Source organism: Gymnoscopelus braueri (assembly GCF_963280865.1).
Source record: "Gymnoscopelus braueri genome assembly, chromosome: 20".
Classification (NCBI taxonomy): domain Eukaryota; kingdom Metazoa; phylum Chordata; class Actinopteri; order Myctophiformes; family Myctophidae; genus Gymnoscopelus; species Gymnoscopelus braueri.
In genome coordinates, this window is record NC_137622.1 from 33,008,334 (window position 1) to 33,296,691 (window position 288,358).

At 41.0% G+C, this 288,358-nt stretch overlaps 16 protein-coding genes across 33 annotated transcripts; 9 read left to right on the top strand and 7 right to left on the bottom strand.

The window, feature by feature from the left end:
* The first annotated feature begins 9,625 nt into the window (after positions 1-9,625).
* cul4b (cullin 4B) lies at positions 9,626-28,192 on the top strand. The gene is made up of 20 exons (XM_080416515.1): positions 9,626-10,590; positions 11,013-11,128; positions 11,333-11,436; positions 11,588-11,657; positions 11,759-11,832; positions 11,924-12,086; positions 12,906-12,995; positions 20,597-20,679; positions 20,770-20,837; positions 21,200-21,318; positions 21,523-21,715; positions 21,845-21,949; positions 22,057-22,167; positions 23,273-23,358; positions 23,494-23,601; positions 23,706-23,819; positions 23,915-24,020; positions 24,166-24,338; positions 26,434-26,586; positions 26,893-28,192. The coding sequence occupies exons 1-20, from the start codon at positions 10,125-10,127 to the stop codon at positions 26,986-26,988; spliced, it is 2,598 nt and encodes an 865-aa protein (XP_080272641.1). The 5' UTR covers positions 9,626-10,124; the 3' UTR covers positions 26,989-28,192.
* A 647-nt stretch (positions 28,193-28,839) lies between these two features.
* Positions 28,840-39,624, top strand: lamp2 (lysosomal-associated membrane protein 2). 2 transcript variants are annotated; one of them, XM_080416330.1, is made up of 10 exons: positions 28,840-28,977; positions 32,407-32,522; positions 33,531-33,741; positions 33,844-34,005; positions 34,097-34,166; positions 34,218-34,461; positions 34,753-34,872; positions 35,851-35,890; positions 35,974-36,141; positions 37,260-39,624. In XM_080416330.1, exons 1-10 carry the CDS (start codon positions 28,932-28,934, stop codon positions 37,397-37,399), a joined length of 1,317 nt encoding a protein of 438 aa, XP_080272456.1. In that variant the 5' UTR covers positions 28,840-28,931; the 3' UTR covers positions 37,400-39,624. The 2 variants fall into 2 exon arrangements, with proteins under 2 accessions (XP_080272456.1, XP_080272455.1); XM_080416329.1 differs by having other exon boundaries at positions 34,097-34,461.
* A 3,610-nt stretch (positions 39,625-43,234) lies between these two features.
* On the bottom strand, positions 43,235-50,592 carry atp1b4 (ATPase Na+/K+ transporting subunit beta 4). Of its 2 annotated transcripts, none has more exons than XM_080416342.1 (9): positions 50,504-50,592; positions 49,228-49,300; positions 48,321-48,534; positions 46,174-46,302; positions 45,945-46,049; positions 45,343-45,542; positions 44,777-44,833; positions 44,491-44,583; positions 43,235-44,373 (listed from the first exon to the last, which is right to left on the bottom strand). In XM_080416342.1, the coding sequence occupies exons 2-9, from the start codon at positions 49,294-49,296 to the stop codon at positions 44,215-44,217; spliced, it is 1,026 nt and encodes a 341-aa protein (XP_080272468.1). In that variant the 5' UTR covers positions 49,297-49,300; positions 50,504-50,592; the 3' UTR covers positions 43,235-44,214. The 2 variants fall into 2 exon arrangements, with proteins under 2 accessions (XP_080272468.1, XP_080272467.1); XM_080416341.1 differs by lacking the exon at positions 50,504-50,592 and adding an exon at positions 49,660-49,796.
* A 2,447-nt stretch (positions 50,593-53,039) lies between these two features.
* tmem255a (transmembrane protein 255A) lies at positions 53,040-67,839 on the top strand. Of its 4 annotated transcripts, none has more exons than XM_080416335.1 (10): positions 53,040-53,373; positions 56,555-56,697; positions 59,981-60,043; positions 62,010-62,099; positions 62,969-63,124; positions 63,280-63,368; positions 63,567-63,638; positions 64,600-64,762; positions 65,163-65,306; positions 66,158-67,839. In XM_080416335.1, exons 1-10 carry the CDS (start codon positions 53,301-53,303, stop codon positions 66,299-66,301), a joined length of 1,137 nt encoding a protein of 378 aa, XP_080272461.1. In that variant the 5' UTR covers positions 53,040-53,300; the 3' UTR covers positions 66,302-67,839. The 4 variants fall into 4 exon arrangements, with proteins under 4 accessions (XP_080272461.1, XP_080272462.1, XP_080272463.1 ...); XM_080416337.1 differs by having other exon boundaries at positions 53,043-53,373; positions 62,969-63,034; XM_080416336.1 differs by lacking the exon at positions 63,567-63,638 and having other exon boundaries at positions 53,042-53,373.
* Positions 67,840-68,463: 624 nt separating this feature from the next.
* On the bottom strand, positions 68,464-73,997 carry zbtb33 (zinc finger and BTB domain containing 33). 3 transcript variants are annotated; one of them, XM_080416317.1, is made up of 2 exons: positions 73,909-73,997; positions 68,464-71,865 (listed from the first exon to the last, which is right to left on the bottom strand). In XM_080416317.1, the coding sequence occupies exon 2, from the start codon at positions 71,861-71,863 to the stop codon at positions 69,800-69,802; it is 2,064 nt and encodes a 687-aa protein (XP_080272443.1). In that variant the 5' UTR covers positions 71,864-71,865; positions 73,909-73,997; the 3' UTR covers positions 68,464-69,799. The 3 variants fall into 3 exon arrangements, with proteins under 3 accessions (XP_080272443.1, XP_080272444.1, XP_080272442.1); XM_080416318.1 differs by lacking the exon at positions 73,909-73,997 and adding an exon at positions 72,628-72,769; XM_080416316.1 differs by lacking the exon at positions 73,909-73,997 and adding an exon at positions 72,430-72,769.
* Positions 73,998-75,559: 1,562 nt separating this feature from the next.
* nkap (NFKB activating protein) lies at positions 75,560-79,727 on the top strand. Its single transcript, XM_080416334.1, has 8 exons — positions 75,560-76,109; positions 76,435-76,515; positions 76,634-76,698; positions 76,799-76,885; positions 77,032-77,074; positions 77,563-77,760; positions 78,553-78,702; positions 79,201-79,727. The coding sequence occupies exons 1-8, from the start codon at positions 75,715-75,717 to the stop codon at positions 79,373-79,375; spliced, it is 1,194 nt and encodes a 397-aa protein (XP_080272460.1). The 5' UTR covers positions 75,560-75,714; the 3' UTR covers positions 79,376-79,727.
* Positions 79,728-80,819: 1,092 nt separating this feature from the next.
* On the bottom strand, positions 80,820-83,095 carry ndufa1 (NADH:ubiquinone oxidoreductase subunit A1). The gene is made up of 3 exons (XM_080416348.1): positions 82,807-83,095; positions 82,074-82,163; positions 80,820-80,948 (listed from the first exon to the last, which is right to left on the bottom strand). The coding sequence occupies exons 1-3, from the start codon at positions 82,906-82,908 to the stop codon at positions 80,928-80,930; spliced, it is 213 nt and encodes a 70-aa protein (XP_080272474.1). The 5' UTR covers positions 82,909-83,095; the 3' UTR covers positions 80,820-80,927.
* A 1,410-nt stretch (positions 83,096-84,505) lies between these two features.
* Positions 84,506-90,075, top strand: upf3b (UPF3B regulator of nonsense mediated mRNA decay). Its single transcript, XM_080416328.1, has 10 exons — positions 84,506-84,718; positions 86,117-86,223; positions 86,319-86,425; positions 86,847-86,945; positions 87,147-87,257; positions 87,381-87,424; positions 87,525-87,713; positions 87,812-87,963; positions 88,049-88,379; positions 88,959-90,075. Exons 1-10 carry the CDS (start codon positions 84,608-84,610, stop codon positions 89,115-89,117), a joined length of 1,410 nt encoding a protein of 469 aa, XP_080272454.1. The 5' UTR covers positions 84,506-84,607; the 3' UTR covers positions 89,118-90,075.
* A 1,260-nt stretch (positions 90,076-91,335) lies between these two features.
* rpl39 (ribosomal protein L39) lies at positions 91,336-93,687 on the top strand. The gene is made up of 3 exons (XM_080416349.1): positions 91,336-91,401; positions 91,727-91,830; positions 93,471-93,687. Exons 1-3 carry the CDS (start codon positions 91,399-91,401, stop codon positions 93,517-93,519), a joined length of 156 nt encoding a protein of 51 aa, XP_080272475.1. The 5' UTR covers positions 91,336-91,398; the 3' UTR covers positions 93,520-93,687.
* Positions 93,688-93,809: 122 nt separating this feature from the next.
* sowahd (sosondowah ankyrin repeat domain family d) lies at positions 93,810-95,747 on the bottom strand. The gene has a single exon (XM_080416343.1). The coding sequence runs from the start codon at positions 95,179-95,181 to the stop codon at positions 94,168-94,170; it is 1,014 nt and encodes a 337-aa protein (XP_080272469.1). The 5' UTR covers positions 95,182-95,747; the 3' UTR covers positions 93,810-94,167.
* A 127-nt stretch (positions 95,748-95,874) lies between these two features.
* Positions 95,875-99,071, bottom strand: pttg1 (PTTG1 regulator of sister chromatid separation, securin). Its single transcript, XM_080416346.1, has 6 exons — positions 98,976-99,071; positions 98,259-98,348; positions 97,428-97,564; positions 96,970-97,051; positions 96,216-96,374; positions 95,875-96,119 (listed from the first exon to the last, which is right to left on the bottom strand). The coding sequence occupies exons 2-6, from the start codon at positions 98,341-98,343 to the stop codon at positions 96,043-96,045; spliced, it is 540 nt and encodes a 179-aa protein (XP_080272472.1). The 5' UTR covers positions 98,344-98,348; positions 98,976-99,071; the 3' UTR covers positions 95,875-96,042.
* Positions 99,072-102,343: 3,272 nt separating this feature from the next.
* septin6 (septin 6) lies at positions 102,344-124,807 on the top strand. 4 transcript variants are annotated; one of them, XR_013932261.1, is made up of 11 exons: positions 102,344-102,437; positions 105,293-105,407; positions 107,720-107,915; positions 110,512-110,698; positions 112,263-112,424; positions 113,899-113,995; positions 115,269-115,437; positions 115,759-115,891; positions 116,331-116,521; positions 117,430-117,486; positions 120,150-122,216. XR_013932261.1 is itself a non-coding variant. In XM_080416331.1 (10 exons), exons 1-10 carry the CDS (start codon positions 102,408-102,410, stop codon positions 122,806-122,808), a joined length of 1,305 nt encoding a protein of 434 aa, XP_080272457.1. In that variant the 5' UTR covers positions 102,344-102,407; the 3' UTR covers positions 122,809-124,807. The 4 variants fall into 4 exon arrangements, 3 of the variants coding, with proteins under 3 accessions (XP_080272457.1, XP_080272458.1, XP_080272459.1); XM_080416331.1 differs by lacking the exons at positions 117,430-117,486; positions 120,150-122,216 and adding an exon at positions 122,784-124,807; XM_080416332.1 differs by lacking the exons at positions 117,430-117,486; positions 120,150-122,216 and adding an exon at positions 123,539-124,807.
* A 678-nt stretch (positions 124,808-125,485) lies between these two features.
* On the top strand, positions 125,486-130,970 carry nkrf (NFKB repressing factor). The gene is made up of 3 exons (XM_080416315.1): positions 125,486-125,872; positions 126,998-127,123; positions 127,887-130,970. The coding sequence occupies exons 2-3, from the start codon at positions 127,033-127,035 to the stop codon at positions 130,190-130,192; spliced, it is 2,397 nt and encodes a 798-aa protein (XP_080272441.1). The 5' UTR covers positions 125,486-125,872; positions 126,998-127,032; the 3' UTR covers positions 130,193-130,970.
* Positions 130,971-131,030: 60 nt separating this feature from the next.
* ube2a (ubiquitin-conjugating enzyme E2A (RAD6 homolog)) lies at positions 131,031-152,994 on the bottom strand. The gene is made up of 7 exons (XM_080416347.1): positions 152,983-152,994; positions 135,120-135,286; positions 133,463-133,543; positions 132,977-133,002; positions 132,591-132,680; positions 132,385-132,473; positions 131,031-132,098 (listed from the first exon to the last, which is right to left on the bottom strand). The coding sequence occupies exons 2-7, from the start codon at positions 135,161-135,163 to the stop codon at positions 131,970-131,972; spliced, it is 459 nt and encodes a 152-aa protein (XP_080272473.1). The 5' UTR covers positions 135,164-135,286; positions 152,983-152,994; the 3' UTR covers positions 131,031-131,969.
* elf1 (E74-like ETS transcription factor 1) lies at positions 138,568-188,769 on the top strand. Of its 7 annotated transcripts, XM_080416322.1 has the most exons (12): positions 138,568-138,784; positions 142,291-142,351; positions 142,626-142,697; positions 166,006-166,067; positions 172,707-173,109; positions 179,023-179,191; positions 179,744-179,842; positions 180,003-180,164; positions 180,669-180,752; positions 181,622-181,814; positions 182,712-183,062; positions 184,541-188,769. In XM_080416322.1, the coding sequence occupies exons 5-12, from the start codon at positions 173,038-173,040 to the stop codon at positions 185,337-185,339; spliced, it is 1,929 nt and encodes a 642-aa protein (XP_080272448.1). In that variant the 5' UTR covers positions 138,568-138,784; positions 142,291-142,351; positions 142,626-142,697; positions 166,006-166,067; positions 172,707-173,037; the 3' UTR covers positions 185,340-188,769. The 7 variants fall into 7 exon arrangements, with proteins under 7 accessions (XP_080272448.1, XP_080272446.1, XP_080272447.1 ...); XM_080416320.1 differs by lacking the exon at positions 166,006-166,067; XM_080416321.1 differs by lacking the exon at positions 166,006-166,067 and having other exon boundaries at positions 142,294-142,351.
* Positions 188,770-197,377: 8,608 nt separating this feature from the next.
* tnmd (tenomodulin) lies at positions 197,378-267,614 on the bottom strand (the record flags this gene model as incomplete). Of its 2 annotated transcripts, none has more annotated exons than XM_080416345.1 (7): positions 197,378-198,786; positions 207,651-207,754; positions 208,477-208,639; positions 219,854-219,964; positions 229,173-229,313; positions 259,936-260,070; positions 267,483-267,614. In XM_080416345.1, 7 exons carry the CDS (start codon positions 267,612-267,614, stop codon positions 198,577-198,579), a joined length of 996 nt encoding a protein of 331 aa, XP_080272471.1. In that variant the 3' UTR covers positions 197,378-198,576. The 2 variants fall into 2 exon arrangements, with proteins under 2 accessions (XP_080272471.1, XP_080272470.1); XM_080416344.1 differs by having other exon boundaries at positions 207,651-207,757.
* Between the last annotated feature and the right edge of the window lie 20,744 nt (positions 267,615-288,358).

The window sequence follows — 288,358 nt, forward strand, 5'->3', positions numbered from 1 at the left end:
TCGGGGAGACCCCCTCTACACAGCCACACTCTCCGCTAAGCGGCACTAAGGTGTAAAAAAAAGTGGCGGGCCGTCCAGTGAGGTCAAGGGTCAGAAAAGGGCCCTTTTCAGTGCATAGCCTATACAAATTGGACACTGGACAGGAGACGGTGCTTAGTGCCGGAACTTCTGAGGTACGCACGCGTTCGGGGAGACCCCCTCTACACAGCCACACTCTCCGCTAAGCGGCACTAAGGTGTAGAAAAAAGTGGCGGGCCGTCCAGTGAGGTCAGGGGTCAGAAAAGGGCCCTTTTCAGACAATAGTGTATACAAGTGGCCATACCCTAACCCAATAGTGTATACAAGTGGCCACACAACCCCACACCATAAAAGAATACAGACAGGCTTTGAAAGTTTAAAAAAAGACCTTTTAATTACTCTTTACTAATAAAACAGTGTACAATTTATCAAAAACAGAATATATATAAATACATTTTCCAATATTTGTTTTTAAACATTGCCAATTGTCTTAAGGTGGACTGAGAGGCTACTTTAGTAGTTTAGTAGTCACAGATTTGATCAATTTACTATATGTGTGTGTGTTAATAACAGCAAACATTATTCAAACACAATCATCATGCAAAACTGTAAAAATGTGGAAGTTCTAGGAAGTGCAAACCACACTCAAAAGTATAAAATGGTACTGCGTGCAACGTACCTAAGTGCAAAGATCACTCAAATGTATAATAAACGGGTACAACATGCAATGTACCAACGTGCAAACATCACTCAAATGTATAAAAAAGTATAACATGCAATATACTGAAGTGCAAACATCACTCAAAAGTGCAACACAGCAAACTTAAAGTGCAAACATTGTACACACACACACAAATTGATCAATAGATAGATGTACGTATATAAAGCAGAACCAGCTCAGTCCAAACATTGCATAGTCCTGTGCTCTAATGTTTGTTTTTAGATGATCACAGTAAGCACAAAGACAAAAGAAAAAAAGAAGAAAACATTTGATTAAATCAAAACCTAAAGGAAAAAAAGGAAGACCAAAATGATGTTCCCTCCTGGTGTCTTGGGAACATGTCAGTTCTGGTCCCTCGCATCCTCCATTTGTGACGTTCTCCTACAACAGACACAACAGAGCCTTTTAGGTAGTTTGTCCAAGATACAGTAAATCACAGTACATGCTTTAACTTTGTACTCAGATAAATATATTTTTGCCTGACAACTCATGCATAACACAATCTCGCTTTTCACGGTGGCTTTTGAAAGTGTTGAGGCTCACATCAAACAGAACAGCTTTGGAAAACAAACAAGTGAAAATACCACAGCTGCTGCCGTCAGTTTGTTCTATGAAATTGGGACAACTGTGATAACACTCATATCTAAATGTAATACCCATACCTCTACCATACAATGCAAAGTACTGTAATGCTAAGTACCTTTGCAGTGGAAAAAATGCCTTAACCAGGTCTTGCTCATGCACACGTAGTGAATCCATTATCACAACATCTAATACTATAACATCACCATTCACTGTCTTTTTGGTGAAATCTACCGCGATGGCTCCCCAATGGGACTTATTTGCGTTGACGGGCAATATCACCAACTCGTAGTTCCACCAATTGCGTGATGCTCGTGGTACATCTGGGAGGACACTGATGTCATCACACCAAAAACTCTGTAACTGTTGGCTTACAAAAGTGCTGGGACAAATAAATGCATTTTTTTTTCTTTCAACACTCGAAAGCAAGAGCTTATGGTACTCATCGATCATCTTATCACTCAGCCACTCGTTATTCTCCACAGCTGCCGTTGGAATGGATCTCCCTTTTCTAGCCCTTGTCTGCTTGTGTAGTTTGCATCTGTCTGTGCATTTATGTTTTTGTTCGACCTGCTGAAAGTTGATTAGTTTCACACTATTAGTTTTCTCGTATGACACGACAAAGCAACTAGCTGTGGTCAGTATTTTTAGCATCAGCTCAAAGGTATAGCCTGCTGTGTCATTGGATGCTTTTGTCATGATATGCCATTGCTGGTCTTTACACGTGTACAATGACACATATGGTGACTTGTCAAAAAATGCACAAATGCTGGACACAGCATAATCATTTTGGTGGTACAGACAGGAGAGAGTGAACGTTTTGGGAATTTCTGCACCAGATCTTAGCAGGAGAAGTAAAGTCTGTGGGCTGTGAATTACTTGATAGGTTGATAAGCTTAAGTCCTGCTTACATGTTTCACATTGGTCAAGTTGAGCAGAACATATTTTGGCAACTGTGTCCAAGATGCCTTTTTGTGACACTTCAAGTGGCTGCACTATGAGTTCTGATATGTTCTTTCTAGATGGTACGGCCTGGTCACCACATTGAGTACAAATATAGCGACCAAGACTTTTAAGGCAAAGCAGGTCATTTCCAAGGAAAGGAGCCCCAAGTGTGTCATTCACAAAGCTGTTTAATATGTGGTACACGTCTGTCATAGAAAATTGCCGAGACACTAATGACACCACCTGAGTGTTGGCAAGTTTCTCAAGCGCTCTTTTAAACAATGCTGGGGACTGCGCTGCTGCTGCTGCTGCTGCAAGCCGTGTGTGACATTTTTGGAAAGCAGATGTCTGTTTTAGAAATGTTAGTATTGGTAATGGTATGGCTTCACACATATTGTGATTTGGTCTTTCATTGCAAAAAAACACATCCACACCATGGCCAATATCTTCCAAATTGTCCTCTATTGTGATAACAGCATTAAGTGATGCATCATTACATTTCACATAGAAATAAATGTACCCATGTGGTTTTGCCAATTGCAATGCATTTGCTGGTTGAAGGATGTCTATATTTGTATCATCTGCTCTAATTACAACATTGTCATAAAGCAAATGTGCCCAGAAGTGTCCGGCTTTGGCCACTGAGCCTACATGACAAATGATTGAGCCCAACTTATACTTAATTTTACTGCTGTCACGAATGGGAATTTCGATTATATCAGATGGGACTACAGGCGTGTGGAGCACCGTCCCACCATTATCAACACGGGACACAGAAAGAGTAATGACATCAGGAGCATCAATCCAACATATTTGTCTCTTCATTTCTGAACCACATGCTGTACATCTCTGTTGACCTTCACCTTCCATGATTGTGTGTTCGAAAAGAGAATTGAGGGACTCACATTTCTGTGTCAGCGGTAATGCAAAAACAGTAGGCGCGCATGAAATGCTTTCAACTTTCGATGCACATTTTTTACAGATGTCTGTATGTTTTGCCATAGCAGTTGTTTGGACACTACAATCATGCAACCAGATTAATAATTTGTGTATCAAATCTAGTGGGTCATTGTGCATTGACAAGGACAACGCTGGGATGCTCTTGACTAATTCTTGAGTGACACCATGGATTGTTTTAGCATCAAATGTGTGCCCTGGATTTTGAAAAAACGCTTGGATGAGAGCTGCTAAATTCCCTGGCATTGATGACATCGCAACCATATAAGTAGGTGTCAACTGTTTCAATTTATCTTGTACTACTTGCAGATGCAGTATCGATTGTAGGGTTGCATTTAGCCAACAATTACTCTCATTATTTGCAAACCTGCATATACTATTGCATATTTCCTCATTTGTGCCTCTGTTTTGTGCCTTTGTTTTGTCTGGCACACTTGCTGAGCTGTCATTTTGTAAGAAAATCTTTGAATTTGCTTGTGGCTTATTTTGATAAGAGCGTCTCAGCTGTGGCGGCAGAGTTCTCTTTTTGTTCCACTCTTCTACAGGTGGTGGGTGTGGACGCTGTGATGCCTGTGATATCCTGTAGCCTACTTTGGCAATGAAATCTATGGCTGACTGCTTGTATAGTGAGCGTATGCGCTGTATACATTCGTCAATTCTGTGTTTCTCATTTCGTAAAAGCAACACTTTTGTGTTTTTGAACATGGCCTCACTAATAGCTGTGCTTTTCTTACCATGGTTTATTTGTGCAGCATAGGCTCCAGAGAATCGCTGCAAATCACCTGAGAGTAGATCTGACCATATTGGAATAGTTGGGAGGAAGTTTGAGAACAGTTTGTTTAAAATAGTTTCTCCATGGTATTGATTTTCACCTGTGTCATTGCTGGTTTTAATTGTATTATTGGCTGTAGCCCTTAGTTGTTCAAAATAGTCTTTGAAGGGAGATGTACCTTCACAAACATCAGCAGTCAAGTCAAATATATCATCAACCGCAGTGTCATATGAATTGTCTTGTCGATCATGCTCTTTATCAATAATTCCTGCAATTCCTGGCAGCTTCTGTGTTTCATCCTCAATGCGGCCAAGACTAGCTGCCACCTCGCTGGAGTTCCTTTTGCTACCAAGTACAATACAAGCAGCAGATACTATATTACCTGCTTGTTTCAGTGTTTTGGCATTAACTAAAGCGCTGAAGATGAACATAGCCAACTTAAACCTACAATCTCTAGTATTGTACTGTTGTTTGCAAATGTGACTTGCCTGTTTCATCAGATGACTCTTACATGCTCTTATGGTACAAAAATTCAAATCTTTGCTATCTGCCTTTCCATTCACTATTCTCCAGCAGCGTAACAAGTACATTTTCATGCTATCTCCATTGAAGATATGCATACTGGCTTTCAAAAGCACTATGGACCTATCACTATTAATCTGCATGGGTGTTGTGTTGGCACCAAATATCTCCTTCTCTTTGCACCTCAATTCCGTGAGGAGCTCCTCTACAGCAGTCTGGGTGTGTTGTTCACTGATCATAAATGCTACAGGAGTTGAAGCGGACGAAGTGGATGAACTTACTACAATCTCATAATACAAAATCCTTTTCTTTGTTAGTTTACTCTTAATGATTCCCCCAGTGGCATCCCATGATGCAGCGCTGTCCTTAATCACATCGTGCCACAGTCTCACTCCTGCTTCACTAAAACATATAACCTTAAGGGGACTAACTTTAATAAGTTGAATGAATCCTTTTACAACTACACTTTCTGTGTCTTCATCTTCCCAGTCAGCTTTCAGTAGGCGCAGAGCTGTAATCTCATCATCATTCATCCAGCTTAGTTTGCGATGTTCATGTTTGACCTTTCTAAACGGAGCGGAGTCTCTACCCACTCCACTTCGATTACCAGCTATTAAAGACCTAGGATCTGCCTTTCCTACTGCATCGACGTAAGCACAATATGGCGATTTGTCCTTCATTGATATCCCTAACTCCTTACGTTCTTGGCCCCTAATATATCTACTTCTCAATCTGTCCTTTGTGTGATATAGGTTGCCAGTGTAAACTATATGAAATATGCCCTCTTCGACTGAATGGAGAAGTATTTTGAAAGTCATCTCACATGAAGTATGCCGGCAGGAGCCATTGATCGTGAGACATGGCTTGTATGTTTTTCTGGTGGTAGCAATAGAAAAGTTGTGATTAGCAAAACGTATTATACAGTAAGGATTTGATTCCTTCAGCTTTCTGGCAAATAACTCTTGCCATTCAAACCTCGTAAAATGTTTACTTCCTTTGGGTCTGTAGGAGTGAAACATTTTCCAATCAGAAGCCTGCAAAGTAAAGCTAGCAGGTTCAAGGGCATCGTGTTTGAAGGGTCCTAATGTTGCACCAGGTCCCATGACACTCTGAACAGTACTAATATCTAGAGTCTGCATTTGTATGTCATCCTGTTCATCTAAAGGGCTCTCACTAAGTGCATAGGCGTGATCTACCGGTATTTCCACAACAAGAACTTCATCTACAGGGCTCTCATGAAGTGCAGGAGAGTTATTTATTTCCACAAAAGGCTCTTCGTCTTCGTCAAGAAGTGCAGGGGAATGGTGATCTATTTCTGTGATGTGATTGTGATTTGTATATATATATATATATGTGTACATACACACACTTGAAATATATTAGTCATCTTTTGTTTTAAGAAACATATATATGTGCCCTAATTACTAATACCACATCACTAAGTAATGTTTTTCTTTATAATTTAACATTTTTACTTTGAAATGTAGTGACATTTAGTGAAAATGACCATTTCCATTTTAATGTGCTTAATTTTTTACACACACACACACGCACGCACACACACGCACACACACACACACACACACACACACACACACACACACACACACACACACACACACACACACTCACATATATATATATTATTTACTCTTTACCCAATGCTGCAAAGTTTGCCTAAAAAAACCCCTTACTTTACAACCTTCTAATCAGCTGTGACCTGCTCAAATCCCCTGCTCATTATAATCACAGACACGATACCGGCAGCATAATTAGAAATAACAGATTTTTTGTATATACATTTCAACAAAACATTTTAACATACTGTACAACAAGATCATTGATGCACTAACCTAACAATCAAATATTCACAACCTCTGTAGAAAATATAGGTTTAGTGTGTGGACTACAGTGGCTGGATTCAGACAAAACTGTTTTTTAACAACTGTAGTTGTTGCATTGACACACACACACACACACACACACACACACACACACACACACACACACACACACACACACACACACACACACACACACACACACACACACAACTGTAGTTGTTGCATTGACACACACACACACACACACACACACACACACACACACACACACACACACACACACACACACACACACACACACATATACATATACATATACATATACATATACATATACATATACGTATACGTATATATATATATATACATATATATTATATTCAATGGTATTTGGGCTTTGTGCTCTAAAGAAATTGAGGGGAAAAAACACCATGCCATGACAAACACACACACAAACACACACACACACACACACACACACACACACACACACACACACACACACACACACACACACACACACACACACACACACACACACACACACACACACACACACTGTATTGTATTGTTAAATATGTTTATAAACCCCCCACATGTTACACCTGTACAAGCTACTATTATTATTTATAGAAAGGGGATTGCCATCTTTGGCATTCCAATTTAAATCTGAAACCTGTTTACAGTCTAATCACAGTGGTTAAACATGGGTGTATGGAAAATGTGCTAAGTGCCCATTGAATGTGGATCAAAGGCCAATTTCAATAACGACCTGTTAGGGCGTAGGCTAATTCTTATAAATACATCCATCAATGCAGTGGTGGAAAAAGTACTAAAATGTTTTACTTAAGTAAAAGTATCAATACTGCAATGTAGAAATACTCTGCAAAAGTAAAAGTCCTGAATTCTAAATGTAATTAAGTAAAAGTACTGGTATCAAAATGTAATTAAATATACAAATATTTGCTTGTAGATCGGCTATTTTCAAATTGCCAAAGTTTAAATAGGGCTGAAGTGGTCTTGTATAAATATAAAAATATTTTGCTTGTAGATCGGCTATTTTCAAATTTCCAAAGTTTAAATAGGGCTGAAGTGGTCTTGTAATTATAATCAAAAATATACAAAGTAACAAGTAACTAGTATAATATCTGCCTCTGAAATGTAGTGGAGTAGTACTTAGTTACTTTCCACCACTGTATACGTGTATTTTTCAAAATGCATAGTACAGTAATTGATTACATGTACTTAGTTACTTTCCACCACTGTATAAATGTCTTTTTCGAAATGCATGTATGTCTTTCATAAAACATTAAATGCGATGCTCTTACTTTGAAGGCAACCGGAAACCTTATATTTGCTAGCTCAGAAACCGGATGTGTTATATTTGCTACCGGAACGGAGCTATATCCGTCCGACGTTGTGAACTACTTCCTTTGCACTTGTGATGATCAGTGTTGCCATGTCCGCTGATTATAAGCGACTTTGGGCTTGTTTTTCTGTAAAGTTGCTTGTAAATATGAGTGGTTGCGTTTTTTTGGGCAAGTTTCTAAAGTTTATTTGCCTATTTAGGCTTGCTTCCCAATTTAATTATTATAATAGTATAACAGTGGTTCTCAAATATTTTCATGAAAATGTTTTGTGCCCAGGGAGCATTTGTGTTGTTATAATGTTTCAGAAAATATTCCAAATATTCCACATTTTATTGCAAGAGTTTTTGCAAATAGCAGATCTACAAGCTTTTGGGCTTGTTTTCCTAGACCTGGTTGCTTATTTCTCTCACAAAATATGGCAACTGTATTCTTGGACTCTTATTTCAAGGAGGAGGCAGATCTATTTCATTCAATTAAACTCTTTTGTTAAAATAAATGTATTTTGTGCCTGAACTTTCAAAATTTCAAAATAGCAAAAGCTGTTAACTGTGAGTCTTTATAATATGCAAACTGCAAAGTATAAAGTTGTGGAATAATGTTGTCTTGGAAGTCTTTGTCCTGTTGGCAAATTTCGATGCCAATAGGCCTGTCTACACAAATATTAAATACCTTTTTATAGAATCAACATCACAGGGTTTGTTTGTTTATTTATCTCCTCTCTCTCTCTCTCTCTCTCTCACACACACACACACACACACACACACACACACACACACACACACACACACTCACACTCTCTCACACACACACACACACACTCTCTCTCTCTCTCTCTCTCTCTCTCTCTCTCTCACACACACACACACACACACACACACACACACACACACACACACACACACACACACACACACACACACACACACACACACACACACACACACACACACACACACACACACACACACACACACACACACACACACACTCTCTCTCTCTCTCTCTCTCTCTCTCTCTCTCTCTCTCTCTCTCTCTCTCTCTCTCTCTCTCTCTCTCTCTCTCTCTCTCTCTCTCTCTCTCTCTCTCTCTCTCTCTCTCTCTCTCTCTCTCACACACACACACACACACACACACACACACACACTCTCAATTTCAAAACCATGAAAATGTTCATTTGCTGTTAGGAATCTCTCTCTTTCTCTTTCTCTCAAATACCAATGCATTATGTAAAATAAAATGTATACAATAACTATGAATAACTATCAAATTAATAAGTCAATCTCATATTTTTATTATAGAAACATGGTTACAATACATTTCTGAAATCAGATGATGTCTGAACATATTTCTCCCTGATGCAGTTTAATGTCTAGTATTAACAGGATTTCACTTTTTATTCACTGTGGTTACGTGGATCAAAAGATGGTGAGCATGTAATGTTGGCATACAAAATGTACACAACAAAAATAAGAATCTAAATAAAAAGTTTCTAGCCTGCATGATTGTTTGCAATGTTGCCATGTCTGCTTATTATAAGTTACGTTTTCTGTAAAGTGGCGGGCTGCTGTTTTTTGGGCTTGTTTCTTTGATTGAATAATTGATTGAATACTTTATTAACAGTTTGCAAAGACTTTTTTTTTTTACAGGGGCCAGTTCCGCATTGCAGCCACCTGTAAGTGCTCTTTTAGAGCGGTTTTCAAGGAGAGTAAGGATTCACATGTTTTTATGACTGTTGGTAGGGCACTTTTTATATATTTCAAATAGCCAATGTATGTATTATGTTAAAAGGGCGAAGGGCTCGCTTCTGTTGGGATCGTTTTCATAGACCTGGTTGCTTATTTCTCTCACAAAACCTGGCAACGCTGATTGTTTGCTGTCGCCGTGGCGCCATCTGGCGGCCAAACCAATCCGAATGGAGGAGCTCGTGCAGCAGGCAAAAAAGTACTTTTACACAAAGTACTTCCGGTGGGGTCATCGAATCGCTTTTATGAGTGAATATTATCCAGAGTTAAACCGACAAATGTCCCGCTACCATTAAAAACCTCCATACATTCACCCGTTTTTTATCCGGACACCGTTTAGTTCGTCGCAAGGCTCCCACCAACCGCTAGCAGCTCCACAACGTGGTTCGGACCAGAGAGGCCAGAAGAGGAAGCAGAAGACAACCATCTTTCTTCTGCCAGGCAGCAATAGAATAACAAGAGAGAATTGAAAGACCTGAGGAGTTTCACATTTATTATCTGTTCCAACACCTGAGGAGAAAGACCTTTTTAAAAACCTCAGCAGACAGAAATAAGCTTTTTGGACACGGATATCATCGTAATAACCCCTGGCAAACCTGGAGGTTTGGTATTAACAGGACTGGCTATTAGAATTTAGTATTCCATTTGTTCATGTTTCCAACAGGTCTACCTTCCCCTAACCCCCCACCACCGCCGACCCAGGAGGCTAGTAGACCACCAGCAGCTTCTGATGTCAAACAACACACGGACGGCGGCATCACGTCTAGTTCGAAGAAGAGGAAAATAAACAGTTCTTCTTCTGAGAGGGAAGACATTGATGCGATTTCTTCGTCTCCTCCTCCCAAAACCCTCTTGAATTCCTCTTCGTCCTGCTCTTCCAGCACTTCGCAACACATCCAGAAGAAGTTGAGATTCGAAGACGCCGTGGATTTCATTGGACTGGATGTGAAGATGGCTGCTGAGGAGGCTGCGTCTTGCTCGAATAAGAGCAAAAATGTGTTCCTGCCCGGTGGAGTTGGGCACCATGCAAACGGACTGACGAAAAATGCAGGATCAACCACCTTTTCCAACAGTAAACCAGGCGCTGCAAAGAAGCTAGTGATCAAAAACTTCAAAGGTAGCCTGCATGATGTGTTGACTGATGTGATCTCATTCTTAAACAGGCAGATTCTTATAAGCATTTATTGATCACCTGGTGCTGACATACCTCTTATTCAGTGGCTCTCAAACTTTAAAATGTCAAGGTCTCCCCTTAACTCTGACTTTGGTTCCATTTGTATACTGTCAGAGTTACAGACTTGTAAGGGTCAAGTTAGACCCCCCTAAAGGAACCCCGAGAGTCCTTGGAATCCACTTTAAGAACCAGTGCTCAAATTGTTATAGCATTATATTTCAAATGGGGACAACAAAACCAAATAGTTTGACATACTGTATATAACTGCTAATGACAAGTCTGTGAAACTTTAAGATCTCTGTCATGTATGTAGCCAAGGTGCTCTGCTCTGTTTTTATATCGGTTTTCACACCTTTGTACCACAGAAAAGCCCAAATTGCCTGAGAACTACACACAAGAGACCTGGCAGAAGCTCAAGGAGGCAGTAGAGGCCATACAGAACAGCACTTCTATCAAGTACAATCTAGAGGAACTCTACCAGGTACAGTCTGACGCAGGGGCCAGTGGCCTCTTCAGCAAACCTACAGTATCATCAGTGACATGATGGAAAGAAGATGCTGCCCAAAAAAACCTCTCATGACCTCAATTTGATCTGAACATGTTATGTGACGTGACATCTGCAGAAACAAGCATTGTGTTTTGTTTTCTCCACTGTTGACTTATTTATTTATTTTATTCTAAATAGGCGGTGGAGAATCTCTGTTCCCACAAGATATCTGCCAAACTCTACAAACAGCTGAGGCTGGTGTGTGAAGATCACATCAAGGCACAAATTGACCAGTTCAGAGAATATCCTTTCCTGTTTGTGTTTCTCTTTGTTCACTCTCGCTGACTCAATTTAACTATTTGATTTTTATAGCCGAGTATATGGATTATGAATTTGTATTGTTATAAAGAGATGCCAAAAAAAAAAATCCTGTACTACCTTAACAATTCTTACAGATGCCCTGGACAGTGTACTTTTCCTTAAGAAAATAGACAAGTGTTGGCAAGATCACTGCAGACAAATGGTACGTCCTGTCTTCATTTTGTCATGTACAAAGTCTGATTTCCCTCAAATACGTTATCGTAACATTGCCTAACATGTTTAGTTATTCTTATTCTTCCACAGATCATGATTAGGAGTATATTTTTGTTCTTGGACCGCACCTATGTTTTACAAAATTCTATGCTGCCATCTATCTGGTGAGTAAGTCACTTGGATTAGCATTATGTAAACACACAGGCTGATGTTTTTTTTTAAATGAGTGTTGAATGAAGCCACTCTGGTCTGCAGGGACATGGGCCTGGAGCTCTTCAGGTTCTATATCATCAGTGATCTGAAGGTGCAGAGTAAGACCATTGACGGGATCCTTCTGCTCATTGAGAGGGAGCGTAGTGGGGAGGCCATCGACCGTAGCCTCCTGAGGAGTCTACTGAGCATGCTCAGTGACCTACAGGTAAATTGACTTATTGTATTGACTTATTGTACCCTTTCTCCCTTAATAAGCTACACCTGAGGTGTCATGTACAAATTAGGCTTCAACCGACCTTGAAGCCTAATTTATACTACATCGCACAATGCATCATGACGCGGCACATTGTTAGCTTGAAAATATGTTGTTTTCAGTGAGCGACACCATTGCACGATTGAGTAAAAATTACGTTTAACTATAATGTACACACAAAGCGTGAAACTGTTTGAAAAAGTAAAGATGGCCCTGTTATAGGGCTGGGCAATTAACCGAAACTATATCGAAACCAATATTTAGAACCTCTAACCAACTTAATCTTGCTTATGTAGGTTAATTGAATAATTGAGAAGCATTTAAAAAATATATATTTCTTTAAGTTCCTTATAGCCTACATCAACGAATCGACATGAAAAAAATCTTATTTTTATAACCACTTAAGCCCCTGTATTATACTACATTGTACAATGGTGGCGTGCAAAAATAACCAGCCTTTAATATTTACATTTCAGACCGTGTCAGAGAACTATGAGAATATGTAAAAAATCGTAATCAAGTCCAGCCATACCCTGTGCTGTCCTGCTATCCTGTGCTTTGCTGAATATGTCATGTAGTGTAATAATAGCTGGAGATGGTCATCTTGTAGTCATGTCCCTTGCCCTGTTCTAAGATCTATAGAATGCAAGTGTTAGTTTGGCATCTGTGTTATTTGTGATAAGCGTCTGCTCTGGTGTTTGATGATGTGCTGTCAAATGCACCCTTGAATAATGGCTTTAATGACATCGGTGTTCTTTCCAACCCTGACAGATTTATCAAGACTCCTTTGAACAGCGCTTTTTGGAAGAAACTAATCGACTGTATGCTGCAGAGGGACAGAGGCTGATGCAGGAGAGAGAGGTGATTTATTGTGTCTGTTATTTGTACGTCCTGTGAACTATCGTGTGTTCCCTGTTGAAATACTGTTGTGTATACCACTGACTTTTTGTCATTTAGTGTCTGAGCTTTAGATAGGACTTGACAATATGTACTAGGTATGTATGTACACCACTAATTACCACTACTAGTTACACATGTAGTTTAATGTTGCAAAACATTTTCAGTTACAAGTAAATTATAGTTAAAAGTAAAAATCGCTTAGAATACATACAAATACTCTCAACTGCACATTAACGCAAAATCGCTCATTTCTAATCAGCCAATTACATGGCAGCAACTCAATGTATTTAGGCATGCACACATGGTCAATACGATCTGCTGAAGTTCTAACCGAGCATCAGAATGGGGTAGAAAGGTGATTTAAGTGACTTTGAACGTTGCCTGAACCGTTGATACAAGGCAGGATGGATCTACTATTCCTCTATGTTGTCGTAGATGCCAAATTCTGACCCTACCATCCGAATGTCCCAGTAGAAATCGAGACCAGGCAAGGTTTTTACAATCTTCGATTGTCCAATTTTGGTGAGCCTGTGCGATTTGTAGTCTCAGTTTCCTGTTCTTAGCTGACAGGAGTGGCACCCGGTGTGGCCTTCTGCGCTGTAGCCTATGCCTCAAGGTTTGACGCGTTGTGCATTCACAGATGCTCTTCTGTATACCTTACCTTGGTTGTAATGAGTTGTTATTTGAGTTACTGTTGCCTTTCTATCAACTCGAACCACTGTGGGCATTCTCCTCTAACCTCTGGCATTAACAAGGTCCCGCAGAGGAGTCACGTGGGATCGCTGAGGAGTATGGCCGCCTGAAGACGGGGCTCCCATCAGAGCAGCCCAAAAACCTCGAAATGTGACAGATAGAGTATACTTTACGATGTTAAAAGTGTGATTACTGACTTTCCTTTGGCACAAGTGTAACAAATATCAGCTTGTAAATGTAATAGACGGTCGATTTGAATGGAATCGCCACCAGGCAGAGCACGATACAGAACAAGGAGCAGAGCTAAAATGGCGGACATGCAGAACGACGGCGTGCAAGTAAAAACCACGGCTGAACCCGGTGGGGAAAAAAGAAGCATGGAGGCAAACGTCTTAACTGCTATGCAAAAATCACTCGGGAAGGCTATGGAAGAGCTTGGTCATGTTAGTAAGTTGCTGTTGGTTCTGCAGGCTGATATTGACCAAGTAAAGAAGGAGAGTGCGGGACTACGCACGGATGTGAATGGTGTCTTACAGCGTCTGGAGGCAGCTGAAACTAGAATCTCTGATCTTGAGGACGAGAACACTAGCCTACGACCAATACTGGAGGGGAATGTCAAGAAGTGTTCGGTGCTTGAGGCGGCTGTACAGGATGCCAATTTTCGGGACAGACGCCAGAACCTGGTTCTGGTCGGATTGAAAGAGAAGTTGGAAGATGGCAAACCGGAGATATGTGTGAAGAAAATCATTGGTGAGGCGCTGGGTATACCAATTGAACAAACACAGTTACAGAGAGTGCATCGTGTCCCTGGTGGCCCAGTGACGGATGAAAAGCGCTCGCCGAGACCAATTGTCATCCGCTTCTTATGTTTCTTGGAGAAGGAGAAGGTGTTTGCTGCCGCGAAACGCAAATACAGGGAAGGGGAAGGAGTGATGTGGAATGGGTGCAAGCTGTCTTTTTTCCAAGACCTGCCACGGGAGTGGGCAGAAAAAAGAAAAAAGTTTTCGGAGGTGAGGGAAAGGCTACACTCCCTGGATGTACGGTTTACTGTGGCACCGCCAGCACAGATGCGTTTCACATGGAACGGCAAGAGAATGCAGTTTGATGATCACCGCAGAGCACTGGCATTCTTGAACAGAGAGACTACAGGGGCTCCCGACGTGCATAGGGTCTCTGACGAGCTCGGGGAACCCGACGCGCATGGAGCCTCCAACGCGCCTGGAGCCGCCAATGCACCGGTTGTGGAGGATGAGTAGTAATCATACCAAGCGAGTGGTGGACTGCTGAGGAGACTAACCCAGAAACGCATATACACGGTTTTGTTTTTATTTATTTTTTTATACACAAGGACTGTTTGAATATATGAAGGGCCAGTAACATTATTCTAGGAGAACGATTTGGGTTTATAAATATTATATTGGTCATAAGATGGCTTGGTTCTCCCTTTTGCTTGATACTACTAGGGGTAAGTAGACCTCACGTTGTGGGCTTCAATTAATAGTGATGTATAGATTTTAATTTTATTTTTTCTTTATATAGATATGTGAGGAGAGCTTCCAGTATAATTTTGTTTATGTCTGAACAACGGATTTAAAACTGTTGGAAGGTAAAAGTACACGGTTTAAATTGGGAGGCTCTAGTCTGAGCTGGAGTATTATAAATGAGCCTTCAATGTTTACAGTAGGTGTGTATGGTGTTCGGGGGGGTGTCTTAAGTGGTCCAGTGCTGCCATCGTCTGGATGGCATTGGTAATAACTTTTTGAGTGTCAAAAATAGAGGGGGTTTTTGTTGGGGGTTCTATGGGCTGGTCATTTAAAGCGACTTACGGATCAGTTGGGGTAGATTTATATTATTTAGGATAACAAAGGGACAGAGTTAAGATTTTTGCATCTGTGGTTTGTAGGTGGATGTTTTTCTCTCTTCCACCACCCATGGATGTTTTTTTTGTTTGGTTGGTTTTGTGGAATTGTTTTATTCAATGTGGAAAGTGTGTGTTACATTACAACTCTATGTTTTTGTTTAGATTTTTGGCAGGTATGGTAGTCGGACAACACCCTAAAAGATTGTTATTAAGTGATGTGGTTGATTGTGAAAGGTGTATGTTATGGATGAGTAATGCAATATCCTGGAGTATTAATGGGTTTAGGATATGGCTAATTTGGTGAGGTTTATTAGTTGGAACATTAATGGATCACATAACCCTGCTAAAAGGAAAAAATGTCTATCCTATCTTAGATCTCAACAGGCAGACGTAGCCCTGTTACAAGAGACACATTTGGTGGATACAGAAATAGCTAAATTTAAGAAAGGATGGGTGGGACAGATATTCCATAGTTCGTATTCTAGTAAAAAATGTGGGGTTGCAATACTGGTGCATAAAAACCTAAATTTTGTCATGTTGGCAGAACATAAAGATAATGAAGGGAGGATGATATGCGTTGAGGCTAAGATAAATGGCGTTAAGTTCAACATATGCAATATATATGCCCCAAATAAGGAAGACCCTGACTTTTTTCACAAAATAAACAAACTGATGGGGGAAATAGAAGATGGCCATACTATAGTATCCGGCGACTACAACCAAGTACAAGATGGGTTTTTTGACAAAACGTCTTTTACAAATAATGTACCGAGAGACAGGAGGGCCATACATTTAATGATGAGAGACCTTGGCCTTGTGGATATATGGAGACTAATACATCCCAGAGATAGAGAATATACATTTTATTCAAATATGCATAAAAGTCACAGCCGATTGGATTATTTTTTGATATCAAAAGACCTTGTAGAGGGAACAGTAGATTGTACAATTGGACCCATTGCACTTACAGATCATGCTACGGTACAATTGGGGTTGAAAATAGGTCCAGAAGGTAATAAGTCCAATAGGTGGAGGATGAATGTGTCTTTGCTTCAAGATGAAACTTTTTCCAATTTCTTAGGGGAGGACCTTAAAATGTTTTTTGACACTAATATAGGATCGGTAGAGAGGCTAGGTACAGTGTGGGAATCATCAAAGGCGTATATCCGCGGCAAAATAATAGCTCACTCAAGTAAGAAAAAAAGAGAAAGTAAAAAGGAAATGTTAAGATTAGAATCACAGCTTAAGGATGCAGAAAAGGAACTGGCGGATAATCACACTGAGGGCCGTCTGAAAATAGTATGTGAATTAAAACTCCAATTGAATGATTTTTACAATAAAAAGGTAGAATATGCTATGTTTAGAATGAAGAGTAATTTTCATGAAAGCGGGGAAAAGGCCAGTAAATTATTAGCCTGGCAATTAAAAAAACAAGATTCCAGCTTTATAATACCAACAATTAAAAAGGAAAGTGGGGAGTTAGTTACAAGTACAAAAGACATTAATGATGAGTTTATAGACTTTTACATGAAGCTCTATGACTCAGAAGTAGATCCACCAGTCGAACAATATGACGCCTTTTTTGAAAATATAAATATTCCAAAACTGTCAAAAAGACAAGTATCACAAATGGAGGGAGTTATCACTGAAGAGGAAGTTAAAGAAGCAATACTATCATTGAAAACAGGGAAATCACCCGGGCTGGATGGTATACCTGTTGAATATTACAGAAAGTATATTGACTTATTGGCACCTATTTTGACAAAAGTTTACAAGGAGTCATTTGATATGGGACAGTTACCAGATACATTTAATGAGGCTATAATAACGTTGATCCTGAAGAAAGACAAGGACCCTACGGATCCGGGAAGCTATAGACCCATAAGTCTTATAGATGTTGATGGCAAAATTCTCACCAAAGTGCTTGCAACAAGAATAGAAAGATCAATGCCTGATATAGTGCATACGGATCAAGTTGGGTTTGTTAAAGGGCGCTCATCATCGGACAATGTTAGGCGATTATTACACCTTATGTGGGCAAGCCGCAATGAGGACACGCCCATTGCGGCGTTCTCCCTAGATGCTCAGAAAGCATACGATTCGTGTGAACTTGACTATCTTTTCTATACTCTGAGGGTATTTGGTTTTGGAGAAGGTTTCATAAAGTGGATAAAGATTATATATTTGTCCCCAAGGGCGTCTGTTTTAACTAATGGTATGAGGTCCCCTATGTTCGGCCTTTTGAGAGGTCTGAAACAGGGGGACCCCTTGAGCCCACTGCTCTTCACCGTATTTCTGGAACCCCTGGCGGCAGCCCTAAGAGCAGATACAGGTGTTAAAGGGGTGTGGAGTGGGGGGGCAGAGCATAAGCTATTTTTGTACGCGGACGATATTTTGTTACTGATTTCGGACCCTGGCAATTCTATTCCCATCATTCTAAATAAGATTGAAACATTCTCTCAAATATCTGGGTATAAAATTAATTGGCAGAAATCGGAAGTGATGCCTGTGTCCAGGTCCTGTGATAGGTCAGAGGTGTCTAGATTTCAATTTAGATGGATTCCAGTGGGAATGAAATATTTAGGCTTAAAGTTAAGTGCTGATCTGTCTGTCATAATGGAAATGAACCTACTGCCACTACTTCAAGAAATGAAAGATAGGCTGGAAAGATGGAAAATAATTAATCTCACTCTATGGGGCAAAATCAATACGATAAAGATGGTGATAGCGCCACAATTTAACTATATATCAATGATGTTGCCACTAACTATTCCTAGTGGGATATATAAACAATATAATCAAATGGTGAAAGATTATCTGTGGAATGGGAAAAAGCCAAGGATCAACATTAAAAAGTTGTGTACTCCTAGGGAAAGTGGGGGCTTGGCCCTGCCAAATGTAGAAATGTATAATCTGTCTTTCGAATTGGCTAAATTAGTGAGGCATTGGGCGGAAGATGACTCCCACCCGGACTGGGTTAAAATAGAAATGTCTGTGGTAGCTCCTTTCAAGCCCATACAGGTTCTCTCTCAGATTAAAATGGTACAGGGGGAAAAGAACCCCATCTTGAAGCATTCTCGATGGGTTTGGTCGGAGGTGCATAGGTTGATGGGGAAATCTCAATACAAACAGGGCTACTCATCTATATGGAACAATCCACGTATCGTGATAGGTAAACATTCATATTGTTGGGATACTTGGCAGAGAAAGGGTATGGGTGTGATTGATGATTTATATAAGGATGCAACTTTTAAATCTAATCAGGAGCTAGTGGATCAATTTCATGTGGAAAGGGGTGAATTCTGGAAATATCTCCAATTGAGGAGTAGTGTGGGGAGTGTGTTCGGGCTTAGCAGGAGTATAGGGGAATCTAACATGATACAAGATGCTTTTAATTTACCAAAAATAATGCATAGTGCTTCACTATTCTACAAATACATAATGGAGATACAAAGTGCGAAGACTGAGAATCTTAGATTAATATGGCAAAGAGATCTAGAATGTGAAATAAGCAAAGATAAATGGATAAATATAGTGTCCAAGGTTGGATGGGCCACTAGGGATATTCGAAGCAAATTTACCCAGTACAAGATCATACATAGATTTTACTATACTCCTGTGAAGCTTTTTAGGATGGGTTTGGTTGAAGACAAAAGATGTTGGAAGTGTAAAGGAGAAACTGGAACATTTCTACATGCCTTCTGGGAATGCCCTGTGGTAATACCTTTTTGGAAAGAAGTGCTGAAGAAAATGGGGGATTGGTTGGGACAAACATTGCCAGAATCTCCAATGTTCTGTCTTCTTGGAGATAGCACACTCTTGCCACAAGGAGTCAGCAAAGGTCAACATGCACTGATAACTGCAGGGCTCATTACTGCAGCTCGGTTGATACTAAGGAACTGGAAGAGCTCATGTACACCAGGGCTGGCAGATTGGACCCAACTCATGACAGAGACCGCATCCTATGAATATTTGATTGCCAGAAAAAACAATGTTAAAGGGAAGTTCCATCTAGTATGGGACTACTTCTTTCTATATATAAAGGGTTTGCCGCACTGATCAGTGACACAATTGACATATATTCACAAGTGATAAATAAAGGGGTGTGGGGTGTTGTCCGATTAGCTTAGGTATGCCTGCCTGCTTTAGTTAGTTATGTTTTGTTTTATTTTAAGTATTTTATGTTGTTGTTTTATCTGTTTGTTATGTTGTGTTGTTGGTTTTTGTCTGTTATGTTATGTCATGTTTATTTGTTGAAAAAGGAATAAAAACCTTAATTACAAAAAAAAAAAAAAACAAGGTCCCGCAGAACTGCTTTATTTTTCGTTAAATTTCGCACCATTTTTCTGTAAACCATAGAGATGAGTGTATATCAATGCTTTAGAATAGATGCTCAAATTAATTTCTGAATGCATTTCTGAATGCTATTGTTAAGATTTGAACTATAGTCATGCAATGGCTAATAAGAGTTAAAAACCTTCCCACAGGCTTATGCACACCATAATAATGTTAGCAATAGGTGCATAGGATACTAGGAAAATCCAAGTGTAAAAAAGAGTGATCCCACACACTATCTGGAACTTGCAAAAAAGAATGTATTAAAAACACTTTTGGTCTTTAGACCAAAAGGCCTCATTTGATCCTTGATGAGGTCTAATGATCAAAATGTTGTTCTTTAATAAAATATTTTGCAAGTTCCAGACAAGGCAAATAAGAGTAAAATGTTTTGGATTACCTTTTGTTTTATGATGATCACGAGTTGCCTTTATGTGGCCTTTCATATCGTTGCTGTCGAGTGGAAACATTATGTCCAAAACCGTTTCTTATTTATATTCTTATTTATTTTTTTGAAATGGTGAAAATAGCCGATGTACAAGCTCACAACGCTGCGCATCGCACACTCTTGTATGATGAAGGAGAGCGTTGAGTTATGAAAAGACAGCAACGATATATGGTATTCACTAACCCCCATGAAATTGAAGATGCAATATCATACTATTTCTGTTAGGTGCCAGACTATCTCCATCATGTTAACAAACGCTTGGAGGAGGAGGCAGACAGGGTCATCACATATCTAGACCAGAGCACGCAGTGAGTATTGGCCAGGCATCGTCTTTAGTTTACAGTTTAAAAACTGAGGACTAAGACACGCTAGTCACTTGCACTCGTATTTTCTTGCAGAAAACCACTTATTGCTACGGTGGAAAAGCAGTTGCTGGGTGAACATCTCACTACAACTCTCCAAAAAGGTAAACATTTATATGGGATTATGACAGAATATTAACAGCCAAGTGAATCTATCTTGTTTTACATTTATGTCATTATATGCTTTCTCTTTTTATCTGTTACCCCTTTGTTACCATGCTCCTTTAAATTGTGTGATTTGTAATTGAAGTAATTTGTTTAAATGTTGTGAAGCACTTTGTAACCTTTTTAAGTATTATTATTATTATTAGTAGTAGTAGTTGTAGTAGTAGTATAAGTATGTGTATGATAAATTAAGTGCTGGACGTTCCTGTGATGTATCCTGAGCTGTCATAATAATGTTGGAGATACTCGTATGGTCACATGTTGTGCTCATCTCTTATCTCTGGATTTTTGAAACTCCTAGGATTGAATCACCTACTAGACGAGAACAGAATCCAGGACTTATCTCTTCTCTATCAGCTCTTTAGTCGAGTGCGAGGTGGTGTTCAAGTCCTCTTGCAACACTGGATATACTACATTAAGGTAGGCTATTACTGGATAGTTATGATGACAGTTGTAGCATACTGCACATTGAAGGTGGCCAGTTAACATTTTGCCCATCAGTCACATCTATGTGATGTGATTGAACAGAAATGGAAATCCCTGATAAGTCAACCGGTGACACACAAAATGTCAAGTTTTACTTGGATTAATTATTTTCCAATTCTCGACTCTCAACCATTTTAGGCCTTTGGCAGCACAATTGTTATAAACCCAGAGAAAGACAAGACCATGGTGCAGGAGTTGCTGGACTTCAAAGACAAGGTGGATCACGTCATCGATGTGTGCTTCATGAAGAATGAGAAGTTTGTCAATGCCATGAAAGAGGCCTTTGAAACTTTCATCAACAAAAGGCCAAATAAGCCTGCAGAGCTCATAGGTTGGCAAACTAGCATTGTTTTTTTCCCCACTCAGTTGTTAGACTATCAATAAACAATTAATACAATAATTCTATTCAAATAAACGAAATGTGTTCTAAGCCAAATTGTATGTCTGTTTGGCTTTACAGCAAAGCACGTGGATTCGAAACTACGGGCAGGAAATAAGGAAGCAACAGATGAAGAACTGGAGAAAATGTTGGATAAGATCATGATTATCTTCAGATTTATTTATGGTATTGTTTCCTTTTACAATAGTCTTTAGTTTTTACCTCTTTTTCTGACACAGAAATATAAGAAATTTATATTTTGATCAAGCTTAATTCTTATATATATCTTCTAGGTAAAGATGTTTTTGAGGCCTTTTACAAGAAGGACCTGGCCAAGAGATTGCTGGTGGGAAAGAGTGCCTCTGTTGATGCTGAAAAATCTATGTTGTCCAAACTGAAACATGGTTAGTATAAAAATCCATCCATCTCACACACAAACACATCTTAACCTTTATTCGCTCCAAGAGGTATTTGACAGTAAAGGTCCTTACACACCGGCGAATATGCGAATATACGCAAAATTCGGACTCGTTCCGAATAATTAAAAGACGCTTTTTCGCTTCGCGAAACTGATGTGGACGCTTGCATTGACTTTATAAGGTTTAAAAAAAAACGTATTTATTCGCATGAAGAATTCGCCCCGGTGTGTAAGGACCTTAAGTCAGCAATTCTTACACCAACATTCTGGGTTCACATTAGGGATCTCAACAGTTAATCGGTTAGCCATTTATTTAAAAAACAATGTCTGAATATGCTGATCAGCTTATTGGTCAATTTGCATAATAATAATCACGCATATCTGCACCAGGATGTCTAGAAGACAAAAGAAAATGAAACGCACAAAGTGTAGCGTAGTTTGGGACTATTTCACAAAGAAGGATGATGGCAAAATTGAATGTAAATCGTAAAATGCTAATGACTTAAGATATACAAGCTCTGACTCATTCATCCAAGTGATCTATTACGCACAAAGGGGAGTTGGGGACCATTACGCACCATTACCTACATGAGGAAAATGGGCAAGTAAACAAAGTAGAGAACTACTTGGATGGAATTGAATTGTGGATCGTCAACAGCCTCTGTGATCTCATTGTCCATTTCACCTGACTGGCTACATGTACATTAGTCATATGCTGTCTTTGACATGTTAATCTTCCTTCAGTAAGAGATAAACTTTCAAGCAGCCAGTAGCCTGGTTTGGATCAAGCAGTGCAGGTTGCCTACTGCATTCAACCTGCACAGATTATGACACAATTATTATGTTGAAGGAGCCTAAATGAATGAGTACCATTCTGATAAACATTCATTCTGTGTACATGCATTTTTTTATATCGGATTGGGTTTGTAGCTTAAGCCTGAATTCCAGGCTTAGCCTGGAATACTCGGCCTCAGCCTGGAATACAGATAAGCGTTAACTAACTGAATAATGATGTTGTCTAACCGATTGCAAATCTATCAGTTTTTGACATCCCTATTTCACATAGACTTTTAACCTTTTATTTCTTCCAGAATGTGGTGCCGCATTTACCAGTAAGCTAGAAGGGATGTTCAAGGACATGGAGCTTTCTAAAGACATCATGATACAGTTCAAACAGGTAATTACTGCTACAAGGTCTGTATTTCCTGGCAGAATACCCTCTTGAAATTAAGTGTTGTGACAGGGAGGTGAGGTTTGATGAAGAAAACTGTCAAATGCAATTTATCAAATGTATCATTTGTCTCTGTGATAGTATCAGCAGTGCCAAAACATGCCCGGCAACATTGAGCTGACGGTCAACATCCTTACCATGGGATACTGGCCGACCTATGTCCCCATGGAAGTACACCTGCCAGCTGAGGTTAATGCTGAGCAAATATTCACACTTTCAGACTCTGCCATTTTATGATGTAGCCGCATAAATATTGCCACTTCTTTGTAACACCTGGTGTTCTCAATGTACAGATGGTCCGCCTGCAAGAGATTTTCAAGACTTTCTACCTGGCCAAACACAGTGGCAGGAAACTGCAGTGGCAAACAACACTAGGCCATTGTGTCTTAAAAGCTGAATTCAAAGAGGTACACTGTTGATTTTTCTTATCAGGATGATTTAGTTTGTACTCTCTCCCTGACGAGATATCGAGAACTTTAAATTTCTTCTTTCTTTTCAACAGGGAAAAAAAGAACTGCAGGTTTCCCTGTTCCAGACACTAGTGCTACTGATGTTTAACGAAGGAGAGGAGTTCACCTTGGAGGAGATCAAACTAGCGACAGGAATAGGTTAGTGTGATCGCAGGAAAGGATCCTCGACAATGTATTTTTTTTACTGTTCGACAGGAGCACAGCCATTGTCAGCTACAGTTTAGTCAGCATGATTCCTTGAGCTAAAAGGATGTTCATTTTCTGTCGCTTGTGTGCATGGCAGAGGACAGTGAGCTGCGACGGACGTTGCAGTCACTGGCATGCGGGAAGGCCCGCGTCCTCACCAAAGTCCCAAAGAGCAAAGATGTGGAGGATGGTGACAAGTTCTCCTGCAACGATGACTTCAAACACAAGCTCTTCAGGATCAAAATCAACCAAATCCAGATGAAAGAAACGGTATGTCTCATGTCCTTAAAGATGGGGTGCCATGATATTTTTCAACCCTAAAACCTGATCATAAGGCAGTGATGTTGCTAGGTTTTCAATGTAATGGGTCCCGGGACCCACAGGTGGTCATTCAAATGGGTCCCAGAAACATTTTATGGGTCCCCAATTACACGTCTCCCCCCCCCCCCTTCTATCGTTTTCTTTGATCTCCAATCTCCATATCTTCTATATGTGTGTGTGACTGTGTACATTATATCCTAATGCAGTGGATCTCAATCTTTTCAGGCAGCGACCCCCCAAAATAATCATATTTGAACTGGGAACCCCCCACCCTGAGAAGCGCTTGGAATTAGGAGTTGAGGCATTTACAGGCATTTAATTTAGTTTAACTCAGTTCCACAGATACATAGTCAAAATAGCAGATCTACAAGGTCGTTTTTTTTATTTTTTTATCTACAAGCTCACAACGCCTTGCTTGTAGATCGCCTCTTTCTTATATTATTTCACAATTTTGACCGTATTTATAGTATAGTTTGTTGATTAGTTTGGATGCAGTAATAGTCTTTTTTCTTTTCTTTCTTGAGGTATTAAAAATATCTTAAAAGTCCTTAAATTGTGACTTCAGTGTCATCTGGGGACCCCCCCCCCCCCAAATCATGTGGGGAGCCCCCTGGGGGTCCTGACCCACAGGTTGAGAACCACTGTCCTAATGTACATTCTATTTTGCTACTTGTTGTAGTCACAAACTCAGAATACAGGGTACAAACTACAATATAAAGTTCATAATAATAATATGAAAAAGATAATGTACACTTCATAGGAGCAGAGATAGATAGGAACTAAAGAACAACAACACTTTGTGGAAGAGAATGTAAACGGAGCAGAGATATTTGTTTAAGAAAAGTAGATGTTTGCGGCAGTATTTATTGCTCTGGTGTTTTCTTCTTAAAAAGTGGGATTCCCTTCAAATGATTTATGCTTGTGTCGCACCGAAAATAACGTTCTGAAAACGACGTGTCGCACGTCGGTGTTTCGGCTCGCGGGTCGCTTTGGTGCGCGGCTCGCGGCTCGGTTTGGTGCACGGTTCGCGGTTCGGTTTGGTGCGCGGCTTGCGGCTCGCTTTGGGTGCGGCTCGCGGCTCGGTGTGGTGCACGGCTGCGTGGCTCGGTTTGGAGCACGGCTGCGTGGCTAGCGGCTCGCTTTGGTTGTATGCGTCCCGTGGACACTGTGATGGTTGGTTTAATGCGTCCTTTATTAAAAATGTGCGTCAGAGACGCAGGACGCAGGGCTAGCAGCATCTCTGCATAAGGTATTATTATTATGTAAGGATTTTTTGTGTACAGAAAGTGTTAAAATTATGTTTATGTGGACACGCCTCCAGTTCATTAAGTATACCTGGTTCTCACCTTAGCACCTCCTCCACCACCTTAGCACCACCCACCTGTCCTAGTCCCTCCTCCTCCTCATGCCCACACATGTTGTGTTATGATACTGAGGGGGAGGGTATGGCTTTGTGATGTCACTAAAGCGCTGTTTCTCTATTGGCACGTTTGACCCTCAAGGTTTCAGCCTCCAGGAAGAAACTCCAAATAGTCAGAGAAGACATAAAACACCATAAAAACACCACCGGGGGGCTTAATGAAGTTCTATCAACCTCATAGACACATGAAAAACAGAAAAAGGGCAAAAACATGGCACCAGCTCTTTAAAGGAGTAGTTCACCCAAAAAATTACTTATTTTACAATTACACACTCCATGAAGCCTTGAATTCATGGAGATTTTTTTGTTTTTGTCACATTCCTAAGTCAATCATTTGACGACTGGGTGGCTGGTCAGACTCCACTGGTCATCAAATTATTGGCTTAGGAATGTGACAAAAACTAAAAAATCTCCATGAATTCAAGGCTTCATGGGGTGTTTAATTGATAGAAAATAAGTAATGTTTTGGGTGAACTGCTTCTTAAGATTTGACAAAACTATGCTTGGTCATATGACGGCGTGACAAACTATACATTTTCATTTAAATGGGTCTGCTATACTCTGCTTGCTTCAAGGCATTTGAGGTGTATGGATTATTTTACATTCATCATTGTTGTTTTCCAGGTGGAGGAGCAAGCCAGCACCACAGAGAGGGTCTTTCAGGATCGGCAGTATCAGATTGATGCGGCCATTGTTCGGATCATGAAAATGAGGAAGACTCTGAGTCATAATCTCCTGGTGTCTGAAGTGTACAACCAGCTCAAATTCCCTGTCAAGGTGATTAAAACATCCCTACCTTCCCCAACCCAGTTATTACAATGAAATTACAATATTTATGTGGGGTAACATTAGACCAATCATTTCATTTCCATATTGTCAAGTTATTCTAAATAGATTGTTCATGCTAATTGATATGGCTCACTTAAAAATTAACGACTAACAATGCTGTAAGGGCTACAAATGTGGAACATGTATTGTCTTTTGTAAACAGAAGAAATCTTAGAGGAAATATAAATCCATAATATTAGGAGGGCTTTATATTGTTTTATAGGTTCTGATCTTAACCCATTCTGCCCCTTTCAGCCTGCTGACTTGAAGAAGAGAATAGAGTCTCTCATCGACAGGGACTATATGGAGCGAGACAAGGAGAACCCCAACCAATACAACTACGTGGCTTAGAAATAGAAAGAGACAGAGACAGAAAAAGAGGCAGGCAGTCCAGTCAAGCTCAAGGCTTCTCTTGAGTGCTCTGTCTCGAATCATTGGCTCCAGTGGATGTTACCATTATCCTCTTCAACCCAGCGACCGACTAGTGAATGGATACTGCTCCACGGGACTTTATCAGGGGTCTTGTGATCCTGTGGCCTGCATGCCCATTAAAAAGAGAATATTGGCCGTGTATCTCAGAGCAACTGAGAATTGGACTACCTTGGACAAAAAAGAAGACAAACCAATGTTGTTTTTTTCCCCTTTTGCTCTTTTTTTTTATGGAGAGGGGAGAGAGAAATATTTATTTTCAAACTTAGTCTTCTTTATCTGTCATTTATTTGAGGCATTCTGCTCCTAGTTATTACGTCACTTTCGTTTCCCTTTTAGTTCACTCTGTATCCCAAGGAAACACTCACACACCTAACATTGCTTTAACTGTGAGAAAAGAAGAAAAAAACTAATAAAGATGATACTTTTTCTTCAATCAATGTCAAATGCGAGACCAATGGATTAACATTCACACTAGGATTTGATGTTAGGGTGGATTCTGTGTCAAATGCGTGCACTTGCGGCTATGTTTAACAATTTTCAAGAAGGCAACGTAGCTATCTGTGATAGCTGTTTGTATGTCATGAACATCCAATCTGTGGGATATACTATTTAGGTAAATTATGCCAGACTGACAGCATGTGCCAAAAAAGAGCACTTCTGTTATAGGATTTGTTCATGCTGCTAAACAATTGTACATGTGTATGCATTTGGTTTCCCCTTTGCTCTTGCCATACATTTTTGTACATACTTAACACTGTTACAGTGACATTTTACATGCTCCATTTGATAGGCACATGTATTTTTAGTTGTTTTTTGTTAACCCCTAGAGAGTATAGTATACTAAAAGCACAACATTTTCAGACACTGTTCCCCCCCAACCCTCCCTCCCATGTTCCTGACCTGAGCATAATTCACTTCCAAACGTTAGATTCATTGTAAGTCTCCCCGTGGAGCTTGCAGGCCTTGCTTAAGTGGGATGAATGGGAGTCGATTGTCTCATCAGATGACTGCTGATTGAGAAATCACGCTTGACTAGACTTTAAATGCCCTGTGTCTGTACTATGAGTCTGTTAGGTTTATTGGTTTATTGCTTCAGATTAAAACAAAGTGTCAAGTGTTTCAATACGTTTCGTTTTATCCTTTCAAACATTTCAACCCCTTACGCCTGATTTTATATTTCATCGTTTGACGGCGAAATTAACATTTCAACGTGCTGTGGGCTTGTAGATCTACTATCCAAATTAATTTTTTGTTTATTTAGCCTATTATGACATGCCCAAAATAACAGGATAATGTTTAAAGTTGTTAATTACCCTTTTAATTTCCCTTTTAATTTTGCATGGTAGAGCTACTATTTTCTAAACATTGTGATTTTATTTTATTTTATTATTAAACATTTATATAAAATAGGGTTTAAATCAATTACTTGTATTTATTGTAATTTCCCCCTAAATATTGTTTTCTGATACTGATCTCGGCAAAGAAATTCTGCTGCTTTGACAAGTTATGACAACAGACAGTCATATGACTTCCATTTCCTGTCGGTGGCGTCGTTTATACAACTGGGATCAATTTGCTTTGCAGGCTGCGGCGTCCGGTCCTGGTCCAGAGCGGATACGGAAACGGTGGGTGCATGCACATGTGTGCGATTAAATCACCGGATACAGTAGGCGGGCTCTAAAGCGGATCAGGCTGGTTAATTGAAACTAGAGGCCAGGCTTTCCACAGGTGCTGCGGTAAGCCTCAGCCTGGTGACGCGGTCGTTTACCGTCAGAGAGGAGCTGACTGACTGTCCCTGAAGCTCCTTGTTATTATCGTCGGCGTTGAGACAAGTTCAAACAAAAACAACCATTAATTCCACTATGTTTCCTTCTTGGGCACTCGTTTTGCTCCTGTCACTCGGCACCGGTACGTAACGATAACATTTTTTTAAAATTAATTTTGTATTATTGTTGTAATGTCAATGTGGACGCGTTGTTTTTAGTCTACGCCGCACGAAATACTGTATTAAGTATCGTCCGGCAGAAATGACTTGTTTTCAACTTAAAAGGGTTGCCGACCAGAGCTGAGAGAAGCGTACAACAAGGCGCATGTGGTGCGACGCTTCTTTCAGTTCTATTAAATGCTTGTTTTGGTTTTTTTTAACGTCTAAATTAATGAGTCATGTGTAAATGGAGAAGTGACGTGATGATGAAACTTCTGGGGTTCACTGTACAGACAGACAGTTAACCAACAGGCCCGCTGGTACAAGGGCTCCGTCTATGCTCTGAAATGGAGTAGTTGCGATTAGTGTTGCCAGGTTTTGCGAGAGAAACAAGCAACCATTTCAAGCTTTATTGGCATGAGAAAACATACGTTTACATTGTCAAAGCAAGAAGTGTCAAAATATAATAACTGTTGAAAATGGGGAAAGTATATACAGGTGGTGGTGGGGGGGTACAGCATTGTGCGTCGTTTTACACATGTTACATGTACAGGTAGCCATGGTTCACATGTTTCAGGGCTAATGTACAGGGTAAAATGTCTAAGAACCACTGGTTTGAACAACATCAAGCCCAAATCAGCAACTACACTTCAGAAACTAGGCCAAAAAGACGCAACTACCAATAATCACAAGCAAGCAACTTTACTTATAATAAGCGGACATGGCAACACTGGTTGCGACGTATAGGTTAACACACACAGAGCCGTATTATCTCTGAGTTAACAACAGTCAATGTATGGTAATATATGTTGTCGTCAGTGGTGTCATTCATAATAGTTTGGTAACGTGCGCTGGACGCATGCATTTGATGAGCCACGTACAGTAGCCTAAAGAGCAGCAGAAACGCGGTCATATAACGGTTGTGATCCAGGCAGTAGTCGGTGTTGTTGTGCTAAGTTTTCAGCTACAGTATGTAGCTTCAAGCCTGGTGGTCCGTCGTACGGCGGCGTCGCGTGCCCAAAAATAGCCGATCTGCAAGCTCACAACGCGTCGCATGTGCAACGCCGTGTGATCTTGTGGATCTGCTCTTTTCTTGCGCGAACGACAGAGCTAAGCAACTTCCTGTTGAAACACAACAACACAGAGTGGTGGTGCCGTTTGATAGAGGGACGCTAGATGTATGTAACTGACCTAGAATTACGTTGAATAGCTACAAAACATTAGCCTGACACTCGTCAGCCCCAATTTTTCATTTCGTTTCACTCACACTCCATAGCTATTCAGGGGCTGGAGCCAGGCTAGCAAAACATATGATCTATGCAGGTCACAGCTCGTTTCAGTGGTGACTACGTTGGTTCATTGTGAGCTCATTAAAGCCTGTGATCACCTGTCTGTCTTATCTGTGTGGTGGTGGTGGTGCTGTGTACTACTGTGCAGTGTGGTGGAAAAACTACTCACATTTTTAAGGAAAAGTATCAATACTGAAATGTAGATATACTCTGTTACAAGTAGAAGTCCAGTTTTCAAAATGTACTTGAGTAAAAGTACAAAAGTATTGGCATCAAAATGTACTTAAAGTACCAAAAGTAGAAAGTACTCATTATGCAGAATGGCCCATTTCAAGTTTTCAAATGTATAAAAAATCTTTTGAAAATAGCAGATCTACAAGCTCACAATGTGTCGCGAGTGAGCTTGTAGATGGCCGAAATGTATATAGGGCTGAAGTGGTTAATGTATGTTTTGTAATAATAATCTAAATCTACAAAGTAAACGAAAGTTTTCAAATAATTGTAGTGACAATATATGCCTCTGAGATGTATTGGAGTAGAAGGAGAAGGAGTAGAAGAAATTGGAAATACTCCAGTAAAGTAAAACCACCTCAAAATTCTACTTAAGTACAGTAATAAATGTACTTAGTTACTTTCCACCACTGGTGTGTAGTAGAGGGGTGACTTCATGTTCTACTCTGTAGCCTTTGCCTTGATGACAAAGCACAAGGTGGTTGGTCACAAAATAATTAAACCTGTCTGAAGTGGCCTTTGCCCTTCTAGTGTTAAATATAACCTATCCCTTTCAGTGGGTAAGAATCATACCCACTTTAGTCTTGAGAAAGGTAATGTACAAATCATTACCCCTAGAATTGGACTTATGACCTATAAGAGTCCCATAGCGAGACATCTCGCTCATATGTCATAGAACCGGACTTAAGATAGTAACTTATAGTTTTCTTTTAAAATGTTTCGCTAGTCAATTGTGTTTACCTTTTTTGTTATCAGGTCAGGTGTTATCAAACATTGAACTGGGAGATTTACAGTCTAAGTGCAGGAGGTTATATTGACCACACAAGACCTAAATTAGCTTGCACAACACAGTTTGAAATGTCAACGCCCTAATTCAACTTCTCTTGGTGGCAGTGTAGGCTACCACAATTATTACAGATGAACATATCTATGTCCATCTGTAATATCTTCAATTCTTTATTGAAGCCAATAGCCATATATCATTTTTATACCAGGCTGCTGAGGTCATTCAGGGTCAGCTGGAATCAGTTAGTCATGAAATAGCGATTGCCCCATAACATCCTGCTATGGTCTAATCTGTGACATAAGCCCTGTACAGATGCAGCTGAATTCTGGCAGAGCTGAGACTGCATTGATTGGTTAGCGTTATTATATGTGCTAAATGGTCTGCATGTGCTTAGCCTTTGTTCATTCAAATAAAGTGTTATAATGCATGAATAACATTAAAGCATTCAGGACATCACTAAAGAAAATGGAAAAGCTTTTAAGGATTTAGCTTTTTGACTGTATTGTATGTTGACATTTCAAAGACACTTAAAGGAGTAGTTCACCCCAAAAATACTTATTTTCTATCAATTACACACCCCATGAAGCCTTGAATTGATGGAGATTTTTGTCGCATTCCTAAGCCAATAATTTGATTACCGGGTCATCGGTCAGTAGGAGACTGTTTGAGACTCTTTGACCCTGCCAGTCATCAAATTATTGCCTTAAGAATGCGACAAAAAAAAAACTCCATGAATTCAAGGCTTTATGTGGGTGTGTACTTGATAGAAAATAAGTAATTTTTGGGGTGAACTACTCCTTTATTCCATACCTAAAAACGGAAATGGCCAGTGGCCACACCCTAAAATAGTCTTAACAGGCACAAAAGGAGAAAAAAAAAAATATCAAAGTAAAGACCAACCATGCGACACCATAATGCAATCTATTTATTATTTGCAATAAAGCAATGGTGTTACAATTGTTGCATAGAGGCTGTACTTTCAAATTTAAAGAGCCTTAAAGCCGTAATCCAAAATGCTCTATCTGTACATTTTGTAATTTCCAACTACAAAATATGAATTTTAGTTTGATCTTTAAAAACGGTCTAATGTCTTGTTTTGCTTACAGGAATCCAGTTGTCTCATGCTACTGTGGTCTCTGTCAATGGCGCTGATGACAAGTTATGCCTGTATGCTGATCTGATGATGAACTTCTCAGTCACATATGAAGTAGCTGGAGATAAGGTCAGTATCTGCTGATATATGCACACCCTTTTATGGACGTTACTTAAATGGTATAATCCAACACCCTAGTTTATACAATGATGTTGCACACACAGTGTACTTATAAATATGCGTTGACATATGGCAAAGCAGCTCAGCATTTTTACACTGCTATTGTGCCTTGAATATTAGACATGAGTCTCTCGTGGAAGATAACGTGATCATGGGAAGGAGAAAATTGACTGCAAAGCAAACAGGTTCTCACAACTAAGCATTTTGTAGTTAGTGATTTTTTGTGTCCTCATATCCTGTGATTGTCTTAGCATGTCTGATTACCCAGCGGCAGGTCACACTGCAGAAGTCAGCTCATCAAATGTATACTGTATAAATGTTACTCCACAAAAAATCCACACTGTACTCTTCCCATGTTTGACTCACCCAAATAGTGCTACTCTAATGGACGTTTTAATTCACTATACTACTTGTTTTGGTTTACTTGTCACTCACTCATACAGGTACTGTACAAGCAGTGTTGGGTTAATCCTAATAGAGTTGGCACACTATAGCCTAGTAAAATGCATTCAGTTACTTTATTTCTTAAAATGTAAACTAATGTCAGTGACTATCGCATTAAAGGGTAGTCAGTTAGCTTTGGTTTACATTGTTTTTAGCCATGTCAAATAATTGGATAAATGTCCCTTAACAGCAGGGTGTTTGGGTATTTGGACTGTTAAACACTATATCCAAAAGTGTTTGTCTTATTTATTATATAGTTACTGTATGGAGCTCAGCTCGCTATATCTCTGCTGTGAAGACTGATAAGCCAGGCTCATTCCTTGTGGTTTCACTTTGCATAGTTTCTTTGTGTTTTGTCTGAAAGGACCGTATGGTATGTTTACGGAAATTTCATTTGAATTAGTATAACTAAAAGACCATTTACCAATGTTTTGCTAACTTATTACAATTATACTATTACTGTAGAATTGCAGTAATTTTGTTAAATAAGGTAATTCTCATGTTTATTTTCAGAATGAAACAGTCCTCTTTGAACTTCCTGACCAAGTGACGACAGATGGCAGTGCTTGTGACAACACAAGCTCAACTCTGAAGCTGAATTTTGGAACAGGACACTCCTGGACTGTGACATTCTCCAAGAGTGACAAAACATACCAGGCAGATGCCATCACCTTTGAATATAACCTCAGTGACCTGGCCCTCTTTCCTGGTTCCATATCAAATGGTGACTTTGAAAACTCTTAATGTGATTGTAATGTTAAACAAATGGTTGCTTTAACTTGTATAATGACACTGATCCATTTTTTTGTTTTTTTTAATCTTCCAGAAACCGTGTCTGTGAAAGTAGATAATCCCATTACTAATGTGGACATGGACACCTGCTACTCTTGCCAAAGTGAAGTTGGTTTCCCAGGCGACGCTGTCAAGCAGACACTGTGGAATGTGCTTATACAGGCGTTCGTGAGTGACGGGAGTAAGAGTGAGACTAGTAAGTACTAGGCGCAGCTTCCTACCTGATCCACGCTCCATGCCATATTATCTCTGCAGTACACACCACTGATCATCTGTTGTCTGTACAGTTACCCCATGTGCAGCCGATACGGCTGATCCCACCACCTCTGCGGTCACCACTGCTGCTCCCACCACCGCTGCGGCCACCACCGTTGCTCCCACCACCTCTGCGGGCAATGCCACCACCCTTGCTCCCACCACCTCTGCGGGCAATGCCACCACCGTTGCTCCCACCACCGTGGCTCCCACCACCTCTGCGGGCAATGCCACCACAGCAGCACCTGCCACCACCACCCCTCCTCCTGTACCTACCACCACCCCAACCCCTACCCTGTCCCCACCTGTCATTGGGAAGTACGTCATCAAGCAGGAGAACAGCTCAGCCTGTCTGTTGGCTAACTTTGGCTTGCGGCTCAGTTTCAAGCAAGGAGAGGTATGTGTACAAACAGTACATACTTAAAAACACATGAACCCTGGTGTCCCTATTCTGGGCACGTCATAATAGGCGAACATTCGGCAAACATAGCGGATCTACAAGCTCACAACACATCGATTTTGGTTAGGAGGGTGGGGAAAAAAAGGGGCCAAGTATGGACCCCTGGGAGACACTGGTCAACAAAGTATATAGTGTTTAAAGCCTCTGTCCTAGAGAAGCTGTAGCATTCAGTGATATGACACATAGTCCTTGTTGAGTTGTCGTTCCGTCTTTTCCCCACTGAATCAGAAACCCCAGGAGATGAACCTGGATCCCAACGGGACCTCTGCAACTGGAACCTGTGGACCAAACACCAGTGAGCTGTTGCTGACCTCAGACACCATCGCCATCATGTTCACTTTCACCAACGTAAGTCCCTTGAGCTGAATCTCAAGAAATAAGTTTTCCTAAAGTAAATTCAGGCTGTGTGTGTGTGTGTGTCTGTCTGTCTGTCTGTCTGTCTGTCTGTCTGTCTGTCTGTCTGTCTGTCTGTCTGTCGTGCGTCCACCACCACCTGGTCAACTGGTAAACTTGATAAACATGCCTCATATGTTACAGTTTGTGTCCAAATATTTTGATAACTAATGCAATGTCACTATTGTTCATGTATATGATGCTATATATAATAATGCAACACAACTGACAATAAAAAAAAGTATTCTCTTATATATATCTCATATATATAAAAAAAATTTTGGACAATTTAAAGGAGTAGTTCACCCGAAAAACATCTTATATTCTATCAATTACACACCACATGAACCCTTGATTCATGGCGATTATTTTGTTTTGTCGCATTCCTAAGCCAATAATTTGATGACCGGCAGAGTCTCCAGTAGGATGCAGACTAGTCTCCTATTGACCAATGAACCGGTCATCAAATTATTGGCTCAGGAATGCGACAAAAACAAAAAAAATCTCCATGAATTCAAGGCTTCATGGGGTGTGTAATTGATAGAAAATCATCTTTTGGGTGAACTCCTCCTTAAAGTCTCTTGCTTACTTGATTCAAAGTGGAACATGTGGCCATCACAAGATTCTGACATTTTATCTTGTCCTCTGCTAATGTGGTCTGTCTTGAGTTACAATTACACTGTAGCACTGACGAAGGCCATCATGTCCAGCGCGTACAATTTTTTTTTCTGTTCAACCTTCAACATGCCAAATAATCAAAGTATTTTAACCAACTCTGGCAGAGTGACTTTTTGTACACTTGAGAAGTATTTAAAAACTTGATGTTGTATGTCAAGCTCGGGCATTAGTTTTGGGAGAATTGTATGTAGGACATGTAGGCATAGATGTGAAACCTGTGTTATTAAAGTGTCCTTCGTTCCTATTGTTTAACAGGAGACAAACAAATTCCACCTACATGCTCTGAATGTCACTGGTAAGTAGTAACCTCACATTTCGACCCTGTCAATGAGGCACAGCAGTGCAGTCTTGAGTTGACATAATGTGCGTTCTTTCCAGGAGTGTTTTCTGGAGCAAACAGCAACCTGAGTCTGTGGCAAGCAGCTGTCGGCAGTTCCTACATGTGCAACAAGCAGCAGAGCTTCAACATCACCGACTCGCTCACCCTTTACACGTTTGATCTGCGAGTCCAGCCCTTTGCGGTCAAGAAGGGTGATTTCAGCACAGGTAGGTTACTCTTTGATATTATCATGCAAAACCCTTGCCCTGTTTGGAATTGTCACTATCCACTGAGTGGGTGCTGTGTAGTGGAATGTGATCCTCCCGTAAGGGGCTCAGAAAACCCCTATACTGACAGAGTTTTGATTTCTATTCTTAGTACAGCAAATGTGACATTATTGGAATGAAATGGAAAAACATGATTATGACCAAAATCCAGTCACAAGGACACATTGAGAGGTTTAGGTTCTGCAGTTGACTTGTCATGATGTAACTAATCCAATTGGTGAAATATCTTGCACTGTTCCACTGTTGATCAGAAATTAATAATCTGAAAATAGTCCCCTCATTTACTTCAATTGTACGGTGAAACAGCTCTCAAAGTCACTATTTAAGCACATAAATGAATACAAACAAAGACGATTCTGACCTTTTTATAGAACATCACAAAACCCAGTATGGCTTTTAAAAAAGAAAAATGTCAGTCATGTTGATTTAGCTATTTGTATTAGGAAGAAAACCCGGACTGGATCCGCAGATCCGTATCTTCAGAGAGTAAAATCAACAGGCATTGACATTTGTCTTTAAAGAAAAATAATGATAATAAATGCCATACTGGGTTTTGTGATGTTGCATATTGTCACACTCATTTTAGAATTGATGTTCTAAAAGAGTGACTTTGAGAGCTGTTTCACCATACAATGTAAGTAAGTCAATGAGGAGATTATCAATTTCTAATCAGTGGCGCAACGGAGCAAGATCTCTCACCAATTGGACTAGTTCCATCATGACAAGGTAACTTACACAACCAAAACTTCTACCAAAGTGTCATTATGCTTTCAGGAATACAAGACTACTGAGTATTGAAGTCTTGAAGAATCAATTCTCATGACGAGTGGGATAAAATTGTTCAGATGCAGTATGGGTGATCATTTTGTATAGTACATTTCCAACTGTGGGACAAATACATTATCGTACAAATTGTAATGAACTCCATTTTACTCCAGCTATACAATGGATAACCGTCTGTGATCCTGGTATGCTGCTGCAGTCTTGTGATTCCTCTGAGTGTGTTAACTGATCACGTACTTTTTTTCCCCCTTGATCTATTCTCTCTCTGTCTGCAGCCCATGAATGTTCAATGGATGACACCAGCATCTTAATCCCAATCATTGTTGGCGCTGCTCTGGCTGGCTTGATTCTCATTGTTGTGATTGCTTACGTGATTGGTCGAAGAAAGACCTATGTTGGATATCAGACCCTTTAATCCGGCTCACACTTTGACCCATTCTTTGTAAGGGGTTTCCAAACCTGGTCCTTGGGGTGGCAGTGCAATTGTTTAATTGGTAACTAACTTATATACACTGATATAGGAGTTGGTGAGCTACGCCTAGCAGAATTCCATAGGGAATTATTTGATCTTAGCCATATAGTTCATTTAACCATGACATGGTAAAATGCAGTGATAAACCACGAAAAGGTGAGACAAAGATTTTACTCTTGCTACAAAATTAACAAAGAAGCCAAAACAAAATTACAAAGACTGAATTTGATAACAATTCTCAAGGACCAAGCTTGTCTACCTCTGATGTGTGTTCATTTTTTCATTCATGTATATTTTAATTTCCCCGTATTTTTTTTTTTTTACGAGCAAGCACAATATCTGCCCTCAGCCCTACTTTTGACACACAATAGCACAGGCCAAGATGAAACAAACTTCCTTCAATGAATCAGACAGATCACCCACAGTAATCATTATCTCAGGATATTTGGACTATTCCTGGTCAGATAGTCCTAGAATGTATGCTCGCTGCAGAGTCGAGATTCCAGGTGTCTTCTACTGAAGGCCCTGCACAGTGCCCAGTAAAACATTTGGGCTGTGCTACAGATCGTGTGCTTGCTTCTTCCCATATACATTCCTTTTTTAGTTTCCTTTTGTCCTTATTTAATATTTGTGCACATTTTAGTTCCCACCTTACTTTTGTGGTTTTGTTTCATTCTCTGAATTACTTAAAGTGCCATACATTGGCATATGGCATTCCCCCCCAAAATCTAAAGTTGGTCAATTAGTGATCGTATATTGTTCCCCAAAACTCAAGGTTCGAGAACTACAGCTTTGCAGTCCCATTTCACACATCATTTTTGGGAGTTTTCTCTCATGTAGAATTTGCAAATGTGTAATGTTATCCATGTATATTTTCCCCTGTAGAGCAGGTGAAAACCTTGGAATAACACTGTCTTGATGACATAATAGTTGAAATGGCTGCAATCATTTTCAAAATGTGCAATTAGAGTTTGCCTACGAGGTCTGACTCATTTTGTGGGATCATGAATGCCACATTTGAAAAGACTAATTAGAGGGTGTTCATGGCCCAGAAAACAGACATTGAGTCTGTTACCCTTTGTGAATCCATGTTGGCATTAGGTTTAGAAAAGGGATAGGTGTTTAATGTAGTCATTAACTTTCTGCACAATGGAAGAGGAGTTTCATATATAAATGCACTAAGGCGCTCTTTAAGTTTGGCATGTTTTGAATCTATGCTGCAGTAACACACCTGTGGATAACCTATCCATCAGTCACCTAGGTAATGAAGGTTTGCAGGTAGAACAGTGGAAGCGAATTCAACCTGTGCAAGTTGTACCAATGGGAGCGTCAGGGAGCTTGGTTGTCCACAGAGTGTGTGTGTGTGTGTGTGTGTGTGTGTGTGTGTGTGTGTGTGTGTGTGAGAGTGTGAGAGAGAGATGGTAGTTGCTGTGTGTATTTTTGCTTTTCTTTCTAGAACGGTGTGCTAGTCTTAGTAGCCTAGCTCCAAATCTGTAGTTTTTAGGCTTAAGCTAACAAGCTATCGGGTATCTAAAGCAGAGGCTGCACTGGAGTGAGACTAGGAGCTCTCAACATCGGACACAGACTGATCTTTCCATTTCAAGATGCTTGTGATCAAATTATTCTATCCATTTCCTAAGATGTTGTAATAAGTGTATGGATAATAGATTTATGTTGAATATGACCTCCATTTTTGCTTGTGATCAGATCTGCTTGTGGTCTTATGTAAGTTTCAGCTTTTATATAAAATTGTTTTGCCTTGATTCTTTATAAGATGGTTCTGCAGCACCAATGTAGATAGAACATCTATCAGCTCATGTTCTCAAAGAAAAAGATCATTATTATTATGATGGCTTTGTGCCTTACCCAGTGATGCTTTGCTCACAATTTCAATCATACTGTACAGTTGTCAAAAATGGCTCATAATTTGATTTCCCCTCATCAGTTTTAAATATTTTTATTTACATTTAGCAAAGGGAATTTGTGCTGCAAGTCCATCCTCTTAAAAATCACTTGTGTTCAGTTGCTATAAAAAGAGTGCTGATTTAATTTGCATTTTCTTAGGCTTTTTAGCTGTAATAAATGGGAATGGAAAATGATGTCAGAATGGACCATTTTAAGATTATGGAAATAAAAGTTTGTTGGTCCTTTACTGGAGTAAATGTTTATTTGATTGTTGTTTAATTCTATTCTTCTTCTTGTTGCATTTCACTTTAAACAGGTATCCTATTACTGTCCGTCTTTTTTTTCCTGTCCAGTCGGTGACGCATTCATTCACTTATCTGTTCTCTTCATTCTCGTCTAGCTGTGGATTGCCAGGCTGATGAGGAGGAGAGCTTCATTGTTCCAATAGCAGTTGGAGTGGCCCTTCTTGTCCTTATTGTAATTGTTCTGCTGGCCTATTTCATTGGAAGAAAGAGAAACCAAGCCACCGGCTATGAGTCTTTCTAATTCAGTGGTTCCCAAACGGTGTGCAGAAGAGGCACGCTGGTGTGCCGTGATTGCAAGTCCAGGTGTGCCTTGGGATTTGGCACACGTTATTACAATTTATGAAACTATACAAAACGTTATTAATTATTTTTTAAATTTACTTGTATCCGTACTTTATGCACACTTGTTTACCAATACAAAGGCAAATTCTACATGTATGTATACAGGTAAATATAAACATAGCACATACCCATGGTATTTGAGGGTACATGGGCATGGGGTACCTTGGAGGCTCTGTCACCCCCTAGGACCCCTCTAACAGAGAGGTCTGTTAGAGTAGGATCCTATGGGGAAACACGGAGCCCAGGAGGTCCTGGGTTGTTCGCTCAACCTCCATAAAAACAGAGAGACTGGTCAGCAGCTATACGGGAAAATCTAGGCCTGTCCCCTTAATGGCCTGGAGGTCTGTTCGACCTAAGTTTTACTACGTTTTTGTGCTATGTTTATATAAACCAATTTCAACCTGGTGTCCCTACTTTGGGCATGTCTTTACTGGCAAAATTATGATTTTTGTATTCTTAATTTTTCACAAATGTTCAGACATGGGGAAAATGGCAATGAATACAGGTTTGCCTAGACATACTGACTTGACCATTGGTGTGCCTTTTGCACAAAAAGTTTGAAAACAACTGTTCTAATTTATTCTCCCTCAGATGTTCATGATACTGAGGGGAGTCAGTTCATTGATCAATACGAGTTTGATTTGCTGCCTGCGCATAATTGTGGAAGATCTGTGATGTTCAGTCTGCCTTTGTGTATTGACGTTTCCATGTAGTATTTTTTTTTGTTATCTTGGGTGTCTACACTCCTAATTCTGCCCCAGATACAGGGCTAATTCTTTTTATTACAGCAGTATTAATAATTTGAGTGACTAATCTACTTTTATCTCGGGGAATATTGAATGACTAATTTTCCCCACAATGGATTGAGGACCATGTTGCTGATCTGAGTTTGGGTTTGTTCAACCAAATGTATTCTCCCATTGATACTGTGGTCATCGTAGAACATGTGCAGGTTCTGGAGTGACATTTTGCTGCTTCTCCTCATGTCATTACATCTCTTGATCCCCGTCTTTCACTGGCATTTTCGGCCAACTAAAACGCTAACCCGCTATTTCTGTGTCCCCTTTTCTCTGTCAGCTGAGGAATGCTTCCTGGACTCTGATTTGAGCTTTCTGGTGCCCATCGCTGTGGGCGTGGCACTCTGCTTCCTAATCATCCTTGTGCTTATCTCTTACCTGATTGGTCGGAGGAAGAGTCGCACTGGCTACCAGTCTGTATAATCCAACTCACAGCCGCTTCTGCCTCTCACCCTCGCAACACCGCTTAAACACACAAAAAGAAAACTCTTCCTATAGAGGCATCCTTCCACCCTTTTCCTGTTGCTTCCCTGGCATCCCGAATGTCTCCTTTTCACTTTCCCACAGTGATTTTTCGTAATATCTGCTCCTCTCTTGCCCCTTTTTTGTAATTAACTTCAGCAGCCACCCAACAGTGATTTCTGTCACCAACCATCGCTGTTTTGACACCAATGACTGACTCAATTACCAAAACACATTGATGATTGATATTGCACCGTTTGCATGTTATTGATGGCCTGGCCTCTGTAGCCATCCACGTCCTCCCCAGAAAGGCTTCCAAGAGGCTGTTTATTCTCACTTGGTTAATGTGCTGTACAATATATCTATGTAAATGACTTGTATAGGATGAATGATGTTGATTTTTTGATTAATTATTTCATATAACGCCATGAATGTATGAGCAAGCTAATAGAAACCTTATCATAACATTGTTATGCAAACCCATTGTTGTTGGCCATTGTTTTCTTGATACAGCATTCCTTTTAATTAATTCACACTCATCCAGTGTTCATATCGGAATGATGTATCTTTTGCACATACTCACATAAAGGTAGCTCAGTGGAAGGACACTAACTTTTCAAGACACCTAACCAGCATTGCAAGAATTTTCATTGTAAAGGTAATTATGGTGTTTGTATGTCTTTCACTGTTGCAAAGTCCCCTCTCAGGGAAAGGAAGATGAGGTGTGTTCTTAGTTGTGGTTGCGTTACTTTTGCCCTTAAATGTACATTTTTCTCAAGTAAATTATCTTGTGATTTTATTGTGGTTGTGTCCTCCCCTGTTTTAACCTGGCCATGTTCTTTCAAATAAATGACAAATACACAACTCATTAGCCAGAGGGCAGCAAATTAGGTTTTTGCAGTTAGATCATGGTTCTGGTCGAGCAATTGACTGATGTAGTACCGTTTAAAGGCCCAACATACACAAACACACCACATGCTCTGGCCTAAGCCTCTGTGCTTTAGTTCAGTTCCATTAATAACATGAGCCTTTATGCAGTTATATGAAAGTAAAATCTAATATCTAGCTGTTTATTAGTCATGGCTTTAGTTTTGCTTCAACCCTGGTTCCATACCAGTACATGTGATTACACATTCACTCCTCCCTAGATAGTTTTGTGCCTTTTTTTTTTGTTGCACTTTTTAATTGCTCATCATGAAGCTCATCTCCATCTGATGAAGAATCTGGTATAAGCTTGTTGAACATAGTATGTGGGGAATGAATTAAATAAAGCTTTCTTGTTTTGTATCACTTTTCTCTGTCTTTCTTTTTCTACAGCTTTGTGTTTTATTGTGGAGCTGCAAACACAAGGTCATATGTCTTATATGTCTTGTGACAGAGTTACACTTGAGAGTCAGCCATCATACAACCACACTACATTGTGAATTGTCACAATGTCTTTGTGACTTTGAACAGTAACGTGATTTTTATGACAATTTATGACACAATGGCATGACTTGTACTTGATGTACAACCATTATTGGCACGCTAGTGTCCTTTAGAGTCACACTATAGCAAAAAGGGTTCAGCTTAACACTGACAACAATAGACTCACATACAGTTAATCTTGCCTATGAAATGCCTGGAATCGCAGTGATTAATTTAGGCCCTGTGGTCAGTCAAATTACTTTTATATCCTATAAATAAAATTTACATTTAATTTGATAAGTTCTTCATAGTTCTTGATAACCACTGTGAAAGGTTGTGGGGGGATTCTTAATAAGCATCTACTACATAACATATTATTGGTCTATCATCCAATAAAGGTACACCTGGGAAGTCCCATGGGAAGAAACCCATGGGAATTGTTATATTATCAAATAAAGTTACACCACAAGTCCCATGGGAAGGAAATTATACTTATCAGAACACTGTATTTATTAAAGAATTATAATAAGAATAAATACAGCATGCAGGAACAAGGTTAGGATAACAGTGTGGATAGGATGAATTATATGCCAAAACATGAACTTCCACACAACAGATACAAGTTTCACAACAAGACAAACTAGTTCACAGTATTCCTTCCTTTTATTGATCACAGTCTCCTGTTGTAAGTTCATTTTCAAAAGCAGCCAGATGTTTTTACAAAAGAGAAGGCAAGAAATGACTCATAGTGCTTTTTTCATAAATGTAATATAATAATACTGACCTATTCAACAAAAAGGTAATACTGTATTTGCAGACATTTATTATTGTTTTACTGTGTAAGTACAGTATAAGTCCTGCATTCAGACAGTGTTTTCATGATAGTCTTGGAAACCATAAAATATACATGTTTGAAAAGTATGCAAAAGTAATTAGTACACACTTTGATGTCACACCAAGTGTGTCACACAACCATATCTTATCCTTATTTAAACAGTATTTGTAATTGTCTATTAATGTTTTAAGTTACGTTGCATATCTAGAAGAACTAACTATTGGGCAGTGCCTTCTATATTGTGAATTTAGTTATATTAATCGTGCTAATCATTACAAAATGTCAGGTATTCAATGGTAATTCATTCTCTCTACATGTATGGTGCTCAGCAGCACTGTTTCCATGAAGTTGTGTGTGTGCGTGTGTGTGTGTGCATGCGTGTGCGTGTGTGTGCGTGCGTGTGCGTGTGTGTGTGCGTGCGTGCGTGCGTGCGTGTGTGCCAATGAACGCATACTCCAGCAACATTCTCAGGTTGCAAAGGCAGCTACATGTACAACAGCGTGGGACGATGATCTCCTGGATGTTCCCGTGACATTCTTGAGGAATTTGCTTTTCTAGCTGAAGGCACATTGACATATGAATGAAAAGGAGCAAGAGGGAATCCTATGTAATATATGTCAAATAATGGTTCAACTTGAGAGTTGTCGTAGATTTTTCTCATCTAATGTTGTCATGGGAGCATCCCACTTGATGTGCTCACTTTGCTTATGCTCCCACATTCAAGGAGAAGGTAGCACTGCCCAAGTAGCGGTCATTGGGATTATCATTGATGATGCCCTTGCCATTGAGCTTGCACTGTATTTGGATGTGAGTGTCGTACTGCACTGCCAAGCGCACGGCCACAACCGGTGATGAGTAGTTTACCTGGGACAGGTGAGACATGGGAGGTTCAGGTCAAGACTTGACGAGCATTATCTCAACAATACAAATATCATGAACAATGACATGAATTCGCACAGCAGTTTACGAACCCTTACTTACATGCCTTAGCTTCCCATAATATGGAAAGTACTTCAGGTCAAAAATGCTTTTAGGAAAGAACTGGAGTTCTCCCAGGGCTTCCGGTGGCCCTTTCTGAAAGAATGAAAAGTCACATTCTCTTGACTCAAGCCTAATTCATATTTTAACTGTATGACTGTGTCGCTTGTACAACAAAGTATGAATTAGGCTTTACAGAAGCAAAGTATCATTATGACACTTTCAGAGATAGTGTTATTTCCAGTTTATGGTTGAGGTAAAGTGGCAAGAATGCTGACTCTTACTGTACCTTAACGCCACAAGTCACATTTATTGGCTTGCCTTGACCAGGTAGGTACCCAAGAATCTACAAGAAGAAGAGAAATCGAACATAATTGTCATCTCAACATGTGTACTTAACAATGTGTTAGTATTGTTTTCTGTTTTTGTTTATGCATATAGAATCTTCCCGTCAAGCAGAGACAATTCCTGAATACACATTTTTTAAGTATTTAAAATCACACTCAAAGGTTCATTCATACAATGGATAATTATGCTGCTTAAAAGAATGTTAACAAGACAGAATTGAAGCTGGAAATGAATATGTTTATGCCATCACGTGTTTAGTCCTTCTCCAAAATGGCCACAAGAGGTCACTGACACTGTGAAAATTGGAAGGTCCTACACAGTAAAATCCTGAGTGTTAATTTTACTCTGAAAGTGTACAATTGGGAAAACCCAGGATTTTACTGGCCGACAAGTAGCTCCATTATGCTTGCGTTATGTGTATTAATGTACTCTGATATTCTGTAACAGCATGACCTTACCAGGACACGAGACGTAGCCTACTAATACATTTAATTGCACTTGTCTTACTCTGTTCATTCGTAGGAGGACGCATGGCTTTCCCTGAGAATAGCCATAGTTGTGGTCCTGGAGACCTGAACAGTCGCCCAGCCAGGACCTCTTGAACTGACATGCTTTTCGCTCTGCACTCTCCTCCAAGTCCTCCTGCATGGAGTACTTCTCCTGTCCACAGGGGATATTCTTGCGCTCCTGAGGACCGTCATTATATGCTGAAAGTGGTGAACGGTGGGGGGGGGGGGGGGGTATTGGAGTAGGAGAAAGAGAGAGAGGGCATAAATAAGCCACGCAGCAGCAATGCCCTGCCAGGGCCAGGCCTCTGATTAAGGCAGCCTGACAAAAGCAGGGTGTGGAGAAAAAATAAAAAGCAGCATTCAATGGCTGTGCTCTAACCACAAAGAAGCTTCCCTTCCCAGAATGCCCTGCAAGAAGCAGTTGGAATAAGGGACAAAGGTAGGGGAGGTGGGGGCAAGAGGATTAACTCACTGTGTACCCACTGGATTTCAACACACACCCTACAACCTCGTTGCTTTTTGTCCAACGCAGTTGTCTTCTTCCTCCACTAAATTCTATCACCTCTATACCAACTGTATTATATAAAGTGTCTGACTCACGTTTCAGGTATTCGTCCAATGCCCTTGCATATTTCTTCCAGGTCTTGCGTTCAGAGGCGTTGAAGTGGATGTCATGGCCTTCGAGGTGTGGGGCCATCGTCATACCTGCCAACGGAGACCCACAGACAGTCAACTGTGCCAACACTGGACAGGGGCAGTAGAACGCAGGAAGAGGAAGGTGAGAGGTAGGGGGTAGTAGGGGAGTGGTGGCAGTGGAGGTTGTATTTACCTGGTGGCATCACTCTGTCATTGTAGGTTGGATAGTAGGGACTAATGGACCACATAAGGCAAAACATACAGCCTCCAAACATGGCCGCCAGAAATGTATAAAGTGTAGCGTAGAAGAGGAGGATGAGACCTAAGAGGAAAGGAGAGAGAAACAAAGAATGATGTTAATAATTGTGTGTGTGTGTGTGTGTGTGTGTGTGTGTGTGTGTGTGTGTGTGTGTGTGTGTGTGTGTGTGTGTGTGTGGGGGGGGGGGGTATGGATTTCAAAACAACTAGCATGTGTTAAAAAAAGTTTCAGAATAGAGTTGGTAAAAATAAAGTGTGTCCAATTCTGTGTTTTCTATCTGGACTCAAGCTACTGTCTCTCTCCGTGTCATGGAAATGAAAATCATTATTTTTAAACAAATCTAAAAAACCCTATCATGGATAGGCCTATATACAATATATCATCATCGTTTATGACTTTTAATTGTTTTTATTGTTGGTTTTTCAGAAATGTATTTACTGGCTATTAGTGTCTAATATGTTAAATGAAATGTGAAAAGTCTATTTTCTGCCCATGCATTGAACACTCCCCAGAGTTTTTTTTGTCCCTGTGGTTGGAGTAGGGTGCTTTTTGCTCCTCCTGACTCCCAGGTGTTGTATATCATCATTAGCCAATGTTTGTGTATATATATGATGCTTTTGTCTGTCATTATAATATTTGCCTGATGAAGACCTAGAAGGTCGAAACGTTGCATAAATAAAAGGTGAGTTCTTTTGGAGCTTGAGAACAGTGTGCAGACTTTCTTCTTCTTATCCTTAAAAAATCTAAACCCACTGCAATCATTTCACGTGAGGAACCCTGCATAGAGTAAACCCATATAGAACTAGCATTGTTTCCCATTTTTCAATTAACAGTCCATTAGCAACCAATCAAACCAAACGTGCCCTAAATGAAATGGCTTTTGCTGTGCGGGCAATTTCACAGGGGACTGGTTGCAGCCAGCCTTGCGTTCCCGGAGCGACAAAGGCCTTTCTGTTTAAGCTCAGTGAGAATTCTCCCAGCTGTCCTTTCACTCAGGAACACAGTGAACCTCCGGTTGCCATCGTAGTGAAGGTCTTTTGCAGTCATAGAGGCCCCGCCAGCTCCAAGGAGCCCCAATCACCCCACTCTGGTATTGTGTCCCCTCTTACACACTCCTCTCACAGGATACACATCACAGACTTCAACTCAGGCCCTTTCTTCCTCAGACACATGGGCCCCACGTCTTCACAAGTGTGCACGCACAGCGGTTATGCTTCTGAAATGGGCTTCAAGCCCTGACTCTTCCTCGGTACGAATCCCAGCTTACGCCATTAGAACAAGTGATGCCTGGGGTGTTTTCTCTACGTCGACGTGCTGTTGGGTTTTGATTGTCCGCCGTGTTGTACAGTGGACATGGGGGAGGGAGCTCGACAGCGTCACACAGCCACTAGCCTAGAATACCAAAAGGCTGCTCCATCATCAGTGACTCAACAAATCCCTCTAGGCATCCACCTCTGCCAAGAAAGTTTCTTAACACGGGTGGAGCTCTAAGAAAAAACCACTGGAGCATCTCTATGTGTTTGACTGCAACTGTGGGGCTGCGAGCATGCTAAGGTCAGATATGGGGTCGCTGAGGCTTTGGGAAAGAGGCAGTGGAGAGCAGGCTAAGATGTATGAGGAATGTGATTCCTGGCCAGTGCAAGGCCCAGAACAGTGCTCTCCCACTGGGGCTACGTCCCCAGGCAGTCTGTTTTTGTCGGGACGACTCTGACTTGTCCACGCACCTATGTAAACATTGAGCTTGAGGACACACACACAGCACAGTGAGGCGAGTCTGTGGACTGGGGAGCCATTTCAATCCCCCTCTAACATCCCTGAGTGCATCTTCTAAGAACAATAAGCCATCGAGACACCATGTTTATTCTCGATCACTGGAGACTGCCAACTGCTGATTACAACTGAAATACACTCAACTGTATGACAGAAACAAACATGTACGAACAGTGATTAATACATCAGTGTAGCAGATTTCTGAAAGTATAATACAATGTATTTGTTTCTGACTTTCAGATGTCTTTATGTAGAAAGAACCCCCCACCCCACACACATACACACACACACACACACACAAATCAACTTACTCCAGCTCTTTCCGGTGCGACCCATGAATTCCTTGGTCTCTGCATTCCACAGGTATGTCTTAACGGCACCTATTTGCTGGTACAGTGTCCTCTGGGGCATGGGCTTGCGCTTCCATTTTTCAAAGTTCAGGTCCTCCTGTTCCAGGGGCCGATGTTCAGCCAGTGTCTCCTGCTCCTCTTCCATGCCATGTCTGTGGTTATCTTTGGGATGCCGCTGAGAGGGAGACACAAGAAATGGGAAAAACTCAGAAAAAAAGTTCCTGCCGCACATCATTGATAGCTTTTTTTTTTTTACTCAATCTAATTTCTTTTATATATAATGAATAAAATGTGGCACAAATATTGCCAAAAATTCTATCAAGTTTTCCTATCTAAACTACAACACCAAGTGTTTTCATCGAATCGCACTGCATGTTCATGAATATTGCACTGATGGTCCCGTCCTCGGTTTCATCAAATTATAACCCCGCTGGGGACCTTTCTGGCCCTCTTTGGGAGAGATGATCCTCTCTGATTGGACCCTCCTGCTCAGAGAAGCAGCTGCAGACAGCAGAGTTGGGGGTCACTTTGACAGCCAGATGTTACACACTGACTCTCAGCGTCCACACATCCCCAAGGAACCATGGGGTGCTTCATAATGTCACCGCAATTTCAGTTCCTGTGTGAAGTTGTGTCTTCATACAGGATGTCTTTGCTTTTAAAGTATTCAGATAAAGATATGTTTTTGTGCCGTTGGAAGAACTACGTATAAAGTGTCAATGAATCCATTGCGTTATGTGTTAAACTATCTAATAATTGACTTATTTTACTAGTAGGCTACACAAACTAGGATGAATAATGTTTCTACAATTATCGACATAGGAAACTGTATGTGTTTTCCAGTTTCATCCTTTAGAGGTGTACTTACTCTGTGTGGATGATCATGAGGTTCAAGGGGCGCCTCTTCAGCCCCTCCCTCCGTGGCTTTGGGCTCCATGAATCTTCACAGAGGGAAAGGTAGCCTACTTGTTAAACCAATCACATCTACCGTCCCCTTCGAATTAAAGCGGCACATCGTGGCATCTGCAAAATTGTTAAGCTATACACATACCTAGCATTGTGTCTTTTTCAGGCAAACTTAAAAGTAATTTCACAACAATTGCAAGAAATCTGGGTGGTTAACTCCAGATGAACCCCAGATTCTTTTTTCTTTTCTGGTTAACTCCAGATTCAGTTTTTTTTTTTTTTTTATCAATATGTTTATTAGGGAAAATTATTAGTAGCACTACATAGTTACAGAAGTACCACTGTATAACTCCACTATTTCTAAAGCATTACAATTATACAAAAACGGACATACCTGAAGTTTTCGTTGCAAGGAAAACGTCGATTAATATCTTGAAACCCGCTTTACACCCCTGGAGGAACGAATTCTAAGTTGGTCAAAAAGTAATTGGGGATTTCATTAGAAGGTTTTACGCACGCAGTGGGAGCCTAGTTGAACCTCCTCTCAATAGGCGCGCATCATAGTGAATGAATGCTCGAGGGAGAGAAACTGGGGGTGGGATGGAAAGTGCTCTTTTTTTTTTTAATCCCCGAAGACCTTTTGGCAATGACCGAGGGGCCGATGCACTGCACTGCATTCTACACACGCACTGCACACCAAACTCCCATTGTCTGTTAGAGCTGGACTGACTGCGGCTATAAGCCGCCTGAACACAATATTTATAGCTTACAGTATCTCATCACAACGTGCTGTTGTCAATCACCGCCTACCCAAAATGTCTGTCATTAAATGTTTTCGATGAATTGAATGCACAGGACCCCAATGGAAACAAGCAAGCCATAGTGCTTTCTTGGGTTTAATCCTTTGTATTGAACTGTACTTTCTGTGTTTTTTTTTTGTTTGTTGCAAACTGTTAATAAAGTAGGCTATTCAATCAATCAATCAATCAATCTGTTGTAGCCTGTTTATGTGTTTTGATGTGGTTTTCTTTAATAGAGACTGGATGTTTCAAAAGCCCCTCCCCCCCTTTGCATTAGCCTAATATAACAGTAAAATATATAGGCCCTATTTTAGAAAAGGTTTTGCTGCATCATGTTCATGCCATATATTCTTATTGTATAGGCAACATACCAGCCCAGCTGCGACACTAATACATAGGCTATTCCATACGTTATAGGCTGCTGCACCATATGCTTACCATAGGCTCTGGTCTGTTGGACTTCAAGTAGCCTAGTCCTCATCCATGCGCATATCTGTACTCCAGTCACGTAGCGTTCTCTTACTTACCCCATGTAAAAGTAGTCTAGAAGAGGGGGACTTCGGAGGTTTTTTTTTCTCTTCCTTTTTTTTAATGAAAAGAGATATTGCGTCATGGAAAAAATCTATTCTTTGCGATTTCATGTGTGTGTGTGTGTGTGTGTGTGTGTGTGTGTGTGTGTGTGTGTGTGTGTGTGTGTGTGTGTGTGTGTGTGTGTGGTTACAGTAATGATTTCAGCAATGAATATGAACTTTTAAGATAAACATTCAATTCAACACTTTGCATATTATGCGTAAGTTATGCACTTTGCATAAGAGCCTATAAAAGCAGTTTATAAAAGAGTCTTTTAAGAAAAGGTTTTCATGGGGCCCTAATGTATGGTTCATGGAACTGCCAATATAATCCTCCTGTCCTCCTCTCCAAGAGATCAGTACATTCTTAAAATCAACTCTCAAATGTATATTCAGTGTTGAAATCAGGATAATTCATTTATTCTCCTGAAGACTATACAACCTTCTATACAACCTTCTGGAATAAATTGAGCCTGTTACCTAATCATTTCATCATGTCTGAATGACTTTTTAAAGTTCAGGAAAAGAGAGGAATGATTGTAGCTGTTGTTGATTTGAGAATCAAAGTTAAGACCATGGGTCAAATAGCACAACTGCCAAAACCCAAAATGTTCTAACATTTAATCAGTGGTGTAAAGTAACTAGTACATTTACTCAAGTACTGTACTTAAGAACAATTTTGAGGTATTTTTTACTTTACTGGATTATTTCCAATTTTCAGTACTTTTACTTCTACTCCACTACATCTCAGAGGCAAATATTATACTTTTAATCCACTACAATTATTTGAAATTTTTAGTTAGTTACTTTATTATTACAAAACATACATTAACCACTTCAGCCCTATATATACATTTCGTCCATTTTGAAAACATGGGAAGCATTGTGAGCTTGTAGATCTGCTATTTTCAAAAGATCTTTATACATTTTATATTTGAAAACTTGTGAAATGGGACATTCTGCATAATGAGTGGACTACTTTCTACTTTTGGTACTTTAAGTACACTTTGATACCAATACTTTTGTACTTTTACTCAAGTACATTTTGAATTCTGGACTTTTAATTGTAACAGAGTATTTCTACATTGCTGTACTGATACTTTTACTTAAGTAAAAGATGTGAGTACTTTTTCCACCACTGCATTTAATGTCAGGCAAGCATTCTAGTGGAGTTGCTAGCATGGCATTATGTATGCAGGCCAGGCACTGCAGCGCATGCATATACATGTCTGGATGACTTTTTCAAGTTCAGGAAAAGAGAGGAATGATTGTAGCCTACCTTTGATTGGACAACTGAGTTGATTTGAGAATCAAAGTTAAGACTATGTGTCAAATAGCACAACTGCCTAAATGTTCTGGGTTGAGTTTAGTGGATGTTGGAAGGCCAAATAAAACTGACATCCAGCATTTAATGGCAGGCAAACATTCTATAGAGTGGAGTTGCTAGATTGGCATGATGTATGCAGGCAATACATGCATATATGCCGTTATACACACACACACACACACACACACACACACACACACACACACACACACACACACACACACACACACACACACACACGCACGCACGCGCGCGCGCGCACACACGCACACACACACACACACACACACACACACGCAGCTAAAAGCTAATCGTGTGCTTTTGCTTTTCTGAGACCTCAGCCTACACCCTAAACACTGCCTTATAATAAGATTAAGAATAAGATTCCTATGATGATTTTTGCAGGAGCGCCTAGCTAGCCTACACATGCATGCTTATGTTTACTGTGCGCCTACAATGATAAACGCCTTATGATGGGTTACATATACAACCAATGCTTTTAGTGGACGTGAATTATTTTATTATTTGTTGAAAGGGGTTATGAAAGCATTGCTGCTAAGTGTAAATAATTGTTTGGACACGCGGTGGCGCTCGACGCGCACTGAAGTCGTCTCTTTTATATGGAACATGTGAAAAGCGTGTCCTCACTTGCAGTAGGCTACTAGGCCTATCCAAGAACTAGAATACAGGACTCTATCGATCATAATAACCTCTGATTTGTGACTTGATTTAGACTCAACCTGACCTATTTATATATACATATGACTAAATGTGGACTTCAATCGACTTGGTCTTTATCTATCTAACAGTTAAAACAACAACAACAACAATCATGATCATAATCATAATCATCATAATAATCATAATAATATGCTCTATTTAACCAGCATTATGCCTAGCCTAATTGGCTACCACTGCAATAAGAAAGGGGGTTAATAACGATATTAAAGTTGATATTTTGCCTATATGTTGAAAATCGAACTAAAACAAGCATAGGCAGTCAGTAATAAATCTCCAGTAGTATGTAATCTAAGTGCTTGAGAGCATGCGCACAGTCAGCAGCAGCCAGCGACAGACTCCTGCATGGACAGAAAGAATCTGTAGGCTGGGATCAGATGTAAACGAGACAGCCAGGCTGCAGCGGGTCGGGACAGGCTGGGATCAGAGAATGCCACTGCAAGCACAGATCCCGTCTACGTTAGCGCATATCTGCAAACAGTTAGTCGGTCCGCTCATCAGGTATTTGGTTTTTAATCTGGAATCGTAATTCGTTTTGGGGGTTCGTCCTGTGATCATCAGTGAATCATTCATCCCCCCCTCAACAACAAACAAAAAAAACATGCCGCCTGTGCACCAGAACCACCACCAGCCAGCCAGCGGAGGAGTGACTCTCTCCGACAACACCACAATGGGTGGGTATGTGTGTGCGGTGCAAGGTCAGCGGCGTGGTGCATGGGTTGCAGCGATTTGATCATAATGGTGTTGTAATGTAATCATTGCTAACAGGCTGTGGGGACACATGGTCGTACGTTACGTTTTAACCACTTAAACCTCACATGGGTTTCAACCGGGAGTCCCTCGGGGCTCGTTACTGGACGTCTTTTCTGTTTTCTATTATTGTGGGGAAAGCTTTAGCTGAAAATAGCCGATCACAAGCTCACAGCTTGTCGATCGGCTATTTTCAGCGAAAGCTTTCCCCACAATATGGATGCTGGGGTTTAAGTAGTTAATTAATTTGGATTGATTTCCCCCCTTTTTCTTTTTGCTAGTGTTTGTTGGTCTCCACCTAGTCGATTTTTTTCCCCAACAGCCCCGTGTTCCGTTGTGTTCATGTTGTTACCGCGTTGGAATAAAAGGATATGGGCAGTCAGCCCGGTAACGACATGCATGTCTGTCAGCCTGAGGCCGGCACTGCAGGTGCGGCAACCGTAGCTCTGGTCCAGAGCGTTAGCGAGTTCTCTCTAACGCTCTGTTAGGAGCGGGTGGTATTCCCATGGACTGAAAATTCCACTACCGTGCGAGGTCTTCAACTTTAGTAACAATAAAGACAACGACTTTGCTACTCATCGAAACAAAGGCTGTTTTGCGTTGTTGAAAGACTATTCTCCATTGTGGGAAACGTCTCAGGACCCCACCTTCTCTGCATGATACACTTTTTGGGCAGAAAATAAAATATGTCCACCAGACGGAAATTATTTTAATTACTCATCTGCGCCCTCTACAGATCTGGTCAATATAAATTACCATTGACCAAATCTGTAGAGGGCGCAGGTGAGTAAATACAATATTTTCCGTCTGGCAGACATATTTTATTTTCTGCCCAAAAAGTGTAATATACAGAGAAGGTGGGGTCCTGAGACGTTTCCCACCATGGAGAATAGTCTTTCAACAACACAGAACAGCCTTTGTTTCGATGAGTAGCAAAATCGTTGTCTTTATTTTATTTTTTAAAGTTGGAGACCTAGGAACAGAGCGTTAGAGAGATCTCGCTAACGCTCTGGATCAGAGCTATCAGCTATGGCAACCGTACCGTAGCCTATCTAGACTGGGACTGGTTTGGTTTTGCGTCTTCTACCATCAATAGCCTTATACTGACTACCGTACTACGCCTCATGCTTTTGAGTTTAGGGTTTAGAGTTTAGTTTTGGGGCTTAAGGGAGCGCTTCAGCACCCATTTTCAACCTTATGTTCTTGCTCATTATAAGATTGTAGCATTTCTGTCTACTCGCTCTGTGTCTCAGAGGTGGGCTGTTGACAGTTAAGAAACCTGCCTAGTACCAGTGACATCATCCAGTGTGCTGCTATCTTTCCAGTGAGAAAGGCTGTAGTTTTTTGATAAGCTTGGAATCCCCATCGATGATGTCATTGGTAGGCAGGTTTCTGAATTGTCCATGATAGCCCACCTCTGAGACACAGAAAGGATGCCATAATGAGCAGTGAGGAGGACCAATTATACAAAGATAATTATGGTTGAAAATGGGTGATGTGCTCCTTTAAAGGATAGGCTAACTGCCTGTGTTTATATTTCTCACATAATCATCACCATAAATTGGTCTTATAAAAACATACAAAACAATAGGCTACTTTATGATGGCTAAAAAAATGATTATTGCAGCGCATTGAAGTAGACATAGGCCAACCATGTGTTGTCAGACAAGTATCACTCCGCGTAATTATGGAACTTGTCATAGCCTGAAGTCCAAAGGGGTGCAACTGAATATCAAACCTAAGCATGACTTTTGTTTGTACTAGCAGGTTACTGGTTTAAAACAGGTCTAGTGGTATTTTAAGAAACAGGCACTACAGATAACCACAGGAAGGTAATTTACATTGAGATTGCTTTGTTTACCTCTATAGTTAATGGCAGCTTGCCAGGGTGTTGTTTATGAGATGAACATCATCTGACCATACTATATATATTATGTAATATATATATACTCACATTCCGCACAGAATATACATCGTCCTACCTTTTCAACACCCCCATGGAGGGACATAAGTGTCTTGCTCAGTGTCTCATGTCCCCTTTAACACTGGTTATTACAAAGTGGACATCTATCTGGACTCTCCCAGTCAACAGAAGTTCACTCTAAATACCAGTTCAAACTACACACGTTTTTGTTTGGACGCTAATTTTAAATTCACATTTAAGTAGCATTTAATTTAGTCATGCACAGTCTCGCAATGAAAATGTGTGTCGTCTACCAGTAAGTAGTAAGTAGTAATTTCTGTCCAATACCGATGTCAACATTGCTGTTATGATCAATAACGGATATTTACCGATGTTGAATATCTTTATAATAACAAGTTCAAATTTTGTACATTCTGAAAAAGGCATATAAACCCTTTAAAAAAAGCAATGCCTCTTTATTCCAAAACTAGGGATGCACCGTATTGAAATTCCAACATGAACAGCTTGAATGTAGTATTCTTTTATTAAAAAAAAATCCAACTTGTTGAGCCTTTTGAAAGCTTCCCCAGAAAACACTTGATTGAAACTGCAGCCTTAAATCATCCCATAGGGCTTTTTCAGCTTTTTTTTCCATTAAAACATAGTTATTATTAAAAGAAATATCGTCTTGAACCGATATATTATTTTGATATCAGTTCGATATCGATATTGCAGTTTAAGGCCAACATCGTCCGACACCGATATGATGGCAGATTAATCGTGCATCCCTATACTAGGGATTGGACGATATAAAAATTACACTTCACGATTATTGCGGCAAAAATAATTGCGATTAACGATATTATCGCGATAATCAAAATATGCTTAAAACTTAAAAAGGCACTCTTGTTAAACCACTTGAACCCCCAGCATCCCTATTCTGGGGGGAACGTTCGCCAAAAATAGCAGATCTACAAGCTCACAACGTGTTGCAACGCAACGTGTTGTGAGCTTGTAGATCTGCTATTTTTGGAAGTAGTACTGAATTTGCAGCTCAACAACAGCTAATTCATCCTAGTGTATGATGGAGGGCAATTTCACGATAACTTAAAATCTCTGCGATACGATTATTGTGAGTTTTTTTCTATCACGACAAACTATAATAACGATTACCGTCCCATCCCTACACCCTATACTACCAGGTTCCTTCAAGAGGAGGAAGAGGAAATCCATCATGGTCACGGTGATGCTGCTCATTGTATCTGTGCTCATCCTCATCTTTGGCCTGGCAGCGACGACCAGGACACAGAACATCACAGTGGGTGGCTACTATCCAGGAGTTATTGTGAGTGACATTTAGCAACAAGCATCATGCATAAGGTGAAGGCCCCCATGCTGTGAATGTCCACACTGAACCAAAGTGTTTCCATTGAGCTCTTCCTGCTGCTCCTGGACTCTGATGTTCTTAATTACCAATGGTCTCTTGAGGGGTGAATTTTTCCCCACATTCATTATTCAGCATTACTGGCATTAGAGGCAAAGTGAGGCAAGTGCTCCTTGTTCATAAATGTGTTTTCTTCACAGTCCCCCAGCCTTCAGCATTCTGACTCAGGAAATTGTTGAGGACCTACCTACCATATCTCTGCTGTCGGGGCAGAAACCAGCTAACTCCAAAATGTTACATTTTCACGAAATGAAAAAACAAAATATGAAATGTTCAGGAAATGAAGAAAACCTTATATATTTTTTAAAACAAAGCAATACTGCCTCATCAAAGTTGGTATTGTGACTTTATATATTGTCAGATACTCGCATGTGTCATTATATTATCAGTATCACCACTTTACCCAAATCCAGCTCTAGTGGAGTTAGGAGGTTTTGTCCATCATTGAAGAACAGCTGACAATGGATCTCCAAGCTCACAATGCATCACAACGCGTGAATTAATGCCCTGATGCTTCATGACACTGCTTATATAGGCCTACAATAATGAGCAGGACTTTAAATATTACAATAACTTCTGCAAAGAGGGGTTCACAGAGTTGCAGTTTCAGTAGAACTAGCGATAGAAATGCTATATGAACTCATTTCGTGTCACATTGCTCTCCTCAGAAAGCACTACATAGATTTTAGAAATAGAATTAATTGTTTTCATAACATTAGCGTCAGTGCTAAGTTTGATAAACAGGTACACTGCATAGTTACTTTTAACAGACTACGGGGGAAAAAACCCTGCCTTCTGAAGCAGCTCTGTGTGCCACAGCCACACAGAGGAGAGTGGGTGGAGTTAGCTGGTTTCTGCCCGACACCGACGATATACAGTAGTTGGGATTTTTATTTGGGTATTGCTCTGTAAATAACTTTAACAGATCAATGTATTACAACTAACAATAATAATGATAATTACATTTCTTATTATTATTATGTAATACAGGTATGTCTTATAACTTAAACGTTCTAAAATAGGCCCTTATACCGATTTGAGTTTTGGTCATGTTTTGGTCAGCTAAATTTGAATGACCTTTTAATTTATTTATTTTTTACAGAATATATATATTTAATATATATATATATATATACATTATGTCACAATGCAACGCATTGTGATATATAGATAGATATATAAAAAATATATATATTTTTCTTTTCTTTGTTCTAATTAATCAAGGCCAGTCAAATTACACAGATGTCCTAATAATTTGACACTATTTATATAGCACCTTTGATACAAAACATGCAGCTCAAATTGCTTCATATTTAAGAGAGAAAAAAACAGGAAACGGATAGAAAGAGGGATTTAGAAATAAAACAAGAAACACGTAAAAAGAAAACACAAAGCGCATTGACTTACTTGACTTATTCCTTTAGGCTCCTAGATGGAGCATAGGGCCGCAAAGCGCATTGTGTAGTTGGTTAATAAGAAAGTTAAATGGAAAATAAAATGCCATGCAATTGTGAGACATGGTGGGAATGGCTAAGATAAAAATAAGAGTAGTTTTTATTTGAAATAGGATTTCAAAACAAAAGGGCTGCAATTTCTACAGTTATTATTCAATTCAATTCAATCTTTATTCAAGACACACACAGGGGGGTCCATAGTGAAGAACACTTAAAACATATAAAAACAACAAAACAAAAACAAAACAAAACATCAACAAGGCATATACAAACAAGGCAGGACTTTCAGCCTTATCTCTGCACATACAGACTAGAGCGCCAGTGTCTCCATAGCTTAGACAAGTAAGACGCGCGAACGCGGGAAGCGAACGCAGCTCGAAAATAACAATAAGAAGAATAGAAAGGAATGAGCAATTAATCTTATTTATTTGACTGTATCTGGCTCTGTTTTTCTTAAAAGTGCAAATTAGTCATTTGGAATCCCATGTTACAGCATAGCTAGCTAGCAAGAAGAAATCTAAAACTGTCCTCAAACTAAGGCGTTTTCAACTTGCCATCCGGCCTGAAATATGCACAAATGACATGGAATTCTTCTTGGCAGGATTAGAGAGTGATACAATGATGCTGTTCACAGAGTCTGTTAACCTGTGCATAAATCTACGGTATACATCAGGTTTCGTAATACAGCAGGGCAAGTGGGTACATTTATTTCTACAAACATTTGACTGGCACTACAGCATCTTGGGGCTTTAAGCAGTAGCCTCATGCAGTCGTTATAGGCCACTGTCATTTTTTGCAGACTGCCCTTTTTGTAGTGTCGCCACAGGTGGGCAGTGTATAGCGGAGTACAGTAAGCTTTAAAAAGTGAGATTTTCACTGGAACTGAGCAGAAATTGAATTTGCGAACAAGCATGTTGGCGCTGTCTAAAAATATCTCTGTCATCAGATAGGTCATTTGTTATAAAATGACCTAGATATTTGGTCTCCTTGCACTCTTTCAGTGTCATACCAGACAGATAGAAGTCAGGAAAAACCAGCTTACTGTCTCCCTTACTTCTCACGATCAGAGTTATGCTCTTTTTTGCGTTGTACTTGATATCAAAATCAATTCCATACTGTGAGCACACTCTTAGTAACTGCTGGAGACCAGCACTACTTGGACATAGGACCACCAAGTCATCTGCAAACATGAGGTGGTTGATGATACAGTCACCAATGATACCCCCTGTTTTACAGGCATTCAATTGTACAGATAAATCATCCATAAAAACATTAAAAAGGAAAGGAGATAAAATGCTGCCTTGTCTTACCCCATTTTTTCAGACATTGTCCATGGGCTGAAGAAAGAAAGACCACTTTTCCCAATTATTTTGAAACATATCCTCTTGTAGTCTGAGTATGAATGTTAGTTTTTCCATTGTGTATATTTCCCCTATAATGTCTATCCAATTTTTTGGGGTTGGAGGGTCCTGTTGGTACCAATGACGTGTGCTCGCTTTCTTGCCTGCTGCTAGGAAGAGCTTGATTGAATATTTGTCATGGGTTAAAAATTATTTGGGAATATTCCCAAAAAATTACAAGGAACAAGTCTGGGGTATCTCAAAACACAAAATAGTCTCTATGGTGGAATGGATATCCTGCCAGTATTTTAGAATGTTGGGACACGTCCAGAATATATGAGTGTGGCCCCATAAGATTTGTTTTTCTAATAACATTTCCTCTCATTTCAGCTTGGGTTTGGTTCTTTTCTGGGAATTATTGGAGCTCATTTGATAGAGAACAAGAGGCAGATGGTAAGAAGATTTATATTACATGTGTCAAGATCACTTACAGTGCTGCCATGTCTGTTACATGCCATTATAGTCATACAGAACTCTAAACTTGATCACTCCAACATGCAATTAATTCTCAAACTCTGGCTCAACGAGATGACAGAATCTTTACATTTAGAAAGAATCAGATTTATACTCAAAAAGACAAATTTGAAAAGATTTGGAAGCCTTTAGTCTCCTTTCTTAAAGGTTGAAAGGCTAATCCTTGTGGATGACCCGTGTCGCACGTAATTTGGGGCAGCACTTCTGGGGAGGGGGAAGGGAGGCGGGGGGGGTCCCTTATTTTTTTTCTTACTGTAAGTTTGAGTGTATTCTTTTCATTTTACCTGTCTATTTTGGGGGTCCACGGCATAATACACATTCATTTGGGGGTCCTTGGCATGAACAAGTTTGAGAACCACTGGTGTAGCAAACCCTACCCAGGTCCTAAGGTGGTTGTTGGCCTGTGTGTGGGGGACTTTGACTGTGTATCAGGACAAGGATCCAGTGCCTCATGCGAGATGCAGACAGAAATAGAAGGTTGTAAGCGGAGGAGGACAGATGTCCACACTGGAATGTGCGGAAGGAACTGCAGATGAGGGAAGAGCAGTGGGAGCTGCCATGCAGGGTCTGCCACTCTTGAAATGAAGAATGGGTTTGTAGTGTGATACCCTCTACTTTCCCATAACCCCAGCACAGTCTTGAGTGGATATTTAGCCTAACTGCAGAACCACTCTCTGCAGAATGCTTGCCAATTCAGTCCACAACAGAATGAGCTATTGTTAAGCATATGGCAGCTTAACTAAATGTGACCTGTAGTTTATTACATTGGAATGATTAGGCTACGTGAAACATACGTTACCAATGACATGATATTTGGCAGGTCACATTATAGTGGACAGTACATGCACATTATATTTGAAACTTAATTTTGATTTACTTTCAAAATGATGTAACAAAACTATTTTAGATCCAGGGTTATTAATAAATAATATTCCTCTCTGATGCGGTACGTGATATAAATAGGGTGCTTAGTTGAAGAGGCTCTATATCCCTATCGGCGTCCTTTAGGTTGTGGTTTGCATTGTGCAGTTGGTTACAGAGATTGTGAATCAGTAACATGCTGATTGAGGTGTTAATTCATAAACGTGGCCTTACACCGTTGTCTCTAGAATTTGTTCCGCCACAAACCACCCCCCTCCCCACTAGCTGGGGTAGCCGCAGACGGGGTGGGGCGACGTGTAATTGAATATGTTCCAGCTTTCATTGAGGAGTGAAAGGAAAGGAGTTAGGGGAGGAATGGGGGAAGCGGGCGTCGCAGTGCCTATGAAGTGGGCACAGTGCCAGCCATGGCAGCCACATCACACATTGTCTCATTTATTGGAACTTAAGCATTCAGTCAGTGGAGCAAGTTGTGTGTGTGTGTGTGTGTGTGTGTGTGTGTGTGTGTGTGTGTGTGTGTGTGTGTGTGTGTGTGTGTTGTGTGTGTGTGTAATCTTTCCCTGCCATTTTATGTGTCCTAGCTTGTACCCCCAAAAAAGAAAGAGGCAGTCGGGCAGATGGGTGATACATAAATAATCTATAGCAGTGGTTTTCAAACTTTTTGTGCCCAAGGCACACCAATGGGCAAATCAAAAACACAAGGGACACCAGTATTCATAGTGAAAAAGCCGATCTACAAGCTCTCATAATACATTATGTCACAATGCGTTGCATTGTGACATAATGTATTATTTTGTGACATACCGTATCATTTCATTCAAAACCAAGATGCCAGGTTGGAGGTGGTTAATATTCAGTGGAACAGCTAGTGTTGGAAGTTATTTCAAATAAAAAAGTAGAGCTTGATATAATACATGAATTTAAAAACATTTGACAGTATAAGCAGACTAATAAAATCATTGCTCCTTTTTAACAGCTTTTATTCTTCCTGTTGTTTATTTCATAGCTGGTGGCATCAATGGTTTTTATTAGCTTCGGAGTCGTGGCTGCCTTCTGCTGTGCTATTGTTGATGGAGTCTTTGCTGCAAGGCACATCGTAAGTACCAACATTGCATAACACGTCTATCTAATTAGTAGATTATGGTAATTAAATCAAATAAATGAGTAATAGGGTGCCTTTTGGGGGCCAGACCATGCATGCACGATGCAAGTCGGGAATACACGCCCACCCATTGTGCAATACTCCTGTTATTTGATGTACATTTTGTACCCGTTGTCAGCTCCACGCGCATTGCGTTTTTCTTCGTGTCGCCGCCTTCGTTTTTGCTTCCTTCACCCACGACCACAGTTCTCGTACTTTCTGTTCCATTTTACACAATGCCATTTACATGGCACAAACGAAGCGAAGCTCAGCCAATCTGTGACGGCGACGGGTCAAGTTGGCCAGTCAGAGAAGCCGATGCACACACTCCGCCAAAACATCCAGAGAATCTGTGCGTCCTCCGCAGGATCGGTGAGCCCTCCGCAGTCCCCGGGACAGATATTCGCATTGTTTTGGTTCTCGGACACTGTTGGGCCGATCGAATTGCCACTTGGCACTGTACACCCCCTGGTCATATTATATGTTTTTTTTAAGCAATTTTAATTGCTCAAAAACAACACAGTAAATGTTGTGTATGACTAAACTGCTTCATTGATATCTGCACAAAAGTTGTCATATTATTTTTCTCTCTCTACTGGTCCCCAGACTTCAAAGGAAGGTTCCGGCGCCTCTGAATGACACCTCTTCTTTTCTGGAAATATTTGTGTTGATTACATTTTCCTAATGTTCTTTTTCCTCAGTGTTCCCCAACCCTTTTATTACCTTGCTACCAAAAATGGACGCGTACTGTAATGTAGTATATATCTCTGTACAGGTATGTATGTATTCACTGGATGTTTGAGTAACGACTCGTTGTACCACAGGATCTAAGGCCATTGTATGCTGGTCGCTGTGACTACCATTCCAGTGAGACTGCATCTGACCGTGACGTAAGAAACACACGTGTTGCTTTCAGATTACTGAAACAGGATGGAGTGTACAAGAAACGTTTTAGAAATCCTGCTGAAAACTTGTCCTGGGTGGGAATTCTTTTGTCTGCATTCCAAAGTCTTGACATTATAGACATGGTAAATAAATGTCTTGCTGAATGCCAACTTGAATGTGGATTAGGGACATTGTTCATGAGGTCTGAGAGTCCCCCCAATCGGACATAAAGTGTTTGTTTGAACTTTAGGTACCCTGCCAGCCATCAGCACGCATGTCCTGCAACCTGCGTGTGAAGAGCAACACCTGCTACTGCTGTGACCTCTACAACTGTGGGAAGTAAGTGTTTAACATCACAACTTAGTGCATCAGCGCCTGCTCTGATTTGCTTTTCCAGTGGTGCGAAGAATTGTTATCTATATTATGTTGCTTTGAATGTTTGAATTTAGAAAAGTTGAATATAGATTAGAGTTATTTTCCTTGTTTGTTTATATATATATATTTTGGGCTCAATTGTATTTTTTACCTATGTTTCAGAGAACATCCTCTTATTGGACTTCAGAATAAAGATGTTTTGAAAAAGTTTAGGAAATCGTCCATGATTTGGAAGTAGGTCCATTTCTTTTAGTCCCGCTCCCACCTCCCCGCCCGGTAGCCATTGATGATCAATCCATGTTGTTTTCCGTGAATGATGAATGTTATTACATGTACAGTTTGCGTGCTTTTCATATAAACCCACCCATGGTAATAATATGTGGTTCTTGGATGGCATCTCTCATGCATGTCCTGGCTCCTTTGTCTGTGCCTCACACAAGACCAGGCGTCAACCAAGCTTACTTTCCTTCCAGCTCTCTTAAGTGGTTTCTTCTCCTCCCACAATGGAAACCATTAGAGGTTTTATAGGCATAGATCTGTTCAATGTCTATAAATCAAGCTGTTCATTACGTCTGTCACTCAGTGCTGAAAATGTTGCCTGTTGGTTCAGCGGATATATTAGGCACATAACTAAATGCTATTAAAGCTGTGCTGTAAGTGAATATTATTTTGACATGTCTGTATTGTCTCATGCCCGATCGATGCCAGATTTTTGGGCACGATTATGGAAAGTCCTAGGCCACCATTCACAGATGTTTTGACCTATATTTTGTCAAAAATGAAACATTTTCTAATCAGTTTGAAAAACATAGACTTGATTAAAGCTTGAGAACATATAAGCAAAACATAAAAGTAAACACATGAAGTTTTGACAGAAATTATACAAAATATTTGACTTAACTTTATTTAACCACTTAAATTACATTTTTCAAAGATGGCAGATCTGCAAGCAAAGCTTGTAGATCTATTATTTTTGAAAGATTTTGAACACTTTTGAAAATGTTCATCTGTAATGACATGCCTGAGATGGAGACGCCAGGGTTAATGTGGTTAAAAATGGGGACACATTGGCTGCATAATTACCGATGTTGCCGAAAAGCCCAAATAATAGATAGATAGATATCTGCCAGACCAATATATCGGTCCATCCTGTCTTACTTGCTGTTTCCCTGTTGCTTCTACCCCACTGGGCCAGCCGGGTGGAGGTGATGGGCGGCTACCATGAATATACAGAGGTTAGGAGTTGCCAAGACGTGGTGCACCTTTACCATCTGCTGTGGTCTGCCACCATTCTCAACATCATCGCCCTCTTCCTGGGTATCATCACTGCCGCAGTGCTGGGTGGCTTCAAGGACATGGTAAGTCAAGACAATGATATATTTACCACCACCGTGGAAAGGGAGTGCATTGATCACTCCAATATACTGATCACCTGGATCACAAATGAGGACGATATAACCACTTTTACGTTCACGTCCTCTAACAGTGACTTCAGCCGATTTAAGGAGAACTCGGGTAGTTCTTTTGTTCTTATTTCTTATGTATGCTCAGATCGCCCACTGTGCATTTTAATGTCTTGGTGTGTGTGTGTGTGTGTGTGTGTGTGTGTGTGTGTGTGTGTGTGTGTGTGTGTGTGTGTGTGTGTGTGTGTGTGTGTGTGTGTGTGTGTGTGTGTGTGTGTGTGTGTGTGTGTGTGTGTTAATGCTGAGAAAACTGATAACTAATAGCCTTCACCCTTGATTTGTCTTTTGCTCTCAGACACCCTCCCCTGACTCAGAAACATGTGAGACAGAGGCAGTCACAGCCCCACTCCCCTCAGAGCCTCCAGCTCCCAGAACCACTCTCAACCCCTACTACAACACTGCCCCCTGTCTGCCACCCTACACTACCTACGACCGGCAGGTAAGCCTGTCATCCTCTTGATGTTGTCTGATACATTTTTGTAACAATTTATTTTATATAATTGTGTGTGTGTGAAGCATATGTGTACTTATATAAAGTTTATCCACAAGGTGGCTTATGCTGACACTCTGTTGAACTTTCTTGTGTAAGACAGTCAAACAGGCATTTTGCAAGTGTGTTCACGTGGAGTGTTGAATGGTTAAACGTAGCATGATGTCATACTGTAGTTATACATATTAAAAGTGCAGTGCACTTAAGCCTTGGACACAGCAGCTGTATCATACTGTATGTAGCACTACGGAACTGACGTCAGCAGTACTTGAATGCAGTGAATGAAGCCATCTCAGCCGTCTCATCACAGACATCGATGACAGAGTTTCCAAATCAAGTTAAACACCCATCTGTCTTTCTGAAAATGTTTTCTACTGCTGTGTGTTTTGCTAGATGTTTCTGTATCAGCTACGGGTTCAGAGCCAAGCCTTTTGTTTATTTTAAAAGACGAAAGAACTCAAATGAAAACTTACCGGGTTTATAGGCCTATGTAGACTATTACAGTAATAGCACTGCCTGCACAAACAAGGAAGTTAATGTGTGCCGAATGGTACATAGTACGTGTCGCAGTAACTGCCTTGTTTTAAACGGATTCAAAAAGTAATACATTTGTCGTAAAAACCTTGCACGAAAAGGATCGCTCTTACGAAGTAACTATTATCTATTATACATTGCAATAATACTGGGTGGTTGTCACAAAATCCCAAGGCACACCTGGACTTGTCTCACGGCACACCGTTTGAGAACCACTGATCTATATAGATGTGATATTTGAATGAATTTTGTGTCTGTGTTTGTAGGTCTCCAGTATGTTCCCTGACTCCTCAGCTCTGTCAGATGAATCCCAGTCTGGACCCAGTCACATGTGGCCCACTATGATCCCACCACGCTACTCCCCTCCATACTACCCTCCAGATGAGAAGCCCCCACCATACAGCCCCTAACACAGTGGCTATCTGGAGGGGGGGGACGACGACACTCTACCTTCTTTTGACAGCTAAAATGGCAACTGGGGTGTCGATGGATGCTGTTAGAGCCTCAAACTTTTCCACAATCTTCCAAGGCATCACAGTCAGAGCTGTGACAATGTACAAAGAAACAAGAGGTGAGGCATGAGTCATGGTTGCTGTGACTATGAGTGCCATTCATTCATTGCAAAAGGCTGGAGGTAAGGCTGTGAAGACGCATTCATCCCAACACAAGTGAACCCCTGGCACAACTACACACTGCACCTTGCGTGCGCATGCAGAGCGAGACAGCCTTCTAGACTGTTCACATGTCTGCCTTATTAAGAGTTGACTTCCGGTGCAGCGCCTCTTTCTCACCTGGACATTTGTCTGTTGTTCAGTGTGAACGGACAATCTTTCTCCTCCAGCTCATGCTTAATGTTCGCCTACCCTTGACATATGAATCCTGTCGCAGGTGGTGGTGCAAATGAAGGTCCTTGTGACGCGATTAGGGTGGGGATTGATGGGTGTGATGTGTCTTGACTGGGTCTGACATTCAAACCATAGCTGGTGAATTTAGTGTATTTTCAGAGTTTGCGTATTTAGTGTCTTTCTGCATCGATTGTTGGATGAAAGAAAAAAAAAGTACTGTTATGCCCATTTTTTTTTAGAGGTTAATAACCTGTTATTCACTGTACATTATGCAGTATTTAATGTTAGATGTAATACAGGTATTACATGCTTATAACTTATACAGTACAGTACATTATACAGTTGCCCTTTTAGTACATAAAAGCATAGTATCTTAGCATCAATTAGTGAACTTGGTCTAAGTTACGATTCAAATATTTCTTGAATTAATCTGTAGACAATTTTGCAGAGCAAAGTGTTTACAAGATATCCTGTATTTAATTGTGAAGGCCAGCACCATACCATTACACTCCTAGCCCCTGTATTGTATCTTAACTACTGCAAAGGGAAGAAATATATAACACCTCTCCCTCTCTACATAATATTACGGTACACTTAAAAACAGAAATGTGTTTGGTATGATTCACAGATAAAACAGCCAATCTCATAGTAAGGAACTGTGCTGGTTTCACTGACTTTGAACTTGCCCTGGACTAAAATGTTTTCCACCAAGGTAGTGTATAAGTATAATGATGATATTAGGCACTTAGTTCATGTCAGAGAAACTTTGTCAGCTTTAATCTTTTTTTTTCTTACAGCACTTTCTCAGGGGCAGAAGAGGGCTGATTAAGAGTCTATAGTTTGTTTTTGCCATTAAATGCTGTTTTCTGTCATTAATGTGGCATCTTTTTTCAAAAAATGGAAACGGTATGCATTGATATAAAACAAAGACATTCTCAACTAGAGGTTATAACAAGGGAAATAAAAGTATTCGCACTGGAAAGTAGTAATGGTCACCTGGACTATATTTCCTGTTCCATTATATTTGTTTTGTCCTGCACCTACCCTACAATAGAATTTTGTAAGTGTTTTTGTTTCTAAAATAAACTAGAAGGTTCTCTTACCTTCTCATACCTACTGTAGCACTCTCAAATATTTTTTTTACTTTGGCACAATGATTCATTATAGTGCACAGTATATTTCTGTAACCCTGGCATCCCTATTCCATTACAGCATGTCATTATAGGTGTCAATCTTTCATAAATAGCAGATCTACAAGCTCATGTGTCACATCACAATGTTTTGTGACATGTAATTGTCTATTTTCAAACTAAAAGATTACAGGTTAAGTGACCATTGTTCTTTTCACTTGAGACTTGTCGTGGCTGTACAGCAGCTCTTAAGCCTGATTTATACTAAGTTGCATGCTGATGTCGTGCTCCGAAAATAGGTTTACAAGCACACCGTGTTGCTTCATGTGTAGATCTGCAATTGTTGGTGTGCGACATGGAGCACGACCAAGTCAGGCACTACAATTTGCTGCCTGGGACAAGGGACTTATGCTGTTAAACTGCTGTTTTCAATCCCCTCCTGATATCTATTACACTTGAAAAGAGAACAAAGCCCTAGTTTGAATAATATGCACCTCTTTGCGATAGTAATATATTAATATAACAATTAAGTTTCATATTCAGGTCAAACCTCCATACTAACTAGAAGGGAAAGTACATGAAATGTCAATGAATAACCACATTTTGAAATAAGTTTATTTAAATTTGTCCAACACTAAAGACCTAATAAATACGTGTAGAAGAAAAACGTGGAGGTACAAAAGGGCTTGAGCACAACTATATACATAATATGCCATAGTTAATTTGTTTATTCTAAAGTAAAAACTGCAGCATTTTACTGCATGACAGATGTTAACACTACACGGACAACATACTTTACACAAAACAATGAAAAAGTAAAATTGTACAAAATAGTCCTCTGCTGCTGTGCTGCATGATCCGGTGATAAGTGCTCAATCTGTACAAACCAACAGAATTGTCAAGTTACGTTACTCATCACCTTCAATCTCTAAAAACCTATATGGTGTACAAGAGGCAGCTTTTGGCATTGACAAATCGATTTGACAGAAAATATGGCCAGCATATAAAGACGAAACGGTAATGTTTGGGAAAAATCATTATTGAATGAACTTTGAAAGGAATGGAAATACATAGTAAATTTGTGCAACCATTGAACATTTTCCCTGCAACATTAGCCACTATCCCGATATAGGATATCCAACTATCATAAAGTTAAGAGGTACAGAAAGCAAAAGGCTTAATGATTTCAACTGGGAACCGGGCATGAACACAGTTCAGAACAGATACCCATCCAGCACAATGATCTTGCACCCAAACATTTGAGCTATGCTCTCAAATACATGGCATAAACCAGAACTCAACCAGTTTGAGAAAAGATTAATTGGCAAATTTCATGTTCTTAGTCCATGGTAAACTATGTTACTTCTAGACAAGATACCTCACCGGATATTGTTGACAAAAAGCAACAACCGTTGCTGGGAAGAATGCCTGAATGTTACTAAAAAAACAATAACACTTTTGCCATCAGAAATGTGAATGCAAAGCCTAATCCATACACCGTTGCAGGACAGTATTTTCAATGTTATTTTGAAACTGTCATGTATAAATTAGGCTTCAAGCGTATATGCCTGAGCACAGCCATGGTGCTGTGGTTGAGCTTGGACTTCAAAATGTAATGTTTCTTTTTTACAATGCATTTTAGGGTGTGCATTTGCATTTCTTTGTTTTACACTTGACCCTGTTTTTTTTCATTCATGTCTGGAATTCTCCAACTCTTTTTTTCCAATAATATTGAAGAGCTCTAGAGCATAAATGTAAATGTATGCATTTCTATAGACTTGCTAAAACAGAAATATTGTGAGTGAGTTAATAAAATAACTACATTAAGTAGGAAGATTTCAGGACAACATTCTTCAATAAAACTTCCTTTAAAAAGGAGACCATTACTGAAAAGGCACAGATAATGTATAAGTAAGTAAGCAAGCCATCTTGCTCAATAGGTCTCCGGTATGACAAAGTCAAATTCTGTGGAACCCTGGTTGGGTGGGGGCGGGTTAATTATAGGCCCTGACCGACTGTGCGCAACAGGCTGTGCGTGACCAGCAGGCCCAACAAACATGTCACTCCAGGTCAACGATTTGCTTTGATGGCACTCTTGCTCGGAAGGGTTTATACACTGCACGGTGCCGTCCTCACCGATGACGGGAATACCCAAATCTTCAGTGCTCCACGAGTAGGGCTTCATTTGCAGGGTTCTACAGGGTAGCAGGCGGTACAGGTTGTCACTGCCATCGTCCTTCTCTTTTCTCCCGCTGGGATCTTGGCTGTGCGCCTGTTTACAGTGGGTAGAGAGCACCTGGTAGTTCAAGAATGTTTCGTTGCACAGCAAGCATTGATATCGCTTTTCCCCGGTGTGGTGGATCTCATGCTTAGTTCTATACTCAGCCAGGGCAAAGACTTTGTCGCAGTAGTGACAGGGGTACTTCTTTTCCCACGAGTGAGTGTTGAAGTGACGCCGGAGACTTGTCAGACATACATAGGGACGCTTACAGACCATGCACACAAAGAAAGTCTTCCCATCCATAATGAGCTCATAGTGATCCTCTGGCTCTGTTTTGGCCTTTTTCTTGCCCAAGCCACTGTTTGGTGAGCCAGAATCAGTGGGGGATCCGGGCAATGAAGATCTCTTCCCTTTACCAAGTTTAGAACCTCCCTCTCCTGGGTCTTCCTTCACTGGGACGATATCGTACGTGTTTTCTCCAATGTTGGCATACACTTTACAACCTGTTGAAATAGAGTCGATTTCTGAGGCCTTATCTAGTGTAATTGTTTTTTTGGAAGCCATAACTGATTTGAGAACGTCAAGATTGCTTTCATCCATCTTCCCTCCAGAGGACACATCCGAAAGCCTCATTTTGAAATCGTTTTTCTGAGTTGCAATGGAAATCTGCTTCTTTTGGACTCCAATTGTGTCGCTGTTTTCAATACGCTGCTTTTGGATTCCAATTATGTTGCTGTTTTCATTAGGCTTATTTTGGACTCCAATTGTGTCGCTGATTTCATTAGGCTTCTTTTGGACTCCAATTGTGTCACTGTTTTCATTAGGCTTCTTTTGGACTCCAATTGTGTCGCTGTTTTCATTAGGCTTCTTTTGGACTCCAATTGTGTCGCTGTTTACATTAGGCTGCGCAGTGACTGGGGGCTCGGCAGGACGCTCAGGGGTGACCTGACTGTTTGACCTGGCTGGTGTTGTGGGTGTGGGAGCACTTTCTGAAGAGACTTGGGCAGGGGAAGATGGGACATTGGAGCTTGTGTTTGGAATGCTCAGAGCACTATTATGATCAGAAATCTTGACACTGTCAGTTTTCGTAGGGGCTGTGCTTTCTTTGTGCTCTTTCGTAACTGCATCTTTTGATTCCTGTTTTTTTGCTGATGTTGAATGATCATCGGAGTCCAAATCCAAATCGATGACCTCGGTAGGTGCCGCTTTTTTATTTGCTGCCCTGGTTTGGGCGTCTGTTTTAGAGACAAACATAACATCACCGTCTGAATCGTCATCATCAGCTTTTTTGCGAGTCTGATTGAATTCTTCCGCAGATATAGAAAAGGAATCTGTGATTAGAGGCATACTTTCTGTGGATGCATCGCTTTTGCTCCCTGTCTCTTTGGACAGACCTGGTAGACCCTTGACTTGAGATAGTGGTACCCCCAAGTTTGCAATGAACTTCACACCCAACATCTGTCCAGCACTTATGAGTTCCTCAAGCATGTCAGAACGGATGCGAACAATTTTGGAACTATAAATGTAATTGAGAATCTGCTCGAATATTTCAGCTCGGATAAAGTTCAACTCAATTACTTGTCCAGCTACAGAGAAGAGTTGGTGGAAGTAGGTGCTCGAGGCAGACAGGATAGCTTTGTGAGCTCTGAATTTCTTGTCCTGAATAATTATGGTGACATCGCAAAATAATCCAATATTTCGTTGTTCATTCATTTTCTTCAGCACAATCCCTGAATACTGGGTGTCAGTTGCAGATATCAGCTTTAGGCTCGACATGCCTGCAGATGGAAGAAAAATACAATTAGTTATTATTCTCTTGCAGACATGAAAATATGCAATTGATATGGCTATGTGTTTTGATTGATTGATTACTATATTAACAGTTTTGCCAATTGTACAGTGATACAATTTTACAATGATGCTAAAAGGATAACACAAAAAGCCCTAGGGACTTGTTTCCATTGTGGTCCTCTGTATTCAATTAATCAAGACATTTAAAGACGTACAATAATAGACAAGACATAATCAACACCACTATAAATGTATATGTTTCAGCAAACAGCGCGAATAAATAGGTAATAAATTCAGTTTCGGGGAAGTGGATTAAACGAACATGATAATTATTTTTTAAAGCAACATTTCAAAATAACATTAAAAATAAATGTTTAATCGGATTCAGATTTGAGCTTAATAATCCATGTATTTTGTTTAGCGCTATCATTCATCATACAGGGGAAACAAGGAAGGAAGGCTAACGTTAGCCGTTTGTTAATGGAAAAGAAAACCAAAACGTTGTTAAATGATGTATTGCATTCATATGGGAAGTTGTGGGAATTACTTACTAGCAGATAGTTCTTGGGAGCAAATATGAATGAACGGTTTTATCTGGTTCTCATTAATAACACACGTTTAATCAGTTAGCTGTAGCATTAAGCGGGCCTGCGGAGCGGAACAGACAAAAACATTAACTTGCTCGGCTAACGTTAGCTTAAATAGCAGTCCGGAATCCTCCGGATGGTTTGTGTATAAAGACTGTTTACCTTTAAACGCGCGGTGGACAAACGTTTTGTCCAAATAATAAGCAAATAAAATGGGTCAATATTTGCTTCTGATCAACACTGACCATCAAAAACTAAAGGAACGCTCTAATAGCGGCTACACAATGTACTAGCGAGCGGTTCCCTGCGAGCAGTGGTGGAAAGTAACTAAGTACATTTACTTAAGTACATTTTTGAGGTATTTGTACTTTACTTGAGTATTTCCAATACTTTTACTTCTACTCCACTACATCTCAGAGGCAAATATTGTACTTTTACTCCACTACATTTATTTGAAAGCTTTAGTTACTAGTTACTTTGCTGATATAAATTATTATTTCATAAAACATACATTAACCACTTTAGCCCTATTTTATACCTAGGCTATTTTCAAACATTTTAGTATTTTACTTTTGTACTTTAAGTACATTTTGATACCAATTATTTTGTACTTTTACTCGAGTACATTTTTAATTCCGGACTTTCATTTGTAACAGAGTACTTCTACATTGCAGTATTGGTACTTTTACTTAAGTAAAACATTTGAGTACTTTTTCCACCACTGCCTGCGAGTTTACACTCCGCAGTCCGACAGTGTCGCACGACGACCCCCCAGCAATGGCAGATCTACAAAGTGACAACGCGCCGCGAAGCGGGGGATGTGACGCGTTTTTAGCTTGTAGATCAGCTCTTTTTTTTGGGCACGCGCGACACCCTCGCTATGCACTCAGTGTTGCCATGTCCGCTTATTATAAACCACTTTGGGCTTCTTTTTCTGTAAAGTTTTGCTTGTAAATATTGGTAGTTGCGGGTTGCGGTTTTTGGGGGCTTGTTTCTGAAGTGTAGTCGCTTATTTGGGCTATTTGGCCTTACTAATGTTGTTTAAACCAGTGGTTCTGGTTCTCAAACATTTTCATGGCAAGGACTATGTTTAATATGTTTTTTCTGTCCACAAATCCCCCCATCTGAAAATATTACAAGATTTGTGTTGTTTAATTTTAAATAGTAGATATACAAGCTCACAACACGTCGCATCGTGACGCGTTGTGAGCTTGTAGATCGGTTATTTTCAAATAGCCGCAGCCTAGTCGCTTCTTTTTGGCTTGTTTTCATAGACCTGGTTCCTTCTTTCTCTCGCAAAACCTGGCAACATTGTATGCAGAATAGCGCGGCCCTCCTCGGCGGCATAGCGGCTTATCATGCCTGTTTCAATGGAAAGGTTCGAGACGAAGGCAGTTTTAAATAAGTAAATAACGACATGCGTTTTTAAATGCATCGTTTTACCTGCAGCTTCGGTGTTTCTGTCCAGAACAAACCGGTTATAACAGCGACGAACACACAGACGATCACGCAGACAATGCAGAGAACGACGTTGTATTATATCTGCAACTAAAGACACCAATGATTGTCACAATAAACCGCCACTGGGGGGCGCAACTCGCCTTCTCGACTGACAGAATTTTTAAAAAACATAAGAAAATGAGACAATCAATTAAAGGCATACAATAACATCCTAGACATCATCAACAACACTAGTAGCAAACAGTTGGTGGTGGGGGGGTCATTTCTGGTGTTAATTATATTATATCAAATTTTACAAAACTGATTGCCGGCGCTGTTACAGTAACTTTGTAATTAGGGAATTTAGACAGGGTCTTTGTGCCATATATATATATATATATATATATATATATATATATATATATATATATATATATATATACACACACACACACACCAGAAATGACCCCCACCACCAACTGTTTGCTACTAGTGTTGTTGATGATTGATTGATTGATTGATTGATGTACTTTTATTTAGTAAGACATGAGAATCACAGTACATGGAAGTACAAATTCACAATACAAGGTCTACTAAACTGGAAGACTCGTTAAGCACTTGGCTTGATGTCTATTGTATGTCTTTAATTGATTGATTGATTGATTGATTGATTGATTGATTGATTGATTGATTGAATACTTTATTAACAATTTGCAAAAGAAAGTACAGTTCTATACAAAAGGATGCTATTATAAGGATTAAACCCAAGAAAGCACTATATTATTATGGCTTGTTTCCATTGGGGTCCTGTGTTCAATTCATTGAAGACTGCGAGTCACTATTAATTGAATAGGCCTACATATAGGTCAGGACCGCAATGGAAAGTCCTCAGGACTAATTTGTGTTAGCCCAAATGTATGACTGTATACCCGAACTGTTTGCAATTCTGTCTAATAAAGTATTCAATCAATCAAATTGGTTGCTCCGACGGAACCTCTCCCTCCGCTGTATAGCTCCGAGATGAGGTTCCTCGTTTCCCGGTGCCGTTTGAGCAGGACATTGTCGCACATTATCCACTTTACATGTTTCTTACCCCTTTCTGCACATCGTATCCAAAAAGTAAAGGTTTTCTGAAACGCTCACAGATGTTTTAAGTTCTAGCTGGCAATAAAATCTATCCAACGAGTTGAAAAAAGTATTTAACTCGCTCCTGTACTCAGCCGGTTACATGTTTTTAAGACATTGCGCAAGAGTTGCGCCCGTAGAGATAACATTACTGATTCCCCTACTGGTCAAATGTTGAATTGCATCTTCTAATGCAAAATATTATGGAACCGGCTGAGGACAGAGGCGAATTAAATACTTTTTTCAACTCGTTGGATAGATTTTATTGCCAGCTAGAACTTAAAACATCTGTGAGCGTCTCAGAAAACCTTTACTTTTTGGATACGATGTGCAGAAAGGGGTAAGAAACATGTAAAGTGGAAAATGTGCGACAATGTCCTGCTCAAACGGCACCGGGAAATATAGGACCTCATCTCGGAGCTACATAGCGGAGGGAGAGGTTCTAAATGGGGCAATCAAATTGGTACGAGCGGAACAACATTCGGAGCCGATCCTGATGCCACACGGTTATATATCGGGAGAAGGACTCATTCGACTTCCTGTAATGGAAGATTTGTTGTGGATGGAATACGCAATGGCCATATTCAAATAACGCGAGTTTGACGCATTTGTTTGCCGTTGCGGGGGGGGGGGTTGGTTATTTATTTTATTTTATTTGCATTAATAGAAAGCACTGCAGTCGAAATGTCGAATCAATCCGGTTCTGACGGCGAGCAGCAGAGCCCCAGCAGGCCCAGGAGACGGAGTCGGAGCCGCAGTGGAAGCCACGGACGGGAGAGGTTGTTGTCTCCGGATTATTTCGGTCCAAAGCTCCCGAAGCCCCGCAACAGAGAGAGAGAAAGGGAAGAAGGACAGCATCGCCTCCGAGAGGCCAGGACCATCAAGAGGTTCCGCATAGGAAGCCCCCGTCGGAGTCGCTCACGATCCAGAGAGAGACACGGCGGTGGCAGCACCAACAACAACAACAACAACAACAACCACTGGTCCAACAATGAGCCAAGCTATGGATCCAGAAATGATTACTATGATCAGGAGAGAGACGATGCTCAACGCCAGAGACAAGAGGCCTTCATCGCCCGGTAAACGTAACTTGACTGTTTAAAATCCTTCGCTTTGGGAGAGTCGTAATGTCAAATACATCTATGATAGTCTTGATCCAAGGCTAGGAGAGTAGAAATGTAACAACATACATTGTGCTCTCTCTTAACTAAATAGTGGGCTGGGCTGTACAGTTTCCTTTGGTTGTTTTGAAAAGTTCCTAACCCACCACCCCACCTGATCCACCCCTTATTGCATCTCTGTGTTGACTTTTGCAAAATGTGTCAGCTGTCATTACCTCTCTCAGGAGGATTCTTAACATTATCAGGGTTGTCATAAGAGGTGTTTAATTTGTATCTTTTACAGGCGTCTTCAAGAGAGGGAGAGGATCGGTGAATTGGGTTGCCCTGAGGTTTGGGGATACTCGCCAAGAGTAAAGGAACCAGAGTAAGTTGAACTATTCTATACACATGTTAAAAGTATACTTGTATGGAATGAAAAACATTTACATCCATATTTTTCATGAAGTCTTGATTTTCATCTATTTATTCTGCCAATCCCCAAGCTCTGATGAATTCACGCCAGTAGAAGAGGACGCAAAAAATAGCAGCTCAGATTCAAGCTCAGAAGGTTTGTTCGATTGTATGCAAATGTACTGTATTTGTATTGTAAATGACAGTTATTGTTAGATTCTGTGTGAATTTGAAACAACTTCTCTTCACATTTGCAGAAGACAAGAAAAAGAAGAAAAAAAAGAAGAAATCAAAGAAGAAGAAACACAAGAAGCACTCAGAGGAGAGCGAGTCAGATTCAGAGGGTTAGAAAAAGTTTTCACCAGTTTCCAACTTGTGAGACTGTTGAAAAGTCCTTTTATTTGTTGTTTTTTGTTGTGATGTTGGTACAAAACAAACATACAAACAATTGTTGGTCTCTAATGCAAATTCCCATATTGCCACTTTGCAGAGGAAGAAGTCAAGAAGAAGAAAAAGAAGAAGAAGAGCAAGAAGTAAGCTTACGCACAACTAAATATGAACATCCGTCACATGGCCACCAGGAGCCAGGTGCCTAACCGAGTTTCTCCTCATCTTCACACTCACACGGTTCAGGAGCTTGACGCTTAACCTAACCAAACATCTCAATTTCACAGTAATCTCTCAAGACAGATTCTGCTAACAGCAGTGGTGCTGACAGTAGAATCTGTCAGCACCACTGCCTTAAACATGTAGTGTTGTTGTTAGTAGGAATAAACACAGAAGCACCCGGGAGGAAGTGGACTAAGAAAGGGGAGGAGCTAAACCGAGTTCCTGTCTCTACACAAAAAAGGTGGTAGTGCCCCCAGAGGCAAAAACTTTTTTTTTTACTGAATGAATGGGTTCCCAGATTGATGTCACAGTGACATGGTTCAGGAACTTGCCTAACCAAACTTCTCATCATCTTCACACTCGCATGGTTCAGTAGCATGATGAATAACCAAGCTTCTCATTATCTACACAGATCCAAGAAGTCCAAGAAAAAGAAGGCAAAAAAGAACCGTAAGGCCTCCAGTGACTCGAGCAGTGAGCATTCCGGGGAGGAGGATGAAGAGGAGGATGCTAATGGGGTGATGTGGGTGGAGAGGACCTGCATGGATGAGCACCTGGTGGGCCCAGAGGCCCCACTTACCCAAATGTCTCAAGATGACAAACCTCTGGAGTGAGTACATTTGTTAAGACATTTCTGATCAGTAATGCCGAATTAATGAACTGAACTTGTTGTTGCAACAGTTCACTATTACATATACTGTAGCTGTTCATAAACCTATTCTTTCATTAGCGGGCGGCTGTGGCTGAGGAGGTAGAGCAGGTCGTCCAATGATCCGTGGGTCGGCGGTTAGAATCCCGGCTCCTCCTTTCCACATGTCGAAGTGTCCTTGGGCAAGACACTGAACCCTACATTGCCTCCAATGATTTGGTCGGCGCTAGCTTGCCACCATTGGTGTGTGAATGTGGGAAAAGTGGGGACGCTGGCGTCGACTATTCGCCGCTCCACCTCCCAATGTCCCCCCCCCCTGTATGAATGAATGAACCATTGTAAAAGCGCTTTGAGTAAGTTTGAGTACTTAGAAAAGCGCCATAAAAATGTAATTCATTATTATTATTAGCGTGGCTTCATTTAAAACGTATGCTGCTGCTGCATCAGTACCCCCTCACATGCATACACATTGTATATTCAAAGCATTTGCTATACCAGCGTTCTTTTTTTTTTACATGCATAAGATTATCAACTAGCTGCTAGCCAATGAAACATTAGTTTCACCTTTGTGCCTCAGCCCTTGAACAACAGCAGTAGAATGCTGTGCTGAAACTTATAGGGTCAATGCTTCTCAGTACATTAACGTAACCGGGTCACTTGATTCAATATAATCAAAACATTTACTTATTTCAGTTTTAAATGAATGATGAAACCTACATATTCAACATGCACCTTTTTTTTACCCGTCTACAGCTTTGGTCACGCTCTGCTACCAGGTGAAGGTGCGGCTATGGCAGAATATGTTAAAGCAGGCAAACGTATCCCAAGAAGAGGAGAGATTGGGCTGACCAGCGATGAGATCGCAAACTTTGAGAAGTCTGGCTTCGTCATGAGTGGTAGCAGGTACATGGATGTTTTAATGGGGGAAGAATAAAATACAAATCGGCAGGGACAGGGTTAACACGAGGCTAATTAGTTATAACAAATGCAACACATATATTAATAAACATTTACCAACCTTTTATAATAGTGGTATTCTAATTGATGACACCATTAACAAAATAACATTGATTAGACAGATGAGGAACCAAAGCAGCGTGATCAAATAAACAAACTATTGAAATAACCAAACTCATGACGCAAATATATAATAAATTGTATATTGCCTCATTTGCATTAATTACAAAAATGTGACTAATTAGCTTAGTTACTTCTTATAGTAAGCTGAGTGTCTTTGTACTTAGCAACATTTTGCCCTGAACAATGGTTTTTAGATTTTCTGTTTTTGTGATTTAACCTTCATGTATAGTAACTGTGGCACTGCAGTGATTGGTAGATGTGGTACAAACCAAATCAATATAAAGCGCTAACAAATTGGTGTGATTGTGTGCAACTCCTCAGACACCGTCGTATGGAGGCTGTGCGTCTGAGAAAGGAAAACCAGATCTACAGTGCAGATGAAAAGCGAGCCCTTGCGTCCTTCAACCAGGAAGAAAGAAGGAAGAGGGAGAGCAAGATCCTTTCCAGTTTCAGAGAAATGGTGTACAGGAAAACCAAAGGCAAGGAAGAGAAATGAAGCTCCTCTCCCCTGTCACTGCGCTCATCTTATTCACTTATATTATTGCACTTATAGCACTTATATTGTTTTATTTTAGGCATTATGTTCAATGTCTAATCTGTATTTTGGAAAGTGAATGAGTTTGTGTAATGTACTTTATAGATATACATTGCAAATTCAAAGCTCATTTGTATAATTGCAAGTAGTGTACAGTATGTACTGTAGGCTCTTTTGCCTTTTGTATATTTTTCAATTTATTACATGCAATTTGGTTTGAACTCGAGTCAGCCATTCAATTGAGCAAATATTTCCTGTATGAAGTTTTCATGTGAGAAGCTGAACAGAAAGGTTAATAAATGTGTTAATCAAATGGCTTATTTACTTGAAATTGTTACCTTTTCTGCCAAGTGCATTATATTAGAAAGCCTAACTATTCTTAGTTTTAATAACTGGAATTTATATGGCGCTTTTCTAAGTACACAAAGACGCTTTACATGTGTGTGGGGGATCCAGGGCAGAGGAGAAAAAAGTCATTAGGAAAAAACACATCAAATAAGATAAGAATTTAAAAGCAATAAAACACTAAAAATAACGAGTTGAAATTCAAGTAGACTCGGAAAGGCCATTCTGAACAGGTGGGTTTTCAGGACGGTTTTGAAGGGAGGGATTGATGGAGCGTCTCTTATGTTTGGGGAGTGCATTCCAGAGGGAGGGGGGCAGCCACAGAGAAAGCCCTGTCGCCCCAGGTTTGGAGCCTGGTCTTGGGGACCTCCAGGAGGCCGGCGTCACTGGACCTGAGGGGATGGAACATGCGGCTTGAGGTAGGGGGAGCCAGGTTTTGCAGTGCCTTATAGGTGGTGGGCAGCATTTTAAAGTAGATTCTTTATTTGACGGGCAGCCAGTGGAGGACTGGCAGGATATGGTCTCTGGAGTGAGTGTGGGTGAGCAGGCAGGTAGCAGAGTTTTGAACACGGCATGTTGCATGTATTTCTTCCCAGATCCACTTGAGAATTAAGGTAGGTTACAGCATGTACATAGGTTACAGCTAAATCTAGCCAAACTCACTCAATACCTGCCTCTGTTGACCAGATGTAGAAAGGCACATTACTTTACTCAGATATATACAATGTGTAATTTTTTGTGTGTTATCAAAGGCATTTCATACCTTCTTTTGATCAATTACATACCCCCATGAAGATATTGTTTGTCACATTCCAAAGCCAATAATTGGGCTTTGAGACTCTTTGAGACTCTCTTTGAGAAATGATTGGCTTAAGGAATTAATTGGAATGCGACAAAACAAAAATCTCCATGAATTCAAGGCTTCGTGGGGTGTGTAATTGTTAGAAAATACCCAAATGTTTTGGGTGAACTGCTCCTTAAGTTCTATCACTAAAATGGTACAATAGTATACAAAGGATGGATCATGCCAACAACTTGAATCAATCATAAAACAAACATATGTAGTTAAACATAATTTATTTCTGTAATATGCAACAAAGAACTTTAATCTGAGGAGTCGTGTAATTGTGGATGTACTGTAGTCTGAAGAGTCTTGTAGATGTAGCTCTTAGTGGATATTCTCAAGTCCCTGTTGAAAGAAGAGAAAAGGTGATCACAACATGACACTTTAGCCGCTCAGAATTGTAGGTACATTTTAATGGTCGTTTACCTTAGAGCAAAGGTTCTCAAACTTTCTTACTAGTGTACCCCTGTGACAATATTTATTTATTTACTGCCTTCACCAGCACAAAACATTCTTCCTGGTTCTGAAATGTTTTTGGAGTTTCTCAGCCCGCCCTACAGCAACTACAAAATACAGGTATAACACGTAGTCGCTCCATCTTGATTAATTTCACACTTTCAACTGCAAGATTAAAATGTATTCCTATTCATAATTCACGTCTTTGTAATCGCACCACATGGCGTTGATATCCTACATGGTTTATGGCGAAAAGACAGGGCTTCCATGTTAGTAATTCAGGGTGTACAAAACGGAACCAAGTGGACCCTTGGGTAGATTTGGCTTCATTTGTACACTCCCGGACAAAACACTGGTAAATTAATCACATTTTTTATTCAGTTTGTTTGATGTGCTTGCATTCCTTGCAAACACAACAAGCCGCCTGAGATGGTATTTGAGTCAACAAGCTGCTTAGTATTTGCTCCCAACATCACATCTTTCCTTGCAGGAGCTCTATACTCCGTTTTACCGGCCAGGAGAGTTGACACCCGGGTAGGAGAAAAACACCCACTTGGATAGCTTTATTGAAACAATCTATAGATTTAAGTCAGGAGATTGAGCATTGCTCAATCTTTTACACCTACAACTGCTAGATTAAAGCTATTTTCAGAATATGTGTACGTGACTAAACAGCATGTACCAATAGGGGAACGCAAATTAACACACTGGTCCCTGGCACCAACCAAAATCACATGAAGTGATGCAAAAAATATCTTCGCCTCCTGTGTGAACACTCCTTTAGACTAGTGATGGTACACACCTTTTGATTTACCTTAGAGTGATGGTATACAGTGTATACCATCACTCTAAGGTAAATCAAAAGGTGTGTACCATAAGTTTAATGAACAGGTGTATACTATACACCTGTTCATTAAACTTATGGTATACACCTTTTCATTAAACTCGAGTCAAGAGTGATGGGTTACTGTATACCTTTTAATTTACCTTGGTGATGGTGTACTGTTTATTTACCTTAGACTGGTGGTATACACCAGTTCCTGACACCCGCTTGTCTCTCTCCATCAAGTACCACTGCCAGGGAAGTCGTGCGATCCTCTTTTCCTAAGAACAAAAAGCAGAAAATATGTAATAATGTATTATATAGTCTATGACTCCTTCGTAAACGGTGTCGCTTGCTAAAAAGAACAGAATACAAGTTAACAAGTGCATCTGTTCTTTTCGGCAAGCGACACCCATCCTTCTCACCAGTGGTGGAAAGTAACTAAGTACATTTACTCAACTGAGGCAAATATTACTCTTACTCCACTACAATTATTTGACAACCATAGTTTAGTTACTAGTCATTTCACAAGTTTTCAAATGTATAAAAATCTATTTTCAAAAGGTTTTTATACATTTGAATATTTGTGAGATGGGACATTCTGCATGATGAGTACTTTCTACTTTTGGTACTTTAAGTACATTTTGCTAGCAATACTTTTGTACGTTTTACTCAAGTCAATTTTGAATTCCAGACTATTACTTGTAACAGATTGATTGATTGAATACTTTATTAGCAGTTTGCAAAAAAACTAAAATAAAGCACAGGAAAGTACAGTTCAATACAAGGTCTGCTAAGAGGACTTTAAACCCAAGAAAGCATTATATAGCTTGTTTCCAGAGTGTTTCAACATTGCAGTATTGATACTTTTACTTAAGTAAAACACATGTGAGTACTTCTTCTTCTTCCACCCATCCTTCTCACCTTCCCTCCGTTGGTGAACTTGTGGATCTGTGCGGTGGCGACGCCAGGGATGATCAGACACACCGTCATGACGCCGAACACGGGCAATATTTCATACCACATCTTTTTATCAGCGTCTATGAAGACGACACATGCAAACGCAACGTGTTATCTGTGGACGAGCTGCCTCTTGGAGGCTTTGTTTTGATCGCCAAACAGAGCGCAAAGCTGACAGAATAAATGTCAAACGTCCAGAGTCTGAGCGGAGGTTGTTGACGGTCAAAAAGGTTCCTGTGACGACTTCCGGGTTACGCCGTCACGCTGTGCTTTGTTTTGAACACAGCGCCACCTCCCGGCGCCATCTGTATTTTATTTATTTCTATAAATTAGGTTTGAGTTCAATAGATGTTAAGTGGTGGAAAAAGTACTCTAATGTTTTACTTAAGTAAAAGTATCAATACTGCGATGTAGAAATACTCTGATACAAGCAAAAGTAAAAGTACAGAGTATTGGCATCAATTGATTAAAATGATTAAAATTGATTAAAATGTACTTAAAGGTAGGGTAAGTGATTTGCAATTATTCAAATAATTGCAAAATGGGTCTATGTTCTGATAGTGCTCGTTACTATAGAGTGTCCTGTCCATATAAGGAGTCTCCATATCTCTCCAGCTCTTTATAAAACAGAAAATGCATTTTCGTTTCAGTTTCAGTTTCATTTTCAATTTTATCCAATCAGGATAGAGAAATCAATCAGGATAGAGATTAAACAAGTGAAATTGGAAGTGATGACACTAAGAAATGAGCAGGCAAAATTGGAACTGGAACACTATAAAAATGAAGCTTAAAAATGGGTACTTTCTCCTGATTGGCTGAGATTTTGACACCTACCAGAAAATGTATTTTCTGTTTATTAAAGAGCTGGAGAGACGGGGAGACTCCTGTTACTGAACAAACACTCTATAGCAATGATTACTATCAGAATATAGTGCTTTAACCTTTTAACAAAATACTTTTTGTTTTAACCCAAAAATATCACTTACCCTACCTTTAAAGTACCAAAAGTAAAAGTACTCATTATGTAGAATGTCCCATTGATTTCACAGGTTTTCAAATGTATTCAAATGTTTTGAAAATAGCACATCTACAAGCTCACAATGCGTCGCATCGCTATTGAAAGATAGTTTAAATAAAAACGTAAGAACTAGTGCGTATGTTACTACGGAAACCGTGACACCAGACATAGGAAGTAGATTGGCAGCGTTGCCATGTCCGCTTATTATAGGCGACTTTGGACTTGTTTTTCTGTAAAGTTGCTTGTAACTATTAGTAGTTGCGGGTTGCGTTTTTTTGGGCTTGTTTCTAAAATGTAGTTGCTTATTTGGGATTGTTTAAAAAAAAACATTATTTAAACCATTGGTTTTCAAATATTTCCATGTCAAGGACCCCCAAATTAATATATAATTAAGAATGTTAATGAAAATGAAAAAAAAAAACTGAAAGGGATTCTTTTTTTTAAAACAACAGATCTACAAGCTCACAACACGTCACTTTGTGACGCGTTGTGAGCTTGTAGATTGGCTATTTTCAAATATCCAATGTAAGGTTTAAGGTGTTATAGCTCAGTCTCTACAGTCGCTTCTTTTGGGCTTATTTTCATAGACCTAGGGTTGCTTGTTTCTTTCCCAAAACCTGGCAACACTAATAGATTTGGTGTGAACGCTTCTGCTAGCTGACTTGGCTAACTTGCTAAAAAGTAAACAGAAGTCACTCTGGAAATGGAAACACATTTTTAATCGGGCAACAAAATAGCTTGGCCACAATGAAGGAAGACAAGGAAAACGCTCGCCCTAAAGAGAGAAAAATGGAAATAAAGTGTGAAGATGGAGAAAAGATGGAAAAGCCAAAGGAAAGGAAAGAGGCCATGACAAAGGTAGCATTAGTTAGAACTCGCTAGCTGGCTAACGTTAGCTAATAATTCATGTAGTTCAATGGACGTCATAGCATTACACAGGATTATAAATATGACTGTCTGCTTTCATAGCACAAGCAGGCAAGTTAGTTAGTATTTTGTCACTCCCTGTTATTGTATGATTTGGTATCTGAGCTAAAGCAGTGGTTCTCAAACTTTTTCATGTCAAGGACCCCCAAATTGACACTTATTAGCCCGCGGACCCCCATTTGAAAAGATATGACAGATATGACCCCATAAGAGAAGATTTTTTACGGCCATATAGCAGTGATTCTCAACCATTTTAATTTCAAGGACCCCCAGTTTGACATGCATTAGGGCTACGGACCCCCATTTAATGGCATTTCTATCTCTGGGACCCTAATTTATATTGTAAAATCAATGTTAATTTAACTCAGAGAGTATTTGGTTCCATTTGTACACTCTGAGTCTGAGTTACAGGCACACAAGACCCTTATGATAAGGGTCCATTTGGTTCCTAAATATCTATCATTTAGCTGGGGACCCCCTGGAACCCCCTCAAGGACCACTGGTGGTCCCCGTACCACTGGTTGAGAACCCCTGATGTAGTTCAATGGACGTCATAGCATTACACAAGATTATATAAATATGACTATGTCTGCTTTCATAGCACAAGCAGGCAAGTTAATTAGTATTTTGTCACTCACTGTTATTGCATGATTTGGTATCTGAGCTAAAGGATCATCAAATCAACATGGTTTCCCTTCTAAGTTGTCATGTTTTCCCTATTCACCTGTTTCCTAGGCCATTGGTTCTCAAAGTCCGGGGACCCCCAGGGGTACTTAAGGGGGTTCCAGGGGGTCCCCAGCTAAATGATGGATAGGAACCAAATGGAACCATATGGGTCTGTAACTCTGAGAGTGTACAAATGGAACCAAATGGACCCTAATGCTCCATTTGGTTCCATTTGTACACTCTCAGAGTTAAATTAACATTGATTTTACATAATAAATTGGGGTCCCAGAGATAGAAATGTCATTAAATGGGGGTCTGTACTAGCTCAATGCATGTCAAACTGGGGGGTCCTTGAAATTAAAATGGTCGAGAATCACTGCTAGAGCCGTAAAAATCTTCTCTTATGGGGGTCCCTGAGGCATATCTTTTCAAATGGGGGTCCATGGGCTAAAAAGTGTCAATTTGGGGGTCCTTGACATGAACAAGTTTGAGAACCACTGTCCTAGGCTGTGTGTTTTCCACTTCCTGTCGATTTGATCCAATGAAATCCAATGAAACTGATCAGATGACCAATGATAGCCAATGAAATCGACAGGAAGTGGAAAACACACAGCCTAGGAAACAGGTGAATAAGTTAATAACTTTATCCCTATCTGTTGACAGATCGTGATAAGACGTTTGCCACCCAGTCTAACCAAGGAGGAACTGGAGGAACAGCTACAGCCGCTTCCAGAAACGGACTATCTGGAATTCTTTTCTAATGACACCAGGTGAAAAATCTGAGTTCTTTATGTTACCAAATCTTTGGTGGTCTCCTGCCAAATTGTACTTATCCCAGACTTACTTTTCCATTCTTTTTCTATAGCCTTTTCCCCCACCTCTTTTCACGGGCATACATCAGTTTCAAAAATCAAGATGACATCGTCTTGTTCCGAGATCGATTTGATGGATATGTTTTCATTGATAGCAGAGGTATGTACAACATCTTTGAATCAGAATCAAAATTCATTTTTATTTCCAGGTATGTTTGCACATAGGAGGGTTTTATTTCTCAGTAAGTTAGTACATTATACTGAAGCAACAGGGTAGAAACATATTCAATTATTTGCAACTACTTAGTCAAAATTAAAGTTTCAACATATGCATAGCAATGTTTCTCAATATTGATTGATTGATTGAATACTCTATTAACAGTTTGCAAAAAGTACAGAGGGATTGTACTACTGTTATACATTAATGCTAAAAGGATAACAAAAAAAGCCCTGAGCCTGAGGGCTTATCTCCAGTGTGGTCCTATGTATTCAATTCATCAAGATATATAAAGATAATACCAAACAAGAAATCATTAATGCATCAATGCAGTCAGTCACATTATGATGTCTGCCGTGTACAGGACAGGAATATACTGCCATTGTGGAGTTTGCACCTTTTCAAAAGATTGCCAAAAAAAGAAGCAAAAAAAGGGATGCCAAATGTGGAACGATAGATGAAGGTAAGATATTATTAACATGCATATTATTCAGTAATTTAATAATGCATTAGTACTTATCACTATAGTCAGTGGCTTGTTCATCAACTCACAGGGCTGTATCAAAAACACCTATACGAATTGCTCTGTAGAAGCCTTAACATGAATAATAATCTATTTGTTATTTGTATTTGTTAAATCTTCTTTCTTTCTTTCTGCTATTAGACTCAGACTACAAGAAGTTCTTGGATTATTATAATGCAGATGATGAAAAATTTACATCTACCCCTGAGACTCTATTGGAAGAAATTGAGGCAAAGTCCAAGGAACTTGGAGGTTTGAAACCTGCATGATCTTGTATTTAGTATTGCTCAGTATGAGACAGCTCCGTTAGTAGTTCAAAGCTATTATTTGTTGCACTGTTCAAATACTAGTAAATTCCTTTCTACCCACATTTAGCTAAAAGAACGACTCCTCTCCTGGACTTCTTGAAGAACAAGCAGGTAAGTGTATGCTGTAGCAAGATAGTGTTTTGTTTATAGACATTTGTCAGAGCACAATGGTTGTTGACGTGATATGTTGACATGATCTTACTATGTTCAGAGAATGAGGGAGGAAAAGAAAGAGGAGAGAAGAAGACGAGAGCTGGAGCGCAAGCGTCAACGAGACGAAGAGCGTCGTAAGTGGAGGGAGGAAGACAGGAGGAAGCGCAAAGAGGTAGAGAAGATGAAGAAAGGCGAGAAGCCCTTGGAAAAAGAGAAGGAACAAGCAAAAGAGGAACCAAAAATCAAGGTGTGTACTGCAAAAGAGAGTCTGAGATTTGGGGCAAAACGTAATGTCTTGAGGTAATTATTATTCAAATATGTTTGTCTTTGTTTGCTGTTGACTAGCTGCTGAGAAAACCAGACAGGGTGGATGATGTTGACTCAGAGAAACCGAAAGAGAAATCCAAGAAACCAGAAAAGCCCCTTAAAGAAGCCTTGGGGAGTGCTGACCTGAAGAAGCGTCAGAATAGTGAAAACAAGGACGATCGTGTGCGAAAGTGAGTTGGCATAAGTTTGTTATTTGACTGATTCTTTTAGAAAGTGATATGAATGGAACATATTCATTTCATATCTTATTCACAGGGCAGATGATGAGGGGCGTAAGGACTTCCGCGATCGGGAAGCCGGCCATCGAGACAGGGAGCGCGAACGTGACCGGGACAGGGAGAGGCGTCAGAAGGAGAAGGAGCGCATCCGACGCCAGGACGAGGATCGCCGCCGGCGGAGAGAACGCCACGATGGAGAGAACACCTACAGGAAGCGCGAGGAGGAGGTGAAGAAGGAGCGCGTGTGGGAGAAGAGAAAGGCAGAGAACGCAGGAGACGTCACTCGTGCCGAGAGGCCAGAGAAGCCTGCCAAAGACAACCGAAAGGAAGACAGTGCTAGTGCTAAAAGAGATCGGTTAAGAAACAAGGTAATGCCTTTTCACACCTTATTATCACATGGTATTTTCTTCTAATTATTATTTTTTGAATCTAAGTTTTCGTTTTTTGTGACCAAATTTTTATTGTTAATTCTACATTTTACAAGAGCAACCCATTTTTCTCAGCAATTTGATTTACAGTGCACGGACAATAGGACATACATATTTGTTGCATGTGTGCAGAACACATGCACGTATACATCCACAATCACCCACCTACTACACGTCCTGTCACTTATTTCCATTTTTTTGTACACAGGGCTACCCTCCCTTCACTACCTCCCCCCACCCCTTCCTACAATCCCACCCTCCTATTGGTTCCATTCATGACTACAACTGAAAAGACATTCCACAAAATACAATGACTACATATATACAGGCTTGTGATGATAACATAAAAAATTTAAGCAAATTATAAGTGCGCTTTGACCTTTTCTATAGCATGGATGAGTGCATCGATAGATTGCCTTTTGGCCCCATTTGCTCTTGCAATTGACACTTCCAACCCTAAAACATTTTTTTAACAGAAAGGGAATCTAATCTAAGAATCTTGTTTTCCTTGTGCATCAGGATCGGCCTGCCATTCAGCTGTACCAGCCAGGCGCTAGAAGCCGCAATCGACCCACAGGTGGTGGTGGTGGTGGTGAGGGAGTGGGAGGTGACTCCCCTGGCGCAGATAGGAAGCCTGATATTGAGCCTAAGAAAGCACATGACAAGGGAGATGATTGATACGATTTCAGCAAAATGGCATGCTGATTCAGGTGAGGGGAGCTTGCAAGCCCCTCAGCAGTATCTGGGCACCACAGAGCCATGTGATGTGGAACTCAAGTGGGGCTGCATTTTAGAGCTCCCAGTCTCAGTCAGAGGCAGTGATACGATGGTGGTACCTCTTAGTGCCTCAATGTGACCCTCTTTAGTTTCATTTGAAGATTAAGGGTATCCTTGTACATGTTTTAAGAGTTTGGCTTTAGGGCACACTATTAGTTCAAGCCAAAACTTTCTTGGACCACATAAACTCAAAGTGACCTTACTACAGTAAAGTTTCTGCTGGAAAGTGTTGCAAATATTTAATTGGGCATTTGGCTTATTAGGTTCAGGTACAACACTCTTTAGAATTAAAAAGGTAACTTTCCAGGAGACTTCTACACTTAGCTGTCCTGTGAATCTAAATAGGCATTGTAAAGCAAATCACCTTAGTTTCTCGCTGTATGCATTTACATGTGATGTAGAGATTTTCATTGTTGTTTACCCATCCCCCCCCCCCTTTTCTGTTTTTCTTTGGTTTACAATTGGAAATTTGATTGGTTCCTAATTAGCTTTGTTTGCTACACAAATATATCTACACATTTACAGTTAAATTGTAATTTTACAAGCACTGCAGATGGTATTTGTTTTATTTAGTTTATTTACTTGGTTTCCAAGATTCATAAGCAAGGGAGTCGGTTACATCCATACAGTCATTGAGGAGAAATAGCCATTTTTGACTACATTGAAATGTAAGCCATGCTCTGATTCCAGCCTGCATGCAACCTTTAACTGACGTTATCAACCTGTGGCCTTCCCCTTTCTAATTTAAGATGCCTCCTCTTAAGACATGAATCTATGATGCACTGAACTGAATAAAGCATGAAAACATATCGCTACCAATGATTCTAACATAGTGAGAAATAAAGTCTTTATTAAGGTGTTCATGTTTTTGTTTTCTTTTTATCTTGTATCTCGGTATAGATAATCTGTCCGTAAAGTGATTTGGTACTGAACATTTAAAAATATTTTTTTAAATCAGTTTTTTTGACAAAGCTGTATTTATATTGTTTACCATGTTCTAATCTCGCAAGACAGATGTTCTCAGATTGACTGTTATAATTCTTAGCTTAACAGTATAAATTAAAACAAATGTATTAATTTAAATACATTTTAAAGTGGCAAAAGACAAGCACGTCCTGTCCTGCTGGGCTGGGTGCAGGATAAAAAATTCAACATGAAAAAACAAGAACAAGTAAGGTCTGAGGAAGAGCCTCCTGGCTTGAAATGTTACCAATACAAAATAACCCACTATGGGAGCAGCATTCTGATGTGCAGATTTTATTGTTTTTTTCACCCCAATTCTACCTCGACGAAGCCTGGTGATGTGAGGTGACCTTGACCCCAGCATGTTTTGTGTTTTCTTGCACCAAAAGACAAGCCCCAGATATACATGTTAAGCGTTTATGTTCTCAGAGTCAGCTGTGCTATAATGGTATACATACACCATTGTGTGATGACCACACAATATTTCAGTCATGGAGAAAGATCTGTGCCAAAATATCAGTGGAGTATTGCTGATTCCACATTTCAAATAGACAGCTGTAATAAAGTAGAAAAGTTTGCGCTCTGAAATCAATGCTTACCAGAGCCAGGTGTGAGAGGCCAGCATTGAAAGAAAAAAAAAAGGCTTGTACACTGACATAAAGGATGAGGCTCTTGGGATTCTAAAATATAAATGTATTCACATTTATATTTGCAAAAAGGTGCAGAACTGAAAAAAGAGTGGACGTTTCTGTCCTAACCAATTTTTTACAGTCTATGGTCCTAAAGACCATCATCAGTACTCATCCTTCATCTGCCAGTGTGTGAGTCTTCTGTTTTTGTGTACTTTAATACACAGCTGTAAGAATACACAACTTCTGTCAGTGAGGCTGAGTCTAGAAGTCAATTAAAAACATTTGTATATGTTTTAATATGACATAATATTTAATATTATTATTATTTTATTAAAGCACATTTTCCACACCAATTGCCCTGTACAGTATGGTGTGTCAGAGTCAATCATTTAGAAAAGTAAACAAAACATTAGCCAGTTCCCACCATTTATTCTGTTCTTCGCAAACTGAACCACGTGGTGTCGCTGTTTGCAGACTACCGAGTTATTTGGGTCACGCTGATTGGACAAGAAGACATACATCACTACCGCTTCCCTTCCTTCTCTCTCTTCGATCACCGCCATAGTGGTGAAAGCACTGTGGACAAAATGGTAAATAGAAATCTTCAAACATCCGTGTCGGTAGTGCTTTTAAAAATGCACCGACACTTTAGTTGCATATCAATATGTCCTCCATTGGCTTGAAAACGTATATTGTTGGAAAAATATACGATATCGATAGGATAACTTAGCAGTAGTAGTAGCCGGTACCCACTCTAGCGTTGTGCATGTCAACCTTCGTCTTAGATACCTGGTCAACCTCATTTACAAATAACCTATTTGCCCAATTGACTTGGAGAAACGACTATCAAACCATGTTACTTGTATACACCAGAGTGCAGAAATGTGATGCTTAATAACCATCTCTTGTTTACAGTCGTCCCACAAGACTTTCCGGATCAAGCGCTTCCTCGCCAAGAAGCAGAAGCAAAACAGGCCCATTCCGCAGTGGATCAGAATGAAAACTGGCAATAAGATCAGGTTGGTCTATTCAGAGATTTTGGTTGGTTCTGCACATTTAGTGGCACTGTTAAGGAAGCCCTTCAAACAGTTTTCTTCACATTGTAGGCCACGGCTATGCAGCTATGCCTTTACTTAAGAAAACAACCTAGCCTCAAAACATAGCATCAACTGATCTCTAAAATCCTTCGGACATGTTATTTGGGACTTTAGGCACTGATAATCTTCATAATTGCACTCACCTGATGCATCAAGGGGGGTACTTTTGTTAAGCCTGGGATGGGAGGTGAACACAATTAACTTTAATGGTAGGATCGAGAAATACTAGGGGTGAGGACTGTAGTTTGTACCTTAACCCACATGTGGCAATTCACCTGGAAGTGCTTGCCTACTTCCCATGACTGTTATAATGATTTTGTAAAGCAGGTCTGCAATTGCAGTACTTCAGTTCCGTGGAGTATTGTCATTAATCCTGCTGAGAGCGTCATTCAGCAACAGAATACCTGACTCCTGATCACACCAGTGATGAGGATGCTCTGTTGCTGTGACATCCTAGCTAGATCTAGCTCATTTAGCACACTGCAATCCATCTGATCAGTTAATGGTGTCATGTTTCAGTGCTTAGTTAAAATGTTGAAGAAATCTTAATATCTTGTCTTCTACCCCCCCCCTCCCATCAAGTGCATTGTACATTGACAGTTATAGTTTAAAAAAATAACGTATTTGTCAGTGGTTTTGGTATGGTCCGGGTTAAAGATGTATTAGTAAATGCCTTGGCCTGCATTGTTTAATCTGTGGGTTTTGCTTCCTGATGAACAGTTTCATTTGTATCAGTGCTGGTATTATTGGTGACCAACACTGGTCACAAAGTTGTTCCAATTGACTACATTTTAAAATAATATATACACGTGGCAATAAAAAGTATTTTGCACACCTACAAAGGCCATTATGACTTTAATTACATTTGAAGACGGTGTGTTTTTTTTTTGCAGGTGTATTTCTTTAAAATGCTGAATTATTTTAACTTATGAAATTATGTAAAGCAAGGCTCCCAATCTTTTTTAGACTATTCCACCCCCCCCACCCCCACCATATTGCAGGCCCTGTAATTCAAGTTTGGTGTCAGTCACAGTACTGAGACTGAGTTTTAAATGTGTGCTCTCTTTGGTATTTATTAATGGATTACAGTAAGCATTAATGTTCCCAACTTCCCATGTATCTGCAATTTCCTGTGACAATATGTAATTAAACGTAGATTAAAGGTAGGGTAAGTGATTTGAAATTCAAATAATTGCAAAATGGATGTATGTTGTGATAGTCCTCGTTACTATAGAGTGTCCTGTCCATATAAGGAGTCTCCCATGTCTCCAGCTCTTCATTAAATAGAAAATGCATTTTCAGTGCTCTCTCCTGATGGGCTGAAAATGTACTATATTCTGTTTACTAAAGAGCTGGAGAGACCCCTGTGACCGAACAAACACTCTGTAGCAATGATTACTATCAAAATATAGTACTTTTAAATCATCATAAGCATATTGGCATTCACTTGAACAAAAGATTGAGTGATATTTGTATGTATATTTTTGTATGTACATGAAGTGGTTCACAAAGTCTACTCCTCTCTAGATTTCACTGACACAATTTTCCACATTGCTTTTAAGGTACAACTCAAAGAGGAGACACTGGAGGAGGACAAAGCTTGGTCTGTAAGCACGTGGCTCTTCGGAACTCCAGCATCCCCTTCATGGAACATCTGCCAGTACCACCACCTGCCTGGTCCGGATCTGGAGAAGAAGCCTGTCTTTTTTTGTACAGATACTCTGGTTATATTTGTTTGACAATTTATTGACAATAAATCCTTTGTGATGAAACCAGAAATTTGACTGAGTTTGAGTGTAATGACTGTTGCTGTGGCACAAGGGTGGGTGGGCAGCAAATGTGTAAGTAAACAAGGGGTTGTACTAATGCTGACAAGCACTGCAGAAAGGGGGTTCAAGGTGGTCTTTATTGTTGCATCTTGATTCTTCTGTACAGGTACATGAGAGTAAAACTTATTTTGGCAGTGTTCTGTATGGGATTTTCCCTTGGTTCATAAGATATGGTTACATATTGTACTTAAATATCTGATATGCATCATATGGTTCAGGTTGTTTATATATTAAGCGGGGAGATAAAGCTGAACTCTGGCCCATGCGTTTTCCATGAAAGTCTGAGACATTTGCATGAGATATTGGGTTGTATGTTAAACTGGAAACTACTGCTGCCACGTCAGCTTTACTGGGGTATGCAAATAGGGCTGTGTACATTCTGGTAGCAAATATTTATTCGACTATGCACACATAAGCATCTCTAACAATCTCAACTTCTGTTACCAAAAAAAGAGAACTGGGAAAACATTTTTTTGAACGACCCAAATCGCCAGCTACCATTTCTTGTCAGGTCAAAATGGTTTTCTTCCTCTCTCCCATCATCCTCCTCCTCACATGCCAGCTGAACACCCCCCGCACTGTTGTTGACATTCTGTGCTCCAACACTACTGTGCTCGTCATCAGTGCCAAGAAGTTCCTTCATTTCCAGCGGGGCGTTTCCCTTCAGATATTGACAGGCTCTTCTCCCATTATAGTCCATGGCATCGACATCAGCGCCGAAAGCACCGACCAGATGCTTTATGACCATATACTGACAGTGCATGGTTGCGACGTGAAGTGGGGTCAGCCCCCCGCTGCCTTTCAGATTCACGTTCACAGGAATGCCCACACCCTCGGCGTACCTTAAAAGTTTGAGAAGAACCTCGTCTTGTCCCTTTTTGGCCAGCCAGTGCAGAACAGTGTACCCGCTAACAAAATCCTTCCTGGTCAATAGATTTGGATCCTCGGTGATAAACTCCATTATGGTGTCATAGTTTCCATCTACAGCAGACAACATCCATGCGTGCTCCATCGGATATAGAGCCCAGTCTGTCCCTGGGGCGTCTGGCTCATCCCTTAAAGACGCATGGTAAGTTTCTGTAGAGAGCACGCTATTCAAGCCAGTGTGCGATGAATTGTTCAAAAGTAATTCTTTCAAGTACTTTTTGCGCATAGCCGGGGTGATCGATGCCCTTTCTGGCGTTCCTGTGGACAGTCCATGAAGTCCGCTGCCAACGTCGTCAGACGTTTCTTGCCTCTGCAGCATCGACCTACGTGCCCAGGCACCGGACACGGGCAGCACTTGCATTCCATATCTGGACAATCGCTCCACCAGAGCTCGTCCAGATCTAATTCCGTGGGTGTCATTTTCATGAGTCCTTGCAGAGCCAGTTCGACTTTTGGACACCGTTCCTCCGCAGAGCTCGGGCGCATCATCTAGCGTCTGCTCGTTGCTCTCATACATGTTGCTTCAGGTTTCAGGGATTTGTTGCACAACTTGCACCCTTCCCGTGTTTAAACTGTAACTACTTAAGACGCTTATCAGTGGAATAAATTACAAACACGGAAATACTTCCCTCCACTCGATTGGACCCATTCCCTGCGTTATCCTGTAAGTAGTTCGTAGCATGTGTACATTTGTCAGAAGAAAAAAAGCGATCACAATGCCGTTGTCCAGAGATCTGCTTCCTCTTTTTCATTAAATATATTCGTGGTTAAGATACAACCAATTTAAAACCTCTGTACCGACTATAGCCATTTGGAAAAATACACCTTGCGGTAAAAATTACACCAGTTAGCGCTCACCTGCGAGATATCAAGACAAGACCGCATACCGACGCTCCATCAAAGCAAACGTTTGATGCTGTCATCATTCAACTAGTTCCTAATTTTAGAAAGCAGTGTCGAGTATGAGAGCAGCAGTGTATAGACATTATCCAAGAAACGCAGTTTAAAAGCACAGCCTTGTTATCTCTCTCTCCTGTATATTCCCGACTAGCTGCTGTTTGAGGAACCGATACAAAGTTCATTCTACTCTGGCAAAGCCAATGGCAAGAAACCTTAACATGTGACAACCCACTGCCGGACCTCATAGGAGGAAGCAGTCACAAAATACCTTCACAGCCACATTGTGCAAAACATACAGTAGACAATTAGACATGAAGAAAAACTTTTATTTATACAACTCAAAATGTAGAGTCAGTAAAACATTGTCACACAATGACAGTCAATTGTCAACATGGATTGTCTGGAAAAAACAAACAACTCTTACTCAATACAACAGCTCAAAATATATTAAAAGGGAGTCACTGAGTCAGTAAAATATTTAATCGCTTTCTGGAGGAAAGTCAATGGTCAACTCATTGATCGTCTGAAGGAAGGCATCCAGTTCTGCATCCAGATCTGTGGAGAGAGGGTGAACATGTAAATAACAAGAGTTAAGTCAAATGCTTGTTTAATCAAACCTGAAAGATGGACCGTTTAATTATAAATTAATACCTGGATTCTCTGGCATCTTTAATGGCGACATCGGTCCCTCAAACGACAGTTCAAAGTCGTCCTCAGGGACACCTGGAATGTTTGGGTAACAGGCCAGTCCAGACAGAGAAAGGCAACCAAGAGGAACCACATCCTCAGGTATGTAATACTTCTCAAACTCTGTAAACAAGAAAAACACCAAAATCTTGTTTAGGCCTTTAAAACTAAAGTGTATTTATAACTTATAGAACCTGCAGTGCACACAAGCACATTCAAGCACCTTCAAAGGGCTAGTACCACCTACTGCTGCCATTCTTGGATTATTCCTTTTTTATTTTGTTGTTGTATAAATGACATATTTTTTTGTTATTGCTGCTACAATGTCTGAGGAACCAGAACAAAAATAAATGTACTCATGTCCCTGTACACAAAAATCTTCAATTGTTCTCAGGTAGTGGTTGACCATTATTTAGTTTGTGAAGTGATAAATGTTCTTAAGTTAAAGGGATACTTCACTCTCCCGACGGGGACACATTTAAAAAAAATATTAAAAATAAATGAAAAAAGTTATGGAAAATTCATGGCCCCCTCACGCATTAGTAGGACACTCTAATGCGTGAGGGGGCCATGAATTTTCCATAACTTTTTTCATTTATTTTTAATATTTTTTTTAAATGTGTCCCCGGCCCGAGAGTGAAGTATCCCTTTAAGTACCATTTTCAGTATTTCCCTACCCTATTTAAAAAGGAAGAGAAACTGAAAGTGCAGCAATTACCTAGTGGGTCATAAGGAAAGCACTTCTCGATATCCGGGTATTCTTCCACTTTGGTCTGAGGAACACATTTGACCTCAGTTTCCTATGGAGAAGAGACAGTCATTATGTGATCAGTCCATCTTAGCACTTAACCCATTAAGACCTGAAGCCGATAGCACAAATGCCTTCCAAAATCAGTAGTTCTTCTTACACGTTCTAGATTTTTCTAAAATGTTAAAGAATAGCAGCTGTACAAGCTCGCAGAGCGGCACGAAGTGACGCACTGTGAGCTTGTATATCTGTACAAGCCAACGCTTCTGTACAAGCGTTGGCTATTCAAAAAATATTTTGGAATAGCCAACGGTATAATCTAAAATGACAGATGCTTTCCTAGTTTAAATGGGTTAATAGAGTTAACAGGGTTAACAGAATAAAATAAAACAACATTCACCCATTTTTCTGGAACCATTCATGCTTACCTGTGTCTTTTGAGATTTCTCCTTTCTGTTTATAGCAGGAGTTGCATTGATCTTGTTGAAGGCACCCAAAGCCTTGCGATTAGACTGCAGAGGCGTGTGGAACTTTTTGGCATTTAAAGGAGTCTTCAACATGAGATCTAAAAAAATAAAATAGTATTACATCATCCGTTTTTCATTGATTGAATACTTTATTCATCAGAAATGTAAAGAATACGTGGTACAGTAAGACATTAAGGCTAAAAGGAACACAACACAAAAAAGTCCTGGGGACTCATTTCCATTGCAGTCCTATGTGCAATTCCATGCACCAGGTGTGGGCAACCTTTTTGACATTGAGTGCCATGTTTTTATTTTCTTGATAGTCAGTGTGCCATATTAACATGAAATATAGCCAACAGATTTACATTTTCCATATACATAATTATTTCTGGAAATTATATCAGGACATTGTAATGATCATTAGACTCAGTGCAATAACCTCACCTATCTCCCAGACTCCCTCCCCAGTCAGAGTTTGAATGAATGTAGAATTATGTGCAGGATGTAATTTGCGTATAGATGTGAGGGAACTTAATTTAATTGACTACATGTTAAACATATTATATTTTAAAAGAACAATCCACACACACACACACACACGTGCCAGTGACCCCCTCCTCTGTGCCAATGTTGGCACCCTTGCCTAATAGGTTGCCTACCCCTGGCATACACTATGGTAATAGGATACTGTTGAATTGAACAGTGCTCACGGATAGTATAAGAATACCTAAACAGTACATGGATACCCAAATATTCCATGCATGCAACGCAAATATCCACTGTTATTCATACCTGGAGCAGACTGTAGCCGCTGTCGTGCCTTCAATGCAGGTACAAGACCTGCATTTTCTCTATCCACAAAAGAAATGGTTGCCATATTTCCTGTATGGAGACAGAAAGTTAAGTTGTAAATATGTCTGCACTCTGCAAAGCAGTATAGACTGCGGTGGAAAAAGTACTTAATGTTTTACTTGCATCAATACTGCAATATATAGAAATACTATTACAAGTAAAAGTCTGGAATTCAAAATGCATTTGAGTAAAAGGTACAAAAGTATTGGCATCAATATGTACTTAAAGTACCAAAAGTAAAAGTACTCATTATGCAGAATGTCCCCTTTCACAAGTTTTCAAATAATAAAAATCGACAAACTAGTAACTCAAGTTTTCTAATAATTGTAGTAGAGTATAAGTATAATATTTTCCTCTGAGATGTAGTGGAGTAGAAGTGAAAGTATTGGAAATATTCAAGTAAAGTACAAATGCCTGTTTATAACATTATCGTACTGACTAGTAGGCCTATCAACAGAGTTAACCGACGAAATCAGCAGAAGACGTTAATGTTTAGCCAAGGCTAACGTTAATGCTAGCTGCTGCTACTTAACGTTAACTTCTTAAACTGTGACTATTGTTCCTTTTCACCAGTTGCGCCTCAGGTTAAATTAAAGTTGTTGGCCTCAAGAGACTTGCATTGAGTAGATATAGCCTAACATAGCATTACATACATACCTTGACTGTTATTAAAGTTAACAACAGAGCAGAGTCACAGTATCGTTGTGGTTCGGTTCAGTGGTTTGTTTTGGTATGAAACGCTGTCTGTGTGCGTCGCCCTTTTGAATCCGTGTCCCATCATCCCATTGGTCGAGCGGTCGCGCCACGGTCTCTTTTTTTTTTCTCCCTATCTTTATTGAACGATAGATATAAACAATATCAGCTGCGAGAGTTAATTTACAACCAATCCGATTATGATAAAACACCGTTGCTTTATAGAAGTTGTTAATGCATAATAATAATAATATTAACCACACAAGTGCTTTCCCCCCACATAAATAGTTATTCCAAAAACATCTGTGAAGTTTTAAGAATCTTAGGTTAACCTTTATTTATTATTAAATAATTAGATAATTAGATAATTAGATAATTAAACAATTAAACAATTAAACAATTAAACAATTAAACAATTAAACAATTAAACAATTAAACAAATAAAATAAATACATAAACAAATGAATGAATAAATACATACATACATACATACATACATACATACATACATACATACATACATACATACATACATACATACATACATACATACATACATACATACATACATACATACATACATACATACATACATACATACATACATACATACATACATTTAGCAAGGGTTATCATGATAACTCTTGAGATAATGGAGCACACTTCACAGGGTATATTTTGTGTGAGAAAGAAGCCATGGCATTTCTAGTCCTCCACACAAGACCTCCAGCTATGGTTGTGCACTGGGTGATGAGCAGTGCACTACCCAGAATGCTGGCATTATTATGGTATAAAATACAAATAGAAAATCAATCATGTAATTCCAGTTTCATGTAACCGACTAATATCAAAATCTGATCTGATGCAATTCATAATTCCCAAATGCCTGGTGTTTAAACGTCTGAACTGCCATCAGTGGTAGAAAGTAACTAAGTACATTTACTCAAGTACTGTACTTATAGGGATAGTTCACCCAAAAAATAACTTTTTTTCTATCGATTAGTCCCATAGAGACTTGAATTCATGGATATTTTTTAGTTCTTGTCACATTCCTAAGCCAATAATGTGATGACCAGTAGGCAGTGGTTCTGGTAGGAGACACAAAGGAGACTCTTTGTGTCTCCTATACCGGAACCGCTGCTGGTCATCAAATTATTGGCTTAGGAATGCGACAAAAACAAAACAATATCCATGAATTCAAGTCTCCATGGGGTGACTAATTAATAGAAAAAAAGTACAATTCTGAGGTACTCTTACTTTACTGGAGTATTTCCAATTTTCAAAACTTTCATTTCTACTCCACTACATCTCAGAGACAGATATACTTTTACTCCACTACAATTATTTGAAAATTTAGTTAGGCCTACTTTGTAGATTTTGATTATTATTACAAAACACACATTAACCATTTCAGCCCTATACATTTTGGCCATTTGAAAATAGCAGATCTACAAGCTCTGAAGCTCAAGCTTGTAGATCGGATATTTTCTAAATATTTGTTCATACATTTTGAACTTGTTAAATGGGACATTCTGCACAATGAGTACGTTAAGTGTATTTTGAATACAGGACTTCTACTTCAGAGTTTAAAATTGCAGTATTGATACTTTTACTTAAGTAAAGAAATGTCGTACTTTTCCCACCATGCATAATCCCCAAATGGTGTTTAAACGTCTGAACTGCTATCACTATTGGGGGTCATCATCATGAGTCAGTCATGACATGTAGCCTAGTTTAGTTGATTTGGGTGTAATTTATCCAACTGTGAATACTGTAGTCGTGTGTAGTCGACCGGTCAGGGGGGTTGACCCAAATGGTCCAGAAACGTGTAATCTTTGATTGATTGATTGAATACTTTATTTAGAAAGACATGGTAACAGTACATGGAAGTACAAATCACAATACAAGGTCCTCTAAACTGGATCGCTCATAAAAGCACTTGGCTTATTTAAAATGAGATCCCTGTGCGCTCAAATCATAATGACATTTAAGACATACAAATATACACTAGTACTACTATGCAGAACGTCATACAATCAGCTTACAGGTTACTGGTATGAAAAACAAGAAATATGTACAATAGACAGTTTTAGGAGGAGGGGAGGGGGGGGGGGGGGGTAGGTTAGGACTTTGACAGGGGCCAGTTTGGAATTGCAGCCTCCTGGAGGTGATTCTTTAGGGCAGTTTTGAAAGTGAGTATAGGGTTTTACACTCCTTTACTCCTTTGGGTAGGGCATTCCACATTTTTGTTGTATAGCATGAGAAAGAGTTCATTCCCTTGTTTGTGCCAAATCTGGGTTGAACATGATCAGTGGAGTTGTATGATTGAGGCCAAGAAGTAACCCGTTTGTTTTGGGATGTCTTAAGGCCTTAGTGGTGTTGTGATACCATGAGAAGCATGCATAAGCTTTAACTGCTGCTGATATTGGAAATGCATAACCATATATCCACAATATAATGCTCCCTCCTTAAAAATAAGTAAATAAATAAATGCTTTAGTTTTTTGGCCGTTCTACCTAAAGAGGACCCATCGAGACCTTTGAAATTAGGGGTTTAAATGTTTTTTCCCATTAGCTTTTATCAATGCTCACATTAAATTAACTTCTCAATACAATACAAACATATTATTTAACGTATTATGTATTGTATTCTGTAAAAATGATTAGAGTAGTAGAGGTTGTGACAACATGCTACATTCCCCTCCACAAGCCATTCTGTAAACCTAATTCGTCGTACAACAGTGTGGCGCGCCGAAACTAGCCGACCTACAAGCTCACAACGCGTCGCGATGCGACCCGTTGTGAGTTTGTAGATCGGTTACTTTTGGCGCGCCACACCGTCGTACGACCGAGTCTAACAAACGTAGTATCAATGTTGCCATGTCCGCTTATTATAAGCGACTTTGGGCTTCTTGTTCTGTAAAGTTGCTTGTAATATTTGGTAGTTGCGTTTTTTGGGGCTGGTTTCTAAGTTGCTTATTTGGGCTTTTTTTCTAAAGTGTAGTTGCTTATTTGGGCTTGTTTCCTGATGTTGTTTAAACCGGTGGTTCTCAAACATTTTCATGTCGAGGACCCCCAAATTAATATGTATTTGTCTGCGGACCCCCATCTGAAAACATGTTATGCCAGCCAGGGACCCCCATACAAGATTTGTGTTGAAATATTACACATTTTTCAAATTTTCCTCAAGATTTTTCTTTTGAAAATAGCATTTCTACAAGCTCACGACCCGTCTTGTAGATCGGCTATTTTCAAATAGCCGTAGCCGCTTCTTTTAGGCTTGTTTTCATAGACCTGGCCGCTTATTTCTGTCGCAAAAGATGGCAACACTGCATAGTATCCTGTGCAGCTTCCTGGGGCTGCCTGCCTGCCTGCCTAGTGAAAGCTTTTAGGAACCATGGCGTCCACAGAGATAGCCAGGACAGCGGTGAGTAACCTGGATTTATATTGAATAAAAGGACGCTTTTTAATCGCAACAAACGCACGGAGCCGTGCGTGAGCTGTGTCCGTCTAAATATGTTTTAAAGGATTATTATTGTTTACAATCGCGTTGCTTTTGAATCCACTCCACGGCAATTCTGATCATCGCTCCATTGAGTCAAACGTAAAATGGTTGAAGAAGCTGTGCAGAGAATGAGGCGACCGTTATTATACCGCTATATATGAGCCATTCACTTAATTTGTAAAGTGTCTGTTTCTTACTTAAATATGTGTAATGTTTTATTTTTTAGGCCACAAACTGAAACGGTATCACGTATCCTATGTATGGACCTGAATGATGGTCTAACGTTGCCGTGTGTCTCGACAAAATAATGCAATGTGTTAATACCATGATGCATTGAGCGTTTCAATGTCCCAACAGTTGAGTTCACTGTCGTGATCAATATATTGTTTCATGTCGGGCGTTGTCTGATGATGATGTGCATTAAACATCAGAGCTTTAATGCTTCTTCTGGGCTGGTTAACGGTATTATGTTGGCACTGGCACGTTATTAGGGATGGGCCTGCAATTTGCAATGCACGATTTGCCTCAATCTAACGTTAACTCTGGGAAAGACTAAAGACATGTACAATAGGAGAGGAGAGGAGTCCTCAGGATAGTGTGAGAGGCCATGTAGTTGCTGCCAGTTGATATAGTTCAGTGGTTCTCAACCTGTGGGTGGGGACCCACATGATTTTTGGCAGTGAAGTGACAATTTTTAAGACCTTCTACCTAAAAAGAAAGAATAAAGATAATTACTGCATCAAACGTAATCAACCATCTATACTGTACTTCTGTAACTATGTACTTATTTCCCCCCAAAAAAAAACATATTATAAAAACTGGTCACTCAATCGTCAAATAATAAAAGAAAGAGGCAATAATTGTAAAAATAGCCGATCGAGGCGTTGTGTAGATCGTCTATTTTTCACAACATTTATCTGTGGGACCAAGTCAAACTAAATGTAATGCCTAAACTCCTACAATTCCAAGTGCTTGTCAGGGTGGGGTGTTCCCAGTTCACTTCAAATATGATTATTTTTGGGGGTCGCGGCCTGAAAAGGTTGAGAACCACTGATATAGTTTGTGGCTCAGCTGAGTGAATGAAAGTCACTTGCCACTTGTCTGTATGTCTTTTTGGAATGCTCCATGCAGATATTTGTTAAGTCAAATTACCCTCTGTATTTGAAGGACTCCTTCAGCTGTTTTAAACCCAGGTTTAACCATCCAAATAATTCACAAGTGTTTACCACTATCAGCTATCTAAGTTATTTAATCTGTAAACTCAAAATCTTTCTCATGCTGCCTCGAAATCATGCCTGGAAAAAGCTGTGAGTTGTGTTATATTAAGCCACATAATGGTTGGGTTGGAGAGGTCCAGTCGGTTTGAGAACTATGGCTATGCTATGTAATCTAAATTCCATGCTTTCTTCACTGTGTGTATGTAGGAAGCAAGAGAATGGATATGGTCACCACACACACACACACACACACACACACACACACACACACACACACACACACACACACACACACACTTACTTTTTGGGGACATGATTTTCAATCTGCAATCTCAAACCTTATGAGATTGCAGTAAAATCTAATTGGGGACACCAGCTTTGTCCCCAATCAACTGATATACTGTTATGTCCAATTTCCCTAAATATATGGCCTATGCCAGGAACAGACACACACATACACTTACGTAGGGCTATATTAGACATTTAGCTAACAGTCTTATTCAGAGCTGCAAGCAAGCAACCAAAAGTAAGAGTCCAAGGGTAAAAAAAGCAGCACACACACACACACACACACACACACACACACACACACACACACACACACACACACACACACACACACACCTCTTGACAATCTGGGACAATCAAAATACTCTCACTCTTGCAGTTTTTTTTTTTAACGTCACTCCTTCAAGTGAGCAATGTTACCTTCCTGTACATTGTGGTTTCCAACTGTCTCGACTTTGAAAATAGTCAGCACAGGAAACAGGAAGTGAATCAACGAGCACCTGAGAATCTTTGAGAATCTTTGAGAATAATACAATCAAAATGCTTTTAACACTGTAATATGAAATTACTCCTTAGGTTCAATATTCACTAAGCCAAACATTTGCCATGTTCATGTATGTTGGACACAGGCCTTTACATGTTATCAGGTATGAAAGGCAGTACATAACATAACAAATTACAAGCCATTTACCAGACTTATTCAGAGATAGGAGTAAATGGCATCAACAAATTACATCACAGGGTAAATGGTCAGTCACTCTTTTTCGATAGTTGGTAGTTTACTATGTATGCAGGTATGTTGTTTTGTTGTTTAGATTTTATTTTCTCGACCACAAATGTTAAATAATGTTATTTAGAAGGCATGTTGTTTAGACAGATGCTAGTTTTGAATGATGTTTACCTGGTGTCCTAGTTTATTTGAGGCACTACAGTACATTGTTCTCTTTGCGCTCTACTTAATATGTGACTATTTACCCTGTCATTTGTTGACTAGGGTTAATGCTCTACTCTACTTAGTCTGATCTTGCGATTGTAAGTCGCACTGGATAAGAGCATCTGCTAAATGCCTAAATTCTAATTATACGTATTAAAGTAGAGTGCAAAGAAAACAATTTAGTGCTTCAAAGTAACTAGGATACCAGGTAATTATCTATTATCTGTCGAAACAACATACGATCAAACATGCTTAGAAAGAAACCCAAACTCTGAATAGCATAAATAATCGTTGATCACATTGCAATGTTTTGCTGATTATTTCATATTTGTCTGCAGGGAGAAGGGGCTCGCGCCGTCCCATTAGCCGGTCATGTTGGCTTTGACAGCATGCCTGACCAGCTGGTCAACAAGTCTGTCAACCATGGTTTCTGCTTCAATATCCTCTGCGTTGGTGAGTGTGTCGCACACAAAACCATTTCTCTTCTTTTCCTAAAGGCAAAACAGGACTCATTCACCACAGTGTATGTCAGGGTTGTCCATTAGCTGACAGCAATTCTATCTGTGTTTGACTTAACTAATTTCTGACTGGTGAACCATGTTTACCATGAATAAAGCATTTCCAGATATGCAGTGCTATGGTGTGGGCTGCTGTGTGAAATTATAGAGGTAGTTGTAGTGATATGCTTATAGACCTACGTACATATCATTGGTCCATTTTACACTGTCAGAGTTAAATGAACACTTGAGGATTGTACTGTGTGTTCAGCATTAAATTGTATTTTGTACGAGCAAAAAATGGCACATCCGCTGTTGTGAATGTGAGACTCCTTTCATTTATTCACAAATAAGTTAATGGTAAGATTAATATATTAGCGTTGGACAGTGACTGTATAATTTTGTAAACTGTGGTCATAAAGTAATCAAATATTATGAGGTTTTGTAATAAGTACCACTTAACTGACCACAATGAAACAATTGCCCTTTTTAGAGTAAGCCTAAATTGTTCCACTCAGTTTCCTCCCAATTCCATTGGAAACATCCCAAGAGCAATTACAATGCGTCACTGCAACCAAGCTGCACAAATGTTCTTCTACTCTACGGCTTGTCTGGGGGGGGCGTGGATATCTGTCATACATCATGGCTGCTTCAGTTGTCCTCCTTCACATTCTCAGCGGAAGACATGCAACAGATGCCTGCCTCATGCACATGCACTGCACACACCGTAGCATGAGCGTGTTGTGCTTACAGGCATATTTTGGCGCAAATTGTTTCTCATAAGTTCCTGAAACAAACGAGAAGAAATGTACAATTAGTGTGGTTGACATTGGCACACTGAATTTCTGTTAATATTTGTAATGCATTTCACAGCCAAATCTCCATTTATTAAGTCTTATCTCATTACCCACTGTATGATTCATTGTTTGTTCACCTTCCTTGATCGAAAGAAGCAGTTAAATAGTTATTATAGTATAATAATGTAGTTGTTGTTTCACGTTATTGTGGCGTATCACTGTGTTGTGCTTTATTCATAACTTTACCAAAGGACTGGGTATAGAAGTCTAAAGCACCCCTTCATAACTTTATCAAAGGAGTCGGTATAGGAGCCTAATCGCTTTTCTTTCTGAAGTTTGTGTACGTAGTTCAAAATGCAAGCAGTTGTACAGTAGTAAAAGCATCACTCGAATACCTGAAATGTGGTCTGTAGTGGAGGGATTTATTTTCACATTCATATTATAAAACAGAAACTGCAGGTCAGAAGGCAGCAAACAAAGATGAGTGATTCCTTTAGGCTGTATAATAGTTCCTATTTCTCCATCAGATTTTCACAGCTGGATTTGGATAGTTTAATTCAATTCTCTGTACAGCAGACTGTGCTACCACTCTGACCAAAACGTTACCCAGAGGCCTTACTCTTTTCAAGAAGACACTGTAGTACTGCCAAGTTGCTGTGATGGTGAAAAACGTCTCCACAGTGACCTGAGGTTTCCAAAAGGAAGTGGAAGGGAAAGATCTGGCCCTAGTTTCCTTGAATTGGAACACGGCAAGAAGGCCAGTATAGAATTAGCTCTGACCGAAAATAAGTTTTCCTACAGGGAAAGCAGGGGAGCTGAGTGCGTCAGCTGACAGCCTCCAGCTGTGAAACAATGTCAGAGTACATCAGTGCATCCATGAGTCAGTGGCCTGCTTCCATCTCTATGACTGGAGCTTAGCAGAATCAAACTGTAAACACAGAATGACCTATCTGTTGTCCTGGTGAGCAGCAGTATGTCTTTGTCAGTCTCTCTACGGGTCACAGAACAATTTGAATGTAGTATGATTGTAGAATTGTATATATGCTGATTTAAATATGTTAACAATTTCAATCGCTGATTCATTTTTTTTAAAGGCTGTGCAGGCCTGTGTGCAGTCCTACTTGCGCTTGGAGTCTTTTTAAAAATATTGTTCCAATTAGAAATTAAGACAACTGATTTAAATGAATTTTAGGCGTGGAGCAGTATGAACTAGTATAATATTTAGTACTTTAGATGTTATGTATTTGTCATATTCGACTACATACTTCTATTACTGTTGAATTGAGTGCCATTTTTGTTTTGTTTTGTTTTATTGTAATCTCGTTGTGCTTACATTTACACATTCTATTTTGACTATATCATGGTTGGGTATGTGATTTTAATAGCCATGCATGCTGGAAAAGTACTGCTTCTGTGTACGAAGCCATTCGGATGACACTGTAGGTGACTGTGTGTTGTTTGTCTTTCCCAGGGGAGACGGGTCTGGGGAAGTCCACTCTCATGGACACCTTGTTCAACACCAAGTTTGAGGGCGAGCCCACCCAACACAACCAACCTGGAGTTCAACTCAAGTCCAACACGTACGAGCTCCAGGAGAGCAATGTGCGCCTCAAGCTCACTGTCGTCAACACTGTGGGCTTTGGAGATCAAATCAACAAAGAGGACAGGTGAGAAAGCTCATAATGGTAGTAATTATGGAATAGTGAATATAAGTGCCTCAGGGGCGTATTATAGAGCAGCTTAATATCGAGCATCTGATCAGTATTATCTCTGCGCAATCTCTCAGTCATCATGTGCTATATATTCTGTCAGACAGAATGAATAGAGGACTATCAGATTTAACCCTGGAGACAGAGATTAGGAGCCAAGAGGGGCTTTCCAGTACCAGGGCCATCTCCACACAGTATAACATTTTCTATTAACACTCCAACCCAGGTCATGAATTATGATAGCTTCAAATTAATAACAGTTTTACTTCAGGGATGTAGTGAACTTAAGTTAGCCAGCCTTTGGCAGTAGTAGGATCTTGATTGTCTACTTAAAAGCGAACTTTGGTTGTACGGTTACCTGGGCATAGTCCAAATATTTTTGATCATCTGTTGCTTCTGTGCTCTTGTGAGCAAGGAACTAGAAGTTGATTCCATTCACTGTCATTGCATGATGAAATGGGTCTCAAAATCACACTTTTTGCATTTTAAAAGAATGCAAACAAAGCACATTTAGCAAATATATTCCTTGTAGTTGTCCTTGTTTTTTGTTGTTGTCTATTTCGCCTACTGGCATTGTCACGTTACACAGATATTGGTGATCTATATTAATTATTTCTGTGGTGCTAACAGCTGGGTCAGCCTGAAGAAAATATGTTATTTGCTAAATTTTATATTAAACATAGTTATGTACACCTTCCCAAAATGAATGCATTCTGGGACAGTTCCTAATTATGTGTAAAAAAGAGATTATGTACGGTATTTGTTGCAAAGCTAAGAAAACTCAGGACAGTTTGTTAAGGCGCAGTGGTGTTAAAAAGGTTTTGAAGATAAACCTGCAATTATGTTGCATTATACTTACACATGCACAGCAGGCCTTACCTTCTTAAATATTTTTAATAGTGACTCAAACGATGAGGAAGTCATCTGAATGAGTCATTACAGATCCTTGAGGTGACTTTGGTGAGTTGTTAAAAATCTAAAGAATTGGTAAATGTATTTGTATACATTTATATTTAATATGTATTTTTGATTTTACATGAAAATCGAATGCATCCTTTTGATTTAATACATTAGTGAATGTATTAAATGTCTGTTTTGCAGATATTGAGGTCTATTATTTTAAATGTAATCAGAGAATCTGCTTTGTTAATCTTTATTTTTGTAATAACATTTTATATTGACTTTTTCTTTTTCACAGAAAGTTGTGGCTTTGTTTCTTTTTGTTCATGTGGTATAAAGTGTGATTTTGAGACCAGTTTGCAACGAGTGAATAGAATCACTGCTTCTGGTTGCTCGATCACAGAGCACAGAAGCAGCAGATGAATATGATCAATAATATTTGGACTTATATCACGCCCAGGTAGTGATACAATCCAAGGTTCTCCACCTCTTTAATATTACATTATGAAAAAAAAAAAAAAAACATACCCGGCAGTCAATATTGGAAGATTCCTTATTTTATTGTATGTATTTGCAGTGTGATTGTGGTGTGGTCATGGCCAAGCAGTAATGTTGTATATATTATAATATATAAATAGTCTTATAAAATGTGTAAGACTCACTGTATATTATTTAATCAATATTTTATTAGTCACCCTCCATACAGCAGACTGAGAGGCAACTGCTTGGCTTAAGGACTTTGAATTCGCTAAATAAAATGTAATCAGTACAAAAGCTATTTCATAAATGTTTGGCATGTTAGTGGCTCAGATTTCCTTTCTAAAACCTTCACATTTTAACTGCAGTTCTCCTAGTGTAAAAGGAGGAATCTACTTAGCATATACCCATGTATTGGAAGGACCTCAGTGGACATCTTTATCACTAATATTGTCCTCTGAGCTTGATTATTAGCTCTTCTGGTCAGTGGAGATCAGAGCGAGGGGTGTTATCATGTGAGACCTGGCTGGCTCTCTCAAAACCCCAGTGGCAGGCTGCTCATAATGGCCCGAGGGAAAGGTTGTGCTAGTTACAGAAAGACTCTTGTAGGTCAGCACGCCCAAGAGCACACTTTATATTAGGATCAGATTGTTTGTGGCTCATAAAGGGGGATTGTGGACAAACAGTATTTTGCCTATGTCATGTGAACAGCGTGTGTGTGTGTGTGTCTGTGTGTGTACGAGCACACACGGGGTAGGTGGTGGTGGGGGGGTATGTCTTTGGCAACGGCAGTATTCCTTTGAAGCATCATCTGGTCTATGATGTGTGCGCTCACTGATCCTTCACTCATGTTCTGCCTGCAGAATCTCTTCAGTTTTTAGGGTTCAGTCGATTCCTTATATGGAACCTCACTTAATCTAGCTGGAATATGCCGTCCCCCACTCCAGTTCCATTTGGTTTAAAGAACATAGTAGCTTAGACCCTCACCAAGCAGATAATGTCAACTTTACAGAATAGTGTAATCTGTGAAAAGAATAAAACTGCTTAAGACAACAAAACGGATGAGTGAAATGATGAGTCACAAAAATATGTTGTGCATATGTAAATGTGTAAAACAGTTTTTAGAATTGCAACTCTGTCCTAATTATAACTTGTTTCAATCCTCCCTCCTTTACAGCTACAAATCCATTGTGGAGTTCATTGATGCCCAGTTTGAAGCCTATCTGCAGGAGGAGTTGAAAATCAAGCGCACGCTACACAGTTACCATGACACGCGCATCCACGCCTGCCTGTATTTCATTGCTCCCACCGGACACTCCCTCAAATCTCTGGACCTGGTTACCATGAAGAAACTGGATAGCAAGGTGAGCAAACGGTGGGGCTTCTTTTTGCAGCCGTAGGCTCGAAGATTAGTCATAAACTACTGCTGAACATGGATAGACGCACCCAGCGTCGATATAAATCCATTTAGTGATCGTGTGTCGCTGGAGTCAGACCACAACTGCTCCGGTCGTCATAAACTCCCCCACGTGCCGACCGCTAGCATACAAATTGGTTCCAGCCTCGTTAATGTGTCGGTGTAGGTCAGCTGTGAAATGCAGTCGTCTTGGTGACCGCGGCCTCGTTTCCCTGAGGTTCCGCCCCCCTAAAAGCCTCTGCAGACCTTACTGGCTTTGGAACAACGAACCCCCTCAATGTTTGCCAGAGCAGATGCACCCACCGTCGAGCTCTCGCCACACTGTGATCCGGAGTAGAATCTCCCCTGTGTACACAATCACACAACCCCTAGCATCTGTCTGTCCGGTACTAGCATCCCTCGCTAATAGCTAGGAGGAGCCTATGGGGAGAGCCAGAGAGGGCTGCAGGGCATGGAGTGGGATGGAGTGGGCGCTAAGGGTACACTCAAACCATCACTTATGTGTGGGAGGGAAAGTCTTTCTCTTTTGTTGAGCAAATGGTGGGTGGCTGTTAGAGTACACCGTCCTATACCTCCCACCCACACACATACTGTATTCACTCATCCATGCTTTAGTCTAGTAGTGGCTAGTCAAACAAAAAATGCTCTGAATCTGACTCGTTTTTGTTTCCTCTCACTTTCTCATTTACTTTGACTCGCGCAAAACACGGTTACCGTAAATGCTTTGAACAGTTATCGGACTGTTACAATTATCGCTATGTTTGGAGAGCTCTCAGGAGACACGAGAGCATGAGATGGAGGTTCACTGCCCTGTGTGTGCTATTCTTATCTTTGTGTTCAAGGCTGATGAGATGGCGTATGATGAAAGTGCACTTGAGTGTAAGTAAGTTAGAGTTGGAGGCATTGATTTCTAATATTTCCAGCTTTCAAATACTCCCCTCCTTTTAAAACCACATCTCGGCATACTGTGGAGCCCAGAAGACAAAAAAATATGGAAGTAGAAGTATGTATTTAGGGAGATGAGACTGCGACGTCCCAGAATCTATTAATATTCTCTCTAGAGAGGCTAAGGTCTGCTTAGGAATTTACACACTCTTAACTCAGATGTGATGTAATGACACAATAGCGGAGGAGAGGCTGACATATTACTGCCTCCTGGATGACTAAATGTGACAGATGAGATCTGAGCACTGCACAGTCTGCCAGACTTTACAACTTAGGGCCAACGCCAGTTTGAGATTGTTAAACACTGAGCAGATGTCATTTGTTTATGGTTTATGATTATTATTTGTATGCTTAGCATGGTTGGAAAGATTTGTTTTATACTTTTTTTTTTTTCTTCACAAAAACACCAGAGACATTTTTGTTTTGTAGTCTTCTGTTTTGTGCATAAAAATATATTTATAGACTTCACAGACATGGTGAATAGAAATAGCAGCAGACGGTTGCTGCACATCTGAAAGCATTATAATCATCAATACCTTTTTTTTTTTGTCTCCCGCCCCTGACAGGTCAACATTATTCCAATAATTGCGAAGTCAGATGCCATCTCTAAGAGCGAGTTGACCAAGTTCAAGATCAAGATTACAAGTGAGCTTGTTAGCAACGGGGTCCAGATCTACCAGTTTCCCATTGATGACGAGTCAGTGGCAGAGTTGAACTCCACTATGAACGTAAGGCTGGGAACTTCTTAACTGTTTTCATTGTTTGTTTGTTTTTTAGGGTTTAAGGCTTATAATAATAATAATACATCAGACTTATATAGCGCTTTTCTTAGTACCCAAAGTCGCTTTACAAAACAGATAAACAACTTTATTAGGAGAGAAAAAGTTAAAAGGCTAAAAACATTAAGCTAAGACAAAAAAGCAAAAAGACAAAAAAGCAAGTCTGAAAAGGTGGATTTTGAGGGAGGCTTTGAACAGGCTTTGTATTCATCCTTTGTAAGAACACGGGTACCATTTGTAGGGTCAGATAAAAAATTATGTTTAATATATGTATTATAATAATTATAATTGATAATAGTGCAATATAATATATAATAATATATACATGAAAACATTGCAATGCCGATTTGATTGAATCCCAACTTCTTAAGAGAATACAGCAGTGTCACTTGCCACAACCTTCATGTGCGTAAACCGAAAATGGAAATATAGTACATGTGATTTGGACACAGAACAAGCACCATCTGTGTCTGCTCCCACTGTCAGGAAGTCACGCTAAACACTCAAGTCGGCTCACGCTGCCGGAAGCCCAGAGTGTGGGAAATGGCCTTTGGTCACCGTGAGCTAGGGCTCAGCTAACCCTCCATGAGACATTGTAGCGAGGAAACTGCTGTTCCTTTGCTGACTCCTTTAGTCTGTTAGCTGTTGCCCTGCAGTCTTACCACGGCCACACAATTATGTGAGGTCAGGTCACAGACCCATCCTTGGGGTCATATCACTCACAACAACTTTCTCTGGTTTTTACAAATTGCTAGTCCGTCACTGTCAGAATTACTTATTGTTCAGTACCTCATGTCGCATAATCGCATTCGCTGTCACACTTTGCTGCCCTCCTAAGTGGTATGTAAGCATATCCACTTGAAACTAACGTCCCTATTATGGGCATGGCATAATAGACGAACAATCTGCAAAAATAGCGGAACAATTGGCTATTTTCTCTTTATGATGTAATCCAAAAATATATAGGGTTTAAGTGGTTAAAGGCTGCATAGATAGGCTAACAATTGGCTATTTTCACTATATGATGTACTACAAAAATATATAGGGTTTAAGTGGTTAAAGGAGCACTATAAGCTATCCCTGAAGGTTCTTCCTTGTTGAGAGTGAGACTAGTTCAACTTTTGCTGGATTGCATTGTAAGGTCCTCCAGTAATGAATTAAAATAGCCAATACATTTTTTTGTTCCATCAAAAAGCAACACGATGCAGTCTCGTACGTTATTTTGTCGCATTGCAAATCCCAGTGTGAACAGTTCCTAATCCTGTAAACGAACTTGAATCAATTACCCACCTATCAAATCAAACACCCATGTTCAGTACACTGACAACATGCATTGTCACAATTCAGGTGTTTATTTCGTGGAGGACTCAGGTGTGGCAGACAGGCAGCACACTGACAGCACTCGTCTTTCTCTGCTTCACAGGGCCATTTGCCTTTTGCCGTGGTGGGGAGCACGGAGGAGGTAAAGATTGGGAACAAGATGGTGAAGGCACGGCAGTACCCCTGGGGGACAGTGCAGGGTAAGCCTGGGTCACGTCGCACACAGGAAATGAGTGGGAGATCCCTCCCTGTATGGGACCTCCTGCATAGCTCCCTCCCAACAGCTGCAACAGGCTGCAGGGGATAACTGCTGTTTATGTGTTTATGAAATCAATGCATAGCAGGAATCAACCTTTTATTATGTAGAGAAATGTTATGTCTACATCAGTCATCACAATAATACGTTGATAGGTCATGGGAGTGTACTGGGAAAGGTCAAGGATCTAGAATTGGGCTATAAGATACCTCTCTCATGTCGGATGTTTCCTTGTTTATATTATATCTTCTGTGTGTTTGTGTATGCAGGGGCTGGTGTGCTGTGTAGAAGCACTAGGCCTTCCCAGCATGTAGAGCTTAAATACAATAATACTACCCTGAGGCTTTCTCTGACGTGTGTGTGTCTGTGGGGATTGTTGCATAGGCAGTGTGGTGCTCAGTTTGATCTAGAATGCAACTCGATAGGGCATGACAACATTTTATCTTGATTTGAACGTGTCCAGATCATTAACTTGAACACAATGTGTGTCGTAGCTCAGTTATGCCACCATTCTCTGTGCAGCCCTGGTCGCTACACTGCACTCATTAGGGCTGCAACTATTGATTATTTTCTTTGCGATCATTCTATCTATTTTTGTGTTTAAAATAATCACATTTGTAAGTGCTTTCTCGGAGCCTTTATTGATAATGAGCGCAACGGCATGCAGAAAATGGTCTGGCCGGCCCGGGAATCAGGCATTAGGTATGCGCCCTAAACACTCGGCTATCGGGTGCCCCGGTCTCTGAGAGTTTGACCACAAGAAATTATTATTACTATAATGATGATACGCTGCAATACTCTATAGAATGTATTAGAAATGTATGAATGGAGCCATCCCCAGAGCTATTCCTTTGGGGAAACATCCCTGTGGAGAATGTGAACAATAATGCGCGAGGGACAGACAATTAGCGAAAACTGTCCGTGGCATAGTGCCAGAGAACTTCAACCACATGAACCCTAGTGTCACAAGCGGCTATTTTCAGCTAAGAGATTTGGGGTAGCAGGAAAAAAAGGGAGCAGACCTAGTATTGAGCCCTGGGGGACCACGATCAACTTAAGTATAGGGTTTTTGTTAAGCCCTGGATACGCATCGATACGAGTGGCTGTATAATCCATACAGTATTATGAAAAATTATATCGGGATACTCAGTTGCTTTTATTTTCTTGTACAGCCATAGAAAAATGACGTGTGGATGGTCATGTTGTGTCCCCAACAGTGGAGAATGAGAGCCACTGTGACTTTGTCAAGCTTAGAGAGATGCTCATCAGGGTTAACATGGAAGACCTCCGGGAGCAGACACACACGCGTCACTACGAGCTGTACCGTCGCTGCAAACTGGAAGAGATGGGTTTCAAAGATACAGACCCGGACAGCAAGCCCTTCAGGTAGGATATATCGATAATGTGACGATATTTGGCGGATTTATGTATTTCTATTCTTTCAGAAGCTATTTACTAAAAAGAAATGTTTTAAAAACAACAATAATATGGATATGATGACCAAACACTCAAACAGGGGCATTAATTGTTAATTTCAGAAGATTTAATCCGGCCTTTTAGACCGACAGACAATATGGTCTCATATCACGATATTGATATTATATCCCAGCACCAAGCACGTCTGTGAATTGGCTCTGCAGTCTGCATCAGGGTTTTCAAACCTTGACAGTATTCTTTACACTCGCTCTTGGCCTGTGCACCGCCCAGTCTGCAGGAGACGTACGAGTCCAAGAGGAACGAGTTCATGGGTGAGCTACAGAAGAAGGAAGAGGAGATGAGGCAGATGTTCGTGCAGAGGGTCAAAGAGAAGGAGGCCGAGCTCAAGGAGGCAGAGAAAGAGGTATGTGCTTGACATTGATGTGAAGCTTGCCTTTGAATGTTTTTTTTGCGGCGTGGCTCTGCAGGAGTCTAGCCGTCTATTAACCCTCTGTCTGTGTGTCCAGAGCTAATCTCGTAAACCACTGGACTGATCAGCGCAGTATGTCTTGGCCACAGAAGCACCTTCATTCATTATATTTCAATATTGAACATTGTTTTAATGGAAGTCAATGGGGCTCTGATCGGGCTGAAACCTTGTCCAAATTTGCAGTCATACATCATAGATTATTGTCATAGACGACTGACAACACAGGCTGGCCACATCAAGTCCAATATCCACATTGGAGCCACACTGTTCCCATGTGGATCCCAAGATCCACTTGAATTGATTTGTTTTTCTTGCTCCAGCCTTTTCACTGCTCATGCGTTTCCCTGCTTTCCTCTACCGCCCCCACATGCAGCTGCACGAGAAGTTCGACCGCCTGAAAAAAATGCACTCGGACGAGAAGAAGAAGTTGGAGGACAAGAAGAAATCCCTGGACGATGAGCTCAACATGTTCAAACAGAAAAAGACTGCCGCAGAGCTTCTGCAGAACCAAGCCCAGCAGGCCGGCGGCTCCACCACGCTCAAGAGAGAGAAAGAGAGGAAAAAGTAAGTATGCTTGTTCCTCCCCTGCCACTACCTGAGATTTTGTCCTCACACCTCAGCAGGTGCAGGCACCCACCGTCAACTGTATGGAGAGATCTGTACAGTCTGGATACAATGAGCTTAAGTGGAACAGTAAAACACACTATGCCACTATTTAAGTTTGAGGAACAGTATTCTTTGTATTACTTGGCCATAGCAGGGTACATGCCAGTGTAATGAATATCATGGCCCCTATGTGTGAAGTTGTTTATGTGTTCGTTTACGTTTGGACCATATGGTAATCATCGAGTCTGTTTGGCACTTAGGATGTGTAGCCACTTGGCAGACGCACATATTCATTAAGCTTTCCATTTAACTTATGCATGTTGTGCTTTTGCCAGAGCGAGAACAATTTTTGTCTGTCCTGTTAATGTCATCGCGTACTTAGTGGTTTCTGTCTACCCACACCGAACTGACTACAATTTGTGTGGAAATAAGTCCTAGAAGAAGGCCTGGGCTGGACGAGTGATCTAACTAGACTCTTTCAGACTAATAGTCTAACAGTCTAACAGTTTTTTTACTTAATTGTGGAAGATTACAGTTCCCTGCTCATCTTATGGAAACGATTATAAAGTATATAATGCTGAAGTTGAAACCAGCAGTGTGTACTGGCTGAGTGGCTGTGTATCTGACTTGAAGAATTCTTTAGCTGTATATGAACAAAGGGGACAGAGAGTGGCAAGAGTGCTGAAAATTAATCTGATATCCACTTGAGAACTTTCAGAGTTGGAACTTGAACTTTTTGGTCATAAAAGGGGCTAATGTATTTTGCTCAGAGCGTGTGCTCTCACTGCTCTGTTATGGTTAACACATATATTTTTGTCATTGTTGGCCCCATCATGTTGTTAATCAGTCATGATTGTGTATTAAAGCTGAGGTGACCCCCTCCACTGCCTGTTAGAAAGGAAGAAGACATTTGCACTGAGAAGGTTCTTTGCATTATTTTTTCTTTTCATTTTCCCCCTTTAACTAATTTCCTTCACAGCCACTTGTCTTTGCCGTCTGCATATTCCACTTTTAACTGGGCAGTTGTCTTTCTCACCTCTCCCACTTGGTCTATTGGTCGCTGATCAAAACAGTGAATGGAGTGAACCCCTTGAAGCCGCAATCCATTTTAAATGAACAAAACATTATTTTGACCAATCTGTGGGTAGAGTAGGTTAATACAATCCTACTATAAATGCACAACATTTCTGTGCGTCTATATATACGTCGGTAGTTCACGTATCTCAAGATGTCAAACTCGGCATGTGCATCAAGGATTTGAGGGAGTGCGGTGCCCGGTGTCGGGTCGGGCGGATAGGTGGTTGGAGATCTGGTTGTCCAGAACTGCCCATCAGACCGATATGCCCATATATGGGCATGCCCATATTTTTTTAATTGTTATTTAATGATGCGCTTATTGTACTTATAAAAATAGAGTTTGGTGTGGGTGATGGTTGATTTAAGCTGTCATACCTTGCCTGAATCCAAACTAATTGGAGTCCATGCTGGGTGTGACTGTAAGTCAGTAAATCAGTCATCCCCAAAGAGTGTGTGGGGATGACAGACGGCTTATCAGCCACACCGAACGCACACTACTTTTACAAGTACAACAGTAGCATAATGAAATAACTAATCCAAAAATTAAGGTATTCCCATTAATTAGAAGGATTAGATCTCTCAAGAGATTAATGGAGTTTTTAAAATGAGTGGAGTTTGACGTTGAATGGGTGTGCACAAAAGCCACAGTAGATGTGAAAATTACCCCGGAAGTGTTTTAAAGTGACATTCCCCTTTTTAAGTGGATATGGCCTTCCATTTTCTTTCTTCCATTCTTGAAATTTTGAAATCCGTAAAAGACGAATGAAAAAAAGAACGAAAAATGCTCATTTAATCTCAAGGCCACATTTGACGTTTTCTTCAGCTCCCAAGAGCCTTTGCATTTTGTGTACATACTATGTGAAGTGCATGTGTCACCTATATTGCATCCATAATGTTTTCCAATTAACTCCTCCACCCACTTGCTGCATGCGTGCTGAGACATCTGTTAAGGCTAATGTTAAACCCAGCTATCCTCTGGTCGCCAGAAACTGTTGTTAACACTCAAAATATCAATTGGATATCACCAGAGAGACTAAGATGGCAAGAGGGCAGTTATTCTAAAATGCATTTAGAAATGGACACAGTTTGGTGCAATTGCAATAATTCAGGTATTTGAGTTGCATCCCTACACATATCACTCATTGGTGACATCTGTTGCAGCAGCTGAACAGATCATCATTGGGTTGGCACTGTTTTTTTACTGTCTCTGTGCCAGCCTCTAAATCAGACAGTTTATTAGCCCCCCCACCCTAACACGCCCTCATTTTGATTTACTGCCCCATCTGCCCTCTGAATACACAACAATCTGCTATTGTGATACCACCCAAGTCCTTCCCTTGGCCTTTACCCAACCCTGCTGTCACACAAAGAGCCAATTCAGGCCTCAACGGAAGGGACTACACTACAGGGTCATGCCAATGCAGCGAGTAGCCTCAGGGCCGAGCCTTGTTTATTGGGACGACGTGTTTTGTTGGTCTCGCAGACATACGACACCCCCCTCTTGTGCGGATAGAAAAGCCAAATCCACAGAGAGATATGTTATTTGTTGACACTCAACCGCTGGGGAGGGTATGGTAAGAGGAGGGGGGAGGGGAGGGACTAGACGGAAGACATCTGCCTTGCAGTCTGTAAACTCCTCAGCCAGCTCAGCATTGCTCACAGTGATGAAAGGTTGAACCGTCTGCAGTGTCACTGATGTTAATAGAGGCTCAGTCAGGATAATAAAGGGGAAAAAAACAGTGGTGGAAGAAGTATTTAAATATATATTTTAAAGTAAAAGGCATGTATTCAAAATTTTACTTAAGTATTGACATCAAAATATACTTACAGTAACAAAGTAAAAGTTTTTCTTATGAATGGCGATTTCATGTTTTTTTTTTTTTTTTAAATGTGTCACAAACTTTTTCAAAGGTATCAGAGGTTCAAGCTCACAACGAGTCACATTGCGATGGTTTGTGAGCTTATAGATCTGCTATATTCAAATAGCCGAAGTATGAAATAGGGCTTACCACGTGCTCAAGTTTTAATAATCTAAATCTGCAATGTAACTAGCATCAAAACATTTAAAATAATTGTTGTAAAGTAAAATATTTCCCTCTGGGATGTTGCGGAGTAGAAGTATAAAGTATTTAAAAAAATGCAAATACTCAAGTAAAAAGTATCTCACAATTGTACTTAAGTAAATATACTTAGTTATTTTCCACCACTTGTAAGAAATGATTATGACAGATTATATTGGAGTTGTGATTTAAGCTACCTTTTGTCAGTATAATGATGCTGAAAAGTACTTTATCACAATGCATCTATTTTAGTTCCAAATTATTACAGTAACCTCACCGCTGCACCCTCTTAACTGCTTTCAGGGGTAAAACCTTGAGTTGACCTCAACATGCCGTGTAGAGTTACTAGTTACTAGTCAAAATGTGATGTCACTGGTGTGAAACGGTATGTGTAGCAATGTTTTTTTACCTGCTAGAAAGCAATAACAGCCCTTCTCTCTCATTTCCAGTTGAGGATTCCTGTGTAGAAAAAGTGCTCCCTCAGCCTGCTGTGAATGAGTGTTCACCCCATCAACCTTGCAGTGCCCTCATCCCCTTACCCCATTCCAACCCCACACATGTACCTCTGCTCAGTGGAAGAACCCTGCTGCCATTTGAATGGAAGCCTTTTTTTTCAACCGCATTCCTTATTTTTTTTTTGCTGAATGATGCTTGTCTTTTATATCATTTTGTGCAAGCTATTATTCAGATGTTTATTTTTTTTATATGAAAAGTACCTTTCTGTTCTCGTGATTTATGTTGTCCTTTGCATGACTAAGTGTGCTTTAACATTAACCTACTACATGACTGAAGCCTGAAATATACCCCACGCATATACGCAACCGTGGACGCTTCAAGCTAATGCGAGATGGATTTCACGTGTCGTTGCATTCTGGTGTGTGTCACCTGAAAAATTCTGAATGTGACGCAAGCGTCACGTGTGTTGCAGCGAGGGTTTCTATAGCGGGCAAGAACAGAATCAGAGTCTGTCTTCATGGATTTGTGTTCTCTTCTGCTCTATCTTTTATCATATATAGCAGGCAATAGTTTCAAACGTAACTGTGTGGGTTAATTACCTCCACTGGTGCAAAAGAGCGCACGTTGAGTATGTTCACTGGGCCGCTGGGCCAGGCATTGTCATTTGCGTTTGCATACTTGCATGCATGGAGTATGTTTCAGGCTTTAATGTTGTAATGGACAGAAGCGTGTGGTGGCTAAGGTGAAACAATCATCAGCCGGTGGGCGTTTGCTGATTACAATACAAATAGTCAGACTTCAAGGACAATCCTGGATAACCACTGTGCACATTGAGTGAAAAATGTAATGACCTCTCACTGCAGGAAAAAAACCCGCTATGGATGCTCTGATCAACTTAATTAGCACAGATTAGCAGCGGCAGATAGTCCCTTTTCAGAATGAGTACTAGAATAGAATGTAAAGTTTATGAATATTTGTAAAGTGATGTGTGTGGTTGCTTCACCAGATTAATAAGCACGCAATCTGATGAGGTGTGACCAGCTCTGTTTGCGCTTAACAATTTTGTACCAACGAACCGACAGTGCCTTATACTAGCTGTGTGGTCACGGCTAAAAAGTGAAAGACCAAATTGTGATATAATATAGCTCAACTATTGATTTGTCTGACTCTGCACAGAAATGGCAAATCACTGAAAATAAAGCTGTGAATGGGCACCGCAGGGGCCCACAGTCATCTCCTGGTAACTGTGCCTTCATCTTGACTGGGTGCTCCAGCAAACACAATCCAATCCAGCTTTCTGGAGCAAAAATATTGTATTATTGTCACCATTCAGTATGATGTGTTGCATTAACCCAAAGAAAGGCAAAGAAAATACAGTTACTTCATGAAGTGTAGGACCTTTGTTCTCAGATCAATTATCTTTCTCAAAAATATCCTGTGATGTCTAAACGGAAATATAACTATATTTTTAAGAAATATAGAACATACTACTATTTTAGTTAACTCAATCTGCAACTCCAGTTGCTCCAAATACAAATGGTTCTATCCAAACATCCTTTGTTGTCTTGGTCTTAAATAATTCACAGTAGAATATTTAAAATAAATATTATAAATAGTTCAATTGTTAGTCATCACATTTTAACATTAACTAAATGTGAGTCTTTGCTTTATTGGGATTCGTCAGGAAAATGGGCCTTGGCAGATATTGTTTCATTTTAGCCTTATGCATGAGTAGATGTTAGCCTAATCTCTTTCCACCTCCTCCATACTTCATTCATTGTCATGTGCATATAGTACTTATATTACTCTTCACATTTGCACTGTTTACACAAATGTGAAGGAAAGAAATATATATATACTGTATATATACGTGTATATATATATACACGGTATATAAAGGTCAGTGCAATTGTAACTTTCTTTTTATATTATACGTATATGAAGGCACTGTTTTTCGCTAAACGGTTAATCAAAATCCTACAGGGATATACATACAGCGTTTGTATCAGTATTACAGAAGATATTTTATCAAAGAAAATAAAGGCCCATTTTTCACGAAATGTTGCAATTGTGGCCATTAATCATTGTGTATTATCATTATTTTGATATGAATGACCTACAACTTGTTTTGCTTGTGGTTGTGTTTTATGGTTGTGGTTGTGCATGCCAAAGTTGGGGCTGTTAAGTTATGTTTTAACAAGTATCTTTTCCCTCCTGTCCAGAGTTCTTGATGAAAAACATGGCTTCCAAGAAATGTCAATGTTCTATAAAACATCCCATCACCCCCACAGTATAACCAAACCATGCATGCTCATTCTATAGTATGTGGCAACAATGGCTATTAGGTGGATAGACAAGAGTGGCATTTGAGTCAGAGAGTCCTTCTGTTCATCTCACTTTTGTGAAGTTAGATATGATCTAGCCATGGGTCATCCTTGGGTTACATTTTGTCACACAGGCCACCATAAAAGAAATCCACCACAGGTTATTAATTGTGTTTCATTCTTCTAGGATCACGGAGTTGTAGGATGTGCCTGGGTGGATAATATGCACATCGATAGGACTGGCATTGCTTCCTCTTAATCTCCTTTGCTCACTGTGTGTATTATATTCACTTTTTTTTGCAGTAATCCCTGGCTCTGCACTGAGTAGGTCCTCAACCCTCAAGCTTTGCTAAGGGACCAGCCTTTGCGAGTATTAAGAATCCCAATTGTGACCTGAGGCTTTGTGGACCCCGTGCCTCTGGGTTTCTTAACCATTATCTTCTCTGCATAATATGTCCTATAAATTATTTTCCTTTTGTTTTATATTCTGCTTTTCACAGCTGTTCTAACTTCACGTGCTCCTTGTGCAACTTAATTCTTGCTTATTGCTTTTGCCTGTGCCTATTTGTATTACTGTAGTGTTTTTGATGTGGTTATCCAAATGACAAATAACACTTGGTTTTTGTAAGATAATATATAAATATACACACACACACACACACACACACACACAGGTCAGATGTTAAATAGTCATTTTCAATCTCTTCATAGTGTTTCGTTTGTATATTTTGCTCATTTAGCTTAGATAACACTTGAAAAGATTTAAGTGTTGACCACTAGTGTGAGATAATGGCAAAGTGCTCTCAACGTAAAGAATGTATTAAACTGCGTAGATCAAATTAAGCAGTGCCATCAGCAGAATCTATACGATCCTATCACCATAAGACTTACCTACTGTTTCAGATGTAAACCTTAAATGTATGTTTGCTTGCTGATATTCCTTGCATATCAAGATCTTCGCCTTCTGCATTCCGAAGTTCTTATAAGCCCCCCTGCTTGGATATCTCCTCTAACCTGCGTTTCTTTTTTTGTTTTTTCCTGTCTTTGTCTCTCTATAGCTTCTTTTAATCTGTTTTGGCCACCTGAAGAGGGGATTGCAGCTTCAGCCACAACTAAGCACCCAATTCCTCTTCCTGTCTTTCTCATTGCATCAACCTTTTTTTAAATAATCTTCCTTCCTTCTGCTTTGTTGTATATGGTCTTATGTGGGCTCACATGGTATTTTTGACCATAGAGGTTTTTGACCAACTTATTCAGGTGTATCAAGGCGAGGTTGAACCCATCACCAACTGAATTTGCTATTATGTCTTACTAAACATGAAGAGACTGCTCTTGTGTGATTGACAATTCATGACAATGAACAAGTCATCAATAATGCATAATTTATGCAATTCCATGTCTGACAGTTCAGCTAAAACATTTATTGGATTTTTTTCCCCACACACAGAACTGCAATGACCTGCGCTATGTTTGTTTTATTTTTTTGTTGTCGGTTCTGAGGTGGTAGCTTTTGCCACGCATATGTATGACACTTCTCAATCTATCAAGGCCTGCTAAGGAAAGTGATTGACTCACTCAATAATGTAGAATTGGATAGGGTTTATTTTTATGGGAAGCCATTTATTTTAGTTGGAAGTTATGTTAATTGGATAGCATTCTTGATCAATAGAAAACACCATATAACCAAAGCAGGTAAAAAAAGAAAATGTTTCGATCTCAGTCAAAAGCCAAAGCAATATTTATGTTGAGCACTATTTTGACTAATTACTTTGCCCCTGCTTGAATACCATGTAGGTCACATCCAGTGCCCTTTTACACATTGTGCTTTAACAATCACCAGCCTATTCTGTATTTTGCATGCATATTCTATTTACTTTATTACTTGATCTTGACCGCTCTCCTTGTTGTTTTTGCCCTTTGCTGTTTTATTTCATATTCATTGCTGTTTAGTTTGTCCAGTGGATTTCACAAATGTATATTTGCTCTGTGCTATATCAGTACCCTTTACTTTCCCAAATATTACTATAAGATGGAGTTGGTCTAAATCCCAGATAAATACTGAAGAATACTCCTGCATTTATATAATTTATAATGATATATTTTGTGTATTGAAGTGGAGATTTGTTGTTTATGAAATATGATCTTTGAACGTGAACTTCTTTCAGTGTAAAGTAACATTTTGATGTCAGAAATGGGCATACATTTTCTAGCATCTGCCATCACTTCTTGTAGTCATATACCCTTCCACGGCACAAATTACAGTATTACAGTATCTGACTGTAGTTGGATTCCGTTGATGTACATTTTCAATAAAATTGTGAACCAAATGCCTGTCTGTCTTTCATGCCCAGCATTTAAGCCCAAATATTTCCTCAAAGTGTATGTACTATGTGTATGTTCTGGTTTGATAGATAGGATAATAGTGTGCCTCTTAATTCAGACTTGAATCCAGAGAGTGAACCGACAAGAAATCACACAGCTTAACCATGTGTACTGTATGTCATGTAGGCCTAGTCATGACCTTTGTCCAGCTTTTTGTCATTTTGAAAGGTCCTGTGTATGAAAGGTGCAGCTATACAAATAATGTAATATCTGTAGGTGCATTATTATGCAACGAAAAACCATTTGACAGCATGTATTAAAGGAATAGATCACCCAAAGAATTACTTATTATTTTATCAATTACACACCCCATGAAGCCTTGAATTCATGGAGATGTTTTTGTTTTTGTCTCATTCCTGATCCAATAATTTCATGACCGGCGAAAAGATGCTGGTAATCAAATCATTGGCTTAGGAATGTGAGAAAAACCAAAAAATCTCCATGAATTCAAGGCTTCATGGGGTGTGTAATTGATAGAACATTAAAGTATTTTTTTGGGGGGTGAACTACTCCTTTTAAACAAGCCATTACATTTCACAGACTGTAGAGGGCGCAAGGGTGCAGAAAGAACCACAACTCGAGCAGCAGCAAAGCATCATGGGCCAGTGTGCGGTGACGGACAGTGCAACGCCATGATTTTGATACTGGTGCTCGCACAGAAAATGGACGCTTTGGGGAAGTTTTCCTAACATTTTTAGCTTGCTTCTACTTTTTTCCCGTATGTTTTGTTGCAATAGTTGACTCCGTAATCATTGGCACACGTCTCACTCTCGTGTGTGTGTCCGGAGACTGAAGCGTTCACTGGGGGGAAAGTCAAAGCGAAGCCTGCCCAAAGGTACTGTTAGCGCTCCGAGCTGCTACGCTAAGCTAGCAGCTATGCTAAGCTAGCTAGCCTGGCGGTCCCACCGTGTAACATCATAAGGTAGCTAAGCTAAGCTAACCCGTCCGGTCCCAACAACCCAACCAAGAGACCGAGGCGCTGGACCGGGGTGGGCTGCTACACCTAAGAGGTAGGAAACCATGTTATTTATACCACACACCACCTTGGAGGGGGAAAAAAAACGATATCCGCTTAAGAGACGGCGTTTATAATAGCAGATCTACAAGCTCACAAGGCGTCGCGAGATTGTAGATCGGCTATTTTAAACGGCGGCGACGACGGAGCACAAGTCGGGGCCTACTGCGTCACTATGAACAGTTTAGGCCCGACAGACAGACAGGCAGAGATACCACCGAATGAATATATGCTGTGTATTCATATACATCTTTAATTAATGTTTATATCAGGTCAGAATAATCAGATAAATAGTCCTCTCTGAGCAAAGCAATGCGTCCAGGCCTGGACGTCAGGGCTCTGATCACCATGTACGGTCTTCACAGAGAATAATATGGCTATTAACGTTTTATTACTCATCGGCTAGATTCGGCTTATGTGTTATTAAGTCGTTTTTAATCACAGCAGTGATTGTAATTCCAAGGCCCCCGTTTGATATGCGATAGCAGGGCATATCAAATGAATATCCCCCATTTGATACAATGTTTGGGAATCCAATATACACCGTATAATCCTCAGTGTTTATTTAACAGTGGGTTTTCAAATGTAACCAAATGGACCCAGAAGGTCAATTCTGTTCAATTTCTACACCCAAGGATCACAAAGTTGTTGGTTCTTAAATATTTAGCTGGGAACCGGCTGCCCTCAAAGACCACTGGGGGTCCTGGACCCAGCGGTTCTGCTCAAACTTTTTCATGTCAAGGACCCTCCAAATTGATACTGTTTGTACATATTTGACCACAGACCCCCATGTGAGAAGGTTTTGTGCCAGGGACCCCCAGAAGAGAAGATTCGTGTATTTTTGTTCAAAAATAGCAGATGCACAAGCTCGCAGAGCGAAGTGATGCGCTGTGAGCTATTTTTGAATAGCCCACATAAGAATGGATAAAGTGGTTTAAATTATTGTGATGCTGTTTTAACTACTTTTGCTGGGGACCCACTGGAACCCCCCCAGGGTCCCCTGGGGGTCCCAGGACCTCACCTTGAGAACCACTTTATTGTCATTTGTCGGACACACTATGTGCAGTACGTATGTGTTGATATCATGGGCTGTTATACTAAAAGTCTTCTTTCATTACAGGTATGGCCCGGATGTGATTTGGAAGGTACTGGGTGATGGCAGAAGGGATTGACATAGGCGAAATGCCCTCCTTTGACCCGACTCCAAGTTCTGATGCAAAAAAGAGACCCAATTCATCTGATGGCAGTGAGTGTTTGTTATATATTTATGTGCTGCTCACACAAAGTAATTTGTGATGGCCCGTTTAAGATGATATTTTCACTTTTAATGATCTAGCTGTAACATAGGGAGGACAATTTAATGTCACATTCCATATAAACCCCCATATTAAATTAACCGCGTATATTATTGCTCAATATAAGCTAACTATTCAATGCACTGTTCTAGCTGTGCAGTATATGTGTCAGGACATCATTGTGACCCCACAGGGTCAGTTTCACCTCAAATAGATGTTTTATCATGACTTGAACATTGCAGAGATTGAATAAGATAGGCTCTCTGTAACATTTTCAGTTCCAACTGTGCCTTTCGGCTTAATCAGTTTTAAGTGATTTTCGTCTTATAGATTTCTGGTCAAAGAAAGTTGGTAAAAAGTTTCTGTAATTTTCACTGGAATAAAAAAAATTCACAGTATAAATCCCACATAAGCAACTGCCTTTATATGAGAAATTGGTTTGGTTTAACTGTAGTACATAAATGTAAATCACAATCTATCTACCAATGACTTCTTGGAAAAGACGATGTGTGTAAAATCACACATTGTTTATTTGTTAATGAAAGGGAACCTACAAAAAGGACAGTTTTGCGTAATTTGCTTATATGAAGAAGTAAAACTTGGACATCTATGGGAAAATGCTCTAGTTTAGGTGCTAGTCTTATACTAGATACAGATGTTAGGGACAGTGCTTCACAACCATCCTAACTATTACTTGTATCTTCTTTATCACAGGAGACGAGCCCATGAGGAAAATGCCAGTATCAAAATTTGGTTCCAGACCGCGGTTTGAGCCTGTGCACTTTGTCAGCGGTGGTAGCAGCGGCGGATCTGCTACTGATGAGAAGGAAAACGATAAGGAGCGCAGGAGGAGCGAGTCATACGGTGCGAGGCCGTGGGACTCCCAACACTCCACCTACAACAGCAGTCGAGCTCAGGGTTCCTGCTCAAGACCTGCTTTTGACAGAGTGCCGTCATACAGTTCTGGTTCTGACTCAGCCTCCTGGCGATCCAATAGTGATAGAGACAGGGATAGAGACAGAGACATACCCCCAGGTAGCGTGAGTGGCGTGGGCTACGGAGGGCGAGGATCCACGTCAAACTATATGGCAAAAACGCAGCAGGACTATACAGCCAGATATGATGCCCACAGTTCTCGGAATACAGACGGCTATTCTCAGCCCAGCAGACATGACGGTTATGGAGGAGCGAATAGATCAGGTGGTTGGGATGCAGGACGTCAAGGCTTAGGCTTTGGTCATCAGGAACGGCCTTCCTCGAGCAGGCCATTCAGCAGAGTCTACAACAGCCCTGGAAGGAGCAGTCCCACCACACAGTCAGGGTTGGCAGCCTCTCATCCGCCTCTCCTCGCCATAGCTCAATCAACAATGGAGGAGAAGCAAAGGCTAGTAACCAGTGTGGCGTCAGCATTAGCTGTTTCTTTTAGAGACCCCATGTTCATGACTGGAACTGACTCGCCAAACTACAACTTCATGTTAAGCCGTAGCATCCAGGCCTGTAAAACCAACCCAGAGTACATTTATGTCAACCTCAAAGATATTCCTCATGCTGACTTGCCGAAGAACAGAAAAGTACCAACAGATGGCTATGCCTGTGAACTGAGATGTCAGTGTGTATATCTAGCAACTGGATACTCGGGCAGCAAAAATGGGGCCAGGGACCGTGCCTCTGAGCAGGCTGTTAAACTCTTCCTGAAACCAGTTGAGGTGCGTGTCGTGCAGCGCAGATTTAGATCATCAATCGTCACTGACATTGTGGTATGCCAAATGCATTGCCCTACACCACCCTTTTTACCTGCTCTCCGAAACCCAGAAGATAAGCCGACACCCAGCTCAAAAGGCCAGTATGAGCCGGACAAACGGAAGCACTGGACAGAGTTCGTGGTTGTAGACAATGCCCACGATGCCATCTGCATACTAAACAACTCTGCTGCCTTTAATCGCATGAAGATTGACTACAAATTTGACCCTGTCGCCAACAGCAGCTTTTGGCTGTGTAGCGTTTACTTGCAGGATGAACTGGTGGCACAAGCAAGGGGCACTAAGAAGAGCTCAAAACATGCTGCAGCTGAAGAGGCAGTGAGGAAACTTCGCATGAACCAGGCAGAAAGGCAACAGCGGGAGCTACAGCAGGAGCAGCAGCAACAACTACAGCAGCAGCAACAGCAGCAGTCACAGTATTCCAGAGGAAATTATCAATCAGATGCCCCTAGTGGACGCTTTGGACAGCAGGGTGTCAGGAAGAAACACTTGAGTGAGTTGGTTATCCTTGAAAACTCAAATAATGCCATCTGCATCATTAATGATACAGCTCAGTTTAACAAAGTCGCTGCTGATTACAAGTTCACTGTTCTACCTGACCATCGCTGGAGGTGTGAGGTTTACCTGGAGGGCCAGTATGTAGCTGCAGGCATTGGGCCCAAGAAAACGGTGAAACACATTGCAGCAATGGAGGCCCTATCCACCTTGCGACAAACACAGGCTGTGGTGAAATCGAACCTCAGGAAGGAGGGCCATGGCGACGCTATATCCCGTCATCAGATCCTGGCTCGCTCCGGTGAAGCGGCCATAAAGCAGGAGATAAAGGAGGACAACATTGGAAACCAACTGCTCCGCAAAATGGGTTGGAAAGGTGGTGGTTTAGGTCGCGATGGGGATGGCATTTCTGAGCCCATTAAGGTCAAGGAGCAGTTCTCCAGAGAAGGACTGGGTATGGACATGGACAAGGACAAATCTGGACAAAACCTCAGCAAGCGTGATATTGAGGACATCATCCGTACTTATGCCAGTTCAGAACGCCAGGATGATCTACGCTTCTCCACTGACCTCAACAATGACGAGCGCAAGCAGATCCATCAGATATCTCAAAAGTATGGCCTGCGAAGCAAGTCATATGGACAAGGCAGGCAACGTTTCCTTATTGTCAGTCGGAAAGTACACAAAGACCAACTCATTGGCCAGCTGTTGCAGGAAGGACAAGTGGGACGATATGAGCTGGTGAAACCTCAGGCATCTCACTGATTTGCATGCATAGCCCGAAATGGTCACAGACTTGGACTTAAGAACACAAATAACCCACAAGTTTAACAGTAAAGCGTATACTTTGTTGTGAAAACTGTACAACGCATCAATAGGTATTTTTTAGCAAACACCTCACCAATGATTTCGGCATTCCTTTGCCATTAAATATAGTTAGTATATTTAGCTGCAACAGGGGCTTTGGGGTAAATGCATTCTTTTTGTTGTCTTGTTTTGTCTCTTTGCCATTCCACAAGTCATGTATTTGGTTCACTTTTGCACAAGTTTGTGTAGAGTGCTTTGTGATGCCAGGTCCTGATGCTTCAATTGTATCTTGATTAAAAAAAAATTGGGAAGGGGAAGAAAAAAATAATGTTACCAAAATATGGCGGTTTTCTAACCAGTGTTTTCTTGCTACAAAAGGAACCCAGCAGAATATAGTTTCTCAGTATTTGTGGGTACTTTGCCTCATGTGAACATTGTTGAACTTGACGTTAGACAACGTTTAAAGACGAGGCAGGCAGTAACATTAACTGTAGCTATCAGCTCATACCTGTTTCTCTGTATTGATACATCTATTTGCCGCAATACCACTTGCAGTGTTTATTCTTAAACGGCACTCAACGCTGCCACCATCAGTTGGAAAAACAAATTTCACAGGGGAAATGTGTAAGCTGTGATCTTGCTCAATGTCAGATGTATTTGTTTCCGTGGATACAGTTGAATTGTCTGCTCGTTTTCACAGCTGTAATAACTGAATAAATTAAAACTGATAACTTCATGGGCTGAAATTGGACTATAATTTTGTATCTGTAATATACTGAGACATCAAAGGCAGACGTATGTATATTTATTTTATTTACAATAAGAAAATGTACATTTTGTTACATGGGTTACCAGTGCAAAGTTTGTGTTGAAAACAGTGCCTTGGAAAATGGGACACTACATTTTAGCAGACATGTTCAAACCGTATAATCAGCTTCTGTCATAGCTGATATGTACATTTGAAAGTAGCATTACAAGGTTTACAGAATCCATGAAAATAAGTTTCTGCATGAAGCAAAATGCATATGCCATTGCCTGGAAAAGGCACATGATGTCTTTCTATCAAACATGGACATGTATGAATTCTGGGTGAATGTCAAAGAGACATCCACATTCTAAAACATTTTAGAGTCCAAGGCATGTCTCGTAAATGCAGACTAGATACAATGATCAGTATTCTAATCTGATATACCCAAAAAGGCAATGATTGACAGCATGTTTAGAGGGACGCATGTCCATGCCACGTAAATTCTCTTATTGACCATACCCTCTCAAAGGCATTTAATGGGGGGTAGGGGGGTAACCAATCAACCCATAGAAAAACACCCTTGACTACTAGACTGTAAATCTGCAGTCTGGATCCACACGGCAAACCACACAGCAACCACGTCTAATTGTTAATTACCATAATCATCCAAACACTTAAAATAAACAGATACAAAAGTGACAAATGTCAGGCTAACCTTTTGTTAAAAGTGGAGGGAGGTGCTGGGGCATGTAGCAAGTAACCCAGATATAACAAGGTACATTTACTTGAACAAACATATGCTATTGCGCCACAACAAGAGCATACAAACTTAGCAACAGCTAGGGGACAGACAAATATACTAATGAATTTAAAGGATGTGTCATATCATGTTTCTTGTGAGTTTTTTTTTTTTTTTTCTTGATCTGTGGTTCCTTTTGATTTGGGATTGGGCATTGTTCATAATTTGAACGATCACATGGACATGGGTCAACAGTCACGCCAACTCTGTTCGACAATAGCAGAAACCCTCTTCTCATATTCCCGCTTGTTCTCCTGGTACAGCTGGGCTGCCTGGCTGTTGGCTGGGCTGTTGGGATTTGGCTCATCCAGTAAAGACTGGTTATACAACACAGAAAGAACAGGAGTGAGGGTGGAATAATTTTATTACGATGTTCATAACTTACATGAATCTGAGGGTTTGCATGATATAGCAGGTGAGACGGGTGATCAGTCAGTAATACTATAACAAAGACAATACAATATCATGCCGTCATTCAAAACAATCCGCCCATCTATTCACTACTACACCATACACCCACTAATTCGCCATTTGTCCAAACTATAGTTATCAATCTACATATATACTGAATGTCTGCTGTTAATCTTGTCAATGACAATATACCTGTATTGAAGTTAAGATAGAGGAGACATCATATGTTGGACTCCAACGATTCTGAAGAATGTCTAAGCATATACTGCCATCTGCGTAAACTGCAGAGGGAGGAAGAGGGTAAAAAAAACAAGTGAAGTCTTCAGATGAAATCAACTGCATTTGAAATGTCCCTTATTCTATTAATAATAGAATGCCCCCAGCAAGCAACTACTTACCATTTGGATGAAACATTTTGGAGACAAAACGCACTGTCGGAGGTTTATTTGGATATTCTTCTGTAAATTCAATGGTGAGTTTAAAAGTTCCTGCAGGGAAAAGAAAACAATATTAAGTATAAAAAATAATAGCAGAACAATAGCATGCTCAATTGCACAATTTGTCTTTTTCTCTCTCTCACACACACACACACACACACACACACACACAAATGTGTGCTTGTGTGTGTATTATATATACAGTATATATATATATATAATATATGTATGCATGTACTATATGTTACAGTACAAGTGAGAAAAACGGAACGCTGAGTGCCAGGTCCCTTTGAGGCCGGGCCCCTGAGTCTAAGGGTGATGGGATTTGGAACATAAAGAAGACTAACCATCTTCAAAAGGTGTTCCCTCCGGTCTAGAAGAGAAGAGACAAGACTTGAGTGAATACATTTGAAAGGCTTAATTCTTAAAATGAGTTTTCATATCCCAAATGAAAAGCTCATACTTAAATTGCTCTGTAACAGACATCAACTATATAATAAAAAACATCAACTATAGCTTTAATCATGTTTGTCTAATAATGGTGTATAATGAACAATGAAGAAAAATTATTAAATATTACCCGCACACTGCCACAAAAGCAACCTGCGGAAAGTCTTTCTTTAGTGACCGTAACGTTCGTAATAAAGTTTGCTCTTGTACTCTGCTGGTTGGGCAGTGTGCAGGTAATTTTTAAATATTTTCTCTCATTGTTCATTATGCCTTGCCTACGCACCCGTCAAGAGACTTTTAATCTAGGTGTGTGAAAGCTTTTTTTTAAATAATGGTGCATACATATTATTTGTCTACCTATTAAATCATTAATTGCCACTTACCCAAAAATGACAGCATTCCATACCATGATATTATTTTCTGATGGAGCACCACTTACTCCAGCTGGAGGATCTTCTTGCAGCCTGACAAAATACAGTAAATAGAATTTAGATGAAAAGAGGTAATTCATTTACTGTTTTACCAGGTGTAATTATTAGGCTCAAAGGAGGCAAAAAAAAAATTCCATCACTATTACACTACAACAAAACTCATGTTGTGTAGTTCTAGAGGTGGGGGTTAATCTGTCCACATAGGAACTTTGGTCAACTCTTGTAACCCAACTAACCAAGATCACAAACTAGGGTTCCAAGTATGCAGAACTTTTAATAAAATGTACACCTGACCTGACACTTACACATAAAGGGGTTCACACATGCACGTTACCTTCCATATGAGACCTTTTCCCACCACATGCAATAACATGTCAACATCTAATATCGGCTCAAAACAGGACATTTTGAATATATATAGTAACATTAAATCAAAGGCTAAGATACATATGAACAACAATGGTTTTGATGATTAATTATGATGTAAGTTACCCCTTTCAAGTCTGTGTAGAGTTGGTGCAGTTAAGAGAAGGTGTACCCAACATCTCACTGTCTAATGTCCTCCATCATGTTCATGGAGCAGTGGTTTCTCAACCTTTTCAGGCCATGACCCCCCAAAATAATCATATTTGAACTAGGGACCCCCCACTGTGGAATGTAGGAGTTGCGGCATTAAATTTAGCTTGACTTGGTTCCACAGATAAATATGGTATAAATAGCAGATCTTCAAGTTCACAACGAGCTTGTAGATCAGCTATTTTCAAAAAATGTTTTTTTTAATGTCATTTGAAATGTATGACCAGTTTTTATAGTATAGTTTGATGCAGTAATGGTCTTTTATCTTTTCTTTCAGGTCTTAAAAGTCCTTAAAATGTCACTTCACTGTCATCTGGGGAGTGTGGGTACCGCCGGGTTTGAAGGGGGTCCCCCCACCCACAGGTTGAGAACCACTGCAATAGAGCCACCTATAACTAGAAATGTAAGATGTTCTAAGTACATCACGTTCATGATGGGACAGAGCAGATCAGCGAGAGAAACAGTGTCTCATTTTTAGTTTATACGCCGTAGTACCACGATGTGGCTTGTCAAATAGAACAGATCGACAAGCTAAACATTACAGCTTGTCGATCTGTTCTTTTTGACAAGCTAAATTAATCACAAATGACATGAAAGGGTGTGCTATGAATGCATATTATGATTAAGTTAACGTCATTGCCCTCCAGTCCTGGCTAACGTTAGATAACATATTGTACAACTACATTTTATGAATAATATTTGATACAAAAAAAAAAACCCGACAAAGTTAGAATCGATGTTATTCTGTGCTTGTTGTCCATACTTTACGTATAATAGACACTGTCGGCTAAAAGCATAAATATATATACACTCATACTTCGTCGTACGTCGGTGTCGTGCGTGAAAAATAGCCGATCTACAAGCTCACAGCGCGTAACGGACGCGACGCCTGGTGACCTTGTAGATCGGCTGTGTTCGGTGCGCGACGCCGCCGTACGACGGAGTACGCCGTCATTTAAACCATAGCGAGCTAGCATAATGGTCGCTAGCGTTAGCTTAGCTCTCTCTCCCTTGTTTTTTTTTATGTGCTTACCGTTTAAAATCTCTCATTAAACGTCTTCTGGCCGGGGTCGACATTCTAATTCACGTTAGAGGTCAGAAGGTTTCAGCGTAAACCTGTGGGTGTGGCGTTTGAGAAAATGTGTTTTGTTGTTATTTTGTCAAATGGAGTGCTAACCCAGCTAACCTGGCTAATGGTTGCTAGTTTGTCATATATTTGGCTGCTGCCTCCACTGGTCTCAAGTGATAGGCAGCGTTGCCAGGTTTAGTATGAGAAATAAGCAACCAAGACTAGGTAAACAAGCCCAAAAGAAGCGACCAAGGCCACATGATGAGCACTTTTGAACGACGCGTTGTGAGCTTGTACTGTTTTCAATAAAATCTTGCAATAAAATGTGGAATATATTGATTTGTTTTGGGAAACATTCTAACAAATGCTCCCTATGGGCACAAAACATTTTCATGAAAATATTTGAGAACCATTGGTTTAAATAATAAAACATTTTTTTTGGAAGCAAGTCTAAATAAGCAAGTACACTTTAGAAAAAAGCTAAGAAAAAAGACAAACGCAACCCACACAACTACCAATTCTGAAAAAGAAGCCCAAAGTCGCTTATAATAAGCGGACATGGCAACACTCGTGATAGGACGATACCACTACAGGTAGCGTGGGGGAGCGGCGATTTCAACACCGACCAGCCCTCACATTTAGACATTAGTAGTATATGTGCACATTTACTAACATAACAATACAGCATAGGAAAACATAGAAACATATTATTATGTTTTTATTTTACTTTTTGACTGCTATATTTCAGAATAAAATGTACGTACACTGTACACCCCTGTTTTTAAAACGTGTATCATTCCAGTAAAACATTGCGTCATAAGTAACATAAGCCCCCATATTGACCGGGGCCCCCTGTTATAAATGATTAAAATGGCCTTCTTCTCCCCCTTTTCCCTGTATCATTTTAATGACTTGGCTGTAATTCACAGTGGTGTAAAGTAACTAAGTACATTTACTCAAGTACTGCACTTATACAATTTTGAGGTACTTTTACTTTACTGGACTATTTCCAAATTTCAGTACTTTTACTTCTACTCCACTACATCTCAGAGGCAAATATTGTACTTTTATTCCCCTACAATTAGTTGAAAACTTGAGTTACTACTTACTAGTAGCTAGTACTTACTTACATATACCCACTTCAGGCATTTGAAAACAGCCGATCTACAAGCTCACACTTATTGTGACCTTGTAGATCTGATATTTTCAAAATATTTTTATGCATTTGAAAACTTGTGAAATGGGACATTCTGCATAATGAGTACTTTTACTTACATTAAGTACATTTTGATACCATACCAATACTTTTGTACTTTTACTCAAGTAAATTTTGAATTCCGGACTTTTACTTACGTAACAGAATACTTCTACATTACAGTATTGCTACCTTTACTTAAGTAAAACATTTGAGTACTTTTTACACCACTGGTTATTCAGTGAGAAGCATAGGGAGAAGCCGTATTATTGTGGGGCACAGGAAGAGTGTTTATTCTGTAACTTGTGCAACCATACCACATAACCACTAGATGGTGGTATGGCATTTATAATCGTACGTCATAAACAAATGTGACTGCTGAATACAATGTTTTGCATAGTTATTATGTTATACTCATTGCATATATTGGATGTTTTGGGGACATCTAATTGTATCTAATTATGTACAAGGATAATATCATTATTATGACTTGAATATTATATAGCATTAAGTCGCACTTTGGGTTCATTCCCATATGGTCTAGCGGTTAGGATTCCTGGTTTTCACCCAGGCGGCCCGGGTTCGACTCCCGGTATGGGAACACACGTTTTATGCCATGTACTCAAATCAGGGATGAACTAATCATTCTGTAATGTCAGATATTATCAACATGTCATGGTACTGGATTTTGATTGATATTGATTGATTGAATACTTTATTAACAGTTTGCAAAAAAGCACAGAAAGTAAAGTTCAATACAAAAGGATGCTAACAGGATCAAACCCAAGAAAGCACTATTGGCAGTGATAAAACATGTATTTAATACAAAATATTAAATGTGTAATTTAGCTAATTAATTATAACAACCCTACAACTGCAACCACCAAATGTACTACTACTTAGCCATGGTTCACATCATGTTTCAGGGCTATACTACTACTATGACATGCCCACGGCTCTCGGCGGTTCGATCCCAATCCAGAGAATGTAGAGCCCGCCCGGCGGGCAGAGAGCAGAGACGGCCGCACACTTTTGCTTTCGCCGAGCATACCACGGCTCCCCTGCCGGGAATCCCACTTGGATAAATATGTGGGAAAGCCTACAGTCTATGGGAAAAGCCCGGTGACGATGAGGTTACTTCGATGAAAGTGTGAACAACAGGTCTATCTTAAATGTAATTTCTGGTGGCCCTATTTTGGGCAAATTTAATAAATAAAAATATAATAGCCTAATATGCATCTCGAGAATAGTAGATATACAAGCGCATCACTTTTTGCGATGCATTAGGAGGGAGCTTTTAGATCGGGCTATTTTCGCTGTGGAACACCATCGTACGACGAAGAAGTAGCCTACGAGATAGGGCTTGATGAGTGTTTTTTAACTGTCAACAGATTACCTTGAAGTCATGTTAAGTCAGATACTACCAGGATACTACTTGTCCTGACTTTTCTCTGGTCTCGCCTCCTAGTTCCAGTGAAACTCTTGGGCTGGCCAATCATTTGTCAGGGAAAATGTGACTGACTAGGAATTCCCCATGCATCAGCTCCGATCAGGAGAGCCTCTTTCTTTGGTGTTTCAACCAGGTGGGCGTGATTTTGAGGCATAGTTTTTGCGTTAGGTTTAGGCATATAACCACGCCCACCTGGGCGAAACGCCCAAGAGAGAGGGAGTCCCTTCACCGTTCAGCTCTCTCACTGCTGCTTGGGGAAAAGAAAGCAGTGTTGCCAGAGTTTGCGAGAGAAACAAGCAACCAGGGTCTATGCAAACAAGCCCAAAAGAAGCGACTATAATAGAATAGGCCACACGAGCACTTTAAACTGACATAATACATTGTCTATTCGAAAATAGCTGACTTACACGCTCACAAGCTTGTAGATCTGCTACTTTCAAAAGAAAAGTCTAGGGGGAAAAAGTAAAAACATTTTGAGTATTTTGTTTAAACGAATCTGGTATGTTTCTAAATTATGTCTAAACATATCTAAATATGTTTAGATGGGGGGCGTGGGGGGGGGTCCTTGACATGAAAATGTTTGAGAACCACTGGTTTAAACGACATTTGGAAACATTTAAGGCCAAATAAGCAACTACTACACTTTAAGCAACAACAAGCCCCAAAAACCTCAACCCACCAATATTTACAAGCAACTTTACAGAAAAACAAGGCCAAGGTCGCTTATAATAAGCAGACATGGCAACGCTGAAAGAAAGTGCAACCTTTCTGTCAGACAACAAACATGAAAAGTGGAGGACAGCAGCAGCCCGGACACTAGTGTTCTCACCAAGATGTACACGTCTTGACTCGCACAATAAATAAAGAAGGATCGGAGGATTAAATTAATATATCAGCTGCTACAATGCCGACGGGTTTTGTTGTCAGGACGGCAGTTTGCAATTATTAAAGCAAGTTATAATTATATTGCTGGTGGTCATTAAGGTAAGTCCACAGAGGTTTTTTTTATTTAGCCATGTGTGTGTACGCGGAATGGAGTTTACCTTTGCTTTCATATAATTGGCAATCAACATCGTGCGGTTCAGGGGTGTTCAGGTTAACCACTTAAATCCTCAGCATCCGTATTGTGGGGAAAGCTTTCGTAGAAAATAGCAGATCGACAATGCATGGTTGTGAGCTTGTCGATCTGCTATTTTCAGCGAAAGCTTTCCCCACAATATCAGACAACAGAAAAGACACTAGTATTTATTGAGCTCCCTCTGTGGGACTCTGGTTACCCAAATGGGGTTTAATGGTTAAATATAATTTCTTGCCCACAAGCTTTTTAAAGCGGTCTGGTAATTAGGCTACTGGTTGACGAGTTTGAATTGGATTCTAAGATTCGTCTATGTATTTTTGTGCCTATTTGAAACCATATTGCTGCTGTGCCACAGAGTTGACTTGACAAAGCAGAACCTCTGATGTGAGACGCACTGGTTCTGTCTGCTGACATGCGAGGGTGTGTGTGTGTGTGTGTGTGTGTGCGTGTGTGTGTGTGTGTGTGTGTGCGCGCGCGCGCGCGTGCGTGTGTGTGCGTGTGCGTCAGTGGTGGGAAAGTACTCAATTGTCTTACTTAAGTAAAAAGTATTAATACGGCAATGTAGAAATACTCTGTTACAAGTAAAAGTCCAGAATTCAACATTTACTTGAGTAAAAGTACAAAAGTATTGGTATAAAAATGCACGTAAAGTACCAAAAGTAGAAAGTAGACATTATGCAGAATGACCTATTTCACAAGTTTTTTTTTTATGTATAAAAATCTTTTGAAAATAGCAGATCTACAAGCTCACAATGCCTGTTATGTAATAATAATCAAAATCTACAAAGTAAAGTTACTAAAGTTTTCAAATAATTGTAGTGGAGTAAAAGTATAATATTTGCCTCTGAAATGTAATGGAATAGAAGTAAAAGTACTGAAAACTGGAAATACTCCAGTAAAGTAAAAAATACCAAGTACAGTACTTGAGTAAATATACTGAGTTACTTTACTCCAGTGTGTGTGTGTGTGTGTGTGTGTGTGTGTGTGTGTGTGTGTGTGTGTGTGTGTGTGTGTGTGTGTGTGTGTGTGTGTGTGTGTGTGTGTGCACGCGCCCGCATGCGCGTGTGCGTGCGTGTTCTATGATTGCTCAGTGTGTGTGTGTCTTTCTTTTACAATGAATGGGACTGTCTAGTTTTGAAGGTCTTTTAGATTCCTAGCCTATAGATTTATTGATATTCTTTGTGATTAATGAATTGCAGAACCCTGTCTATATAATGTATATATTGTCATGAACATCCAGTGTGGTGGTTAATTAACTTTGTCTTAACAGCTGAACTCTTTCTGGGGATATGATATGGTTAAATGTTGGTCATATTTCAAACTAGGGTCCACTCCACTGCTAGGAGTAGGAATAATCTTCACCGGTATTTGGATTTGGAAGTGACGGCTCAAAAAAAGTATTCTGTGACTGTGAGTCCTTGGGTGACACTGAGAGAAAACACAGATTAGAGGTTTGGCTTTGTGTTTCTTGCTTTGGGAGCTTGTTCATGTTCACAAATGCAGACTGAAACTGTTACATCACAGGAATAAGGAATCAAACCTATTTTTTTGGTTGGCATATACATGGCTACTGTACAAACAAAATAGTCTTTCCTCAAAATAGTTCATCAACCCACCCCACCCCCAGGGCTTGTCTAAATGTTTCCCAGATGTTTACATTTTTGTGTTAAGATGCTTGTATCATGGGACATACAAACAGAACCTCATTGGTCAACTGCAGTCACTATTCTTCAGGGAAATGGAGGAATGGGGGAACGAGATAGGAAGAGTCAGGGGCCTTGTCCATGGTAGAGACAGGACCAGCTGTACCATTACCCAACCAACCCTTTATAACTCCCTTACAGCCAGCCACCCCATCCCATCCCATCGCAGATAATTGAAAATTTCAGTTGACTGAAACCAATTATCCACAATAAGAGCTTCTAAATATACTCTGGTATGTTGCAAGAATGGACTCGTACTCTATAAACATCCCCTCATGTTTCTGATTGAATACACGTCTTTCCTCTCCTTCCATCAAGCTTAAGTCTTAATATAGAGTTGGTGTGTTGTTGTGGTTGCCTGGCTGGTAGCATTGGCTGTAAACAAGGACGTGTGTGACTTGCCAATGTAAAGGAGCAATTGGATTTTCCCTAGCATTAATTTAAATCAATCAATATAGTTAGCTATAGCTACACAATAATTCACAAAAGCTCTTGTCTGAGGGAACATCTGACAGATTGACTGCTGTACTATGCAAGAGCCTTATAATCTAGCCTACCTGGTTAAATTAAGCATTTTCGACCTGGCATCCCTAATCAGGGCATGTCACTCATTGCATGCGAAACCTTTAAAAAAATGTCATGCTCAATGGAATTTCAAGCTCAATTTCAAACAAGCAATTTAAAAGGTTACAAAGGGTAGCGATTAGACATGTTGTAAGCTTGTAGATTGGATATTTTTGTCTTTTTTTGCCATTTGTTATACAACAAAATATAATAGGGCTTAGGCGGTTAATCACTAAGTTGTGTAAGCATAAAGGGGTATGTGTTTCTGACACCATGTGCTCTCATTTACCAAGATACTGCAGACCCAGGATGTCACTGTTGAAGTACAACTGTCATCCTGCTTACTAGATCTTGCTCGATCATCATGTTTTCTCTATCTATTCCTATTCATATCCTATCTTGTCTACATTATGTATAAGAAGTAGAACATGTGGTGTCAAACTAATAATAATAATAATAATAATAATAATAAATGAACGCACTTTATATTTGACACAAATCTCAAAGTGCTAAATTGCAAGAAAAAAAAGGTTTAAAAAAATGTAATAATAATAAAAGCAATGAAATTAATACAATTCAGATCAATGGTCATAGACCCCCCTCCCCAACTATAAACAGCTAAGAAAAAGTTAAAGTTTTTTTTCAACTGCCTCACACTTGCTTACAGATGTGTAATTCAAGTGAATGAAGTCACCACCTGTAATAGAGGATGGCTTTTAGAGGATTCTATTAGCAATATTAGCCAATCAACAACATTGTGGAATGGTCTTTCTCACCTCTGTAGTGTCACTGTCTTTGCCCAAATGACAAGCAACAGTGATGTAATGTTAGCTACTGTTAGCTAGTTTAGCCTACCGTTTATCAACATTGTTTTTGTGTGTGAGTGTGTAGGCCATGTAGGATATTGTCAACCATTTAACTTTTACTGTAGCTAGCTAGTGAGAAACCTAATGCCTAAAATGCCTCAAATTGAAATGAATAATTGTGAAAATTGTGTAATTAGGTTAGCTTACACTGCAATGAACCATTGACTGTAGATAAGTAAGTCTACTGAGTCTCATACAACATGACACATCCTTCACAAAGAAAGAAGTTTGGATTATATTGCCCCTCTGTCTATAAAACATTGTGTATCTTTTTATTAGCAGAAAGAAGTGCAAACGCTCTACCGGCAGGACAGAGACAGGTGGTGCAACAAGCCCACAGGTGAGGTTGTAATTCTGGACATGCACATTCAAATAGTAGGCTACGTTATTTCAATTAACAATTAAGTTAGCCTATACATTGTCTCTCAATCATCAATGTATTATTTAAAAGTTTAAATGAATGGAGATCAAAATGAATTCCAGAAGGACAGTGGCATTGTTACTTTTTGTAATAAGCTATGTTATTGTTTGAGATAGGGGGCTATGTCATTTTAGCTCGCCAAACGAAGGGAGCAGAGCTTATATATGTTTTTGATGTATCATATTGATAAAAGGTGCATGGAGAAGCAATGCCTCCAGCTACCACCAGCAGGACAGAGACAGGAAATGATGCAACAGGCCCACAGGTGAGTCTAATCATTGGAATTGACAGTGCACTTTTGCTCTATCATAGTTTAATTATGGTTTTGCTGTGTAGCCGGATCAGTCCGTTTATGTATACATGTTGGTACTATAATGTATATGGACATTGTATCAATCAGTGAGAGACATAGACATGTCTTTGGGTCCTTTACTTAGAAGCGAGGACAGAGGAGGAGGATGCTGTTTTGAAGATAACGTATTGTTTAATTGAGTTTGTTTTATACATATACTTGTTGACTGCAGAGAAATGGCTATGTAGTAGGTTGTAGCGAGCAATATCATAATTTTCTTAGTTGTGTATGTGCACATGTGTGCATGCATGCCGGCACACGGTCACCACATACTGTACAATGTTCCTGCATGTAGCAACATTGCTAGTATTTAGGACCACGTAAAAATAAATCAGTCCCCAGTCCCCACCAATATTTAAACCAAGCCTATGCTCATGCTTGAGCCACGAAAGCAACTTTTTATGGAGTGGACTGAAAATGGTTCAGCATATGGTTGCAGTCAATTGGTTGTGTTCTTGGGCTCACTGGGAACAGAAGCCTCTGTGGTAGAGGCTAATGAAATTCCTGGTCGTTATCGTGTGACAGTGATGTCACCGTCAGCAGCCCGAGCAGCTGAGGAGTGTGACGGCCAGAGACAATGGAGAGCTGTACTGCGTTGTGATCCATTTATTGTCGAGGGCTCCTATCAATGTCCAGACCTCAGAGCTGAGGCTCTTCTTACGTCGTCTAGGCTCTGCCCGTCTGCCTTAATGGGCTTCTGGATATTGATTTGACTGCATAAAGAGAAGAAGGACTGAGCTTTTACGCCGGTTAGGAAGCACCCCTAGAGCCTCACAATGGACCACTAGCGCTCACGGTGGCCTTGCAAGAGACAGGTGAGGGACTGCACTGTTCATGTCAGGTAGTTTTTAGAAACAAGCTATCATCTCTGGTCTGCAATGTGGAGTTCTTCAGGTTTCAGAAAGGATTTGAAGTTGATTCATCATGGATATAAAGTGGAGTATGTGTTTAAAACTGTGGCCTTTTGGTTTGGCAAATTGCCAAACCCATAATGTGAAATGTCTAAATGTCATCATCCATTAGCCAGCTATGAAACAATAGGTGTGTGCATTACTTCAGTGGACTAACAAGAGCTGCTCATAAGGCCACCACCTCTAGACATCAGGTTCAATTCTTGTTTATGTGTACATTAGTGTAATTTGGCACCTTACAAATAACCACAAGATGGCAATGTTCATACTGTATGTGTTGATAAACAATCATATGGCTGGCTGAAATGCCACATGACTTGCTTAAATGAAGGAATAGACATGTAAAGACAGAAAAGAAACAAAACTGCTGTACTTCCCATTTTGAGAAACCGACCTCTCCATGATCGTCTGTCTCTTTTGAAAGACTGTGGGAGGAACTGCCATTGTGTAAAGTTCCTTAATTTCTCGCAGCCATTTCACCATCCCTGGCCCTGAGTTTCGTGTCCTCAGATATCTTCTATCACTAGGCAGCAGTACTAGACCTTGTACTGCATTGGATGTGACGTCAGAAAGAAAGGAGAGACAAGGGAAATTCCACCTGTAACCTCACCCCGCCTACATGCTGCCTATTACAATGTGGAGCATGTGACTGGAACATGCCATCTAGCCTTAGTTTGTCTCTTCAATCTGCATTGTGTTGTAGTGTGATGGTGTAAACCAGAGTTACTGTCACTTGTCAGAGTAATGTTTATTATGTAAGCTGTCCAGTGATGATGGCTTACTTTGTGTTCTTCAGAAGTGATCATAAGACACAAACCCAACGGTATCTCTAACAACCTGTACTGAAAAGTTGTTTTTGCTTCTAGTGATGTCATTGTGGTAGCAGACGCTATTGCTGAGAAATTAGTCACACTGTACAAAGTAACCCAGTTTCAATAGCTGAGTTGATTTACAGCTAATGATGGGATGAATAAAAAACAATGTTGTCCACCTCTTTGGCATTTTAGCATTCGAAAAACAAATGACTCTTTATATTTGATGATTCATTATTTTTACGGTTGACTTGGGATGGTAATGCTCTTTTCAAAAAGCATATTAACAGCACAGCAACTTACAAAAATAAACAAGTGCTCCTGTTTGTACTTTGGTGTGGTAGTTAATGTTTAGTGGAGGGTTTTGACCTAATGTTGGTTCCATATAGGCTACAATAAGCTGTGCGGGAAGTGATTGTGCCACTTTTAATGTTAATTTTACATGCAAATATCTGTAATCTCAACTAAATATGTCAACTTTGTTAATGTCTTAATAACAGTCACTGTAGCTGCTGTAGTGCTTTTTTTCCTGGGGTCGATGCTTGAGTGACAAGCTGTCCCTCCCCCCTCGGGCTTGATTTTTGAATTATTAAACTACTGTGCGTACAGCCAATGGGTATTATGTTGACAATATGCTTTCAAGGCCTTGTGGCAGTTTGACAATGGGCTTGAGAAAACTAGGTCTGGTAGCTGCAAAATTGCTCTGCACCAGACTTGCTCTTATCCTTCCATCTGTTGTTATATTATAGCTAGATGTAAATCTAAACATTGAATAGCTGCACAGCAACACAGGCTGAATGTGACTGTCTCTGCTATCTGTCTAATATGCCAGCATTTCTTCCAAGACCTAGACCTCAATGTGAATGCTCCCAGCTTATCTTATCAAAAACTATTTGGTTTATGCCATCATAAAATGCAGTTTTACAGTATTCTGCATGTTTGGTTAAATTGTACGGTATCACCCAGTACTGGCCCACATACTCGAGAGTCGAGACACATTTAATGCTATGGAAGTGATTTAAGTAATCGTGATTTCCTTTTGTTTCACCATGTGCACTAAGTTTGGGCCACATATACGCCTCAGTTATGTCTCAGTTTGACCTGAATGGCACATTGGTTGCCTTCATCCTGTGGTCAGTGAATCACTTTATGGGTAGGGGGTGGGGGGGCTTAGGTGAAGCCGTTGTGAATAGATTGCAGCGTCTGCACAGTTGTACACCTCCACACCACTTTGCTGGCTCTGCATCACTGTCGTCATGCTCAGTCAGGGCTATGAGTCATGTTAGGTCAGGGAGGTCATTGTCTGACTCTGTAGAAGTCCGTGTTTTCACAGTGCCTCTGGTTGACTAAAGCTCTCAAGACTCACCGTCTGGCCTGGCAGTAATGGAAGCGTAGTTATCAAGACAATCAGAAAGGGGTTATTTCATGATCATCGCAGCAAGAGTACGTTTTTTTAATGTAAGCACGTGTACTTGACTGCTAGCCTAACACTTTCATTACTACGCATGCATCACAGGGACGTTTTTGAGTGTTTTCTCTTAACTCTTTGTCCATCTCAGAGGGGCTAATTAAAAGTATTAGCTGCCCTTTCCTGTGCCTCAATCCTTGCTTCCCATGAGGTACACATCTATGCTGCTAGCTGTCCTCTGACGGCCTGTTATGAGGGCTTCCCTGTGTTCCCAGCAACTGTGAGCAGCCATCAGCTGACCTCCAAACTATATAAATAGCTCTCTGTCCTCCAAAGGCTACCATATCTCAAGTCCTCAAGGTTTAGATTTCTCTTTCTCGTCTTTTGTTAGGCGCCTTAGATTGAATCAAAACTGAATGATCTGAATTCTCTTTTTTTAAATGGAATCCTTTTAGTAGCTTTTCTGGTATACATTTGTAGCACATGCCTAGATAAAGTTTCAGATGATTCACATTGAATCGGGGTAGACAAAGTGCCTTACACAAACCTTCCAGTCCAGACTACATGGTTATAGACAAAGTTAAACTTTGACCTATATTATTATTCTGGCCGAGATAACACTCGGCTATGAGTAGATCTTGTGATTTGATGACTCTTGTTATGCTTTATTTATGCAAGTGTGATCTGTACCCATACTATTGACTCACTGGAACACACGCATTGGTTGACTTGAGGACACTTCATCTTGTTTTCTCTGTGACATCCAGTGAACACTGATTATGATGTTTTTAGAATAAGTACCCTGGTTTAATTTAGGATTGATGAGTGTTACAATAACATCATGCACCGTGGTGTCTCTCCTTTTGATCGGATCAATATCACAAAGACCTGAAGCACGCCGGCTTCTGAATACTAAATGTTGCTGCACTCTGCCTTTTAACCACCTACACAATTTACATTTTCAAAGAATTTTGTTATAGTGCCATATATCAGACAAGTTGTCTCAAGACGCTTTACATAATAGAGCAGAGTCCCAACATTTCCTCCCTCAGCAAGCGTTTGGCGACAGTGGCAAGGGAAAACTCCTCTTTAATGGGAAGAAACCTTGAGCAGAACCAGGCTTGAGGGTAGGCGGCCATCTGCCTCGACATTGTTTGGGGGGAGAGGGAGAGAGACAGCGAGAGACACAGAGAGAGAGGGAGGGGGGAGAGAGACACAAAGATGAACGGCAACAACAATAATAACAGCAACAACAACAATAGTAACTACTACAATGACAACAATGACAATAATAGCAGCTATAATAACAGTCTGCAGTCATATTCCATGCATTGACTGGGGTGGCTCAAGTGGGGCACTGACTTATGGAGGGGTGGAATTAAAGTATGAGCATGTGCACGCCGCACACACAGATGCACATGTGCCCATATATATCTACTTTAATTACTAACAGTACAGTGTCTTACATTCCTGTGTCTAACATTTAATTTGAAAGATGAATAAACATACCAATGGCAACACAATAGAGTGGCATCAGACAAATGTAATATTTGGGTGCATTCTTCAATGAGACCCGCGGAAAACCAGGCTTTTCAATTTTCTCACAGTAGTCAGTGTGCGCTCGCAGAGTGTATTTTCGAATCCAAAAAATGTGTGATGGGGTGGTCAGTCAGGTTCCAGGGGTGGCCCGTGCCACTCCAGGTCATCCCCTGGACACACCACTGATTCCATGGAAACCTTTGATAGGCAGCCGGGGGGCCCGCCCCGCAGTCACAATCCATGGGAGCCTGACTGTGAAACGAGAAAGCACAAAAAGAGGACCCCGAAAGTTGAGGTATAGTGACTTGCATTGAAAGGACATGGATGTACAATGATAGTAACATGCATCGACGGTGCATTGATCGGACATGAACACACAGATGGAGATGGAGAGGAGAAGAGAGGGTGCATGTAGGAGATGGAGAGGGAATGGAGGAGGGGATGGAGAGGGAGAGGGAGGAGAGAGGGCTTTAAGCCCTAAAGCCCTATATACTAAATTGTACGCTGAAAATAGCCGATCTACAAGCTCACAACGTATCTTGAGGAGTATTGAGATCATACAGTAGATGGCCTATTTTTAGCTTTTTCTGAAAGTTTTGAGATTTTTGAAAGCTTTAGAAAACTTTTTGACCGTATTTTATTCGCCTATAATAACATGCCCAAAATAGGAAACACCAGGTTGAAAGTGGTTTATGGGGGGCAGACTAGAAAAATGTTTTTGTTTGTGGTTTTCCGTGCTTTGGCTTGTCTCTGGCTTTGTAGCAGTAGAACACAAGCACTGGCAGCCTTTTATTTTTAGGCTGCAGAGGAAAGGTGTGTCCCGCCAGTTTAGTCAGCTGGGGTCACATGGTTCCACTCTGCTCACAAACGTCAGGGCTGTTTCGCTGTAGCCAATACACCATTCTGGGGATAAGACGTGCGCTATTTGAGACGAGCCTTTTGTTTTCACTGTGGTCTGGGTTTCATTTTACCCCAGTGACATGTCTTGAAGCAACCACACTTAAAAAGTCCTGTATTCTTTATTGCTTTTCCCCTGAGACTGGATTGGAATTGTTGTGTGAACATTATGGATTAAATCCAGATTTATATTGAGAATGAGTGCTTGATTGCAGTAATTTCAAATTTGTATGAAAGAATAAGTGTAACCAGGCTTAAAGCTTCGATCCACACTAGACAATGTGTTGTGTCAAAACTCACGTGCCATTCTGAGGAGGGCTTCTTTCCTAAGAACATACCAAAAGCTGTAGTTTGTGATGTAATCAAGCAAAATACATTGGCACGCTTTGTTATTTGATAAGGAGTGAGTGCCGTGAGGGATTTTCCAGGAAAATATATGAATGGACTGTCCCACGTAATTATTGTGTGTATTAGTTCTAACAAACCTTTCCAGTCATTGTCATCGTAGCACAACTACAGAAATGCTTCTGTATCGCTATCCAGGTCCAGGAAACAACATTTGTAAACGATTTAGGGTGTACTTTCCATTCATTGTCTTGTATCATAAGCCCCCATATAGCCTAATAATTACACAGTATGTCTAATAGAAACATAAAAAAAGGCTGTTTATTGATTCAACATTGTTAGAATACAAAAGCCGTGGTGAAGTTCCTGCCCAGTGGTGGAAAAGTATCAATACTGCAATGTAAAAGCACTCTGTTACAAGTGAAAGTCCAGAATAAAAAAAATATTTGAGTAAAAATACAAAAGTATTGTTATCAAAATGTACTTAAAGTACCAAAAGTAAAAGTACTAAAATGTTTGAAAATAGCCGATCTACAAGCTCACAACGCGTCAGATCTGCTATTTTCAAATAGCCTATGTATAAAATAGGGCTGAAGTGGTTAATGTATGTTTTATAATGCAATCATTTATATCTGCAAAGTAACTAGTAGTGGAGTAAAAGTACAATATTTTCCTCTGAGATGTAGTGGAGTAGAAGTAGAAGTATTGAAAATTGGACATACTCCAGTAAAGTAAAAGTACGTCAAAATTGTACTTTAAGTACAGTACTTGAGTAAATGTACTTAGATACTTTACACCACTATTCCTGCCCAGTACCACCGCGGAGGTTGTGGGTTCGAGTCCACCATGGTGCATTCGGCTTTGTCGAGTGTCTACAGTCCACTCTACACGAACACAATTGGCCCGTGTTCGGGGTAGGGAAGCCGGGGTGGGGAGGGCGATAATTGTCACTGCACGTAATCATACGGGCTGGGGGTGGCACCTGTCAGCAGGGTGTGTTTGACGGGATGAGTTGGACGAAGGCTGTACGTCCTCACGGTGGGGGCTCCTCACTGGTAGGTGAGTCAGTGGGATTCAACAGAGCTTAAAGTTAAAGGTACAAATACAAGCAAAATGCAAAACCATAACTTTAGTTAATGGTAACATTCATCATTTGTTGAGGTAATCCATATGTTACAAATTAACCTCCTTTATCTAAACCTCCAATATTCTTTCTACTTAATAAATACTGTATTTCTAAAACCCGCAGACAGACATAACCACTTTAAAACTGGCATGTCATTATAGTTGAAAAAAATAATAAAAAGTAATAATATTATATTACTTATTACTTTGTATCAAGACTATTAAGTTATATTGCATTACATATTACATTTTGCACATAACGCATGCTCAAAGAGAACAGATCCACAAGCTAACAACGCATTGCATTGCAAAGTGTTGATAGCTTGTAGATCTGTTTTTTTTTTTTTGCGCATGTGACAACCTCCTACTATGTCGCTTCACACTGGGCTCCTCTACACAGCTGGACGGATGGATGGCTCTTAAACCATGCAGAGAGAAGAGAGAGCTCTTACCTCAGTCAGTGTCAGGCAGCGTTACTTGGACAAGTAATATGTAATAATTACTGTTTTGGCAATTGTAATAAGTTACACTACTCGTTACTGGGGAAAATAATAATATTACAGTAATGTAATATACTTTACTACTACACTGTACCCAACACTGAACTGCGACAACATGAACAATGCCCTTTGGCCGGGATGCCAGCAGAAAATGTGCTGCTTTGTTCTTCTCACTAATCAGACTTCTGGAGAGAGTCACGGCGTGCTGTCAGTGGCAACCACAAGCCCAGTGTCTGATGTGTTTGGTTTTTTGATTTTTCATAATTCAAACGGTCCGTAATCATCTGCACATAAAGAGACAGATGTTTACACAACTTAACAGCAAACTATCGGATAACTATAATCTGATCTGTGCTGAATGAGATCTGAACTGTGTGCTTTGATAGGATTTATGGATAGAATCTGGTGAGTATTTGAGAGAACAATGTAAATACAAATAATAAATAATAATACATTAAAATATTGTCCCATTTTAAGCTTTAAAGCTGCAATCTGGAAATTATTTTAATCAATAAAATGCTATTTTTAACCAATCTGTGTTGTAGAGTATATTAATAGCACTTCTGCAGTGGTTGGAGGAGGTCTTACTCTACCACTGAGAAATGTAGACCCTGGTATCAGGTAGGAGGACATGCACCCATCGATTAACAAATAGTAAGTTTCCTTAAGCCCGATATCTCCTCTGGCCAAGCAGGGGTTCCTTCTTGCATGAGCGTTAGATGTTTATCTCCCAGACACAGGAGACCCAGGTCGGGTGTTAAAGTTGCAATTATCTCTCTCCTTCGGGGGAGGACATAAAACTTATTTCCACAACATCTGAGTGTATGTTTTCTATGCTGGTCATCTTAAATTATTTTGTATTTATCTAAAACATGAGAGCCAAAGGTTAACTCAAGACCAAGGACATGAACTGTGCCAACTGTCCACCAGAGTAGTCACCAGTTGATTCAGCATGGTTACTATAGTAACAATAGAGGTAAAGTAGCTCATCCATGTGACCACAGCTTCAAGACAGCACACTTTCCTAGTATCAGTATTTCCGAGGACGTATAATAGCGATGGAAAATCATCACTGGGTTAATGACACTGGCCTTTACTCCTCTGAAGAGACTCTCAACCTGTCACTCTCTCTCTCTCTCTCTCTCTCTCTCTCTCTCTCTCTCTCTCTCTCTCTCTCTCTCTCTCTCTCTCTCTCACTCACACACACACTCTTAGCCACACGGGCACACACACACTTTCAAACAGTAATTACAGCATGACTCAGATGTCATCAGTCCGTTCCTAATACCAATGGGATGAGGTTGTGCCACTCTCCACGAGCCTCCAACACTTTTGTAATTGATTGGTGTTCTGTTGACACAGAGGTTCTGTTTATTCAAAAGGTTTAGACGGAGAGCAGGGAATACGGTAGTGATAATGCCTGGTTGGTTGTGTACATTCATCAGTTTGTTTTGCTATGTTTACATGCTTGCTCTGGATTCTAGCTTTAGTTTTAGGATATGCACAATCTAGGCCATGATGACTGGAACTAGCTTGGCATTGGTTTCCCCTCACAACAAGGCCAGGCACGCACGCACGCGCGGGCACACACACACACACACACACACGCATGCACGCACGAGTGTGCACACAGTAAATTGCTAACTATCCACTGCAGACCACCACTTCCTGTTTTGTTAGCAGTATAATTTCTGGTGAAGATGCTTATCATGTGACAGCTATCTGGTACAATGGTGACACAATGAGATACACAGCCACAGAAGAGAAGGTGGTGTTGGGCAGTTTGAAAGAGAGAGAGAGAGAGAGAGAGAGAGAGAGAGACACACACACAGACAGACAGACAGACAAGCCCAAGTCACTCCCAGATTGAAATGCAGATTTGAGAAGAATAATAAGAACGTTATTAACAGTTTTAGTGCATGTGCACACCTGGTTGCTTGAATTGCATACTTGGAGCACATAACCATTGCTCCTAATAGGAGGCTGTTTGTGATCCCTGGCCTCTATGATGATGATGCATTACCAGCCTGCCTTGTAGTTAATGAGGAGTTGTGGGAGTGCTGTAGGTGCTGTAGTAGGTACTGTAGGGCTACATGCAGTGAAGTGCGGTCAGGTGAGAGTACTTTGTGCGTCTTTATAGTCAGACTCTCCTTTGTACCTGCCCACTGTTGTTGAACATAAAAGGCTTCTTTTTTTTTATTGGCCGGGGTTCTAACAGCCTTGAGCCCCACTGTCCTCAAGTCAGCTCTTTAATGATCTCATTCACACTGCTAAATAAGGTCAAAGTCTAAAGTGGATGCATACCTGTCCCACTGTGTTTTTGCACCCGCACCCCTCCTCCCCCGCAGCGGCAGAAACCCGTCTTTCACTGTGCTCTTAGGGTGTGGTCTTCTGGTTGGACCTGTCCGCTCTCCCCTCCCCCGGCACCGTCCCCAGCCAATCCCCCGGCAGCAGCAGGACTCACCTGAAAGGATTTGCATGCCGGGCCCATGCCGGTCGCTGATTGGCCAGGTGCAGGCTCTGTGCCCTAGGGCTCCTCTACCAATGGCGGCAGTGCTGCGTGACTCATAGGGAGAGGACAAGTTGTTTCACTACACTTCTCCTTTTTCTGTTTCAAACAGCAGCCATTGCGTTCTCTTTTTTTTTCATGCCCCCTCCTACCTTGCTAGTTTGGTTTGATCGCTGTGACTGAGAGGTTGTCCAGTGGTCCACACCTTTAGACATATCTCTCCCCCTCTGCTCTCTCTGGAGACACACCTTGGATTATATCCCCATTCGCCTTTGTAATCTATTTTTTCTCGTTCTTTTTTTTTAATTGTTATTCTTTTTTGAGATCTGACTCCTTTTCTACTGTTATTATGGATCCTGACGCCCAAGTTCTGTGTCTTTGAGGTTAGTGCTAAGAAGATCCTTTCATATATGACCTATTTAGATGGTTTAAGCCGCTGGAGACAAGTGGCTCCAACTGTGCTACTGGGAGTTGCCTTTAAATGAAGTTGTATATGTTTTCCGCCATGCAAACCGATAAAGCAGAAGTCACTTTTGTCAGAGGACAGGCAAGTCATGGTATTCTATCACCACAGTTGACTGCATGTTTTGTTTGGATGTTTTATTACGATTCACTTAAGTGTGATCTTATGAAATGTTTGCTACAATGTAGTTAAAGTAATATTTAACGTATGCAAATTGAACTTTTAGTGCGTGCGTTTCGTCTCTATCATTATCAGTCACCTTTAATGCAATCACCTCAAGGTTTCAGATCTTGACCTGCAACTAAATCAACTACATGTCAGAATGCATGTAATCTAGTTTTAAGTGTAAGTGTACCAAATGTTCATAGCATGCTGTTGATGCTCGTTACATCACTGAGCATGTGGTGTGAAATAAAATAACACATTTGATAGGTCTTGAGTGTTGCTTTTCTCTTAGGAGTCATTGCCTTATATGGCGTGTTATAACAAGGGAGGGAACAATGTTTTGCAAGCCCCCTGACCAAGCCCACATGTGGATTTCATATGGTGTAGCAATACTTAATTATGTCAATTACGTTTTGTCTTCACAGCATCATTCTTTAGTAAAGGATGAGAAGCTACTAGCTCCTCTCCTTGCAAGGAATCAGGCAATCATTGCCTGATCCATCAAAACATCTTCGGTCATCAGTGTAGAATGTTGTTCATCTACATAGTAATCTAGAGGGCGAGCAGGTTTTCATTGTAATTCAATCGCAAGACTAAACAATTGTGTTCTGCTTTCTCTATGTGCAATATGCCCATATAGTTAACTTTCCCTCAAAGTTAAAATCTCCCATTAAAGAGTTAAAATAGTGTGCCCCATGTTGTTGCGTTCCTGTTTCTAAAAGTTGCTCAGTGCAGCAAAGATAAAAAGCACGCTTCCTGTTTCACCAGAAATTCACTCTGCACTGACAAACTTGTGGTCCACACAAGAACATTGTGCACATATCACTGAACAAACATGGGCACAGTTTGAGCAACGCTCATGTATCACACCCAGTTTTTTATTGAATGTGCATTATAGACAGAGCAAAGAGCGCCAACCAGGCCTACCAGTTACCAGTGTGATTGAACCTGTCTTGATATACCTTAATGCTTAAGCTAGTTGATGATGATGATATCTTGTGCCTAGAAAGTCAAGTTGTTATCACTTTTTTTTTAGAGAAACATGAATTTGGCCATGCCTCAGGAGGATACAATATTAGGCCCCCTTTTAGGTTTCAAACATTTACGAAGCTTATCAGAAATGTGTTTTCTATTAATGTGATCAGCCCATGTCCCAGTTAAATCCTTGTTGGTGGTGAATAGCTCTGTTGTGTCCCAACAGGTATGAGTTTGCATTTGACCTAACTTTCTAACCATACTGTGTGCCCACCTTGATTTGGATTGTAAATTAGGCCCTGGAGCTTCAGAGGTTTGAGCTTTGTCCATGACATCTACACCCTGGGAGCACAGGGATACAATCAAGGTAAAACAAACTTTGGGAGGGATGTTCTTAGAATGCCATTTAGAGAACCCCGTCTGGGATAGAGCCTGACTGATACATCAGTTTGGTAAAAAAAAAAAGGTACAAATAGCAGATGTACAAACTCACAACTCGTTGCATCGTGACATAATGTGACCTTGTTGATCTGCTATTTTTGAATAGGGCTTAGGCTTACGTGTTTGCTTGTTCATTGTATAATTAATTAAGTTAAAATGTTCTTTTCACAAATTGAAATTTAAAATATATACTCAAAGTTATTTGTTTAATTATAAGTTAAATGTTCTCTAATTGAAACTTTAATCAAATCGAGGTTTTTCAAATTGATAACAAGATTTTGCACTTTTAAAATCTATTTTATCAGTAATTGGTGGTCTAGGACTCTCCAAAAGCGGTATTGATTGATTGATTGAATACTTTAGTAGTCAGAAATGTAAACAGCACGTGGTACAGTCAGACATCAAGGCTAAAAGGATAACACAAAAATTGGTACTGTATATCACCCAAAAATCTGGCATCGGTCAAGCTCTTGTCAGGGATTAGAATAAATCAACAAAGGCGTGGATTTAAAGCCCCCCCAACCCTCCACACCACCCTTGGCAAATCACTCCCAGGGCACCATGTTTGTAAGGGGTTGTTTCAATGGGCCCGTTTCTGTCATACTGAGGACATAAAGGCTGACAAAGAAAGGGAGGCAGGGTGTCAGGCTGGCTCCTCTTTCAATACAAAGTCAACACATCTTAGTCTGTAATTAGCTCATTAGGCATGGCTAAAGAAGAGGGAGTTGGAGGAGTAGGAGGAGGAGGTGCAGTGGAGTTAATCAGCACAGGCCTGGCATAGAATAGAATAACCACAGACATTCAGAATGCTTAATCACTGGATCAAACATTTTCCTTGACTCTGACTATTCGTAAAGTGTTACGTTTGGCAGCGAGATGCAACACATTCTGTGTGTCAGCCCGTAAATAATGCGGTCCTGGTCTTATGGTGGCATTGTGGCTTTCCAAATGCATTTGCAGCGTTTATATCTTGTGCAGTAAGCAGCAGGTTTGTCATGATTCTATCTTGGCAATGAGTGGAATCTCCCTCCACAAATGTCTGAGATCAGGGTTACATGAATCTTTTGGTCTAATAATCCTAGGGTGGACCGCGTGCCTCCCCTATTTACTATGTCACTGGGCTGCAAGTTAAGGTTGGGGTTTTGGACACCTAATATTTCAATGATGAGTAATATATTCCTACAAGTCACATAGAGCTTGGCGATTTGAACTCTACTAACACCTCTGGTTTGCAGACAACCAATGGAGTGAAAGCTGAACTGAATAGCCTTCCAGAACTTTTGAGATTAACTCAAGATAATAAGACAATGACAGATGTTGCATCATTGGTTCAAGATAAGCTGATTGTTAAAGATCAGAAGCTTTAAGATTCAACTTTAAAGTGAGTTGTAAGAAAACAACATTTGTCAATCTGAGAAATATTACGCAATAAAATCCTCCCTTAACGTGGGAAGGTTTGGGTCTATAAATCCTGTGTTGCTTGGCGTTTGTCATATTGTTTTTGGGGTTGAGGGGATGTGTTATGTTGCCATATTCTGTCTCTCCATTTCCCCATACCAGTATCCATTTCAATACCTGTATCTTAGGTTTTTGGCATCAGAAGTTGTGTAAAGGTTGGGAGATGTTGAGTTTGACTGGGGTGGGGTGCCGTTGGTTCACATGCTCCCCCCTCCCTCAACATCCATGTTGGTGAGGTGCAGGTTGTGCAAGATGCTTAGCTGCAACTGCTGTGTGCATGTAATACAGGGCGGTGCTGAAAAAAAAAGACTGTGATTGCTCAGCAAACCATCCCATGATAAATAACGTTTAAAAAAAATACATTAAGCAACAGATGACACAAACTGCTTTCAGTGTTGCAACTGTCCTGCAGAAAGAACATGCTGTGACTAGCAGCCCCTTCTTCCAGGCTAGTAGATAGGATGACAGCATCTGAACCACGGTGCTAAACAAAGGCATTTCAGCTCACAATCATGTAGAAATAAGATTCATCTTGATTTCAGTCACAAGAGCAGTGATGCTCTCGATCGTATCTCCTCTGGCGATATCACATCTTTCCAATGAACTGAAATGGATTTGTCTGTTGTTGCCGTTGGCCTGTTGTTTTTGGCCTAAGCGCTAAAGAAAGACCACGTTCCTATACATATTAAATGGTCTGTTTGGTTAGGAGTGTAAAGATGTTCTTCTTATATTCTAATATTTTATTTTGAAGAGGAAGGAAGGATAATTGACATGAAGTATGTTGTGAGTCATACTCGCATTCATGACATTGTTGCATTGACTGTGTCCTTAGCAGCTGAGCCAAGACTAATCAACAGTTTATCACATAAACAACTTCCCCACTGCTATTAGTCTACCAGCCCCTCTGTGCCCCCCAAACACACCCTTATTATCCCTCCCCTGTCACAGAAGCCCCTGGGCAAGGGCAGGTGCGACTGCATATCAAAGCCCCGGGCAGGAATGGTGTGCCTATGTTCATGTTATAAGAGAGAGATTGAGTGAGAGCTATTACATGTTATATCAGGTCACACCTTTTGATAACACTTCTGGTTAGTGGTTATGCAACGTATCATGTCGACAAGGGTGCTAATGCTGGCCTGGGAACAGGAGGAGAATGCAAGCAAACAGCTTTTCTTCTAAACACATACCAGTTTTTAAGCAATTTAAACATGAGTTGTAGTATATTCAACATGTATTGCATATTTGACATAATAGTGCCCCGCTGTAACACAATGTATCACGTTTTTTTCTCGGAAAGCATATTGTGCGGCGCTTAGTGGAATAAAATAGAAGCTAACGGCTATTGGTTTATACTCTGAGTCGCAAGGTGCTGGTGATGACAGGGTCCAAGGTACAGTAGTGGCAGAACAGTGGAATGGTGTAAAACCGATGGCTGCAGCAGCCACTAAAATCAGATCAAACATACTGTACCATGCGTAAACTGTGCTTTTTTCCAGTCTTGATAAAGCAATGTTCTTGAGTACCCTAGGCCTAGGGTAACCCCGCCGTCTCTATTCTTCCCCCCAACAAAATAAGCAGTTAGGGGTCCAGTGTCTTGCTCAAGGTACACTTCTACACACAGTCAGGACTGGATCCAGGGTTCAAACCGGGAACCTTCCCATTCCAAGCTCTCCCTCCTGAGTCACTGGCCCCCGATTAGCCTCATGCCATGCTCACACCACCACTGTTTTTCTTTCCAGTTCCATCAGTTCCACCCTGCATGAGGTAACGTGGAGCAAAGAAAAAAAACGAGGGTCAAATTGGCTCACAGCAGTGACATTAGCTTTGATAATAAGCTGCCTGGCTAATACTTTGGTTCTCATGCAAATGTCTCATGTTGCCACTTCCGATATTGTCATAGAAGTTTTAACTGGATTTTTGACGCACTGTGACCTGTGTCTGGATAAGGGTTTAGGGCCGGTGTGCTACAGGTAATCGAACAAATCGATTGAATAGATTATAAAAAATTATCAATTAATAATCTATCCCTATTCACCATGGCAAAACACAAAATCGCAGCCTTTGAATTGTTCCATTGAGCGCCTGCGTCACTGAAGCTTTCGTAGCTATTGATCATGTTCACATGGAAGCCATTTTGCTCTTATGTCATACTCATGGTGGGGAATCCCCACCCGTCACCCCAAGTATGATTTAAAAGCAAAATGGCCGCCGTCAGAATATGGTCAACAGGAGTCCAGAGGAGCACATTTGGTGGTGCGAGCATGTTATGAGGCTACAGGATTCAGCCTCTATTTTCTTCATCAGTTGTATTCAGATCATTGAAATGAATCGCTCCTTCTCAAATTCGATGGTAGTGAAAGTGAAAGAGCCCTCCATGTTCTTCACACCTACCTAGTGAAAGGACTCGGGTTTAAACCACATGTGCCTCTAGTATCCGGAGTATAAGAAAGATGATCACGTTACACAGAAGTATAGGCCTAGATGTCACACGTGGCCAGTGTGGTGCGAGCAAAGAAAGATGCAATCGCAAGCTAAAAAGTTTGGAGAAATAGAAGTTAACTTCAATGGCAACGGCAAAACGCCACATTGTGAGGCCATATTAACGCAGCAAGACAATCACAAGATTAATGGCTGGTAGACTCTGCCAGTGCTAATTTCACCAGATGTTAAGATTGTCTACTGGCCCTGATGTGACAGTGATATAAATCATCTTGCTTTGAATTTGTACTGTCAAAGCTTTGATTAGCGTGTAGACTGTAGACGACAGCTGTTTCTGACCAGGCTAACAGGTTTTGGTTAAAGAGCTCTCACAGTGTTTGTTGTGTAATACAAGTACAAAATGTTTTGCGCTTAAATTTGCTTAAAAATTCACCTTTTGCGTGAACTGCACACAGATTGTTTTGTTTAAAAAAATATAATTTAAGAAAACACATACACACACGCACACACACACACACACACGCGCACACGCACACACGCACAGCATTAAATATTAAACTGTAATTAAAAATATGATATTGACATTCATGTTGATGTTGAGCAGCATGGTACATGGACATATGAACCACATGGAGGCATATTCTCTTCATTGGAAAATTATCTTATTATAATGTAAAACCACCACAGAAACCGAAGTAGCACTTTTAACTATTACTCATCAGCTTGTACCTTAACCCATTTAGACCTGTTAAACCTATGCATTGTTATACCTTTCAATCCGAGACAGCATCTGCATCACATTAGGTGATGCTATATAGCAATATAATATAATTTGATTTATTTTATAGTAACAATTTGAAGTTTTTCAGAAAACTTAGGTTAGGATTTGGAAGGCGTCTTTAGAATGGGCCTCAGGTCTAAATGGGTTAATGACTACTGTATCTCTGCTCATTAGTTCTTCCCCATTCACACCAAAAACAGTCATTTCACTTCCCTTAAATTGTTGACTGCCGTGTCTGAGCTGAACTCACATTACTTGGAATGATAGCAACATTTGCATCACTACAACGTTATTGTAACTTTAATAAGAAAAACAAAACAACACCCTCATAATTAGAATAAGATTTTTATTTTCTGATGAGAGGGAATAATGGATGAAATAAGTGTAATAGTAGTGGTGTCACTCAAAAACAGAGTCAAGAAACCCCTGCTGATAAGCTGCTGCTTTAAAATGTACACGCCTGACCTGTCATATGACAAAAAATAGGCGATCTTCAAGCTCACACGGCCTCGCAATGCACCGTACGTGTATTGAGCTTGTAGATTGGCTATTTTCGTTGTGCGACACTCACGTACAAGTATAAATTAAGCACTGGCCTAGGCTATTTTTGTGAATTTTTGCTTATAACAGCAGTATTCAACTAGATTAGGCAGAGTGCCACAGGGCCACAAGACATGATATGGGACGCCAGGGTTAATGTGGTTTAATGGCCAGCCAGCTAGGAACAGTGTTGAAGGGGCATAGTCAGTGGTAGAAGAAGTACTCTGATTTATTATTTAAGTAAATGCAGCTATGCTACAGTATGTTACAAGTAAAAGGCCTGTATACAAAGATTTACTTGAGTAAAAGTGCAAAACTATTGTCATAAAAAAATATATATAATACTTAAAGTACCACGGTAAAAGTACTAACATTTTTCAAACTTTGTCAAACTTTTTTGTTCGGTTAGTATAAAAGTATAGGGCTTAATTGGTTAATGTATGTTTTGTAATAGTAATCTAAATCTACAAAGTAACTATAGTAACTGAAGCTGTCAAATAATTGCAGCGGAGTAAAAAGTACAATAGTTGACTCTGGGATGTTGTGGATTCGAAGCAGCCTATATTGAAAAATTATAATACTCAAGAAGTAACGATACCTCAAAATTGTTCTTACAGTACAAGTACAGTACTTGAGTAAAATGTACTTTACTACTTTAAATGTACTCCACCGCTGGACATAGTCTCAATACTCAATAGTTATCAGGCGTGGCCTGCGGTCCTCTCAAACATACAGTACAAGGCTTTGTTGAGTGAATGAAGCCCACCTGCTCCCTGCTGCTCATATCACTGAGTCTACTTTATGAGCCCTCTCCCTCCGCCTGTTGCCTAGCAACAGCCACTCCTTGTTTACCTACAGTATTCGTTTTGCATCGTGATTCTCATCAGAACAGCATAAGCCAAGCCCCCCACCCCCACCCCACCGAGAAATGCTTCTGTGCTCTCTTTATTCAAATATAAGCTTTCATTATGCCAACGGACAAAAAAAAAACATATCTACCGGCATGTAATTTATACTCCATAATCTAATACAAAAAGATTCTTTTCAACCTTATTTGATTTACTTTTGAAATTCCATCTAGGTTAACCAGTAACATCAGGTAAATGTTTTCTTATACAAGCGTTCTTAGACTGGCCATCTCTTTGCTTTATTATCCTCATCTACTACAGTGATGGTGCACCTTCCCCATTGCATAGCTGTCATAAACAAGCGACCCATTTCATAAAACCTTCTCAAATATTGACCTGTACTCAGTGTACACGTTGCTGTTCTCCCCCTGGCCATGCACATCCACAAACAATTAGCCCGACTAGGCAGAATGAGCATGTAAGTAACAAATGAGTTGTTGACTGTCCTTCACTAAATAAATTCCCAGTCGACACATAGTAATAGGGATTTGTCGACTAATTGATTACATTGATTTAAGTAATGAATCTATCTATGAATCTTATCTATCATGCAGAGACCAGCCTTTTCATGTTGGTGAGGTTGAGAACTGAACTTTCTATTGTTGATTTCACAATGCCTACTGGCCATTAAAGGACGACTTCACAGATTTTCAACCTATCTTCATATAATTGGTCCTCACTAATACTCATGATAAAATGGTACAATTTTCTTCTACTTGGTCTGTGTCTCAGAGGAGGGCTGTGGACAGTCCAGAAACCCGTCTACCAGTGACATCATCGTTAGGCATGATTTTTTTTCCCAACAAGATTTCACATTTCTTATTTAGATTTTTATTAACACAAGAACAATGGCTTCTTTTATTGCATTGCAACTTTCCAGGAATAGGAAGCAGTTTCTATTAGCTTGGATTCCCCATTGATGATGTCACTGGTAGACAGGACTCTGAACTGTCCACAGCCCTCCTCTGAGACACAGACCGAGTAGAAAAGAATTGTACCATTTTATCATGAGTATTAGTGAGGACCAATTATATGAAGGTTGAAAATCGGTGAAGTCGTCCTTTAAAAGTTATAGACTGGCAGAATGAAATGGAAAAAAGACAAAAGCACTAACCAATTAATAAAGTCTTGGTAAACTACTGTTAGACCAATTTATTGATTAATCGAGTTTTAGGGCAGCCCTATAGTATTTATTGTCAGTATTTATATGATAAACTTTGGTAAAATATTGTTTAGTCATCATAATCCTAGCCCCACCCCCCCCCTGCCTGTGCATGTATGCATGCGCCACACACGCCTACACACGTACACACACACACCCACGCACACACACGCAAGCGCACTTTCTCCAGCATACTTGGGAAAACATCATATGATGTGATGACAGAATCAAGTGACTGAGGCACTAGTAATGCTGTAACACCTAAGGCATGCAATACTAACATCTTTCATAACTGCATGGATGGTATTCTAGCCTGGTTAGTTCAGTTCAGTCACATTGTCTAACTGCTATGTTTCCGATGCTGTCCGAGGGGTGTGCGTCCTGACGTAACCAAATGCAGTGACTCGTCACTTCTGCCTTTTAGATCCGGCAACGAGGCACACTTTTACTGGCTTTGAGATTAGATTGAAACAATTGGCTGAAGGTGCCTTATACCCCACTAACCTAGTAGCCAGTTGTGTGAAATTAGATAAACTCTCTTGAAGAGACTCAATTATCTGTGAGCGGCCTTATCTGAGAGGCTGCTTGAGAGGGGATCAGTTGGGAAGAGATGATTTGGTGATTTGCTGCCCAACCACAAGCTTGAAAATTTGCCAAAGTTGCAAATGTAGTTCTTTCACTCCATTTTCAGCATCTACAGCTGAGTAGATGCAGTAAACGTGCCAAAATGTATTTCTTTTCTTGGCCGCCTCACTTTCCACCTACTGTACACTTTTGCCGAAGATAGCCAATCTACAAGCATGTAACACATTGTCACACTGTGACATGTGAGATCTACCATTTTTGCCAAATATTTGCCTATTTTTTACAAAATGTTTGCCTATTATGATGACATGCCTTGAATAGGGATGCTAGTGCTGATGTGGTTAAGGAAATCTTGAACTCATAGTGTGTGAGAAGATAGAACGATCAGAGAGATGATTTCATCTCCCCAAGAATCTACGCCCTGACATTCTGTAGGCGTGTTGTCTGGTACATATTGCAGTTGCATGCCTGACTCCGGGTGGACTCATTAGCCTGCTTGTGTCCAGACCTGTTTGGTATGTACCCTGCTGTAGAACAGCCCATTCCCCGTTCGTTCATTCGTTCGCAAGCCTCACCACACGGAAGGAACCCTGACATTTAAAGGCTTCATCTCAACAAGACATGCCTGGTATGCTATCATACTGCCTCCCGCAATGCAGGAATCATCTTGGCACTCCCCGTTTAAACCACTCAAGCCCTATTTTATACTTAGTCGTATGACGGTGTCGCGTGCGACAATAGCTGATCACAACGCGTCGCATAAAGACGCGTTGTGAGCTTATACATCAGCTATTTTCGGGTGGTAAAAATGTATTGGATGCCAGCTTGAAAGTGGTTAATAAACACACTCCTTCCCTAGAATTTCACGAGAATTACTTTCAGCAGAGGCTCACTTGTCTAGTCAGGAGATGTAGAGTTCAGGCAATACGCTTGGCACGGTGAGGGACATATTTGGGAAGTGTCAGGAATGCCATGGTCGCTAACCCTGTGTGTTGTGCTGGTATTTTCGGGGCATGGTTTTCCCCCCCGCTGCCGTTAACCTGTGCTGTGACATGTCAGCATTGGAATGAATGTAAACACATTAGAGATGGGCGTGTGAATGTGTGCGCAAGATAGCACGAGTGCTCCTATTTCACAACCAGGTACAGGCACCACTGTAGCATAGTGGTGGTTAAAAAAAATATAATTATATAATGACTTATAATGGTTTAATAGTTTAATAGTTGAACGGGGAATTTGTATTGTGTGGTAAAGGGATACTATGTATTTCTGGGTACTTGCTGTATACTGAAATGGAGAATGTTTTACTTTTCCAGTCTGGTCATGCATCAAATTGTTCCCACATTGCAGCCAAAACACGAGGAGAGTCAAAAAGAAGCATTTCAAATATTTCTGAGGGAAAGGAATTGGTAGGGCAGCTAGAGGCAACTGACGCAGATGAAGAGACGTGCATGCCTTTGCCTTTTAGTCTGTGTCAGGCTATTGAGGCTACTTCTTCAGAACTCAAAAGAACTGGGAGTTGCTGAAGGGGAAAATTATGAGAAGTGTGTCATCAGTTACACCCCCTTTAATTGACTTTAAAAAAAAAAACAATAGCGAACTAGTGGACTAGTGTGGTTTTCAAATGGGGCTTGTGCGGAGTTATCTGTGATCCTGTCTATGCACAGGTCTACCATTATGCAATGCAGGCAGTTCATTACGTTTCAGTGTCGGGCCATCCTTCAGGCTAATGTTTTTGGATAGAGAGGTAGTGCTAATCATTCTGCAGCTTCCCTGCTATGGAATGTGCATTGTGTCTCATCAATACCACTTGCATTTATAAACCCTTGATGGCTAATAGATCAGTGGTTCTCAAACGTGTTAATTTCAAGGACCCCATAACTCTTGAGAGTATACAAATGGAACCAAATGGACCCTTAATTGGACCCTCACAGGTCCAAGAGTCGCAGACCTGTAAGGGTCCATTGGGTCCACGGTAGCATTAATATGAAATCGTATACTGTATGTGTTGGCTCAAGCCAAGCTGTGAGAGAGACAGATGTCTGTTCTAGAACTTTGCTGCAATTTCCTGTCCTGTTTTCACAACTCAAATTGTTCTTCCTATCTGTAGCATGTGGCCTCTTGCCACATAATAGAAATAGGCTACAGGGGGTTGTTCTGATGAATAGGCTATATCTGTGAGCTGGGGTTAGTTGTCACAAAAAGGCTATATCCACGGGCGATAAAAAAAGTATGTTTCACTGTAATAATGCACTGATTAGGAGCCCACCCAGCTGATATAGAAAATGTAGTGTAATGAATGATGATAGCAAGTTATACAGCACTTGTTATATTTGCATTTAACAGTATCGGTCTGTCTGTGTTTGGATGGATATCCAACCTTTGCCTTTTACCTGTTGCTTTCATTCTAACGCATAGAGCAATGGATGGCATTTTATACTTCAATGTATGTTTAGTATTCACTTTTGTGCAAAATTTGCAGATACTCTCATGGAAGATAAACATTTATTTTGGTGTGGTGTGTGGGGGTGGATACTTTTTGCACACACTGCACAAACTTTGAGCATTGTGTTACAGGAACTTCATACGTTCTTCTTAGAACTACTGTAAAAAACCTTTTCACTGAGCCTGACATTGTGTAGCATGCTGGGGAGGCAACGGTTCAGCTCAGTCAGAAATAGTATGGTTGTCTGCGTGTGTGCATCTATCACGCTAGGCATTGTGGGTAATGAGGATCTGCACATGGCAGGTGTGTGGGTTTGAGGGGCCCATTTTGTTTCCTTTGAATTAACCAACACTCTCATTAGCCCCAAAAAACTGGATCACAGAGTTTTCTTATGTTAAAAGAGTGAGGATCTTCACTCGTGCAGTTTTAAAATGAGCCTAAATAATGTGGTCTGGTCTAATCTTCACTTAACATTAACATCTACATCAACAGCACTATCTAACATGCTTTCAGGGCTTACGTACTAAAGCAAAAGATGCAGATACACATGTTTCTTAAGTTACCAAACTCAATCAAATATCTAAACAATAGTTAGTAATAGTCACAATAACATTTAGTGACGTTATGTATTATCATTAGAATGAGTATATTATTTGAAGCTTTAATTGCAGTAATAACGTTGATTATTGAGATTAAATGTAAAGTGTTACAAACACATAGCTACTAAGGATGTTGTGCTACGAGGAAATGGGGAGTTGAAAGAACTTTCCACTCTTACACCGAAAAATGTTCTTGTGAATGTGGTTTAACAGACAGGAAGTAGCAGAAAACCCGCTGCTCAGTGATGCTTTTCCTGTGAGAGCAACATTCACAGGTCAGTTTGTCACTTATCTGTTTTTTCCCCCCAATCCTTTACTCAAAAACTCTGCAGGCAACAATAATTATCTAGGTTTCCTCCGACCAGTAAGCTTGGTATTCTCTGCCTTGATAGCATCTTTAGAAACCATTTGTTCTCAACGTGGGGCCAAGGGTCCTTTGGGGGGCGGTTCCAGGGGGTCCCCAGCAAAATTTGTTAATATTGCATCACAATCATTTGAACCACTATCCATTTGTACGTTGGCTATTCACAAATAGCAGATCTACAAGCTTACAGCGCGTCACTTAGTGACGTGCTGAGAGCTTGTACATTTGCTATTTTAGAAATGTTTTGAAAAAAAATTGAAATGTTTGGGATATTATGAATAATTTTTACTTAAAAAAAGCATACATCTCTTCTGGGGGTCACAAAACATTTTTAGATGGGGGTCCGCGGCCAAATACATATCAATTTGGGGGTCCTTGACACAAAAGAGTTTGAGAACTACTGCTTTAAACAACCTTCTAACTGAGAGACACAACCGATGAGGTCTCCGAAAACTACATACCTGTTACATAATCAAAGGAATCCCTCACTAAAAGTGAACTAGTACAAACTGCTCGCAGTTGTGAGGACATGGCAGCAAGTCGAACTCCCGTCTCCCACTCCCACTGCATTAGCATGTCAGTGTAATGCCCAATTTACTCTGTCTACTACAAAGGCGTCACGGACCGAAAATAGCCAATCCATAAGCTCACAACTCTTACGCTTGGACACCATCGTACGACAAAGTGTAAATAGATGTGTAACGCTTTATTGATTCAGTTTTCATGGAGGTAAAGCAGTTAGAAACACAAGACGGATACAAAAAATTAATAAGAATAAAAGAGATATAACTTAGAATATAAAAATAGTAAAAAATTAAAGTAAACATTAGTAACGTACAGGGATTAGGAATAAGGTACCAAAAACCAGCAGGAGATTCTAGGGTCCTTGCTTGGCCCGCCGCACTTGGACCGCCCGGGATTTTCATATACACAATAAATAAACTGCATAATACAGTATGCAATATTAAATGTCCCACACTCCATAAACTACCATGGAAACTATAGAGTTGGTCCTGTCATTAGTAGAGTTAGCATAAGCAACCCCAGTCACAGCAAGGCATGGGTTCTTCTACCAGCGCGAGAGAAAGAGAGAGAGGGAGAGAGAGCCTGCCTCAGGCCGGAGTGGAAAAGTACAAGGCTCGCAAGAGATGAGATTAAATTCCATTCTGCTTCTGAAAGCCTGTGCTTTAGGTGACGTTTTTCTCTCAGTCTTCATCTGGCTGTGGTGCAGCAGTGCAACAGACAGACGTCAGAGTGTTAGATCTTTTTTTTTAGAGGCCGTGTGCGTTCTTCTGATGCCCTAGTATAGCTGGGTTATACACACTGCACTGCAGCTGCATGCTATTAGTGGGTGCATGCGCGAGTACCCGTGCACTTGTTTCTGTCCCATAATATCTTGCTACTCATTACAGTACATCTGCAGTATGGTGTCGAAGTTTGGCAGGTCCTTAACCCGTCCAATAAAGTTGTTCAGAAGTTGAAACATGGCGAGACATGTCGCATTGAGCAACATCGGGCGGTGAGTAATTTTATTTAGGCTATAGGACTGTAGATAGGCAGTTGTGTTGTAGCTTACTGGAAAGGAGGTGAAAAAAAACACCTCTTTTCCAGTTCTTTGTTTAGTGTTAAGGTAACCTTAATTACTGTCCTGCCGCTCTGTTGAATTAGCAAACACCTTCCAGGACAATGACCTTTTTATGCAGTGTATAATTCACAATGAACAGTCTGTGTGCAGTTGCTGGTTTCGTCTCCACTACAGAACAAGCTACCCTTGCCTGACAATTTGTTGGTACTTGTAATTATGTTTAATGGGTTAAGACTGGGGATCATGAAGGTTTTGTGCAAGCAAGTTTCCTTGGCAATGTGGTTGTTTCTCTTACAGTTCATATTATTGTACTGTTTGGCCACTGGCCATTGTCTGTGCCAAAATAGGCCCAAAGGGGAATTTTGACCCAGAAATGATGACCAGGAACTCCAGAGCCCCATAGAGAGGGTATCTCTGGGCTCCAGGACTTAAAACAGGCGTCCCTGACTCATTTCCTCTGCCAGGAACCCAATAGGATCCTGCAAAAGCGGCATTTCTGTGCTGACCCCATTTGATGACCATGTAAAGTCAGGGATATGTTTACCTGGCCTTTTATGCCAATTTGCACACTGGTGATTCACCCCCTAGCCCTTAAAACCTGCTGGGTGGGAATCATCTGTGGCTGGAGTTTCTCTCTGTTGGTCCTGACTCTGAGGACCTACTCGCCATAACTGTGTATGCCTCAGCAGTGTGTGATGGATGGGAAATTCAGTGCTTGATGTCAGCTTGTCTAACCTTTTGCCGGTGTTTAGAGAGGACACTTGATTTATGCCCGGTGCTATTTTACAGGTCTTAGTTGTTCTGTTCAACCCTGTGTGCGGGGAAAACCATGAGTGTTCCGAAATGCTAGGAATGCCACTCACTCTCCTTGCCTAGCTGGAAAAGTCGTCCACACTCCCCCCTCACTACTTTTGCCTCTGCTTTTCAAAAAAAAATCTCATTAGGTCAAGAGCTATTTTGAGATTTTCTCCTGAAATGCTGACGGCCTGTGGCCATGATCTCACTCAGAGACTGAGTGAGTGAGTGAGTGTCAGAGCTAGGCACCGCCCCTGCCTTAAGCCCTGTGACGACCATGTCACGGTAGTGTGTCACCAGAGTTTTGGAGGATGGAGATTTTTGTAACCTGAGCAGTGAATGGCAGATAAGCAGAGTTTGCCGTGGTCCTCCTTTTTTGCTTGTATCCCACAATGTTTGCACTCACCGCATGCAGGGTGACTCATTGCGTAGTCATTCAATTGGCTTAAATTACCTCCTTTCATGGTCAACAATGAGCTCAGCTGAAGAGACTAAAGCGGGGGAAGTGAGGCCTTCTGGGAATGCTGCATTTGTTCATGAATCCCGACTCTAATTGGTTGTTATTGCGACGGGCAGTCACCAAGCTGTAGGGGGCGGAGCGGGCTGATGTTTGTTTCATACTAGCCCCCCCCCCCCGCCCCCTTCTCCTCAGCCTGCTGCATGCAAGGCAACATTCTGCAGACAGGCCTGTCTGCCAGAGGTGTGGAAGAGGGATGGAGAGGCTCGCATCGGCCGCGTCACATGATATGAACCACAGTGGATTCTGTAATGCCTGGTGGTGGTGATGACCACAGGAAAGTACTCCGGTCTGTCTGTCTGTCTGTCTGTCCAGCCCGTGCAGCCAGGCCACACCCAGGCCCTGTCACAGCCAGTCTGTTTGCTCTGTGGAGGATTATGTGTCGACTAACTTTCCTAACAGATTCCCTCCCTCTTCATCTTCCACACTCACTCCCTCTCTCTCCCTGTCTGTCCCAGGCTGACGTAGCAGCAGCAATATGCAGCTGTCTCAGCCCTGCCTCTGCATAGGGACAAGGCAGCTGTTGTGGTGTGGTGGTGCTGGTGGTGGGTTGGGGGCTAATGGCTGGGGTTCTGTTGTGTCCCTGCACTGTCTGCTGTCAGCACTGTGTCAGCCACATCAGTGAAGCACTGACAGCAGGAATATATAGAAAACACACTCTCACATGCATGCATGTGTGTATGTATGTGTGTATGTATGCACATGTGTGTACACACATGCAAACAGACACACAGGTGCATACAACTTGTATGCATTATAGTAGTATCAATAGCATATACCTGCTTTTATGACACGATGCCTGACAAACACACAGGCACACTGCACTACCTTTCTAGAGAGAGACGAGAGAGAGGAAAAACAGAAGAGGGGAGACCACACTCTCCTATCTTGATTCAGACTGATTTGATAACAGCCTGTTTCCTGTCATCTGATAACACAGTAACGATTGGATGTAGTGATGCTGATCGTTTCCCCCCCATACAAAACTGAGCTCCTGTATCTCACAGCTCCATGTCGATAAAGACAGCAGACTTTGTTAACTCAGCTATATATATATATATATATATATATTTATATTTAAAAAAAAAGGCAACAAACGGGTCCCAGGTGTGTGTGCATGCCTGGGATGTTGCCGTTATCTCTGTCCACTGCCCGGGCCAGGAGTAGACAGACGAGCTGGGCAGGGGAGACTCCCAGTGCTCCAGTATGGTCTAAGTCTCTGGATGTTTACCGGCTCATGGCTTCTCTCGGTCCAGCTTCCCACATGGCAGCAAAATAAGGGGGTCCACTGACTGTGTGCTTCTGTGTGGTCCGTTTGACACTGCGTGTGGAGAGTCACTTAGAAGAGGAAGCGCAAAGGGAAATGTCTGCCCACACATTTTTTTATGTTGTCTGGAGGTATTGGTCTTTGTACCCCTCGAACGCCCCCCCCCCCACACACACACAGAAACATACAGCTCCCTCTCCCCAAAAGTGATGCTTTCCAGACCCATACCACATGTCACATACCTCCCACCCCTCAGACTCTGAGTGGAGGGAACCAAACAATCAAAATGGGGCTTCATTGCTAGTCAGGTCAGTTGACCATTTAGGCATCCCACACCAAGGCTTTCCTCTCTTTCTCTCTCTCTCTCTCTCTCTCTGTCTCTCTCTGTATCTCTCTCTCTCTCTCTCTCTCGCGCTCTGTCCCACCTTCCTCTCCCACACCACCCCTCCAAGACACAATTGGGCCTGGAATGCAACAACGTCATCAGTCAGACAGGCATTTCAAAGCAAATAGGTCCCACCCTGAAGCAATGGGAAAAGGGTGTGTGTCTGTGTGTGTGTGTGTGTGTGTGTGTGTGTGTGTGTGTGTGTGTGTGTGTTGGGGGGGGGGGGGGGGGGGGTGAGTCAGAGTCCCCAGAAACCTGCCTTTGGGTAAGCTCAGGTTGTGATACCCCTCGATACTCATTCATCACGGGCATGCACAAGCACGCACAAGCATGCACGCACGCACGTGCACGCACACACGCACGCACTCACACACACATTTTGACTCAAGCCAACACATGACCACCAGTTTGTTTCTCCTGCCCCCTGTCATCACAGCCATTGCCTGGGGGCATGGACAGAGGGATTTGGGCAGCTCCTTGAGACGAGCCTGTCCCTCTAGTCGTGTGTGTGAATGTATGTATGTATGTATGTATGTATCTGTGGGGGTCATTCAGTGTCCATGTGATCATTATTTACAACAGCCCCCCTCTGCTTTATGCTGCCTCATGACCAGTGGACTGAGCTGAGCTCATATCTAGAGGGTCTTTCACACAGAGAGAGAGAGAACATGTATAAAGCCAGAGGAGCTACAGCCCACTGTACAAAAAACTTGAATGTCCAAAACCGTTATTTTTCAGGAAATAGATGTGTTCCAATGTTTTCAATGTAGTTATTATTTAGTCACAAGCTCTTGTTAATTGTGGTTAAATATGACTAGGAGCAGTAAAAGTATATCTACAGAAAAAACAGTGGTGGGTATTTTCCATCATCACATTACAACCGCTGTGATTGGCTAGATTTGCTACTTTTGTACAACACTCATATGACAAAGTATAAATTAGGGCATTCATTTACAAAAAAAAAGAAAAAGAAAACATGAAATGATGAAATATGGAGATGGAAGATTTACAAGGACGATATCCTGTGTGTACTTCTGAAATGCTGGTTAAATTTCGTCATGAATCTTCACACAGCATCCATGTGTGTGTTCTGTGTATCTTGACCTCGATCCCTGAAATGGCAGGAGAAGAAAATCCAGATATGAACACCGGGAGATTTGGATTCAGACTAACCTTAAGCCCGATGCGGCCGAACTCGGCTGTTCTCGGCACGAAGGAGCATAATTTAGGCCTTACTGGGATTGCTGGTAGAGTAAAAGAGTGTGAAACTTGGTGACATATCCGTCTAGAGAGCATGAAGAGTTACTTTTCAAATTCTGCCTAATGATTTTGTCAGCGGGCCGGTCAGACAGGCAGGGAGATGGTTCTGGCCAAGAATGAGCCAGCGATCTGAATTCTCCGCTGGAACTGAAGCAGATGAGCTAGGCAGTCACCAAACCTCTCAGCCACCACAAACTGCTTGAACTCTCCACACACACACACACACACGCACACGCACACGCACACGCACACGCACACGCACACGCACACACAAACACTACTTGGATTATGTGCACAGAATAGTTGGATTATATGAGCCTCACAAACGCTTACCAACAATTCCCAGCTTCACTGACTCCCTCCCTCTCCTCCTCCCTCAGTGAAATTAAACAGACTGTCCTGACGTTAGTCTTTTTGGCTTCTGGCCATTTTTGGCCTATCTACATTGGAATCACATTGGTTTTTTATCAAGTCTGAACAGCAATAAAGCACACAGAAGATTATTTATCTTATCTTTAAATTAGATTTGAAACACGGTCCTAGGTGGTTTGAAATGTGATTCAAATCTGACACTCGGACACTGAAGCCTGATTTATACCGAAAATAACTGATCTGCAAGGTGACAATGCGTTGCATCGTGTTGTCGGTCTTAAAGATGTAGTCAGTCCTAAGGGCTGTATTTCAGAAACAAATCATATTTGCCCTGGTCTGAACAGCGCCTTTGTCTCCTGTTTCCACCAGGTGTAGATGCTCCAGTCGCATCAGGACCCAGCCTCCGTGTCAGAGAGGGACGCGGTTGCTTCCGTCTGGGCCACGCCACTCCTCTGAAACGCAGCTCCTAATCTCTTTCTGAGCTGGCCTTCCCTCACACGGCTGCTAACAGCACTCCCTCCTCCCGTACCGGCCTGGAGAGCAAAGAGGAGGTGGACGTTAAACTCAAAGGGGGAAGCCATCTTGCGTGGCGAAAGTGGAGGTGAAACCGTTGCTGTTGGCTCTGTCTGGCCTAAGACGGAGCCACTGCGGGAGTGTTTGTCTTCAGTCCGCTCCCTGGTCTCTCAACCCGTTCGACACCATGACGACCGCCGTTCAGCCCTGTGAGCTGGTGTTTGAGTTTGCCAGCAATGGGATGGACGAAATCAACCAGGTACTTATCGTCACAGTAAAGACACCATACGCCCCCCTCTGCCCCCCCCCCCCCCTGAACTGTTTACTGTACATATTATTTTTCCCGATTTCTACTTGTTTATATGATGTTTTTGAATTGAGTACAAAGAACCCCAATGGAAACAAACCATAGTGGTTTCTTGGGTTTAAATCCCTCTTAACAGACCTTGTATTGAACTGTACTTCCCTGTGCTTGTCTTTGCAAACTGTTAATAAAGTATTCAATCAATCAATCAATCAATCAATCAATCAGTTAGAAGTTTAGAAAATGACACCTTAGTCTCATTCATGAATGACTGTACCTATGCAGTTGTGCACCATAAATGAAGGAACCGTTTGATGGAAAGGACCTTTGGACCGCTTATGGCACCATCCGTCTTCCTAAAACAGACGTTTCTTTATGAGGTGTCGTTGATTAACGTAGAGCTCTCGTAGCATGAAAAACAAGTTTGTGTAAACAACGAGGCCATTGGCACAGTTTTAGCAAGTCTTTATGCTGATGACGTGATGGGGATGAAGACAGAAGGTGTGTGTGTGTGTGTGTGTGTGTGTGTGTGTGTGTGTGTGTGTGTGTGTGTGTGTGTGTGTGTGTGTGTGTGTGTGTGTGTGTGTGTGTGTGTGTGTGTGTGTGTGTGTGTGTGTGTGTGTGTGTGTGTGTGTGTGTGTGTGTGTGTGTGTGTGTGTGTGTGTGTGTGTGTGTGTGTGTGTGTGTGTGTGTGCGTGCGTGCGTGTTGGGGGGTGTTGTTGGTGGGGGCTGTTGGCAAAGCAGAGATGGAAAGAGTGAGAGACCTGGAGTTCGGGCTGTGTCATCATCGTGCGTGGGAGTGGAGGGTGGGGCTTGGCCACAGAGTTCAGTTATGGCACAAAGGTTACTGTTATGTGTGCCTGCTGCGCCTGTGCCAATATGTGTACCCTGGTCAGGTGTGTGGTTATCTCACCCCCCACATCCTTGTCTGAATCCTGTGGAAGAGCGAACTCGCTAGTGGACTGTGAATGTTTGTGTGCATACGCGTGTGTTTATATGAACCTGTATCTGTGTCTCTATCTAGACTAGAATGACGAGTCGTCACTGGATCCCTGAATGGCACCAGTTCAGTTCAGGCCTAACCTGACAGACCAGTTACAAAGTTATATGGAGGTGACAGGCTAATTCCACCAAAAGGACTTGCATTGTTCCAGAACAACAAGTTGGTTCCTCCCTGCACTCAACTCACCCACGCAAACGTGGTAGCATTCGCTCCTGTTCACCTTGCCGTGGAAATACCCCAGTGAGAATGAGAATGAAAAGCTAGCATACCGCTTGCCTGTCAATGTTGCCATTTTGTTTGCTCTCTTTATAGCAGTTGCTGTAAAGATTTACTTTGGCCATAATAAAGCTGTTTGAGCCAAGTAGAATCATATCCAACCCTAATGATTAGCCTTGTGATATTGGATTTTAACATCAGTAGCTTCCCGATTAAGTCATCAAGGAATGACTGCAGGACATTGTGTAGATTTCTACTGTAGGTATAATTTAATTGGTCACCTGAAGAGAACATCTTTCCCTGAATTAGGAAGTAGACAACATTTGTGTTTAATCACGTCCAACCTGGTGTCTCTATTTTGGGCCTGCCATTATAGGTTTAAAAAATAGCAGATGTACGAACTCACAATCCACCGCGATGCAACATGTTATGAGCTTGTAGTATAGTATAGTATAGTATAGTATAGTATAGTATAGTATAGTATAGTATAGTATAGTATAGTATAGTATAGTATAGTATAGGCTTAAGTGGTTAAAGGTTACACAATTACATTGATGCTATGTACACCCCACTTCCTCAAATAGCACTAATAGGAGGACATTGAAAGTGTTTGGTTTGAACAGGTAAAGCAGAAGAGGAGTGCGTTGTGGGGGGAACTGCTTGTACTAATGCTGTTGCTTTCAAAGCTAGAATGGGGAACTAAGAAATGCAAATAGGGCCTGATCCTTATCTCTTCTGTTTCCCTATTAGAAACACAGTTTCAAGGCAACAAAGAGGAAGATGTAGCCATACTTGTACTCGGTGGACACAGATATCGAACGATGCTATACTCAGCAGCATACTATTTATACTGTTGTATATACTGCATCTATACATACACAGGCTATTCAAGACCTTTAAAAAATATTAGAAAATATCCCTTTTCCCAACTGTCGTTATGACAATCTTTTTTTATAGAGTAAAGACCAAAATAAATACATACAATAAAAAGAAAAAGAAAATTCTAACGCAACAAAATGAAACACGACCTATGTAGACAAGCTGTGGGTACCAGTCCGATATTACATCATTACATTACTTTATACCTTGGTGCACTTCATCCCCAGAACTCCCCCCAGCCACCACCGACCCCAAAAAGCCCCCAAACCATGGAGAATCCCCGTTCCACAACGGCGAATGATACATCCAGCAGCGAAGAAAGTGCTTGATGCAGGATATTTTCTTATGTTTTCTCATTTGTAAGATACACACATATCTTTTACGTTACTTTTAAGACGTTTGTTGACAACAAGACCCCCTGCAAACGTACGCCTCGAGTCGCAATTCTCTCTTTCACAAATACACGCTGACACATTGTCAGCAGGCTTTCTCAAAATTCTCAAAATGTCACTTAGTTCACATGACAATAGGGGCGAGTATTTTGCAGGTGTCACCCAGCGAAAACAAGAGTCTTGTTACATAAAAAACAACAGCAGAGACAGACAGTTACTTCAGACTCACTCCTTGTGCTCTGTCAGCAGACTCAGTGTGGGATTCCGTGTGTCTGCTTGCGGCTGGGAGGGGAAGGGGGAGGGGAGGTGGAGCGCTGGCGTTGATGGACAGTCGACTGAACTCAGTAGTGGCAGTCTGAAATGTCTGCTGGGCGCACACACACACACACACACACACACACACACACACACACACACACACACACACACACACACACACACACACACACACACACACACACACACACGCACACACACACACACACGGGGGTTGCGCACAAACTCAAGGACAACAGGCATCTGTAAACTCGGGCTGGGAGACATGGAGTGCTCTGTCTGATACAGTGTCTGAATACTCATATTAATGGGACGCATATGTCATGTCAGTGACATGTTGATGGTTTCTGTAGTCAAAGCAAAGTCCAGGGTGTTGATGAATCCCCAAAGGGCTGCAGGTGTAGGACTTTGCTCAGCTCTTGCCGACACCAAAGAAATACATAGTAGTTCATTTTGAAGTTATAATATTTGTTGAACATGATACTCTAAAAACACTTAGAAACAATACAAAATATATACTTTTCAGGATTCAAATTAAAACTTAGCAGAAGTAGCTGATCTTCAATCTCAAAACGCATCGCTTGGCGTCGCATTTTGAGCTTGCAGATCTGCTACGTTTGATGCTATTGTATGACGCTGTAGTATGATCAATTGCTAGGGCATTAATTATAATATGAAGATAAGAGGTTTCTGCCTGACAGCAATGATATATATATATAGAGAGTATATGTATATACGGTATGCACTGTGCACTCGTCCTGCCAGTCATACACTCTCTTTTTGGTAATGTGGTCTTTCCATTGAAGCTTGATTGATTGATTGAATACTTTATTCAGAATAGTCAGAATTGTAAACATCACAAAGGTACAGTCAGACATTTAGGCTAAAAGGATAACACAAAAAGGGTCCTGGGGACTTGTTTCCATTGTGGTCCTATGTGTTAAATTAATCAACATAGCATAAAAATAGAAAGGGAAAAATGTCAGCAGTGTATGTCACCTCCTTTCTTTGGGAAAAGTGTGTTTACCTCCCCTAGCTCATCCATGTAGTGTAGCGTAGAGATAATGTACAAACCACAGGGCCTGTTAATTTCCTAGTTAAAGTGTAGAGGAATGCGAGGGCTGGCCTTGGGACTCCCGTTTCCACCCAGCTCCCCCAGATCGGATCCTCCCATCCCTGCAGCCCAAGGCCCAGACACCTGGAATACCATGGGGGGTTCAGACCAACAATGAGGACTTGTTGAAGAGACAGATAAGCCTCTATCCAAACTGATCCTCCTTCTAGAATTGCTATATTTTCCCCGTCTCCCCCACAGGAGTCCTTTTCACCATTTGCCAGGCTATCATTGTCGAGTAAGAATATGTCCTTTTATTCACCTGCTTGGTTAAATAAAGGTCAAATTAATAAATAGATAATGGCAAACAATGTTACACACAATGCAACAATACACACTAATAAATGCATTGTTTTGATATATATATTGCATATATACACATACAGTATATAATAAATAAGCACTGTCAGTGGGGGTTGCTTTCCTATTCACTGTTTTGAATGTGAGAGCTTTGTGTTGCACATAATTAAACCTTTATTCTGCCATCAATGCCGGCTTTGTAGCGTAGTGGTGCGTTTGCTTAGCATTTGTGACACATTAGAGTAGTTCACATTATAAGTGCTTGGTGTGTGGTATTTAGCAAGTATTGTGGAATATGGAATTAACTTTGCCTTTCTAGAAAACATACTTTAAGCTGACAAAGCTATTCCATCTGCTGCTTAGTACTAGATCCTAGTTCAAGAATACACTTTTTAAGACGTAGTCTGCTGCCATCTGCTGGCAGTCAGCTGACATTGAGGTGTTTTGTCCTGATCATTTTTAATCACTTTAAAACCTGTCCTCCAGATTTTGGCCATGTCATGGCCATGTCTATTTTAAAATAGCATAAATAGCAGATCTACAAGCTTACAACACATTATTGCAATGCGATGCCTTTTGAGCGTGAAGATTTGCAAGTTTTGCTTATTTTGAAAACTAGGCCGATGCATGGATGTACAGTACTAGCATGCTAAGCTTGTTTTATCAAGATCTTAAGAAAGCACAGACATATCTGGATTTATGGGAGTATGGTCCATTAGAATGCTGGTGCACCTGTTGTTTACCTCCATGCAAGAGACCTAACCTTTGTTATCTAAGAACCTTGGTTTGTAATGACAGGCTGTAATAATGATATACGTAAACAGTTGTCCATGTTTAAGGTCATTCCATTTCCTTGATTTTACTGAGCTTGTGTAAACAATTACACAAGTGCAAAGCTGTTCCAAAGTGCTACTGGAACCAGGAAAATAACATCCTGAGTCACAGGGCCACATGCGGAAAAGAAAAAGTAGCTTTTCCTCTCATGGCCCTGTGACTCACTCATTTAGAGAAAGGCTGTGCGTTCTTCCTCTTGACATCAAATCAGCTACTCTTGACATTGCCTTGTGTTGAAGGCGTTGTCAGACACACTTGGTTCCTCAATAGTTCTCATGTGGCTCCCAAATGGTTTGGCCCCAACTCTGGTAAATTTCCTCTGTTGCTTCACTCCTTCCGGCAATAGGCAGTGCCCTACTGGAAATGAAGGAGTGGGCTTCTAAAAGCGGAGAGCGCTTAACTGAAATTTCACGACTGCTCCATTAACAATTCATTTGGGTTGGAATAACCTCGGAGCATAACATTAACTTCTCAGGAGAAGTTGGCCAATATCAGACAGCTGGTTCCTGTCTTTTCGAGCGCTGCAGGTCTCTGTGGACCTGAGCAACTATCCTCAAATGATCTTGTTTACAGAGTTAAGAGAGTTGTGGTATTATGTTATATTCAAGACCTTTAATGGAGGCTTTCATGCAATGCTAATTAATGTCAAAATACTATAGTTGTGCATGAACACACACACGCACTCAGTGCATGCATGTGTGAGTGTGTTCATGCCACGCACGCATTCTCTCTTTCTCTCTCCCTCTCTTTCTCTCTCTCTACCCGTTGGCCCCCAAATAATTTCACTAACTCACTAATAATAATAATAACTAAATGTGTGTGTGTGTCTTCTGTGTGCTTCCTCCCGTGTGTAGCTGGATGACCCATCGGTGTTCCCAGCAGTGATCGTGGAGCAGGTGCCGGCAGCAGACCTGATGCAGGTCTACTCTGGCCTGGAGTCCGATGAGGTGAACGGCATCATGGTGGACACCACCCTCCATGTGGTGGAGGAGCCCATCCTGGGCGGGGGTGTGGACCTCTCGGGTAAGCAATGGAACCTCATATTCTAGTTTTTTTTGGTAAATGAATGCCCTACTTGATCATACTACAGCGTCACACAAAAGTATAAAAAAGAGCAGATTTACAAGTTGAAACGCGGCGTTGTGAAAATAGCTGGTAGATCGGAGAAAGGCTTTGCGTGTGAGCTTGTAGATCTGCTAGTTTTGGTGAAGATATTTAGTGTACAGCGAAAAATGAGGGGGCCTAGTATAGAGCCCTGGGGGACTCCGGTCAACTATACTTTACACACAGGAATGGTCTGACATCCTCTAACCCTTGAAAACAAATATCCTCCTAAGTGTGCCCACAGACAAGCTTTATTTATCTCTAAAATATATGGATATGCATAAATATTACATCACAGTTTTAGAAGTCAATGATGGGTCAATGTTCAAACGTTTGTTGAAGATGTGTCACTTTTAGTGAGCATCACTCGTCCAAAGGGCCGTTTGACAAAGTGTAAATGAGGTATAATAGGATTGGGATACAGCAGTAACTTCACATCCTGATCATTGTTTGTATTCGATTGGTCAACAGAAACAACTGTCACAGGCGACGGCATGGAGAACAATGAGGCAACTACTGCACTTCTGAACATGGAGTCTCCAAATAACATTTTGGATGAGAAGCGCATGAGTATGTTTATTTTATTTTTATTTTCAGTATAAAGAAATAACAAAAATATGGAAGAAATGAGGAACAGGGCAGTTTTGATCTTAGTTCTGCAATATAAACATAGTCATCAAACAAGATGTTTGGTTCCATCTGTAGCCTAAGTGTCTTGTTTTATGTTTAGTTCACCCCTATACCAATCTTCTGGAGTCAGACTTGACCTACATTCCATTGAGGCCTGACCAGATGTCCAATGGTGGCCTTGACATATCAATGGATGAAGACACCTCGTCCATGGATGAGGTTCCACAAAAGTGCTTCTCCAAACCACAGAGAAAAACCAAAGGTAATGCATTTGCCCTCCTTACCAGTTATTATTATTTTATAACTTTTTTCAGTCGTTGTTGTTTTGACTTTATGTTTTCAATTTCAGTTTAGTATTAATAGATTTTTAAAAAGGAAAGTGGGTTTCCTAGTTAAGTTTAATTTTGTGAAAATTCTTAGTTTTAATTTTATAGTTTTAGTATTTTATTGTATTTGGGGGAATTTGAGGCAAGATTCGAAAAGTATTGTGTCATCAACATACCATTAAAAGAAAATGATTTATAGTGACAACTAAATTGGAAGGTTTCGTATCCACCCTAAATATTTTTGTATAGCATTGTTTTTTTTATTTCAGTAAACTAAAATGTTTAGTTCGACCACTTACAACATTCGATTTTTTATTGATTTAATTACAAGTCAATAATTCCAGTGTTCCAGCAGCTGACAGTGATGTGGGTAATTGGGTGTTGGGGATGGTGACCGTAGTACTCTAACATGCGCCGCTCCTCGGTTCCCATCCTTACAGTGCGCAAGCCGCGGGCGGTGCGTCCCTGCTCCCCCATCACCACCCCCACACTGCCACTCAGGAAGAAGAGCAAGGAGGGTAAAGGTAAGCCTCACTAACTATGTGCGCTTCACTGTATAACGGGCCAATAAATAAAAAACAGCAAGGTCTCGCCTCATTCTGCGTACCCTTTGTGTTTCCTCTTGTGGAGCGCGCAAACATCAGTCCTCGGCACCTCCTGCGGTCCGGCGGGGGGGTTGATGCCGGGTGAGCTAATTGATGAGGTGCTCTCAAAGTGCTGCGTTTCACAGGGAAATAGAAGTGATTGTGGGCTGGAGGGCACATTGATGCACTGCTGATAGAACCACGCTAGTTTCACTAGATGTGCACCCCCCCCCATTACACTATACAGAGCAGGATGCTGAGAGAGAAAGGAGATGGGGATGGGGTTCAACTGCACACATATACATCACCCTGTCATGGTGGCAGGGACTCAAGTGACTGCTGGAAGGGTTGCTGTTTTTAACCACTTCTGGCCAGAGCGTCTCACAAACAAGAGTAATCTACTGCCAGGCCCTGTATAATTAATTCCCTGCCTAGACAGTAGACACGCACACGCACACACGCACACGCACACGCACACACACACACACACACACACACACACACACACACACACACACACACACACACACACACACACACACACACACACACACAATGCACGAACAAAACAGAAAACAGAATTGATTTATTCAAGTTAAGGGAATATAAGTACAGTGCCTTCTGTAATTGCATGATTTGCATCGCTGCCAATTGTTAAACTACAAACATCCTGAGATTCTTAATCCTAATTGCTAACTGTTAAATTATAGATATTTGTGGCACTATTTCAAAACCCTAGGACTGAAGGCCTGGTGGGCTTGCACATTAAAAACATGAGTTCATTTCTTTCCTCTCTCCTACAATTGCAGGCAGCACCATCTACCTGTGGGAATTCCTCCTGGCTTTGCTGCAGGATAAAAACACCTGTCCCAAATACATTAAGTGGACACAGCGGGAGAAAGGCATCTTCAAACTGGTGGACTCTAAAGCCGTGTCCAAGCTGTGGGGCAAACACAAGAACAAGCCTGACATGAACTATGAGACCATGGGCAGAGCTCTCAGGTTAGAGGGACATATATATTACCAATGAGCCTCTAAGTCTAGACAAGAGCAATGGTTTTCACATTTGTTGTGCCCAAGGCACACAAAAAGGCAAGTCAAAACCTGTGCATTAATATCTGTGCAAAATAGCCTCCATAACACGTGTTATCACTCTGTAAAGAGTTTAACCACTTAAATCACTTTAAAAACATAAAACTATATCTAAATATTGAATCAAGCCATTTAAAAAAGAGTAGACTGTGTTATTTTCACTGTTTTTTAAATAAATAATAATTTCAATTTAAAATGTCTGCCTAAAATGACATGCCAATAGGAACTCCTAGTTGAAAGTGGATTTCTTTTAGGGGGGGGATTATAGAATTGACCTCTATATATTATGAAATGCGCACAAAGTACTGGTATTTAAAATAAAAAGATAATCATAACTTTTTGTATAGTTGTATATATTGCAGTAATAATGTGTGCCAGTGTGCCTCACCATACCGTTTGGGGACCACTGCTCAAGACGTGTAACCACATGAACCCAAGCGTCCCTCTTCTGGGCATGTCATAATTAACAGGCGAACATTTGGTCAAAATAGCAGATCTTGTAGATTGGCTATTTTCTGCCCCAAGAATTGGTGTAGCGGGAAATAGGGAGGGGACCAAGGATAGACCCCTGTGGCACACCAGTCAACGAAGAAAAGCTCCAATAAGTGAAAGACTCCATTCCAGCGGCAAGATAATTGCCATGCACATTAGCTTCAATTCAGCGCTGGACCCCCGCAGACATCATTTCCATAGCTACGTTCATAACCATATACTGTAATGAGAATTGAACACTGCGGGGGTCCATTACCATTTGATGATGATAACTTATGCACTGCATTAAACAGCACCGTATCCACTCTGCTCTAGATACTACTACCAGAGAGGCATCCTGGCCAAGGTGGAGGGACAGCGGCTCGTTTACCAGTTCAAGGAGATGCCATCTGATCTGGTGGTGATCGAGGACGACGAGGGCTCCGACGCCAACGCCGGCTACGGGAGCCACAGGTCCACCGGCCACGGGCGGTCGGGGGTCCGCGGGGGGTCGAGGGGGAACGGGAGGGCCCACGGACAGCACCACGTGTCGGTTAAGCACATAAAGAAAGAGCCGAGCGACGAGGACCTATACCTGGAAAGCAACGGCCGGCAGGCCGAGCAGTTGATTCAGACACTCCACGTGTTGCAGTCCAACCAGGCGACGGCCATGTCACCCTGCATGAGGTGAGAGATGTGCACGAGGGCCAATTTTTAGTTTTTTTAACCCATTAAGACCTGAGGCCGATTCTTTTAACGTAAAAAATAAAAAAAATATGTCATATTCACAACATACAGTACACATATAACATGCACAGTTAGCCCAATAGCATATCATAAAACAACTGTAAAATAATGAATGAATGTTAATCTTACACACCAGGTGCGTTTCTTTCTGAAAATAGTTTTCGTTTTTGAAATGTTTGTGTCACGAGTACACTACAGTACATCTACACAGAACACAATATTACGCTGCGATAAAGTGATGCAGTTTGTATTTGGAACAAGGTCAATTTTCCACCACGAATAAAGGCATCAACCTGTATGAATCAAGCATCAACTATGTGAATAGTTTTGATGTGATGTACGCGCCCCTGGTGTGTGAAGCCCTTTACACTGAGGATTGTAGTGTACACATGCAAGCACGTTGCTGTCCTTGAAAGTCACAACATCTGAGAGCCTCATTCTGAGCCTTTCTGTCAACCTATTATTAAAACAGCTTCTCTCTGTTAAGTTATAACATAATCATCAATGCCCTGCAAAAACCTTGTTTTTACTGTTTTTTATTATTCATGATTAAAAAGAATATATATGAATAAATAAGAAATGTTCCACATTGATGTCTACATTTAGGAAAGAAATAAATGCTTCCTAATAAATAAATATTTCTACATAGCGCTGCCTGGCGTTGCAGATAGGTCTGTCTGTACTTAAGAGCTTGAAAAACAATCCCCCATAGCTGGAAATTAGAAAAACAAACAGAAACACAAATCTCACCAAGATACATACAGCTTAGAACTGCCTTCTCAGATATTAGATTTGAGCTTTTGCACCCACAAGAGTTCCAGTGTATCATAGCGCTAACAGTGCACAACCAGAAAATGTGCACATACCTACAGAAATTTGGTTGCCTGTCTGTGTCACACACCGAAAATAGTAGAGCTCACAACTTACAGAGCTAACAAAGCGTTGCAGCGTGACATGTTGTGAGCTTGTAAATTGGCTATTTTTGGTATACGACACAACGCACAACCAAGTATAAATCAGGCTTAATCCTCTAAGCCTCCATTTGCGTCTCTACTCATCCACCTGTGTCTGCAAACTCGCCTCTTGTTTCCAGACATGAGAAAATAAAGGATTTATTAGTTGCAAAACTCAATGCTAGTCATTTTTGAAAAGCAGTATTCAAAAAAAGTTGATTCAAGTTATTGCTTGGTCTATTCTATTTAGATTAGTTACATATACATATACCACGAACACTAGCGATCATTTTCAGTGCAGTTTAGGATTGTAGCCTTGCAACAAATTAACTAGTATAGTGATTTATAGGCCTTTATTCAAGATCAGCTGTTCAGAGAGGAGGAGTATGTGGAAGTTGTTGATGAGTAAGAACAGATTTTCAACTGTACGGTTCTCTAAACAGACCTCTTTTTATCTCTTTAAAGGAACATCAACGGTTCTGCCTCTGTTCCCATGATCCTAACATCCAGCAGCTCTCTCCAGTCTGTGCCCCTCACCGGCGCACTGACCAACGGGGACTCGATCCACTCCTCCCCGCCTCGGGTCATCCTCCACACTGTTCCCTCCACCACAGCGGAGGTCAAAGACCTGCTGACCCTCCACTCCCCCCTGGCTACAATGGCCGGCAGCCTCCAGGACGGCTTCCGTCAGCAGCTGCTTCTCACCAGCTTGGGCTCCTCCTGCGCCTCCTCCACTTCTCCATGCACCTCCCCCACGCGTGTCATGAGCTCCGGCCTCAATGCTTTCCCTCGCCTGGTCACCTTTAACGCGGCCAGTGGGCAGGCCATGGTGGCGCAGCAGCCCGGTACTGTAATTGCCACCGTGCTCAAGTCCGGCGACCTCCACGGGCTGCAGGTCAAAGAGGAGGCGCTGGATGCTCCCAACTATTTCCAGTCGCTAGTCAACGGCGATCCCTCACTCGCGGCAGTGGCCTTCGAGAGGGAAATTGGAGAGCTGGAAATTGGAGACATAGGGCTGAGTTACAGGACTGTGATCATTGAAACTGGTCAAGGCAACGGGCTGGACGATGGACTTGAGGCGCAACTTAACGGACACTTTTCTCAGAGCAGCAGCCCGAGTGAGGGCCTGACCCCTGTGGAGGAGCTAGAAGTGCGAGGGGAGATGTCCTTGCAACCCGAGCACGTGATCAAGGGCCTTCCGGAGGTCTCCATCCAACTCCCTGCAAACTTTATCCAGATAAAGACAGAGCCCATGGAGGCCTAGGACTGCAGCCAGGACTCTTCCATATATAGTGTGAAACAAAAATAACGATGGAATCAAGTTTGATCACAGACTTAAGGTTTCCTTTCCCTACCGAGATAATCTGATCTTTGAATTAGAGATTTTGCAACGTATTGATCTTAAACATTGGTCAAATTGGCCTCAGGATTTATTGTTTACTCAGACTTTGTGACCACGTGCCTAATTTTGAACGTCAAGGGATTGTTTTGTCTTGTAAAGATGTTATTGATCAGAACTGGGATTACTTACTGTAGATGTGCCCCCTTTAGTGTTTCTCTCTCACACACACACACACACACACACACACACACACACACACACACACACACACACACACACACACACACACACACACACACACACACACACACACACACACACACACACACACACACACGTGCACACTCTATATACAAACATTCCTGTCTAGGAGAACAGCCATCAATTAAACCAGGGATCCCCTGAAATACCAAATGTGCCAGATAGAGTAGTCATGTACATCTCAGATAGAGTAGTCATGTTCTTGCCCGTACATCTCAATAGACTTGTGTCAATGCTTAACCACTCAAGCCTTATTTTATACGTCGTCATACGATGGGGTCGTGCGGCGAAAATAGACAACCTACAAAGTTCACAACAACGCAACACGTGAGCTTGTGAAGTAGATTGGCTATTTTCACTACTTTTGAAAATGTTGTGAAATTTGTAATCTACTGTATAATGACATGCTCAAAATAGGGACGCCAGGTTGAAGGTGGTTACAGAGACTTTTGCTCCAACTAGGAGAATGCAGCAGACCAAAAACATGGGACCGAATGCCAACTGATACAATGAAAGAAAGAGTATGTTTGATTGCGTGTGTGTGTGTGTGTGTGCGCGTGCGTGCGTTTGTGTGTGTGTGTGCGCGTGCGTGCGTTTGTGTGTGCACGCGTGTGTGTGTGTGTTGGGGGGGGGGGGGATTATTTTGTTTTGTTATCCACATACAGTAGTATTTCTAGTTCCCAGGGATGAGGACTGGAATGTCATGGTGTCCAATCAGATTAAAGCACCACAGAGTTAGAAGAGTGCCTTAACAGGAAGTTCAAACAGTTCAAGGCTCTTCTTTGGAAAAATGTATGTGAAAGGATAAAATGGACTGCATAGATTTTCACTTCAAGAGTTGTGTGACTTTTCACACTTTATTTTTTATTTCTTGTCAATATGGTATGCATCCGCCCTCCATATTACTCCTGGCCTTAAAACACTGTGTTACTATGGAAATGGGCATTTACCATCCACCAAGGACAGTCCAATATCAGACCTGTTTGTATATACAGCTACAGTCCTGAGGCAAGAGAAAGATAGGGAGGGAGGGGGAAAAGGAGAATGCAGAGAATAAAAGAGATTTCTATCAGCCTCGGCTACAGGGCTTGCATCTCCAAGGTATAAATTCTGTTTATATAAGATAGAATATATATATACATATATATATATGAATATATATATATACAGTACATATAATAAGCAATTAAGATTAAGGCCACAGTGAATTTATTTATTTTGTGAATTTCAAAATTCTGTATAAAAAAGGCACATTTTCTTTTCTATTTACATGTGTAAACACGAGGGAATATTACAAAAAATATTGAACTACTTACCAGGATTATTATGGTAGTTTCTTTTCTTTCTTTTTTAAGACCAGACCAATATTTTTCTTTTGTAAAGCATTCTGTATAATCATCACAGCTTTGGTATTTTCACGGTTTTGGACTCAAGCGGGTGTGCAATGCCGCGTTATTATCGTGCTGATGTCTTTGTAGATATATTTTTGTTGTGCGTCTGATTTAAACATACTTGTATGTGCTTTGGTTCTCCTCCTCAGTGGACATACCTCTTTACCTTTGACAACAGTATGGCAGCAGGGGCTACGCAGTCAAAAATGCATATTGTGTGCACATGCCTAAAATAATCTTACAAGTATCTTCATTTGCATCCGTTTGATGTTGTTGCTGTGGGACAGAAACCTTGCATCTCCATATCTAGTCTTTTTATGTTTATGTAGTTTGAATTTCGTACTTCGTCATACGAAAAAGTAGCGAAAATAGATTTTCTTTGGCATGTGGGTAGACTGGTCCTTCATCGCAAAGGTGATGTTAATTGGTGCAAAAATGTCACAAAAATGTCAAACATTGTAGTGCTCTATGTGTTACATAACACGCAACACAAACACAACAAGTGTTACGTCACAAACGCAACATACCTCTATTTGGAGACCAGTTGAAACTGGCCTGAACATTTTTGAAAAAATAGCGACGCCACGTTGAAAAGTGGTTAAGTCTGTCTGTGGGCTTTATAAATATTCAATGATAAGTATTAAAAATAAATAGGCCTCCTGGCCTGCCCAGTAATGCGTGTCGAAGTGTCCCTGAGCGAGACACTTAACCCCTAACTTATCCTCCGTCAGCACTCATCATGACCATCTGAGCAGCCATCAGCCGGATGAAACTGAAACTGAATTTCAGTAGTAACGGTTTTGGACATATAAGGTTTCTGCCCCGACAGTGACGATAATCATATCTCTCCACTTCCTTTGGTTATTTAGCAAAATGTCTTAGCTGTGCTGTTTTTTTTTTGCGATGCACTTGCCATTCTGGTGCTCTCTTCCTGTGCTGTGGCCAGTAGTCTACGCTATCTATATGATCTGTCATGGTTTGTTAAGGACCGCACAGGCTTAACGTCTAATTGGTCCAGAAGGCCTGCAGGAGCTGAATTCGTATTGATCACGAGAGCTATCGTGGCTAAACTGGTTGTATTTTCACTTGGAAGGTGCAGCTGCAGAGTGAGAACAGTCAGACACGCTGACCTCCCTCTGCACCGGCACCTGAGGACAGAACAGGAGTTAAATGCTGGTTTACAACTCACCATGTCACCCAATGGGCTCTGTGTCTGCACTGACAATCAGAATGTATGCATACTGTACATACTGGACAATGTTGACAATCAATTATTATGCTGAGTTGTGTTACCATGTTTTGTTGAAATCCGTCTCCATGACAGTCCTTGGGTGCGGATTGAGCTGTGTCCTCATATGCTTTACAGAGGCGTATTTTGCAAACTGTAGATAATATATTCTGTCTGCCATTTCCTTAAAGCACTGTTGTGAGATGTTTAGAGGTATGTCCGCTGTTTATTTCTGCTCTTTATGTTTTGTGTCCATTGTCTTGGGTTCTCTCCATGGCTTCCCCTATGCTGAAAATAGAATAGATTTTTAAGGAAAGTCAATGTAAGAAATAAAAAGCTAATATTTCTTCATTGAAATCCAACATTTCTTTTTTTTTTATATTGAAAGAGAGCTTACATGGAATGGTTACCCACAAAAGACATGATAAATCTCACAAGACCATATTTTTCCAATTAAACTGCATTCACTTGTTTTCCTTGTTAGCATGAATACTAAGTGAACAAGGGCCTTTGAAGTCATACACTCTCCAGTGTATCACAACAATAGAATGGCAGATGAGACACAGACTGTTCCTAAGCATATAGAAATGTGTATCACATCATAGTATGTTAACCACAAGGAGCCCAGCTGCTAATTGAACAATAATCAATACTTTTTTGACCATTGGATCAAAACAATCAGATTGGTTTACAGTTGCTATAGAATATCCAAAATGTTACGGAATCAATTAATCTTTATTGTACGGCTTACAATACATTGTCAGCATTTAGCAGGCACAAGCAGAGTGCAAAGAAAACAAGTGCTACAAAGAAACTAGGTTACCAGGTAAATATCAAACCCACATCTGTCAAACCTGCTTTCGAATAAGATATTTAGCATGTGGACAACAAGCAAACAGTAGCATAATGTTAACAAGTAACCAGCATACATCTACATAGTATAACTAGCCTCTAATAAAATAGGCAACAAGAAGTGATACAAGGAATGAAGAGAGCCACGGGGTGAGGTGGAGGCAGAAGAGGTGAGTGTTCAGACTGAGACAGAAAATAGGGAGTGAGTCTGCAGTTCTGACTGCAAGAGGAGGGTCATTCCACAGCTTGGTGGCCAGGAGGGAGAAGAGTCTTGGATGCTTGGAGCACTGGCCAGGGTGTCGTAGGGCAGTGGTTCTACCCCCAGGGGGGTCCCCACACGATTTTGAGGGGGTCCCCAGATGACAGTGAAGTGACAATTAAAAAATAAAAGTTAATAGCTGATCTACAAGCTCACAGCGCCTCGCAACACGAGCCGTTGTGAGCTTGCCGCCAGGCTGAAAGACAAGGCCGAGTCAGGGTGGGGGGTCCCCAGTTCAAGTATGATTCTTTTGGGGGGTCGCGGCCTGAAAAGGTTGAGAACCACTATCGTAGGGAAGGGAGGGACGGACAGACGTCCTGTGTTAGCTGATCTAAGTAAGTATGCAGGAAGGGGTGTAAGAAGGATCATGTCCTTAAGGTAAAGGGGTGCATGCCCTTGATTGTCTTATCACCAGTGTTTTAAAGCATGGGTTTTCAACTGGTGGTCCGTGAAGGTATTGCATGTGGTCCCCTGCATTTAGATTAGGTGAAAGTGAAGATTTGTATTTTATTTTATCGACCACTTGTTGAGAAACAGTGCAGTACGTATAATGACGCGTCAATGTTATCAGTTACTGGGAAGTCTGATGTGAAGAACTTCCAAAGAAATGGGAGTTAGAATCTCAAGGGAAACTGTACCGGGATCGTCTGGTTCAAGGTTGTGTCACCATTATTAGGAAATGTGCTCGCATGTGTCTGCTCGCTCATACATAAGTTACCGTTTCAAGCTTTTCCCCCCACACCACACCCATATCGCCCCTCCCAACACAACAGTGGTCCCCAGGTTGATCCTTAGTCGGGGTGGTGGTCCCTGGTTCATAATCAGTTGAAAACCCCTGTTTTAAAGTGTTTCATACAAAACTGAAAAAGCAAAAGAAGCACATTATGAAAGGACATTTGAATTCTACTACTAATACTACTACTACTGCTACAAGTTAAATAAAACAGAAAGATTAGAGAATAATATTGCAGTGCAGAAGAAATTATTGGAGAAGCAAAAGTGGCAAACAGAAAGGTCTTCAGCTTTAATTTAAAAGAACTGAGCAATATGGCAGACCTGCAGTTTTCTGGGTGGTGGTGGTGATGGTGGTGATGATGGGGGGGGGGGGGGTCAGTGTTGCCAAGTCCGCTTATTATAAGCGACTTTGGGCTTGTTTTTCCTGTAAAGTCGCTTGTAAATATTGGTAGTTGCTTATTTGGGCCTCTTACTAATGTTGTTTTAAACCAGTGGTTCTCAAACTTTTCCCATGTCAAGGACCCCCAAATTAATGTATTTGCCTGCAGACCCCCCATCTGAAAATATTTGTGCCAGTGAGCCCCCATAACAGATTTGTTGTTAACATATGTTTGAAAAAAAAAATATTGCTTGATTTTTTGGGCTTGTTTCTCTCGCAAAACCTGGCAACACTGATACTTGCGTAGCACTCAAATTAACCGCCATGCCTGTTTGTTCTGCTTTGACCGACTTTAACTTTTACTGGTGCGTGGAAACAGAACGAGAACGTGTTGCTGAGCCACGCTGACAGTGACACACTGGAACCTCATAATGTTAAAAAATATAATAAAAAATAAAGCAAAAGAAAGGCCCTTGAATTAGACGCGGCCACTTAAAACAAAAATGTTCAGAGCCACAGTCACACTGTCATAGTTGGGCTGTTTGGAGCAGAGGTCAGTGTGTTTACTGTTAGTAGGTGTTGTGTGGTCTTGAAACCATAAAGCGTCAACCCCCTCAACCAACAACAACAACAACAACACGGTATGTGGTCAAGTGATTATTTGTGTTAAAACAAGTGATGTGCTACATTGTAACAAAACATTTTGCTACAATGTAGCATCTGTGAACACGTAAACAAACAACAAACATCTTTGTAAACAGTGACCTCTAGTGGCGTATTGCTTTACTAGACCAGTGGTTCTCAAACTATTTCATGTCAAGGACCCCCATTTGAAAAGATATGTCAGGGACCCCGATAAGAGAAGATTTTTACGGCTCAAATAGTGATTCTCGACAATTTTAATTTCAAGGACCCCCAGTTTGACATGCATTAGGCCACGGACCCCCATGGCATTTCTATCTCTGGGACCCCAATTTATATTATAAAATTAATGTTAATTTAACTGTGAGAGCGTACAAATGGAACCAAATGGACCCTAACGGGTCCATTAGGTTCCATTTGTACACTCAGAGTTACAGACCCATAAGGGCATTTTGTTCCTAACTATCCATCATTTAGCTGGGGACCCCCTGGAACCCCCTCAAGGACCCCTGGGGGTCCCCGGAAACCAATGTACTAGACAACAGATGGCACCTGTTGTTAAAGGTAGGTATACTCTACCTATTATACCTATTATGTTTTTGTTTTAACTACTTACTTTTGTTAAAACAAAAACATTTTTGTTAAAAGGTTAAAGATTGTATTCGGACAGTAATCATTGCTATAGAGTGTTTGTTCAGTAAATGGGGGGTCTCCCTGTCTCACCAGCTCTTTAATAAATGGTATCCCGACCTGAAAATGTATTTTCTGTTTAATAAAGGAGTGAAGAGACAGGAAGACCCTATCAAAATGATCATACCTTTAACAAGAAAATAACATAGCCCAACTAGCATCTATGGAAATAGGTGCACTGATTAGGCTGAGTGTTTGGCTGTGCTGTAATCTTCTTTTCTACATCTGGTCATGATGACATCATTGTGCACCAGTTATCATCACACATACTGTGAAGGTGCATAGCAGGCCTACTTGTGAGAATGGGGTAGACCTTTGTGTTAATTGCACATTTTAAAGTGCACGACAGCACTCCCAATAATGCTATTTAAAATATGTACATGATACAGTCTCTGTCTCTCTCTTTCTCTCTCTCTCTCTGTCTCTCTCTCTCTCTCTCTCACATATTTATATATTCTCAATATATATTTTCAATTTCACACATACACACTCAGAGCCCTCTCTCTCTCTCTCTCTCTCTCTCTCTCTCTCTCTCTCTCTCTCTCTCTCTCTCTCTCTCTCTCTCATATATTTATATATTCTCAATTTCACACATACACACACAGAGCCAGAAAGAAAGAATAGGCCGGCTGGCTCGGGCGGTAAAGCCGCCTGTGAATCAGAAAAGTTCCCGGTTGGGTTCGATCCATGGCTCCCCCTGGGTTTAGTGTCCAAGTGTCCTGTGTGAGCAAGGCACTGAACCCCTACTGCTCCCAATGAAATGAGGAGAATGGTACCTTGCATAGTTTCCTCCACTGTTGCTGTGTGTATGAATGGTTGAATGTAATGCAAGTGCATTACATTGATTACATTACATGATAAAGGTGCTATATACAGGCATGCACCATTCATAAATAGACAGACAGAGCGAAGCCTTTATTATTTGGAGTGCTATCCTGAAGTTTGTTGGTTTCATATGTTTTGTAGGATGCAACTCCCAGTCTCGGTTACTGTATGGGATATACTGAGCGTGTTTCTTTTCACATCTTGTTGATTGTACATTTGGCCAGCCTTTTGTAAGGCCTCTTTTTGGCTGCACTGTACAAATAGGCTATTTGCACAGTACGGTTGTAAAGGGAGAAAGGGGTTTTGTAAGCAACAGCACAATGAAAGAGAAATTGTTCTTTTGCTTCTGTGTAAAGGTGAAGATAGTGGAACGGGAGAAGAGTGGGGAAAACCCCGGCCAGGACCATCTCAGAGAAACTGCCAGGTACGGGTTACACATTCCGGGATTGTTTGTATCTAATCTAGCAGGTTTTGATTAATGACTGATTCTTTTTTGTGCAGTACATATTCATGCTTTTTCATATTAAGTTGTTAATTTGCATTTTTATGGTATTTGCTAGGTGGTAAATGCAGAGTTGTTGCCTGTGTTTGTTTTAGACTTCCCCAGGCCTTGAATTATTGCCCCAGTCCGGCCCGGGATCCACCGCCAGCTATTTCACCCAAGGAAACGTTATGACCAGTCGCACTTTGGGACAGTTTTGGACAAGAACATTGCGAAGTCCACTATCATGGTAAGAAACTGAAAACAACAACAACATGGTAACAGATGCACAGTGAGCAGCAAATAAACTTCAAATAACAAAAGTAAAGGCAAAACACTTTTGGGTACCGCTCAGTGGTTCAAAGGAAGTCCACCATATGGTAAGCAGTGATTGTAATGGAATATGTAAATAATGAAAGGCTACTAACACAGTCTGCACTCTGCAGTCTTTATTCCTGGGTTTTTTTCAAGCCTAATTTCTACTTTGCCACGTGACAGTGAAAATGAGTGTTTTTGAATCGACACCCTCGTGTGAGGAAGTATCATTTTGTCTGTTAGCTGGTGAGACAGAGACCCTGCAGAAGAGAGTGCAGGGCCCTGGGAGAGGAGGACTATTTCTGTGTCGCCTGCAGCCAGTGACACAGCGCAAGTGTTTACTGCCGTGCCATTGCAGCCTCTCACAGTGGGAGCTGTTGAAGGATGACGGGCTGACATTATTGTGCCTCCAGCCCCTTTGCAGGAATGGCAGAGAGAAAGAGATTATTTAACCACCAGATCCACCAGACTGACTGGAACAATTCAGAGATTTCAAAAAACACAAGTCGTTGCCCCGAGTTTCATGGGTATTGCATGCCCGCATTGTGTTTTGTCTCGCTACCTACACCCGATTTTAGATTACAATGTTTTAGGACCACATAATCCTGAAAAGTCAAGTGCTTAATTTTTTATCTACAGAAGAATAATACACGATTTTATCGACAGCTGGTTTTAATAGGTGTGTGAATTGTTCAGATACACATGCAAACCTGTAGGATGAATCAATGCACCGCTACCTCCACAAGATGGCACTGGTAATACATGTCTTTAAAAGAAGCACTGCAGCCTTGCTTGTGACATGCAGAGAACTGTTTTCCCCAAGTCACTCTTTTGACTGGTTTACACTCTCTCCCAGCTTCGGAGTAACAACCCATGGAACTGAGCGGATGGATAAGTAATAACCTGAAATGGAAATAAACAGCTGGAGGTAAAGTTACCATGCATTTTAGATGCAGCAACAAAAGGAATTAATTCACTTGCAGACTTTCTTGATAACCAGCCAGTCCTAAGGCCAAGTAGGTAGAGTCCTTTGAACGGCACTAACCTGGTAGATGGACTGTATCTCTATATGCTGCAGTGCAGACACCCTTCTGCTCACCACCTCATCAAGATGACAATAAACAAGCTGGGGGGGGGGGGGGGGGAGGGGTTGGGTGTAATGGCGGTAGGCTACACAGGGAGCGCTACCTTTTTGAAATACGATCCTCGCGTTATTTACTCTTCCTACTTTTTCTGTTGAAGAGGCACACATGGTTGACACAGGTTTACAGATTTGCCAGTGTTGAACCTGCACATTACAGCCCGCTCATTAGAGCAGTGGTTCTCAACCTTTTTCATGCCAAGGACCCCTAAATTGATATAGATTTGGCCGCGGACCCCCCAACTGAAAATGTTTTGTTTCCAGGGACCCCCAGAAGCAAAGATTTGAGTTAAAAATGTTCGCTTTGCAAACATATATTTCAAAGATATGCACACATTTTCAAAGATTTTTCAAAAATAGCAGATCTACAAGCTCATAGCGCGGCACTCGGTGCCGCGCTATGAGCTTGTATATCTGCTATTTTTGAATAGCCAAAGCTAAGTGATTAAAATGATTGTGACTCTTACGTTAACTAATTTCTCTGGGGACCCCCTGGTACCCCCCCCCCCCCCCCCCCCACGGTACCCCCCCCCCCCCCGGACCACTGGTTGAGAACCACTGCATTAGAGGTTTATGTAATCTGAAACCAAGCACCCAACATATGAATAGGAATCTGTTGCTCTGGGAATGGGATGTACACGACGTGGGCATTTTGACAGCACCTAGACACATCTTGGGGGGAGGAGGAGGAGGATGATTAGGTTGCTGGCTTTATGTGGATGCACCGGTACAGACTTATCTCCTGCTTTTTCTGGATTCTAACAACTCCCGCTGATTAAATAGAAATGACTAAACAGTCAAATCAATTATGAGCGGAATGTACATTTATTGGAGTTTGACTTTCACGATCGATACGAGACTTTCATCGCAAACAGGCATGAAAAGATGTCAGGAATCGAGCAATAATGTATCTGTATCAGTCTCTCCACTCAGGGTTAGATGCCATCCTATTCAAAAATGACTCAAGGCTCCCCATGCAATTTACTCCCACAACTACACACAAAAGACCCCGCCCCCCCTGAGTGTCAGCAGGGACCTTGGTAACTGTAACGAATAACAGACTCTTACTAGCAGTTTTATGCCTTTTCACAAACCTTTCCATTGTCCGTACGGCGTACGCCCATGCACCAAGAGCACCCCGACTGTGCTGTATCTGTTTAATAAAAAGCTAACCACCATTTGATGTGGGAAAGGCGAGAAATGGTATCAACCAAAACTCATAACACTGATTTTATGAACTTCTCAGTATGGCCTCAGGGACTTAGCACCACCCGTGTCAGTTTATTTGAAGTATGTTTGCAATTATTGCATTTGTTAACTCGTACCACACATTTTTTTTACTCGACATGTTGCTCCAGGCCATTGACATTATTGATTTGAAATACAATTTGGTTGCAGCCTGTGCCCCATTTACGAACATATTCTTTACACATTTACATAGTATAATATGTCTTGCCCTCATTTTCGCATTAATTTGTTTCATTGCATTAGGCATCAATATCACTGACAGCGTGACATTGAGTAATAAGTCATAGCATCGCGTCACCGTCGACACTCAATTAGAAGACGAGAAACGACCCATCTGTGACCTCCCCCCTTCGGTGTAGCTCCGGGACTCCGTCGCATAGCATTGCCATCCACATTTGGTGGCTGGGCGAAACTGTCTATCTTTGCCCTATTTCCCAACTTTGTATCAAAAATGTAAAGGTAGTCCAGAGTTCCTACAGATATCTTTAGTAAGGAGGACGGGGTGGTAAAATGATATTCTGCTGTGAAACGACCGTTTAAATCAGGAGTCTTGACAGCCTTTAACGCTGAAGCACGTTCCCGAACAGCAGATCAGGAACGCGCTTCTGGAATATGATTTTAGCACCCCCGTCTTTACTGGATGTCAATGTTTTGTGACAGAGTCCCAGAGTGAAGGACGAGGTCACAGCTGAGGATACTGTACATAATTCATCACACTTAAACATTGCAAGTTACTTCATGGATGTCAGGTAGAGCCAGTTACTACAAACATTCCTTTGAGGTTCATTGAAGTTGAAGTTTAAAATGTCATCGCTTATACAGCTTTTAATGCCTGAATGTTAAACTATAATGAAGGAGATTCAGGTAATAAGTTATCGGAAAGTAAGGTGTTCTGAAACCCAACACCCAGGTGTGGTCTGTCACTGCCAACTCAAAACGCCTAGAGAAGAAAACTGAAAGCGTTATTCATTTAGAATATAGCCCAGCTGGCAGGTTTGTTGAAAGCTCCCAAAGGAACCGTTTTGTTGGAAAGTGGGTGACTGTTGTGTGTTAAATTGATCCTCCTCTGCAATCAGGTAATAATGTGAGGTAGGATCACGTGCAAGTAGTCTACATGATCAGTTCATTTTTAAGAATTTGTGAATACATTTTTGCTAAATTTAGAAAATGTCACCAAAATAGGGATGACAGGGTTGTTGTTGTTGTTATGGCTAATTTGTACATACTTTTATATAATGATCAAGGTGTTACAATTGTGGCTTGGCAAAGCTTCCTCCCCCTCTGGATTTGGAACTCAATAATGGACAATGTTGGTCGACATTAGAGTATCTTATAGTCTTTCAAAGACAATTCTTATGGTGAAACTGCTGATTTCTGCCATCAAAGCAGTTGTATTGGTCTGGCAAAACAGTCTAGCTGTTTGCATTTTTCGAAACAACGAGTGTACTAAGTGTCTATTGTGATATGGAAGGCATTGTAGGTGAGGAAACGGAAACAATAGGTCACTAGGACATCAGGACATACCATTTAATTGAATTCAAATGTTTATGGTTACAAGGGAAGCATGACAGAGATGTCTGACAGCATTGTACCAAATTCAAACCCTTGCAGGTGTACCCCTGCTTCTACATCAGTAGCTGATTAGACATGCACCAGGAAATTATTTTGGATTTAAGGAAACAGTACTTTAAAAAAAAGACAGATGGGATTCAGTTTAGCTTTTTTAATGCCTCCACTTTGTTATTCTGAAGACCAAATCAGTTACGAGAACATTGATGCTTGGTTTAAGGCTGACTGCAAGTGCTGGAACTTTCCCAGAGATATGGCAGTTTGAATTGGGGCACTATTGAACACATCTTAAAGCTTGCTATGAAACAATGCACAGTAAAACAATAACCACAGAAACAAATTGTAGCGCTAATTCAAGGAGAAGAGGCAAGATATGTGAAGCTCGTTTGATTATAACTTGTTGACTCGGTACTAAAAACAGAGATGATATATATTTAATGAAATGTCTAGCATTATGCAATAATTATGGTAGAAGTTGTACAATTCTTGTAGTGTATATACAGTACAAAATACAAAATACTCCAGAAAATCAAGATAAAAAGCTTTGCTTTGTAACCCCCGAGGAAAACAAAATGCAGAGCAGAATTTTTATAAAAACACTGTAAGATAGTTTTCAAAACACAAGTGCACAGGATGACACCGCATGAATACGATCCGTTCTTAAATCGCTCGATAAGCATTTCAAAATGCACAGCGTTTTCAAGAAAGAATTCCCAACTTGACTCAGGCTGTTGAGACAAACACATATTTGGTGTGCTTAGGGCTGGTTAATGTATCAGTATTTATCGCTCTATCGTCTGTCATTGTAATCATGTCTTGGGATTATTTCGTAATATTTTGATTCATGATCGACAGTTTTGTTGTCTAAATTAACACCACAAAGCAACTGCTACTTCACATTTTTGAAACGCTTTGGAATGTCGGCTGATAACTGTATGTGTGATTTCCGATACAGATATCGCAATATTTAACAGTATCGGAAGTTCTTCAGGTGATTTTGATATTCATCATTATATTACCCAGCCCTAGGTGTGATCGTTGGATAATAAAAGGGCAATGGATTATTTTGGTAATATTGACTTGTGAGAGAATAGCACCAAATATTACATGAACCTTATTTTCACCAGATCACACATTTCCGACTCAGATCCTCCCCAGCATACGGGCAATCCACCAGTTGCAAGGCATGACGATCTGACAGATGACCCGTCCCCCTTGATAGTAGTATGGATATGGGTTGAAACCTCCCAGGGGTTCGTGGTAGCGTCTGCAGTAGCGGTAACCACGGCGACAGTACTGGCAGCAATAGCCGTTGTCATCTAGACGGTTGTCCAGCTCAATTCCAACGTCTCTCTGAAAAGAAGAAGAGCGGGTCACAATTTAGAGCCGTTTATTCATAGTCTTTTGAATAACATTTCATTTAGTTTTAGTGATATTTTAGTCATTTTGTCTAGTTTTAGTCGACTAAATATATGATTTTAGTCGACTGAATGTACAGTTGATTTCGTTGACAGAAATGTATTTTGACGGGCCGTCGTGGCGCCATAATGGCAGATTTTGCACTTGGTTGCATGCTGAAAATAGCCGATCTACAACACCCGAGCGCAACCAAACATAAAATGACTTGTCTTTTAGTTCTACTGGATCTCTTCTCCACTAGTTCCCCCCACATTTTAGTCTAGTTTTTATTTGTTGACAAAATTGTCAATATTTTTAGTCTTAGTTTTAGTCATCATAGCTTAGTTTTTATTTAGTTTTTGTCATAGTTTTAGTCGACGAAATTAACATTTGATTTGATTGTGTGAATTGATGCTCCTGCTTCGGTTGTAGGCAAGGAGGATATACTGTATATGAAACATGTTAGAATATATGTGTCACGAAAAGTTGTGCCATACTTGATGGCTTGTGTGACAAAGGGAACATGATGGCGGTGAAAGTGGGACACCTTGATTTAAGCTCCGGGAGCATAAAACATGACGATATGCCCTTGACCTTTCCATTACGCCAGAGGTTGCAGTACTCCTGGCTGTCCTGGCTGTTCCGTTCTCTGACCCAGTGATCTTGGCTCCACCACCAGGGCCATCTTCAATCAAAGGGACTCTAACGCTTGGTGGTTACCGGCATAATTACACTATTTCTTTCATCTCTGACCTCCTACTCCCCCGGTCGCGGCCCCACACTCTGCACCAAAATGCTAGCCCCTCCTCCATTAGAGCGCTCAGATTAGCGCTTGCTACATCGTGGCGCCCTCCCTCTGACCTTGACTTTAAGTGGATGGCACATTCCTAAAGCAATTAGCAGAGTAATGATCGCCTAACAAGAATCCTTTCATTTGCTCTCACTGGCTGCCTCTGAATTTATAGAGGGGCCAAATGAAACCCAAACGCAAGGTAAATTGGGTAGAATTAATGGCCCTTGGCTTTTTCCATTGTGCTGGTTGGTTCATGCCCTCTCTAGACTTGTGGGGGCCCGAGTGCCATGCCTTTTGATCAAGAGCAACTCCAAATAGGGTTCAGAGAAGTGCCACTTAACTCGCCCCACTAGTTGAGGCGGCGACGGCTGCCCTCGGTGCGTGTTTGACCACATTTCAATCTCCTGTAGCAAATGAATCCTCGGAGACGATTCGGCACTGTCCTGTTAGACAGCCTGGATGAGAGAGTCAAAGGCCTTCTTGGACCTCCACGTCCGGGTGCGAGCTGGCATCCTTCTCTATACCATGCTTACAATGAGTCAGCTACTTGCAAACGGTCTCTAGTCTAGAACAAAACATAAGTCCCCTGTGGGGAATAGAGGACGTGAGGGCCATTGTTCCAGCCTATAGGCTTATGAGAGAACTGGACCCACGGGAACACATGGCTTTGACCTCTAATCCTCCCTTCCACTAACCACTTTCAACCTGGTGTCCCTATTTTTTGGGGCATATTTAGGTTGTTAAAGGTAAAATTATACATATATATTCTTGTTTTATTTTAAGAACAAGCTGCATTTTGTTCACCATTTATATATTTTCACTCTTCATAGTTATTGGGCTGACAAGCGATGCGCCCATCAGTGTGTTCAGAACCTAGTATTGACCGGATCATTGTGTGGGTGAAATAACCTCCCTCTCTTCTCCCTGTCCGTACCTCCCTCCACCTCCCAGTCTCCCTCTCTCTTCCTACCACCCCCCCCCCCCTTCCCCATTTTTCGCTGAATATTCACCTATTATGACATGCCCAGAATAGACGGGTTTCTGCACAACTAGGGGGGGCACAATGCGGCGCTATTCACGGCATATCTGGAACATATCTTTCTAGTTGGACTTGTACTTGAGGTCACGTGATCGCGCACTGCAGCTCGCTACTCCAGCTGAACCCCGTCACGCAACATTTGATTGCAGTCTTATCAGATGTGAGCGTTTCAGTCAAAGCGGTTTGCCCCCTGAATGCGCACACACCCAGTAATGTTAGTAAACAAGAAATGTGTGCTATTGGGACGCTAAGGTTCACGTAGTTAAGTTGTTCAAATAAGGTTACTGGACCAGCTACTCCTTTTTAGGTACAGTGAGTGCAGACTACAGATGGGTACATTTTCTTTTGTGGCTGCTATCTCACCATAACTTCTTAACCTGCATGTCTCACAAAAAAAAAGCAGCAGTGTAGGATTCAAATCACGAGTCCCATCCCAACTGTTCAGAGCGATGATAAATGGAGTTAAATTACATGCTGCTAACACAGGGGACAACACATAGAGAAGGAGAAAAAGATGATGTGTAAGGTGTGCTTGATTTATTGCTCTGACAAAGTCAGGTAGGCAATTAATGATTTATTATTTTAGTCGAGTTTAGGGTCATCAGCTCCCAGGCAACAATCTATTATGGAAAGAACACAAAGGCTGTCAATGGACCAATGATAATCTTATCTGCCTCTCACAGCCCAAAGCGTGACGCTATACGAGATCATGAGCGCTAGGCCCCCGAAAATGAAGAAAATATTTTATTCAAATGATGTTGCATTTATCAAAACAAATAGCCAATAGGTATAGTATTGCACCTCAGAGACAATTAATCAAAGCTATCCTTTTTTTTAAAACAGAGGGCACATATTAATCACTCTAGCTTTGAGTTTCCCACCTCTGGTGGGATGCTGTGGTGATAAGAATGGTGCACCTTGGGAAATCTCAGGCAGTCAGTCACAAACATGCAGCATTAATGAAGAGTAAAAGTCATTACCCCCTTGCTGCATCTGATTTCATTACACAGACATGCACTCGCACACACACACACACACACACACACACACACACACACACACACACACACACACACACACACACACACACACCTTCATGCATATTAAGAGGCATACGATATGAATGAGTCTGTCAAGTAGAAAACTTTGTCAGTCATTCAATAAGATGTAGCGAATCAAAGCATGACTCCTTTAATTTCCACACTTGTTGGCGCTATTTCACACACACTGATTGCCACTCTTCATGGGCTTGAAGCACATGCCGGGATATGTTATTAAATCTCATAGCCGAGCTCATCACGTCCTCTCTGATATCAAATTAAAACGCCAGAGACAAGATGTCTCATATTCCGCTGTGCGCTCCCCAGGGGTTTTACTCTCACTAGACACACACACACACACACACACACACACACACACACACACACACACACACACACACACACACACACACACACACACACACACACACACACACACACACACTCACACTCAGTGTATGAAAGGCTTTGCTACCAATGTTTAAACGATTTCCTGAACTGATCATTCCTCAGTCTGATGATGAAGATAGTAATGTATGCGCATAGAGAAATAACCGCTGGTTCACTTAACCACTTAAAAGCTGCAATCCATAACTTTTTGTGTGTGAATAAAACATTGTTTTGACCAATCTGTATGGTGGAGTATCTTAATACGATATAACTAACACAAATGATGTTGTTGTAGTTGGTCTATCTGCTCTTCTATTGAGACATTTAGATCCTGTTGTTGGGTAGGACCGCTGCTGGTTGACAAGTGGCATTGGATGAAGCTCAAAAGGTTTTCAAGATAGTCAAAGAGGCTCTGCCCTCAATGCCCTCAATGCCCTCTTACCTGACTAACTACCAACTACCAAAGTGAGTGACACCGATAGCCACAATACTAGAGGGAGCGACATAAACGATCTGGTACCCACCTATAGAACAAACATGGGTAAATTAAATTCTCTTTCTACTGCACTGCCACCAAAGTGTGGAATTCCCTAACACCATCCCTTAAAACATGTGGATCTCTGGCTTCCTTCTAAACAGGCCTGAAAATCCATTTCTCAGGAGACCAAAGGGCCAAAGGGGAGGTAAACTCACTTCTCCCATTGAAAGGTGATGGCATTCACGGCCTACACATTTTTCTTATAATTTTTGGGCGGTGAAACCGCCCCTTTAAGTGAGGTTTGGATATTTGTACAACAAATCCTGTGCTGTGATTGGCCAAAAATGTACCCCGCCTAACCCTGCACCGTGATTGGCCAATCACAGTCTATTCAGGACTGTGATTGGCCAGTGTCACATGACACATGTGCATAGCCCTATATAAGAAACCATAACTTAAAAAAAACAATAAATTTGTTTTTTTAAAGTTATGGTTTATTCCATCATTAAGAGTGTTTCAATAAATGTATTTATTTTTTGTACATGATTGGTTGACTCCATTCAGTATTGTGATTAGCTAGCAAGACACCGCCCACTTCACACAGGGTGTGATTTTTTCCCCTTTTTCTACTCTGACTGTGCATATAGTGTTTTATATTTGTTGAGTGTTATTTTATATTATGCTATGTTGATGAATTGAATACCACAAAAGGACCACAATGGAAACAAGTTCCCAGGACTTTTTTTGTTATCCTTTTAGCTCAAATGTCTGACTGTACCTCGTGCTGTTTACAATTCTGTCTAATACAGTATTCAATCAATCAACCCAACTACACCTAGTGAGCTTGTAGGTCTGCTATTTTCGGTGAATACTGCAGAACGTTTCCCTATTTTCCCCAAATGTTCGCCTGTTATGACATGCCCAGAATAGGGACGCTAGGATTCATGTGGTTTAGTGACAAGCTAGTTGGCTCTCTCTGAGCAGAGATGCTACCACAAGGACCACATACACACACTTAAGTGTTTTCTAGCTTTTTTCAGTCGTTTAGTGTTTTCCAGTACCAACCTGTAGTGTTATACATTGATTTCAAAAGCACCATAGACCATATTTGAGAAATCAAATATATTTTGAGGGTGAAATTCAAAATCTCAATCTTCTCTTGAAATCTTCTCTTGATTTGGTTTGACAGGTGAAGGTCACCGTGCCCGCTTTCCACTTTACATTGCCTTTGTAGCCCACCTGGTTGCCATAGCGACATGATGTACTGATTTCAAACTACAACCTTTTGGTGAGAAAGTTGGTCCAAGATCAGGAAGTAAAATCTGCTGGGCATGTCAAGACTCATTATAGGTGATAAATATAAATGCGTGAAATCTCTCCAAAATGCTCACAACGCACTGCGGTGCGACACATTGTGAGCTTGTAGATTGGCTATTTTCTAAGTATAACACAACTTATGCGCTCCGAAACCAGTGGTGTAAAGTAACTAAGTACATTTACTCAAGTACTGTTCTTAAGTGCAGTTTTGAGGTACTTTTACTTTACTGGAGTATTTCCAATTGTCTATACCTTTGCTTCTACTCCACTACATCTCGGAGGGAAATATTGTACTTTTACTCCACTGCAATTATTTGACAACTTTAATTACTAGTTACTTTGCAGATATCAAGTATTACATTATAAAACATACATTAAACACTTTAGCCCTATTTTATACCTAGGCTATTTGAAAATAGCCGATCTACAAGCTCAAAACGCGTCGCATCGCGACGCGTTTTGAGCTTGTAGATCTGCTATTTTCAAACATTTTTGTACTTTTACTTTTGGTACTTTAAGTACATTTGGATACCAATACTTTTGTACTTTTACGCAAGTAAATTTTGAATTCTGGACTTTTCCTTTACTTCTACATTGCAGTATTGATACTTTTACTTATTTGAGTACTTTTTCCACCACTGTCCAAAACCGTGCGTGCATGCGTGTGTGCGTGCGTGTGTGTGTGTGTGTGTGTGTGTGTGTGTGTGTGTGTGCGTTGAAGCATGGTCCAATCATATTGGAAGCCCATCCTCGCTATTTGGGTCAAGGACGGAGGTGCCATTCCTCCAGCACTGTCGGGTGATAGTTATTCAGTTGGAGATATCCAGGGCTCTGGCTCTGCTACACACCAGGCTACAAATGTGGCAGCCGCGGCTAAAAGGTCACCCCCATATATCTGCCAACCTCTGTCACAAGGACGCTAATGATTATTCTGCCTAAAAAATAAATAAAAAAAGCGAGAGAGAGAGGAGTGCTGTATGGGAAGAGGCAGCTCAGTGATGGGATTCAGACCTATGAAAGGTGGATGAAAGACCATGACACATCAAAGGGGATGTTTGTGTGAGAGAGATAGAGAGAGAGCGAGAGAGAGGTATAGGGTAAAGAAAGAGGTATAGGGTAAAGAAAGAGGGGTAAATAGATTGAGATAAAGAGAAATGGTACCCAGTAAAAGTAAAAAAATGGACTCAAAATGCGGCCACTGCAAGGGTCCAGGTGGGTCCATCTTTTGCGTTTGTGCACTCACACATTTCTTTGTGTGTGTGTGCGTGCGTGCACCTGTTTGCAACGAGTTGCTGCTGCTGCTGCCTCCGGAATAAAAATGTCTGGGATAATGTGTGGCATCCCACTGGCATGGGCTCAGGGATCCGCCTACCAATTCCAGTCCGCTGCCTTTTCCCTCTCTGCTTGGTCACAAAGGCCTTTGTTATCGCCAGGCCCACAAACACTGGCCTGGATGTGGTCTTTCATTGCGCTGCGGCGGGTATGCATTACTCAGTTGATAAAGGTGGACCATTTCAAAAGCCGAACAGTTTTTCATCCCCCTTGGTATGTTTTAATTGCATAGCGGTGCAAGCAGCCAAGCCACAGAAGATGAGGGAGAAGAAGGTGCGGTGTATCGTGGGTGCGGTTGTTGAGTGCGGCGGGGAGGTGTTCCTGGGACTGGCCTGATAAATGCTAATAATATTATAGGGCGTCTCATTCCACGGCGTGTCTCTCGCTGTTTCTTTACTGCTCTGCGGAGAAGACAGAGCTCAGCTCATTATCCTCGAATTTAGCTTTAGTGGCCACTGATACAGCCTAGACATTGTCTGTGTTGAATGAGGCATTATGTTTGTGTGCATGTGTGTGTGTGCGTGCGTGCGTGCATGCGGCGTGCTTGCACGGTTGTGTGACTGACTGCATAATGTTCAGTGTATGCAGTGTCTGCATGTGATCTTCTCTTCGAGTCAAGGATAATTAAATATACAGTATCGAGTTGGTTTACGCGCAGCGCTCCAAAATATGCCATTTGGCCGCACCATTCTTTTTTATATGCTTTCATAATTAATGCTAAATTAATAACTGTGGCGTATCTATTCAGTAATGAGTGACCTTGGGAGTCGGCCTTTGTGCAGTGATTGCCGCTGCTTCAGAAATAAAGTAAGAAGAAGAGATTCTTAACGGAAGCCATGCAGGGAGAAGTTTGCTGCCTTTGAACGCTGGATATTCCTCTCAATTAACCGAGAGACATTAAGGGAGTCTTCAATGAACTGGCCTTACTTACAGAGATATATAGAGCAATTGCTATGCCCTCTGGTGCACCAAGTCTGTTTTAACATCAATTAGTGAGCGATTTATATGCAGAGAGAGTCTGAAGTACAGCCTGAGCCCATGGAAGGAGGAACTGTATCTCCTACTAGTGTCTGTGTGGTTCTACTCTACAACACTCTAGGGTGGAGCTAATCGATTTGAATCGATAATCGATTAAATACATTTTTAAGAATAGCAAAAATAGCCGATCTATAACCTCACGACACATGGCGATGCGACGCGCTGTGAGCTTGTAGATAGGCTATTTTAGCTATTTTTCCATGACAGCGCTGTACAACAACGTATAGGGCTTAAAGGTTCTATACCTTCATTTTAACTTTTTATATTTTTAATGTTTTTTGGGGGGTTTTATGACCTCAATTACACCCAAAAAAACTGAACTGTGGTCTGGGGTTTTCTGAATAATTAGGCTGAAAAGTAATCTGAGATTGGCCCTTGGATAGTGAAGTCACAGGCCATTAATCCCGCCCACTGATTGACAGGCAAAATCCCTCAACAGCGACACCCGCAGGCAAAGATTTATTTTTGAAAAGGCTTTAGAAATGTGAGAAAAAAACACCTGCTCACTAGAGTGGAATTTTCAGTTAAAACTTTTATACACTTTTGAAGGACCATGACAAAGACTTTTAATGTGTTGTAAAACCAAATGTCATGAAACCTTTAAAGGTAGGGTTAGTGATATTTTTTGTTTATAAGGTTAAAGCTCTATATTCTGATAGTAATCATTGCTATAGAGTGTTTGTTCAGTAACAGCTAGGAGTCTCCCCGTCTCTCCAACTCCTTAATAAACAGAAAATACATTTTCAGGTAGGGGACAACATTTCAGCCAATCAGGAGAGAGTACCCACTTATCAGCTTAATTTTCCTAGTGTTCCAGTTCCAATTTTGTCAGCTCATTTATTTGTGTCATCACTTCCAATTTCACTTGTTTAATCTGTATCCTGATTCCTGACTGAGTTCTCTATCCTGATTGGATAACATTGGTATCCCGACCTGAAAATGCATTTTCTGTTTTATAAAGAGCTGGAGAGACACAGCGACTCCTGTTACTGAACAAACACTATAGCAACGAGTACCATCAGAATATAGAGCTATTTAACACTTATTTTAACCAAAGAAACTCACTTACCCTACCTTAAGTGGTTCATCAGTTACAGAATCAATTACAAGCATTTCTTGTTGATTGAAAAAGGAAGAATCTCAAACGCTTCTCAATTTTTTCAATGAATCAAAATTATCGATGGAATAATCTCTAAGGAGATGATCAATAGTTGCGGCACTTATCTCTATACCACTGCCCTCTGACCACTCTGGTGCTGTTCAATGAATCAAAAACAAGGAGGTTCGCACAGAAATTTAAATCGTTTTCTTGTTTCTTTGTTTTTTCCATGTCTCAGGACAGGTGACAGATGTCTCTGCTATCCAGCCTTCATCATGCCCTACAGCACTTACATAGTCACTGACTGGCTGCTGCTCCTGGATGTCGCGGGTGAATCGCTGACCTGCGACCTCTGCATCAGGTGTGTCCTCCACGTCTTCCACCTCGTGGAACTCTGCTTCTGAACACATTGATAAGATTCAGCAACACTCAGCAGCAACAGCAGCAGAATGAATGAAACACTGGGAAAAGGTAAGAGAAATTGCCGAAAATGGCAGATCTATATGTTCACGCGTTGGGGATCATGTGATGTTTTTTTTTTGCTTGTAGGTCAGCTATTTTCGGTAAGCGACAGCGTCGTACGACAAAGCATAAATCAGGCTTAAGAGACGAGCCAATAGAAAAATAAGATAAAGTAAAAAATAAATAAATAGGGAGAACAGGCGAGACAGCCAGATGGTGATGCACTGCGCTGCGCTGTAACAGCGATTCCATTGTTAGCGATACAAATGGCAAAGCATGCAGTCAGGATGTTGGCTTGTTTTTCTTTACTGCTTGAAGTTAATTGCTAACATCCGGAGGAGAATAAAGGCAACATTTATTTGCCTTCAAGCAACAGTAACGCAGTTGTGACTCAGCGCACACTGCAGACAATAGGCAATTTTCCTCGAGTTTGTTATGCACGTCCCTCGAGAAAGTATGGTTTAAAGGCCGTTCTCCAGATGACCATCCCTCACTTTAAACTTTTTAAGCCGCTAGAAACTGAGTCAGTCTCTCGTCTGGTGGTGAAAACCCTAACAGTCTCCAAAGGCATCGTGTGACCTGCTTGTACGGGGGTGTCTTTCGAGATAGAGTGTTAATAGGCTGCGTTTAGAGGCAGAGGTGCCCCCGTGCCCTTACCTCCCATGGGGGAGGGATGGATCCAGTGGATGGGCAGCTCCTGGCACATCTCCCAGATCTTGGAGTTGAGAAGGAAGGCTCGGTTAGCGATGGGCTCCTCGGCAGGCATCCACACCTGGGAGTCCTCCACCTTCACATTGATGACCTCTGTCTCCTCACCCACCTGCCAGAGAAAAAAAGCACACACACACACGCACGCACACACTGTATATAAATATGTCGGAGCCTACACAACCGTTTGAAGCTGCATGCGTAGTCTCTTCGTATGGCCTGCGCTTGCTCTCCTGTCCAACCTCTAGCTCTATCCTTTTATCTATTGCCTCATTCTGTCCACAGGGAGTGGGGAGCAACTTCCTGAATATTGACTCCCGTTTCCCCGACTTCCTCTGCTCTCCTCTCCTCTTCACCTTCCTCTCAAGCCTCCGGGGCTGCTGCTCCCTTCTATTATACATCATTTAAATTCACAGACAGTGACAATTTGACTTTTAAATGACTTCAGTGGCCTTTATTGCTCTGAGTGTGGCAGCAATATCGTTAACACATCCACTGCCAAGGGCTAATCTCATAATGTACTCACCAGTGCCAAGGTGTTTTTGTTGTTTTTTTGTTTTTTTCATGTCGCCATAGATCTTGTTAAAATCCTTAAGATTGAGCGCTACACGGTCTGTTTACATCCGCGCGATCTCCCTGTATCTCCCAGTGAAAACCACGTGTCAAACGGGGCATCCATGTTTGAGTTAGAGCGGATTACGTTAAACAGTGAAATGCGAGGAGAAAAAACTACAGGAAGAGAATTGAGTTTCAGTTTCGTCCGTAGAATGGGAGCGGGCGTGCTCGTCAAAACCGGATCCCAAATAATTCTATTTCCTGTCATCAAACCGGAAACGGAAGTGGATCAAAAAAATTCCGAAAGTGCACCCGGACCGCGCATGCGCGAAAAGACCGCAGCCCGTAGGGCTACGGTCTCGGCGCTTAACAGTTGGATTTAACGGCCCGTAGGACTACGGTCTTGGCAGTTAATGTGTTAAATATGACAGACACAATAAAGCCTGGCGTTTCCCTCTATCCCCAACAAACCACATAGCGCCTCGCTTGGCACCCGGGCTTAATTTGTTGATACTGTAGTTCATGAGCTGTAAAGTAAACTATTATTGCTTAATGATAGCGACCGCGTGTCACTGTTGTCTAATAGAGATATATGAAGGGGCTTTGGTAATGCCTTCCCCCAACAGTGCAGATATTTATTTTCTTCATGTATATGTAAATACATAAACAAACAAAGCCCTCTACCCATTCCCTTGTTAATTAGCAAAGCCGAGCAGGAAAGCAGTTCACTTTGACAAATGTTTTTACAAGGTGATTTTCTCCCAGTCTAATGCTTAATTGCACATTAGTTAAGCTTGATGTAGAATCCTGGGGGCTATGGGTAGGAGCAGGGATCATTAATATCAGGTCGTGCTCCCTTCCTCCTGTTCACTCCTGTCACTCTTCTTTTATATTCCAACGCAATCTCTCTCCTTGCCAAATTTCATTTGCGGCAAAAGGCGACTCCACGATGACCTGTGGAGAAGAAAGAGCACACGCGCGCGTGTTCCGTCACATCAAAGACGTTGCTCGGGCGTGGGCGGTGTTTGTGCTCATCCAAGCCTTTGACACAGTTTTTTCTCTCACTTTCTAGCCCAGGCCAGATCACACTATTCTAATGATGACTCGGTGGGTGGGCGGTGGTATGGCGGTTTGGTGTTTACCATTCCCTAGACCGCAGAAATTAAAATAAAACTCATCAAACACAAACGCTGCTCTCTAATTGGACCTCTTAACCATTGAATCCTTGTGAGCCTTTCCTGAAAAGTGAATGGAGGTCACGACACAGGGGCTCGCAACATGACTTTGACTTCACAGTCGAGGAAATGAATCCAATAACTAGAGAGCTAGAGGGAGCTGCATTTTTAGCATGGAACAGGGCTACTTAAATACCAGCTGACAAACAAAAAGACAACATTATTATGGTCCTGCAGTTGTGAGCGTTTGTTTTTCTTTTCTCTCTGCTACTACTGACACATTACATATTGTGACACAAACCGTTTTTTGTGTTGGACATTGGTGAATGATGGTAATTTGGTTTGTGGGGCCCAGTCCCTGGTGTATTTTATCTGAGCTTACAGCACACATAACTTACTTATACAGTGTGACACACACAGTGCAAAATACACAAAAGCATGGAACAGATTTCACTGAGTAAAATGGAGCAAAAAACAAACCGAGTAACAGATATTTCACATTATTCCAGTTTGTCATTGTGTTTGTCTGTGTATTGTTTTTCTGTTTACACCTATTGTCTGTGTGGGAGGTTCTGGATTGGCAGGCAAGCTTTGGTCATCCATATTAAACGAGTGTTTAATGGAGCAAGTGGCATCCATTGACAATGTTGCCGGGTGTGAGGGAGAAGCCCTGGGATTACTTTCTCCGATGTTTCATAGAGGGAACAAATTGAAAATGAAGAAAGAAACGCTGGCAAACAATTCATGTTTGTCACCAGGTTCTACTCCCCGGGAGCTTTATTTCCCTTATCAGCCACTTGCAGTTTTCCCTCCAGTTTTTCCCATTGTTTTTCACCTCGGCTTTATAGCCTGCCTCGCTTGCTCTGAGCCCCATGTCAGCGGAGCCTACGGCTGGGCTGAGCTAGGAACCATTAGTGCTTGGCTTTAACCCCAGTGAGCTTCATGTGGTCACCACCTGAGGTGAGACCTGCTCTGGGCTTCATCAGGGGAACATGTGGGAGGATTCTCATGGAACATGGATCACGGGCTGCTCTCTAATGTTGACGGGAGGTCACGTCAAGGACAAAACCGCCTTCCCTCCGACCACTTGTTGGAGAAAAGTCTTCCCTCCTTTTTTCTCCTCTTTTTCAGAATGAATATGGATAGAGTAATATGACAATGATCAAAAGTAGTATTACACCCGTGCCCAGTGGGTGTATTGTAATCACTCCAGTCTGTTTGCTGTTTGCTTGACGTTTTTTTTGTTGTCTTTTTTTGTGTTTTTCTAGCGCCTTAACTAACGTCCACAGTATATCATGCACAGTATACATCTGCTGCTATGCTCACACACCTTTATATCTTATCATGTGTAAATATGTAGATCATTTGCTTGTTTCCCCCCCCCCTTCTTATTCTTCCCTTTCTTTTTTTTCTATGGAAATAACAATACGATGGAACTATGCACGAAAACGAATTTCACCCACTTTTTTTTCTTTTGTAAACCTTTGATGTGACAATGAAGTTGATTCTGATCCACACAGCTGTAACTTTAAAGTAATACTAGGTAACGTTTTCAACAAAACTAAAGTTAAATTGTATATCTTTTGTGAGTGGCAAAAGTTTCACAACACCCACTCCATGAATTTCACCCCCGGAAGCCTTTTATTTATATATTTTGTATTGAACGCTGTCGGGGGGGACTTTCCCGGGAAAATGACGTCAAACGACGTCATCATTAAGGGCCGTCACGACGGAAATGCACTGGTTTCCTGTTTGGCCAGGAACTACCGCAACGGTTTCCTGTTTGGCCAGGAACTACCGCGCTAATAACAAAAAGGAACCTCACGCTGATTTTAAGAGAATGTAGGATTGGAAGATCGAAAAAGAACAGAAAAAGAAAGCACAGCTCATGGTAACTAATGCTCCACTGGCTAAGAAAAACGATCCGCAGATATAGTCCTGTAGCAAGCCCTCAAAAAAGGCCTTAGTTTTTGAGATACCCCCACCCGAGTTAGAACAAAACACAACCATGTTTTTTCTTATCTTTAGGGTCTCCCATTAATGAAATGGATTGTTGTGAAATTTTATTTTGGGGCAAAATTAGTTTTTTTGGCTATTCTTTAGAACTACCTCAATCTCTGAAAAAGGCAAATCCGAATAGGGCAAAGGTGACCAAAAATGCTATAACTTGAGAATGCTCACTCTTATCTTCATCAAATTTGCTGAGGTATGAACCAGGTGTGTACCCTACATCACAAAAGAGTCAGAATGTAATTTACCTAAAGAAATACTGAAATATAGTCCTTTAAACATACTTTTAGTTTAGGCGGAAATGGTACTTTTGTAGTGTTACTACCTCTACTTTCCCTCATTTAGAAAAAAAACATATATTTATGTCAAATAAGCTGTTACTGCATAGCCTAAGATGCTATTAAACAATTGCCAGTGGTTGTGTGGAGAGATCTAGTACAGTGTTATTGCAAATGAGACTTTAGACATACCCCTAATCACAGTATTCCATTTGTGTAATGCTTCTCTGTATTGAGGCCTGCAATTCTCAACAAAATGAATTAATCTATGCACCTTTGGTTTGGATGTGTATATAAAAAAGTTCTTACTACTGAAATCATAAAATCATATTTCCATTAATTAATGACATGGTTTCATGTTGCCCCTGCCACACACAGCAATCATGTGTGAGTGTGATTGAATATGGTGATGTACTTTGCTCACATACATAATTGCCTCAACATTGGCCCAAAATCACAACAATAGATATACAGGTATACAATAGATATACCCCCAGTGATGGTTAAACAATACCAACTGAGAAGGAATTTGACTTTTAATTTGGTTTGGACTTTTATTTGGTCTATATAAAGTACAAAAAGTAAGGTGTTATTCCAACATAAAAATAATAGGCGGGTGCATACAGTATATGAAAAAAAGCACCGTACCCTAAAAAATTGGAACAAAAGGTTTCTCAACTGTTTTTTGTAGTATTAGGTGTCCTGAATAACACACTAAAAGTTTTCCAAAGTTTGACCACTTTTAAGGTGTTATTTTCAAGATGGCGTCCAAGATGGCCAAAAAAACATTAAAATAGCTTAATTCCTTTATTATCTATCCTACACAAGTACGTTTTGTGTCTAATCCCATGTTTTGGGGGCCTGGGAATCCATTGGACTTGTCCAAATTGCAGAGATACAATTAGATAATTGTGAAATCCAATATTTTGTTTGTGACTATTAAAACACTCTGAAATGGTCACCCGTTTAACTAATTATATAATAAATGTCCAACTACTTATATTTCTTTTTTTACTGGAACAAGGCTTCAAGATATCCTCAAAACACAACAAAACTAATAGTCACAATTTGCAGTAATTCAGAAGGTGGTGGCAGAGAATATTGTCAGTTGATAGATAGTATTGTTTTCAATATTGAAAGGTTTTGTATAGCTCTGTGGATCAAATTTAGCCCAAACTAAATTCATCTTTGACTATACACCCCACCCCCAAAAAAAATCTTGCATTATGAACCAATCTCTCTGCACCCTCCCCTTACCCACCCAACTTCATAACTCCTCCCCTACATACACAAGAATATTTATTTTTCTCGTGGACAAGCGCAGTGTCATCTTGTAGACACAAGATTTTGAAAAACATTAAATAGATGTTTTAACACATTAGGAAGGCAATCAGTGAGTGTGCAAAGAGGGGTGGGGTGGTTATGGAGGTTAGCGTAGAGCTGTCAGAACCGTGTATCTACTGGGTGCCTACAGGGGAGTATGGGGGGGTGGGTCTGGTCTAGAGTTTAGTGGGCCTAGGGTTCCCCTCAGGTGGGTAGAGGGGAGTATGGAGGTCACTGGATTGCTCCCTGGGCACTTGGAGCGCAGAAGAGCAAAGTTAGGAGCCAAGGAGACCCTGAGCTTCTCCTCTCCCCCACGTCCGACGTGCAAAACCTCCAACAGAAATTATACGCCATTTCAACGAAGACAGTTTTGCAAACAATACATGAAAGATAAACTTGTATCTTTGCCAGATCTCACTCCAAGTGGCTTAGGGAGCCTGCGCTCTCCTTGTTCTCAGCTCCTCCAAAAGCAAATTAGCATTTGGGATGCAAACAATTTCTAAGTCACGGCACGCTGGAGGACGGAGTGAGAAATTAAGGTATTGGAATTTAGCTAATGCGTGAGGCTGAGAGGAGTGTCCCTATGTCGCCTGGCTCACTGGATAGTCCCACTGGTCCCAAGTGGACCTCCACGCTGGCTCCAGAGATAGGCACTCCCGAGATAGGCTCTCTTGAGTTAGCATAGGTAGTGAGGACAGTCCCCAGTGGTGGTGGTTGTAAGACCTCCACATGTTGCAAGATTGTGTCATATACAAATGTATGTATGCTGGCCCCAAATGGACCTCCTGGCGGGACCTCCTGGCGGGTCTGGCTGGCTCCTATGCCCGAGATAGGCGCTCGTGAGTGGGCATAGGCGTTCGTGAGGAGGGTCGGCCCCCCTCCACGTGGTGGTGCATGACTGTGTGTCAGGCAGACAAGGGTGTTTGTCGGACTGGCTCACAGGAGAGTCGGTGGTAGCTGACCATTAATATTCCCAGGGGCCCCCAGTGACTTATCATTATGGCTCAGAGCGTCCTCTCCCCTCTCCAGAACAGCTCCAGAACAAAAACTTGGTGTTTGCCGAAAGCAATGCTTGTTTGTTGGATAGCAGCAGAGACACAGCCCCTTATGGGCGTGGAGGTCGGTTAGATTGGGACTCTATGGGGAGACTGGAGCCCAGGGCGTCATGGGCTGTTCCCTATACGTACCTTCTTGCTGTTAAAATTATCCAGAAAAAAAGATCAAGGTTCAAGCTTATTGCCAGCAGTACCAATCTCAAAATAAAGACTAATGTTGCACTAAAACCTCACACTACTACTAGTCTCAGGAATAAGGCGATGTTTGTGACAAGCACATCTGCACCTTATCCACGCCACACTCCTCCACCACCCCTGCCTAGACATTCAGACACTAGATACATGTTGTGATAGCTCTGTACTGACTTGCACACCCTCTCTAGGCCCATAAGGGGCCATTTCTCTCCACTGTATCCCCACTGAGGAGTCCATCTTCCCCATAGACCAGACAAGTGGCCATTTAGTTTTCTGTAGCGTTGTGAGCTTGTACATCGGCTATTTTCACAATGTTTGCCTCTTTCTTAATATTTGAGATACAGTAATATTGAGTCTTAAGAGTAATTAAATTGTAACTTTAGAAATGTGCAGATACCCTGTATACACTTATACTGTATGTTGGTTTGTTTACTGTTGAGTGAGAAAACAATGTTGCACATCAAGCTAACCATCTGGGGACCCGCCCAAAATCATTTGGGGAACCCCCAGTTTGGGAACCAGACACCTTTACAAACAAATTGGTGAAGACATTTCTCTGTAAGGAATTTCTTCCAAGATTTGTGTAATATTCCCAGTCTATCACATTGGCAGCCATGTTTTTACAAATGTCACAGTACACCCAGTAATAATTAATTTATCCCTTATTATATTGGTATCAAAAGAAATCTTGAAAGCTTCAACAGAATGTGAATTACATGAGATGAATTCACCAAGCCTGGGCATTATGGCATGTAGAAAAGGGAGAAATGTCAAATTACATTGTTAAATATGCTTATAACCAATTGCTTTGATATATAATTGTACTTATAATCACTTGACTATAATTTATATATGCTAATTGGATTCCTAGATCACCAAAACATGGGGTTAGGCACCAAAATTACTTGTGTAGGGCAAATAATGAAGGAGTAATGGTCTTTTAAGGAACTGGTGGCGGCCATCTTGGAAATTTGACATTTCTAATGATCAGATTTTGGTAAACTTTTGATATGTTATTAAGTACACCTGATACATTTTGCATTAGGTGAGAAACCTTTTGTTCTACTTATTTTTCGGTCAAACCATATTTGCACCCCCTATAATGTTTTATTTCCAGAGAAGGGGTATGTCTAAAGAAGTCTCATTTGCAATAAAATGTACTAGATCTCTCCACACAACCACTGGTTATTGTTTAATAGCATCTTAGGCTATGCAGTAACAGCTTATTTGACATAAATGTACGTTGTTTTTCTAAATAAGGGAAAGTAGAGGAGTCCTCACTACAAAAGTACAATTTCCGCCTAAACTAAAGGTATGTTTACAGGACTATATTTCAGTATTTCTTTAGGTATTACATCACATCACTTTGGTGATGTAGGGTACACACCTGGTTCACACCTCAGCAAATTTGATGAATATAAGAGTGAGCATTCTCAAGTTATAGCATTTTTGGTCACCTTTGCCCTATTCGGATTTGCCTTTTTCAGAGATTGGAGTAGTTCTAAAGAATAGCCAAAAAAAATAATTTTGCCCCAAAATAAAATTTCACAACAATCCATTTCATTAATGGGAGACCCTAAAGATAAGAAAAAACATGGTTGTGTTTTGTTCTAACTCGGGTGGGGGTATCTCAAAATCTGAGGGCCTCTGCTACAGGACTAATAGTATAAAACAATTAAAAGATCGCTTTTTGAAACGCTTCCGGCTTCCGGTGAAAACAAATGGAACTCTGGGTAATCGAGGACTACGGAAATTGTATGCAGTGACGGTAGTGACTAGCAGAGGTTGCTAAAAATCGTTATTTGTGAATCTGGATTGTACAACTTTAACGTTGGCCGTCCGGTAGTTAAGTATAAGACATGGAAATGTGTAGAGTTACTTCTGTGGCCTACTGGCAGTGTGATCAGAAAAGAATAGCTCCTGAAACACAGATGGTCAGACAGACAGACAGACTGACAGACAAGACAGACCCTATTATACTGCCCTACAAAGCCAAAGTGCAGTAACTACGAAAAAAAATCTCAGAAAAATTGGTTTAAAAGTGTTTCACAGTGCCCATACCCTAGGTGGGGTTGGCGAAAGGGCCTCTCTGTGTGGAGTTTGCATGTTCTCTCCGTGTCCCCTAGGGTAGGTACCCTCACAAAAACATGCAGTAATCCTGGTCACTATACTGCCTCCCCCATGACAGCCGGGGCGCCTGATGGAGGGGAAAGGAACTGGTTGGAATAACGTGTTCCTTCCACACGCTTCCAACCAGGGAAACTCTCCCCTGTCAGGTGATAAGAAGGTCAGTTGGCTCTCATGCATTGAAGGAAGCATGAGCTCGGCCCTGGCCTCCCTAGGTTGGCAGAGGGAAGGTAGTGCCCAGGATTACATAGACAATTGGCACTGGGTGTAAAAAATGGGGTTACAAAATCGTGGGATAAAAAGATTAGGGGAAAAAAAAGTGTTTAAACTGGTCAGGCAAATGAGATATCGGCATATAAGTGATATTACACTAATGGTATATCTGTTCTTGAGATAATTGTTTATCCCCCAAAATCACAAAGGCTAATTTGACCTTTGGGATACACAAATAAGTGAGAGAGTGTCCAAAAACGTAGTTACTGCACTTTGGCTTTGTAGGACAGTATAGACTCCTGCAGAGCCATGCTGTAAAAAGGGTAAAGCAATTCATTATCTGTTTAAGTTTAAGATATTTTATGGTGCGGCTCTGCAGGAGTCTAACCATCTATAAGAGGGTCTATATGTCTGTCTGTGACTGTCTGTCTGTCTGTCTGGAGCCGGACATCATAGATGACTGACATCACAAGCTGATCTTGTTTTTTTTTGTTCACTTGTTTCCTAAATCAAGCTTGTATGTAACTATTGGCATTGCTTGATTGGAATTCACATTCCTTTTTATAATTTTTTTGTATTTCATAGTATAGTTGCCTTCTCCAGAGGTTTGAGCATAGGGCATGAATATGTGCTTTATTATGTTTAGGTAAAGTTTCCCTCATTCTCTGAAATAACCACACTCCTCTCTATGGCTTTAGATGAGTTAATTTGAGAGCTGTGAATTAAGCCAATTAGGTTTCACAATGCACAACAGAGAACATAAATGGTAGAGACATATGGCGCTGCCTGAGCAATTAGTATCTGTAAACATGGATCAGACAATAGGAAGATGAGAGAAGGGCGATGCAGTCTGTTTTTCAGCCTGAACAACATGTGTTCTTAAAGTAAAAAAAAGGACGTTTGATTTTAGCATCTACAGACAATGGGCTTTATACAGGTTTCAGAATAAAGCAGGGAACAGAGCGTGTCAGATATTGCCAGTTACTTCTATGCCGGTGTGAAATGTAAATGAGAGAGTGCTAGCAGCAGAAACATTCGAGGGATAGGATTTTCTCTTTGAATACATTCAGCACACTCAGCAAATTGCAGTGTGTCTGGAAATTGGATATTTGATTGATAGAATTTTCTTCCATCTCTCTTGCTGAAGTTCACGTTCACAGCTTTAAGACCCAGAGAAGAAAGATGAACCGTTGAACTTGTAGTGGAGTCTGGTGGAATTTACCACGAAAGCATCTCTTTTTTAAATGTATTTTTTTTAAATAAAATTTTAATGGCTTACCGCACTTCTCAGACCTCTCTACCCCCTTAACCCATTCATACCGGGAATGCATCTGTGTCATTTTAGATGTCTTTGTGAAAAATAGTGAGGTTTGAGAACCACTGATATAGAAACATATGTTTTTCAAAAAACTGTTAGGATTTAGAAGACATTTAGAATCCCCCCAGAAGCAAAGATTTGAGTTACAAATGTTCGCTTTCAAAAATATATAGTCAAAGATTTGCGCAAACTTTCAAGATTTTTCAAAAAATAGCAGATCTACAAGCTCGTAGCGCGGCACTCGCTACGAGCTTGTAGATCTGCTATTTTTGAGTAGCCCAAGAAATCAAAAAATGACACAGATTATTTCCCGCTCTAAATGGATTAAGGGTATTTGGGTAGAGGTTTTGGAAAGGAGATGATTAAAAATTAATATTGACTCAAGATTGACAGCAAACACCATTTGATGTGAGCCACAAAGGAGGCCATGGGTCTGTGGGCAGCTTTCTGGCGGGTTTCATAGGCACTACAAACCCAGGTTTATACCTATAGTGAGAGAGAGGCGGAGGAGATAGGACGAGATGGACAGGCTGTGGATTTTCTTTTATGGAGCTCACATTGCGCTTCTCTTGATATCTACCTACTATATCCCATTAAGACCTGGAACACATCTGTGTCACTTTTTTGATTTGAGCTAAAAAGCATTATTTTACACTTTGGGCTATTCAAAAATAGCAGATATACACGCTCATAGCGCGGCACCGAGTGCCGCGCTATGAGCTTGTAGATCTGCTATTTTTGAAAAATCGTGAAAATGTGTGCAAATCTTTCAATATATATTGTTTTAAAGCAGACATTTTTTACTCAAATCTTTGCTTCTGGGGGTCCCTGGAACAAAATATTTTAAGCTGGGGGTCGGCGGCCAAATACATATCATTCTGGGGGTCCTTGACATGAAAAAGTTTGAGCACCACTGATATAGAAACCTAAGTTTTTTTCAGAATACTGTTGGGATTTAGAACACATTTGTAGAATCGGCTTCAGGTCTTTAATGGGATATGCATGACCGCTTCTGTGGCGCTGGAGGAGAGCATCTGAGGTAGAAGAAGACAGCTGAGGGAGGAAGACATACTGTACCAGAAACTGCGTGTCCTCGGCCTCCTCCACCTCAGTCACTGTAGGAAGCCTCCGGGTTTGGGTCTTGATGTAGCACCTCTGATGTTTGGCAAACCGGATCCCAGTGATTCCCTTTTTTTTAGAAACAAAAAAAAAAGGAGGAAGGAATTAATCAGACAATTCAGATAGTATCATTCCTGGGCCCTCTCTCTCTGTGCTTGATTTCCTATAAGGCGCCGGGGTGATGGTTGTAAAAAAAAGGTTTTACATGTTTTGGATGATAATCAAAAAGAGATTAGATTAGAAGAGATTTGGTGTCAAAGGAAAAAAGGAGTAGGCCAACTTTGATGATGGAGAGGGCCACTATATTTCCACACTCACTACAGAGGGCCATATTGCATATTGTTGTTGTCTGGCTGAAACCTCTTATCTCAATAGTTTAACTTAGTTTTTTCGTAAATTAATGCCGTACTTCACCATTCTATGTCACACAAAAGTAGCAAAAATAGCCGATCTACAAGCTCAAATTTTTATTTAATTTCAAATGCATTTAGTTATACTTATTGACTTATTAACTTTTTGAACGTAAATACATTGGACATAAAAAAGACAATAGAATTTTAATAATAGTCATTAAGCTACTAATATAGACTGAAGTAATTAAAGCGGGTCATGTGTGCATGTTTTGAATTGTAACAGCTGAAATCAATAATATATCAGTATTCAGATATTAACCCATTAAGACCTGGAACTGTGTCATTTTTTTATTTGAGCTAAAAAGCATTATTTCACACTTTGGGCTATTCAAAAATAGCAGATATACAAGCTCATAGCGCGGCACCGAGTGCCGCGCTACGAGCTTGTAGATCTGCTATTTTTGAAAAATCGTGAAAATGTGTGCAAATCTTTGAATATATATATTTTTAAAGCGAACATTTTTAACTCAAATCGTTGCTTCTGGGGGGTCCCTGGATCAAAATATTTTGATGGGGGTCCGCGGCCAAATACATATCACTTTGGGGGTCCTTGACATGAAAAAGATTGAGCACCACTGATATAGAAACATACGTTTTTCAGAATACTGTTGAGATTTAGGAGACATGTAGAATCGGCTTCAGGTCTCAATGGGTTAACCTGCGGGCCGCATGGAGTGACGGTGGGGGCCGCATGTGGCCCCCGGGCCGCCAGTTGCCCATGTATGGAGTAGGCCATAGATAGACTGTATAGGGTTTAATTGGTTTAAAAGTGAAAACCTAGTTGGTGAGGTGTGTTTTGATCTTTCCCCGTTGTTGTTGTTGTTTTTGTGGTTCAACACCGATGACTGAGCTCACTCAGCCATTGCAACACAGAGCCGATTGCTACTGGAAGCGACAGGGCTGAGGGGTTGCGAGGGCTTCGCTGCGGCTGAACAATACTTCATTATGGGATACATCTCACAAAAGAGCCGAGTGGCATTGTTGGGAATGAAGTGCTTTCTACAGAGCGTGCCCCCATTGAATTAGCCAGTCATAGGTCCCTGTCACTCTTTTAATCTGTGCAGTCAAGTGAGGAGAGCCCGCTCTCTGCAGCTGATGATCACCCACCATGTGGACTCACGCTATGTTACGCTCTGACACAGAGGGAGCCTCAGCAGACAAGAAAGACCTGTTAATTCTCTCTCCCGGCGCCACTCTATGTTAACCCGATAAGACCGGGGACGCATCTGTGTCATTTTGAGATTTCTTTGGCTATTCAAAAATAGCAGATCTACAAGCTCATAGTAGCACCGAGTGCTGTGCTATGAGCTTGTAGATCTGCATTTTTATTTTGAATCGTGTAAATTTGTGCGAATAGTTGAATCCCCAGAAGCAAATATTTGAGTTATAAATGATTGCTTTAAAAAAAAATATATATATATTCAAATATTTGCAAAAATGTTCATGAGTTTAAAATAAATAGCAGATCTACAAGCTCGTAGCGCGGCACTCGGTGCCGCGCTATGAGCTTGTAGATCTGCTATTTTTGAATAGCCCAAAGAGATCTAAAAATGACACACAAATGCGTTCCCGGTCTTAATGGGTTAATCTACGATGTTCAGCTGGAATATAAGGCTGAGCCCTGATCAGATTGTATCCAATTTAGCCTCTGCAGAGCAGGAGTGTCTCGTTCAGCATACTGTATGAGAATAAGACGGCGGGGATCTACATCTGCCACAGACGCTTTAATGTTGTATCAAGAGAAGATTGTATAAGCGGCGGCATGAAAATGGGACTTGATTCCATCTGAATTTAATTACACTGACATGGTGATTGCTGTGACATCTCCTTTAAATCGGATAACTTGGCCATACGGGGTGCTGTGTGTCTTTTTTTTCTCCCCCTCCACTTTCCCTTGGCGCTGCCACTCTGAAAAGCAGACGCCGGCTGCTGCTCAAGACATAATGTCAAAGACATGGCTGTCATAAAGCACCGCATGTAATCTCATATTTGTGGGGGAAAAAAGATGAGGCAATAATAGTCTCAAACACAAAAGCGTAATGTTTATGCTGGGCTTCATAGTGACGAGTTGCCGTTTAATTTGGGCTACTGTAATGGCAAGCCACAGCACCAGGGAGGATGGGACAATCTCGTGATGAGATGCGATGATTACTGAAGTTGGTCAAGCAGAAAATGAAAAAAGACACATCATTACAGACATAAGGAATGGAAAAGGGATGTGGCCTTGAGAGACTGATGCTGAAATCCGTGGCTGTCTTCAGTACACACGTCTGTGAGCAATGTTTTGATTGGAGGCTTAGTACCTTGCAATCTCAGAGAAAGGTTAGTGGAGGCTGTTGTAATCATTGTCACATGAGCAGCATGTCCCCTATCTCTATGAGGGCCTTGTCAGCACAGGCGCTGTCTGGAGCAGACCTATAGTTCTCAAACTTTTTCGTGCCAAGGACCCCCAAATTGATATATATTTGGCCGCGGACCCCCATCTGAAAATGTTTTGTGCCAGGGACCCCAAGAAGAAAAGATCTATTGAAAGCAATATCTAAATTATCCAAAAATGTCCAAACATTTTCGATATTTTTCAAAAATTCTCAATAACAGTAGATGTTCAAGCTCGCAGCTGTGAGCTTGTAGATCTGCTATTTTTGAATATCCAACATATAAATGGATATAGTGGTTCAAAATGATTGTGATGCTGTTTTAACACATTTTACAGGGGACCCCCTGGAACCTCCCCAAGGACCCCTGGGGGTCCCCGGACCCTACTTTGAGAACCACTGATCTGGAGGACACAAACCGCAAAGATGCACCTCCACCTTCTATTAACCACTTAAACCCGATATGCTTAGTTAACCGGAGTCGCCCAGTGCTCTATACTAGGCCCCCTCCTGTTTTCACTCTCCACTAAATATGTTCACAGAAAATAGCCCATGTACCAGAATATGTACCAGAATATGGAAGCTAACACGCTATAGGGTTCACATTGTTAAAGCAAGTTATTAAGCAGCAAGGACTGAACTTATGTACTGTAGGTATTAGCACTTACAGTGCTTTATCACTGGTATTTCATAGCACACCATTACAACACTCCGTTACATAATAGCTGCCACACCACTGTGTCTTAATTATGTTTTCAATACAACTTTAAAAAATATATTTTTAAAGCAGTGCGTCTGGGGAAGAGGATTTATTAACGTACATATTATAAGCAACTATTTTAGGTTACATTAGGTTAGATAACTAGATAACTAAAGATCTCTGGAGCTGGGGGTAGCTAATCAGATTTCACATGAGGCTACCCCAGGTTACCTCATGGACAGGCCCTGAGCGACTCGTAACAAGATTGTTGGACCAATATCTTGTTATATTCAAATAATGACTGGACCAGTTTTGTATAAGGAAACACGATATGAGACTCCTGCCTCAACAAGAGCTTCATTACAGCTATCTGGCACATTTCATGAATAAGGAAACCATCCTTATGTCAGCTCTCATTAAGGTGTTCATACAACACTTGCGTCATTTGCGACGAAGCTGTCGAACAGTGTGTCAATTTATTCAACAAAGTTTTCAGATGAATGTCTGAAGTCAATTCCCACGAATGCGCCATGTAGCAGTTATGAAGTGCTCATTCAGATGTTATGAATATTTTATGAGCCCGGAGTTAATGTAAAATGTAACTCTGTCTGGTCGTCTCCGAGGAATCCTTATCGCCAGTTCTTTGTCTGTCCGTTCCCTTTCAGAAAAGTGTCTGGTATTAGCCTGAAACAATGGCGAGAGGATTCTGCCTGTGGTCTGTTCTCCTAATGGCGTAATCCCCCAATTTTCAATTTCTTGCTCAGCCCTTGGGCTCTGTGGAGATTGTTTTAGAGGTGGCTTTAGTGAGTGTAATGGCATGCAACATCCCTTTTCTCTCACACACACACACACACACACACACACACTCACACACTCACACACTCACACAGTACATACAGTATATAAAATATAGCATATTCTTCTTCTCTATTCTTCTCATTCTTCTATTACAATAGGATTTGAATTAGTGTGCTCCCTCAATTGTTAATCAGTCTCCTGGTGCAGACTATAGGATCAAATAAATCTCCCTGGTTGATTTGCCTCACTGACAGAAGGAGAGCAAGCCAATAAGCCACAATATGTCTTTGTGTGTGTGTGTGTGTGTGTGTGTGTGTGTGTGTGTGTGCGTGCGTGTGCGTGCGCGGTGAATGAGCACACACATCAACGTGCATGTTAGAGACAGTTGAGACATACACACAGACAGAGAGAACTGGAGAGAGAGAGAGGGACAGAAACAGTCTGTTATTGGATATTCAGTGTTACTGACATCATGTCATAAGCTTTGTATTGCATGCAGTGTTGAGGTTCAAGATGTGATTTCAGAAGACAGTCAATTAAGCATAACGTATGTATTGGCAAAAAGGCGCACTGCGACATGTAGCTTGGCGAAAATGACACATTTTCGATCAGAAAAAAGTGTTGTGTTTTTTTGCCAAAGCATAAATTAGGTTTTACCTCTCACAAGGACATGAAAAGATAATTATGAACTAGTTCACATTATTCCATCGATCGCAGAGACACAAATTGTATGTTCAGACAGGCAGTCCAAATCAGATGTTTGACCTATCCAGATTGGAATCAGATTGGTTTCCCAGTCTGAACAGCAAAAAAAACAACATAAGTAAGCATTACCGAGCCACAGGAGCCTATCTCCTGTTTCCTTAGTGTGAGGCAGCTTCATGTACAAGTACACCCTATGGACATGGCGCTAGTATGTCACAGGGATTTACCCACAATCCAACCCTTGATGCTGAGTGCCAAGCAGGGAGGCATTTGGTCCCATTCTTATAGTCTTTGGTATGACCCAATCTCAGGGCGGACACTCTAACCGCAAGGCCACTGAGCTGGTAAAAAAAACAACTGATTTTTGCATATCAGATTTGAACCACATTCCTAGGTGGTTCAGATTTACCTGCAGTCTGAACAAAGCTAAAGAGGAAAGAACTAGAGGTAAAAATAATTGATGACTGTAAATGACATAAATATGGGAATGGCATAGACTGGCATACTCACCGATACCCAGTGTTGTCCCTGAACGCGTTCAATGAACGATCGTTCGTGAACTCATTTTCGGGCGAACGTGAACTGAACGCACTGTATTTCCGCTAGATGAACGTTATCGTGAACGCGTTCATTCTGGCGTTTGTGAACGCCGTTCTCTCACAGTATAACTTCTTTCAAGAGTGTGCGAGATTTCCATGGTTACATCGGTTTGTCATGTTGTATTTCATGATCCTATCTTGTGTTTCCGAGGCGCCTTGAACGCACCATCAGCCAAAAAAAAAAAAAAAAGAAGCAGTGCGCTCGCTGAGTGCGGAGTGAACCCACTCTATGTGCAGACTACAGACTAACTATGCAGCACCCATGATTACAGATAGCCTCTCCGGTTAAAAATGCAAGAGAAGGACCACTTAGCTTTATAAAATCCCTGTCCGAGTGTCCACTGATCAGTTGTTGTGTCACTGTAGTAGGCCTACGCTGAGTGATAATGATCCACAGCTGTTCTTCTTGCAGAGTCTCCAATGCGATTGAGATCATTTCGTAATTAAAGAAGCATCTGCGCTTTATTAGCTACACACGTATGAACAACAACAACAACAAAAACAACGTTGCTGTGTACTGCTTGTGTTTAAAACAAAGTCTTTTTCACTGTTTCACACATTTTTCTGCTGCTATTCACTTGGAGCCTAATTTACACTTCGCTGCACGACGGTGTCCCATGCCTAAAATAGCAGACATACAAGCTCACAACGTGTCGTTGATGCGACTCATTGGCTGCGGGTACATGGACAGTTTCATTCGGAATGAATACACTTCTATTCGGAATGAATGAATGGATGAATTCATTCAGAATAGAAATGCTCATGTAAACACCTCAATTGGAATAGAATATTCCATTCCAGTCTGACCCGAATGAATTTTCATTCGGGTTAGGAGGGGTGGTATAGACCGTTTGAATCGGGATATACCAATCGGAATTGACCATGTAAACACTTTATTCCGAACGCTCCTCTCTGTTTGGAATACATGCATTCCTTTGCGCATGTCCGTGCTTATAGTGCTGTCAGAATTGTCCAAAAATGACCTATCAAATCTCTAATTCGGCCACGGTCGCTCCTGCGGGATAAAATGAATGATTCTATTCTATAGCGTCATTTAATAAGCCATGGTTAAGCCCAGACTTGTCCAGGAGAACGGACGCTCCAAGGATTGCTGGCCTAGGCTACACTTATATGGATCTTTTTCTAAACGGGTATTTTAGTCCTCAGTTTTTAAAAAGAATCCCTGGCCACATGACAAAGATTTTGTTTTTTTTATCCCTGTCCACACGTTAACTCTTTGACTGCCAGAGTATTTTCATAAAGTACTCCCCCAGTGCCAGCAATTTTCGTGTTTTTTTATTTTTATATTTTGAATTTTTCTCATGAAAATAATTTAAGGACACATAATGTAAAGACCCAGCACAAATCCGCCACTAGAGCGCAGCACATGACAGCTTTGATCATGTCGTTGGGTCTCTCTCACCCTTCTTCATAGATTAGACAAGGAAAAACATGAAAACGGATGTGACGTCCCCCCCATTGTTTTGATCGGCGAAAATTACGTTGTGATATACGACGGCGATGACTGATCGTCACCCAGACCATAGATTATAGAAGAGAAACTGTCCGTTTGTCCGTCATACCGTGTGAAAGACCGTTTATTTACCTATTTTGGACGAAAATGACTGGGGAAAAGAATCAAAAACCGGAAACGGAATCCAGGTCATGAAACCGGATGCAGATGTCCGTGAAGTAAGTGGAACTCGAGAATAACATTGAATATTAAGCAGCATAGCGCAATCAGAGATTAAACAATGAACGCGCGTCCAGCGCGTCGAGCGCGTCGACGGCCAACTGGACAAAGTAGCACTTGACGCGTTATCGCGTCGTCCGCAGTCAAAGAGTTAACGCAGAAACGCATTGATCAGCTGCAAGTTTCAATTTTAAATCAGATTTTACATTTATTTTATATATGAGGGGCCAAATACGTATACATTTTTAATCACATGTTAAGGCCCAATACTGCAATAGCTGCATTGTTTTAATAGCATACGTGAACAAAAATAAATGAAAACTACATTATTAGGGCGCAGCTGCAGCGAAAACAGATGAGTTTTACTTAATCAATTCATTACATGGGCAACGGAACGGTCGTCCCAAAACACTACGCCCCACGCACCTTTTGAGCGGGCCATCCACGGCCGCTCCATGGTCGCTGGATTTTGACCCGGGGCGATTGTGTTTTAGGGCGACAGACTCCGCATTCTCCGTGTGCGCACCGCGCGCTACTCGGCGCAGAAAGAGGGTTTTCGTCACAGTGAATGAGTTACAGCATGTTTCAAAGCTTTTTCATAATAATACAAGAAAAACGCGTGACACTCGGCATAATGAGTAGCTTATACTTTCTACTTATATTTTGATGCCAATACTTTTGTACTTTTGCCATAAATGAGCGTGCCTTGTTTCATAGACTGTAGTGTTGCTCTCTCTCTCTCTCTCTCTCTCTCTCTCTCTCTCTCTCTCTCTCTCTCTCCATTTATTATTTTAATGACCATGAGCGGTCCGGTGTTTATGTATTATTATTTATTATTATAATGACCATGTGCGAATGCGCGATGACGTCATCGTACCTACATGAGAAATGTGACAAATAGTATAGGCTAGCCTACGTTTTACCGTGTCTGGTACCAATACAAAAAAAATTAACTGGTCTGAACTTGTAGATCTGCTACTTTTGCATTAAAACGGCGATAACAAAGGAACACAGGCTTGTACCGCATACAACGCTGCCTGGCCAGGAGTCGGTGCGTTGCTTACCGGCCTGTCTACGACCGACAGACCTCCGCCGCGGAGGCACAAGGGGGCTATTCATTGCCTCCTCCCATGCCCACCAGGGGAAGCTCTGCTCCGGGTAGTGGCCCCTGGTCCATGCCCGGGCGTAGGCGGGAACCACTTTGCGCATGTCAAAAGTTATATTCCGAATGAATGCTTTGGTCATGTAAACGAGGAATACTTTTATTCAGGTCCCATGTAAACAGGTGAGTGGATCAGATTCCTCTATTCGGAATGAGTTCATTCGGAATGAATTCATTCCGAATGAATACATGATGGTCCATGTACCCGCAGCCAGTGTGAGCTTAAAGGTCTACTATGTTTTAAAAACATGGCTAAAAATGGCACAATCCTGGATTATATTCATATATATAATAATACAGTGATGGAGATTCACATGCTTAATATATAAATAATATTAGTAAGACTAAAAATAAGTATTACTATTAGTAATAATCTGAGTTTCAGTGCTAAAACGGATAAAATAATTGCCGTCTGTGGTTCTATATGGGCTGTGGCAATACCTTTGACAAATAATAGCTCGCAGCAACGTATTGAAAAAAGAAAAAGAACTAAAAAGAACTAGTTCAATTTGAAACCATGAACTTTAGTTCAAAACTTTGAATTATGGACTATGAACTGAACTAGTTCATTTTAACCCATTAAGACCTGGAACGCATCTGTGTCACTTTAGATTTCTTTGGCTATTTTTGAAAAATCTTGAAAAAAAAAAGTTTTAGATGTTTTTCCAAAAACTGTTAAGATTTAGATTTTTTTTTAAAGAATCGCCTCAGGTCTTAATGGCTTTTCCGATACCAGTATTGCTATCGGAACAACTCTAGAAAGAACTCATGTTCTCATAGAATCTTGAGTGAGTGTGAAAGAACTACAACACTTTGCTTTTGTCGTACTTACATTTTTGAAGTCGTGGACCTCCAGCACCTCGTCACTTCCGTTCCCCATTCTGAAGATCTCGATGCGGTGGGCGGGGTCAATCTCCAGGACGCTGTCCGTCTCTGTGCCGTCCAACACCGCCTTGTAGTGATGGTCGTACACCTGCGCATACAGACAGTGGTGTAAAGTAACTAAAGTACATTTACTCAAGTACTGTACTTAAGAACAATTTTGTGGTATTTTTTACTTTACTGGAGTATTTCCAATTTTCTGTACTTTTACTTCTACTCCACTTCATCTCAGAGGCAAATATTGTACTTTTTACTCCACTACAATTATTTGACAACTTTAGTTACTAGTTACTTTGTAGATTTTGATTATTATTACAAAACATAGGCTACATTAACCCCTTCAGCCCTATATACATTTCGGCCATTTGAAAATAGCCGATCTACACCTCCCGAAAGCCGAGACAGGAAGCTGTCATCTGTTCGTCATTTCTGGTCACGAAAATATATTTAGCAATATCTTTACATTTTATTTTTTAATTTCCATGTTTGCGACTGTAAAGACTAAACGGAAGCGGGGAGGAGGCGTCACATATTTTAGATCTTCCGTGCTCCAGACTGTATGACGGAAGCATTTGAAAATTGTTGGGAGGCAACAGTCTGGCTCGCGAGACTAAGTCAACATAATATCATTATATCCTCATATCATTATAATGTGATTTGAGGATACATAGTGCACTTTGACCTTTTGCAACCTGGTCTTGTCAACCAATAGTGTTCCTACTCGGCCACAGGATCTAAATGTCTCAATAGAAGAGCAGGGACACTTGCAACATGCAACCACTGCAGTTGTGTTAGTTATATTGTATTAACATACTATACCATACAGAGTGGTCAAAATAATGTGACACATACCCACAACAGGGACACCAGGGTTAATGTGGTTGATATCATCATAAATCTTGTGACTTGGATGCAGAACTATGCCAATCTACTGGCTCCCATTGCCACTGTAGGTTCTAGTAGTAAAATAACACGTTTGAAGTCGGTCTTCTTGTTGAGCTCAAATGGCTGCATAGAGATAGAGATGCAGCCGGCTGTCCCGTCGACTAACGCTGCCTACATGTCAAGCTTACATCATGCTGCTCAGCTACAGTCGTTAGGTCTGTAATCTCCAATGACCTGCAGCAATTCTTCAAGTCTATCTGTCCCTCAAACACAAAATGTAATTGATACAATCTGCACACAAGTTCAGCGATTGAGCTCCAGGCGTTCAATCTGTGAGCTGCCATATATTCAAAAACCCAGGCTCAGTGACAATAATCACTAGTCCCCGGAATATATTTACATTGACAAGCTCCAAGCTTAAATGAAAAAAAGTGCATCACGAGAAGTTTGCCTGAAGTAAGTAGTAAAAAATGTCTTTTTTTTCAGCCTCCTGTTTGGTTCTAGCTTTTTTTTTTCCTTGACTGTTCCCTTAAAGCGCTGTTGTTTATCACAGCCGCTTGCTTATGTACTGTTCTCGGATACGCATGGATAGCTCTTAAAATTCCCTGTCTACAAAAATGATTCATGCCCACCAGCTGAAAATATGCTATTAATATTTATGTGAGGGCTGTGTTATGATGAGAAATATATTGCTGAGTTCATCTTCATCTGTCTCTGTGGCAAATCAGAGCCTGGCCAATGAGATGAGTGATTAATGAATATGCGTAGACGGGCGTCCGTCTGGATTTACAGCCCCCCCCCCCCCCCCATGAAAAACATTCGACGGACCTCTAACGTACTAGCCCAAAATCAGATACTTTATCATCCAGTACATGCATTTAGCATGCTGTTGGTTCATCCACACAACGTCTTAATAATTTGTTTTTATGGGAGAGCTGAGTAATAATGATCGAATATAACATCATTCTTAATAGAGGATCACAGAAAGAATGGCACTGGAATATGAATCTCCATTAAGATGGGTCACAATGGCCTTGGTACAAAACGGAGTTGGACCTAAACACATTGTATGGGATGCCAAATTAAGAGTTAAAGTTCTATCTGAGCATTTTATTTCAATATTAACATGAAGGTGGAACAGGGGTAATAGATTCTGGGAATGTATTGATTAATACTAAATCACTGAATTACATTTTCAGCAGGCAATCACTTTAGATGGAATTCCAGCAGCGAGATTCTACCCTCCTCACCAGGTTGAAATAGATAATAATGTATTACAACAGTTTCACTTCAGCCGGTTCAATATCTAAAGCTGCTGCAGTGCAGTGTAATTGGCATTCTGAAAATAGAAATGAATGGCTTCAGTAGCTTCTCTTTAGTATGCTTTTAGGGTAGATGCGGCATCGTGCTGCGAAAGTTGTAATGCAATTGTGGGCCCATGAACCTATTCTGAGTGGAATTCGTTCAGGGGAAAATAGCAGATCTACAAGCTCACAACATGTCGCAACGCAATGCTTTGTGACTAGTGCTTTGTGACTTTGTAGATCGGCTATTTTCTATGAAGAGATTTGGTGTGGGGCGAAAACAGGAAGGAACCTAGTATAGAGCCCTTCGGAATCCGGTCAACTAAGTATAGGACATTTTCAGAAAAACTGTTATTGTTCAAATCATCAGGATTGTGTAGTTTCAGTGACAAACGTAATCATCTTCAAGGTATACTTACAGTTGATATCATGCACAGGAGGAGCTTTATATTGCTGTGTTGATACTTAAACATTGTACGTGAAACCGTGATTTTATTAAGCTGCTGGATATGTTTTGCACATTTCTGCCTTCTGTAGGGCCTCCATTGTTCTTTTTTTTATAATGCACCTTATGTATATTGGACATTGTATATTTGATTTGGCTGTGCCTTCCTGTTATTTGACTTGTTCTGTGTTCCTTCTTCTCTTCTTCTTTCGTCTCTTACCCTGTTCTAGCTCTTACTGTAACTGCAAACGTTGAGAGCTTGCATGAAAAAGTATTTCACCTGCCCCGACGGCTGGCGTAGTGGTCCGGGCACGCGCGTCGCGGGTTCGAGTCCCGTTCCCGACGACCTTTGCTGTGTGTCACTCCCCATCTCTCTCTCCCCCCATTTCCTGTCAGTCTACTGTACTCTAAAGGCAGAAAAAGCCAAAGAAATATGGATGGTGGACGTCACAAACATAACATGCCCATACAGTATAGAGCACCGAAGTCCTGACGTCACTGCCAGTAGAGGGCGCTTTCCGCAGGTTCATGGCTTTACTTTTTGTATTGATATCCTCATTGGGGAATCTTAGATCGCTTCATATAAGAACTGTGTTCCAAAAATAAACACACCACCCTGGCGTTTTTACTCATATGGATATTCAGCATCGACTGAAGGGGTAAATGTGTACATTTACCCAAAGAGTAACACACTATAAACACTAGAAACGAGTCAAACAACCCAAAGACTAAATTTCCCATGAACGCGACTGCTGTGGGGACAGTGATTTCAGACCCGGAAGTAGTAGTTCTTAAGACTTTTAAGGCACAATTAATTCCATTTTCGCCAGAAACAGGCTGTATCAAATATGAATGAATATCATAAACGATGCAGAGCCACCCCCCTGACAAAAACGCCTGGGTGGTGTGTTTATGTTTGGAACACAGTTCTTATATGATCTAAGATTCCCAAATGGGGATTTCAACACAAAAAATAAAGCCACGAACCCGTGAAACAGCGCCCTCTAGTGGCAGTAGCGTCAGACCTCGGTGCTCTATAGAGCGTCGCAGTTCCCGCCCACTTCCTGTTTTTTTTGGTGCCGGAAGAAAAAACTCAATGCATTTTTCCATTGACATTTCCAAAAATATTTATATCTATTAATTTAAGCCTCGAATCAAGCCATCATGACATGACATGAATCATGACCATAAACGTTTGATTCTGTGATTTTTTTTTTGTTGAAAACGGCAAAACAAAGGGTATTTATTAAATATAGTATATCATATAATTAAATATAAAATAAAAAAAAATCACAGAAAAAAACGTTTTATGGTCATGATTCATGTCATCTCGTGATGGCTTGATTCGAGGCTTTTTGGAAATGTCAATGGAAAAATGCATTGAGTTTTTTCTTCCGGCACCAAAAAAAACAGGAAGTGGGCGGGAACTGCGACGCTCTATAGGAAATGATTTTAAACTAGATTTGAAGTGGCCTGAAAATCGAGTATTGGACATTTGAGGTTCTGTAATGAGAGTGCAAAAGAAGAAATTTAATTTACATCACCCATCTCAACCAGTTTCTAAACAGTGACCTTTTTCAGAAACCTGTGCAGAAAACTCTTTCACCTACTGTAACAAAAGACCCCGGCTTTTCCAAGAAATAATGACACAGGAAGTTAATTAGCTGTCCATATGGCTTTAATTAGGTGGTAAATGGCCAAGGAAAGACTCCAATTTAAATTACCTTCTGCATAAGGCTACCATATGATTACCTTGGTGTGTAGGCTTTTACTTGTGATTTCTTAACCACTTAAACCCTCTATAATTTAGTTAATCTTACAACGAATAGCATCACGAATAGCATAGCTCACAATGCATCGCGACGTGAGCTTGTAGATCTGCTGTTTTTCCGCTATTTAAAAAAAGTTTGAAATGGTTTGAAAACTGTTGGCCAAAATAGGGACACCAGGGTGAAAGAGGTTAAGCAGTTTTATATCGATTAAGACCTGTGTTTATGGTATTATTAAGATACTCCTGTGATATACTGTACTGTAACATCCTCTAATTATTTCAAGTCTCAAATTTATACCAAGGTCCACCAGTCTTTTCTGCTTCAGTTCTCAGAACACAACAGGGTGCCAGAAATGACATACTGTACAAGAATAAGAGTTTTTATTTCAGAGATGGCAAAGCAACAGCAACAAGAAAATGTTCTTCTTTGGATAATGTTTTTCTTTTTCTTTTTTTTCTTTTTTTTGCCAAAGCAGCAAAATTATTTGAACACATCAAGGTCACATTCCAAACAGCTCTGTGGCAAATTGAACACAATTATCGCTAAAAAGAAAGACACCCCCCCCCCCCCGCCTCCCACCCACTCCAAAATGTATTTTATTTTTTATAATGATAGAAGCCTGAGGAAGGCTTTCACGACCAAAACGTTGCTTCGCTTCATTAACCCATTAAGACCTGAGAAGATTCTAGAAATATCTTCTAAATCCTAACAATTTTTTGAAAAAAAAAAAAAAAAAAAAAGAATTCTCGATTTAAAAAAAATAGCAGATCTACAAGCTCATAGCGCGGCACTCGGTGCCGCGCTATGAGCTTGTATATCTGCTATTTTTGAATAGCCAAAGACATCTTAAGTGACACAGATGCGTTCCAGGTATCAATGGGTTAAACTTTTCTCTTGTACCGTGCAAGTTGGCAGTGTGCAGATTTATTCTTTTATTATAAAAAATAAAAAAATACTGGTACTCAAAGTTCCTTCCTGTTGTGTAATCGTAAAATTTCCTTTCACTTTGTCTAATGCTCCTCTGCAATGGTTGGTCTTTCAGATCTCAAATGCCTCTCACTGTCATAGGAGCCAGATAATACATTCAGAGCTCCACAGCACGAAGGACAGTGTGTGGGGGGGAACTGTGCAGAAACCTCCTCATGACAATGGCTTGTTTATTCTTACACTTTTCTCTGAGGTGGTCTTTAACGACCTCCATCCAGATGCTTTCATACACATCGTACACCCACAGCAAGAGCGAGAGCGAATGAGAAACTGCAGGCGCACAGGTTGTTGTTGTTTTGTGTGAATGGGCTCTGGCGTGGCACTGGAAGACATTAAGCAAAGGTCATGCTGATATCGTCATAGGTGAGTGGGTTGCAGAGGGGATAGTGTTCGCGCGCGCGTTTGTGTGTGTGTGTGTGTGTGTGTGTGTGTGTGTGTGTGCGCGCGCACGCACGCACGCGCATGTGGGGAAGAGCTGGTTTGCCATAAAGGGCGGGATGAGTTGATGACAATATGTGCCCCAGTTAGTTGTCCTTGAAGGTTGGACGACAGAGGCTCTAGTCAGGTGGAACCGGATGCCTGTCACTCACAGCGGGAGAGAGCAGGGCATCGGGAGGTGGACCCTGCACACACACAGCACCAGGTCTCCGGGGAGCCCCTGGCAGCCCTGTGATGGATCGAGGTGGGCGGGCGCTCAGACAACCATGCGGGGCAACAATCAGTCGCTATTTTAATTATAGTCCTGTTGCTGTACTCTTCTGGTTGGGTTAAAATGTGGGGAGGGTCTAGTTTAGATTTGGCCTGACAAACTTCACAAAGGTTTTTTTTATTGTTTACGAGACAGTTTCTTGGGTAATACACAGCAGGCACTGAAGGCAGCTTTATTATAACAGGGCTGCAGGTACTTGTGTTGCCTCCCAGTTATGGAGAAGTCATCTGACTCCTCCACTGCAAAGCTTAAGATTTTTGTTGTTTTCAAGACAGCGTCTAGTTGAATTATCCACAGCCGTGTAGTAGCAGTAGAACTGGGTTGCAGGTACTTTAGTTGCCTCCCAGGTATAGAGAAGTCATCCGACTCTTTCATTGCAAAGCTTAAACTCGGAACAGCTGGGCTTGTCAGGGGTGGGGAGACAGTTGTTTATCCCTGCTTTCTCGTGACGTAACAGAAGCCCCCCCTCCCCTCCCCTCCCTTCTCTCTCTCTCACACACACTCTCTCTCTGTCTTTCTTTCTTTCCTGGCTCCCACTCTCACAGAGTAAACTCCACTGGTTCCTTGTCCTCCAGGAGTGGAATGCAGCAGGGTGCATTATTTACTGACCTGGAATCGAGGTAGATGTCTCCCCAGGGGTTTGTCTGCCATTCGAAATGTTGTTTTAGTGGACTTTTTCTTTCTCTTAAATTCCTCCTTTGCTTTCTTTCTTTCTTTCTTTTTTTTCAAAAGGTGAAAGGCAACGTCTCTGTTAGACGCATTGCAAATTACCACTGCAGAGGTGCAGCAAAAACGAAAGTTGGCGCAATTTCCACCACCATAATTAATCTCCCCACAGAATGATGTAATTTAAAGAGATGGACACCATAGTCACACCATGAATACAAAAAGAAATATGAAAGGTAAACAAACTTTACATAATTCACATCAATATTTGCCATTAAGTAGAGAAGATATATAGGAGGGGGAGAAAAGGCTAAAATGCTCCTATGGATGTGTTAAAGGAAAATGAAGACCCACAGGGGAAATAACTCCAACCAGTACAGATCAATCGGAGACTGTGGTGCTGATGGCTTTCACACATGTAAACACATGTTCAATATATCTACAGTAGCAGACGTGTGTGCGAGAGAGAGGGAGAAAGAGGGGGAGAGAGAGAGATTGAGTGTGTTTATTGTTGTGTCTCCAGAATTTTGCACTGTATTCTGTAATATCCATTAGGGTTGGGCAATTAACAGGAGATATATCTAAACCGACATTTAGAACCAATAACCGACTGACTGCTCATGTAGGTTAATCGAATAATCGAGAAGGTTTTTTTATACAACAAATAATAATTGATTAGACTGAGTAACCACTTAAGCCTTGTATTATACTTTGTTGTAAAATGGTGGTGTGCTATTTTCATGAGGCAAAAGTTAGAAATAATCATGATATTGATTTGAAGTCCTATCTCTCAGCCCTAATATCCATGGTATTATTATTATTATATGCATGTCAATGGCATAAGTATGTCAAATGTACACTGGAATCAAGTCTCTCTGTGGAGAGGAAGAGACGGAGAAAGAGAGAGGGGGAGAGAGAGAGGGAGAGAGATTTGATTGTGTGATGTCTGGAGACATGGGGATTATGCTTGTGGACATTGATTACCAGGCCTGTCAACTCCCAGGGCCTGTAGAATATGGATAAATGGAGTAGGAAAGCTCGGGGCCCGCCAAACACATCCAGGCTGCTGTTTGGTGATGCCTTTCTGAAGGCAGACAGCTGTTCTTGGACGCACGCCAGCTTGGAAAATTCAATTTAGAAAAAGAGTGGTCAGTCACTAATGCATCATCAACTTAGTTGGTATGGGGGAAAATGAGCCCACTGATGGTGCGTGATATCAATCTCAGTGAGGACTACTTGACAGCAGACAGAACACAATGCAGTGCAGCGTATTTGCAGAGGATGTACAGTAAAATGAATGGGCTCATTTTGTGGCACATCAATATCAGATGTACGGTACAGCCACGCGATGTATTTTCCCTCTCGTTGTGCTTTGTTTGAAAGCCAGTGAGCTATTACGACTCGCATGCCTCATCAATGCCAATTTCTCCTCTTCCTTGATTATATTATTTCTGATCACTGTTGAGGGATGTTGTTCAGAGACAATCACATTTACTCATGAGTCATGAGCCTTGTGGAGATTGTTGTGGGCCTGATTTAACCAAATATCTGCTATTAGTGGCGACCACTTGATAAGCCCATTGGCATACATGTCATCACTTGCCCATTATTTTTATATGCTGGCACTCGGGTCTAAACGGCATGAAGGCTGCTTTCATCAGATTGTGTTTTGTCGTGGACGGTAGTGCATACTGCTCTTGGTCAGTTTTTGTGATACTGTAGAAGTGTAGATCAATAATCACGCATGGCCTTTCATAACCAAGTGGGGAGAAATCTTCCAATTATAGCATGTAGGCATTTTGTCCTCAACTTTTAACTGGCGAATGTAAACATTCCCCAGTTAAAACATCCAAGTCAATGTAATGAAACATCCAAGTCAGTGTAATGAAAGGACACCAAATCAGGAACAAGCTCTAAATATAAATACTTGTAAGGCATTGAAACACTGGTGCATTGTAATTATAAACCACTCTTCTGTGGTTTTGTTAATTGTGGAGGTACAGTGCTTTGCCGGATACTAGGAAAGGAGAAACAGTGCCAGAGTTTGCCCTTCTCTTTAACTTTGAGACCTCTCTAAATTCTATCAATAGCCCCGTTGAAGACTTGAAGTCTACTGAACGTTGGGCATCTGCGTGGTAGACAGAAAATGTGGACAAAAAAACAAAAAACTCAACAAAACTAATCTAAATCTATTCTAGTCTTACAGAAAAGCATAATCAGCATCGCATATTGTACATTCTCCCAAATTTGTGTTGGCTTAAATGTTTGTTGGAAGCCACACAAAAAACACAATCTGTATTTGTGGTATGTAGCGTTTAGCGGAGCGTTAGGAACTGGTTAGATTGCTTTTGGGAATTCACCCAAGTGATTACTTTAAGTATTAGTTTAATGTTAAAATGCTTTGCAGACATAAACTCTACACTCTAAGGGGCTCTACAAAGACTCAGTGGATTCATTGTGTAAAAATTGGTTTGAGGCTGAAGAATCTTTGATTTGATAAGTAGCCTAGAGGATTTCTTAGACAGCAGCAGTGTTTTCCACACAAGATAAGGCTTTTCCAGGTCCCAGTGGTGTGGGAGGTTATTCGGCTTACCTTGGCCAAGCTGGGATCTGAATAGTTTTTCTTTATGGAATGTCTTTAACCAAACAGTAAATCAGGGTTCCTACACATTTTCCAGACTCAAATTTCCAGAAATCTCTGTCACACCATATTTCACATCCGACAATCCGAGTACAAATAGCTAGATGTTTATGTACTGTAACTAAATCCAACCGTTAACGTATCTTCCATTCTGTCTATGTTATGCTAATGTCTTGCCAAATAATTTCAAGAAGAAGATTGTAGCTACGTATGTACTGTAGCTCATAGAAATAAATGAACCACTTAACCACTTAAACCCCGGCATCTGCAAATAGCAGATTGACAAGCTCAAAATGCGACGCATTGCTTCGCATTGTGAGTTTGTCGATCGGCTATTTTAAGCGAAAGCTTTCACCACAATGACATAAAACAGAAAATACACTAGTATTGAGCCCTGAAGGACTCAGTTACCCATATGGGGGTTTAAGTGGTTAAATAGCCAATCTACAAGCTCACAACACGTCACAATGCGACACATTGTGAGCGTTTTATACCTTCAACCCCTACAGCAACATAAGTGATGTTCATGTACAATTCACCAGTGAACTATAAAAGAGAGCTAAAGCTAAAGAGCTAACTCTGCTTTATTGGCTGTTTATAAAGTAAAACATCCAAACATACTTGTCAGCACTGTTTAACAAATCATTATAAATAAGCAAACTAACTGAAACGGTCCTACCTATACTCATTATTTCCCCTTAATAGATTGAAAAAATGATATATTATTGTTCTCTCCATGAATCTCTTTTCTAAATAAGAACCGAAAATGAGTCAATAAAAATAATACTAAATGTTCGCACCGTCTGAAGCCTTATTTATTCACTGTGTCCATGGACATGACAATAAATGCAGCCATACAATTATGGCTTGTTATGAAGAAAAGATAGTTTACGTTTTCTAATAACTACACTGCGTAACTAATAAATGTTCAGGCAAGCATTTGCCACAATGTTATTTGTGATGCTATGTATGCAATTCAGAGATATTTTCTTTAAACTAATTTGGTGGGGGATGTTAGGATTTGGTGCAAGTTATTAAGTCAATAGTCTGGAAACATAATTATTTTCCCAGACTATAATCTTTCTTCTTATTCCCATACTTATCTAGACCTGGAAATGACTAAAATCTAATTCAATACTTTTCCATACTTTTCATACTTGTGTAGGAGGAACCCTGGAAAATAGATCATGGTGAAAATATATGAGAAAATATTTAGTGATCAGAATATTTCTATAAAAATGGATGGAAATGTATGGAAAAAGTGAACCAAACATATATTCAACTATACCTTTGTTTGTTTTTTGGTAGATTTTTGTATATTTTGAAACAAATATATTTGAGTTATTTTAATTTTATTCAGTATAGATAAAGCTGGTAATCCTTTTTTTTTTATGTTTGGAGCGGGGGAGTCTGGTGCAACGCTCAGGTCCTGGACCTGGTGAGACGAAGGAGGGGCCCGGACAGGAGGCCATCCAGAGAGCCTAGTCCCTCCACGTGCCAGAGCCTCCCCCGGTCCCGGTAGAGTAGTTCCGGAGAGGCAGTCTGAGGGGCCCTGTCTTTCCCTAAGAGGAGAGGACTGACCGTGGGTAGCTACTGGGGCGTAAGTCGGGGCTTGATCAACCCCGTCTGGGTCACCTGGGCGAGGGTGTATGTTGCGAGACCCGAAACACCCGTCGATACGTCCCAGGTGCAACCACGTGATGTTTTTTATTTATTTGTATGACATTTCTGCTTTCAGTTGTATATGGTTCATAGGGTTAATATTGAATGTTGAGAAATTCATCAATCAGACCATTGAAGTCCATACCCCTCATATGTGGCTACACTATGGATTCTAGAAAGAGCCTTTTTGTTATAGTTCTGCAAGCGCTAATATGCACTGACGTATGTTAATGGACCCTTTTAAGTTTTTACTAAGTGGCCTTACATAGAGTGGATTAAGAGGTCGGCGGTTCAATCCTTGGCTGAGTCATACTGTACCAAAGACTATAAAAATGGTACCCATTATTGCTCCTTGCTTGGAAATCGGCATCAATGGTTGGATTGGGGGTAAGTGCCCGCAACATACTGTATGTACTTCAATCTACGTCATGCTAGAAACAAGGCTGCATGGCTAGGTAACCATGGTTTCCCAAGGCTACTTACTTTAGGCCTAATGCAAGTTAGAGAAACCATATTTGAAAACGTTCCACACAAATTCATTCTGGGTCACGAGGGCTCATTAGCGGCCAATGTTATAACCATTCTGTATTGGGTCCTTGTGAGAAAACTGGGGTGCTCTAAATAAAAGCAATGTTCTTTTTATACCCTTCAAAAACTGCCCTTGAAGGAGCAAAAATCAGTTACCCTTTAAAATGCAATGGCCTCCCGTCATACCCCTTTCCTTTTTAAACAGTAATCCATCTTGGAGATAACTGAGGAATTTCAAGAGCATAATTGTAGGGTAACTAAAGTGGAATTTCGGCTCCATTCAGAAATTATGATGCAGCTGCATCGTGTTTATATTCCTGAAATCAAGCCGGCATTCACCAGCTTCATCATGCACCATCTTGGATGTAGTGCACCTCTCTCCTCCGTCATCCTGCCCGTACGTGAAAGGAGTGTAATGACCCACTTTCTCTCCTTGTCCCCCGGCGACTCTGTGTCGCTTGCCACGTTTGACCACCTTGCTGTGGTCGGCTACAGTCTGCAGCTGCTGTTAACCCATTAAGACCTGAGAAGATTCTAGAAATGTCTTCTAAATCCTAACAATTTTTTGAAAGAAAAACCCACATATTTTTTCCTTGATTTTTCAAAAATAGCAGATCTACAAGCTCATAGCGCGGCACTCGGTGCCGCGCTATGAGCTTGTATATCTGCTATTTTTGAATAGCCAAAGAAATCTAAAGTGACACAGATGCGTTCCAGGTATCAATGGGTTAATTTGCAGGAGCCCCGCGCACCCCTTTTTTCAGCTCCAAAGCATATATGACTAATCACACCAGCCATTTTAAACAACTTGAGCTCTCTGTGGCAATAAATCACCTTGATACGTGCTACTGTGCCTATAATAGAGCTACGTCCAGGAGGGAGGAGAGTGAGGGAGCTTTGGGAATATTCTGTCTGCTCTCGGTCAACATGCTGTTGTGAAGCAAACACGGGCTCTAGGAAACATCGTTGTCTGATGTTGTTTGTTTCTATTATCCCAACAAAAATCAAAAGGAAAACTACAAAGTGTTTTTATTTATTTTGCACTGCAGTCCAGGGAATAAAGTTTTTCCTAATTTATTTATTTATTTGTTGGTTATACCAAAATAACAGACTTGAGAAATGTCTGAAAGTCACTGCTATACAGAAGTCTACAGAAATCTCCATTTTACTCAGGCAAAGACACGTCTCAAAAGGAATGGGAGGCTGGGCAAGCCGTGAGTGTCTCGAAATGACAGTACTTTCTGATGATTCTCTCTCGCAGTCATTTTAAGGCTTTAACCTATCGGCTCAGGCCTTTTTAAAGACATTTAGGGCATATTGTGCATTTATGCAGCTCACCAGCCTAGTCATTTTTAGCTCCGCCAGCAGCGGGGCTCTAATGATGGCAATTTTCTTCTGTCCAACAGTTTGAACTCTGCTTTAAACTACAGGCTGGATTTCTGTTATTGATTGATTGACATCTTTATTGACACATAAAAACATCTACAAAACCTTCAAGATGCACATAGTGGTCAAAAGGATAACACAAAAAGCCCAAGAGCTTATTTCTAGTGTGGTCCTATTGATGATGTGACATGGGGCCATTGGGGGGATCGGTAGAAGCGGGAGTAAATACAATGAAAAAGCAATATAAGGCGGCCTACTACAGACTTTAAAGTCGGGAGATAAGTCGGTTGAAATGTGTGAAACGGTTGCTGAATGCAACTTTCTCCACACCGCACAGACAGTCGGCTACTACTAGTATGGTGCTAAAAAATATTGTGTGACGTACACTTTTCAACAACTGGCCTGCAGACAGTGGCAGCGCGATGCGCACACAGCCTTTAGTCATTTTTGCTTCAACTAATTATTAATAAATACTGTATTATTAAAAATATTCGGCACAGCGGCCAGTATTCCAACTTTATCATACTCATAATGATCATAATTTTCAACTGAAAACATGGTCAATCGATCTATGTACCGGTATATCGATTGTCTCATCATTTAGTTGGAGAATAAGCACAAAGGCTTGCGCTGGTGAAAACAAAATTGAAAACTATGTTAGAATATCACCTGGTGCTTCAGTTTGGTTTTTACAGAACTTTTATAAAGGACCTTTACAAAGGACTGCACCTTAGACAAAAGCAGGTCAAGGCGCTTATGATATTGGTAAGTCAAATATACACCACAATGCTTAGTGTTAATTCATATCTGCTGTCAGAGGAAATCTGACAGCTGATGACTGATAAAGTGCGCACATTATGCACTCACCATTCTTTACATATTTTTATTTTAAAAAGCTTAAATTAGATCTGCTATTTTTACAAATACATATCATTTTGGGGGTCCTTGACATGAAAAGGTTTGAGAACCACTAATATAGAAACATACGTTCACACATTCACTCATCGATGGCAGAACCAACCATGCAGGGGCGCCAACCTGCTCATCAGGAGCAGTTATGGGTTCAGTATGTTGCTCAAGGACACTTTGACACAATGCTATAAACTGCAGGAAGAGCCTGGATCAAGCCTGGAACCTTCTAATTACCAGATGATGACCACTCTACCTCCTGAGCCAATTGGAGGCAGAGGAATGTGGTAAATTATGAATCAAATATTGTTTTAGATCTGGGCCTGTTATTACAGAGAACAGTACTTGAGCCCACTAAGTTTGCGAGACTCGTTCCATCTCTGAGTAGCACTAGAGCGTAGTCTGGTCTGAAGTCTGAATCATGAATATGTTTGTACATGCCTACATGTTGGGGAAAGCCCACCTGGTGTGCATAGTAGTTGTGTGAGAGACACTTAATACCACCGGTGCATTTGAGGTATGCAGCGTGCACACGTTTAATATCGAGTCCCTGCCGTGCAGACTTAACTCAAACTTTTTGTTTGAGTTTTACATTTCTATTTCCTTTGTTCCTAGTATTATTCCTGTTTACGCCGTCCATTTATCTCTGTGCTTGTCAACGGCGCACTGTAACACGATGAACAAACTCTGTCTTGTGAAGATAGCATTGAATAAAATCCTATCTCGGATTACTGAAGACATTTCTACTGTTTGAGTTTGACCAGTCTCCTGTGATGAGAAGGCTGGTGTAGTCAATAACAAAATGCAGTGCACTCGGGCGGCATGCTTAGTGTGGTGCATTGGTAAAAGTAACTGTCCACCAACATGGAGTCCATTTTCAATTGGAATAATGACATGAAGGAAGGCTAAAAAACATATTTGGCTAAAGTGCTTGACCTTTAATAAGCCGGGCAGCCATCATCATGGGACTGACCTCTGCTGTCTCCTTGTGGCCCTGCTGGTTTTCATCTACACCACCCTCCTCCTAATAAATCAACAAGAGTGTGTGATGGACTCCTGTAGCTAAGTGGCATTTAAGGAACAGCTTGTGTTGTGAGAGATGCAAGGCTGTAGTTTGAGTAGTTGTAGTTTGCTGGAAATGGAGACGGGGATTTTATTTTAAGCCAGTAACACCCCTCTTGTTGTTGCCCTCACGGGGTTCCAAAGGGCAACAAAATATTTTCGATTTACTACCAGTCACATTGACTTTGTAATATCAGTGATAGGGCACATCTTTATTCATAGAATTGTAGAAAATGATCTAAATCGTGACTTCAGTGTCAGTGTTCTATTCGGCACTGATTTGCTGATGTTTCTCATCCTGGCAATTTTGCAAGGAAAGCAGTAAAAGTCCCACTGCGTATAAATTTGGTATAAAGTGCGAGAATATCAAATTGGGGGTTTTCTTTGTTAAATAAAATATAAACGGTAGCTTCGGTGGACTGCTGTGGTTTATTCGGAATTTCAAAGTCACAAACACAGCACCATGTGTGTCAGCGTCTCCCTGCTTTTATGATCACACACATAATATGATATTCTCAGAACAGCGAATCCCGCAGGACACTGCGTTTCACCACTGTCTTATTACACAGAGAACTTGTTAGCTGCGTCTGCACAAGGTAGACCGTTGGGTACGGTCCCTAAGAGACCTGCTGGGAGATTTACAGACTCATAATTGTTCAAATGTTGTTTACACAATGCAGCTGCTTACGAAACACCATAAAAGGGGTATACAGTAGTAGCGCACAAACATCTGAGCTACACTATAGAGCACAGGTCTTCAACAGGGGGTCCGGGACCCCAAGGGGTTCCTCAGAGTTACTACAGGGGGGGCCTCCAAATCTTTGTGTGATAGGATATTATTTTACATTAACCACTTGAACCCTAGCATCCCTATTCTGGGGAGAACTTATAGCCAAAAATTGCTGATCTACAAGCTGAAAATACACATGAATCCAATATACAGTACACTGATGATGTTGTCAAACAAGTCTATGAAGCTTTATATGAAATCTATGACACTATTTTATCTGCAACACAATTTTATACAGTATGTAGTGGGGGTCCCTGCTTCATCTCGCTCTCATTTAAGGGGTCCTTGGCCTGAGAAACGTTGAAGACCTCTGCTATAGGGGCACGGTGGCGCAGTCGATAGCGCTGTTGCCTCACAGCTAGAAGGTCCTGGGTTCGATTGCATGTTCTCCCCGTGTCCCCTAGGGGAAAGTAACCGGTTGGAATAACGTGTTCCTTCCATGCGCCGCGTACTACCGGGGGAAACGTCCTACCGGGGGAAACGTCAGGTGATAAGAAGCGGCCTGCTCACTCCTCATGCATTGAAGGAAGCATGAGCTCTCCCCAGGCTGGCAGAGGGAGAGTAGCGCCCAGGATTACAGCTATGGCAATAGGCACAAATGGGTTACAAGAATCGTGGGATAAATTCTTTTTTAAAAGAGGGGGAAAAAAACCTGTTATAGAGTGTGACCAAAAGCCAGTGGAAGCCCGTTCTAAATTAGTGTTTCTAATTGGTGCCCTCTGTTCCAGTGAATAGAGATATTAATGCTACAGTACAGTGACATTCTGGACAATTGTGTTCTTCCAATTTTGTGGCATCAGTTTGCGGAAGGCCGCTTCTTGTTTCAGAAGGACAATCCCCTGTGTGGCCCCCATGCTCCCCCATACAGAAATAGTTTGTTGAGATGAGTGTGGAAGAACTTGACTATCCTGCACAGAGCCCTGACCTTCACCCGATCAAACATAACAACAAAAAAAAACCTTTGAAATGAATTGAAAACATCCAATGTGAGCCAGACCTAAACGCCCAACATAAAAATGTCTGACCTCACTAATGGCTCTTATGGCTGAATGGAAGCAAATTGCAGCAGCAATGTTAACAACTAGTGAAAAGCCATCCCAGAATTGTGGAGAATAAGGCTCTCGGCCTGCCCACCACCGTGGAGGTTGTGGGGTTTCGAATCCACCATAGTGCATCCGGCTTTGTCGAGCGGCTACTACACGAACACAATTGGCCCGCCCGTGTTCTGGGGAGGGAAGCCGGGCGGGGAGCGTGATAATTGTCATTGCATATAATCCTACGGGCTGGGGCGGCACCTGTCTTTGATTGATTGAATACTTTATTAAGAGTTTGCAAAAAAAACACAGAAAGTACAGTTCAATACCAAAGAAAGGATGCTAAAAGGATTAAATCCAATAAAGCACCATGGCTTGTTTCCATTGGGGTCCTGTGTATTCTAATTCATCTAAACTTTTAATGACAAACAATAATATACATTACTATGCAAAAACATCATATAAACAAGCAGTAATCAAGAAGAAAAATATGTACAGTAAACAACAGCATTTCTGGTGATAGTCTTGGACTTTTTACAGGGGCCAGGATTCACACTTTTTTATGACTGTCGGTAGGGCATTCCACATCTTGTCATATTGTCATGGCCAGTGGCCTTGTTTTGTTGCAGAGTGCTACATTTTTTAAACACACCATCAGTTGTCACCATGGTGAGTTTAAAATAATCTTTGCATTTTGTAGAATGCTTGGATGTGTTTTACACCATAAAGCCCAGAGTGAGAGGGCAGTATGTCAGCAGGGAGTGTTGGGCGGGAGGAGTAGGATGAAGGTTCTACGTCCTCCCGGTGGGGGTTCCTCACTGGTAGCTGAGTCAGTAGGATACAACAGCAGTGACAACACAGAAATGTGTGTGGGGCGGAATAATCATTTGGCATAATAATGACTGAATTGTGGAGAAAAAATAGTAAAATGCAAAAAAAAAACAATTGTGGAGAATGTTATAGTAGTGAAGTAGCGAAGGGTGGACCTCTGGACCGACTTCATATCACTTTCACTATATCACATTTGCTTCCATTTATCCACAGACGTGGATAAATGGAAGCTTGGGTGGGGTGTTGGATGGTCAGGCTCACATTTGACATACCAATTTATTCCAATCATTCCAGGTGTTTGATAGGGTTAAGGTCAGGGCTCTGTGTAGGAAAGTCATGTTCTTTCTGTCATTCTGATACAGGAAATTGGTTTCACACACTGTTGCCACACAATTGTCTAGAATGATAGAATTAAGATTTACTTTTAACTTTGAACTTTTTTGTCATAGTGTAGTGGGACTACTGGCACTGATGAGACACTCCGGGTTCTGTTGCCATGGCCCCGGTGTGAGTTACATGTCAGCATTGCCGGGCCTTTTTATTTAATAAGACTGAATAATTCTTGGAAGGCCCACAGGAGGAACACATTATGGTCCCCATGGTGAATAAATCTGGGACTTTCAATGAAACATTGTTTCATGCTTTTTGAGAAATGGGTCACGACCATCTGATTCAACACAATTTATGGATGTACACTAAGCTGGGAAGTAGACACTTTAGGATTACGATGTACGTGCTAATTTCAGTGCTATGCAAAAGTAATCAATCCTTTAGTTCTTTGTCTATACCAAAAGAAAAGCGTATTCAACTGATAGTGAAGGAGTGTATTTATTATGATGGAGGCAAATGGGCAGGTTTCTGTTCATTGTAAGTCACTCTAATCACACAAGCCATTTTAAACTCTGAAAAATAGTATATATATTCTACAATTTGTGCTGGATTAGGTTCCGAAACACGCTACCAAGCTCTCCGACACATTTTGCTATGTAGCATCTAATGGTGATCATTACTTTCCACTCTATGTCCATTTCAGCCCATTTCACGTCCACTGAATGGAAAGGAACCCTACCTGAAATGACTCTTATGATGTTCACATCTAATAGATTTTCGTCAGGCTTTTGGTACAGCAGGCAATGCAATCTTTGTTTATCTTGGCATCATTTCCACTTATCATGTGCCGGAAATAGTCTAAAGAAATAGTACATCACCTTATATGATGACGCACAGTAACCCATTAGTCAGATGCATGGACGCAACGTATGCATGCATGTAAACACAAGGGCAGGCTCTGCTGTTAGTGAGCCTCCATTTGGTCTGAGAGGAGAGAAAGTATACCGAAAGAATATACATTAGATCATCGGTCTTCAACAGGGGGTCCGGGATCCCTAGGGGGTTTGGTTTCGAGGGGGAAAAAGAGCAGAGTGAAAGGTCAAGTTTACTAAGTGCAGACTTTAAGTGGTTAAATGTCTGAAAATACACATTAACATGAATCCAACGAATATGACATCTATATGAAAAAGTTTAATCTGCAGCACAATTTTATACAATATGTAGTAGTGGGGGTCCCTGCTTCATCTCTCTCTCTCTCAGCTGAGGGGTCCTTGGGCTGAAAAACGTTGAAGACCCCTGCAGTAGATCACTCAGACAATACTAGCGTGGTTGGTTAATGATTTGACAAAAGGCAGTGGATATTCAGATGTCAAACGGCATCAGACACTCGCTCTGCCCGAAACCTTAGGTGAATATCTGAATATCCACTACTTTTATAAAATGGCAGGAACTGACCCACAATGGATTCATGAATGGAATGTGCACTGTTCTTACTGCAAAAAAAAAGTGACCTCTATTACTATTCTTGTTCTTGCTCTTGTTGTTCATCTTCTACCACTTACTTATTACATATTTTTGTTTCAGCAATCAGCACTTACTTATCTTGATTTACAATAGACAGATGCTAGGTATGTTATTTACGCATTAACCACTTTTAACCTGGTCTCCGTATTTCTGGCATGTCATTGTAGTCGAAAATTTTGAATAGTGAATATAGCCGATCTGCAAGCTTACATTGGCTATTTTAGCTATTTGTCATACAACAAAAATATATAGGACCTTTTCTGGTAGCACTCTAATTCCATGGCCACTTAGCCTAATTTTGTTCACTTAATGCATATATTCATTTTCACTGTTGATCATCTGCACATACTGTAGTGCTTGGCAACGTGTCGTCACCACGGGGGGGCGTGGCATAGTAGCTGCAGACGTATTGGTGGGAGTCGATGTTAAGTTGAGCTGTTTATGACCCACCAAGATGTCCGCCGCTACCAAATGACACTTGTTGACGCCCCCTTCAGGATTTTTTTTGCTACGCACTATATCCTTTCATATTATCAATGGCAATAGATGTACAGTATATTCATTCATATGGGTTTTAGACTGTACATTTATAGTTTATAAATTAATGCGGCGACCCAGTGCAATGTCTAGTGTTGTGTCCAACTATTTTATTTACATTTTTCTCGTCTACAGTATCTTGGTTTAGTTTTTGTCTGGTTTTGGACCTGTTCCTCTGTTTCAGTCTTACTGCTGTTGCTGCTGTAACACCTCAATCTCTCCCTGGGCATCAATACAAGCTTATCTTATCTTATGCCTAAACTTTGACTGTAGCTGCTACATATAACTTTAGGTTTCTCACATTGTACTTGAGGGGGGCCATCATATATACATGTCAGTGGTTGCCGAGAAGCAGAAATGATTTACCAGGCATTTTGATAGTTATTTAAGATTCTTCTTTTAACAATCAAAACACATCTTTAGTCTAATAAAGTAAGCTTTTACTTGTACCAAAGGCCACTTGGCAGCTGCACTTAGGAGTGGAAAATAGCATAAGTTTTGGTATGCTTCCCTCACCAGCTGTGATGAAGTATTATTTCCCTGCACTTGGCAGGGTATCTTACTCTTTCATAAAGCAGAACTCTGGAGTTTTTGCGATAGTTTTCTCAGCCTTTTGCTGCTTTTCTTCGCTTGAGACTAATGCATTCAACCACAGCGGTAGCACACAAACAGGACATTTGGGGACACAGACCCAATTCAGGAAGGTAATGAAAAATCAGACTTTATATGTAGGCCAGGTTATACAACATTTAAGTACAGTTTTGTGTAAAAAAAAAAAAAAATCAACTATTTATTTGTTTTTAATTTTTCTCCCAATGTAGTCATTATGCCTATTGTGTTTAGTCCCTTTCCCCTAATGTGGCTCTGGGGAGGGTGTAGACAACCACGTGTCTCCTTCGATAGGCATAGAATCACAAGCCACTTCTTTTCACACTTCTTCGGGAGAGTGTAACACGTGTGGAGAAACATTCATGCCCTCCCATGGGGCTCCCTGCTGAACACGCACCCTCCCTGACCAACCTGCAGGAGTCACTATAGTGCAGTGACAGAGACCCCCCCCTCCCCCCCTCCCCACCCGGAATCCCACCGGTGAACACCGGGGAAATTGTGTTCGTTGGTGCGCCTGGCCAAGCTGGAGGCACTGCAGGAATGAAACTCCTGTGGGCAGGTACTTTACCCCCTGCTCCACCCGGATACCCCAGCTTTATTTAATTTTAAGTATTATATTTTGCCTGATGTGACACTTGCACCGTAATTATTTTGGGACAGTGAAAGAAAAGACATCATGTACAGTATACGTAGAAGTGTGGGTCATGACCGAAAGAATACGATCGCGGATACAAGCGGCCCTAATGAGTTTTCTCAGACAGGTGGCCGGCCTCCCCCTTAGAGATAGGGTGAGAAGTTCAGTCATCCGCGAGAGACTCTTGAGTAGCACCGCTGCTCCTTCACTTGGAAAGGAGCCAGCTTAGCTGGTTCGGGCATCTACAACGGACTACGGATGCCTCCCGAGCGTCTCCCTCGCTCCACGTACCACTGGGAGGAGACCCCTTGGCAGACCATGGACCAGATGCGGGGGGGGGGGGGATTATATATCCACACTGGCCTTGGAAAGCCTCGGGATCCCCCAGGAGGAAGTGGCTAAAGGGAAAGGAAGTCTGGAGCTCTCTGCTGGGACTGTTGCCCCCGCGACCCGATTCCGGATAAGCGGTTGAAGATGGATGGATCATGTAGCAAGGACACTGTAGAGGATTGTAAAATGAATGGAATACAAAGAGCTTCATTGACGTTTTACAAGGAAGAAGAACAGTCCACAGATACATGAAGGTGAATACCAACCAGCGACCTTTTTTGGTCCAGTGGGGGAAATTCAGTCGCCGGAGGCAGAAGAACAGATACAGAGTAAGAGAAGGGTAGCGAGTCTAGCGACACCAATGACACCAAAACTGGTATAGTCAAAAGAAGAACAAGATCCATGCTATATTGGATCTATAAGGGTACCGTGAGGTGCACATTTTAAATTATGCCATTACCTTTCCGTGAAACCTCAGGAACTAAACTCAAATGCCATCCAGAAGTAATGGGCCATGTTTCTACCCTGCTTGAGTATTCAGAGGGTAAATCCCATTTTGAAATAATGAGAGGAGCCACATTGATTTGGCGAACAAGAAGGAATTAGAACTATAACAGGATAGAATTCTTACTAACTGATAACTACAAACCTAAATTGAAGTCTAAATAATATATGCTAGGAAATGTTTGAACAAATTTGCCCCGTGTTAAATATGCCAAAATGAAACCACTTACTTTAATAGGGTTTTGTGTCATTTTAATTGAACAATTTCACATGAATTCCAAAAATTGCTTTATGGTAAAGATTTTTCTGCACAAAAACATACGGAGGGGACAGAGTGGGACTTTAAGTGAGTAGCCAAGAATCTGTGAAAATACTGAACAAAGAAAGAAAGAGGGTGGATTACTGCCAAAATTCCATTCCCTGGACTCATCATACAGAGATGTGCATGGGCTTAAAGGGAATATGAGAAATTCTTCTTTCCAAAAATAAAAGAAAAGGATCCTTCATGAAGGATCACAAATCACAGTTTCTGACCCCACTTCCCTTGTTGAAACCATACAAGAGCACAGCACATCCTGTACAAATGACATAGATGCATACATCTGATTAAGATATCTTTTGTACATATAGTGTGATGTATACGAATAAACATAGTCAACCATAGTGTGATGTTTCAAATTCCGACGCAGCATGTTTTTGTGGACATATGCTGTATTTTACTAAAATCTGTAAAAGTATCATAGTTGCACCAGTGTCTGCTATTTCATCTCAGACAGAACAGCATCTTCTCAAGCTTTATCATCATTGCCTCGCCAAAGCAAAACACATTTGGTGGACAAAGGTGACATTCAAGCATTCAGCTCAGTCTGGCAGAGTGGCAGCATTTCCCATCCATAGATCACAGTAATGGTGACATGTTTTTGAAGAGCTGCACGTAAGGTTGCACAGCAAAGATTTTGGTCGGAAAGCAACATGTTTCTGGAGATGATCATCAGTGACATTGCATCAGTATTGCAATGTAGGTCTTCTGACTACTTTTCAGAAATCTTAACAATCCCAGCATACAATGGGAAAATGGACAATGGGCACAATACTCAAAATAGGAGAAATATAGAACAACATATCCATTCTTGACTGTATGCAGTGAAGGGGAAGACGAGGCAAATATTTATACATTGCAGAAACTGCGTCAGGGAGTCTGCAGTCCCCTCCAGCGTTGTGTGGCTGTGAGTGGACTGTGCGGGTGGACCAGAGCAGGCTCTCTGGGAGCGAGAGAGAGAGAGAAACTGGATGTAAAAGCTCAATCACAGCAAATTGTACAACAGAGTGGAGAAGGCTACTTGACAGGCACAGCCTGTGAGACAGAGAGAGGGATGAGATACACAGGGTCTGGAAAGATGGGATGGGGGGGGCACACTTTGTGTCTCAGTTTACCAGCTGTACCGTATGTGTGTGTGTGTGTGTGTGTGTGTGAGAGTGTGTTAGGCATGCAACGCGCCACGCACAATTTGCTACCGGATTGGCGACATGAACTGCTGGCACTTCAAACGTTAATCTCTGCTACACTTCCCCATTAGTCGAGACTATACACCGGGAAACCCGCAAACGGTGCAATGCTGCGTGGCGTGGCACAGTGAATGCCCCCAGCGGGCTGTCTGGTGCTGTCCCTGTCCCAGATGAAAGCAGCGTGCCACAAACTGCCATGAAGCCTTCACAGGTCCACCTCGGGCACTTGGATGGCTCTCATTTAAACGACTCTCCTCCCTCTCTCTCTCTCTCTCCCTCTCTCTCCCTCTCTCTCTCTCTCTCTCTCTCCCTCTCTCCCTCTCTTCCACTGTTCCCTGTGTGGGAGGCATAATACATCATTTTAAGAGAGTGAGCCTGTAGTGGCCTAATTCAGCAGCTTGGGAGAAACACCAGTGAACAGAGGCCTCCTAATGAATGAATGAGCTTGACATGTAAAAATCAGAAAAGATTACCCGGCTGAGGGCATAGATTCCCAGAAGGTCCTGCCAAAAGCAGCTGTTCAGATAAAGCTCTGTTGCTTCACCAGAATAATAAGTTGCTCCGTGCAAGAGACCCAGCAAACGGAACAGGGGGGGGGGGTAAAGAGAAGTTAGGAACCTATGTATTCCCCTTTCAGTGGAACAACGAGAGAAAGCGGAAGCATGACAGGAAGATGGAATCATGATCAAGTGTTCCATCTCGCCCTCGCCCGCCCCCCCTGTCTCATGCTGACACAAGGACGTTGAGGGGATTCTCAGGGTGGACATAGCGTGCAAACGATAAATAAACACGGGCCTTGAAAAGCCCTACACCTGTGACCATCGCAAAAGCAGCAGGTGCGCTTTGGTTCATTAACGAAGGCGTTCCTGACACTGAAGCCCCCCACCGCCACCCCCCCCTGAGGCTATCGGGAGCAGCGACTCAGTGGCCACCTTGGGACTGGATAAGGAGCCGCGCCAAGGTTAGCAATGCAATTGTAGCTTGAATAATGGAGCACTTCCCTCAGGCCTGACACCCGTGGATTTCTCTGGCAATTTTGCAAACACCTGTGAGCCAGTCGAGGCTCTCCAGCATAAGTTGGTTTACAGCATCCACCATTCACCCAGTTTACCCAGCACCTTGTTGCCCTGTTGAACTAAAACTAGCTCAATGACCCTGTGTCTCGTTGCCCTGTTGAAATGAAGCTACTGTAGCTCAATGACCCCGTGTCTCATTTCCCTGTTAAAGTGAAACTAGCTCAATTACCCTGTGTCTCATTTCCCTGTTGAAGTGAAACTAGCTCAGTGTCTCGTTGCCCTGTTGAAGTGAAACAAGCTCAATGACCCCATGTCTCATTTCCCTGTTGAAGTGAAACTAGCTCAATGACCCCATGTCTCATTTCCCTGTTGAAGTGAAACTAGCTCAATTACCCTGTGTCTCATTTCCCTGTTGAAGTGAAACTAGCTCAATGACCCTGTGTCTCGTTGCCCTGTTGAAGTGAAACTAGCTCAATGACCCTGTGTCTCGTTGCCCTGTTGAAGTGAAACTAGCTCAATGACCCCATGTCTCATTTCCCTGTTGAAGTGAAACTAGCTCAATTACCCTGTGTCTCATTTCCCTGTTGAAGTAAAACTAGCTCAATGACCCTGTGTCTCGTTGCCCTGTTGAAGTGAAACTAGCTCAGTGAGTCTGTTTCTCGTTGCCCTGTTGAAGTGAAACTAGCTTAAGGTTGTTTGTGAATTGGAGATGCAGCCCAAAATGAACAAAATCTATTCCCACCATATGGAGGATATTGCTTTTTGGAATTATGCACAACTGCAGAAAAAACTCACACGAACGAGAGCTAGGTTTATTAAAGGCCAGGGTTTTTCTTTTGCTCAAATTATAATGTGCAAAGTCATTACTACGATTCTCTTATTTAGAATCAATGTCCAGATTCTATTTTCGTGCAGTTGCAGATGTAAACTGGTAATAACAGTGAATTAATTTACAAGGAAGCAAAATCCCCTAGCGAGCTCTGTGGCCCAGAACAATAATGAGCACATAGTAAACATTGAGACAGAAATTTGCCGTAAGCCAAAGAAGAATGTGGTTAGTCTAACACACAACTACACACAATACGTAGGAATACAAAACGTCCCCACATGCACACGCACATGCGCGCCACACGCACAAACAAACAAACTGGCAGCAAAACTGATGGCAAACTATCTTTGCCAGCCCTCTGTAACAACATATGTTTGAAAGTAATTAAAAGAAGCTCCCTAGTGGTTATCATGGCATATTGAAATACAATGCGCAGACCAAATTACCTTTCCATGGTTGTTTATAGCAGGGCTCCAGATCACATTGCTTTAGCTGTGCACACAGGTTTTCTAAAGTGGGGGCTGCCAGGGTGCGCCAGGGGGGCCAATTGGAAGGGAGAGTAAAATTCATAAATATAAAAATAAACTTTAATCTCAATTCAATTCATAGGATGCCAGTTTAACCACTTTCCGTATTTTGGGCATGTCATTACTGTCTGAGACTTTCCAAAATATCCCCGAAATGTTCACACAGTAGCGGCTTTACTAGCAACGCGTCATGATACACTTTGTGAGCTTGTAAAGGGGGTGTCTACAGCCCAGAACTGACAAATACTTGGCTCTGGTCATGCTGTGGCATTGGCTCATAATTGCAATTCTAAGGCTTAACGTTTTAGGAAGAACCATAATCAATGACTTAAGCTTTGGGAGAAATGCAAGCAAGGTTCAATTACTGTGATAAGTCCAATTATTCTATGTATTAACACATTGGGTGCCAGAGGTTTATTAAAATATTATACGTTGAGTGCCAGCATTTCTTCCATCCACTTGCGTTATACATTTCGTGCTGTGAGAAGCCCCGACGAGGAAGTGCATGTAAACAAAGCGTGCGTGCGAGACGGCGGAGGGTCCCGACTAACGCCTGGAACAATAATATTTCCAACGCGACCCTCCATTGCAGCGTGATCGCCGATCGAAAACGGCTCGTTTCCACCACATTAAAAAGAAATGGAGATATTAAGCTTTTAATCAAGGAGATAACATTGAAAACGCCGACCGGAAGGATTTTTTACATGGAGCCAGATCCAGCCTCTTCTTCTCAGAAACTCCTTGGGTGATGTCAAAGTTTCGTTTTAGCGCCCCACGTGGCCCACATGTATAAAAATAGAATTGGGTCAAAAACGGTCCGGACCGTTTTCGGCACTTCTCGTTTGGACCCTCAAAAACGGTCCGGACCGTTTTTGGCATTCAATGTGTTAACATAGTTTCCCAAGCACAAGCTTGTTGAAACAGGGACAGCCATCATAAAGTATGTAGTGTTGTGAAATAGTCATATAGGCCTGTAAAACAGTTGTGCATAAAGCTATATAATATAGTTGATCTATCTATCTATCTACAGTAGCTATCTAGCTATCTATCTGTCTGTTTCACTGATGGTGTGTGTAAGGGGGTGGGGTGGCTCAAAGCTGACAGACAGGTGATTCAGCTTTGAAGTGCCGCCATCTCGCTCGTTGATGTAGGGCAGAGAATGAGCGTCCCCCTCAAGACCCCATTAAAGCACAACCCTGGGTCTGTAGGTTTGATGTTCATTGCCCGGGCAAGCTCTGCCATCAATGCATTTTGTGCCACGTGACAATGATCACAGCTTATTAAAGTGGAAATAATGACTGCTCTACCTCCGCTATGAAATATTTAACAAGGACAATGGAGATGGCTCAAAGGTGATTTATATCTGTGTTGAAGGGGGCGGACATGGACGTACCATCTATACAGGAAGCAGAGGTGAACCTTGGTTAACCTGAGCTCAGGACCAGTGCTGCAAAGTCTGCTTATTATAAGTGACTTTGAGCTTGTTTTTCTGTAGAAGTCACTTGGAAATATTGGTAGTTGCAATTTGCATTTCCATGGGCTTGTCTCTAAAGTGTAGGAAACATGTCGCAATGTGACACATTGTGAGCTTATATGCTTTTTTCAAATAGCCGATGTATAGGTTTAAAGTGGTAAAGCTGATTTAGATGCTATGTTAACAAATTTTGCTGGGAACGGCACTGTGTGTGTGAGATTATGCGGCCTAATGGCTTCTTTTGGGCTTGTTTTCGTAGTCCTAGCCGCTTGTTTCTCTTGCAAAATCTGGCAACACCACAGAACCTTGAAGTGGGAAAAGGTTCGTTTAGCAGGAGTTTTGTCCCAGGAGCAGGATTTTTGTCCCCCTCAACCATTGCGGCATTGACAAACTTGTATTATTATAAAACATGCATTAACCGCTTTAGCCCTATTTATACTTAGGCTATTTGAAAATAGCCAATCTACAAGCTCACAGCGCGTCGCAAAGCGACATGTTGTGAGCTCGTAGATCGGCTATTTTTATACATTTGGAAACTTTTGAAATGGGACATTCTGCATAATGACTACTTTTACTTTCAGTACTTAAGTATATTTTAATGCGAATACTTTTGTACTTTTACTCAAGTACATGTTTAATACCGGATCTTTATATGTAACAGAGTATTTCTACATTGTGGTATTGCTACTTTTACTTGAGTACAAAATGTGAGTACTTTTTACACCACTGCTAATTACCTCCTCCGCAGAATGCATTCTTTTTTTTTAATTATCCCACTTATACTGTGGCATGGCTTGTTACCAACAATTAAAATATAAGTAGTGTTTATGTATATTTTGGGGCAATATGGTGTTTGTATAACTTTGGAATACACAAGTGAGGTAGCAAGAGGGTGAAGCTGTAGTAACAACCTAGAAATTAGTTCTGAGTCAGTCAGCTGACAATATCGTCTAACGCACACACACAAATCAACACAATATATTTTATGTTCCCCCAAAAGTATTAAAGTTATTGAAATCATGTTTTTATGGATAGCTTGTATGTTGGTTTCAGTTTAGTACAATTTTGATTCTGCATATTAATTTAGGATGTTCAGGCAGCTGCATCAAAGGTGTGCGGTAATCTGAAAATAATACACACCCTCCGGTCAATCAAAATCGAGTGTTCTCCGTGGCCGTGGTATGATTAAGCAATAACTCATGACAGGCCATGCTATATTGTCATTCGGGCTGACAACCCCCTTAGGTGTGATATAATGACAATATAACATGGCCTGGAGTGAGTTGTTGCCTTTATAAAACTACCAAATATGGCAACCTGAAAATCATAGACATATCCCATTTAATAACAATTTAACAATTTCAGTACAAAAATAATTTCTACAAGAAAGTAGTCCCCAACTGCTTGCACAAACAAAGTGGTTGCTATCCCCTATAACTGCATGGAAGTTCACGGATATTGTGACAAAGTTTTCAACTACCGGTAGCTATTGTAAATGTGATATGAATCAATATTGAGCTGCATGGTCTGTTTATCACCTTAAATGTTATCAAAACCCTTTTTTTTTTATAGGTGAACTAGTCTATTAAACGGTGCTGCCCCTGCAGTATTTGCTAAATACTAGTCAGTTGCACTAAAAACTATTATTTATGATCATAGTTTCATTTCAAAACATGCTTTTATTTGGGAAAATACAGTGTTATGAAATTAAAATCAGACAGCCCTTGCAGCTCTCCTTCAACTTCGTGAAGTGCTAACGGTTAATTATTTCCACAAGTTAACTCATGACGTTTTCAGCATTGTACTTCCCCCCTAAAGTTACAGTGAAGTAGTCAAGGCAGACTACTTCACTGTAACTTTAAGGGGGAAGAAATACCTTCCTCAATGTAAACAAGTAACAACACACTGGATAAAGCATGGATAAAGGCGTCACAATGTTTGCTGGAGCACACCAACATTCAGCGAAGACGAAGTTAACCATGGTTAACTATAGTTTCACGGGAGAAAGACATTGATTTCCTAATTCTTGTCTTAATGTCACTTTTCCTGAATCAAGTCAACAACCGATTTTGATTTGTAGGATAACAATGGTCGCAAAATGCCCTATTTTTCTGCACCATTAAGCATTTCCAGCTTTATAGTCTGAAATGTGCTCAGTCCTGCTAGCTCTTTTCTGAGTGCGCCCTTAATTTTTGTCGTCGTTTGTTACAATATCATAATTTAAACATCAGTGAACTTAGTTGCTGCGCACACAGCTACTGCGAGCAAGTCAGCTATGCGAAAACATCCGCACATCAAGGGGATAAATGCACCCCGCTGTCATGCGGTTATTTTCTCATAACTGACTTTCTCCCAGTGCATTATCCTTACACCTTACATAATGCATGCAGGGACGGAAGAACAGTCTCTGAAGCTGTCAGAATTAATGTTAAATGTCTCCAAGGAACGACCACTGTTTTTTCTCTATTCACCCATGGGCATTAGAGCACAAGGCAGACCTCTAGTTTGCAGTCAGCCGTGGAATATTTACTCTACAGTATGTGGGCTTCAAATCCCTGCCACATTCTTATCTTATTCTACTTAAGAAATACAATCGTTTCAATAATTTCCATGCTACATAGCACCTTGAATGTCTATGTGACATTGTCGATATTGTTGCCACGGACTTGAGTAAATTAGCTTCTATTTTTTTGGCCCCTTGGGAAAATCTGCAGAAGGAGCATAGTGAAAATGTTCTCCATCAAAGGTGAGTGAATTGGATTTTACAAGATGAATTGCTGGGACAAGAGTTTACTCCAATTATATCACCAAGAGCCTCGAATTCTTGTGCAGCTGCTTCGGCCAACAGCAATTAAGCTCAGGATTGGAGGTATCAAGATCTTGCATACTGACAAGATGTTTACAATGTGCAAGAGCTGCTAATAGAGTAAATGATAAATGAGGCTGTAGGCCAACGTTTCCAGCAGTAAGATGCCAGTGGCTCTGTCCAAGATTCCCCCAAAATCATAGAGCTGACAGTCAGACCATTGGCAGAGCAAAACACAGCTGTCTTTCCCATCGCCTACAGAGCTTTTCTTACGGCATAATATAATACAGAATGTGAGGGTTGTCTTTGGCTCTTATAGCTAATTTATAATATACACCGTCAAAGAACCAAAACTCAACTGAAAACTGTGCGACACTTTATTTGAAAGTTGAGAACATGTTGTTTTGGTTGTTCACTGGCAGAGGTTACACAGTTAACTGTGTGTCTACCAAACAAATATTTTTTTTCAGTCTTACCTGTCCTGGGCTTGGACTCCAGAAGTACCACAGGCTGAAAACGCCTAGGGTCAAAGCCAGGAAGAGCAGTCCTAGAATTAGAGCCCCTCGCTGGTAGCTGCGGTATCTGGCTTTCTTCTCATTCCCCACCTCAACCTGAAGACAAAGGTTTGGGGAAAATTACTCCAGGTAGCAGTTATCCTTTTGTCTCAGAAGGGATATGTTAACGATATTTGTTACTACAAATTATGATAAAAAAAATCTTGAAAGCCACACTTGTGTGGATATCTTACTAGAGAATGACTGGCGAAAGTGAAAGTCACCCACTAGACCACGCAAGTAAAAGTCTTAAAGTATCTAATATTAACTGTGCTTAGTTATTAAAGTAACATTTAAGCTGTTAATAAAAACAAAAAATTAGCAAGGATTTTCTGGAAAATGTAGTTTATTCTGTTCATTCAGTTTTGTGGATTTTCTGGCAAATGTCAGGCAAATGTAGTTTATTCTGTTCATCCAGTTTTGAGGGAGATTCTTTGAATGTTGAAATTGAATTCGCCCCTGGGCAGAAAAAGAAGATATTTCAGCCGATAAGAATCGCCCCATACTTCAGAAATTCTAACATAATATCTCTTAGATATGGCCATGGGTGATGATCGATGCTGGCGGGGAGAGTTGCATGCATCTTTCATGGTAGCGCCAGCAATGAGGTGCTGACCTGAATGAAATGGAGTAAAAAGTCAAGATTTTGTATTGTAGTGGCGCAAGAGTGAAAAGTAGAGCTAAGTACAGATCCTCATAGATCGTCCTAGTATATGGTCAAACTTGCACCTCTGTATTATAACTCAATTAGAAACTGCCATGCCAGACAGAGCTTTTTTCTGAATCAATCCCTATGTCATTTCAGCTATTATTTGTGATTGATGGTCTGATTTATTGATTGATGTGTGAATTGTTTAAGCCGTCTGCACATTGGCACGCTTAATAAAGTATCTTGAATCTCGAATGACTCACAAAAGGCTAGCTAGATGAATTGGTAAAAGAAAGAAAGAAAAGAAAACATGAACATAAGGCAGCGATCTACTTCCATACAAGCCATGACACCACAAAAACCCTCTCTTTAATGAAGCTACCGTAATGACAAAAAACATACAATGAAAGCAATGATACATGAGGTACAGCATATGGTGGAGCCGCACTTCAAAAAGGTCACGTTTATTAAACTTTTCCTCAAATTAAAACTCTCCCTGCTATAGTGAATTCCCCAAGCTTATGGCCACAAATTAATAAAGGCAAGCTTTTGTTCCAACACAGTTCCAAGAGAGACGAAATGAAAGCGTCTCTCATTCACACTGGACTACTTTTGAAGCTCTCAGAGGACAACGGAAAGGGAACAAAGTAAAAACTGAACCAACTTCAATTAGAAGAATTGGTGTTGCTTATCTGCGTGTCTTTTTGTGTGTGTAAGTGATGATGAAGCAGCCTTGCCCTTCCATTATGATTGAGGTTGTTAAGGTAGTTTGACTACAGTGGATTTGGGAGACACTTTATTAATTCCTTATTCATTATAAAAATGGTTTAGGAATAGACTCTGGGATTTTGTTTCTTAATAATGACTCCCCCCCCCCCCCCCCCCCCCCAAATGCAAGAAACTCCATAGGATATATATTTTTTTTTAAAGTGCCAATACCCCCTTTTCTCCCCAATTTAGTAAATACCTATTAACTCTTTTGACGTCTGTAAATCCAAAGCCCAGACCACCAACGACGTCTTTTGTGTTTTTAGTTTTTTACACTAGATGGCGCTCTTCGCTTAGATATGAGTGACCATTTCAATCTCAGTCACACACAGAACACTGGTTTGCGTATTTGGGGAAACGGCTGTATCTTGCTTTCCTTGTTTTTTTCAGCATTTCTGACGAGACATGCTATATTCAACGGCCTATAACTAGCGAACAGGGGGTTGCGATGAAAATTATTTTATTTCCGCAGAAGCACAGAGAAACCATCCGTGTTTAGCAACGATCGGGGGATCGATCATACTGGAGATAAAAAATTCTGTGACTAATTGTAAAGGCAAGGAAAACGAAAAATCGCTGGCAGTGGCTGATTTATTTATTTATTTACTCTGGCAGTGAATGAGTTAATTCCTCCCCACACACACGTGTGTGTGTTGTCACTGCTGTTTTATCCTACTGACTCACCTGCCAGTGAGGAGCCCCAATCGGGAAGCCAATGTCCTACTCCTCCCGCTCATTCCCTGCCGACGGGTGCCGTCCCAGCCCGTAGGATTACATGCAGTAACAATTATCACCCTCCCCTGAAAACTGGCCATTTGTGTTTGTATAGATGCTCGACAAAGCTGGATGCACCGTGGTGGATTCGAACCTCCACGGTGGTGGGCAACCACTTCACCACTGCGCCACCCAAGCGCTATAGGAATCGGATATATACGGTAATTTCTGATTTGCTTTATGCAAAAGATGGTATGACTTAATAACAGAATTAAAGCGAAATTACACTTTAGTAGAGGTTTGTGTGAAGTAGTTACCTTGCGATGATGTAACTCCAAATATTGGTGAGAATCATAAGTAAGTAATCATATATCGTCAATAATTGCTCTGTTGATTAGAAATGTAGGATCCAAAATATTCTCCTCATTTGTGTTCGTTTATGTCCTACATGACCTACAACATTGACTTTGAGACCTGCTTCATTGTGTCAATGTGGAGAATATTGGAATATCAATTTCCAATTAACAGAGCAACTGTGGAAGATTATCTACACAACCCAAATACTACCAAAGTGTGATTTTACTTAAAGGTTTGATTTATCATTTGGTTTAGGTGGGTGTTCAGTTAGCATGAATGGATATAGCACATCTTACTTTTAATTCAATTGTGTATTAATTGTGCTGTATTGAATCTTAACAATACAAAAATGCTGATGATAAACTCCTATCCACAATATTGGTTGATTTTCATGTGGTCTCTGTTTAAATGTACATATCAGGTTGACTGGTAAAGCCATGTTTCCACCAGTTTAAGACCAGTTTAACCAGTTGAATAGTTAAGACATGTTGAGCTTGTTCAAACTTAAATTTGAGGTATGCATTACCTCATTGACCATCATACCCAACTTCATCAAATTATGCCAATATCTTCAAAGCCATTAGTGTGCTGCTGTCTGGATTTAGCATCCTTTGTTTAAGTATTGGTATTGTACAATGTTTTAAATATTAATATAGCCATCCCATAGTTTGATAACGTGCCAAACCATTTGATAAAGTGTAAAATTGTGCAATACAGCATAATGCATCTTTACCATCCTTAACCACATTAACTCTTCTGTCCCTATTCTGCGCATGCCATAATAGGTGAAAATAGGCGACTACTCGGCAAAAACAGCAGATGGACTATTTTTGCAGAAGAGTTTTAGTGTCGAGCCAGAGGGACCCCAGTCAAACAAAGTATATAGGGTTTACAAGACTTTCCAGGACACTGTGTGGTCTGGAAATGGAAGTAACAAACGCAATGGTTCTTTGTAGGAGGTGGCAGTACAGTTGGGGCTATACTAGAACACTGTATTTAACAACAACACATGCGATGCTATACAAAGTCTGTGAGTGACCAGTAATTATGAAGTATTATGAAAATTGACCTCGTTAAGTCATTATAAAAGGCTTTATAATGGATTATGATTGCATTATGAGTACTTATGAGTGTTTATAACTGTAATTAAACGGTGTTATAAGCTGATTACAATGCATTTGTACTTGTCCTTATAAGTCATTATACAGTAAAATGCTTTATAATGTTTTGTGATATTTCTCATACAGCATTTTGAGTATTACGAGTTCCTGGAACTATGGTTATACTGTGATATAAGCAGATTATAATGCAGTATTTTTATAATGCATCATAGACTCATAGATTCACAGCAAGTGTTTACCCCAAAGGTGGATTAATTAGTTCATCACTTATTAATTTATTATTGAATATTTCATCGTTGTTGTTCATTTAACGCGTTTGAGACAGTGTGGTCGTTAAAAGAAAAAGTGATTTCAGATCAAAGCGTGAAGCCCCTGAAGCAAAGGTATGATGAGAACCAGAAGACTATAATCACAGAGCCAGACGCATTCCTCACACAGAGAATCTCTTTTAGTGTGGAAAGAAAAATGTGGCTGAGATCTCCTCTCTCTCTCCTTGCTCGGGTGGGGGAGCAGAAGCAATGGAAACTTAACTTGGAGGACAAACCTCTGTCTGCAGCATGAATACAGAGTACTCACAGAGGAGGAGGAGGAGGAGGAGGAGGAGGAGGAGGAGGAGGAGGAGGGGTACAGTCAGAAGAGAGAGACACACGGAGAAAGACAGAAATAAAGAGAGAGATGCAGAGATGGAGGTAGAGGCAGCCAGAGAGAGCACAGTCTTGTATGCGCCAAAGCGGACGGTCAGTGTTCAAGGGGTCTGGGCCATGAGATTCAGACGGGGCCATTCAGTCCGTCTGGTGCTCTGTGATGAGCAGAGCAGGGCCCTGGAGCCCCCTGCTGTTCTTGTGGAAAGAAGGAGAAAATAAACCCTACCCAGCCACTGGTGGAAAGTAACTAAGTACATTAAACGCAAGTACTGTACTTAAGTACAATTTTGAGGTATTTTTTTACTTTGCTGGAGCACTTCCAATTTGCAATACTTTTACTTCTACTCCGCTACATTTCAGAGGCAAATAGTGTGCTTTTTACTCCACTACAATTATTTGAAAACTTTAGTTACTAGTTACTTTGTAGATGTGGACTATTATTACAAAACCACTTAAGACCTATATACTTTGGCAATTTGAAAATAGCCGATCTGCAAGCACAACGCGTCGCAAAGCCACACGTTGTGAGCGGCTGTGAGCGGCTATTTTCAAAGGATTATTATACATTTGAAAGCTTGTGAAATGGTACCTTCTGCATAATGAGTAGGCTACTTTTACTTTTGGTACTTTAAGTACATTGTGATGCCAGTACCTTTGTACTTTTACTCAAGTAGATTTTGAATATCAAACATTTACTAGTTGTAAAAGACTATTTCTACAAGAGGGTATTTGATACGTTTACTTAAGTAAAAGAATGTGAGTTCTGCCATCGCTGTACCCAGCAACGGCATATCATATCACGTCCCAAAAAGCAGGTGGTTTGTTCTGGCAGTGTCACAGCACAGTGGCGGGTTCAGGTCAGAGAGAATGAACACATCAATCACAGAATCCCTGACTACGTACTACTGTACATAGTCTGATCAACGTAGTTCAAGACACCATCTGCTAACAGCATATTCTGTATCACATTGCCAGTGGTGTAAAGTAACTAAGTATCTACTCAAGTACTGTACTTAAGTACAATTCTGAGGTACTTTTACTTTACTGGAGTATTTCCAATTGTCTATACTATTACTTTTACTCCACTACATCGCAGAGACAAATATTGTGCTTTTACTCCACTACAATTATTTGAAAACTTTAGTTACTAGTTACTTTGCAGGGATAAATTATTACATTATAAAACATACATTAACAACTTCAGCCCTATTGTATATTCTTTCAGATCTTGTGAGCTTGTAGATCTGCTTATTTCAAACATTGTAGTACTTTTACTTTTGGTACTTTAAGTACATTTTGATACCAATACTTTTGTACTTTTACTCAAGTACATTTTGAATTCCGGACTTTTACTTGTAACAGAGTACTTCTACATTGCAGTATTGATACTTTTACTTAAGTAAAACATTTGAGTACTTTTTCCACCACTGCATATTGCATCGTATTCATAACAATCAGACAAAATGAGGAAGGCTTGATTTAATATTCACTGCAATTGAATGCATTTGAAACTATTTGGCAGATAGCCAGAAAACGTGAAGCCCCCCACAGGTGGTTTCCTAATCATAATTCTCAACGTATACTTTGGACACGTTTCTGCGCCTGCTAGATCGATTGGCATTGCTGTGACAGGGGGGACGTGATGGATGGCTAGAAAGCATGCTTCATCACAGGGAATAACGCTACGGAGCAGAGCCCCACGCTGCTTACACCCACACGTCTGTGTGTCCTGTGGTAGTGTTGTGTTGTTGCGTACGGGAGAGAGGGGAAAATGTGGATTTCAAAACCTATATTCTTCTGCCTCCAACCCAGTAAAAGTATCAATACTACAATGTAGAAATACTCTGGTAGGAGTAGAAAGTACTCATTATGCAGAATGTCCCATTTCACACGTTTTCAAATGTATACAATGTGTGAAAATCTTTTGAAAATAGCAGATCTACAAGCTCACAATGCGTCGCATCGCGACTAGAAGTAAAAGTACTGAAAATAGGAAATACTCCAGTACAGTAAAAGTACCTCAAAATTGTACTTTACTTAAGTAAATGTACTTAGTTACTTTCCACCACTGCGTCCAACCCCACTTGACCATGAGTTCACGAAAAAAGAAAAAAGGAAATCATAGGAAGATTTGAAAGCTCAACGTACGTGAGGCATGAGGATATTTGAGAATAAAGCGAGGGCAGGGGCGCAGGTGGAGAGCTGTGAGAGGACGGAAAGCCTAACAGATGAGGCAGAAGGAAAGAATGATTTCTCTGAAAATGTTCTGATATCATCATCACTCGCTCGGTATATCAAGCCCTGTGCTTTTTCAGATTTTTGCTCATGTTCAAAGTTTAGAAGTTCAAGAGCAATGTAAAATATTGTGTAAAAAAAAGTAGAGAAGCATCTTTCTCTATTCATGTTTCCTTTTGTCCCTCTCTTTTCCCCCAAGCCACCTCTGACAACCACCTACACATTTTCTTTCAATGAGCAGCACAATTTTAAAAGGTGTAGTAAAACTACAGATGAATTCAAATCATTTTTTTAAATGACAAAGCTGACTGCATAATGATGAAGTCAGCGTTGCAATTTAACCCTTTAAGACCGAGAACGCATCTGTGTAACCACTTCAACCATTATTTTATACTTTGGCTATTCAAAAATAGCAGATCTATAAGGTCATAGCGCGGCACTCTGTGCCGCGCTATGACCTTGTAGATCTGCTATTTTTGAAAAATCTTGAAAGTTTGTGCAAATCTTAGATTTTTTTAACTCATATATTTGCTTCTGGGGGTCCCTGGAACAAAATATTTTGAGATGGGGGTTCTGCGGCCAAATACATATCATTTTGGGGGTCCTTGACATGAAAAGTTTGAGAACCACTGATTATAGCAAGTTAGGATTTAGAAGACATTTGTAGAATCCCCCAGAAGCAAAGATTTGAGTTACAAATGTTCGCTTTAAAAAATATATATATTCAAAGATTTGCACACATTTTCATGATTTTTCAAAAAAATAGCAGATCTACAAGCTCATAGCGCGGCACCGAGTGCACCGAGTGCTATGAGCTTCTATATCTGCTATTTTTGAATAGCCAAAGAAATCTTAAAATGACACAGATGCGTTCTCGGTCTGAAAGGGTTAAAAAATTAACCACAGTTTACTTAGTACAATAAGGGAAATAAATACATTTATTATTATCATCATCATCATCATGGTCATATTTTAACTCACATCTTTCCACAGAACCTGTTGACTGCTGGCCTGAGACCTAGTTTCCATAGTGAATAGAGCACAGAAAGATTCCCTCTTCCAAGCTGGGGTAAGAAATACTGAGGCTCTGGAAGGCAGAGTCCCAGTATTCATTCCATCGGTAATTTGGGAGTGTGCTTGAAGGAGGAGGGAAGTTTTCAGATGGAGTGGAATTACAAAAGCACTTGTGATCCCCATTATAAGCTTAGCAGATGTCTCCTGCACTGCCCTATGCAGTTCAATGGTGGGAAATCATAGACATATTCAAACAGTAAATTACATCACAGCACTTTGAGTGACAATTGGTCCAGCACTTTCACCCAAGGAAGACACATCATGTTGAATGTGAGATAACAGAATTTACATATGTATATGTTCAGTCATATACAGTATGAGGCATACAAAAGGCCAGTGGTGTAAAGTAACTAAGTACATTTTCTCAAGTACTGTACTTAAGAACAATTTTGAGGTACTTTTACTTTACTGGACTATTTCCAATTGTCTATACTTTTACTTCTACTCCACTACATCTCGGAGGCAAATATTGTACTTTTACTCCACTACAATTATTTAAAAACTTTAGTTACTAAGCAAGTATACATTTTTACATTATAAAACATACATTAACCACTTTAGCCTTATTTTATACCTAGGCTATTTGAAAATAGCCGACGCGTTGTGAGCTTGTAGATCTGCTATTTTCAAACATTTTAGTACTTTTACCTCTGGTACTTTAAGTACATTTTGATACCAATACTTTTGTACTTTTACTCAAGTAAATTTTGAATTCCAGACTTTTACTTGTAACGGAGTACAGTACTTCTACATTGCAGTATTGATACTTTCACTTAAGTAAAATATTTAAGTACTTTTTCCACCACTGCAAAAGGCATTATTTTATTCCATATTTAGGTGCACTGCAAAACCACAAATAAGTACAATTAATGCATTATTTTGCATAGAAAGGTAAAGGAGCTGGTGGACGTTTTATGACTGAAGAGTTCCAATGATGGCCAGGCTGAGCTTGAAAAATACAATAAAATGTGTAGTTACTGTATTTGCAGAATGACAAACCGAACAAAGCATGTGTAGCCCACAGACGTGAAGAAAAGGAATATCAAACAATCTGTGGTGTCTTTTGAGCACACTACTGTTTGATTGATTGATTGATTGAATACTTTATTAGTCAGAGGTGTCAACAGCACGAGGTACAGTCAGACACAATGGACTTTCCATTGTGGTCCTAATAATAATAATGTAGCTTTAACGGTTGCCCATCACATACTGCAAGAAAAGTGTTTTGATTGTCAACAATGAAAGCATTTTCAAAAGGTAGAATAAAAGGCTATATCAGGTGAACATCAAGGCAGATGTCAGGGAAAATAACATGCTTGGCAAATACGTGTACTTTTCTTTTCTTTTTTACGTGTTTATCAGTGTTGTGTGGGACCTCAATTTGAGAAGCCTCTTGGTTGTATTCAGGATGCAATTAACATTGAATGAGTTGCAGGCTCACCCAGGAGGGGTTAAAGAACACACCCAGTAATTGAAGCCCTCAGACTGGCAACCCCCAGAGCAGGGTTATTCAACTAGATTAGGGCAGATGAACAGCCACCACGTAAGACTGCAATTCTGCCTTAAGTTAAACACGGGAGATAAAGTAACATGTGCACTTCAAGAAGTTGACAAGCTGACATACAGTAGACCTGAAGGCTGTGGGATTTCCTTTTCAAAACGTTGTTTCAGAGAATAACACCATGTTTTGCAGTAAAACTATGATCTGAATTTTTTTTTTTTTTTTTGCACAACTGCCCCAAACCAGCCCCGCTCACAAAACAGTCCTGGGGAGCACCGAAACGGGTCGTACCGGGCACCACGAAGGGTCAATCCGCCCCTGAATACACACACGCACTACATTACTGATTTTACTGTTCCTCACATCCCTCACATCAGTTTAGTTTTGTTTGTTTGTCTTTGGCTAATTAATACATATTTGTGGCTTTTAACTGCTCCCTCCCCTGTTTTTTTGCCGTCCCCTGGTACCCCTAGGTCAGGGTCGAAACAAGCTATACGCCAAAACGTGAAGCGGCCTGTTATAGTGCTCATTCAACAATCGGCATATCGTGATATCGCAATATATCGAATATCGTGATATATATTGTTATCGTGGGCCTAATATCGTGATATATATCGTATCGTGAGGTACCCATATCGTCCCACCCCTAATTAACAAGCGTCAACGAGCATCAGCTGGACACAGACACACACACCTCCCTTCTCTCCAAAAGCCCTTAAATATGATGGAATATGATTAAGGATTACTGTGATTATGGTAAACTCACATTTCATATCGCACACACCATAACTGTGACTTTAACTAAGCCCCAAAAAAAAGTTTTGAAAAAAAAAGTTTTGAAAAGAAAAAAATATATATATATTTTTTATTAATTGAAAATCGATAAATTGCTCCTGGGGCCACAAGAAAGGTCCCGTGGCCCGCGGGCCGCCAGTTGAATATCCATGCCCCAGAGCCTTCATTGTATAAAAATGTCAGCCAAACCCAAATTTTGCAGTGGATTTTGCAGTGCAGCTCTGGGGATGAGCAGAAATGTATTCCAAAGAGATGTGATTTATTTTTCGTAGTTTAACAGTAATATTAATATACCGTACTTCAAAACATTCATGATTATGTGCCTCTGAAAGGAAGGTGCACCATTGAAACCTCTGGAATTCTGTGAGTTTAACTCACACTTTAACCTCACTGCAGTGAAAAGCTTGGTTGCATCACATTGTGCCTGTGTGTGTGTGTGTGTGTGTGTGTGTGTGTGTGTGTGTGTGTGTGTGTGTGTGTGTTGTGTGTTACGTTACACTTCACCACAGGGATCATCAATGTGTCCGTACATGGACAAAATGTGTCCCTGGCAAGACTTGGCCTGGTCCATGGCACATTTTAGATTTTAGATGTTTAGTTTTTTACATTTAACATTTAATTATTATATTGTCATTTTGATCACAAGACCCAATTACTGAATGTCAGTCTCCAGGTTTTCTTTAGAATATGTGTGACACTGATTTACTATGACACTATGGCACATTAGGAGTCCACTAGGACAGTGGTTCTCTAACTCTATTTTCAAGGACCCCCATAACTGCACAAATAGGACCAAATGGCTTCTATTTGTGCACTGTCAGAGTTACAGACCTGTAAAGGTAATTCAAGGTTATAGCTCTGTATGTGTTTCTGGTAAAATTATTGTCCGCTCATTTGTATATCCATGGCAAAAATAGAATTTTGACAAAAAGTTCCACCGCAAGCCAGCATGAGCCCTCCAAAAAGGGCTCCTGGACGATCACAATAACGCAACCAATTGTCCTTACAGAATGACATGTTCCTATCAACACTTTTGTCTGCCTTCCTTTCTCAGGACATGACAGAAAAAAAAAACATACAAAATCATTCTTCATGTACAGTATCTTCTGACTGGAAGTGATGGATGGGCAAAGACGGCGTAATACACGATAATGGCGTTATAAACTGACTTGCACAAAAGCAGCTGTCAACACAAACATACAATAACCTTTCTTTTATGTTGTCTGATGAAAAAAAAAACAAGACTTAAACAGTGATCTACTGTCAAATACTGTGCTCTGACACGTTTGAAATCATTCCAGTGTTCCATCAAGATTAAAAATCCCTCTAAACATAGACGGGGGTAGAATAAAAATTCACTCAACACTAGAGAGGAAAATCGCGGTTAAAATTGGTCAGGCTGCAAGCGTGGCAGGCATGCAACTCTCGAGCACACATTAAGTCTGTCAGATCTGATAGCCGTAGGACCTAGTCAGCTCTTTCCTATTGATATAAATCTTCACAATTACTGTGACATTTGGCTTGGGTAAATCAAGCGGCAGGTCTTTCAGGAATAGTGTTGTGTCAGCATCAGAGTTGAGCATCCAGGGACCCCCAATTCCCTCGGCAGCATTCAGAGCCAGACCGAGGCTTTTGACGCCCACAGAAAAGAATAAACAGCAATTTAGTTTAGAGTGCATGACAGATACTCGCAGATTACAGCAGGTGTTGATGTGAGGAGCCAAAGCAAGCCGGGAAGAATGTGAACGTAAACATTCCCTCTCTCCCTCTCCCAGCTTCAGTCCTGATAGCAACTGATGGGATGTTTTAATATCTTTTGGATTTAGCACAAATTGACTGCCGCCCACCCACAGGAAGGCCAATTACAACTCAAACAAAGAGTTGTGATAAAAGGTGTAATGCAGAAAGAACGAATTGTATCACGTTGCTTGAATTCTAGATTCAAAATTGTATCGGTTGCTTACAGGTCATGAAAGCGTTTGTCCATTAAAAGTCGGAGATGGATTTCTCTCCAGGCCACAGAGCAGAGAGGTGTCACAGTTTTCATGATGATGAAAGTGATAATTCAACACCTTTCTTCAAGTGCCAGAAAAAACACCAAACACAAACCCTGCAGCCCTTTGACACCCCCGTGATCTTCTGTCGCGTAATTTGCTTCATTAAACTGAGTGTTTCTCTAAGAACGCCGGGCGGCCGCACCTCAGCTACTCCGCTATATAGCTCTATCCAAATGAACTTGTTGTGGCACACCAATCAATCGCTACCTCCTCAATATACCATGCATATTTCACAGTAGCCATGCTATCCAGGAAAGCAATTGCCAGTTTTCCAGTTTTTTTTTGGCTTTCTTTTATTTTTTAATCGCTTGACAAAGTCTCACTTCGATTTCTCCCTCGCCGAGGAACCGAGTCATGATGGTTGACACCCACACGTCTGTCCTGTCTACAGCCGGCTCCATGCTTGGCTGTACTTCCCTGTCACTCTCTACTGCGGGCCCACATCCATCTTGTCACAGTCGGCGGGCAGCGACACAGATTAACCCATTAAGACCGGGAAAGTTCCTGTATTTTTTAAGATTTCTTTGGCTATTTTTGAAAATTCGTGAAAATTCAAGCAAATCTTTGAATATATATTCTACAAATGTCTTTTTTTTAATGTTGCTATAATCAGTGGTTCTCAAACTTGTCAAGGACCACCAAAATTATATGAATTTTGGCCGCGGACCCCCATCTCAAAATATTTTGTTCCAGGGACCCCCCAGAAGTTGTAATAGAGTTAAAAATGTGCGCTACAGAAAAAAAGATATTCAAAGATTTGCACACATTTTCACGATTTTTCAAAAAATAGCAGATCTACAAGCTCATAGAGCGGCGGCACTCGGTGCCTCGCTATGAGCTTGTAGATCTGCTATTTTTGAATAGCCCAAAGAAATCTTAAAATGACACAGATACGTTCTCGGTCTGAAAGGGTTAACAGTCCCGCCCACATGACGGGTGAGAGCTCAGAGAGAAAGGGAGAAAGGAAGAAAGAAAGAAAGAAAGGAATAGAACACTGCAACACTGGAAGCCCTCTCTCCTCTACTCTTACACCCGATATGTAATGGCACACACACACACACACACACACACACGCACACACACACACACACACACACACACACACACACACACACACACACACACACACACACACACACACACACACACACACACACATGCACGCACAGGTCAAATATGGCTTATTATCCTCTGTGATTCGATTATCCACCTCCTGCCTTGCTGCAGCTCCAAGTCTTTCATTACAGAGGAAGAGGAGGTGGGGTGGAAGTGGGCTGGGGGATGTGTGACAACATGAAGGGGCAGTCATGGAAACGGACTTGGCTGGAGGAAGGATCTGAGAATCTCATCCTCCCTCCCTCTCTCTCTCTGTCTGTCTCTCCATCTATTTTTTCTCCAGGTTCATCTCCACACGCTTCAGTGAAGGTGTGGAAGAAGTGTGTAGTCCAGCACAGCTAGCTTGTAAGGCACTCCGTTTCCCAGGAGTCACTTGGCTGCTTTAGCAGACCGTAGTGGAACCCTGACACGCTGTCATGATGCACTATTGTATTTTCTCTCTGCCAACAATGCCGGGAGAAGCGACAGTCGCCCCCGAAAATGACCCCTGTTGTCTTGTGGTTCATGACCAGACGCGTGGCTGAAGTGCCTTATTGTGGTTTATTAGCTGTTGTGTCGTATTTATGAGCATGTTAATTAACGGACTGTTGTTGAGGTTGCAGCAGTATAGTTCCAGAGGCTCTTGCTCTGTGAGATGAACGTGAGAAGAAACTTCTATTCATTGTGAAACAGCTGAGCACATAACTGTGTACAATACCATACGGCGATAAAAAAAAATCATTTGAACATTGATGTTTAGTAGTCCACTGGTGGAAAAATGTAAATAGAAGTTTGAGGGGATAATTCTGCATCATCTCCACAGAGTTCTTTTTGAATTGACATACTGGAGGAAGTAGATGAATAGAAATGCGGATTACGACGCTGCAAATCTTCACCAAGTTTTATACATTCATTTCGTAAATCTCACCTTTAGAGGGAAAGCTACTTGGTGGGGGATTTTCTCAATTTCTTGCTTGGTGGGACAGGTGTATTTACTTAGATAATTGTATTCCTCATCCAATTTATAATGCGATTAAATTTTAATACAATTCTTGAGTTTGAAGAAAGGCAGATGGGTGAACATTATCTCGGCAGCAGTATTGCAATATCATTCTCCTTATGTTGCAACTTTTCTAAGGAAAAGTCCCCCTTAAAATAGAAGGGAGGCGGCGACACTGATAGGGAGAATACCGTTCTTTTTTTTTAAAGGATGCATTGAAAGAGGTGTTTCCACAAATAAATCACTTGAAGTAAAAGATAGAAATAGGTAGAGTTTTTTTTCTTCAGCTTTGGCAATCAGGGCTCTGTCCTGGCTGGGCTTTGTTTAGCTAGTCAACACAGCTCTCTGGGGGGAACATTGACTGGCACGGTCAAAGCAGAACTCTGCTGAATGAGCTTCCAGTCCCCAATATCCCAGTATGTGTGAGGCACAGAATCAGACAAACAGAGCTGACCGTAAGTCATAGTCAAAGAGTAATTACCTCTGCACCACCACGCAGGAGCAGAAAGCCCAATTGACTCCTCTAGGTGAATGACAACAGGTAAAAGGCCAGTGATTAGCCTTGGGGTCCCAGAGGCTTTGCTAGATTTACAGGCGGAGGCAATGTTCCATATAGGGCAATGGATACGCTTAACTTATTATGTTATGCACTTATTACGTGTCTCATTATGTTCAGCGCCACTATAATTTAGCTCATCAGGAGCTGGTGAATGTAGATGAATTAAGATATTTGTCTTTTTCAATCTGCTGTTTTTCGTATAAAGGGTTGGTTTCCAAATATCCATATTTTTTCCTCCTTTGAGAATTCTGTATTATTTCATATCTGAATGCATGTTAATTCCACAATGTACTGTACAATGTAATCAGTGGAATCAGTGAAAATGTCTTCAGTTGCAGTATGTCACTATTACAATTTTCAAATGTAAGTAAGTACTAGTAATTAATTAATCATGAGCTATGATAAGCACATAATATTATGTTTATACCTCAGTCATCCTCAGCTGTCAAAGGTTACATTTTTCATTTTGGATAGCAACACAAAGTGAGACTACGCATTGCAGTTTAGAGAATTTTAATTGGAATATAAAAGCGAACAGAGGACCCATCTGGATCTTCTGCCTTTAGTGAAGAATTTAAATGTCTGTTGCCAAAAGCTGCTGCAGTGGGAGGTGAACGGTGAATGAAAAAAATTTGAACCTGCAGGCTTTACGAAAGTATGAAAAAAATTAAGTTGTACAGGGAGCTCTCACAATGGGGCTTCGTCGGCAGTAGGAAGTGGTTCCTAAGCAACTATTGGCGAGTCGCTGTGGGTTATAGCAGCAGACCATTATAGACTGAATCATTACAAGAGTTCTCTACTCCATTTTCATAAAGGCTTTTCTGTCCTGTGAAGTAAGTACACATTAGCAACTATGTTGGCTCAGTTCTGTTCAGATCTCACAACCAGCAGGGCATATTGACTTAGATGTATGAATCAGATATTTAAGAGAATTCCCTTTGGATTCTACAGAGCTCCTTTTACATTGAAAAGTAATGGTTTTGCACTCCCTTCAGGGAAAAGGTCAAAAACAGCAGGCAATGTCAAAAATAATAGTTGCTTAACTGGTTGAGCTATTCTTTCAACTGCCAGGAACAAAGTCAAATAATAGCGTAATTTGAAGAGCAGGCATGGGCGTAAATAAATAATCAATCAACAGATAAAAACTAGGATGTGTCTTGCTTCCAATTAGGCAAATAGATGTCAGCTTTACCTGTGGCTCCCTGTTTGAAAACAGTGGGTTTAATTTAATTTGAAACAGCAGGAAATGTGAGTGAAGGAAAAATACTGGATCTGACAAGTAAGATATGAGCACAAGTTTATCTGATTGGCAATTTCATACTGCAAATAAAATATAGACCCACATGCATAAGAAATCCTCCGCTCGTTTTGATGTAAATTGCTTCAACGTCATCTGTGAGAACTTGCTGAAGTAAACTTGACATGAGACAAATAGATGAAAAATATTCAATATACTGTACTGGCATGCATTATTGAACTGTGGGACAAAACAGCCCCGTGCTGCACATTTATTATCATGATTTTTTCCTCTACAGCTGGAAAAGGGAATTATATAGGCTATGGAGTACTTGAATGGACCTTTTACTCTCTAAGAGTCATTATTGAAAGTGGGCCCCTAAATTATTTTAATGTAGCCATTTTTCCTGGCGCTTTCATTAAAGGGAGACTTGGACTGCGCACAACTATATCTTAATTACGTGAAGAGGGATAATTCACTTTATCACTTTTAATTTGATATGCGGTTTATAAATGAGTAATGGTTTTTGGGAATTTTATAATTTGTGTTCAGTTTCAACCCATGGAAAGGTAGTATATTTAAGGCCGACCTTGGTAAAGGAAGCTTAAGTGAAAATGGGTAAATTTTTCCGTAAGAAAGGGACTTTTTTTTTAGTAACAGTAATAAAGTAAAGTCCTGTGGAACTCAAGCTTTTCTGCTCACCTGCATCTATTTTGTCATAAACTACCATCAAGCACTCTAGCCCACACATAGGAGACATACATGTGTGGGTTGGAAGCAGTTAATCTGTGTTGATGTGTGAGGATAAGCGACCATTTGCTTTGAATTTGGCACAACAGGTTTAAAGACAGGGCAATCATTTTTAAATGCTGGAAATTCAAATAATGTGAAGAACGGCGCCTATACAGTAATTGATTAAATACGTTATATACTTTTTTGGAAATCGGTATTTGAACAGCTAAATCCGGCGAGCCACACGGACTCCTCCATCAACACCCGGCACTGCTGAAGTGCTCTTGAGAAAGGCATTAACGGACACATACAGTACACACAAACACGGGGCAGGGGCGAAAACATAATCTCCGCCTCCTAGCCTAACAATAGTTGATTGAATTTTGTTACACTACTTTTAATTGTATTGTAACAAACCCATTAAGACCTGAAAAATGTTTTCTAAATCCTAACAGTTTTTCACAGTTTTTCAAAAATAATTTTTTTCAATTTTTTTCAAAAATAGCAGATCTACAAGCTCATAGCGCGGCACTCGGTGCCGCACTATGAGCTTGTAGATCTGCTATTTTTGAATAGCCAAAGAACTTCATGGGTTAATTAATAGACTTTTTCAACTTTTGGATGGACTTTCAGCTGAGAGCTTTTGAGTGACCTTCCTTCATTTTCATGAAAGCTGCACGCAGGAACAGATATCTTCAATCACAATTATTATTTTAAAAAGTGGAAGTTTCACCCGACTAATTTAATAAAGGCCTGAGGTGTTTGAACCCGCCCCGAAGGCTGTGTTCATTCTTGGCGGCCATCAAATGATATATCTCTACGTATTAACACGGCTTATTTCCTGTGGTCGTGCACCACACGTCGCATGGAGGCAGCACACCGCTAGTTGGAGTCACATTTGCAAATCTCACAACACAAATGGAGAGGTGTCCCTTTTGGAACCTCAACCTCTTAGGTACTACTCACGGCCAAAGCACTGCTCCACTTCTCTCCCAACTTGCTACAAAAATCGCTCATGCAAAAGTATAGAAGTACTTCTATTTTATTTTCCACCTTCACATGTGTCTCCTTTTATAATAATCATAAAGTGCTCTATATTTCATCTCGCAATTTACTTCCGGGTGTTCCGTTTTGAACAGCCAATCATCTGCGAGATAGTGAGCACGGAGAGGGAGAGAGAGAGAGAGAGAGAGAGAGAGAGCGCGAGAGAAAGAGGGACGTGCAAGACAGCGACACAGACAGAGAGGGAGAGAGAGGGAGAGAGAGAGAGAGAGGGGTGAGAGAGAGCTCGAGAGAGAGAGAGAGGGAGGGAGGGAGGGAGGGGGAGGGAGGGAGGGAGGGAGGGGGAGAGAGAGAGAGACAAGGAGAGCGTGTGTGTGTGTGTGTGTGTGTGTGTGTGTGTGTGTGTGTGTGTGTGTGTGCAGTGGTGTAAAGTAATTAAGTACATTTACTCAAGTACTGTACTTAAGTACAATTTTGAGGTACTTTTACTTTTCTGGAGTATTTCCAATTGTCTATACTTTTACTTCTACTCCACTACATATCAGAGGCAAATATTGTACTTTTACTCCACTACAATTATTTGAAAACTTTAGTTACTAATTACTTTCCAGATATAAATTATTATTATTATTATTTATTATTATTATTATAAAACATAGATTAACCACGTTAGCCCTATTTTATACCTAGACTATTTGAAAATAGCCGATCTACAAGCTCACAACGCGTCGCGATGCCACGCGTTATGAGCTTGTAGATCTGCTATTTTCAAATATTTTAGTACTTTTACTTTTGGTACTTTAAGTACATTTTGATGCCAATACTTTTGTACTTTTACTCAAGTAAATTTTGAATTCTGGACTTTTACTTGTAACAAAGTATTTATATAATGCAGTATTGATACTTTTACTTAAGTAAAACATTTGAGTACTTTTTCCACCACTGTGTGTGTGTGTGTGTGTGTGTGTGAGAGAGAGAGCGCGAGAGAAAGAGGGAGAGAGAGAGGGAGGGAGGGAGAGAGGGAGGGAGGGGGAGAGAGAGATGATGAAGGAACGACACACAGCTGTGCGCAATGACTGCACAGACAGAGAGGCGCGCTATGACTGCACAGACAGAGAGGGAGAGAGAGGGAGAGAGAGAGAGAGAGAGAGAGAGAGGGGTGAGAGAGAGAGAGAGGGAGGGGGAGGGGGAGACAAGGAGAGCGTGTGTGTGTGTGTGTGTGTGTGTGTGTGTGTGTGTGTGTGTGTGTGTGTGTGTGTGTGTGTGTGTGTGTGTGTGTGTGTGTGTGTGTGTGTGTGTGTGTGTGTGTGTGTGTGTGTGTGTGTGTGTGTGTGTGAGAGAGAAAGAGGGAGGGAGGGAGGGAGGGAGGGAGAGATGATGAAGGAACGACACACAGCTGTGCGCAATGACTGCACAGACAGACAGACAGGAGAAGCACAGGCTGCACAGCTGATTTTCAGCGTTCGCTGTTGTGATAACTATTAAAGTTTCTAAAACGTAACTTTCAAGTGACGTTTATAGGGGGAAACATGATGAAAGCATTTGTTTTCGCATTGGTAGGTCAGGAAAAAAATAATAATACTATAATAAAATTAAAATTACATTAAAAAATATATATCTTTTTTTTTAAACTACATTCAAATGGCAATTTTAGCATTCGATTTACAAAAGAGAGAGACACAGACACGGAGAGAAAAAAATACTCGGGGGGTGGGGTGGGGGGGGGGCACAACACGGCCGATCGATCTACACCAGACTTTTCATAGCGAGCGTATGCGTGGTGCGCACAGCGCGTTTGTTTAGATCCAAGTGATTATCAATGATACCGGCTACACCAGGCGCGCGGATACGCTGTTATATTATCTTATTAATTCATTCGAACTCTGTAGAACTTCTCCGTGTTGTGTGTGTGTGTGTGTGTGTGTGTGTGTGTGTGAGAGAGAGACACACACACTGCAGGCAAAGGGGCGGGGGGCCGGGTGAAGTCAAGGCACAGACGGGTCGCCTATGTTGTTTACGGACAAAGGATGTTATGAGACAACAAAAATTAAACCTGCCTTAACAGTTGCGTGCATTAGCACACAATGAGGCTAAAGGAAACATTCTGTCTAAATCACTAAATCTCCAGTTTGCTAATTCACTACTTCTACTACTACTTCCCTATTTGAAACTTTCCATTTCTCTAAATATTATACACTTTCACACCAGCCTACCCAGCCAGCACGCCCATTGCGTCCCATATGGTTTCAAGGTGGGCTAAACCATATGGGCCCCATGTCGGCAATGTCAGCGGGATCCACTTGGGTCCCAACTGGGATGCCCATGTGGGATATAAGTGGGTTCTATCTGGGCCTTAGGTGGGTCCCACCTAGGCAATTCTATGTGGGACCAAGGTGGGTCCTAACTGGGTTGCCCATGTGGGCTATAGGTGGGTCCTACCTGGGCACTAGGTGGGCCCCAACTAGGCAACTCTATGTGGGACTGAGGTGGGTCCTAACTGGGTTTGCCCATGTGGGCTTTAAGTGGGTACTACCTGGGCCCTAGGTGGGCCCCAATTTGGCAATTTATGTGGGGCTGACATGGGACCCATATGGTTTCAAGGTGGGCTGAACTATATGGGCCCACTTGGGCTTTCCCGTGTGGGCTATACGTGGGTTCTACCTGGGCCTTAGGTGGGCCCCACCTAGGAAATTATATGTGGGACCGAGGTGGGTCCCAACTGGGTTGCCGATGTGGGCTTTAGGTGGGTTCTACCTGGGCCCTAGGTGGAACCCAACTAGGCAATTTTATGTGGGACCGAACCTTATTGGACAGACAGGGGGACAAACACACAGGGACAGAGACAGAGGGGAGCACAGAACACTCAGTGTTGCCATGTCCTCTGATTATAAGCGAATTTGCCTTACTTTTCACCACAGTGTTGCCATGTCCCACAATTCTAAACGACTTTGCCCTACTTTCACGCAATACTCTCGCTCATACTGTGAGGTGGCTGTAAGGTGGATCTGCGATGCGAAGTGTACGACGCGTCACGCTAGATGTGAGGGCCGCGCAGCGGCCCGAACTTCTAGTTTAATCAAACAGAAAAAAAACTGATTAACATAGATTATATGCAAATGAATGGGAAATGGACAAAGCATGACACTTCAGCATTTCCTCATTGAAATAATCTAATGCATCAATTTAACCGCTTAAAGAGGGTGTAAGTGACATATTTTGGTTACAGTTAAATTACAATACATTCTGATGAACATTATACTGTTTGGGTTGTCTGTCTGTTTCTTTTTATTTACTATTCTTTTTACTATTTGTACATTTACTTATTGTCTCCGCCAGGCCGAAAGGCATGGCGAGAGAATATGTTTTGCACCCCGTCCGTCCGTCCGTCCGTCCGTGTGTCCGTCCGTGTGTGCGTCCGTGTGTGCGTGTGTGTGTCCTGTCCATGTGTTACTTACCACCTAATCTCCGGCACCGTTGGCCCGGTCGCTGCGAAACTGTGCACACACACTCCCTGGATGCCAATTCAGAACCTCTGCCTCAAATTTTTCACGTGGGCCTGTTATAGCGCCACCAGGAGGCCGATTTGTGCAAAACCCATTTTTTTATATTACCCCTACTCGAATTTATCCAAATGTCATGCAAATCGGTACACAGTATCTCTAGTCATGTGATCAACACAGATCTGTCCAATTTCCCATATTCCATCCTCATTGGCTAAGGTTGGCTTCCAAAGTTTGCAGGATTGGTCCGTTTTGAACAAAATGCCTCAAATCATGAACGCAGCTTGCGATTTCCGTGAAATTTCACACGCACATTCCCACTAGGCCAAGGAAGAAATGCCACCCTTTTCCACATTGGCCTGTTATAGCGCCACCAGCAGGTCTAATTTAGCAAAACACATTTTTGGAACAAAACTCCTCAAATGAATGCACTGTCCGATTGTGTGAACGACCTAAGAATAAATGGCACTCTTTTCATATTGGCCTATTATAGCGCCACCAGGAGGCCACAATAACGTACCTGACCTGGCGGAGACCTGTGCTCCGAGGAGCACTTTTTCTAGTTTTGCTCTGTTTTGTCCTTGTCTTTTCTTTCCTGTTTTTATTTTGTTATGACCTTGGTGGGGGGTGGGAGGGTTGGGGAAATAATATAGTCTGGTTCCTTATGCTTTGATTTAAAATGTTGTTGGATTTTTTTGAAGATTTGCAAAACTATACATTTTTGGAAAGGTTATTGTCTAAGGAATCAGAAAATCAATGTTGCCATTTGCCCAGATGTGTATATGGCGGCCATATTGGCAATTACAAAATGGCCACCATAAAATGTATGTTTTTTAATATCTCGGCCTCTAAATAAGCTGGAACATTGATTTTAACTCCTAAACCTACATTTTCAGTGTCGAGGAATCCAATGGTGGTAATTATAAAGCTACAAAACTTTACAACATTAACCCTTAGATGCATGACTGAGTCCAAAATGACCAGATATGGTTGTTTTCTTGCAATATCTTTGAAATAAGAAAATCATTTATCAATTCATATTCCAGCTGTTCCTAAAAACATGTTTCACTTGCTCATTCAAATTAAATAAAATGTTAACTTACCACTGATACTTTTAAAGACATTTTTGTTTTTGTATTATTGCTACTCTAAGCTTCCATAAGTGTGTCCAAAATGATCAAACTGTGGCTGATATTAATTGCGGAAATTATTACAAAGACATGCACATCCCAATACTACTAGGATGGGTGCTGAATCAAAAAGTGTAGCTTACACTATACTTGAGAGTAGATCCACACACCAAGTAGTTCCCGTTGCAAGCATTTTATTTGCAGTGACTGTACAAAAGGCCAGTAATCATTGCCCTCAGACTGTATTTGTTAATTATTTTATGTTGTGGCATGTTCAGGCATTCCAGACCCCCGCGCGAGGGTGCCGGACAGAACGGTAATGATCCTTCCGCAGGTTCACCTACGGAAACCTTGTTACGACTTTTACTTCCTCTAGATAGTCATGTTCGGGCGTCTTCCGAGGGCTCCGCCGGGGCCGTGACCGACTCCGGCGGGGCCCGTCCGAGGACCTCACTAAGCCATCCGATCGGTAGTAGCGACGGGCGGTGTGTACAAAGGGCAGGGACTTAATCAACGCGAGCTGGTGACTTGCGCTTACTGGGAATTCCTCGTTCATGGGGAATAATTTCGGCCCCGGACATCTAAGGGCATCACAGACCAGTTATTGCTCCTTCTCGTGTGGCTGAACGCCACTTGTCCCTCTAAGAAGTTAGTCGCCAACCACACGGGGCCGCGAAAGTAGTTAACACATTGAATGCCAGAGTTATTTCAGATGTTTCATTGAGAAAAAAAAAGTACTCAGGAGCCTAGATACAGAATTTTTAAGTTTTAAGTTAACAAGGAAGTAAAAAAATTAACCAGGGTCCTATTCCATTATTCCTAGCTGCGGTATTCAGGCGACTCGGGCCTGCTTAGAACACTATTTTTTTCAAAGTAAACGCTCCGGACCCCAAGCAGGACACTCAGAGCATCGGGGGGGCGCCGGAAGGCAGGGACAGGGACGGACGGTGACTCGACTGGCGTCGGACCGTCAGCTCGATCCCGAGATCCAACTAGGAGCTTTTTAACTGCAGCAACTTTAAGATATTAAAGCTATTGGAGCTGGAATTATCGCGGCTGCTGGCACCAGACTTGCCCTCCAATGGCTCCTCGTCAAAGGATTTAAAGTCCACTCATTCCAATTACAGGGCCTCCAAAGAGTCCTGGATTGCTATTTTTCGTCACTACCTCACCGTGCCGGGAGTGGGTAATTTGCACGCCTGCTGCCTTCCTTGGATGTGGTAGCCGTTTCTCAGGCTCCCTCTCCGGAATCGAACCCTGATTCCCCGTTATCCGTGGTCACCATGGTAAGCACGTAGCGTACCATCGAAAGTTGATAGGGCAGACACTCGAATGACACATCGCCGCCACGGAGGGCGGGCGATCTGCCCGAGTTTATCCAGAGTCACCAAAGCGGACGACGCGGCGCCCGAGAGCGCCGCGCCGCGAGGGTTTAGGATCTGATTAATGCACGCATCCCCGAAGGTCAGCGCCCGTTTGCATGTATTAGGTCTAGAATTACCACAGTTATCCAAGTAACTGAGGAGCGATCAAAGGAACCATAACTGATTTAATGAGCCTTTCGCAGTTTCACTGTACAAGCCGTTTGTACTTAGACATGCATGGCTTAATCTTTGAGACAAGCATATGCTACTGGCAGGATCAACCAGGTAGGCCTCCTGTTCCGCCGCGGAGAGCGCGCCCAGCTGAGGCGCGCACCGTGGGGTTGCCGGTCCGCGGAGACCGCCAAGGCCCCCCATGAGAGGGGCGGTGGGAGCTCCCGGTGGCGCGCACTGCGACGGTCGCCACATCCTCCTTTGCCCTCTACCCAGGTCGACAGGATGTTACGGGGAATCGGCGCCCATGGCCCGTTTCGCAGCTGTTTGGTCGGTCGCCGGAGTACGCGACACACGCAGGGTTTGAGAAACGAGTCTCCGGAGCGCGCCCCTGTGGCAAACGGATCTCCTTGCCGAGCCCCGTGATGGGGCTCGAGACGAGGCCGACCGCGGGTCGATCTTGAGAGTCCATGTCCAAACAAGGGCATGGGCACAAGCAGCCATTGCTCTGCAGGATCCACAGCTGGATCCCCTGCAAAATGGGTACTTCAAACACTTGGATGGCATGCTGAAACCAACAACCACAGAGGTCCTCCCAGCTCCAAAGGCCATCCTTGAGATGGTTCAATGCAAGTGTAAATCTGACTGTTCTTCTGGCAGATGTTCCTGCAAAGCTAAGGACTTAGCCTGTACTGAAATGTGTCAGTGCAGCAGCCAGTGCCAGAACGATGACGATTCCCAAGCTGTGATGCACGAAAGTGATGATGATGATGATGATGATTATGATGATGCATAGAGACTGTCTATGATTACACATGTCATGATGTTTAATATGGTTACACAAACATCCAAAGTTCACAGTTAAAATAAATAAAAAGAACAGTTAGTATCTGACTGACTGCCTGGGCTGTGCTGTTTTTTACCCATATGGTGGATTATGGGATGATAAAAAAAAATGAAATAATAACTTGCACCATTGGATTCCTTGACCCTGAAAATGTAGGTTTAGCAGTTAAAATCAATGTTCCAGCTTATTTAGAGGCCGAGATATTAAAAAACGTACATTTTAGGGTGGCCATTTTGTAATTGCCAATATGGCCGCCGTATACACATCTGGGCAAATGGCAACATTGATTTTCTGATTCCTTAGACAATAACCTTTCCAAAAATGTATAGTTTTGCAAATCTTCAAAAAAATCCAACAAAATTACATAGTGAACCAGACTAATATGTCGAATACAGTACAATGTACTTATGTATGTTATTGGCACTATTTGCATTAAATAACTCTGGACAGTTTTACTGCTATAGTATTTGTTCAGTGACGGGCTGGATAACAATTTTATCCGATCAGGAGAGAAAACTCAGGATACAGAATAAACAAGTCCTAAATTGGAATTGGAACACTATACAATTGAAGCTATCTTTGATATAAAAATGGTAAATGGTGCATTTATATAGCGCTTTTATCCAAAGCGCTTTACATAGATTGTGCATTACATTCACCCATTCGGCGGAGGAAACCATTCAAGGCACCAACCTGCTCATCGGGAGCTATTAGGGGTTCAGCGTCTTGCTCAAGGACACTTTGACACTAACTCAGGGGGAATCCGGGATCGAATTGGGAACCTCGCGGTTCCCATCCAGCCACTCTACCCCTGAGCCACTGCCGCCCCACATAGTTATCTCTCGAGTTCTCTCTCCTGATTGGATAAAAGTGGTATCCCGACCTGAAATTTATTTTTTTACTAAAGAGCTGGAGAGACCCCTGTTACTGAATAAACACTGTACTACAGAAACAATTAATACAGTATCTTCTGTGTTTTTTTAGTTTTTTTTTTTTTTATCAGCCACACCCCCTTTAAGCCCTACTTTGTTGTACGGTATTGTCGTGTGGCGAAAATAGCCAATCTACAAGGTCTTTAATTGTCTTTTTTTTAAAACGATTTTCGCCTATAATGTCATGCCCAAAATAGGGGCACCAGGGTTAATGTGGTTAATCAACCTATATGAACCCTCTCTTCTAAATGTGCTTGATTTACAGTGGATAAAATGCAGGCTTATAATTGCTGTGCTGTGATTAGCTGGACATTTGTGATGACTAAATTGAAACTTCTTCCCACTATTTCCAAAAATCCTCACTGCACAAGGCAAAGGTATGGTCAGACATACAGTGCAGTATTAAAAAAAAATCGATTAAAGTCAATCTGGAATTTCTATTATTTCAATAGTTACTTTGTATACATACAGTATGTTATGTTTTGGATAACTGGCTGTTGAATACTATAGCTGCTTTGTACTAGTTTATCATGAAAAAACATAAAACGTAATTAGAATTAAAGCTATGGGTGAAATGAGTTGAAAATGAATCTGAACTAAAGTGGGAGAATTACATGAGATTGGATAATTGGTGTCATAGCAGCAACAGCAGTGAGGGTGAAACACAGAAGAGCTACAGAAACAAGAATCAAAACAAGATTAGAATACGAGTTAGTTGCTGGCCCTATAGATCTGTACTGGGACTCTGAATGACTGAACATGTACAACTATATGATATACAGTACAGTAGGCACATACTGTCAACAATATGGATATATTACAGTATGTATAGTATGTATAGTCTATCAACCATGAATACGAGAATGAATGTACCATATATGGTCTGTCAAAAGGACCATCAACAGCGAGTTACTGGATGAAAATATGTAATAGTACAGTCTCTCAATTATTCTTAACAAAGTTCAGCAATGAACAGTACATCCTAGTAGCCCGCATGTGCAAGTGAGCCAGAGCCAGTGTAGGAGTCAGGAGTAAAAAATCGATTCTAATAATGGCATGAACTCCATATCCATTGTATTAGCTATCAGTAGTAAGTTGTGTGCAGTATGAGAATAAAGCAGCACAAATCACAATGCAGTGTTCAATGTTGAAGTGGCACTATGCAGGCAGCTTGTGTGTAAACTGTGCATGCCGTAGGCAAGGTCAGGTTTATACAGTAGTATATTTCAACAACAAGGCAATTCCAGATGTTAGTGTGTGGTGACAATATACGTACTTCTCATTTGACCAAATGGAAATTGTGATCTCTAGACCTTTCACCAATAACAGCAAAAGTGCTTCACATGGACAATATTGGTGAAACTAAGAGATTTGCTTGTTTTTACATACATTTTCTACTACACCCCAACTTTCACACTCTTCTTAAAATGTACTTTAACTTTTCCTTCACCAGGCACTTTTGGCCAGAGGTGTTTCTGTTGAAAAAGTTTTGCCGGTTTTTGGCCATTGCATTTGGAGCAGTCACAGTGCATCACTGCCTCCACATTATTTGAACCAGTTCCTCTGTAAACGCAAATATACTGCAACTCAGAATTTGTACTTTTTTCCCTCGCAAAGAAATGTGTGAGGGAAGATAGTGAAACAAATTCTCATAATTTACTACAACTTTAATTCCTAGGTACAACATTGATTACGATTTTATTATTGCAAAGTTAACATACAGAATCTTAATGATGAAATAAGCATCTGGGATTCGGCTTTTTTTGTTTGTTTTTGTTTGCATTGCTTTCAGGTGAGTCATATTAAAGTAAAAATGACCTACTGTAGTTATCAGTGGCCTAAAAAAGTACATTTTATAATCTGGGGTAAGGACACAGACAAACATGACAGCACCTTCACGTGTAACGTGAAGCTTTACCAATACCTTCACCTGAAAATGCTACTACCAAATTGTTCTGGCATCAAAGTTCAGATTATGGTGGTATTGGTCAGTGGTGAAATGCAGATACGGTATGTCAGTTACTGCATCAGTTGGCAGTCAAACAACCTGGCTTGTGATACTGTAGCTTTTCCTCAAAGTTGACTTTCTGCTCTTAGGCTGAGATGAATTAAAATGACTGATTGGGCACGCTGAAGTTGATTGAGCACGGTGCTGTCGAAAATTCTGACTGATTTCCCCGTTATGGTACCTCTCCCTCCCTCCTGACTCCCCTACCCTGTGCATTTCTAGCAGACAGGTTCAAAGATGCTCTTCAAATCTATGACCATTGTCCAGAGGTCATTGTGGACGTTAGCTCATCACGCAGAGCGCTGCACACTTTGGGAGCAGTCCGAAGCCTCCAGCCTCCCCACATCAACATTCTTTCCTGCCCTTAGGCCAACAAACCAGATTTTTCATGTCAGCTGGCATGCACCTTCAACTCATAAGTAGCTGTTTGACTTTCACAAGTCTCACATCATCCAGGCATAACACACTGTCAGGCAAGGTTGCCATATCCTTGGTCCATAATTATATGCCAGTTATAAGTGTCCACTCGCGCATGCAGATGGGCTGCGCTCCTTAAAACCCAGGTAGTAGCCACAGCTACTATTTGTCATTCCCCGTGGAAAACAAAAATTTGATTAATTATTAAAAGTTTTGTTAATTTGGGGGATTTGGTTTTCGTGAATGATTCATATTATAGCAAATGTCAGATGAAGTTAAGTGTGCATGAATGTGACTTAGAAGCATACATAAGCATTCTGTCTTTCTGTATTCGGGAAATAGTTCTCGGTGCCATTTCACCAGATAAGGAAGTTAACAAAGTAATGTAGGAAAAGACATACACGCTAATAGCCAATATTTAGAATAAACTCTAGAA

Excerpts from the sequence above, each read along its gene's own strand:
- ube2a (XM_080416347.1), bottom strand. The coding sequence starts at position 135,163 with ATGTCGACCCCGGCCAGAAGACGTTTAATGAGAGATTTTAAACG. Across the intron at positions 132,681-132,976 it reads GGGAACACCTTTTGAAGATG|GAACTTTTAAACTCACCATT; the intron begins GTTAGTCTTCTT and ends TTTTCCCTGCAG. Across the intron at positions 132,099-132,384 it reads CTATCTTAACTTCAATACAG|TCTTTACTGGATGAGCCAAA; the intron begins GTATATTGTCAT and ends TTGTATAACCAG.
- zbtb33 (XM_080416317.1), bottom strand. The coding sequence starts at position 71,863 with ATGTCGAGCCTAAAGCTGATATCTGCAACTGACACCCAGTATTCAGGG.
- atp1b4 (XM_080416342.1), bottom strand. The coding sequence starts at position 49,296 with ATGGAGCCCAAAGCCACGGAGGGAGGGGCTGAAGAGGCGCCCCTTGAA. Across the intron at positions 46,303-48,320 it reads TCGCACCGGAAAGAGCTGGA|GTCTCATCCTCCTCTTCTAC; the intron begins GTAAGTTGATTT and ends CTTTCCTCTTAG. Across the intron at positions 45,543-45,944 it reads ATTGGACGAATACCTGAAAC|CATATAATGACGGTCCTCAG; the intron begins GTGAGTCAGACA and ends CACCACTTTCAG.
- cul4b (XM_080416515.1), top strand. The coding sequence starts at position 10,125 with ATGTTTCCAACAGGTCTACCTTCCCCTAACCCCCCACCACCGCCGACC. Across the intron at positions 12,996-20,596 it reads GGCTGATGCAGGAGAGAGAG|GTGCCAGACTATCTCCATCA; the intron begins GTGATTTATTGT and ends TATTTCTGTTAG. Across the intron at positions 26,587-26,892 it reads AGCTCAAATTCCCTGTCAAG|CCTGCTGACTTGAAGAAGAG; the intron begins GTGATTAAAACA and ends TGCCCCTTTCAG.
- septin6 (XM_080416331.1), top strand. The coding sequence starts at position 102,408 with ATGGCGTCCACAGAGATAGCCAGGACAGCG. Across the intron at positions 105,408-107,719 it reads CTTCAATATCCTCTGCGTTG|GGGAGACGGGTCTGGGGAAG; the intron begins GTGAGTGTGTCG and ends TGTCTTTCCCAG. Across the intron at positions 116,522-122,783 it reads AGAGAGAAAGAGAGGAAAAA|TAATCCCTGGCTCTGCACTG; the intron begins GTAAGTATGCTT and ends TTTTTTTTGCAG.
- rpl39 (XM_080416349.1), top strand. Across the intron at positions 91,831-93,470 it reads AAAACTGGCAATAAGATCAG|GTACAACTCAAAGAGGAGAC; the intron begins GTTGGTCTATTC and ends ATTGCTTTTAAG.
- lamp2 (XM_080416329.1), top strand. The coding sequence starts at position 28,932 with ATGTTTCCTTCTTGGGCACTCGTTTTGCTCCTGTCACTCGGCACCG. Across the intron at positions 34,462-34,752 it reads TCAGTTTCAAGCAAGGAGAG|AAACCCCAGGAGATGAACCT; the intron begins GTATGTGTACAA and ends CCACTGAATCAG. Across the intron at positions 36,142-37,259 it reads GAAGGGTGATTTCAGCACAG|CCCATGAATGTTCAATGGAT; the intron begins GTAGGTTACTCT and ends CTCTGTCTGCAG.
- upf3b (XM_080416328.1), top strand. The coding sequence starts at position 84,608 with ATGAAGGAAGACAAGGAAAACGCTCGCCCTAAAGAGAGAAAAATGGAA. Across the intron at positions 86,946-87,146 it reads ATGTGGAACGATAGATGAAG|ACTCAGACTACAAGAAGTTC; the intron begins GTAAGATATTAT and ends TTCTGCTATTAG. Across the intron at positions 87,425-87,524 it reads ACTTCTTGAAGAACAAGCAG|AGAATGAGGGAGGAAAAGAA; the intron begins GTAAGTGTATGC and ends TACTATGTTCAG.
- nkap (XM_080416334.1), top strand. The coding sequence starts at position 75,715 with ATGTCGAATCAATCCGGTTCTGACGGCGAGCAGCAGAGCCCCAGCAGG. Across the intron at positions 77,075-77,562 it reads AAGAAGAAGAAGAGCAAGAA|ATCCAAGAAGTCCAAGAAAA; the intron begins GTAAGCTTACGC and ends TTATCTACACAG. Across the intron at positions 77,761-78,552 it reads CAAGATGACAAACCTCTGGA|CTTTGGTCACGCTCTGCTAC; the intron begins GTGAGTACATTT and ends ACCCGTCTACAG.
- nkrf (XM_080416315.1), top strand. The coding sequence starts at position 127,033 with ATGGCAGAAGGGATTGACATAGGCGAAATGCCCTCCTTTGACCCGACT. Across the intron at positions 127,124-127,886 it reads ACCCAATTCATCTGATGGCA|GAGACGAGCCCATGAGGAAA; the intron begins GTGAGTGTTTGT and ends TCTTTATCACAG.
- elf1 (XM_080416322.1), top strand. The coding sequence starts at position 173,038 with ATGACGACCGCCGTTCAGCCCTGTGAGCTGGTGTTTGAGTTTGCCAGC. Across the intron at positions 179,192-179,743 it reads CGGGGGTGTGGACCTCTCGG|AAACAACTGTCACAGGCGAC; the intron begins GTAAGCAATGGA and ends ATTGGTCAACAG. Across the intron at positions 183,063-184,540 it reads GCCATGTCACCCTGCATGAG|GAACATCAACGGTTCTGCCT; the intron begins GTGAGAGATGTG and ends ATCTCTTTAAAG.
- sowahd (XM_080416343.1), bottom strand. The coding sequence starts at position 95,181 with ATGTATGAGAGCAACGAGCAGACGCTAGATGATGCGCCCGAGCTCTGC.
- ndufa1 (XM_080416348.1), bottom strand. The coding sequence starts at position 82,908 with ATGTGGTATGAAATATTGCCCGTGTTCGGCGTCATGACGGTGTGTCTG. Across the intron at positions 82,164-82,806 it reads AGTTCACCAACGGAGGGAAG|GAAAAGAGGATCGCACGACT; the intron begins GTGAGAAGGATG and ends TTTTGTTCTTAG. Across the intron at positions 80,949-82,073 it reads GTGTATACCACCAGTCTAAG|GGACTTGAGAATATCCACTA; the intron begins GTAAATAAACAG and ends TTCTTTCAACAG.
- tmem255a (XM_080416335.1), top strand. The coding sequence starts at position 53,301 with ATGCCGCCTGTGCACCAGAACCACCACCAGCCAGCCAGCGGAGGAGTG. Across the intron at positions 56,698-59,980 it reads GCTACTATCCAGGAGTTATT|CTTGGGTTTGGTTCTTTTCT; the intron begins GTGAGTGACATT and ends CTCTCATTTCAG. Across the intron at positions 63,639-64,599 it reads AAATCGTCCATGATTTGGAA|CCGGGTGGAGGTGATGGGCG; the intron begins GTAGGTCCATTT and ends CCACTGGGCCAG.
- pttg1 (XM_080416346.1), bottom strand. The coding sequence starts at position 98,343 with ATGGCAACCATTTCTTTTGTGGATAGAGAAAATGCAGGTCTTGTACCT. Across the intron at positions 97,565-98,258 it reads GCGGCTACAGTCTGCTCCAG|ATCTCATGTTGAAGACTCCT; the intron begins GTATGAATAACA and ends TTATTTTTTTAG. Across the intron at positions 96,120-96,215 it reads AAAGATGCCAGAGAATCCAG|ATCTGGATGCAGAACTGGAT; the intron begins GTATTAATTTAT and ends CTCTCTCCACAG.